Source organism: Amblyomma americanum, chromosome 4, assembly GCF_052857255.1.
Source record: "Amblyomma americanum isolate KBUSLIRL-KWMA chromosome 4, ASM5285725v1, whole genome shotgun sequence".
Classification (NCBI taxonomy): Eukaryota; Metazoa; Arthropoda; class Arachnida; order Ixodida; family Ixodidae; genus Amblyomma; species Amblyomma americanum.
In genome coordinates this window covers 184,784,391-185,072,748 of record NC_135500.1, presented here as the reverse complement: position 1 = coordinate 185,072,748, position 288,358 = coordinate 184,784,391, and the positions used below count along the sequence as shown (strand labels likewise).

Genomic DNA, 288,358 nt, shown 5'->3' with positions numbered 1-288,358 from the left:
CAAAGGGGAAGAATGAATGGGGTGAAAACATTATTGCAGGCATACTATCGCCATTAAATAAAAATGCACATAACCGTGGAGTGCTGCCTCAGCTGACTGTGCGTATTCCTCGCGAGCAAAGTAAGGAGAAGTTTCGAGAATCTATTAACTTCGAAGGGCTCGCAAGTTTCCTCGGAACAAGAATTTGGAATATAGATATGTGTCAGGTCATTCATTATGCGAGTCGAAGCTTGGACAGTTAGCATAACTTGAATTTTTGGAAAGTGAGGTGAGGCTAAGCAAACTACTCAAGGACACAACTCAAGCGCTGCCCTCTTTCTGCAATGTTCTCTTGGAAATGTTTCTGGCAGACTTAAGATGCCAGAGAGCAGCAAGAGACTGAACGGTTTCCGATAATTCAGGGCCTTAAACTACCTTTCTTCTGAACGGGTTGCCGGTGTTGTATAGCGCTGGAAGCGAGTGCAAAGATAGCTCGATCTATGTGTAAACCGCAAGTGTACGGTATAAGAAATAAAAAGGAAAGGGTTACATTCATTTTACGGTAAGTAGAATGCCCTCGTCTCGTCCATACAGCCTACACAGCAAACTTAGGTGACTACAACCTGCGTTCGCGGGCGCTTGCAGGCCTTGCTGCTTCATCTAAGCTAATTCAAGGTAACACCTGGAACACGGCACTATGGCACCGTTGAATTACCATTGTAAATCCGGGCATCTGGCGGGAGGCGCTAATTCCTGATGCGAGATAAGAAAAACAGTTTTCCTTCTTTGTTTCATGCAGCGTGACATGTCTTTTTTATTATTATTGCCATCGTTATTTTTATTGTTATTGGTTAGCTGTTATTCATGCAAAAAAGTTTCGTAACCTACGAAATGTTTTGTTCCTTGCGTTTTCATCTCGGGCAATGAGGCGTCCCACGAGTTAGCCCGAGCTTTTTACTTCCAGGTGACCGTGGAGCCGCCCGACTGCGGGGGAATGTATGAGTGGCTGCAAATGCATACACAAATGGTTGAAAATTACAGACTAGGAAAGAGACTGGTGCCACCACCGGACCGTAGCTTGGCAAACAGAAAGGTTGTCGCGTGGCGACTTCTGCAGGCCGGAAATTTTGTAAATCCGGTTTTGGTCTACCATACCCAAACAGAAGATAGAGACGATGGCAAATGTCGGACTTGTGGGCTGAGAGGGACCCTCTGTCACGTAATTTGGGTATGCCCTGGCTCCCCGGGCGTCAGGAGAAATATCACGAGAGGCCTGGGAGGCCCTGTTGGGTAGCGAGCTCCCGCTCAACAGCTACGTGCAATCCGCTTGGCGGCCGAAGCCGTGAAGACGCAGTGTGTCTTCGCCAGTCTTAAGTCGCGGAGGCCCCGGCCCCCGTCCCCTGAGCCTGCGTGCCGGGGGCGGGTAGTAGGGGGCCTCCTACATTGGTGGAGATATAAAGTTTTCAATCAATCAGTCAATCAATCTTGTGTTTTCTCTATTCGATTTACTGCATTAATGGTATTTCGAAAGCCGTGAGCAAATTCCCTTCGCGGTGGCTGCCGAGCCCGAGGGCACGAGTTCAACCCCGTCTGCGGCGGCCGCGTTTCGATGCAGGCGAAAGGCAAAAACGCCCGCGTGCTATTTGATGTCAGTGCACGTTACAGAACCTCCGAATACATGAGTAGGAGGGTGCATGTCACTCAGACGTCGTCGTCTTCGTCGTTGTTTCGGCGCACGCAGTTGCTGCCCGTCTTTATTTTCTCTTACTGCGTTAGCATTAGAGCCCCCATTCGGCGAAAACATCCCTGTCTGTGTGCCCGAAGTTACACCCACACTCCCACACTCGACACACCACCACCTTCCAGAAAGTCCACCCACCAGAATCCCATGCAGTAGCGGAACAAAAAAGCGACGATGAAATCAGACCCAATTGGAAAGCGATTATCTTTAAAAGAGAAAATGTGAAGATAGATATAAAAGCAATTCAACTAACGCAGGTCTGTGGCATCGCACCGTATGTTCGCCCGTGAGCTTCCTTCTTTTCGCACTCCTTTCTTTCACCTTCCTGCTATCTTCACACAGAAGTGACAATGGCAATGGCGTCAGTCGATAGGCCCGTGCACTTTCCTTCATTCTTTCCACATGCGGTCACAGCAGGAACTCAGGAGGTCGAATTAATTCGAAACCCTGTATTGCGGCTACGGCGCGTTTCAGTAAATTCGTGTGCCGACCGATAATGGGAGAGTTACTGCGTTTTTCGTTTCTTCAGAAAGCATTTGCATTTTTTCGCAAAGGTACTGTTGAAGAAAGCCGCTTCTGCGCTTCGACTTTGGGCTCAGTTCTGACTAAATTAGTACCATCATACGTATGTACCTATATGAATACGTTGTGCCGCATACACACAGCTTATCCTGCGCGCATTCATTTCTTGGGGAATCACCGTTTACGCGCCGACGATAATAATAATAATTATTATTAAAATAACAATAATAGTAGTTATTTTATTTACACATCTAAACCATACATATGCCGGCCTGCGAAGTTGGCTAGAAGTGAAGTGCCGTACAGGACATCACCCTTGAGCAGTCGGCTAAAACTTATCATTAGGCCTGTGCAAAATTCAAAATTTTGAAATAAAGAATAGAACATTTTCCTATTCGATTCGTCAAGAGAATCCCATACCAAACCATGTCATACCACACACACCTCTCCGTACCATACCATACCACACACACCTCACCGCACCATACTTTACCATATCATACTCAACAATCGGCGAACAGGCCTCATGTGCTTAAAACGTTGTGAATCAGGTTACTCAACGTCTTTGTCAGATCATACGCTGCATTATAAAACAACGCGCTGTTTTCCAATCCCATGATTGCTGGTGCGCTGTTGATCATGGGGTGCGCGGTTCGTTCGATTACTGCACTTTAGACACCGCTGGACACCACTGCACACGTTATCACTGGACGACTGAAAACGAGCAGCAATCGCCCACCTTCGCACTCTTATCACCATTGTCGAAGCACGGAGACAGATGACCTAATCACAGAGGAAGCGGCAGCTCGGCGGCCTTGAGACCTTCGATAAATGGCGTAGACTCCAAATACGCCCGGGGGTATTTATCTGTGTCTTTGCGAACGAACCGACGAGCGGGACACGCAGCCGCAGCAGCTCCGAACGACGCGACAGCGGGGAAACAATTGATTGCAGGAAAGAATCCTACGATATTTGATCGCTAACGCGCGGATCACTAAGCGTTTCTCTCGCCACCGAGCCCGCTTTCTTTCCAGTGGATCGCGGGAACAGGGACATTTGTAGGGATCAGTCAGTTCGTGTTGGAAATAAATCTATCGCGAAAAGCTCTCTTTGTCCTTTCTTTTGCAAAAAGCGCGTAGTTCTGGTGGTTCTGTGTTGTCGAAGTTCTAGTGATGCGATAATAGACAGCCAATGATTCAAGTCTTGCGGGACTTCCGAAAAGAAGCCGAGAGACCAAGATTCCCCACATTAGCGAAGAAATCGCTCAGAACGCTGTCACTAAAGAGGCTAGGAACAGGTACAGTGCCGATCAACACCGAGGGAATGCCCGCCGATGGTCAGCTGCAGAGTGCGGCTGCAAGAATACTTTCGACCTCAAAAAGCTGAGAAAGTTCTTTGAAGGTATACTTAGCCCATCGTGTGTGTAACATAGACGAGTGTGAACCTGTAAAATTTGAGGTTCCGTCTGACAATGTTAAGCAGGATACCTTAAGTTTTGTTTATATTCGAGTGAAAAACCACGGCTTCTCCCGAGCTATGAGTAACACAGACATTTACCTTGTCTTGAAGCACATTATGAACACGATCCCGCCCCATTAATGTTGTGGGTGCGTGTTAAGCAACTAGGTTGACTGCAGAAGTACATTTTACAGAAAGAGGCGCCAACACGAAAAAGCGCTTGTCCGTGTCATTCTTACGTTTATTCGTGTTGGTGCTTCTTCTTTCTGTCAATTAAGAAGTTGGAAGCAATTCGCTTCCGGGGTGCTAAATTCACAGATGCGCCTCTTCCACACCTCACACTGCCGTAACTTCTATGTGTCATCATGCAACCTGTGGCGCTCTCAAGCTCCTCACTGGCGTTCAAAATAAACTTTTCTCTCAGTCGATTTCTTCCTTTCTTTAATTTCTTTTACCTTAGCTAATCTCGTGCGTGACATGCGACACTCGGCTGACACAGAGGTTCAGGCAATAAGCCCTTCTCCGTCGACGCCCTTCCAGGTGGCCTTGGTTAAATAATCAGCCCCTAGCTTAGGTTTTGTTCGTCTCTTGTACCACACCTGCAGCCAGTTTAGCCGCAACATCGTGTCATTCGCTTGCGACAAAGTCTTCTTTTGGCGGTTGCGTCGAGCAAGTTTTTCATGGTGGTCGTACTTCGCGTCCTATTATAGGCTTCGTAAAACGGGAAACCAGGATACCATTTTTAAACAAGTTTATTTCATCTCGAATAGTTCGTGGCGCATGCAAAAGGAGATAAAGAAAAAGCCAACGCAGAGCGACTGAGGCATATTCGTCTTGAAGCGAGCGCCTCTCGCTTCGGGGCAGGCTGGAGACAGCTATGAAACAATACGACACATCATTTCCGCTTTAATTATGGAATTCATTCCCTCCGAGAGTAAAACCTTTGCCACAACACGGCCTAGAAGTCAAATGCGGCATACTATTCGGAAGTGGCACAAGCCGTCTAGGCATCGTTGGCTGCATCTCATCCCACATACAAAACAATTATTTCTGACCCGTGAGGCGCCTCTCGGAACGTCGAGCAGGGCTGGGCACCTTGCCTAGCCTAGTGCCTTCTTTAAAACAGCGTCTAAACCGGGGACCCCACTCACCGGAATTTCGTGTGTGCTCCTGCTCACATGGGCCTTGAGGGAAATGAGGCCGCTGACGCCGCCGCCCGAGCGCTCTCTCACCGGGCATTCCCATCCGACCCCGACGATCAGAAATTCGAATTCACTCCAGCTTACTCTTTCAAAGACATTGTTTTACTCTATCAATCTGGCCACGGCCTTTATCATCGCCCGTGTAAAGGCCTCTCAAAGGCAGAGGAGCGGCTTCTGCTCCGCCTGTATACTAATACTTTGCTGTGCCCGGCAGCTCTCAAACATATCGACCCTTCTTCCTCGGGCAGCTGTCCGCAGTGTGCGGAGAAGTCTTCGGACTTCTAACACTTGGTATGGGCTTGCCCCTCCAACCCTGCTATACTCCCTCACCCCAACCCCACCCGGGAGGGCTGGGAGGCAACCCTGCTCGGCTGCTCTGACCTACAGGCCCAAAAGCCCTTTTGAGCGTGCCCGGGCAGCGGCCGACGCTCCTGCGGTCCCGTACTTTAGGGACCCTACCTAATGTTTGTGAGGGCCAGCCCCTTAAGATTCGGTCCAATCATACCTCCCTGTACGTACTGTTCTCGAGCCAATAAAAGTCTTTCACCACCACGACAAGCTTGTGGGAGCCCGCACTCGGGGTAGTTATGAATAGACCAGTTCGCACTCGCAGTTTACAAGCGCAGAACGTTTTCTTTTTTGCCCAAAAGCATGAGCGTTTCCGAATAAGAATGCAGGTGTCGTATCCTAACCATGCTTTGCAGGGTATTCGGGTCGAACAATGCGACGTTCATACGAATTCAAATTTTCCGCGCAAAGATTTCCGCTGCCAGCGCCGTGGCGCCGGCGCCACTCGTTGGAGCGTTGAAGAGGTCGTGAACCCCTGTTCATTTCATGTGCACCCGGTGGCGCTACCACCGTGAGGACCAAAGAAAGATATGGCAGGCAGGCCCCTATAGTGCGAGCTGTGGCCGCAGCAGTATATTAACTTTATGAATCACACTAAAGAGGCCTTTTCATTGACAGAATCTTTTGTAGCCACAGGCTTGCCCAGCTAGAGTCACTGGATAAGCTATCCAGCGACTCTATGTCCGTCTTTATTGTAGCGCCATCGCTCGCACATCGTAAAAATCAGAAAGGCGCGTGCCTTGCGGCAGCTCCTATAAGCGGCGCCTTTGCGCGCCAGCTTCTAATTGGGCTTTTCAGTGATTTCTCACGTTGGCGGCGCTGAAATATAATTTAGGGGTCTATTTCGACAGACAGCGCATGCTACAAGTTGACACTGCTGCTGTGGGCAGTGCACGGCTGTTAACCAGGAAACCGGGAGACAGCACCTATCACTGCGGCGTCGAGTATCACGTCCCAAACTAGTCCATGTCCGCTTTACAGATAGTTAAATCTGGAAATGCGGGTGACAACAACAGAATCAAGACTGTGGAACCAAAAACAAACAGCAATTTGGGATTCGCATTACTGAAACGAAAAACGGAAGTAGATGGGAACAGATTTCATCGAAAGCATCGCATTGCGACTGTACGTGAGCGCAAGCAACTGAAGAACGTGACCGAATAGATGTCTGTTTCATAAAATTCAACATGCATCCTTGCTGCGATCTTCATCAGAAACCAAAGCCTGCGAGCTGGTTATTACAGCGCGTGCTAGTTGCGCTACATATACCCAGTGCCAAGTGCCGCGAGTTAGTGACATCGATTCCCCAATTTACAGAGCTTGGAAATTAAACTTTAAAACTCGATTTAAGAGTGCACTCTGCGTTAAATCACATAATGTAGCAATATTTTTTCATAGGTCATTAAGCAATGTAGCTGGTAAATCAACAAGGAATTCTTAGCTACTCCTCTCGGCATTTCGTACTTGTTTCCAACACGCCTTCATTTTGAGGGCCGTGATGGCCGCGTTTGTGTGAGTGATATTGATTAATCATTCCCTAAGCGAAGCCTACTCTAACTTGGGGAACGTTCCTAACTACAGTGAACCTTCTTCAAGGCGTCAATAGGGCAGTTTAGTAAACGAAATAATTGGAGGGAACAATTAAAGCTCTTTAGACACCTAATTTTATTGCCTGTTGTGTTATTTCAAATGGTGCTTTAGACATTAGAATACATGGATCACCATGTGGTTTTCGCCTAGGACTGCTAAATGACATAAAATTGAATGCCTTCTTTCATGGTGTTTCGGTTTCTGTTTCATCAACCGAATGATGCCGGTGACGTGTAGTTAATTGTTAGGTCTCGCGATGTTAAAAAAAAAACGGGAGTATAAATGCTGATAGATAGATCTAGCTCACTGCAGCGCTTATGCTAGCCTGCTTCCATAGCTAGAATTACAGCAAACGACGTGTCAGCAGTTATATTGCCGCTTTTTGTGTGTGTGCGTGTGCCTCACGCGACAAAGCTGTGTGTGCGTCCCACAATAAAGAGTTGCCAGTCAGCGCTGTGTTCTTCCTTCTTCTCTTCCTAATCCTTTTCTTTTTTGGCCGTGTGCCGTTGCGCTGAAAACTATGAGCTTAAATCAAGAATACCAACTGGCCCGAGAACTGACTATGGTCAAGTCTACTACACGTCACAGCCATCCTTCGCTTGATGAAGCCGAAACTGCGTCAAGAATAAATGCTGTTATAAATGATTCAGCGGTCATAGGGGAATGCCACGGGGCGCTTCGTGTATACCAATGTCTGGCGCGTCGTTTGAAAGAAGAAAATATGCGAGCAAAAATTTTGTGTCGCTAAGCCCTTTAAGCTCCGCCTTAAGGGTATGACGCGATGGCGTTAATCGGTTAATGCTCACCTATGCGGAATTGGTCATTCTCGACTTTACAATCATAGCTCAATGGGAGACCTCATGCCACTACTCCTGGCTCTTTGGTGCAGCAGTTAAGCTATGCGCCACTGCCCTGCGATTGCAGGTGCTTGCACCGGCGGGGCTTTTGCGACCAAGGTTGCTCTTCCCGAGCAACCTCTTGCGACCAGGCATTAATATAACTGCCACCTGTCGCGATGGGCAGGTTGTGATGACGAAACAAGGTCACTTGACTTAGGTGGCCCACCTATGTTTCTTCTCTGGGGATTGTTCGTTCATTTCTCGCTCACCGTCAACGACGCCGACGATTACGCCGGCTTTCCTGCGACACATGAGCTCCTTAAGGCTAGCGCATTAATTAAACGTCTTGGCCAGCTGCTTTTCATTACAGTAAGTTCTGGTAACTTGGGTTTCGTAAGTCAAAAAATATTCGATGGGCTTCGTTGGTGTGATCAAAAGCTGTCATACCTTATGTTCCCTAATTCTCCCTCCCCCCCCCCCCCCTTCGTGTCTTCCAGCACACATCATCATCTTCATCAACCTGAATACACCCACTGCAGGTCAAATGTCTCTCCAAAGTCTCTCCAATTAACCCTGTCTAATGCCAGCTGCGCCCAGCCCACCCCTACAAACTTCGTAATCTCATCCGCCCACCTGACCTTCTGCCGCCCCTTGCTACGCTTGCCTTCTCTTGGAACCCACTCTGTTACCCTTAAGGACCAGCGGTTATCTTGCCTTCGAATTACATGCCCTGCCCAAGCCCATTTCTTCCTCTTGATTTCGACTAGGGTGTCATTAACACGCGTTTGTTCTCTCGCCCACTGTGCCCGCTTCCGGACTCTAAACGTTTCACCTATGATTTTTCTTCCCATCGCTCGCTGCGCTGTCCTCAACTCAAGCTGGACCCTTTTCGTTACCCTCCACGTTTCTGCCACATCCAGCACACATCCGGTGCTTATTGTACATGGAAGAGACGCAGAGAGAACGAAGCAGCAACTTTAGAGGAAACTATACTTTATGACTAATCAAAACACAAAGGCGTTAAAGATGAAACAGTTCTCTTCGTGGTTAAAGGAAGAGCACAGTCTGAAGTACTGCACCTCAGGGCATGCAGCGTTACTCAGGTCGAGCTAAAAATCAGGACAAACGATCTTAATGATGGACTCAGTAGCACGCGGTACGGCTCCACGTTGGCTCCGGGTCGCTTGTCCTGTAAGTAGCCGCAGTTGGCGTCTTGCACGAGACGAGATATGGACTCGCTGGCCTCCGGCGAGCAGCTCTCCTTGAACACGAAAGAGTTGGGCGCGCCGAGCATGTTGGTTGCCAGTCGCCGCCGGTCGTCCATGCAGCCTTTTCGCGGTTCGTAGCTCCGTGCTCCTCCTCGTTGGCGGGGAGATTATTCGGCGCATCCTATATGTGCCTGCAAGTCGAAAGCCGTTTAAGTAACAACAGGGACATTCAGTCGCCGAATAATGGTCGCACGGGCGTCATAAGAAAAAAGAAATGGCACCCAAGTAAAAATAGTTCTACCGGTTCGAAAACAGTCTCAAAGTGGAGCCTTCTAAGCACAAGTGATCTATGTTCAATAAATTGCGAATTAGAGTTCAGTGAATTAAAAGCGCCAAAAGAACCACCCAAAAACCACCCAAAGAGTGAAAAGCAGCGAAATTTGTTGTTACGACGCTGATTTTCATTTGTGCTATGCGCCGGGAAGCAATGTTCTACACAGCAAAACTAGATGCTCCGACTTGATTCTCCTGTGAATGTACGGTCTCATCGTTATTGTCGCCGGTCTTGACCCCAGCGCAGGCGCGCGACCTTTGATGCGCGTTGGAGACATGCCTACCAGCGACGTACTGCGCGCACACGCCCATGCTGTAGGATCATGAAGGTAAACACAGGCAAAATTTTCCATCTTCCATGATCGAGTACTATACCACTGCTTCATCAGCCGTACCGCAAGGTGTATGCAACACGAAGGAGTATTATACGGGCTGCTACGGTGGAAACAGCACTTTAGACAAAACACCAGCGATGTTTCAAACAGCATAGAGGCGAAGCTTAGCTACGAGCATTTGTGACCGCATTATCGTATCAAAGCTTCTTTTTCTTAATAGAAGAGAAATTCGCATCCTCCATTTCCCTGCGCAATGTTTGCATTATCGAGACGCGCATAGCACAATTCAGAAAGCGAGGAAGCGTCAGCGTGGTGAAATCCAGAGAACTCAGGCATTAGTTTCCGCCGTTGCAATCGATGCTGAAGCGGTGAGAGGCTACTTACAATAAACGAAACTACAGCGGAGATGCTTCCTATTCACACCAAGGTAAATTCATATATTACAGGTTGGATTATATAGAGGGATCAGATATTCATTGCAGGAACTGAATTGAAGCAAACGGGGCCTGTTAAATCTTTATAGTATTTAGAAGTTCATACACGTGCCCCTCACTATAGCAGCGCACTGGTTATTTAAGGCTTTCCGAGGCAGCTTTTATTGCTCCATGGATCAAAATTGAGGACTCATGCCAAATGCCTCGAAAGAAAACTTGAGAGAGGACAGCAGGGTGGACCTCAAGCGGCTATCTCTTTCCTGCATTCGTGAAAAAATTCACTATATTTTTAATGCTGTGTGATTATTAATATTACCGTGATTAGAATTTAATCAAGAATTTCTTGATAAGTCGATTGTTTTCTTGGCGCCGCGCATGATGCGAATGAAGCCAAAAAAACGCACGCAGCAAGATAAGTGTTTAGTTTTGAGAGTATTAAATGTCGTCACCGTCAATTAGAATTTCCACTGTTACATAATTATTTCTCAGTGGAAACGAACCTCCCGTCTACCTATTTCGTTGTTCTGACATTCCTTTTCTCCGTGTTGGCCTCTAACGTTTCACTTGCGCCGAAAGTGCGCTCCACGTGCCGTGAAACCCATTGACTGGGACACAGCCCCGATTACATTATCGGGGAACAACGTGCAACGCACTCCGCACGCTGTTTGTGATATCAAACGTTTCTTCTTTTTTTTCACAGGCTTGTAGGTTTCAAGACGACAGGAAGTTGGGCTGCTTTGTGTCGATTCATTATGGCGGGTAACCAGCGCGCAAGCAACGCAGAGAAAAGAATGCATACTCGGCACAGACAGACCTCTGTGCCTGTCTACTAAGCGTTCTTTTATCTTCGTTGTTTGCGCGAAGGCCACCGCGCAGGTCTCTCTCGTAACTATAGGCCCATGAGGTATGTTTACCGTTACACAGCATAGTAAAAGCAACGTGATATGACAGGTTGCGCGACGGCGGGATACCTGCTGCACGGGCTGTGCCGGCTGCAGTCCCAGTGCTCGACGACTGCAATCGAGCACGAGCGCGCCTGCGGTGTCACGTGACTCCACTGCGCTGAGGTGAGGGACGACAGCATCGCTCACTTAGTGTTTTCACTCTTAATGAACGGATTGTAAAAAGGTAGTATATGCAGAAGATACGAGCTCAGGCTGATTTTCGCTACCTTTTTACTAGATATTTACTACACTTTCAAAAGTAGTTACTAAAGGTCTGCCTTTCCTCCTTCCTTCTTACTACTTATGGTTGCTAGTTATTACCTGCTTAGTAACCGTTCCTTTAGCCCTAAAGAAAAAGTTTTATAAGATAAAAGGCCTGCGTTAATGTTGTCACTTTTGCGCATTAACATACGAGTATTCATAAGTGAGTCCTAAATGAGGAACAACCGCTGCTCTGATTCCTCACGCAACGTACCTCGTAGCCCGCACTGCAGACGACGCTGACAGCGCCCGTGCCCTTGTGTCGTCACGTGCGCATTTTAGTATAGCGGTCGCTGCCGAAGGGAGTTTTCCTCTCCGAATTTCGATCGAGTTTTCTAGAATATATAGTGCACCCAGGGCACTTAGACTTTGGAAGAAGAATTGCCTGCTCTGTAATTATCTGCTGGAGGATAAACACGCAATAAGTCGAACAACCATGTCATGGCTGCTTTAACAGTGGGTATCTAGTCTACCAAACGTTCTTTCCTGCGAACACTGCAGCGAAATAGAGAAGAAAAGACTAGTATAGAATATGCTTTGCTTTAACATTAACGAGGAGCACTCGAGCTTGTGCTCGCACTCTTCTTCATATTCGTTGTAGAAGCCATGCACTCACCAATGAGCGCAGCTCTCGTCAGTGTTTCAAATTGCTAACTACCTTTCGCGCGTCGAAATGATGTCTCTATCATTTGCTACTCCAGCAAACAGTACTACTGCGGAGTATTCGGCTGCTACCTGCATATTCAAAGAAATCCTGAGAGTACTTGTACATGCCCCTACAATTTCCACTGAGGGCCAACCAACCTTCAACCTCCCTATTTTTTTAGTGTTTTATTTATAGAAATCAGGTGCAGAGTGACCTGTTAAGCTGCAGCACAAGCTTGTAGTAAAAAAACGTTCGAGATCACTGCGGCAACCCGCATTGGAGGAATGCGAAAGCAATGACGCCTTCACTCCCCTCTTCGCCACTCTTCCATCAATTGCCCATTTTGAGTTTTCAAACTTGGCGCCACGCTTCGTTTTCAAATTTCGCTACAGGCTTGGCTCCGCTCACTTCCGATGTTTTCAAATTGGGCGCCACCTTTGCTCCGGCCCCACCCACATTTAGGACATTTTTAGCTCTAATTAATTAATTTCCCCACATGCACCCCATATTTTCCCTGTGAACTTTTTTGATGCTCTACTTAATGCAACCATTCTTTTACTTATAACTCAATTCGTTCGAACGTTGTCGTGATGACAAGCTCGCGATGACACGCAAACCTCAAACGTAGTCATACAATGGTTTCGCATTAGTAACTGAATTTCTTGCGTATTTAATCAGAGGTAAACTAACTCTGTGTTGGCAGTTCATATTGCTGCGTTCAGGATGCAGCGATGGCGTAGAGGTAGAACATCCGCCTCGCGTGCAAGAGGACCGGGGTTCAAATCCTGGTGCCGCGCAACTCTCCACCGGGATTAAAAAAAAAAAATCCGCGTGTCGATGAAATTGCATAACCAGGCCTGGAGTGCGGCCTTATCTCGGTGACCAGTACCGACAACGCACTCTCTCACCAGAGCAGGATTTGGCCACCCTGGTGTAGTACTTGGCCACAACCTTCTATGATCAAACCAATTAACCCTCGGCCCTCAGTCCCCAGCGGCTGCAGAGCAACTGACCACGGCGGCGGTCAGACCTCTGACGCAGCGGAGGGTGCTAAGAATCTCTGGCTCCGGACAGGCCGCCATTGGAATCTGAACCTGGCAACGTTTAACGCTAGAACTTTAGCTAGTGAGGCTAGCCTAGCAGTGCTGTTTGAGGAACTAGCGGGAATTAAATGGGATGTGATAGGGCTTAGCGAAGTTAGGAGGACAGGTGAGGCGTATACAGTACTAAAGGACGGACACATACTGTGCTATCACGGGTTAGAGGATAGACGAGAACTAGGTGTGGGTTTCCTCATTAATAAGGATATAGCTGGCAACGTAGAGGAGTTCTACAGTATTAACGAGAGGGTAGCAGCTATAGTAATTAGGCTGAATAGGAGGTACAAGCTGAAAGTGGTGCAGGCCTACGCACCCACATCCAGCCATGATGACCAGACCGTTGAAAGCTTCTATGAGGACGTAGAATCAGCAATGAATAAAGCAAAATCGCAGTACACTGTACTGATGGGCGACTTCAATGCGAAGGTGGGCAAGAAGCAGGCTGACGACCACGCGGTAGGGGACTATGGGATAGGCTCTAGAAATAGCAGGGGAGAGCTATTAGTCGAATTCGCGGATAGAAATAATTTACGGATCATGAATACCTTCTTCCGCAAACGAGAAAACAGGAAGTGGACCTGGAAGAGCCCCAATGGTGAGATTAAAAATGAAATCGACTTCATACTATGCGCTAAACCTGGCATCATTCAGGATGTGGCCGTCCTCGGAACGGTGCGTTGCAGCGACCATAGAATGGTAAGGTCTAGAATTAGCTTAGACTTGAAGAGGGCACGGAAGAAGCTAGCGAAGAAGAAGACCATTAACGAGTTAGCCGTAAGAGGGAAAGCACAGGAGTTTAGGATAGCGCTGCAAAACAGATATTCGGCTTTAACTGAGGAAGATGATCTTGATGTTCATTCAATGCACGATAACCTGACATCAATAATTACGGAGTGCGCAGTAGAAGTAGGCGGTAGGACAGTTCGAAAAGATACCGGGAAGCTATCTCAGGTGACGAAAGATCTGATTAAGAAGCGCCAAAACATGAAGGCATCTAACACTACCGATAGAATAGAACTAACGGAGCTATCAAAGTTAATAAATAAGAGCAAGGTAGCCGACATAAAAAAGTTTAATATGGAGAGAATCGAGCATGCTATAAAGAACGGAGGTAGCCTAAAAACAGTGAAGAGGAAACTAGGCATAGGTAAAAACCAGATGTATGCATTAAGAGACAAGCAGGGCAATGTCATTAGCAATATGGATAAGATAGTTAACGTAGCCGAAGAGTTCTACACAGACCTGTACAGTAGCCAATGTAATCAGAGCGCTAATGAGAAAGACAGCAGTGCACAGCAATGCGTCATCCCGCCAGTAACGAAAGATGAAGCAAAGAAAGCCTTAGAAGCAATGAAAAGGGGAAAAGCAGCTGGGGAGGATCAGGTAACAGCAGATCTGTTGAAGGATGGAGGGGACATCGTGCTAGAAAAACTAGCCACCCTGTATACGCAATGCCTTATGACCTCAACTGTACCAGAAGCTTGGAAGAATGCAAACATTATCTTAATTCATAAGAAGGGAGACGCCAAGGACTTGAAAAATTACAGGCCGATCAGCTTACTATCCGTTGCCTACAAAGTATTTACTAAGGTAATCGCTAATAGAGTCAGGGCAACGTTAGACTTTAATCAACCAAATGATCAGGCAGGCTTTCGTAAAGGATATTCCACAATAGATCATATTCACACTATCAATCAGGTGATAGAGAAATGCGCAGAATATAACCAACCTCTATATATAGCTTTCATTGATTACGAGAAAGCATTCGACTCAGTGGAAACCTCAGCAGTCATACAGGCATTGCGTAATCAGGGGGTAGAAGAGCCTTATGTCAAAATACTGGAAGATATATATAGCAACTGCACAGCTACTATAGTCCTCCATAAAGTCAGCAATAAAATTCCAATAAGGAAGGGCGTCAGGCAAGGAGACACGATCTCGCCAATGCTGTTCACCGCATGTTTACAGGAGGTATTTCGAAGCCTGAATTGGGAACAGTTGGGAATAAGAATAAATGGAGAATACCTAAATAATCTGCGAATTGCTGATGACATTGCCTTGCTGAGTCACTCAGGGGGTGAACTGCAAATCATGATCAACGAGTTAGACAGGCAGAGCAGATCGATGGGTCTAAAAATTAACATGCAGAAAACCAAGGTAATGTTCAACAGCCTAGCAAGGGAACAACAGTTCACAATTGGCAGCGAGAGCCTAGAAATTGTGCCGGAATACGTCTACTTAGGGCAGGTAGTGACAGCTAATCCAGATCATGAGAGGGAGATAACTAGAAGGATAAGAATGGGCTGGAGCGCATATGGCAAATTCTCGCAGATCATGAGTGGCAGTTTACCAATTTCCCTCAAGAGGAAAGTGTACAACAGCATAATCTTACCGGTACTCACCTACGGGGCAGAAACGTGGAGGCTAACGAAAAGAGTTCAGCTTAGGTTAAGGACAACGCAGCGAGCCATGGAAAGAAAATGATAGGTGTAACGTTAAGAGATCGGAAGCGGGCAGAGTGGGTGAGGGAACAAACACGGGTTAATGACATCCTAGTCGAAATCAAGAGAAAGAAATGGGCTTGGGCAGGGCATGTAATGCGAAGGCAAGATAACCACTGGTCCTTAAGGGTAACAGAGTGGGTTCTAAGAGAAAGTAAGCGTAGCAGGGGGCGGCAGAAGGTTAGGTGGGCGGATGAGCTTAAGAAGTTTGCAGGCAAAGGGTGGATGCAGCTGGCAAAGGATAGGGTTAATTGGAGAGACATGGGAGAGGCCTTTGCCCTGCAGTGGGTGTAGTAAGGCTGATGATGGTGATGATGATGATGATTGCTGCGTACAATTAGGGGGCGATGAGTGATCAATGCCATGACGACGCTGTGGTGCGCGCTTTTCAGCTGATCTGTGCTGATCTGGTGCCTCATCACATCGATCCCTGGTCTCACAGAATATATCTGCCTGTTAATAGGCATTCCATTACATTTGGTGGAGGTGCTGGGTATGTGCAACATAACTCAAGAATAGCGCTTAGATTCCTCGCTATACACTCAGTCATCGACTGCCTCACAGCCAAGCGCTCTAATGCTTCCCTCGCCACGTTCGTGCTATACGAGAACAACCAATACTGGCGCAATATGAAGCCTGATGGCGCTGAGCTCTTGCTCGTGCTCCCTCAACACTTGCGTTCAGCGTCCTTACATTCAGACTTCTGGCCTGGGCATAGTGAACACCTTGCGGGAGCTTCGAAAAGCCAGCTTAGTCAACCAATACAAGCGTCTTACACAGACCACGTCCGGTCGCCGCCTCTTGTACCGGCTAAACATCAAACAAGACTACCACATTGAGGAAAGGGGGAGAGTTCCAGAACACTGGAGACGAGCCCTCCGGGTCCAACCCCTTCCCTGCAACATGTCCGGAGAAGACCATTGCGGTCGCCGCCAGGCGTGCGCGGAAGCGTTGGCGCGATACTATGGCCACCAACAACACGTGTATTACGAGGAGGTTTCTGGCCCACACCACGGGGTGGGGGGGGTGGGGGGGGGGGGGGATACACGTCCGCAGTCGTACACACCACAGAGTTAACGGGCTCACTTTCAAAGCCTACAGTGCAACACACACGGAGGAGATTGTCATTGATCTGGCTCTCACTAATCTCAAGTCGAAACCTATCATCACCGACTCCCGAGGAGCCTGTCGGAACTATATGAGCTGGGCTCCCCCGCTTTCCCGGTGCATACTGCAGTCTAATTGCCAATACGTAGATCCAACTCCACGTAACCTGGTTCGGTCCCCTGGTCACCAGAGACTGCACGGAAAGGAACCGGCCGATCAAGCCACCCGCGCACTCTCTGCCCGGGCTATCTCCTTGTCCTTGGAAGCCTACTCCCAGTCAGACAATCTGGCCCTTAGATTCAAACACATCACCGATTACTACAAGGAGGAGCACTGGCGCTACCCGGCCCCTTGTAAGGGACTGGATCGCACTGACGAACGCCACGGCATCAAAATTCTCACCAACACTGTACTGTGTCCGGTGGTGCTTAAGCATTTCAATCCATCCTTTGAAGGCGCGTGGCAGTTCTGTGAGGGGTTGGCTGACACCTTCCATGTGGTTTGGGCGTGCCAATCAAACTCATCTGCCCCCCCCCCCCCCCCCCCAACCCCAACACAACCAGAGAGGACAGGGAGGCGGCCGTACTCGGCTGTCAAGACCTCAAGACCCAAAACGTCTTGGTTCAACGGACGCAGGCGGCGTTGCTAGCCAATGGGGCCCCGGAATAGGGACTCCACCTAGTATTGTGAGGAGAAGGGGCCAATAGGGCCCCAACCCAATCACCTCTCTGCAACCATTTAATGATCACTAAATGTTTTTTCACCGCCACGAAACTTAAACTGCTCCATAATGCTTCCATAGCAGGTCATCTAGGCGTATCCCGTACGTACGACGGCGTGCACCGCCGCTTCTTTTGGCCGTCTTTACCGCTCTGTAGGGCGCTATGTGGCCGCTTGCAAGCTCTGCCAGCGCCGGAAGAAGCCTTCAGTTCTACCTCCCGGCCGTCATCAGCCGACTGCCATCCCGATAGACCCGTATTCCCATGTTGGCCTCCTCCTGCTCGGCCTTTTTTCCGGTGTCCGCAAGGGACAACCGCCCTTGGATCGCTGCCACGCCGGACTACACGCACGACGCGCTGCACTATCACACGAGTGATTCCAAACAGCCGCGCAACTGATGTAGCTGACTTCCTGCTTCACAACTTCATCCTCCACCACGGTGCTCCCCGTCAACTGATCACCGATTGCGGCCGCTGCTTCCTAGCCCAAGTGGTCGCCGGAAATATCAGCTACTGCTCCGTCCACCATAAATTCACCACGGTCAGCCACCCACAGACGAACGGCCTGAACGAAAGGGTGAACCGTACGCTGACCGACATTATTTCTATGTGCGTCTCCTACTATCACTGTGACTGGGATATTATAGCCTCCCAATTGTGACATTCGCCTACAACTCCACACGTCACGATATAGCGGGTTTCTCTCATTTATATAGCCGCGAATCTGTGTACTGTTTGCTCATTCCTCAAAGCTGCCCGCACGTAGCTTTATCGCTTTAGCCGCCGCGGTGGCTAAGTGGTTATGGCGCTCGGCTGCTGACCCGAAAGACGCGGGTTCGATCCCGGCCGCGGCGGTCGAATTTCGATGGAGGCGAAATTCTAGAGGCCCGTGTACTGTGCGATGTCAGTGCACGTTAAAGAACCACAGGTGGTCAAAATTTCCGGAGCCCTTCACTACGGCCTCTCTCATAGCCTGAGTGGCTTTGGGACGTTAAGCCCCTATAAACCAAACCTTTATCGCTTTGTTGTGAGGCAAAACGCAACTAGAGGCTACGGCTGAGAGCAGCCTGAATTCGGTTCAACGACCGCCGAGCACGCTTGTTGCTACGCCGCCGAGACATTTTCTTTGTGGGCGCAAGTCAGCCGAGTAAAGAGTTTAGTTTGGCAACATTTTTCGCTCTCTTCCTGCCCGCCGGACTGCCGTCGCTACGACGTGAAAATATATTTTGTTTGGCCGCGACCCGTTGCTGCCCTTCGATAGTGTACTGCTCTCCGCCTCCTACACGAGTCCTACACGAGAAGCTCTGGCGCTACCCGGCCCCTTGTAAGGTTGACTGGATCGCGCTGACGAGCGCCTCCATCGGCCGCGCCAACGCCGCCCGTCTTGAAGCTCATCAAAGGTTGTCCGCTCCCCAAGATTCTCAAACACCGTAATGATTGTCGCCATCGCAATGTCCCCTAACCTTCGGGTTCCCTTGTTTTGTTCTGTGTCCCTTTCCGTTGTGTAGATCTCTGTGCAAAACACCCGTTCTCTGGTCCTTACAGTGTTGTACTACGTCCTGTGACTGCCGTGGCGTACGATATCGCACTGTTGCGCCCGCAGACCCCGCCCACTATCCCACGCACCGAGATCGTCTATGTCGCACGTCTCAAGCCTTTTTAGTGCTAAAGCACTATTGCGATGAATAAACCCCGAGCAAGATCTATGGCGATGTTTGTATGCTTGCGGTGTTTGTCGGTTTGTGCCAAGTGAAAGACAGAAACAAAAATAAATCAAATAAATATCAGCGACTGGGATTCGAGTCGGCAGCGGCGCGAACACATCATCATCGATGGCCACTGCGCGAGAGCACTAGACTACCGCCGCAGCCGATCACGCCTCGTGTTGAACTGTAACGCACATGCGCGCTGTGCATTGCACATTGTGTTCTTCATTAACTAATACTGCTATCAAACCAATATTCGCGCTTCGAGCTATGTGGCGGTAGTGACAGAGAGATGTGCGCTGCGTGCGTTCGCGTGGACATAGTGGCAGAAACGCGGGACTGGAGCAATACGCGTCGGCGTTGGCAACATTGCTGCAGTAACGCGGCACTGGAGCATATAGGCCGCCGGCGCGTACAGGGTTGTCCACTTCTAGCTTGAACACATGAGCGGCATGGCTGCACTCTTCAGACCGGCAGAATGTTTGTTGCAAGTGTGCATCAAAGTGAAGTGGCAGGCGACGAGAAGCACCAGCTGTAAGTCCCTCTAAGCTTGCTCCACACTGCTTCAATGCGCGGCCGTAACGGACGCACTGGCCATCTGAACAGTGCAGCTACATCACTCTTGCGTTCAAGCTAGGAGTGGACGACCCTGTACATAGGGTAACTTCGCACTAAAGATGAAAGAGCTGAAGACGTGTATAACTGGCCCTCTGGGTCAGTGTACACCTCAATTGCGCTTTCAGGTACGTAGCGTAGGTACCTACAAAAAACTGCGCTTTCGCACAATACTCCACGCTTAGCAATGCTAAACGCCAGCCATTTTTTTCATTTAAACTATACCTTTTCTGTGCACTACGCACCGGGACTGGGATTTTTCCGACAGGAAGGGAGGGGGGGGGGGGGGGGGGGGGAGAGAGCAGGAAATTGAGATGGAGTGAGGGTGAGCTGCAGGGGAGCTACTCCTACGCTCCTGTTGTGGCGCCACCTTTCAGTCACGCCTCCCCCGTCTGCGACGTGTGCACGGAACAACGACGCCGTCGATTTGCGTGACTGCGAGCTGCCCTGGCAAGGCAACAAGCGCATGCAAGCTGCCGCTGCATGCGGGCAAGACGCAGTTTTGATTGGCAGCGCCCAACCTTCGCACTCGGCGAGTGAAATAGGCATGTGAAACGCGATTTCGTCTGATCCTTTATTACTGATCCGGAGTTCCCGGGTTCGAACCCGACCGCGGCGGCTGCGTTTTTATGGAGGAAAAACGCTAAAGCGCCCGCGTGCTGTGCGATGTCGGTGCACGTTAAAGATCCCCAGGTGGTCGAAATTATTCCGGAGCCCTCCACTACGGCACCTCTTCTTCCTTTCTTCTTTCATTCCCTCCTTTGTCCCATCCCTTACGGCGCGGTTCAGGTGTTCAACGATATATGAGACAGATACTGTGCCATTTCCTTTCCCCGGAAACCAATTATTATTATTATTATTATTATTATTATTATTATTATTATTATTATTATTATTATTATTATTATTATCCTTTATATTTTCAGTACTCTAAGTGGAGTAATCTTTTTTTTTTGCACGCTTCGATTTCAGTGCCGGGCTAAGGACACCACCCGAAGAGGATGGCGACCAACCTAACCATCCATTGATTAAATAAAGATTTTTCATTCAACTGCTCCCCGATCTCAGTAGTTCTTTCTGCGTTGCAATCTGGACAGCATGAGGAATCCTTTGAACCGTAATACTACAATTTCGTCTGACAGCTTTTGGAATATACCGTTTACCAGTATGGTCTGCGCACGCGCAGAGCATCCTTACCACCATTTTCGAAGCGCATACCCTGCAGAGTGGCTGGCAAGTTCACTGCATTCGCGTTCTTTCGTGAACGACGTATCCTCCACCAACGACGGAACGGGGAGTGACAAACTAGGCGCTGTGTTAGGCGATTTTCTCATACCCACGCAGTTGCTCACGTGGTTTCCCCACGCGTGGGCGCCAAACGAGGACACGTGGTTTCGTGGTAAACAGACAGACGGAAAAACTTTATTAAGCAAGTGAGTTTTAGGCCCAGCTGGGTCCCTGGGCCACTGCGCCGTCCCGAGAAAGATTCAGTGCAACGTCGACAACGTATTGCACATAAGGCGCGTTCACAAATCGGTTACGCATACCAACTCGGGCTCAACGAGCCCAGTCGTAAAGGAATTGATAATGGACACTCCTCATCTTTTTACCGCGGGGAAAATCTTATCTTTTTCATTCTCATTACCGCGGCTGGAGGTTACTACGTAGCAATTCCCTATACCAGTACTGTAAGCCGTATTGCAGCGTGGTTCGAAACTAAACGCTCAAATTGAGGGCTGCTCCTGGGCAAGAAGGTACTGCAGAAGGGCATGTGGCGTGGAAACAGCGCACACCACCTCTCTGCATGTTGCAGCGCTGCCAGGGTATTACTCATGTACGCATCAGCACACAAAGACACTTCACGAAGTCGAAGACCACAACGCATTCACTAGGTCCACTTTTGTTCATTTCGAACAAAGGATTCTTCGTGCGTGTTCTGCGCGTGCTCTCCCTCGTATCAGGGAGCGGACGCCGGCGTCGAGGAGAGTGGACGCATGCTACGTGCGCTCCGCAAATTTTCGATGTTTTCGTCGGTTTTGTCGTTTGTGCTCGCAAACTACTGAGCTATTTCAACGCCGGAAGTCTTCGCGACCACCGGGATACCACTCTTTCGGCAAGTGCAGCCCTCTTTTGCAATTTCTACAGACTTTTGGACTCACGCCACCCGGCCAGGCTGCTAAGCCTAACCTGGTGAGCGGCTCTTCGAGCCGCCCGCCGAGCGGACGCACAGGCTGGCTTGTCGCGGTGTAACTCAGCTGCGCCATGTCTCGCATGGAAGTAACTGTGGAAGGAGAGAGTATCCAGCCTGAAGAGCTCCACTCTCAAGTAGGTTGGTTTAAGGTTAATTATTCCAAAGCCAAGGCCCTCTCGAAGACAGGGGAGGGAGAGCAAGCTGGCGACCCGACCCGAGATGGGAGGCAAGACAAAGCTTCAGCGCACATAATGGCGATAAAGAGAGAGGGAAGGAAGCTGGCGAGGCAATCTGTTGGCACGCAGCAGACGCGCCTCTCCCCCGAGCTTCATAAAATAGTGCTCAGACCGAAAGGGGGTCTCAAACTGATCATGGAACGCACTGACGCAACAGTGGCGGACGCGGTGAAGATAGCGGCAGGTTTTAAACCGGCGGAAGTTAAGGAAGATGTCGTGCTCGTCAACCACAAGCAAAACTCGATTCTCATAGGCACTGACAGCCAGGAGAGGATGCAAAGGTACCTGAAAATCGGCTCCATTCCAACGCCAAAGGGACGCGTTGACGCGTTCGTCTACCTGGCTACTCCTGACGGCTGTGGGAAAGGAGTTATACATGGAATTCCGGTCTCGCACACCGTGGAATTCATTCAAGATATGTTGAAGTGCTCGCGTAACCCGGAGGTGATGGGAGTCAGGAGACTTGGGCGTGAGTCTCGCAGCGTGTTGTTACTCTTTGAAGATGAGACAGTGCCGCACTGGATTTATTATGGAGGTATGCCGCTACGCTGCCATCTCTACAAGAAAAAATATGAGGTCTGTGTGACATGTGGCCAACTCGGACATCGAGCCGACGTATGCCCGAACCCAGACAACATTAAGTGCCGAGGATGTGGTATGAGCAACCCCCATCGGGAACATACTTGTGACCCAAAGTGTGCCCTATGTGGGAAAGGGCACATACTCGGAGACAGGAAGTGCCGGGAACTGTACAGAACCCCGCACATAATTAAGAAGCGACAGTGGAAGGAACGAACGCAAGACAATGAGAGCAAGGCAACAACAGACAGCGAGAACAACGCATCTGGACGACAGAGCAGACCAAGAACCAGGGCAGAAGGGGGATTTCACATACGACAGGACTCCTTCCCGCGCCTGGTGTCGGGGACAGGCTCTGGTGGTCACGGCCAGTCCACGGGACGCTCCAACTCCCGAGGTCGCTCGGGTTCCCGGGACCGCCTCAGCTGCAAGGGCCCTTCCAGCTCCCAGGGTCGTTCCAGTTCCCGGGGTCGTTCCGGCTCCCGGGGTCGTTCCAGCTCCAGGGGCCACTCCAGCTCTCGCAAGCGCTCCGCTTCCGGGGGGCGGGACAACACTGGCAACAAATGGAACATCGGAGCCCGGCCCAAAATCGAGGGACGCTCTGAGTGTCATCAGCAAGGGTCAACGCCGCCCACGGACAAGACCAACGTGCCGGATGACCACAAGAGGGTGAGCTTTGTAGATAAGGTCTCCCATACTCATCCACCCGGTGGGTCTGAGGACATCTTACAACTTAAACGCATGGTGGAAAAATTAACCGGGGCGGTTACGGCCCTTCAAAATGAAAACGCGGAACTTAGGAAGCAGCTGACGCTTAAGATCCAGATAGATAGGAAACGACAGGAAGCCGAAAAACCTCCACATAATACCCAGGAGAGTACGATGGTGGTGGAGAAATCCCTACCATCACCCAGCAAGAGAAAATCGTTGGAGGGCGCACAACCCGAACTTACGCTGGAGGAAGTCTGCCATAAACTGGAGACCAACATTCAGACCCAGATTCAGGCCCTGGATACCAAAATACAAGCGCAATTTCAGGCATTGGAAACTAACATGCAAAACCAAATTCAGTCGATTCTCTCCGCAATACAGGGACTCACAGACGTAACACAAGGACACAGGAATGAGCTCTTAGCCATCAATATATGGCAGCAAACTGTGGAACATACCATTCAGCAAATTCAACATGGTCATATACACAAAGAATAACAACTACTTGCTGTGGCAATGGAACTGCCGGGGGTATCGGCGGAAAAGGCCGATCCTCCAGCAGCTCCTTGCGTCTCTGAAGGTCCACCCAGAGGTTATCGCCCTCCAGGAGACTGGAGGCGCGTCAAAATTAATTGGTTATCAAGCTTTTAACGCCACAGGCGACAAACCTAATGTTACCACATTCGTTAGAAGGAACATTACGGCCATTGAACATGACACGGGCATCCGCCACATAGAGCACGTCCTCGTCGAACTTATTCCGGCTACAAAGACTCAACGCAGTCTTTTCATTCTGAATATTTATAGCACTCCACGTCAAAAGAAAGTTAAATTCGACTCCCTCTTCAGGAAAGTGATGCGTATAAGCAACAAGCACGCACTGGTTATTCTAGGTGACTTCAATGCCCACCACCCTGCGTGGGGCTACCCGCGGCCCTGTACGAAGGGGAGAGAGCTATGGCTAGACATACAGCAAATGGGCTTCACCCTGCTCACGGATCCTCTTACCCCCACAAGAATGGGTAACAGCGTGTGCGCTGACACGTCCCCAGACCTCACCCTGGTGAAGAATGCGGGTACAGCTAATTGGTCCAACTCCTTGCTAAACCTAGGCAGTGACCATTACATACTTGTCACGGAAACTGACGTTGGCCCTGCCAAGCGCCAAACGCGCTCCCCGCATATTATCGAATGGGACGCTTTCCGCGACGCTCGTAACCAGGACGGGAGAAAGGCAGAAATCACAAACATAGAACAATGGGCGGAGGAACTCCGCAGAGACGCCAAGAATGCGACTAAAACGCTCGACGACAACGCGGAACTTGAAGTACTAGACAGCCGCCTTCTTCATATGTGGGAGGCCAAAGCTAGTATGGAAAAGCGTTTAAAGAGACAAAAGTGGAATCGCAATCTCAGAAGACGCCTAGCGCGCCACAACAAAGAGATTGAGGCATATGCACTTAGACTCTGCGATCAGAACTGGGAAACAATGTGCGACAAGCTTGAGGGCAATATCGGCGTCGCCAAAACATGGAACCTCCTTCGGCACCTCCTCGATCCAGAAGGTAGCAAACTAACACAGCGACAAAATTTACAGAAATTAGGTTATAAATTTGAAGGTTCGGAGCAGGAACTCCTCGATGCAATTCGTTGTCGATATATAGGCTCCGCCACCAAAACTACCTTACCGCGCTATGAGGGTAAATCCAACAGCGACCTAGACGCCCCTATTCACGAATTCGAGGTTCGAGCAGAAATACTAAAACTGAAAACCAAATCAGCCCCCGGACCCGATGGTGTAACCAACAAAATGCTTAGAAACCTAGATGACAAATCTATAACGGCGCTGACCAATTTCATGCAAGAATGCTGGGAGAAGGGTGAGATTCCCCAACAATGGAAAACCGCTAAGGTTATTTTCATACCTAAGCCAGGGAAACCGCTCAATCTAGAAAATCTAAGGCCTATATCCCTCACCTCTTGCGTTGGAAAACTGATGGAACATGTCATACAAACGCGACTAACCAATTTCATGGAAGACAACGACTTATACCCCCATTCGATGATAGGTTTTAGATCGCATTTGTCCACGCAAGATGTCATGCTACAGCTCACACATGACATATTAGACACTAAGTCGCTGGATGCGAAAGTAATAGTGGGACTTGATCTCACTAAAGCTTTCGATAATGTAAAACACGAGGCGATACTAGAAAACCTGGCTCTTTTAAACGTCGGGGAGCGCACATACAACTACATTGCCAATTTCCTTTCGGACAGGATAGCGCGCATCCACTTTGGTGAAAGTCAGTCTCAAGACATACACTTGGGCAGCATAGGCACCCCTCAGGGCTCGGTACTTTCCCCTATTCTCTTCAACGTGGCCATGATACGGCTCCCGAAGAGACTGGAGGGGATAGATGGCTTGAATTTCTGCATGTATGCGGACGATATCACCATGTGGATGACCCGTGGCCACGACGCGCACATCGAAAGTACGCTACAGAAGGCCATAAATGAGGTCGAAAACTATGTCAGCCGTAGGGGCTTGCAATGCTCGCCGCAGAAGTCTGAACTTCTTTTTTATAGACCTCTGCATCAAAGACAAACTAGAACCATCCCTAACATCAAATTACAAACTCAAGGGGCGGAGATTCCTCATGTTGAAAAAATCAGAATTTTAGGAATGATTATACAAAGCAACGGGTATAACGGTGATGCAATAACTAAGATGGAAAACTGCGCGCAACAAACTATGCGGCTCATACAGCGGATTGCCAACAGAAGACACGGCATGAAAGAGCATAATCTCCTACGGCTGGTACAGGCGTTCGTAGTAAGCCGTATCTCGTATGCTGCCCCCTTCCTTGATCTTAAAGTTTCAGAAAAGGAAAAAATAAATGGAATTATCAGGCGATGCACGAAACAAGCTCTAGGATTGCCCATCCGTACATCCACTCACCGCCTCCTAGAGCTGGGAATGCATAATACCCTGGAAGAAATTACGGAAGCAGTGAGAACGTCCCAAATCGAACGCTTAGCCGGGACCACAACCGGCAGGGCCATTCTAGAAAAACTCAATCTTAGCCGAGATAACAGAACAACCGCCAAAGTTGACATGCTCGGGAAAATTCGAGACAATATAGTTGTACCCCCATTACCCAGGAATATGCATCCTATTCATCACTCAGTGCGCCGGGCCAAGCGGGCAGAGGCGCTAGAGAAACGCTTCCGCTCCTACAAAGACGAGGACGTGGTCTACGTGGATGCCGCTGAGTATGGTAAGAACACGATGATCGTCGCGGTCGTCAATAATAAACAACTCCTCAAAATAAGTGCCTCCATACTCTCGGGTAACCCAGAGACTGCAGAGGAAGCTGCCATAGCACTGGCTTGTGTAGGCACAAAAGCGAGATACATCATCAGTGACTCCAAAGTTGCCATACTAAATTTCAGCAGGGGCCGGGTCTCCCCTCTAACGAATACAATTCTAAGCCGTCATGTAATAGACCGGAAAATTACGCTAGTCTGGACACCAGCACATGCATCCCTGCCTGGTAATGAGACGGCCCACGAGTTCGCCCGAGGCTTTTCTTTCCGGGCGGACCCGAGCGAGGTGGTCTTTACAGACAGGGATCGCATGGTGACCTACAGAGAAATTACACAACACTATCGTTTGCAACGAGCTAGACTTCCTCCAGCGGATAGATCCTTGTCCAGATACCAAGCCATCAACTGGCGCCGGTTACAAACTTACACATTTCCAAACCCGGCCCTCTGGAGTCTTATGTACCCAGGGCAATTTTCAGAAAAATGCGCGAACTGCGAACTTAGGGCCACCTTGGACCACATACTATGGGAATGTCCTCATGCTCCCCGGGAGGGACGAGGTATTAACACAAAAGATCAATGGGAGACCTTACTACTGAGCTCCGACCCGGCGACTCAGTTACAACTCGTCCGACTGGCCGAAGCCGCCGCCGAGAGTCAAGACCTTTCGGCCGTCGTCTAGGCGGGTAGCCCTCTGGCTACCCTCTTTCTGTTGGATATTAAAAGTTTTCCTATCCTATCCTATCCTCGTATCACCACGAGACTTTTTGTTTATTTGGAGGGTCTCGTGTTAGAACGCCAACAGCGCCGACACCGGCTTCTCTACGACACAAACTGCTTAACGCTGCGGTGTTAAAAGGTGTGCTTGTGAGCGCTCCCCGCCACGCATTCATTGATTGCCTGCATAGGCGCACCGAGCAGTGCAGACAAGGTATGGAGCGGGTCGACTGCACAAGGTTTGCTGTTATCAATGCCCCCTATGACACTACCTGACAGGATCAGAGAAAGTTGTACTGTTTGATAATCTTTTTTTTTTGCCTAAGCTTATGGGCCGGGCAGTATACCGGACAGAAATGGTGAACAAGGAACATTACAACATTTATTCGTTCTAACTCGTACGTGTTATCAGATCTAGCCAGTATTACGACAGGTCGTCGAGGCTGCATAGTAAGGGTGGTGAACAACACTGAAACACTAATTAGCTGCAATTAGCTGAGTTTGTTTTCTGATATGCGGGCGCAATGGCTCGTGTCAGGTGCATTTCATCTAGTCTTGTATAACACGTTGCTAGTACGTTCTACGGTGTGTTTGGAGCACACTGACATCTGAGTGGCAGAGGTAGACGATTCTGACACTCGGCATGTTGCAATTAGACAGCAAACAATGATGAGGAAATAATTGAGAGCTTTTATTAAATTCAGCACACTTCAAAAAGGTTTTCTAACATTAAAGAGCAGACCCATGGCACATGCATCCCATCCTTGTCATTCCATAATATTACACTAGAAAAGTGTTAGTTTAATACGCGTGAATAACTTTCTTCTGAAGAACGTATTTTTGAATTAAGATACAAAAAACGGTATTTTGTAAAGATTAATTTCGTTTTCGTTCTATTGGCAATGACCTCAATCTTGAGTAAAGCAAAAGGCGGCAGGGGAGCACAGGGAAGCACGGATAATGAAGCATGTCATGGCCCCATTGCATCTATGTGTGAGCGAAAAATCCGCGAAAAATTCCCAGAGAAGAAACCTAGAATGAATGTGGGCTATCTAGGTGACGTGACCTCGCGGCGTCATCACAACCTGCCGATCGGATTGTGAGAAAACTGCCCACCGAGGCAGGTTGCAGTTAAATTGATGATTGGTCGCTCGGGAACAACAACCTGGGTCACACAAGGCCCACCGGTGGCAGCACCGTCCATCCCAGGACAGTGGTGCATAGCTTAACCGCTGCAGAACAGCACCATCAGGAGTGGTTTGAGGACTCCCAGAGATTTAGTAATTTAGAGAATCACCAATTCTGCACATGTGAGAATTAATCTACCACGCTATCGCGTCATACCCTTAAGACGGAGTGTCCCCTCCAATTTTATTGCCCTCGTTGTGCTGACTTGGCCGACATGTGTGCATATACGCTACTGATATTCCCAAGTTGCTGTAATTATCCAGATGTAGTTAGTTATACAATTTTCTTCACCGATGTACTGAATGTAACTAGCCACTTCTTATCTCACTTACACTTTACTGGATGGGATATCTCCACTTGCTACAGTTACCGCCGTCAGTTCTCGGACCTTTTTATGTCAGATCCCCAAGGGCTTCGCGCGAATGAATTTATCAGAAAAAATATTATAAACATCCAAATTAGGACAGCACTAAGGTGACCAAAGCCTAAAACAAAACGTAGCTACGAAGAAGAGAAACAATATCGAATTTTAACTAGCAGTCGGAGGAAGAAACAAAGGAAATATATATACTACATATAAAAGTATCCAATGTCGTCGTGGACAAATGTATCGGCCATTGCCACTCAAATATGAGACGGGACAGTCTGCTAGTAGGACAGATGCGGACAATTACAATTAAGCGAACGTCAGATCCTTCGCTCTCGAGGCAGAAAATCTTCCCGAGTGAGTGACGGGGTTATTATTTGTCAGACAGTTAAAATGAAGTGCAACGTTTTTGCCTCGTGGTATCTCGGTTGGTTCATAATTGGCTCCGTTTAGCTGAACAATTTCGAACTCATTTATTTTCATCGCACTGAGCATCTGAGGACCGTAAGAGCCTTTTCTCTCGTGGAACCAAATGTTCCTCAGTGAGTAGGGAGGTTATTATTTGTCAGTCTGTTAAAATGAAGTGTTTCGAGTTATCTCGGTTGGTTTCTAATTGGCTCCGTCTAGCTGAACTGGGTCCGACTCATTTATTGCTAAGAAATTACTCGTGATGGTGATGATATGGAGAGTTGGCTAGAGTGTCCCAGAAACTCGCGTCCTCGTGCCTCGGATTTTAACGGCTGTCATCGAGGGCATTGACTCGCGAGCCAGATGTTTGAGCAGTTGCGACTGCAGTCGCGTCATTTCAGGCGCACAGCGTGATCAGCAGATTATTCGTCTTTCTTTTTCGTTTATAACCTCAGGTTGACTTTTAAAAAGTACAACGGTGCCGCATAAAACCGTAAGATGAGAGATAAGGAGACCTAAATGCATCGTACCTTTGAAGGGCGTATTAAGAAAAATTAAGTTAGATTTTCAAAAAACATGTCACGACACGAATTTGAACCGTGTATTTAGTGAAGCAGTGACTTATTTGCTGGTCGCTCGCAAATGCGAGTCGATAGATGTGTGCAAAGCATTTAGTGCCCTATTGGCTCCGTTTACTCTGCTTTGTTTGGCGTGCGGTGTCCTGTTGACGAGGGTTTAGCTCGAGCTGGCTGTCGGCCTGTTGTTCGAGTTCGCGCTCGTTGTCCAGCTTTCTAGGGGCTTCGGCTGACCTCCGAACAATTCGCAAGGTGTTCTTTTCGTGGCAGTGCTTTGGAAGACTTCCGTCTGGGGGTACAGCGCTGCCCGTAGAAGCGGCTGTCTTTTGGCAGCTCTTGGAGCGACTGTGTTCTCTTGTGTAATTGTACTTTTTTCGACTTTCAGAGAGCGATGTAGTTGTACTCAGTGCAACCTAATTTATTCGAAGGCTGCCATGCTAGTGCCAATATTAATGAGGTAGTTTCAAGGGTCCCGTTCACCGTAAAATCCATCGTTCTCCTATTGGCGGCGGTGGTGTGAGCGAGAAATCTCCAGAGAATCAGTAAGCCTACGTGCCACTTAGGTCACGTGACCTTGCGACGTCATCATACCCTGCCCACTGTGGCAGGTGGAAACCTGCTCACCGATTTTTGAGCAAACTGCCCACCACGGCAGGTGGCAGTTAAACTAACGATTGGTCGCCTCAGGTGGCTCGGGAACAGCAACCTGGGTCTCACAAAGACCCTCCAGTGGCTGCGTTTGAAGCAGCTGCCTGCCATGGCAGTGGCGCGTCATTTAAACGCTACACCACTGCGTCAGGAGTGGTATGAGGACTTCCGGCGATCTATAAACTTAAAGTAGAGAATGACGCGTACCACATATAGGGGCATTTACCCATTAACGCTATCGTGTTATACCCTTACTCAGGATCATAAGTGTCCCCTCCAGTTTTTTTCATGACTGTAAACTGTTGTTGGCCACATTCTAATGCATCCGCTGCCAGCATTCAGCCATTGGACAATAGCGAAGGTGTCTTGGAATGCGTCTCGTTTATTCGGTGTTAAATCCGCAGGACAGCTAGAATCGTCTGAAGCTTGTCTTTTTGATTAAGCGAATGCAGCACGTTATAGAACTGACTTCCACCTTAAGGTATACTCCATCCCATAACATTTTCAGCACTACCAGAGGCACAGACCTCCTCAGCCAATCGGGAGAGCGCGTTAGACGTGTTCTTCCGCTCCTAGCCGTCTGCGTGTCGTCTGCTCGCGTAGTACACACATATGGTTAGAAAACAGTAGAGAACGACGCCGTCTACACACCATCTCCCTATGCACGCTTACGTACGCTAAACGCAAGCATTTTGCATGACGTTAAACCGTTTGTCACATTCGTACCTTTAGTTCAGCGCATGCTAACGGAGAACAAAACGATAAGGTCAGCCAGGTAGGTCAGCCTAGTGGTGTCATCTGGCGGTTAGAAGGGAAAGTATTTTTGTCACCAAATTGACGCTTCCTGATAGAACTAAAAGCGACAGAATCGTCGCTCTAAATAAAAAATAAAGCAAACTTATTATTTATACGCTTTATTATACGTGATATTAGATGGATCGAGAGTCAGGTGTAAAATTATGCCCAGTGAACGTACTGAAAACGGCAGCAACAACGACGAATTCAGTCCGAGGCGAGAGGTCCTGCTTCGAAGAGCGCAGCCATTTTGTAAACGACGCTTTAGAGCACGCAAGAGTCACGCACGCAACACTCTGGAAATAGCGTACGTAACTCCAGCGTACGTCAAGTCTCGATATGAAATAGCGTTTGGCGCACGCGCACTTTAAAGCAGGCTATCCCATATGCCTGTATGCGTATTTCATACTGGCACTACATTCCGCGGCGTCAGAACGTTGCCTCTGCACTCATCGCAGCTTTGGTGGTGCTGCGAGGAACTAGAGGGATGTAGTATAGAGAGATGTTCTCAGTCAAGGCACACAGTCCTGACGAGTGCCTCGCAGATGGTGTACGGATCCGCGTTGCCTCCTGGTCGGCGTTCCTCGAAGTAGCCCTTGCCGGCTTCGACAACGGCGAGCGGTATGCGTACGCTAACCTCCTTGGAGCATGCGTCGGACGAGAACTGCGTGTCGGGCGTGCACAGGTAGCCGGCATTCATGCGTAGCTTGTTCCGCTTGACCCTGGCGGTGTCGTACTTGGAGAGTAGGGCTTCCGCGTTGCCCTCCAGCTTCCTAATGGCGTCTCTGATGGCACTGCGGGACAGAAAATACGTGTGAATCCCCCACTGGTATTGCTAGAGCTCTCTTTTGCAAGTTAGGTTGAAGCACCAATTTCAGACTGATATTCTTTATTTCATGCTCTATTAATTATTTTATTTTCACTGAACATTTAGATAAGTGGGCTGCACATGTATACATGCGAAACAATGACGAGGACTATGCGAGAACACAAATCCGGGAATCGGGTGCACTGGAAACTCAGGGAAGTGAACTAAACTGGCCGATTTGCTTGGGGAGGGAACCCATGAATACTCTGTCATTTATCGTCAATTGCATGATTGGCATCCGCCGGGTTATGCATAAATCACTGTTATCTTGTTAAGATTAACGCCTTAACGCTTTCTAAAAATCAGCACTCTTTTTAAGGTGCGTTTCCAACTGACATACTATAGAGATTGCGTTCACGTCTCCCATTGCAACCTCATTGCAGAGCAAATGCACTGAACTGACAGTGTGGCCACTCAATATTTTATTGAACAAACTGCTTTTACACTTTAATGATCCAACATTATGTCTCCACCTCAGTCAGACTGCGCTGGTTCAACAGCAGGTGTACTTCTTACTGTGCGCACAAAATATACGTCTAGCGTATTTCTCTCGAGCAGGTTAGCACGATGATATAGACCTTTTCCAGCTCTTCGGTTGCTTGATAAAACAAGTTCACTTTATACTGTAGATCATTTTCTTCACAACATCATGTTGCCCTTCGATTAGTTACCCTGAAACGGGTGTCCGCCCCTTTAGCTAATTTTCTACCCAAGACTTCAGTGCATATATGAATGCATCGATGAAGTTTGTGTTTTCCTACGCACCCTATGCCACCCTCGCTCCGCGTCGCCTTGGTGCTGAAGTTTGTGTGCATGGCCGAGCCGATCCAATTCCCTGGGGGGAACGGCATCGGGTCCAAACTGACTAGCAGCCCGAAGTCCTCGGCCACCCTCTCCAGGATGTAGCGTGACATCCAGAGGTGGTCAGCCGCCTCCACGCCGGGCAGAGGACCCACCTGGTACTCCCACTGCCAAAAGACGGATTCTTGAATGACCACAGTCACATTGTAGACGATGTTGACGGATACTCGAATCACCGCAGCCATACTGCGAGCGAAGTGAAATTCATCGTAAGGTTGAGACACGGGCTGCCACCCGGCGCCTAGGGCAGTGCCGGGCACGTACATCCGCAGTCATGATATTGGTGAGGAAAGTTAATTTCTTCGCCATCTTTACATGCGGAATGGAACAGATGTGTGCAGCTAAATTATGAACATGCGATCTATACAGTCAACAGCTGAACCGCAAGCATTGCGCCTCAGACGCATTTCTCACACTAGAACCATTTCTCAGTTCTATGAAGCCAAAGTCGCGTTGCGGGGAACCACGCGAAGCAGCCTTGCAGTGTCAGTGGAATGCGAGAATTTTCCGCACTCCCGTGGGCCGGTGTACCAGCACTGTCAGCTAGATTGTTCCCGACAGTGCCACTATGCCCAGGCAGCCGCTGGAAAGTAATGTCGAAGCCTTTTTAATGGGTGCGACGCTGTGTTTTCGCTGATATCTTCAACTGGTTGCTCGTGATCTCCATGGTGTAAGGCTGTTTGAAAGTCTATGGGGGCAACTTTAGAATCACGGAATAGGGCCCATCTTCGGATGTGTTTTTTTTTTTACTGCGGTAATTAACAGCGTCTCGAACAGCTGCCAGTTCGGACTCAGTGAAGGCTGTGCGCTGTGAAATTTGCTGCCTAATCATGAATTTTCTTGCCGTAATGACCACGACGTCATTCGACCCAGAGAAAAAGCGAATATAAATTCCGTATGAATGTTTTATTCTCGAGGCTTCCCTGTAAAAGGACATGCGTATATAAGTATATAGCACTTATGGCTAACGGTGATGCCAATGTCCAATGGCAAGACATCTGCGAACAGCAACGTTGCAATACCGTCTATCTTTTATTTATGTATTTGTTTATTTCCTTTTTACTTAATCAAATAATTTAAGAGCCCGCTTGAGACATTACAGTAGACTTATTGGGACGCAGACCAGAACGTGATTATTTGACAAGAGTGCAATTATGAAGATTAGACGGCACTCGGGAGCAACAAGTCCAGAAACACCATAACGCAAGTTAATTATTATTAAAGAGAGGCACATAAACTGAAAAAGAAAATAACGTTTGAAAATAAGTACGCTGCCACCACAAATTTTGTTAAAGTGCGAGGATTTCAGAAAAGTTAGTAAAGCTGATTGAAATAATGGAAACTTATCACCGCGTTCTTGGAAAGTAACTTGTTCTACAGTTTTACCAATAAGTATAAGATTAAAAGTGAATTTTCAACATTTTCAGTTCGGGTAAAAATTCGGTTAACCTTGTAGGCATGAGCACTGAGGGGACGGGATTATGGCTAAAATATATGACCGGTCAAATTGCATGTTATGGTGATACATTCGCGAACAAAAAGAAAAGATAATTGAGCTAATGTTATGCGCACTGCTAGTTATGGCATAATCAGCGTTTCCTTCAGAAATAAAACAGTTTGATATCGCGAGTGGCGTGACAAGCTGATTACAACTGCTTTGTTCTGGACAACTTCAGTAGCAGTGGATTAAAAGCTTTCAGGCCTGAACACATTTTGCCCAAAGTTAATGTGTTTGGCAAAACGACAATATTAATTAATTCGATAAATATCGAAAGCAAGAGCAAAATTCTACCGTAATCACAGACTTCTGCCATCGGCTGTACGAAGACTGCCCGAAAAAATCAAGCTCTACAGTTAGGTGCGATTTCGTGCATGAAAAACACAACAGTACGACAATGTTCATTCCTGATGCGCCTGTATTTATTTGCACCGCTCTCCAAACCTCACTCTCAAGCGTCATCTTTTTTCTCGCTTACCCAGTGAAGAGCATCAGGCCAGAGTACATCCTTCAAGCCGATCTCATTACATTTCTTTCTACCGGATAAGCAAAGAAGTTCTTGCCATTTTTGATGTTAGATACAAAACGTGATCGCTGATATTGAAAAAATGGTAAAGTTTAAAGTACTAACATTGACTGATAAATGCAAATCCTTTGCACCGCCACAGCAGCCATAGCTTTAGCAATAGCGAAGAGAAATATAGATGGCGAAACAGTTTATCCGCATTTGTCCGCTCTGACTATAAGATGGGATTCTATTCCTTTGTTAGTAAGGCTGTGAATAAATGCAGTACTATCCATTGGCTCAAAAAGTGCAGCTTTGGAGATATGCCTCTTTCTTGTGCACCCCGTAGGCGCTGGAGAAACGCTCTGGATGACAATGTGCTGAAAGGCCGTCATAAACGAGGGCAGCAGCCAAACATACGGCGAGCTTGCCATAAGCCTCCAAGTTGCTGTTGAAACCATCAGACTTTGTCTGCACTGTCTAGCACGTTGCACACACTCTGTATTTGTGACGCATTTTGAATGCAAACAATTGAACAGTGCCGCACATCCCTTCAGGCAATCTTGTAGATAGCTCAGGGATTTCGCAACAAAAACCAAAGAATTTTCCGGATGATTTATTTTTTGACTTTTTCTTAGTCGTGTGAGCTCTCCTGAGACTACTAAATACAGAAGAACAATCAGTGACGAGAGTGACAAAACAGAGAGAAATCTTTACTTACACGGTTCTTGTCGGCTCAAAAAAGAAGGAGTTTTACCTGCGATAAGATGCCCTCGCAATTCGTGCCGGCCATTTTAACTCCTGCGTAAGTGCACGCCTTGTAGTGGGCGTCCGATACATATCTGCCCTCGACGACGTCCGCGCCCACGCCATAAAGGTAGGGTCCTAAGCAAAGAGAAGGAAAATGAAAAAACAAAACGAATAAGCGGTCGTTTGATTGCAACTTTTTAAATTCTAATTATTCGCAGTGCAACTGGATGATTATTAATGCGCGGAAGCGAAAGCTCCAAAGTAAAACAAGAAAGGAACCCCGCACTTTTGCTGTAAACCACATTATTTGGCAAAAAATTTCTCCAGAAATCATCTAGGCAAGAAATGAATGTTTAAATGCATGCGTTGTTACCTTCAGTTCATGAATTTTGCGATAAGGGGTGCAAAAGGGAACGTTCGGGTATTTGAAGTTTTTTTTTCCATTTGATTGAATAATTATTCTAAAACCACTGTAGTGACAAATTTTTCTGGTTTTTTGTAGTAGAAAGCCAGCAAGGATCCCTTACCGCGTTAAGTGTGCCGAGCAATGTCTTTGCAAAGCTATGCAATGTTGAGTTAGTCAGTGACATTTTTTTTTCCACTACTTTTTCTAGCATAAATTGTCAAGCTTTACGGCATCAGATTCATATAAAAACACCTTTGAATACCATTTTGTACTTTTAATAATACTACATAAGAAGTGAAAGATGCGCGCACATTTTGCGGATAGCAATGGGCGAGACATTCGCCGGCGGCACGTCACTTATGTCCTTGTTTCGAACGAATATTTTACTGTTTTTGCTTGGGCCACTCATCCTCCGATGATGAACAATCGACACCTCTAATCCAGGCACGGTACACTGCGTCGATAACCAGAAACCTTTAGGACTGAACTGTGGGACATGAAAGAAAGGCTAAATAAGTTGAACTGAATTGAATGCGAGAGAGAACGACGCTAGAAACAAGGGCTGACAAAAAGAAAACATTTTCTTATCATGCTGTCTTCAGCGGATGGGTATCGTTGCTTGTTTGAGCAAGCTAAAAATTCGCTTACTATCTCATTGTCGGCAGCAGATGTAAGCACGCAGTGCACTGCAGGAAATAATAATAATAATAATTGGTTTTTGGGGAAAGGAAATGGCGCAGTATCTGTCTCATGTATCGGTGGACACCTGAACCGCGCCGTAAGGGAAGGGATAAAGGAGGAAGTGAAAGAAGAAAGGAAGAAAGGGGTGCCGTAGTGGAGGGCTCCGGAATAATTTCGACCACCAGGGGATCTTTAACGTGCACTGACAACGCACAGCACACGGGCGCCTTAGCGTTTTTCCTCCATAAAAACGCAGCCGCCGCGGTCGGGTTCGAACCCGGGATCTCCGGATCAGTAGTCGAGCGCCCTAACCACTGAGCCACTGCAGGAAAGCCGTAGCGGTTTCTAGGACGGCTCTAAGACATTGATAGCCCCACTCGACTCTTGGGGAGCCCCCCTTATCAGCCGCTTTTCATTCATTATCTTTTGTTGGCGAACGACAGCGCACTGTCAGCTTGTTTTGCCGCTTTTTATGTATGGAGAACCTGCGCTGCCAATGTGACACTGACACTGCAATTGTTCCATTCGGTGACTCAAAACTGCTTTTGTCAGCCGCTTGGGCCGCTGCAAACGCGAGAACACATTCTGCGCGATTAGATACCGGCGTTTCGCTGAGAGCTTTCATTCCCTAGCTTCTCTCGGCGTAGCCCAGATAGCTGACGCACGGCACGTGCGCCTTCGACAGAGCGGGGAGGCTCAGGCCAATAAGCGCCTGAAAGTGGCGCGGAAAAGTACTCATTGTACTACCCAAAACAGCTTGCTCTTCTCGCTAGGCAGTGTGTTATGGCGCTGCAATCAGCGCCGCAAACTTCAGCGCAAGTTCCCCATGGCGACCAGCGCGACAAGCGCTCGCAGCGTCCCGAAAAAGAGAGAATGGTGCCGGTACGTGCCACACAAAACGCTTGGACATTCGCCTCGTCCGGAAGCCGCCGCTGCAGCCTCCGTTCCATGGATCACACACATCAAAAGACAAGCTAAAACTGGCTACTGGTACTGCTGAAGGATGGCGTCACGGTAACAGTGTCGCCGGCGCGCGAATCACGTAATGACGGCGGCTCGCACGGCTCTGTCACCTCGCTCTTCAAATGCCACCAGAACTGTGTATGCGCCTCACGGGCTGCCGGACAAAACTTGGTCTTCTTCAAGCCATGCTGTGGCTTCGCCCTCTAGAAGACTGCGGAAACGCTGTTGTTGACGCGTGTGCCGCTGCAGTGGTGCCGCGGCTCGTAGGCGGCACGGGGTGAAGGAAAGTTTCGCCAATGTTCGTGCAGGTTCGGCTCCGTGTTCTCCTCCGTTCCAGCGCCAAGGTCACCCGTGGCGCGCCGACAACAATGCATAACCATAAGTAAACAAATGGCTCACCTAGAGGCTTTATTGTTTGGCTGGGATGTCTCGGCCAGCCCAAAGGTTGTCCATCTTTTTCAGTTAGGACGTACTCTTGCTCAATGCCGAACCATGGCTCTTGGTCGGCTGCTTTCTGCATTGCTTGGTAGCAGCTCTTCCTGGTGTTGGTTTCTGGAAAATGAAACGAAAAATGTGAATCTGGTGAGCGTGATAGCAACAATAGCGGATTACATTGCTCGACGGGTGAACTAAGCATCAAGCCCTCAGATGGAAATTTTCAGAGCTCATAGACAAGCTTGCTCTACCTATCTGCAGAAAAAATATTTAAATGGGAATAGCAGGCGAACGCAGGACTCAATTTATTATTCCGGTTGTCGGCTGCCGTTCAAGCAAACAAGGTGTAAGTTTTCACAGCGCTTAGATCACTTTCCTGCATGGCGTCTAAACGTTTCAGTAAAAAACTGGGTTAGAGACACTTAAGACTGTTTGCGGGTGGAAATACGAAAGCATTACTGTCCCTAGCTGCAATGACACCCACCCACACACACACATACCACCCACACACGCACGCGCATATGCGACCACCCGGAACGCTGTACGACGAACAGTTGCATCACAATATTGATACGAAAATTGGTTTTTGGGAAAGTAAATGCCGCTGTAACTGTTTCATATATCGGTGGACACCTGAACCTCGTCTTAAGAGAAGGGGTAGAGAGTCTAGGAAGGCATACAATTGAAGGTGCATATGTCGTCGGTTCGAATCCCCGTCGTAAGCCAGCCTCCGACTTATATGCAACGAGAAATCGTACGACGCCACCCGGAACGCTGTACGACAAACGGTTGCGTCACAATTTTGGCGCGAATATAGTCGGAAAAACTGGGATCGCATTGAGTACAGCCAGTGGGGGATATATAAAACGAACAAAAAGTATATGATTGCCTGAAATTGTCCTGCTCTGCTTACAATGCGCGTCCTACGGCCGCTTGATGACGTCACCCTATTTTCCTTGCCATCGCTGGGATTTTCTATACAATGTGAGAGTACACGAACGTACGCAGTAGCACAGTAACATAAACATGCCACCAGCTTTTCTCGTAATGCGGCTATTAAGTCTTTATCCTTTGCCTTACGGCACGGTTCAGGTGTCCGCCGAAACGCGACACAGATACTGCGCCATTTCCCTTCCGCAACAACCAATTTTTTTGCTATTGTCTTTCGCCTTTTCTTCGTTTTGTCTTTTTGTGTGCCAACTCGTTCTTAACAATATACTTGCAGCCCATTTAGAGCAATATTTTTTCACCGAATTACAGGCAGGGAAGCGCGATAAAACGATACCATTTACAATAATCGTCTATAATCAGTGGCTTGTCACATGTTTGTCACCTGGCTATGACGCCGAGGCACACTAAAGATAAGTTGGCACCATGTTTGTAGAGCAGGAGTGGGAGTGAGATAACTGCTTTAAAAGTTCGCATAAGCATAGCACTGATAAGTGCTCAAAGATAAGGAGGAAACAGGAAATGCGTCAAGGGAAGCAAGTTATCTTGAAGGCATGGAGGGTCACTTTTCTAGGGAAATTCCTTCAGTCTTTGTTCTTGGTACTATACGGTTAATAGAACCAAATTCAGGTGTGAAAATGCGATGTATGCGAGTGAGTGGCAACAACACTTCGCGCAATGCGCTAAAATAACGCCGCTGATATTGTTGTACTAAATTTCATTCATGTGCCGCGCACAGCTCAGTCAGAGAGCAATAAGATAGAAACTCCACTCATGGGTTTCCGGTCATGCTGCAGAACCTCGCACAGGACGATCTTGTTGCGCCCTCCAAAAAACGGATCCCTGAAGAGTGCGACGGGCACCAGGTAGGCTTCGGATTTCGGTCCCCCGTCCGGCCACTGGTAACTTCCTAGTGCGCAGAAAGTCCATACGGGGCAATCTGCACGGAATCAAGAAATTCATAAATCTATATATCTATCTGTCAATCTATCAATCAATGAACGAATGAGCGAATAGTGAATAAACGAGAAAACAAATAAATGAATGAATGAATGAATGAATGAATGAATGAATGAATGAATGAATGAATGAATGAATGAATGAATGAATGAATCCCTAGGTTGCCACCTCTGAGAACACAAAGTGTCAGTTCGAGCAGAGCATCTGGATAATCGGCGCCTGTTTTCACCTTTTTGTGGGTTCGAAGTAAGTGCGTCACTGATTTCTAGAGGCAAAATGCTTCTTCCAGGAGCAGCTATAGTATTTTACACTAGAGGGAGAAAAACGGAGATGAGTACCTCTTAGTGCTCCGTGCTTGGGGCTGATAACCGCGATGTTCCCTTGTTGACCTCAGATTGCTTTAGAAGAATACTGGCGTGTTTGAAATGTGTGAGACATTGTGGTTTCAGCTCAGGTAATTAGGAGCTCCTCCTTGGCGGTGGAATGTGGCCGTTAACGAGGTTTATGCGTCGAGACATCTGTGCTAAGCGTTGACGCCGTCTATGCTTTCTCAGCGCTATTTTAGTGGAAAAACACGAATCCTGTGGTTCTGACCCGAGAACAGTCGTCTCTTGCGGACTGTGTGTCCGAGAATCGCGAGCGCTTCGTTGTTGTTGTTGTTCCCCTCACAAAATGGCGCGTACCCACGGCCATAACCAGGCGGTGACTATCCCGCGGCACTGCCCGCTCATCGTCGTCTTCTACGTTTTTCGCGCTGATGTGATTTTTGGTCGCAGGCTTGGCGTCTTTTTGCTAAGCTGCCACGCTCAAATGCCCACCTCGCCGTTTTCCTTTTTTCTAAAGCTTATTGTGGGCTCTAAAAATTTGATTTTTTTTTGTGAAAAAATAAAATAGTATAACTCTAGGTTTTATTCTTCGTTTAAACTACCATTTATTCATTCTACCAATGTCAATGCACTATCGACAAGCTACCTTTCGTTAAGCAAGTAACTGGGCGTTTCATTTGTTCCTATTTACCTCTGCATTATTCAGAAAGCTCCGCAGGACAGCAGCGCAAAAAGTTTATTTTTAGTTAACGAAATAATGCTATAGGGAGTTCTAAACCGAAACCTTGCTGAATATTTCATTTGGGTGAGGGTAACCCTCTCTGATCCACTTGACCCTTGGAAATGGGGCACACCTGAAGGCTTGACATTCACTAACATTTTAACCGCAATTAAACCAGTTTTTGCCAATTAGCTGCGACTCATGAGTTCTAGTTGCGGCGTTTGACGCCCCTCGCGGTTCTTAGTAGCCGCATTTGGTTTGGGTAAATGCAGAAATGTTCTACGCTCGGTGCGCTCTGCACAACTCCACGTTATTGAATTTATTCCTCTTGACTTCAATGTAACGCCTAAGCGCAGCTTCCGCATGTACCCAGTAAGCAACGCCGTGTAAGAAATAGGTAAAGGCCGCTTGCTAAGAACGAAGCTTGTATCATAAGTGCCCCTTTTGTTCTGTAAAGTGGACAGAGGCAGAAGACTCAGAAGTGCACTCGAAGAAGTCCTTCACTGCATGCGTCCAGAGAAAGTGTCGGAGCGCATAGGCTCGTGAAGGCGGGTCTACAGTAAAACTACATATGTAACTACATTAATCGGACATTATATTACCGTTTTATAGACTCTCTTTGTGGATTTATTAGAAAACATAACCTACACTCCTTATATATATGCTCTACGTCTCTATCCCATTTGTTTACGCTTAATAGGACACTCGTCGAATACAAAAAAAGTATACAGAGGCTTTCTCACCTTCCACACGCTTGGGTTCAAAGTCCAGAGTCTTGATCTTTGATCGGACTTTTTCTAGGGTTCCGTCGACAAAGACGTAGGTGCAGAATACAGCGTCATCGGGCTGCTCGAGATCGAGGTAGCGTCGCAGTACCGACTCCCTGCTTTCCGCCATCTCCGCCGGTGGCTCTCGAGAATGAAGCAACAGCCACCGAGAGCAATCGAGATAGGCGTGCACTGTCGAGGAGGGTCCGACTGCAGCACTTGAGCGGTCGGTCGGAGACAGGTACCTGTTCCACCACGCGGCGATGTTAGCGGGCAGTTAATGGTGCCGAGGTTACACCTCGTTTACGCAAAAACGAGGACAAGGAAAAACATTCCCGTGCAACACTTTCCTGGTAGCGCTAGTGGCATTGAAGGTATAGCTGGAGGTGCCGTTGGCCTTAGCAAAATTTTCCTGTTCTGTTTCGCTCGGTTTCAAAACACTAGGTGAAGGGGGGCAAGCCTGTTTTGAAGTCGCCAAACAGCACAGGCGACAACACATTTAAAGACCATTCTCTGATGCTTAGGTCGACTTGAGAGCAGCGCTTTTTACACGTGTTATTTGAAGCATTCCTCGCAAGATTTCTCACTCTGTGCTTCCTGATGTTGTTTGTAAACAGTTAGTAAAGCGTCAGCAACCTTATTACCTTTTTATCCGCCGCGGTGGCTCAGTGGTTTCGGTGTTCGGTCGCTATTACCAGGGTCGCAGGTTCGATCTCGGTCGTGGCAACCGTTCACTATCTATCACACTTTACATCTCTATGGCATGTAAGTTAGGGCGATTCACTTTCGCAGAACCTGGCTGAGCTGCCTCAAGTAATGTATATAGAACGCAAAGTTTCGCCACCGAGCTTCGATAGTCCTGTCTTTCGTGTGAGAAAGCATACCGAGCCACTGCTCAAGATTTGACGACGACCGTACGCGCCAGAAATCTGTGGCACCCACGTTTATATAGTTTGGGCAATATTTACTATCGCAGCAGGACAGCTTTCGAAAATACAAATAAGTTATATAAAGAAGACATGCTAGCACAAAATGCCAATAAATTACGGATAGGTGCAGCGGAAATGCAAGGAGGACAAGACACAAAATAAACAGTACGAGGGCTCCTCCTGTTTCCTTTGTGTCTTGTCCTTGTTTCATTTGTGCTGCACATATCCATGACATCTGACCTACTGGCCCACGCGAAGGTACTAACCAATAAATTATTTATTTTCATCTTTCAGAGCCTTAAACACGTGTGTTGTAATAGACAAAAGCTTCTGGAATGCAGGTTAGGCGTAAGTAATTTATTTTTCCGTTTGTCCCGATACCCATTCAGCTCGTATCCGTGTCAGCGTAAGTAGCATGCATGCCTCTTCAAGCATCCAACCTTTTCATTAAGCTAGTTTCGTTGAACTACGTGAACTGCCTGACAACACAGAAATTAATGTTTTTCATGGCTGCTGTTCATTATTGCCCATTAAAAAAGAACAGCGTAGGCTCGTCGCTCTTCTACTAGGGCGTGTAAGCAACAGCGATAGGCATGCTCTTTGATACAGTGTGCTTTCCAGAATTGTTATTTAAAGCTTCTTTAAACTGCGGTGGTGCAGCCACTGTTTGTCTACGAGCTGCGTTTTCACTTTCTGCACGCCACGTCTACATCTCTGTTTGCACTCATGTGTGCACGTTCAGAACGTTAAAAAAGTAAGGCGCAAGCTTAGCATGCTTAAGAGACAGAGGTGCGTTACTTACAGTGAAATCGTCGAGCAGGTAACGAAAGTGGTGCTGCGGCAGTCCCGCCTCTTGCAGTTGTTTACACCAGCTGCGTTGGAGAGGTGCCCAGGTGAGAACAGCTAAGATTTCTGTTTCATACTGAATACAACGGCGTTAGATGCGTTTTTTTTTTTTTTTGGGGGGGGGGGGGGGGGTAGATGCCGTGCCAACTGTTGAATTATCAATTTTTACTTTGGCGAACACGCCGGAAGGACTTGGAATGTACACTCGTCTAATTCTTTAACACTACCGCGCGACCATTGACCAGCCGCCTTGAAGAGCCTAATCACGTCACGGAGCGTTGAAACAAGTGGAAATAAGCGCATCTGAAACAAGTTCCTTGTCGCTTGTTTCACCCTTCTGCGCAGTGAAAAGGCCCTGACAAGGGCGCGGGGCGATAGTCGCGCTGTACTGTTAAATAAGTGGCCCGGTCGACAACCGCAGAAGCGTCCGTTTACATGTCTCGTGTTCCGGGAGGGGACAGCGAACTGTGCCTGCTATCGCGCTGCGACGTGGCGATAACTGCGACTATGATAATGCTAACACTTGCGTCAAAACACATTTTACTGACGCAGGCCTCTGCGAATTCGAAATAAAAGCCCTCGACTTCCTGTCGTGGTGTAGAACATTGAGTACTGCTTGCCATTCGCAGTCGTTGGGCGTGGAGTAGGACATATTTTTACCTGTTTTCCTACATCGGAAGCAGCAACAGTCTCACGCAACATGCAAGCAGAATTCAAGATATTACGCATCAGTTGGTCACGATGTTAGCGCTCATCTCACTACCAACGGTGGCCACCTTCCCCACCGGCCAATCCATGACCGCTAGCGCCGCAGCGCAGTCACCCCTGGCAGAGTGCAAAACTGTACAATAACGCTACTTGGAAACTTATGACCAGGAATAGTATTGAAGGTCTCGGTTGAAGCTGATCTCAGTGTGCCAATTCGAATCGCCTGGAGTAAGCACCCAATATACAATAGTGATTAAGGGGGATGGTTGGAAGGCGGCAAGTGGAGTGAGGGAAATCGTCCTAACCACCACCTGCCACTGTTTACAGGTGGAGGCGTCACGCAGGCGCTGCGCCGACTACGCCGGACAGTTTTCGCCTTTTTGCTCCTCCTGTAGCATTAGAAAACTTTTTTTTTCCAGAGACTGGAACAGGCTGTTGCAGTGGTTTTTAAACCTGGCTAACCCAGGCCTGCCTGGCCACACGGAGATCAGTGCATCCATGGCTTCTGCGTCTGAAAATTTACCTCCCCTCCCCCAGCTTGCTGGCACGAGCCGCATCCAAGGCCCACCAGTCAGAATGGGCGACCGCCACCACTATGAAACGAAGACGAAGTTGGACCGTGCCCCGAGAATGTGCCATCTTTTGATAGGCTAACAACAACAACAACAACAACAACAACAACAACAACAACAACAACAACAACAACAAGAGAAGGCGCGAGGTCTAGAGGGCTGAAAACCGCCGAGACTCAAAGGCGCCTTTGGTAATGTCAGACATGATATCATGATCAAACATTTACAGTAATGCAATTGCGGTGTAAGGGCGTATAATTATATAAGATAGTTTCTCTCGAACTGAAGAGTTAGGCTCATTGTAGGAGAAGTTAAGTCAGAGTACTCGAGACCGGGAAGTAGGGGCACGCCGCGGAGGCGCAGTGCTACCCCCCTTGGCTCTTCAGCATTGCCCCATTAGGACTACCGAACAGGCTGAAAAGCATACAGGGTGTCAACAACAACGCTCTGTATGTTGACGACGTTACAATTTGGACCTCAGGAGGGTCAACTGGGAGCATGCAGGAGAGACTACAATGTGCGGCGGCGGATACCGTGCAAGAATACGCTAATAGTTGAGGACTCCAGTGCGCACCGAACAAACCATAATTACTAATATCTATTAAGGGGACTCTGAAGGTATTATAGTATTTTCGTGGGGAGCGCAAATTGAAGAGGTACGACTTGCGAAAATCATAGGTCTGTTATAGACAGCAAGGACACTAACGGGGAAGTACTTAGGAGATTACAAGCAATAACTGAGAAAGTGGCTAGAATTAATAGTAATGTATCAAACCACAAGCATAAGTCTTTTATTGTAAGCAGGATCGCTTACACAGCACCACGTCTGAAATGGAAGAAAAGTGAGGCAAACAATTTGAACGTTCTGATACGCGAAGCGTATAAAAGAGCACTTGGTATACCGGTCAAAGCGGGAACAGTAAGATGGGCGAAGCATGGGCCTTCACAACAATGTGGCCGAAATTATTTAGGGCCATTCGATTTCTCAGAGGATACGGCTATCAGAAAGCAGGACGGGGAGGAGCGTACTGGACAGACGAGGGCTCCCATGCATATGGTCTACGGAGAACAGAGAGGACTCGGGAGATCAACTTAGAAGCAGAATCGAGGTGCGGCCCATTCCGAGAAAGGTGCACCTGGAATTTCATAAGGCAAGAAGAAAGGCTAGGGCAAAGGCCGTCAAGAGAGCATTTCAAGAGAATTGGCAGGACCGGTCAACGTGATAACAACCAAAGCATGCATGGATGCGGAAGGGAAATCAGTTAATGGGGCATCAATTCGATGCCAGGGAAATGGCCAGGTGGAGGAGGAGACGGTTGCCTTGGCGACGGTTTCCCGGAAGCTCTCATCTGTAATTACGGACTCCCAGACTGCATGTCGGAACTATACCAGAGGAAGGATTGGTAAACATGGCCAGGACACTCTCCGGGTGTTGGAAACTAAGGCGCTCATGCCGCTGACCGCACGCTTATACCCCGGGTCCCCCAACATTCGCAGGAACATTATTTAGAGCATTTATTCAGCTATAGGAAATTCCTCCAATATTTGAGATTAGCATGAAAAGTATACCGCTGAACAGGACAAAAATCTAAGCAGGGGGCAACGGGTCATCCTAAGATAATTGCAATCAAATACTTATATCAACCCAGTCAAATTCGGTTATATGTTTTCGAATTCGAACGATCCGCACTGCGCCTTCTGCGGTGAAGTGGCTAACTTATACCACATGTTATATGCATGCCAGAGCAATCCAGATTTCGGGAGAATCAATAAGCCAACAAATGAGGACTGGTAGGCAGCGCTCTTTAGGTAATACCCGGAAGACAAGCTTTGGCTGGTGAACCGGGCAATGAGGGCCCACCCAACTAACTTCGATTTATTCTGTTCATTGCGTGTTTTTCTCACACGAAGTCCAACGTCCAACAGAGGCCAACAACAAAACGTTGACTTTCAAGGGCTACCTGGTGCTTTTGGTCGCTACCGCCCGCGTACTTCTTAATAATATTGCTCATTTAAGGTGTTTACTGACTGCTTCGCATCATTTGCTGCAATTATGCTTGCATATTCCTTAGTGTTTTTTTTTCAATTTCCTATCCTGTTAGCATTTCTTGCGTCAGCACTTTGTTATTTATGTTGTGTGCGGTAGTGTGGCGAGTTGGGCGTGTTGGTACATAGTTTTCTGGAAAAGCAGCGCTGAACAGGCAAGGACAGAGACGAGGCGACAAGGACGGGCGCTCTCTTGCGTTCTCTTTTTTTACCTTTACATGCTGTCAGTTGTAATGATTTCTTCCTCTAAGGGAAAAAGAGTTGCCACACCGTAGTCAGTCACCAGCTTCTCCGTTTATGTCAAAGTAAATTTTTAAAAAGCTTTATCCCCAGATTGTTCCACAGCGCACTTCGGTGTTTCTAGAAAAAATAGCTTTTACAGGCAATTGTCTGCCTGAATGAATCGGTACAATGGAGGGAAGACGCACCCTGCACTATCATTTCCCGTGGCGCAATTCTCAGTGTGGTTGCTCTATAATTCCGGCACTTTAGAGAATGAACGCTGTGCCTCCGCTGTCTCCAAGATTTCCGAAGCCGATGTTGTGTTCCACCAGTGAAATTTTTTTCGTGTTTGGGGTTCTCTAATCGTAGTAGTTGCAATGATCATGCGCCCACCGCACGGGCCGTCTGTGAGGAGGAGCGCTGGCGTAAACTTTCTTTGACCTCTCCTAACATCCGTTAAAAATTTACATGGCTGCAACAGTAAACGCGAAATTCTGTGAATCCTCACATTTAGAGTAAACATTGTGCAGATATTTATTAAATATATGAGCCATTTCGCAACTTCTCTGGCCAAAAAGTTATTGCTTATATGTAACGGAAAGTCGCAGAGTGGTTCCAGTGTGATATTTCCATGAGCAATAATAGGAAGCAGTGCGCAGGAGTTGACCGTGGCTTTCTGCTCGCTGATCTATTTACCGGCGGGTCCTTATACCTATTAGGAAAAATGCTTCAGCAGTTAGGCCGGCTGAAGAAGTATTGGACTACTCCTTTGCCGCGCTACCAAGCAGATAATGGGAGCGCGCACAATTCTACAATGAGCTTATATTTAAGATGAAAAATTACTACCCGCGGGGACAGTGAAGACCCTTTGAGAATCTTGTCACAAATTATCTAGCCAAGGATTCGACGATAATTCCTATGCTTAGGCATTAGAAGAGGAAAATAATATTATATTCAGTGACTGTGCTGGTTCTGAACCGTAGCGCTCCATTTAAACTCGCTCAGTGACTGCAATCTAAATGTCTACCTGACCAGGTTTCACGCAACAAAAGCTTAAGTGGAAGCAAGCGTTGCAGTCCGTGCCTTTCAATTGCGGTTAGCCCAGATCCTCGCAAGTACTCTCACCGGGCGCAGGTCTCTCACCTACAAGGTCGTCTTGACAGTCGTGTAGCGATGCGTTCCACCTCCATTACTCTGAGTGCACCCACGTAGGAGACCTATCGCCATCGCCTTACACCTGCTTTTCCGATACCTGCACCCTGCATCTTGGGAGAGCTGGCTCGGCTAGTAAGAATAACGTTCGAGATCCCTGCGGTAACCCGCATTGGAGTAATGCGAAAGCATTGACGCCTCTTCGCCACTCGTCGCCTCTCTTTGGTTCCCTTTGATTATCTTTGCTGCTCTTTGCCCCTCGTCGCCTCTCTTTGCTCCTAGTCGCCTCTCTTCAGTCATTTTATTGTAAGCCATAAATTCATTACTTTGTTAATTATTTCAAGTCAAGTCAAGTCAAGTCAACTTTATTCCAGACATGTAAAGAGAATCACACGGCTGAGGAGTAGGGAAAAAAAATCCGCAATATTGCGGCTTGACAACGTTCCCTTCCCCTAAACTACATCGGCGGCAGGGATAATGAAAGCAAACAAAGCATACATACAAACATACAAAGCACTTAGTTCACAATTTGAACATAACAAAAAAGAAATCGAAAAAAATAAGAACGTACGGTTTATCCGCAACCGGAAAAGCAATCAACATAATATATCTTACATCACATACAAAAAGAAAAGGCATTTCAAAGCAAACGCATTCCAACACAAAGAGCAATCAAGGCATCGCAAAGGCGAGGCTAGCAAAAATTATAAAAATAAAGTTTTCATCTGTTGGTTCGAAGGTAAACTAACGGAAGAGCTGGGTAGACGAAATTGATTAAGCAAAGTAGGTAAGGCGTAATTTAGTGTCTGAAATCCGTAATTAGTGCGAGGACGTGGAACATACCAAACTTTATGATGGCGAGTTAGATGGGAGTGCGTATTTTCGCGTAAATTGATAGTTTCTTCTAAGAACGGCATTCGACGTTCGGACAAGGATTTGTACAGTTGGAGGAGGCGAAAATCATAAAACGAGGAAACTTTAATTATATTATATTTTGAGTATAAAAGCCCAGAAGACAAATAAGAAGGCACATTTGCTATTGCTTTCAGTGCGGTTTTTTGTACCGTTAACAGCTTGTTTTTATTGGTGGCAGTAGTGCTGCCCCAGATTAAGTTACAATATCTTATATTGGATTCGAACAGTGCGATATACAGAAGAAACTTGGTTCTCTCAGGTAGCATATATTGCATTTTTCTAAGAATTCCGACTGTACGAGACAACTTCGTCTGTAGATGCTCAATATGAGCATCCCACAGCATGTATTCATTAAAGTAAACACCCAGGGATTTGACTACCTTAGCCACTTTTATGTCAATCACCCCCAATCTCAGAGGATTTTCTATGTTATAATTCGTATTTTTGGCTCTGAAAAATACAGCTTTTGTTTTACTTGAGTTAACTAAGAGAGAATTTTTGATAGACCACAGATGCAGTTTATCCAAGACTTCATTTCCTTTTGCCACTAAGCCATTTACGTCTGAGCCAGTTAAAAAGAAAGTGGTGTCGTCTGCATACAATACATATTCAACTTCTTTATCTATATTTATTAGATCGTTAATATATATATTGAATAGCAGCGGACCCAGTAAGCTTCCCTGGGGAACTCCATGTTTAAGAGGCCTGTAAGCAGAGTGAAAATTATCGACAATGACAAACTGTTCACGGTTACTGAGGCAATTGGAAATTAAATTAAGCATCTTATCCCTAATACCGTATGCAGAAAGTTTTAAGAGAAGGGTAGTATGATTTATTCTGTCAAAGGCTTTTGAGAAGTCTACAAATATTCCCAAAGTGATCATTTTGTTCTCGATGTTCGTGAGAATGAATTCTTTTTGTCGGAGCAGTGCCAGTTCTGTAGATGAGTGCTGCCTAAATCCGAACTGTTTCACTGTAATGACATTATATTTTTGAAGGAAATCAGACAGGCGTACAAAAATTATTCGCTCTAAGCCCTTGGAAAATATTGGCAAAATAGATATAGGCCTGTAATTATTGAGAACACCTTTAGAACCGCCTTTATGTAAGACAATCACTTTTGCCTTTTTCAGTTCAAAAGGAAATACACCTGTATCTAAAGCTAAGTTATAAATGTGAGCTAAAATTGGACAAATAATATCTATAACATGCATAACTGGTTGCATTTTAATTCCAAATGGGCCTTCACATTTACTAACCTTCATACGCCTGAAGGCTGACGGTACCTCCGTGTCGTCACACGAAGTAAGGAAGAGAGTATTGGACTTATAATTGTCTATGTAATCAATAGCACTAGTATCATGTCCAGAATCTACAAGCGAAACGAAGTAGTCATTGAATTTGTCAGCTAGGTCTCTACCGGTAAATGTTTCGTTATCAATAATTAAACTGCTAGGCACATTAGATTGCTCCTTACACAACAGTGTGTTTAGTCTTTTCCAAACGATCTTTTGATCTTTGATGCCATAAAATAGGTTGATGTGATAGTCATTTTTCGCTTTTTTTAGGACAGCATTTAGTTTATTCCGATGTCGTTTGAAGACTAAGAAGTCTTCTGAGTCGCGACTTTTAAGGAATTTCTGATACAGTTTGTTTTTCTTTGAAATTATTGTAAGAATATGGGCCGTGACCCAGGGCTTGCGAGCCTTTTTAGCTGCTTTAACCGTCTTGTATGGAAAAAATTCTCTATAAATTAAAACGAACTGTTCTAAGAAAAAATGGAATGCTTCATCAGCATTTTTATATTTCAGTACAGGCCCCCAGTCAAACTTGATAACAGCACTTCTAAAGGTATCTAACGTGTCACAATTAATATGCTGCATTTTCTTTTGTATTTTCATGCTAGGGTTAGTATGTGTGACATCATAAGTACAAATTGCGTAAACTGGAAGATGGTCACTGAGGGAACTGTCAATGACTCCTGCCGATATAAGTACAGTCGACTTGCTGACAATTAACAGGTCAAGCATTGTTGCTGACGAGGGAGTTACGCGTGTGGGCAGTTTAATGACATTTTGAAGGAAATAAGATTCCAGAAGAAGCAGCATACGAGTTCGTCGGGGAGAATTTTCGTCTATATTATTGTTGAAATCCCCGCCTACAAAAATAGTGTAACCACAAGATGTGCAAATTCAAAGACATTCTCCATATATTCAAAAAATTCATCGATATTGCCATCTGGAGGACGATAAACAACAACAAATAGAATTCTGCCAGTGCGCACAGAAAGGATTTCGTAATGAGCTGTTGACGCAGTTATTTCATCTTCCTTCTCACAATGCATGCTATCTAACACTAGCAAGCAAACGCCCCCGCCCCGTCTACCAACTCGATTCAGGTGAAAGGTATGATAACCGCTAAAAGAAAAACCTTCATGATCGTTAAGCCACGTCTCTGTGATCATAACTGCAGTGTAATTGAATTGAAATTCGTTTAGAAACTCATGTAAAACTTCTTTACCTCTTGCCGATTGCAAATTAATATGCAAAAGTGACAATGCTGATTCTTTTCCAACAGTCGCATTCAGGTCACTTGGTTTGGAGTAGCTGTTCATGGTGGTTAGCAGTTTTTGTATTTAAAAGAAACACACTACAAGCAAGTGCTCTCACGAGACGAGCTTTGCCAGGTCATCCTCCACACGAACAATATGTGCGGATTCTCCATTAGTTCTTCGGACTAGAACTTTACCGTTGGTGTGCCAAGCGTATTCAAAGCCATTCTCTTTAGCCCATTCCCTGGCAACAAGGAGAAGCGACCTATTTCGCTGAGTAAGGTTCTCAGTGACAGATACCTTGGATTGCAAGTCTCTCAGTTTCTTGCATTTCTGAAGCCAGTTTTCTTTCTGCTGCAGCTGATAAAAACGAATGATTATCCCAGGAACCTTATCTGGCCTCGATGGCAGTCTGTGCAAGGCCTCAACTTCATGCAGATTCAGATTTGGAAGGTCTACTGTGCTACCAACTTCACTGATTTTCGAGAGCAAGTCTTCATTATCAGAGAACGGTACGCCATGAACAACCAAGTTGTGGCGTCTGCTACGCCATTCTAAATCATTTACTTCCAATTTGAGCTGCTGAACCTCGACATTATCATCACGGGCCTCCACAGCTTCAACTCGCTTCCGGAGTTCCTTCAGCTCTGCATCATGCCGAGCTACTGCCTGCAGTACTTCATCGTATTTGTCTGACATTAGTGTGATAGCTCTCTCGATGCCATCAACCTTTTCAGGGAGATTTTCTAGTTTTTCTAGTTAAGCATGGATTGCCGTCAAAATCTGGCGAGTGTCTATAGGTTGCTTATCTTTCCCGCTACCCGCTCCCCTAAGTCGAGATGAATAGCAGTTAGCGCACGACCATGTCTGAAAGAATGTTTCCGCTTTGTTTTTAGCCGCCGCATCTGTCACCCCAGAACACTTGCCTAGATGATACGAACCAGCACATACCGAGCACTGCATAAAACGACATTGAGCTGAGAGCACTTTCGAGCATGCTGCACAGTAGTTGTCAGAGCCAGACATGGTGAAATACAGGAGCAGTTCAAAAAACAACATATAACCACAAAGAACGCTGAGTGTTGCACGCTCGGCAGCGGCGGGAGCAGAATAAAAATCAACAGGTGAAGTAAAAGAAAAGACTAACCTGCAGTAGACGACAGAACAGTCTTTAGCACATCCGCTCCATGTCACCGCCGCTGCCGATGTGAGTAAAGTGGGCGTGTCGGCCAAAGCGCGATAAGTTGAAGAAAACAGCAGCGTAGTGGCGCCAGTGGTCGTGGCCTGCTTGTATCGCTACTCGTCCCGTGCACCTCGAAGACAGGCTGCAGCGCTCGGTGTCCCGTCAGAAACAGAGCTGCCGAAGATCCTTTCCGGCTTTTGGCAAAGGTGAAGCGATGGGAACTGCAATAGACGACAGAACAGTCTTTAACACATCCGTTCCATGGCACCGCCGCTGCCGATGTGATTATTTCATTCCTTAATTCATTCTTAATTCAGCTAATTCGTTACTTGTGTCATTTTATCTTTGTTCACATATTGATTCTTTAACTGCCCTAAATTATTTACTCAGCACCCATTTCGGGTTTTCAAATTTGGCGCCACACGTTGGCTCCGCCCACAGCTCCGCTTTTTCAAATTTCGCGCCACATGGTGCCCTAGCTCCGCCCACTCTTTCGACATTTTTGGCTCTAATTAATTAACTAATCAGTCTAAGGACATAATTTTTTTCTGCCGCATTCTCACATCCTCCTCTTTCGATACAACCATTCGTTTGACGCTAACTCTTCAGAGTTCCACAGAGCTGCTGCCGACACATTTTGTTGACACGTTTTGGTGACACGACCCCGCCAATATAGCCTATTAATGCGTTCGCATTAATAAAAACAATCTAACAACTCTTATTGTTTGCCATTCTATATACAGCACGCCCGTGACGGCTGAGCAAGGAGTGCTTTGTTTTCGTGTGACGAGGCGCCTCTTCACACGCAGCAGCCGCTTTATGTTTTGGCCGCCTTTGAATGTTCAACGCAGCTGTACGTGTTTCATTTCTCTCTAGTACTGCCTTTCGGCGCCGAAGCCTGCCAGAAAGTATAGGAAAGCAACGTGCGTATGAGCGAAGTTCATGCACGCAGTACATTCCGCTGCACTTGCGATCACCCGCAGCTGACTCATCGCGTCTGCATTGACCAAGCACCGAGCATTCGGGGTGCTCTATTAATAAATTCTCACGTCTTTAAAAATGGGTCATACAAACTTTCCTTGGTGGGGCATTGTGGAGTTTTGCGTAAGTAAGCTAATGGAGTGGTCATTTCGATGGAAGATAATTTTTAACTCGCTGTATAATTCAGTTGCCTTGGAAAGTGGCGCGTTTTCGTTTACTGCGTGGAGTACTGCCCAATGCTTTACTGTGAAGGGAAAAATTTATATAAGGGAGGCAGGTTTGCCGAATGTGTGAAGTCAAGCATATATCGAGCGCATGGTTCTACTGCCGACAAGCAAAAAGTGTCGGATCCTAGAGGGTAGCAGTGCAGGGCACACCTGGGACAGGTGGCGGGTGTCCGCATGTACGCGGCATCAAATACGTATCTGGCATACCTGGCGGATATTTATTGAAGAAGGAATACGCATCTATAGTAGCCGATAGTATAGTTAGCATACAACAGTGAGCTGAGCCTTCTTCAACAGCAAATTCCTCTATTTATAATAGTCACATTACAGAAAATAGTATCGAAAGTTTTGGTCCACATTTTAACCTGCTCCTTTACGCCATCTCCCTTCATTGGGCCTCTTCGATTTACCGCTCTCCGGGAGCCTGCTGGCTGCTAGAAAGCTCGCCCCTGACGGGAAAACGCTTCATGGTCACATGGGCTGGAGGCCACCGGAACCAAGCAACCGGCAATCACGGCGGCAAGCCAGTCACGGATCACGGAGGGCATATGCTCTACGTAGCTTCGCGTTCTGCTGCGTCTCCTATCTGCGCACGGGTACTGCAAAAATAGGCTACTTGAGATCGAAAACAACGACTTGAAGTTATTGAGGGCTGCCGCAGACTGCAGAACAAACAGCTGATCGACGACAACGCGAGTGCACAGTGTGCTGTGGAATCTTCAAGAAATCGTCAAAAACATGCGATGATCAATCGCAATCTAACGTCTTTCTGTCGAGACCACATCGGAGGAAAAAACTGCCCGTGCATTGCTCACTAGAGGACACTCCGTACTCTCGCATTATCACGTGTTTGTTATTATGAGCGGTATGACCACAGACGATCCACCCTGGTGATTGACTCTGCTGTGGTAGTTGCGATTTCTACGTTCGTGAACTCCTGAGGGCTGTAATCGGAAAATAAACGGGATACGTTCCGTTCAACTGTGGTCTGTCAGCCGCCCGAATTTGCTGCCGGCAAGGAATGCACGCATAATCTCAACAAATGCGATCAGCTGATTAAACATCCATCTAGAACAAGCGGGTGAACTGTACAAATTTAGTTGCGTATCGCATCTATACAGCTTTACCGCAGAGGACTGGCGCTCGAATGAAAGGCACTACAATCCGGCCTTGAATGCGCGTCAGCGCCTCATTTACCGCGTGTGCATGCATGATGCACCGCGCTGGTAAATTCTATCTTTCAATGATTCAAACGAGAGGAGATGCATGCGTACGGTTCTGCTCACATATTTTAGGCATTTGTGGCAGAAAGTTCGAGCATGAAGCTATACGACATACAGTTGGCCACGGCAGAGTCGGCACTCTCTTCGATCGGCTACCGTAAGTGACAACTGTGTGACCACATACATGACCGCAGAGATGCCTCGATCAGTATGCTCGTGAGGGCTTTTAATAAAGGGCATATTTCAATCAGTCAAGCGTTTCTCAAACCTTATCCGCCTTTCCATATCGCAGAACGCAATTAAAACCATTCGCTCGTGTGTCACGCTCAACTAACACCTCGCCAAGCACGTTCAGCACATGCATATATGCGCGCGTCTGAGCGCATACTCCGAGCTGGAATCTGCGGCCGCTCTCGTGAAAGGCCTCCAATCCCATCTGCCAGGCGCACGAAATTAACAGCCGAAAAATTTTGTGAATAACAACAATGCGATCACGATATGAAGCGAGAATTTGTGCTTGCGAGGTGGTTAGACGATCGAACTGCGATCACGCACACGTACGCAAAAAGAAATAGATAAAAAGCGAGAACTACCGCAAAAGGTGTCATTGCAGGCGGCACAGACGATATGCGTAGTCAAACAAGCGCCTGCACCACGCAGAACATCGCATGAAGAACCGCGGTCCTTCTAGTCCACATAAAATGGCCGCGCGCGCTTCCCGCTAGCATACCACCCCTCCGTCGTCTGCTAGTAGCCCGAGCGCTGCCAGCACAAAATTGTCCTGGCGAGTCTGGCTGCCCGCTGGCAGCCCGAAACCGCCCAGCCAGAGAAAAACGAACGCGTTCTGGGCAGCCACCGGAAGTGTGCGGAGCAACCCAAGAAAATCGCCTCTGGCAGCCCGCGGGCTGCCAGAGGCGGATAATTGAAGAGGCCCATTGCACTAGAGGGGCCTGGACAACAGGTTAAAGAAGAATAAAGAATGTGCACCTTGAAGTTAACTCTGCAATTAACAAAGAGCAGTCACATTGTTTGCGCGGTCACAAATTGCTCTTTTTTTCCGCAATGTGTATTTTCAGAAATAAAGTACCGAGAAATGCTAGTCTGCTTATTAAATAAGGCTGCCCTTTCATTCCCCTGACTCCTCATTGTCCAAGAAAAACCGCCCGCATAAAAGCAGGGAAGAAAAAGACATGCGCTTAGGAGCTAATGGCAGATACAGCACACAGCAGTAAAGTGATACTTGTGGAGTCAGAAATTTACTTCTTTTCCATTGTCATTTATTTTTTCTAAAAGGGGTAGTAATGGCAAGTGCTTCTCCTCGTATTTTCCTTAGTCTGTATGTCGCTGGTTCTTCAACATCCAACGCACTTGAACCCTTCTGAGCATGTGAACAGCGGCGGAGCCACTGTGCATCCTCAGCTCGCCAAGCACAGCGTCTCGACAAGGGCTTGCATGGCCCTGTATGGCTCTACATTGGCTCCTGGCCTGCGGTCTTCGAAGAACCCTCTGCCGTTTTCCACAGTCCGTCTGGGTACGCGCACGCACACCATCTTGTTGAAGCCAGAAACAAACTCGCGAGTCGGGGTCGCCAGCGCCTCCACTTTCAGGCGCTGTTGGTTTGGCTCGCTTTTCCTGGGGTCGTAGGCGGCAAGGTGCTGGTCGTTCTTGAGCTTTAGTTTCTCCAGCGCTTCCATGATCCACCTGAAATAATGAAGGAAACACCTTTACTTGTAATTACTTAATCCTCTCGCTCAGTGACCCTCACACGCTGAATTAGTTAGCGAATCAATCGATGGAGGCGTAAGTATAAATACAAAAAAAGGAAACAGGAAAAAGGGACACTTGTGTAGGGGAACATGAACACGTTCTTGCTACATTTCGCGATTTCAATCATGCTGGCGACCCCTCAGTTATTGATGCATTGTCTGATCGCTTTGACACTTTTGAAATAGTAAGCATGACGAATGCCGCAAATGCTTTTGTTACGTATTTTGAAGCTTTTGTCACCTCGTGTATTGAACACTTTATTCCTATGAAAACAAAAATAGCAATTCTAACATTCCTTAGAAGAACAGAATTGTATTAATCTTTCGCGTCGTGTTCGTAGCCTTAGATGATTAAAGTGTTCCCATAATAGCGTACACGTTATGCATGTTCACTGAGAAAAGGGAGGAACTCCGTGTAAAAAACAAGTCAGCTAAGATTTCTATAGTGTCCAACTGCCAATTTCGTATGCAGACGACTGCGTCTTACGTGACGTAATTTCATCTCCCCTTGATCATATTCGTCCTAACGATTCATTCGTCAGATTTTTCCGTTGTTGTTAAGCATGGCAAATGAAGATTAATTTCCGTTAGACCGTCGTTATGTCCTTCCCTAAGAAAAATTGTTCGTCCTTTTTTCCAGCTACTAATTTAATAATAATTCCCTTCAACTAGTTTTTGAATACAAATATCTCTGTCTCACTTTCACTACTAACTTATCCTGATCGAAGCATACTGAATCCATTACGAATGAATCTCCACAAAAACGGAGCTATTTACGTCGTAAGCTGGCTAATCCTCCGTTCGACACTAAATTCCGTTCGACACTGTCATATAAAACACTTATCCGTTTCGTACTTGGCCGTGCTAGTATAATCTGAAATCCTCACAAGCAGTGCGAAATAGCCAGAGTTGAAACCATCGAAGGAAAATCGATTTGATTTATCTGCCGCCGTTGTGAATACCAGTTCTGGCCGCCGTCAGTCATGTTTACTTAACATAACATTACTCGCTGAATACGGGTACAACACTGAAATTTTTTCACGGCATTATGCATCAGTCCTGTTGCCTCTCCAGTAGCGAAAACATCGCCAATGCTTAATTTTCATCTAGTAGAAGAGATCAATAGCTTAATATTACACCTATTTATGCGCGTGTAAACACTTTCAAACACAGTTTTTTTTTTTCGCAATACAACTGCATCTTGGAATTCACCAGCGAGTGCCAACCGTTCCCTTGAAGTTAATTTTGTAGCGATAGCTACATGACGGTAGCATTTCGAGCCTTCAGCGTGGTTGGTCACCTGGTGCGGAGCAGCTGCCGGCGGCGCGGCGCCGTGGCTGATCACGTGGCTCGTCACGTGGTTGGTCACGTGACCATGTTCCACTCGGCCAGCTGTAGCTATCGCGTCACTCCAGGTTTAACCAGAGCTACACCACCGCCATTTTTTTTTGTGTGCATGTTATCATCATTGTCCCTGATTTGCTTTTCCGTATTTTTGTATGCTCCTGTATTTTGTTCTATTCTTCCCTCCTGCTATAGTCACATCGGTGATGCAGTATGTGCAAATAAAACTGAAAGCAAAAATCTAAGGGAGCCCTCAACAGGAGGTTGAAGCGTTTATCGCGTTTTTTAGGAACTCGTAGCTCTTTACACCAAGCTGCACTCAACTGGTCTGCCTTCATGTCTTTTCTACTCCAAGACAAGAACACAGTAATTCGGAGGGTTACTGTGCGAGAGAACGAAAAGTTTGTAAAGTTGCACAGAACTATTTATTATGAGTGTCGTTTGATATATGCGGGCGTACGGCTCCTGGCTGGTGACGAGGTGACGACAGCTGTCATGACTGCACCACTACACTAGGCAATAAAAACGGACTTTGCGCACACATGACAGCAGATCTGTGTAACAGCTTCACATTCTCAGACGCTGTACACAACATCCCACAGCACAACGTTCATTCCGCATACGTGCGAAGAGTTCTAGACGCTTTACTGATTTCTTCCTGACGTATAATCAGCATCATAAGCCTAACTACGGCCACTGCACTGGAAAGGCCTCTCCAATTTACCCTATCTCTCCAATTTACCCTATCCCTCCAATTTACCATATCCTTCACCATCCGCGGCCACCTTATCGTCGCACATCTCTTAAAGGGGTAGAAACAAAAAGGTTTTGATTGTCCCTTTTTTTCTTTCCCTTGAAAGGGGCCTCCTAACCTCTAAATCATGAAAATAAGTCCGAAACGTGCGCAGCCTGAATAATTAATTACAGATGATTTTGTGCATTCAGTATCGGTCTCGGTCGGCTGCTTATCCAGCACTACCACATTCCTAATGACGTCGGCGGCAAGCATTGCTTGTTCCTCTGAACAACGACTGTGTTCGATGACGGGAAAATAATCGGAGAAAATGCACCTTGACTCCACGCGGTGCGCGTGGAAATGCCGAGTGGTTCCTCAGACGGCATTATGTTCTACTCAACGCCTGCGACTGAAACTTGCTAGAAGGCATCTTCTTAAGCCCGTGAAACGTATAATATTTTCTGTTTCTGTACACCTTTAATATCATCCTCCCCCCTGACAGTCGGTAGCCCTGGCTCGTTTGCCTTCCCTTAGTATCTATTCGGCTACATAAAGGGACGATCAGTTATCTCCTTTTCGCATTACATGCGGTGCCAATGTCTATTTCTTCTTCTATGATGTCAGCTAATTAACTCCCTGTTTTTTTCCTTGACCCACTTTGTTTTCTTCGTGCCTCTGAAGGTTACGCCTATCATTTCGCTTTCCATAGCTCGCTGCGTGGGGCACAACTTAAATGCAAGCCTTTTTTTAGCTTCCAAGTTTCCGTGCCATAAGTCGGTAACACCAAGATATGCTACTATGCAGTTTCCTCTTTAGAAGTACTCTGCAGCGGCTGTTCGTGACCTGCGAGTACCTGCCTAATGCAAGGCACCAAATTGTTATTCTCCTAGCTATTTCACTGCCCTGGTCCCGATCTCTACTATCACTACCTGCCACGGCCACTACCTCCCTGTCATGGTGCATATCATAACTCAAGTCTTACTCGAGGCCACCTTCACCGCGCGAGGCCTTGGTGCTGAAGTTGATGTGGCCCGCGGAGCCAGGCACTTGGTTGTTCCTGAAAGGGCATGGTTCGAAGCTAACCACGACGTCGAAGTCTTCGGCCACCCGTTGCAGGATGTAGCGGGAGATCCAGAGGTGGTCGCCCGCTTCTACACCGGGTAGTGGCCCAATCTGGTACTCCCACTGAAAGAGCAGGTGCGTAGGATAGGCTTAGAAAACGAAGAATATAATGCGTCATACTCGGTAAAAAAAACAGATTTACATAGCACCTTACAGACGACAGGAAAGAGTTTTAGTTTAGAGCTGCACACCAAAGCAAGGCATTATGGCATACTAAGGGCTGTTGCCATTCATCAATTTGGCGCTAAGTGTGGAGCTGTTTCGCCTAACATTCACCTTCTGGGTTGCCGTTTGCTGGCTATGCTGTGGTAGACACCATTTTACTTCTTGATACGTTAATTTATTTACCGCCACTTGCTAGAAGGTGAGTAACACCAATGACAGGAGAAGTACTGTGGTGCAAAAGGTGCAGTACGAACGCGACCAATAGTAAACATATATAGAACAAAACAGACATTCACTGCGTCCCTGTATGTCTGGGATCATGAATATTTTCACCACTGCGTTATTCGTTGTGCGCCTATTACGTCATGACAAGTGCCTGCGCTGGAGCCACCTGTTGAGACTAAATTCCAACAAGCGATCCCAATATAGGAACTTGGCGGAGCACTAATTTTGGGCGGCTAATGTTCAATATCGTATGGCAGTGTCCTTCCTAACTCAGTCTCCCTAAAGTTCTGTCGTGGCTCACATGTTAGAGAAGATGTCTGTCAGTAAAGGCCCTCATTCGCGAGATATATTGTTTCGTCAATTGAAAATGGTCCGTGCTCTACCTGCGAGATGGTGGCTTCAGCGTTGGTTCCATGGAACTTGACGCCAGCGTAAGCGCATGCCTTGGCATGCGCGTCAGCCACCTGTCGGCCAGCGATGTTCTCGGCTCCAACGGCATAGAAGTAGGTTTCTGAGGAGTCAAAATACATGAATAAAGAGAGCTCTCCAAATGCTTAACGAGATACGCAGCATTTAGGCTCAAAGTGAAGGGCTGGGCACACAAGATGTCCCGTTATTGGCCTCTCTAGCCGAATACAATGACAGCGACACCGCATTTAGGACCCGTATTGTGAGTGCCTCGAGCATTGGTATATCACGGTAACCAGGATAATACGTTACATATAAGACGCCAGTCACGGTGACGTACGAGCTGCTTTGCGAACGCGGTTCTTCAGTATCACGTTTACGCCATAACAGTATAGCCGCTGCAGAGAGTTTTCCGTTGCAGGGGTACTTTAAGATCTCAGTTTTCAAGTTACTTATGTGTTGTGCAGTTGTGACTTATTTTCATTTCACTCGAGTCTAACTTTTGCACTCAATCAAGCGCAATCGCTGTGAGTTTCATCGTGGCTTTGCCTTTGGTTCGACTGACCACCTCGATTAATTGTGGTGCATGCGTGAAAGAACGGAAGTGCGGACTCACGACAGCGCTTCAGAACGTGATCCTTTCCAGACCAACCGATGGGAACGCCATCTCGACCCAGAAGCACGTACTCCTGCTCGATGCCAAACCAAGGCTCTTGGTGTTTCGCTGCTTCCATTGCTTCCTTGCAGGGGTGGCGGGTGTTTGTTTCTGAAGAAGTATGACTTCATGTATTTAGATAAACTTGCCAAGTTGGAGTACAGAAAGCAAGAGAGACAGAGCTGAGAAGGAAGAGTGGGTAGATTAACTAGGACAAGGTACATGGTTCCTACCCCGAATTTCCTGTCCTGCATTCGTTTTTCAACTAGTTTTATTTTTATGTTAAAATTAGCAGCGCACCAAATGGGACAAAGTTGTTGCGCCGCTAATATTACGTCATGTACCAACCTGCCCCACTAATCACTCTCTAGGCGCCTTTCTCTTTATCTTACAAGCTGTTGTAGGTTCCAGTTAGAAAGAGATCAGCAACTCATTACCATCCCCTCTTGCATATACGCGCCTGAAAAAAAAAAATCAACACAAATTTCTGAGAAATCGGTGCAGCGTTCATTCGTAGCCGCATAGCAGCGCTAAAATTGATGCTAAGGATTCGCTACTATAATTAAAAGCTCTGTGTATCCGTGGTCTCTCTTTTCAATCAAAATGAATCTTTATTTGCAGCTGCAATACCTATTCCTTGCTAATTACATGTACTTGAGTCTTTAAAAAGCTGGACAATTTTAGTAGTTCTCTTCATTTACTTATTTTTATACCAAAAACAGGGTGAGGCCTGAATGAAAATTTAAGCTAGTCCACTCGGCCGAGGTTCGAGCACACACCCTCGCAGATGGCGCACATCTCAAAGTGAAACTGAATATCACGTACCGTTGAGCGCCCTAACGGCTTGTTACGACATTTTTTTTCTTTTCTTGCTTGTTTTCAGTGCAACTTCGTCTCCGGTGATTTTAACAGAACTAGCCCGGTCACTAGGACAAAAGCTAGGTTTATAAATAGTAGGGCGCACAAAAATTGGATTTTCTGTTGTACGTTGGGACAAACGCTCTCACAACGACACTTTTCTAGCGTCATTTTGAAGTTGGCCGTAGAATCATGACGCAATATGGGGACAAGGACGAAGCGAGACACAATCACAGCACTCACTTTGACAGCATCGTGTTATGGCGAAGCTTTCTTTTTATATTTGCGTCCCTTTCACGTTGACGGCCGCCTAGTTCCATCTGTGAAGACAGCTAGTGACTGATCGCTATACGTACGTAAAACGCAGGTTCACATCGGGGCTGTGTTCATGTGGCGTCGCATGGTCAATTTTTTGTTTGTGGTTTCCTCCCATGGCAGGGCACGGTACTATGGCCCAGGTTTTCTTGGCAATAGGCGTACTCAAATAGCATGAATGACGTGAAGGGTTGATGGGGGACGGAGAGGAGGCAGGAAGGAGCGCGCTGCACTTATTATCAGCACAACTTAACTATATCGAAAACTAGTTCATCGAGGCACGCTTTGACGCGTCCATTGAAGAAGCCACATGCGTTGCGCTTTTTAGGGCATACGTGCGGCACACTTCGGACAGTGGAGCAGACAATGCACTGCAACTTGCTTTCTGCACTGTAGGTTGCTACTATTAATCTTCAACACCCACTCGCCGAAATTTGTTCACCAGTTCAGTTACCCAGGAGGTTAAGAAATATTTTTTTTACCGTTTGGTTTGTGGTCCGCGTTGAGAAGTTCGCACAGAGCTAACTTGTTGCGTCCCTTGAGGAAGGGATCCCGAAATATAGCTACTGGGACCAGAGAGAGTTCCGATTCATCTCCTGCGTCCGGCCACTGATCAGTCCCTAGACCGCAGAACGTAGCTTTCGGGCACTCTGACATGAAAAAAAAAATGAAATGAAACAGAAATGAATGGTAATTCGACTTTCTCGAAAAAAACATAACGTAACTGTTGTAAGCAATTTCCGGTCAACTAAGTAGTTTTTACAATGTATGCGCTTCGATGCATATAATATTACACTAAGGCAAAATCTAAAACGCAAGAATTCTTGACAAGGCACCTGCCGCCATAGAACAACGTTTAAGCAGCTGGAGGTATGTAACAATAACTGGAACAGCCGGTGGATTAAGGTTGCATGATGGCTAGCTTATATTTCCGACCACAAAAGTAAACTGGTAGTCTGTGTAATCTGAAGGACAACATGATTAGGGTGCGACTTGTGGAGCAATGATCGTAATGTTCCAGTAGTGGTAAATAAAGTTTATCAATAGACTCAAAGTGAAAGGCAACTGGCAACTTTTGCTCACGCCGACCAAATTCTATCGATCAATGTGTTTGTTTGTTTGTTTGTTTGTTTGTTTGTTTGTTTGTTTGTTTGTTTGTTTGTGCGTGCGTGCGTGGGAGCTGGACGTCAATGCGAGTTCCGTCGGTGTGTTTCTGAGTACTTGAGTACGTGAGTATATTTTGCACGCGCGCTGACCTGCGTATAAGCTACTGAAGTCGACAACACTGCGCGACTAGCAATCAGAGGTGTAAGTCTGCAGATCTACTGGTTGCACGTTCCTAACCGCCACGTGAAATACAAGAGATGCAGGATAGTTTAAAGAAACAAAAAAAAACATTTACCAGGTTCATAATTCGTTGAATTTCCGTCGAGCTTAAACTAGTAAAAGTTAAATTAAAGTAATACAGTTTTACGCACAAACAAATATCGGTTCAAAGACAATTTTGTCGTCGTGGTCCGCTCTGAATCGGTGCTGACGATATGAGATTATTTAACGTGCGTCTAATCTCAGAACTCGAAACCTTCCGCACTTAATCACAGCAGAAATGTGGCCGCTGCGGCTAACATGGAGCCGGAGACCACGTGCTCAATATCAGAGAGTCATAGTAACTGCTCAGCTGGGACGGATTGCTTGTAGACTTTCAAAATGTAGACCACTGTGAATTTTAACGTCGACGGTCATTTGCCGGGAGTGAAAAAATGGCGAAACTTTCCCAGAGGAGCAATCTGGGGGCAGATGGGCTACCTAGGTCAAGTTACCTTGTGACGTCATCACAACCTGCCCATCGAGTTGTGAGCAAACTAGCCTCTGTCGCAGGTGGAAGTACTATTAATGACTGGTCGCGGGAGGTTGCTCCGGAAGAGCAACCTAGCTCTCACAAGCCCCACCGGTGGAAGCACCTTCCATCGCAGGGCAGTGGTGCATCGCTTAACCGCTGCACCAGGAGTGGTATGAGGACTCCCAGCGATCTATGACTTTTGAAGTAGAGAATGACCAATTTCATATATATGGGCATTAAACTATTAATGCTATCGCGTCATATCTTTAAGGCGGAGCTTAAGCGTCTCTTCCAGTTTTCCTGTGCGCTCACTTTTCAGCATATTGCATAAACATAAATAAAATTCGAAGCGATAAAAAGGGGACGAAATCAGCACCGCTTAGGGGAGCATTTAAAATGCCTACTATCCTGTTCAACGTGACTGATGTTTCATTTTGCGCCGAAAAAAAAAAAAGAGGCCAAAACCACGCAGCTTTCCGGTTTAAGTAGATTTGTAAACATTTTTCTTTTTTAGAAGAAAATGATGAAACGAGACTATCTGCTAAAACATTGTGCGTACTCTGTTTCCTGTCTTGTGGCAAGAAGTGTAATTTTTCGTGATGAGTCTTCTTGCAAATCTATTTTTTTAAATTAATCTACCACTGATTCAGTTGCTTGCCGCGCGATACAGCTAAACAACGTGTTGATAGTTCCCAAGACCAATTTCTAAAACAAAATGGTCGAATTAAGCATACCTGAAACATTGCATAAGCTGGACCCAGAGATTAAGAGGGTAAAAGGTAAGCATACAAACTTAACGAAATAATGTCAACAGCAAACTCGTACAGAGCCGAGGTGTTGAATAGAATCATATTAGATACCGTTTGTTCGTAGGAAATACAAGCTCCAGCCTCTCCTCTTCGAGTATCAGCAAAAGCAAACGACGGGTTTCATAATATGGAGCGAAATTGACAATAATGGTAATAAAGTTATAAAACTAAGCGACCAAAAGTAGTACCTGCAGGAGACGATGGTTCGTAGCCCAGCACCAGCATCTTGGACCGGAGGGTCTCCAGCGATCCATCGACGAAAACGTACGTGCAGAACACTTGGTCGCTGGGTTGCTCGAGGTCCAGGTACTTCTTGAGGATATCTGGCCTCGGCGCTGCCATCTCTAATTTTTAATAGAGTAAGCGTTATCCAACGGGAAAAAAGTCACGAAGTTCGCAGCTTTGGATGACAGACGCTCACCTTTCCTGTACTTTTCGAAAGCTTAGAAGGATTTGGTGTAGAACCGTATAGATCAGCGGAAAGTAACAGTAACGAAGTTCCCGCCGAGACGCACAGATGCAGTCCTTGGCAAGGATTGAACCAACATTCCGCTCTTATACCGCAAAAACTTATCTGCGACAGCTGGAGTCAAGTGCTGCATCACATCGCCCATGATAATAGGCGGCGCGTGCACAGCCACAGCTGCGCAAAACGAGCTCAAAATATTTGACAACTCATTTGCTCGAACTGTCCTTTTTTTTTGAAGATGGGCGAGCGCTTTCCAATCCTATTAATTTTGTTATTTTTGCCTTTCAGCTAGGAGCTGTGCCGCCAAACAGCTGTTGTCCAGGTCCAACCTACAGGTAAATTCTACGCGAATGCGAGGTCGTCCAATGCGGTAAAGCGATGCGGTGACGCTGTCAAATCGATACAAGGGCCTTCGACAGTGTCCGTTGCTTGTATAAATTATACTCTCTTCTGTCAATCATACACCAGACGATGTCCCCTAAGCCAGTCTTTACGAAAGTTTTTGGTGGTACGATGAAACGTTTAATATCTACGGTGCTGCTAGAGCATACCGTTAATTAAGAAAGCTCTTGTGTTATTTTAGGCACGATGTAGTTGAGGGCTCTGTATTAACTTCTGCGAATTGGAGTCGTTTAACACGCACCAGAATATCAGTAGATGACGGTTACTGCATTCCGTCTTTATCAAACTCTGGCCGCTGAAGCCGGTTTTGAACGCTTGATCGCTTGCTGTAGAAAACCCGCCGCGGTGGCTCAGTGATTAGGGCGCTCGACTACTGATCCGGAGTTCCCGGGTTCGAACCCGACCGCGGCGGCTGCGTTTTTATGGAGGAAAAACGCTAAGACGCCCGCGTGCTGTGCGATGTCAGTGCACGTTAAAGATCCCCAGGTGGTCGAAATTATTCTGGAACCCTTCTTCTTCTTCTTCTTCTCCTCAAGTAATATGGCACATACCCACCTCCACTACGGCACCTCTTCTTCCCTTCTACTTTCACTCCCTCCTTTATCCCTTCCCTTACGGCGCGGTTTAGGTGTCCAAAGATATATGAGACAGATACTGCGCCATTTCCTATCCGCAAAAACCAATTATTATTATTATTATTATTATTATTATTATTATTATTATTATTATTATTATTATTATTATTATTATTATTATTATTATTATTATTGATGTAGAGCTCAGAAGCCCAACGTCGTAGCCATCACGAGAGGTCCCTCGCCCTTTAAAAAAACAATAAATGAAAAAAACGAGCATGACGGCAACTATCACTCCTTGTTTCAAAGGGGACGCTTTTGTCTTCCATTCATATATCCAGCCTAGTGTTCCTGTGTATATGCTTCCGCAGGGAGCAGAGCTGCGCGAAGGCCCACCATTATGTTCCAAGGTCTGCGGGAAAGCAGCTTCTCGTGCGGCAGGAGGAATACTAGATGGCAGTTTGGAGGCACCCCTCCTTTCCCGCCACGGTGGATCAGTGGTTAGGGCGCTTGACTACTGATCCGGAGTTCCCGGGTTCGAACCCGACCGTGGCGGCTGCGTTTCGATGGAGGCGAAACACTAACGCTCCCGTGTGCTGTGCGATGTCAGTGCACGTTAAACATAATAAAATTAATAATAATAATAATAATAATAATAATAATAATAATAATATTAATAATAATAATAATAATAATAATAATAATAATAATAATAATAATAATAATAATAATTGGCCTTTGGGGAAAGGAAATGGCGCGGTATCTCTCTCATATACCGTTGGATACCTGAACCGCGCCGTAAGGGAAGAGATAAAGGAGGGACTGAAAGAAGGAAGAAAGAGGTGCCGTAGTGGCGGGCTCCGGAATAATTTCGACAACCTGGGGATCTTTAACGTGCGCTGACATCGCACAGCACACGGGAGCCTTAGCGTTTTGCCTCCATAAAAATACAGCCGCCGCGATCGGGTTCGAACCTGGGATCTCCGGATCAGTAGCCGAGCGCTCTAACCGCTGAGCCACCGCGATGGTGGTCGAAATTATTCCGGAGCCCTCCACTACGCACCTGTTTTTTCTTTCTTTCACTCCCTCCTTTATCCCTTTCCTTGCGGCGCGGTTCAGGTGTCCGCCGATATGTGAGACAGATACTGCGCCATTTCCTTTCCCCAAAAACAAATTTTCAATTCTACCCCCCCTTTTCCCTATAGACCTCCTGCATGTTTGTAAACAAACGAGGTGGCGCTGCAGTCGCTAGCGAGCTCGTGGTAGGCAAAAGGTCGGGGAGTGGCGTCGCGGATAGGTGTTGAGCGCGGGTTTTCAAGGCTTGTAGGCGCGTTTCCAGTTTCTGCGAATCATAGCAATGGTCGATGCTTCCAACTTAGTAATTTGTTGAAGTACACGAGCTCGCGTTGGCCACGTGCGGCCTTTAAAGAGAAATAGTTTTCCACAGTATTGTATATATGGTTAGCAGTAAACATGTAGAAAGCGTTCCTGCCTTTTATTTATGCGCTAGGCATTGAATAAAACAAGTTTTGACACTCTGCGCTAGCCGGAATGATTTTACTTCGGGACAATAATGAGGGGAAGTGCTGGCCTTGTTTCGTCGGAGCAGACATTCGCTCATCGTCTGCTGACATACGTACGTGTCGCGCTGTGCGAAAAGTGGGGACAGCGTCGTGTCCCTGATCTCCTGTCTCGCTTAGCGCTGTTTTTAGCCGCATTACCACGCACCAGCCAGGCCGACTTGTCTTCTTGTTAAGCTGGTCGATTCGGCGAAAATTTTTGATTTCTAGAAATATTTTCTTTCCTAGCCCTGAAGTCTAGTTTCGCGACGAAAAATTATAGCAAAATATTGAGTACAAATTTATAAATTACGCTTTTTAGAAGTGTGGTCGTCAAAAATTGTGAGATAATTTCTTTGATTTCAGTGCCGCATTTCTTTGACCAAAGCGAAAGCGAAGATGCCTTAAACGAGGGAATAAATTTTAAGGTTCGTTTTGTGACCTCTCACATTTTCTGCGACTGGATCACTCACCTTCGTAATTCGCATGAAAATCAAATTATTCCATTTGTCGCAAATTATTCCTGAGACGTTGAGGAGCGTAATAAAACTCTCGATTTTATTCCCTACACGTGCAGTACTGTGTTAGTTATTTCTTGTAAGAAACGTTTTCATGTAACTATGCATGCATAAGTACTGATCATATAGAAAAAGAACTAATTGCATCATCGTACAGAACAGGGCTTTATGTACATGCTGGCATAAAAAAACTGCGCACTATCTACTCAATTATTTGAGACCTTGGGAGGACTTGACGACGGTGTTAGTTATAATTACCCAGAACTGCACCAGGTATAGCTATAAATAAAAGGAATTACTGAAACTGGCGTAGGAATTTCATATTTGCACCAAGTTTAGTTACATATCGCATGCATGAATAACGAAAACACTTTTCATTGCCGCGTCCCCTCTCAATCTCGCCACGTGTCTGTTAGTAGCACGCCTGCGGCTGCTTCTTTCCAAACAAGCTTCGCGATCATGTACTACCTCATGAAACATGACACATGCATGATGCAATGAAAAAGCATATGGCGTTTAGCACACTGAGGTACGCTATTCTAACCACAACAACGCGACCGCGCAACAATGACACAACTTACAAGACTTCTTTCTACTCGAATGAAATAATTACGTCGTCATATCAAGAAACAGTTTCAAGTAAATATTAAATGTCATAAAACGCGCCATTAAAACATGGTGTGCTATTAACAAAAGAACGCATTCCTTGGGGGCGAGTGAACCTGTCGGCGCCCCGTGCACTCCGGCTCAAGGTGATAAGTACGTGTGCAGCTGCATATGTCTTTTTTTCCTTGAGCAATTATCAGCCTACTATCCTGAAGCTCAGCTGGATGAACGCAGTAACTTGCATGCTATTAAGTGCATTGAGTGGCAGTGCCTATCGGCTCCCAGACTTCGTGCTTTACTACCGTGGCCCAATGCCTGTTAGCCAGTTTCCGAATGCGGCATTTATGCGCGAGAAACCTATCGAGGCTAATTTAATATTTTTATGCTACTACGCGGATCCAGCAGTGACGCAGCTGGTCAATATATGCTGCTTCTGGAGTGCACAGGCTTGAAGCAGCCGCCGGTAGCTGCGGCAGCTGCGGTAGGCACGGGCAAGCGGAACCTGTTTTGCCTACCATGCGAAAGTCGCTGCTAATGGACCTCCTTCACCCCGCGACGTGACGAAGATGCGGTGGCGCTGATGTCAGCAGCGACTTTCGCATGGTAGGCAAAACAGGTTCCGCCTGCCTGTGCCTACCGCAGCTGCCGCAGTTACCGGCGGCTGCATCACGCCTGCGCACTGCAGAAACAGCATGTATTGACCAGCTGCGTCACTGTTGGATCAGCGTAGTGGCATAAAAGGAAACTTAAACTAGCCCCGATAGGTTTCTCGCAGCTAAATACCACATTAGGAAACTGCAGCTAACAGGGAATGGGCCGCGGTAGTAAAGCGCGAAGTCTGCTAGGAGTCGATCGGCACTGCCACTCAGTGTATAATAGCGTGCAAGTTACTGCGTTCATTCACCTGAACATCAGCATAGTATGCGTATAACTGCGCGAAGAAAAGAAGCACATATGTAGCTGCACACGTATTTGTCACCTTGAGCCGGTGTGCACGGGGCGCCAGCACCTGGTTCACTCGCCCCCAAAGAAATGCGTTCTTTTGTTAACAGCACAGCATGTTTTATGGTATTTAATATTTACTTGAAACTGTTTCTTAATATGACCGACGTAATTATTTTATTCGAGTAGAAAGAAGTGTCTGGTAAGTTGTGTCAATCTTGCGCGGTCACGTAGGCGTGCTTAGAATAGCGTACCTTAAGTGCGCTAAAAGCCACATATGCTTTTTCATTGCATGATGCATGTGTCATATTTCATGAGGTAGTACATGATAGCGAAGCTTGCTTGGAAAGAAGCAGCCGCAGGCGTGCTACTAATTATATAAATATAACAGACAGGTGGCGAGATTGAGAGCTAGGGACGCGGCAATGAAAAGTGTTTTCGTTATTTATGCATGCGACATGTAACTAAATTTGGTGCAAATATTAAATTGCTACGCTAGTTTCAGTAATACCTTTTATTTTTAGCTCTACCTGGTATGGTAATTATAATTAACACCCTTGTTATAAGTCGCCCCAACGCCTTAAATAATTGAGTAGAAAGTGCACAATTTTTTTTTATGTCAGCATGTTCACAAAGTCCTGTTCTGTATGATGACGCGATTCGTTCTTTTTTTAGCTGATTAATATTTATGCATGCATTGTTACATATGAAAACATTTCTTACAAAAATAACATAGTATATTGCACGTGTAGGGAAAAAAAATCGAGATATATTACGCTCCTCAAAGTCTCGGGAATCGTTTGCGACAATGATTCTGAATCATTCTATTTTCATGCATTTCGAAATTACGAAGAGGTGAGTGATATGCTAATCGCAGAAGATGCACGTGAGAGGTCAGAAAACGAACCTTAAAACGTATTCCCTCCTTAGATTATGGCCTCTGATAAATTTGGTCAAAGAAATGCGGCACTGAAACCGAAAAAAACCTCAAGGAAATTACCTCACAATTTTCGACGACCGCACATCTAAAAAGCGTAATTTATAAATTTGTACTGAATATTTTGCTATAATTTTTCGTCACAAAACAAGACTCCAGGGCTAGGAAAGAAAATAATTCTAGAAATCAAAATTTTTAACCAAATCGACCAGTTTAACAAGAGGAGAAGTCGGCCTGGCTGGTGAGTATCAAGCGGCTATCCTTATCTAGATAAATATCCTTATCTGAGAAGGAATTCAACTATCTTGATGCTAACTTGTGCCACGTGCGCCCGCATGCCAGTGTCACGTGATGGATTCTGCTGTCTATCAGGTGTGATTACGAATCTTGTATATATGTGGTTTTCCTTGCAGTAAACCTCAGCTGAAGTTCCGCGTTGTGTCTTGAGCATTCTTCTCTTCGTCCCTCGTCGTTTTGCGCGGTTGCAATATGCGCTCCCCTACAATACATACGTGGCGAACTATTTCTCTGAATACGCCGCACGTGGCCAACGCGAGCTCGTGTACTTCGAGAAATTACTAAGTTGAAAGCACCAACCATTGCTGTGATTCGCAGAAACTGAAAACGCGCGCTCAACACCTCTTTGCGACGCCGCTCCCTGGCCTTTTGCCTACCGCGAGCTCGCTAGCGACTGCAGCGCCACCTCGTTTGTTTGCAAACATGCAGGAGGTCTATACGATGACTATAGTACAGTGGCTAGAATTGGGAAGTGTGATTACCGCAGAGCGGCCCCTATGGGTACTATGGGAGCCGCTGGCGCTGCCTGGCGATGCCGCCGCGAGGTGGCGCTCGATTCCGGTTGCACGTCGCGTTGAGCGCTGCAGCAGTGTCTGTGTGCTGCGGCCTTTCAACGTGTGCTTTCCGAGTTTTTTCCTCTCGTCGAATCGTGAACTTCAGTTATACACCGGAAAAAGACTGCGGTTAGCTGTCCGTATTTTTCCTGTTAAGCTTGGTTGGCGTGGTTTACTTCGAACACTGTGTTGATGAGGCACAATGAGCCGCCGTCAAAGTCATTGCTTTGTGCCCGGATGCACAAGCGGGTACAAGTCATGCAAGAATAAATTATCGCTGTTCGGAGTTCCAAAGGAGGAATCCGTTTTTCAGCAGTAGCAACGGAACATACCGAGAGCGGACAAGCTGCTTGATAGCGACGCAGCCGCGTGTGAGCTGCACTTCGATGAGCAGTTTGTGTCACGGCACTTCGAGCATTCCACTGATGGCCAGACAGTGCGCTTGGACCGTAGCAGACCTATTCTTCTGTCGGGTGCTGTTCCAACAATATTCCCCAATGTGCCCAAGTACCTTACGAAGCCGGCTCCTAAGATAAGAACGCCTAAGGAAAGGTCTGACTTTCAGTTATGCTTTTCATCTTTTCAGTTCCGGACTCCTACGTGGCCTCTTTTTCTACAAGAGCCAAATTGACAAGACATGGTGACTATCGGCAGCAGACCGAACATTTCATTGCATTCATGCAGAAGCTGATTACCGTCATGGCATCAAGACTTCCAGCCAGTGCCCTCAGACCGAATTCTGTAAAGGAGCAGGTGCTGAAAGATTTCCTGCTTTACGCCAGCGAATGGGAACCTATCACAGGCCCCACAAAAGCAGGCTCTTTGTCATCAAGTACGGCAGAAAGGTTGAAGGTGACCCTGCAAGCAACGTTGGAGCTTCTGACGTACCTAACAGAAAAAGTGGATGACAAATACCTTCTAACTTCACGCCTAATCCAGGATGCAATAGAGAAGTTGTTCGGCATAATCCGCCAATTTTCAGCCTTGCAATGACCATCCGACATCCGCACAATTTCTGACTCCAGTTAACTGCCTCAGCTTCAATAATTTAGTTAATGCTCTGGACACCGACAACTGCTCAGGAGGCACACTTCTGTCACTTGTAGGAACAGCTGAGGCAGCCAATCAAGTGGATGACTTAATTGGCGCAGGACGAATAGAGGTAGCCTCGAGAGTACTGGAAACGTCATCCCTGTACATTGACCATTTTATTTAGCTGGCTCTGTAGTCCGAAGTAAAATACTGACAACAAAATGTCAGGACTGCTTTGAGCGGATGCATCCCTCTCATCCTTCACTCAGTTTTGTTACAAAGGGGGACTTCTGAATCCCTCAAAACAGCTTTTTTTCATTTGTTGAAGCCTTGGAGGACACCTTCACAATGTGGTTCAGCTGACATAAGATTCAAAGAGACAGCTGCACTGATATTTTGCACTGCATGCAAAATGTGCCCTCTATAGGATGTGATGCTCACAAAGAATCCTTGGCCAGCAACGTAGTGAAGTTCATTTTAACACGGCTGCACTTCTATGTCACGTCTCTCAACAAGGAAAGAACATCCACCCGTGAAAAGAAAAAAAAACATCTGAAGATGCACCCAACCACATAACAAACACAGAACTAAGAATGTTTGCCGCTTGTTTTGTCAATGCCTTGACCTGCTGAATAAAATGAATGCTAGCGAAAAGGACAAATGGATGTACTTAATTTTATGCTTAGTTTGCATGCGCAGCGCCATAATGTCGGGTTTTGTTATTAAGTTTCAATTATTTTCAGCATGCAGTAAATCTAAATTCAAAGTAATGCATGTTTCCTCAAGTCGAGTGAAGGAGCTAACAGAAAATGCGACTTAGTGACCTACAAGAGGCAACGAAAGCTCAGAAGCAACTACAGTAAGATCATTTTCTCAGTATTACTCACGGAACAATTTCGCGGTGATTATATATTTCTGACTTCGCATACACGGCATCGGCAAATTCACGCATTGCCGGGAGGGAGTCTTTACTCACTGGAATAAACAAAAATAAGAGCACTACAGCGCTCACAATTTTTTTTGTGACAAAAATCATCGAATGACTTTATTATACATGCATTTATTTAAAAAGGCATGTAGAAGACGCAGCCGACAAAAGGCACCGCGACAACAGCAAAATAGTCACCGCCGCGGACCGCCGCTCCCGACCGACGTGTAAGCGAGCGCTAGCGCCACCTGACCGAAGCATCCGCGAACTTCAGGCGAGCGGCCGCGCCGTGCTGACACTCACACTTCCCCTATTCCAGCTGCAGTAACTATAAACAAGCGTCAGGCTGTGACGTCATGGAGATGAGGTGGCGCTAGTGTCCGTAGTGACCTTCGTTGTGTAAGCGAAAGGCACGTACCATCCGCAATCGGTGTGCGATGCTTGCGTGTTTTTGAACGCAGTTCGCGACATGCCGACAAATTTTGCGGCGGTTGCTCGAGCCTAACGGCAGAACAAAGGAAGCGGCATAAGTTTCCCCAAGTTTACCGTGGTCCGATAGGGGCAAAAGCGATGGCCAGCGGCTGTGGGGCAGGAAAAGTTCGGCAACGGATTGGCTTCGCGGCTAGTATTGCATTTCTGCATTGTGATCTGGTATAGTTTCTCTCTTAATGCTCATAAGTGCCCTTCAGTCGCACGGCGCACAGTGCAAGAATCAACGTCTGAAACTCATTCGCGTTCTGTCGAGCTCTCATTGCGTCAAGTTGAGACGCGATATTCTGTGTGCGCGAAATTTTAAGTTTGACCAAGGGCGACAGTTTCAGATGCCAATCATCCGAACTACGTACTGGACATCTCTATGCTCAAAAAAGACAGAACAGCTGCTGCCAGTTGCCTCCTGCGTTCGCAGCAAACGCGACGTTTGAAGAGCACTGCCCTCGGGTAGTAGTACGTACAACGCGTAGTTTTTCTCTGTTTTCAGTTTCGCGAGCTTCAACAAGTATTTTCAACACGGGTCTTAGAAAGCGATTAAACGTGGCTAGGATCTCGGCAAAGTCACGCAGTGTTATTTCCCAGATTACCTTGAATTATTCCATCTCAGGTCGATCGGAACCTGGCGCAAACAGTAAATGCCACACCAAAAGCCACTCTGAAAGCAGAATAAGGCGCGCACCTGAATGCAAACTATGGTATAAAAAGCAGAATGACTTAAAATATTTGTCTCTCTAGAGCAAACGTAAATTTTGCTGGAAGCTGGAGGAAAATTTCTATGTATGCGCGTGTGCAGCTTTTTAAAAGCCAACGATACAAAAAGAGCATTGCTGTGAACATCACCGGTGGCGCGAGACCTCAACTCCGGCTACATATGTCTATTTCATCAAGCAGAATAAAGCATTTAAGTTCGCTGCGCACTCAGCCAAGCTCGAAAGAACAGAGAAATCGTATTTGCTTTATTCAAAGTAAATGTATGACTTAAATGTTCAGAATGTTCCACGTTCTCCGGAGTGAAGTGGCTCGGTGAAAACAGGAATCGCATCACAGAGTTCGTCATGTGAAGAATCTGCTTCGCGCGCATCGCGTCGTCGAATACTTCTTGCACTTAGAAATCGGGCATTCTGTATCTGCACAGAAGTTGAGACTGTAGACGATTAGTTTTCGTGTGTAACTCGTGCTTTCTCGGTTTCATTCCCTCCGTAAAGAGTGGATGCGAACACCGCAGCCGAAGTGAAAACCGGAGTGCTAACGCACCTAATCAGCATTAAGCCTAACAAGGCAAATACACCGTTCATTTTTTATTCGGTCCCATATCGCGTCTGGTTTTACTTCGTCAGCCGTTATAGCGGTTATAAGTTTGTTCTCTTACTCTCTTACTCCTTTGCTTCTCAGCGGACCGCAGAGGTGGCCTAGTGGTTGAGCGTACGCCTCGCATGAGGGAGGTGCGGGGCTCGATCTCCAGTGCCTTTGGGTAACCACCGGTAAAACAATCGGTACAAGCTTTTCCTGGCCTGGTACTCGGCTTAATTAGGGTGAAATTCTTAGGAAGTGGGTCTTTGACCCCACCTCAAGCAAACGAAAATTACCGTGAGCCGTGGCGCTCTTTGGTCGTAGATTTCCTTGCACCACCATAAAAAAAAAATTCACTACCATCTTGCTTCTCAACGTCCCATGTGCCCCAACTTTTGCAAAAAGTGACAAACGATAAGGGCAGAGAGCAGCCTGAGTTGAACTGAACTTTATTTCGGAACATTTATACAAAGCATGCTTGAAACAACATCTGGATCCCTAGCTAAAACTAGTTGGATCCATGCAAATCTTATTTAGTGAAACTAAGTGCAGGCATGAGCATGAAGGCTCTTGCATTCAAATAGAAAGTTGAAATCTACTTCGTCAACAAAGGTAAACACTATACAAATATGTATATGCATACAAATACGAAGTCTCTACACAATCCAGCATACAAAGAAAAACAACCTGCAGAGAAAGTACACTCTCGTCACTCTGATTTATAATTTTTTTTAACGGGAGTGGAAAATTACTGCTTTGCTTCACATCATCTGTAAGGGCATTCCACAGCGCTGTCCCCACATGAGCTTTGGTCCTTTCTCCATAGACATCTTTCGTCTTCGGAAGAATGAAATTTGCATGTGTAGTGTGTTACGGGTGCGACTGTGATGTAAGAGTCAAAATGGATGAGTGTAATGGGTAACTGTCCACAAGATATGCATGTACCGTCAGTAGAATCCTGTATTCAATGAACGATTTTAGTGGTGGAATATTCATGTGTTTAAAAAGAGTAGCAGTGTGCGAGTTGTAGTTCGACTGTGTAAAGAACCCAATTGCCCTTTTTTGCAAAACCCTGAGCGGCTCCAAATAAGACTAGTAGGTGTGACCCCAGTATTCAATGCAATATGACAACTGGCTTTTAAAAGTGGGAAAATAAATAATTATGGGTGTCTCCTTGCCAAAATACTCACGGCATTTATACAGTGCAAAGCACGCTGCACCTAACATTTTAGAAAATGCCTGAATATGGGCCTTCCAGTACAAGTTCTCGTCCAGAATTACTCCGAGATACGTGACCTTATTGACAGGCTCAATAGGATCACCAAGCTATTGCACTGCAGGCCAATTTTCTGGAATTATTTTTCTTGGGCTCTTAAATATAACGCATTTTGTTTTATTAACGTTTACAACAAGTCTGTTGGAGATAAACTAATTACTCAAAGTTTCGAAATCCCGGTTAGCCATGCTAATTATTTCAGATGCACACCCATGTGCATATAAAAGAGCTGTGTCGTCAGCATACGTAAAAACAGAGAACTGCTTTGTGAAGTGTGGTAGGTCATTGATATACAATGAGAAAAGAATCGGACCAAGGACTGAACCCTGAGGCACGCCCACAGTAACTGCTTCAAAATCATCCAGTTGGACCATTTGGCGCATGTTATTAAGATAACTTCTGAGGAGTTCTATGCCAACCCCTCTAAATCCATAATGCATGAGCTTCCTCAGTGAAATATCATTATCGACAGAGTCAAATGCTTTCTTCATATCCGAAAAAATTCCTAAGACTATTTGTATTACCATTTATAAAACAGTTGATTGTATTTGCTAAAGATACTACTGCCGTTCCGGCAGATCTATTAGGTCGAAATGTGTGTTGATGAGGAGACCGTAGGGTTTCGTGCTCGAGAAAAGCCTTAATTCTGTTAGCAACGAGTTTTTCAAACATTGTGTTGATACAGCTTATAATAGAGATGGGGCAATAATGGTAAACAAGGTTTCGGTCTCCATTCCTGTATATCGGCACTATTCTAGCTAACTTAAGTAAGTCCGGATAGGTAGCAGTATAGAAGGCGAGGTTGTAGATTTTTTCGAGTGGAACACATAAATATTTATGCAATTCTTTAGCACAATTGAGGCGATCCATCACACCCCACTGATAATTTGGACAGAAAATTATGAACTGCGGAGACTATCTCATCCACTGTAATATCGTGGTACGCAAAGGTAGTTAAGATATGTTGTGGAGACGCGAGGTATTCTGCTGAAGGACAGCTATTTCCTGTTTTTGCACCAACAATGGAAAAAAATACATTAAATAAATTAAATGTGTATTTTTCTGTGCCACGTCGCGTGTTTTGGTATGGCAACGGCACCGCAATCTGGTGTAACTATGAAGAAGCCTTTGCTTCCATAGCTGAAAACCAGACAGCAGCACCCATCCAGTCTCGCACAACAGCAGCTAACTTTTTGTACTCAGAAGAGCCACGTGCACATTGCTACACGGTGCGATATTTTGTTTCTTATCAACAACTAGACGTTATTTGCAAACTTTATAGTATATGAAGCGCATCAATTATGAGACTGGAAACATTTGTCCGCAATGAAATCGATAAAAAGTCTACAGCCTCATTGCGCAAGGCGTGCGAACTACATTACGTTGCTCAGGAGCAACGTCGGGCACTTGTGGGTGGCATGAAATAATGAGAAAGCTTAGGGCCCCGAGCTCTCGCAATTGACTGTCGCAATTGACAAACTGGTCACAGAGTGCAGAATTTCTTTCGATTTGTCTTTTTTTGTGCTTGCATGAAGTGAGAGAAAACAATGTCTTTGTATTCAGATGGAGAAATCGAGACGACGGAGGGCCTTCACGGACGAGGAGATACAGGAGACAATTTTTTTGCCTGATGGGGAAGTGTCCGATATAGACGTCGACAGCGACCGCGACGATCCTGACTGTGAACCAAGGGAACAAGATTTTTTTCATAACTGCCCTTTGGAATTTGTCGCTAACCTTCGGAGCGACAATGCACCAGAACGCGAGAACAACGAAGCGCCAAGCGCGCCCCTGAATTTCTGTCAAGCATCTCTCAAAAACCTAGGGGCGGTAAGAAACCAAAAAAAGAGAAGCCAACGCGGAATTGGCAACGCAAAGACTTACCACACGTGGATATTTCATGTAAAGGCGAGCTGCCACCCCCACCTGCCGACGTGCTCGCTTCTTACATGTACTTTTCAGCATTATTTTACGCTGGGATGGTGTATACTTTGCGCTACCGAACGAATCTGTTCTCTGCGCACAAGAATGGTACTTCCATCGGCGTCAGACATGAGGAGATGCGGGAGTATTTATCAATCCTTGTGATATCGGGAACAGTACGCATGCCCCTTCCGCATTTTTTTGGCAGAACGGAGCCCGTTTTGCTGCGGTGGCTGACTTGATGTCAAGAAATCGCAATAGGCCATCCACCAGTGTCTGCACATGAACGACAACTTTCAAGCGAAGCCAAGGAATGCGGAGGGCTACGATCGTCTGTACAAGGTTGTAAAACAAAATATGAAAAATGTGGCACCGGATGAGCGCCAAAGCACTGATGAACAAATTATCCCCTTCAAAGGGAGATCACCTCTCAAACAATATATGAAGACAAAACCCCGCAGGTGGGGATACAAAGTCTTCACGCGCGCAAGTTCCTCTGGAATTATTCACGACTTCCGCATTTACAAAGGCAAAACCACCACAAATGAACATGGATTTGGCATATCTGAAGATGTCGTAATTGACTTAGTACAGGACCTGGAACCGCATATCAACCACGAACTATATTTTGATAATTGGCTCAGCGTCTGCGGCTTGTGGAGGAATTGAAGCCGAGAGAATTTTACAACGTTGGGACAGTGCGAGCTGTCCGAACAGAAAAATGCCCTCTTGCCACCGAAGCAACACTGAAGAGCCAAGGCAGAGGATCCGTTGATTTCCGGACAGACGCCAAATCAGAGATTGAAGTCACAAAAAGGTATGACAACAGTTCTGTTGTCCTCGTGACGAGCTACGCAGGGGTCCAGCCGACCGACGCATGCAAACGATGGTGCACGAAATTGAAACGCACCATTCACGCTTCTCGTCCTTTTCCGCGGTCGCCGAAAGGCGAACCGAGGCCGTCTGATGGCTGTGGAAGGCGTTCCAGGCCATTTCAACGGAAACTACGGCGGTGTGGATGAGGATCGCGGACCCTGGGCTGTCGGCCTGTATTGGGTTTCCACGGGAGAAACCCGACTTTTTCAAGTCGAGAAGCGGGACGGAGGCACCCTTAAGGCGATCATCACCGACAACGTCCTGCCGCAGACGAAGGTAGTCACTGACGAATGGCGGGGCTACAACCTGGAGACCCTGCAGGACGCGGCCGGCGACATGGACCTCGAGCATGACACAGTGTGTCACGAAGTCAACTTCGTCGACCCGACCACCGGTACGCACACGCAAAACATCGAGCAAGCCTGGCAAAAAGCTAAGAGCGTGCTGGTGCGCACCGGTGCTGGTACGCCAGGCCGCGATACGTCAAACGACAACTGAGTCGCGTGAATGCGCTCATTTCGAGTTTATTTCAAGTATAGCACGCCATTAACACGCCGTAACACGCTCGCAAGGGCCGTACACCGGCAGATTACGCCAGGCGTACCCGCCTCCGCGAGACGTCAAACGAAAACTGAGTCGCGTTAATGCGCTCATTTCGAGTTTATTTCAAATATAGCACGCCATTAACACGCCGTAACACGCTCGCAAGGGCCGTACACCGGCAGATTACGCCAGGCGTACCCGCCTCCGCGAGACGTCAAACGAAAACTGAGTCGCGTTAATGCGCGCATTTCGAGTTTATTTCAAATATAGCACGCCATTAACACGCCGTAACACGCTCGCAAGGGCCGTACACCGGCAGATTACGCCAGGCGTACCCGCCTCCGCGAGACGTCAAACGACAACTGAGTCGCGTGAATGCGCGCATTTCGAGTTTATTTCAAGTATAGCACGCCATTAACACGCCGTAACACGCTCGCAAGGGCCGTACACCGGCAGATTACGCCAGGCGTACCCGCCTCTGCGAGACGTCAAACGACAACTGAGTCGCGTGAATGCGCTCATTTCGAGTTTATTTCAAGTATAGCACGCCATTAACACGCCGTAAAACGCTCGCAAGGGCCGTACACCGGCAGATTACGCCAGGCGTACCCGCCTCCGCGAGACGTCAAACGACAACTGAGTCGCGTGAATGCGCTCATTTCGAGTTTATTTCAAGTATAGCACGCCATTAACACGCCGTAACACGCTCGCAAGGGCCGTACACCGGCAGATTACGCCAGGCGTACCCGCCTCCGCGAGACGTCAAACGACAACTGAGTCGCGTGAAAGCGCGCATTTGGAGCTTATTTCAAGTATAGCACGCGACGAACACGCCGTAACAACTCGCTAGGGCCGTGCACCGGCAGATTACGCCAGGCGTACCCGCCTCCGCGAGACGTCAAACGACCACTGAGTCGCGTGAATGCGCGCATTTCGAGTTTATTTCAAGTATAGCACGCCATTAACACGCCGTAACACGCTCGCAAGGGCCGTACACCGGCAGATTACGCCAGGCGTACCCGCCTCCGCGAGACGTCAAACGACAACTGAGTCGCGTGAATGCGCTCATTTCGAGTTTATTTCAAGTATAGCACGCCATTAACACGCCGTAAAACGCTCGCAAGGGCCGTACACCGGCAGATTACGCCAGGCGTACCAGCCTCCGCGAGACGTCAAACGACCACTGAGTCGCGTGAAAGCGCGCATTTGGAGCTTATTTCAAGTATAGCACGCGACGAACACGCCGTAACAACTCGCTAGGGCCGTGCACCGGCAGATTACGCCAGGCGTACCCGCCTCCGCGAGACGTCAAACGACAACTGAGTCGCGTGAATGCGCGCATTTCGAGTTTATTTCAAGTATAGCACGCCATTAACACGCCGTAACACGCTCGCAAGGGCCGTACACCGGCAGATTACGCCAGGCGTACCCGCCTCCGCGAGACGTCAAACGACAACTGAGTCGCGTGAATGCGCTCATTTCGAGTTTATTTCAAATATAGCACGCCATTAACACACCGTAACACGCTCGCAAGGGCCGTACACCGGCAGATTACGCCAGGCGTACCCGCCTCCGCGAGACGTCAAACGACAACTGAGTCGCGTGAATGCGCTCATTTCGAGTTTATTTCAAGTATAGCACGCCATTAACACGCCGTAAAACGCTCGCAAGGGCCGTACACCGGCAGATTACGCCAGGCGTACCCGCCTCCGCGAGACGTCAAACGACAACTGAGTCGCGTGAATGCGCTCATTTCGAGTTTATTTCAAGTATAGCACGCCATTAACACGCCGTAACACGCTCGCAAGGGCCGTACACCGGCAGATTACGCCAGGCGTACCCGCCTCCGCGAGACGTCAAACGACAACTGAGTCGCGTGAATGCGCTCATTTCGAGTTTATTTCAAGTATAGCACGCCATTAACACGCCGTAAAACGCTCGCAAGGGCCGTACACCGGCAGATTACGCCAGGCGTACCCGCCTCCGCGAGACGTCAAACGACAACTGAGTCGCGTGAATGCGCGCATTTCGAGTTTATTTCAAGTATAGCACGCCATTAACACGCCGTAACACGCTCGCAAGGGCCGTACACCGGCAGATTACGCCAGGCGTACCCGCCTCCGCGAGACGTCAAACGACAACTGAGTCGCGTGAATGCGCTCATTTCGAGTTTATTTCAAATATAGCACGCCATTAACACGCCGTAACACGCTCGCAAGGGCCGTACACCGGCAGATTACTCGAGGCGTACCCGCCTCCGCGAGACGTCAAACGACAACTGAGTCGCGTGAATGCGCGCATTTCGAGTTTATTTCAAATATAGCACGCCATTAACACGCCGTAACACGCTCGCAAGGGCCGTACACCGGCAGATTACGCCAGGCGTACCCGCCTCCGTGAGACGTCAAACGACAACTGAGTCGCGTGAATGCGCGCATTTCGAGTTTATTTCAAATATAGCACGCCATTAACACGCCGTAACACGCTCGCTAGGGCCACGCACCGGCAGATTACGCCAGGCGTACCCGCCTCCGCGAGACATCAAACGACAACTGAGTCGCGTGAAAGCGCGCATTTGGAGTTTATTTCAAGTATAGCACGCGATGAACACGCCGTAACAACTCGCTAGGGCCGTGCACCGGCAGATTACGCCAGGCGTACCCGCCTCCGCAAGACGTCAAACGACAACTGAGTCGCGTGAATGCGCGCATTTCGAGTTTATTTCAAGTATAGCACGCCATTAACACGCCGTAACAAGCTCGCTATTGCCGTGCGCTCGAAGATTACGCCAGGCGCACCCGCCTCCGCTAGACATCACACGACAACTGAGTCGCGTGAATGCGCGCATTTGGAGTTCATTTCAAGTATAGCACGCGATTAACGCGGCGTAACACGCTCGCTAGGGCCATGCACCGGCAGATTACGCCAGGCGTACCCGCCTCCGCGAGACATCAAACGACAACTGAGTCGCGTGAAAGCGCGCATTTGGAGCTTATTTCAAGTATAGCACGCGACGAACACGCCGTAACAACTCGCTAGGGCCGTGCACCGGCAGATTACGCCAGGCGTACCCGCCTCCGCGAGACGTCTGACGACAACTCAGACGCGTGAATGTGCGCATTTCGAGTCTATTTCAAGTACAGCACGGCACCCGCCTGCGCGAGATATCATTTTCTAACATGACAACTGAGTTGCGAGACTTCCTTTCCTCAGAAGAAACCAATTAGACAACCGCCACGGACGTGCTCTCCCGCTTGGCTAACAGTCGACGGCCGCTCCATATTGCGCTGCTCTAAGAGGCTTGGCGGTTCCGGAGCGAGGCAAGAAAGTAAAGGAGGGAAGGAGGGAGGGGGGGGGGGGGGGGGGGGGTATGGGGCAGTCTGGCCAAACTGGGTTTGATCTTATAGTCTGGCAACACTCGAACCTGGCAACACTGGGAATTGTGTAGTCTGGCAACACTATAGCGTGGCAACATTGGAATAGCAGACGACGGGTACGATTCACGGAACCCTACCCAACGCGGCAACGCCTTTATGGGTGCTGACATGCTTATCGAACTGTTCCGCACCGACCACAAATTAACAAAAATGGTACATGGATATTGTTTTGGTTCATCAAAGTCTCCATTGTGAATGGATGACTTCTGTACATGCGGCACTGCATGCAATTGGGCATCAAGAAGAAACTGCCTCTGCTCACCTTCCGCTGACAAATTGGGCAAGCCCTGGCTCAAGTAAGCACGAAGCCGCTGAAGAGAAAGCCCAGCACGGCAGTCACTGCTACAACCAGGTCGAAATAACGCAAGCACATGACGTCGCATCCGGTTTGAAGAAAAGACTTCACGTCCGTCAATTTTTTTGCTGTTTGGGACATGTTTGAGCCGAGCCGAGCATTGCTTTCAGTACCACTAAGGCCGGTCGGCGGGACGGACGTGCGATCGTGTTGCACGTGAGTTATGGCTAATTTGGGGGGCCGCCTGCCTGGCGTTGCATATGTCTCCTCGCCCAACGTCTCCTCTCCTCCTCCTCCCCTTCTTTCTCCCCTTCTTTCTCTCCTCCTTTACTTCGTTTCACTCGCCCCTTCGGCAGACAGCACCTCTCCTCCTCTACATCGTTTCGGGGAGCAGCGGCGCTTCCTTCCCTTCCGTCCTCCTCTCCCCCACCCGTCTCCTCGGGACCCGCCACGCCCTATCGTATCTCCAGCGCTGCATGCTAGCTCGGCGTAGCGTGCCTCGATGGGCCAGCGCCGCTTTCAGCTGCCGCGAGGAATTCAGAAAATTTGGTGTTCTACCTTGACAGAGTGGTACCAGAGATAGTTTAAACAGTGAACCAGAGGTAGTTACTCTAAAGTAGACTATCTTTCGCAGCTAACCTGCCGATAAAGTCGGCGCCTTATGAACAGTCGGTGCACTATGCGTGTTGGTTCTCTCCTGTAGCGTTTATTCTGCGCAGCATTCCTTCATAACAGCTTTCTTGCAACTTGCGCAGCATATTACTGTTACTGGATTACTGTTACTGTTACTGGATACTGTTACTGGATAACAGTCGCTTTTGACCGTTACTGGAGAAAAAAACCGGCCTTGCGTTCGCGTTACGCAGCCACGGCTTCTTTGCTTACTGACGCACAGAAGATAGGTTTGGCGCCAGGATATTCGTAGTGAGCTGGCGCAAAGAAGGAGAGAGGAGAGCCTTCCTGCCTTCGTGGCATTAAGATAAAAGAAATAATAAACTGAACAGAAAGCTGCGACGAGAGCTTCACATACTCGCTTACCCGCAAGAGCGCATAAATAATACGGCTGCCTTACTGCGAAACGCCCTTGCGATCAGGTTGTGAAGCCAAAGCCGCTCGGCAACTTTTGATGGGGCCTGGCAGGTTTTAGCACTCGCGCAAGTGCACGCGCTTGTGATCCGGTGGCCAAACATGCGACTTCTGACAGCGTGGTGCAGAACGTGCGGTATGTGCCGAGGCGGCTGTAATCGGGAGAAGAAAGGCCGCGACGCGTAACGACGACGACGGGCTTCTAATCGGAAGAAGAAAGGCGGCGGAGAACGCACAAAACTTGCAAAACCGAGGCGAAAACGGGCCACGCCCCTTTGCTTCAAGTGAGCTCGTAGTGTGCGTGATGTAGCAGTCAGAGACCAAGTTATGAGGGTATGTTGTGTTCCCGGATGTTCTGCCCGCACTAATGAAATGACCCGGCTATTTGGCTTTGTTCGCGACAGCGCGCGCCGAAAAAAATGCCAATCGCAGGTCAAACCAGACTGCGTGAACAACAGTAAACCTCTAAGTATGAGAGGTAAGGCATGCGAAACGCTTGCTTTCCAGAACAATTTCTTCTTCGGACGGAGGGATAATGCACTACTTATCTTTGCATCCTCATAATTATTTAAATTAGCAGCCATGAAACGCACCTTCTCGCATTGATTTCACGGCGAACGAAAAGCTGCCTGAGTGGCAATCTTTGGCCAATATGCAACTGCAGCTCGAAATAAGTGATCGTGATTGTTGGAAAAGTAATTGAAGTGGAAAGTATTCGGGTCAAAAGGTCGCACTGGAATATGCTGCGCAAGTTGTATGGAAGCTGTTATGAAGGAACACTGCGCAGAATAAACGCCACAGAAGTGAACCAACACGCATGAGTGCACCGACTGTTCATTAGGCGCCGACTTTATCGGCAGGTTAGCTGCGAAAGATAGTCTACTTTAGAGTTACTACCTCTGGTTCACTGTTTAAACTATCTCTGGTACCACTCTGTCAAGGTAGAACACCAAATTTTCTGAGTTCCTCGCGGCAGCTGCAGTTTCTTCTTCAAAACGGCGCGCCGCCGCATTACGCTCAGTGCAACTGACCGGGCGGGTGAGACCCCCCATGTCCCCGCCGGTAGCGGTGTCTTCACCCTGAAAGCGGCGCTGGCCCATCGAGGCACCCTACGCCGAGCTAGCATGCAACGCTGGAGATACGATAGGGCATGGCGGGTCCCGAGGAGACGGGTGGTGGAGAGGAGGACGGAAGGGAAGGAAACGCCGCTGCTCCCGGAAACGATGTAGAGGAGGAGAGGTGCTGTCTGCCGAAGGGGTGAGTGAAACGATGTAAAGGAGGAGAGAAAGAAGGGGAGAAAGAAGGGGAGGAGTGGAGAGGAACGCCAGACAGGCTTCGGCCGGAATTTGTTCTTTCTATCTCTTGGTATGCACATACTGAGCGATTGCCTGTTATCTGAAACTCGGCATTCCGTTGTCAACTTCCTTGCGCCCGAATATTTTGTGTTTGCAGACAACCCAGGACTAGCACGGAGCCCGCTTGCCCGCCAGTGGACCCAAAGGTCCGGAGGGAAAGACTTAAGGGAGCTGCTGACGCGAAGGACATGGGTTCGATCCCGGCCGCGGGTGTCGAATTTTGATGGAGGCGAAATTCTAGAGGCCCGTGTACTGTGCGATGTCAGTGCACGTTAAAGAACCCCAGGTGGTCGAAATTTCCGGAGCCATTCACTACAGTATTCCTCATAGCCTGAGTCGCTCTGGGACGTTAAACCCCCACAAACGAAACCAATCTTTTTTGTAATGAGGTGTAAGGCATTATTATGCGCGGATTACACGTGGTGTGCTCCTACGGCTGCTAAATAATTTATAACTGAATTTCTTTCTCGTGTTGTTTCAGTTTCAGCAGCTGAACGATGATTGTGACCTTAAAGAGAGGTTTTAGGTCATGTGAGGCGTGAAAAACTGCAATACAATTGGTGCTCCTACATTTGTTGTCATTCCTCCTCTTGAGCAAAGCTGGCTTCAGCAGTGCAGTAAATAAAAATGATAAAGCAGCAATTGTATCGCAGTTTTTCTATGCCTCTAATGACCTAAAACCTCTCCTTGTCGTCACAGCTCTCATTCGGCTGTTTAAACCGAAACAGCATGACAGAAAATTTCGATTATGAATTATTTAGCGGTCGTAGGCGAATACCGCATCGTGATTCATGCATTGTAGTGTCTTCCGCTTCATTATAAAGAAGAAAATATGCCACCAATATTAGGTCTCTATGATCTCTTAACGTGCACTGACATCGCACAGTACATGGGCCCCTAGAATTTTGCCTCCATCAAAATTCTAGAGGCCCGTGTACTGTGATGTCAGTGTATGGTAAAGAACCCCAGGTGGTCGAAATTTCCACAGCCCTTCACTATGGCATCCGTCATAGCTTCAGTTACTTTGTGACGTTTAAACACCCATAGATATTTCAACAAAGAACTGTCATCATTTCATTAAATAACTAGTGCCATACCTTCTTCAGTTCTTCAACCTACACATGGGCACCGCCATATTGCTGCACCGCAGCTGCGCTTTCATTTCTGCTTTCATTTCATTCATTTCGGCCAGCCTAGAACTCGTGCCGCACTTCTTAAACTAGTGCAGAAAGTGCAGCTGAATGAAAGAGACCTTATGATTATGTGGCTACTTCCTTTGCGTTGGGTGGGCAACAGTTTTTTTGTCCTAGCCATTACATAGAAAGAAGAAAAAAAGGAAACGTGGGGACATTCCCTATTAAGACAACAGCTTTCACCTGCAGACCCCAAATGAACAAAACCTGCCTGTATACTGAACAAAGCAACTAGGCTGTCACGGATCTAGCAAGTTATAATTTTGAAAGTGGGCCTCCTGCTGTGAAACTGGCAACGTTTGTGCCCCTAGAGACAAGCAGTGGCGAGAGGCGAGAAGTCGCAGACGAATGTAGGTAGGACAGATAGCTGGACGAGGAAGTAGTTCCCGTAATTGAAGAATACAAAGAAAGACAAGGACGAGACATGTTTATGTTCTTCCTACTATGTTTGTTTTTCACAAGTTAACAGTAGATGTTTGTTGTAGTTTCACTTTTTGAGGAAAATGGGGAAGGGGTTGTTCATCTTGAGACATGAAGCCCAAAAGACAGAGCACAGGAGTAACTCACACAACATTAGTGTTTGCGTTTTATTCCTACTGTTCTGGTGCTTGCACTCCTTGTCCCCAAATGGGGCATTGAAATGATCTTACGTGGTGCTATGCTGGTAAAGGATATGTGCTGCATGCATATGGGTGTGTGGCATTCAGACTCAAGCACCAACACACGGCTTCTAGTGCAGTAGGAATTATGGGAGCAAAAAAAACCTCAAGGATGTGGATGAATAGTTTAGCTCTTCTACACGATAGCATGGCGGGCGAGTTGGTGATACATATTTAAAAAATTAACGACGCGAAAAACTGGGACTTCAAGGGTAGAAAACAGAGGACAAGCGCGGGCGAGTTGGTGATACATATTTAAAAAATTAACGGCGCGAAAAACTGGGACTTCAAGGGTAGAAAACACAGGACAAGCGCTTGTCCTGTGTTTTCTACCCTTGAAGTCCCTGTTTTCCACGCTGTTATGTTTTTAACTCTTCAGTTTTCCTTTTCTGAAAAAATTCTGTGACAGGAGGTTCTAATACATGTCAGCCCACCGCTCATGTAATACTCCCTTGTGGGCCTTTGAGGTAGAAATAAATAAAAAAAAGTAGTGCCCTTTCAAACAGTGTAATTTTCAACTTTGGTGCAAGATTTTCGGTGGCCCCTTCAGGGAGTGTTTGTCCAGAGCTTGTAGTGATCGCTTAATGTCACTTGGTCCCAAGAACCAGACAGTTAACCAATTGCCCTTGTGTCTCTTGATGAGAAAATCTGAGAGGTAAAAATGACAATTCGCCATAGCTGTGAACAGTAATGAGCTGGATGTATTGCCGAAGAGAATCGAGGTCATCTACTTGACAGTGGTAAGAATTTTAGGTTGGTTAGAGCATAGATGGCTTAACATCATCTTTCGTATCTTAATAGATGTGGCATTGTTGGCATGTGTAATTAAAAATTTGTTTCGATGTGTGTGGCTGGTGAGCTGTCAGCTCGGGCATGACGAAGTTGTAAGCACGACCAGAAATACCTGTGCTGTTTGAGCTCAGGGCAAGAGCTTTGAGCGAGGCCACTGCACTACGTCTTTGTTGTACATTTGGCTTTCATGGTGCTCCAACTTCCTCCTTCCCCCACCTCTGTTAGGAATGTCGCCATGGGGCCGAGCGAAAGTGGTGGGGTGTAATTAGAGCAGTGGCATGGCCATAAGGTCCATCCGAACAGTACTGCATAAGACTTGTTTGCTGGATTGGCCCCGCAGTGAGAACTGAGGTGAGTTATGAGTGGGCCACTGTGGAAAAAGACAGTAGAGCAGCGTAAAACATGCCACGAATGGTGGAGAGCTATAGTTTGGAGGCAACCTTTGATGCCTTTGTTGCCATTGTGGTCAAAGTTATCTGTGAGACCATCAAGGGCAGCATCTGTTCTGAATGCATCGCATAGCAATAGATCAGGGCTTCAATTTTATAGTTGGATCATGGGCCTTACTGCAGGAGGTGTGTGAATTGGTTCAGATTTCACATTGAGGCGCATCAAATTCAGCAACGTTAGTACTCACAGGTACAGTAAAACCTCGTTAAGGCATACCTCGCGGCACTGTGGAAAAACTGTGTGCAAAGCGGCAATATTTTCACGAAGACGACGAAGCTGGCAGTGGTGCGGGAACGGAAAAGTCACGTTATAGGCGAGCGGCCATTAAAATTATCTCACTGTCATCATTCATCGCCGCTTATTATTCGGCTGGTCGCCACTTAACATTTGGTGTGAGATGCTGGGTATCATCCCCATCCTGGTCCTGGATCTTCGGAGTCTTCTGCCTGCCGTTATCGTCGGCCGTGTGCACCTGGTTTGCCCCGTTGTGCCCCAGCCCGCCGAACCTGAATCGACCTCGCCACTCACCCCAGTCCCGTCCCCCGCCCTAACCACAAGAAACGTTGACATGACAACGCTGCCGCGACCCGAGACGCCGCCCACACGTGAGGACACCACCCCCTTGCCCATGCCATTCGGTGCATTCAAGGGCTTCGTCCGTCGGCTACTGGTGACCTGTGTCCCAGAAGCTTCGTCGACCAGGATTCATTCACACATATCTTTCATCGTGGCAGCCAGCACTTCCCCCCATGCCATTTCTGTTGTACCGTCCTCCTCTGAACCCATCTCCACTGAGCCGTCTCTCCGTCGGTGTCTTCTTCTATTCACTATCGGGACGATCGCTCGGCAGCCCCGGGTAGTGTCACTAAAACGACGAAGCTGGCAGTGGCGCGGGAACAGAAAGGTCACGCTATAGGCGAGGGGCCATTAGAATGATCTCACTGCCATTGTGCATCGCCACTTATTATTCGGCTGGTCGCCACGTAACAATATGCCCAAACTGAAAGCAGCCTGAGCATATCCGTTGGCCTGGTAAAAGATGATACCTGAGGCATTTCAAAGAATGCGCAGGAGAAACTTTTTAATCACATAGCTACGAGTGCAGCCTCGAAGGTATGTAAGCCAGGTCTCGTGTCCCAGCTGCTCTATTAGGCCGTATTTGAGTGAACAAGCAAGTGTCTAACACGCATGCAGTTTTTTCCAACAGTACAAGTTTAGCTGTCTTCAGCTTCCATGTAGGCGTTACTTTCATTCGATGGCGTTTTGCCAGTGATGGAAGCAACAGTGTCAATACCAAACTGTGTTGAAGAAGTCTTGGACTGCATTGTCTAATACATCACCAATCATGCAAAAAAAATGAGACTCCGCAATGCGTCCTCTGCAACAAAATACTTCCTGTAAACAGGACGTATTTAGGAATACCTGCTCTATTCCGAGGCCTGGATTGGGAAAAGTGGGGATAAGAGTTAATGGAGAATATTTTAGTAATCTGAAATTCTCAGGTGATATCGCTAAGTCGCTCAGCAGATGAACTGCAAAGCAAGATCGGTAAGCAGAATGGTGGGTCTAAAGAATTAAAGGAGTATAGACAATTAACTTTTGGGTGCGTGGTTTTTGTTTGTAACGATGCGTAAGGCGTTGTTATACGTGAATTACCACCTGGTATTCTCATATAGCCAATAAATACTTTATAATAGCATTTCTTTCTCGTGCTGTTTCGGTCTCAGTTTCATCAGTCGAATGAGGACTGTGACGCCAACGTGTGCTTACAGGTCACGTGAGGCATGAAAAAACTGCAATATAATCGCTGCTTCCACATTAGTTGACATTCCGGCTCTTCAGGAAGGCTGGCTTCAGCAGTGCAGTAAATCATAACGATGAAGCGGCGATTATATGGGCGTTTTTCGATGCCTCACGTGACACAAAAGCACTCTTTGACATCACAGCAATTGTTCGGCTGTTGAAACTGAAACAGCGTGACAGAAAAAATTCAATTATAAATTATTTAGCGGTCATGGGCAAATATCACATGGTGATTCATTCGTAGAAGTATTTTCTGCATCGTTGCAGAGAAGAAAACATGGCCCCAAAATTACGTGTCTATATTTCTTTAGCACGCAGAAAACCAAATGGAAAATGCTCTTGGCCATTCCCTCCAATGCAAATGCTGTGTGGTGTATAATATTGTTACGTGGTGGCTGTCCAAAGAGTAAGGCGTGATTAACGATGGCAGAGATATAATTTAATGGCCGTTGGCCTAGCGCGAGTGCTCTGTAGCTCACCACAGCCAGCTTCGTCGTCTTTGTCACAATATTCCGTTTTCTCATGGACATTGTCACATATAGGAAACTGGGTGGTGTGTCACTGTTTGCGTAAGAACTTAAGGACACTGAGAAGTTCCCTAGGCAGCCGCTGACCACAGATCATACGTGGCAAAATTACTTTTTAAAAGTAATTAAATTCCATTACTAATTACTTTCATAGAAATCACAGAAGTAATTAAATTACATTACAAATTACTGGTCTCAAAAAGTAATGACATTACATTACAATTACCTGCCTTAAGTAATGAAAATTACTTAGTTTCGATGCTAAAATGTTGCGCATTGGTCATAGTGCAAAATTTCTAGAGTTTTTGTTTGCACCGCCACTGAGCTTGAAAATGGGCGTCCGAAATTTTGCCCCTTTTTAGTCAATTTGAACAGCTGCTATGCTGATGTAGATGAGGTCTTTGCCATATCATTCTTCAATCAGAAGTACATCGTTCAATGTCTAATATGGTCCCACCATCCTGATTTTGAAGAATTTGTCACCCCTGTAAACAGCGGCAGTGCAGTGACTGCTTATCCACGCATCATCCCAGAAGTGCACACGTGCGCGAGAAGCTGCCAATTCTGCTGTTCAATTAATTTGTTCTGGAGGAAAGTTGGTGGAAATACACTGCATGTCGCTGGGACGCTGTTGCCTATCTTGCCCTTGAGTTAGAAATACGGCCTCAGATGAGGCCACAAAAACCCGACAACTCATGGCCAACTTTCTTATGCATGTCAGTTGAGACATCTTGTCAGTGCAGCGACGTCAAAGTACTTGCTCAAGCACTCGCAGTGCGTCTGCGCGAAGATGCCATATGGCATGCCTTGGTCATCGAGCTCTCCTGGTGGCCATGCAGTGCGTTTGTGTGTGAGACCTTATGCAGTGCAGGAAGATGCGTAGCAGTCCTGTGACTAATATGCAGCCTCTTCACCAAGGCAGTGCTGACGCCTGCGCGCACATCACCTCTCGTCCGCCTGTGCCACTTCCCTGGGGTGCTGGCTATTACTGTTTGCGCGCTTTTAAGGCACAAGCCTTAAGTGGCACATTAACATCGATGCCCGGCGTTGTCGATGTCCAGGAAAAGTGGTCCATAACCCCCAATGACATTATCAGCAAAGAGAAAAATTTCTTCCAAGGGTGCATAGAATTGAACCAAGGGCCTTCATATTGCGAGGTGATCACACAGCCCATAGGCCACAAAACCGCGTTGCATCTTGGCAAGTAATGATTCATTTAATGTATGTGTTGCCCTCTGACTATAAGCTAATGAGTAGGTGTGTCACTAGAAAGGAAGGAAACAGTATAAATTAAAAAGTGAATGTTTTTCGCCTTCAAAGCATGGAAGTAGTCTCTAGTGCGTCCGTAATTTATTCTTGCTTTGGGAGCCGCCGCGGTGGCTTATTGGTTATATGGTGCTCGGCTGCTCACCCGAAAAACTGGTTTGATCCCGTCTGCGGCAGTCTCATTTCGGTGGAGGTGAAATGCTATAGGCCCGTGTACTGTGCGATGTCAGTGCACGTTAAAGAACCCCAGGTGGTCAAAATTCCCGGAGCCCTTCACTATGGCATCCCTCATAGCCATAGTCGATTGCATTGGGACGTTAAACCCCCATAAACTGCATCTTTGCTTTGTATATGCTCATCTCCACAAACGCGAGGCCAAATCATGGCAGATACGAGGAAAAGCATGGACTCGGTAGGCAGCAAAAGCAATATTACTAGAAATTTATTACTTTTCCGTGAATTTACTGCTTGAAAGTAGTTCATTACATTACTAAATTACCAGGCCACAAAAGTAATGAATTCCATTATAAATTACCGAGAAAAGTAATTTAATTACTGTAATTATATTACACTAATTTAACTGCTGGATAATCTGCCACACACCGATTTCAAGGTGATTGTACACTGCTTTTCAATTAATGCGAAATCCTGACATGATAGCTTCTGCAAATTGTACGAAACAATGCCTTTTGCATTTTTAGGGCAAAGGTTTGTGCCACCTTCCCTTTCATTTTTTAGTCTCCCCCCCCCCTTTTTTCCCCTTCATATTTTTTTTGATGTTATGAATGCAACGTTTTAGCAACAAGCTTGAATTAGCCCCTGTGAAAAATTTTTTGGATGGTCGGCACGTGACTCTCTATGTCCAGGTTTTGCAACATTTCCTAGTCCCTGGCATTTATTGGCACTTTCACTTCATTAAAACTTTTGTGAATGTGCTGGCACAAATTTTGAAAAATTCCTTTTCTAGCGCTTGCAAGTTATTTCCATATTATTGTTTTCCATGGGGGTGAAGTTACATGGCATGTCCAGTCCGTCAACTATTTCTTACCGTTTTCAGATACTTTGTCCCGTTACACTTGTGCATTGCGGAAGAGCCGCAGCTGCTCTAAAGATGCTTTGTGTCCTTGCCTTTGTGCGGGGCAGCAGCAGCGTCTTCGCAGTGCTCAAGTGCATGTGGGCAAAGCATCCAAAAAAGATGACTAGCTTTGCTGGCATTTTCTCTTGGTCTCTGAATGCATCATATGGTCAGAATTTGGCAAAATTATGGACATGTATAGCAGGGAATCATTTCAAAAAGTTATCCAGGATTTGTACTGCGAATAAAAATAGCACAACACGCATAATTCTTGGTTTTGTGATACTGCAGGTTACACGAACCAAGAACAGAACAAGGTTCTACTGTATTTCTTTGAAGGGCTATGACGGTTTTAAAGGGTATCTAGCAACCTAGAATTGTCAAGAGGAATTTCGTTTACCTGGAAAAATCGGGTGAGTTTTGAGGGATACCATCAAGAAAGTGGTCAAGTCTCGGAAAAGGACGGACTGAAATTAACGCAGAGGTCTGCTGCGAGTTTTAACGATACTGTGAGTGTCCAGCACACGGTCCGTTCTTATTGGCATGACATATTTTTGCTTCTGAGTATTAGGCGTGGCAGCCTGTTGTTTTAGCTGTCTTTTTCTTGTCTTCAATTAAGTAAGCATTGTATATACTGGTTAGTTCTGTACAGGTTGCCACACTCCTCATTAAATTTGGTCTGGTGCATATGAATAGACACAGCTACGTTCAAATGTATTTTCTGTGGAATAAGCCGTAGTCATAGTAATGTGCAGAATTCATGCACTTTCAGTATACTGATGCGAGGTGCCACGCCACCCCAGTGTGGCATCAAAATCTGTAAATCTTGCTCTCAGTCCTCGTCAATCTTGTAGGCTATTGCAGAAACAAACAGACAGAGGTTAGTTTCTCTGTGGTTAGAGCTGTGATGACCAGGTCGTAAAAAGCTGTTAGTTTTTGTGGAAATCGCTTGGTGCTTGTCCTGTGGCATTGCTGCTATCGAAAGGGACGCCAGTGTGTGCCTTCATTGGAAAGGCAGTAAAAGGCAGTGCTTCTCAGTGATGAGCAAACCAACCTTTGTCAGCCCTCTTGTTCAATGGTGCCTTCTTGAAAGCCTGAAATATTCTCTTGCAGTACAATGAGCAGTGTATGGAGCCCCTGAAAGCATGCAGAGTGTTCCGATTAGAAATTTTCCAGAATTTTCTCAAAGTAGAGTTGTTTGTTTCTTTTGTGAAAGCACATGTAATGTCAGATATATGGCCACCACTCTTATGAACCATTAAAATAAAGCAAAAACTTGTGAGCCTAACTTTAACAAACTTCCAAATCTAAGACTCCGGATCACCCAGGCACTTTTCATGTAGTGAGAAGGGAAAAGGCTGCTGAAATTCCTGCACAGATTCCTAGTTGAAATGTGCCAGCATCTGTGGGTCCGTTACGGCCAGGGATTCCAGTGAGGTGAAACCCATACACAAGAGTTAAGCGGGCCATGTCCTGTCAAGAATGCTGCATCTGGGGCAGCATTCCACAGCTGGAGGTGTCACAAGGGAGTGTGGAAGAGGTCGTCTTGTTAATGCTCTCACTCTTGTTGTAGCTTAAGCTGCTGGTCATCTATTTTTTGTGTCATTAATGTTTCTCAACAATGCCATATCACGTCATGCGCCTTTTCGGTGTCTTAACTGTGACAAGAGCATCTACACCGCAGCCGTGGCCTCGTGCTTGAGTGCTCGCCTCGGCTACGGGAGGTCGTGGGTACAATTCCCGCGGCCTCCGGTCCACCAGCCAATTAATCCAATGGGAAAAGGTGGTCCCTCGGCCTAGTGCTCGGCTCTCCAGGAGTGCATTGCGTGGGAAGGATAGCCTGCGCCTCAAAATTCCCATCAAATGCGGGCACAAAACGTCTCCACGTGGTTAAAACCCGCAGTCCAAAACTCTCGCCTTGTGCCATTTACAAAACTTACAACATTCACTTCTCTAGCCTCAAGAGAGATGTGCCATAGCTCTCTCCGCTCACAAACCCCCTTCGAGCAAAGTGCAGCGGTATTTTCTTGCTACCGTTATGGCTGGCTCACACACGCATCGACAGGTGTGCATGACGGGTTAAAAAAAAAATTGGCTTCTACCGCACGAGGTGGATTTAGGGTTGCTTGACGGCGGAACTTATCTCTGGTCCGTCAAGGCAACGATTTGGTCGAAGACCCTTCTCCCAAGCATCTCACCCTAGATGAGCCGTGCACCATGGCGGGGAAATCTTAAAACCGGTGGGTACCCGGCGGCACTGGGAATCGAACACAGCACCTCCCGAATGTTAGGCGGATGCTCTACCACAAGGCCGCGCTTCGGTGCTATGATCTTTGCCAAAGGGCCGAGAAATGAAAAGCCGAAAGATTGTCGTTCGGCAGCTTACAAAGTCAAGCTGTCATGTTTTTTTCCTGAATACAGTTTGTGGGAAGCCTGCTAGATTCCCGCCGTGGCGTCTGCGCGGCATCCCGCGTCGCCCTCTTTCCCTTTCTCCCGCCTCGGGCAGCGGAGAGACGGCTGGTGGCTAATCGCTGTCATTCGGCCGCAGCTCCGCCCCCGGCTTCCCAAGGGCCTTTGCCATTGGTGACTTTTGGCGGGAATTCGGGACCCGTTTGGGGTGGTCGCGCGACCTTCCGAGCGGGGCCGAGAGAGAGGAGAGACCCCTCCGAGACAGCGTAAGGTGCGTACGTTACTGTTCGTCCGGGCCGGCCTCTGCCGTTCGGACCAGTTCATACTCGAGCTCGCCAGCGTGGGTCCTCGATCCGCCGCGGCTCGAGCCTGTCCAGGGGTCCAACGACCTCTGACAGGCGCACCTTGCGTTGACTGCCCACTCTCTCTCGCAAACGGCCCATCGGCCGACACGAGAGAGATCACAGCACTGCCGCGGGGACAATCTCCTGCAGCGGCGTGCTAGCGGCGCGCATTTCTCTTGTTGCCCCGAGCGCGCACCGGAGCCTTGCTCTGAGCGCGCCCCGGGACGGGGTGACTGTTGAGTGTGTGTATGTACCGCTGGAGGACGGCGTCAATAAACGTCTCCTTCGTGAACTTGGAGGCCTGTTTCTTGCGGCGAGCCGCTCTCCTCTCTTCAGAGGTTGAACGCCGCCGCAGCGGTGCCCCAGGGTGCGTGTGGTGACGGCTGATCGGGGCCCTTGGCTCGCGCGAAGCTCGAACCCGCGGTGGGTAGTGGCCTGTGCCTACTGAGAAACCCACAACTGGCGCCCAACGTGCTAAGTCACTGGCTCTTAGCCTTTGATAGCACATTTGCCGAGCAGGTCGCCTTGACGATCACGCTTGCGCACCATGTCTGCCACCCCCATCGGGGCACTCGGCAGCTACGTGTCGGCTCCCTTAGGAGTCGAAGCGTCCTTTGATCCGTTGGCGGCTGTTTCTTCGAATAGCCAAACACCGTGGTTGGCCGCGGCCCCCATTGGGGCATACGGCGCTACAACCCCCAACGTCGATCACGCAGCTCCCATTGGAGCTGTATCGGGAGCACCCTGCGGTGCACCCGTCAATCACATGCCTCCGCTGTGCGTGCTTTGCGCCCCGTGCGAAAGCGGTGCGTGCGACGCTGCCGCAACCGGCCGTCCTGCACAGCAGCAGCCGTGCCCCGCGAGCAGTCAATTCTGCTCTGGGAACGGTGAGGCGCTGGCCCGGCTCCCTGTGGAAACCGCGCCGCTCATCGAACTGGGCGCCTTGCCTCCTGCGTTCGTGCAGCCCGCCCAAGCCTCCTCTGAGGCCGGAGCGCAGTCGCTGCCCAAATAGCGCGGACCCGAGTTCAGTTGCTAGGGTTCACGCTGGGCGAGGGCTCCATTGAGCCCGATGCGGACAAACTCCGAGCCATACTCGAGTTTCCCGTGCCCAAGGACGTACGCGGCCTCCGCCGTTTTCTGGGAATGGCCAATTTCTATCGGTCGTTCATCCCGTCCTGTGCCCGCGTGCAGGCACCCTTGACCAAGCTCTTGGGAAAGACTGCAGCGTGGCGATGGGGACCCGAGCAAGAGCGATCCTTTCGCCTCCTGTCTAGTGCCATTGCCGAGACTGCGCAGCTCAGGCTACCCGACCTGACCAGACAGTTCGTAGTCCAGACTGACGCGAGCGATCTGGGTTTAGGAGCAGTTCTCCTACAGGATTTCGATGGCGTGCTGCAGCCGCTGGCCTTTGCCAGCCGCTCCTTGCTGCCCTCGGAGAGGAATTATTCCGTGACCGAGAAGGAGTGCCTCGCCATTGTGTTTGCACTGCGTAAATTCGACGTCTACCTTGACGGAACGCAATTCGTGGTGCAGACAGACCACAGTGCGCTCAGTTGGCTGATGCGGCTCCGCGAGCCTGCGGGTCGGCTGGCGCGCTGGGCTCTCCTGATACAGCATTACGACTTTTCGGTGCAGTATCGAAAGGGGAGCACGAACGTGGTAGCTGACGCGCTATCCCGTGCCCCACTCGCCAGCGGCGCCTTGACGCCAGCAGGCGGAGCGGGCGAAAAAGCGGACGAGCCGCCGGGCGGCAAGGAGGGGGAGCCCGCAAACGGGCTAACCCATTCCGCTAACCAGGCAAGCAGCGCTTCGCAAAGCGGGCGAGAGGCAAAGCTCCGCGTGAGCGCCTCGGAGACGCCGTCGCGAGCGGAAATTTTGGCTGCAAGCCTGAAGGGGGACGAGACCAGACCCCCCTCTGGGGTAACAGGAATCGTTTTCAGCCGGAAAGAGCTGCTGAAAGCCCAGCAAAATGACTCCATGTGTCGCGAGATGAGCGACGGTCTCAGGGAGACGGAGCGCCGGGACGCTACTTGTATTGTAGCGGGCGCAGGGGGTGAAAGCCAGCGTGTGTCGCGGCGAGCCCCGGGGGATTCATATTTGCTGGGCTATGACGGGCTCGTGCTGAAATACATAGCCACCGATGATGAGTCCATTGACCCGTTCAAGGTGGTTATCCCCAAAAGTCTGAGAGGCGCACTGTTGCGATTTTCTCATGACGAACCACTGGCCGGTCACCTGAGTGGCTCCAAAGTTTTTGCAAAACTGAGTCAATCGGTGACGTGGCCCGGCATGAAGCGTGACATTTTCCGCTATTGCCGTTCCTGCCATGTCTGTCAAGCGGTGAAGTCAAGGGGCGGCAAGCCGCCCGGAATGATGAAACCAATTGACAGTGTGCGTCCGTGGCAGATGGCCACCTGCGATCTGATGGGGCCTTTCCCCAGGAGTAAGCAGCGCAAAGGCACAACTGGTGCTGCGGAACGCAAACGTACCGAGCACCGGTACAATCTGAGGCGACGGTCACCGATGTGATTGATGCCGGATGGCGGACTCTTCCGCACCCGAAGGCACGCAGCCTCAGCTAGCTGGCGAGCTTTCTCGTCGGGCCCTACCCCAGGTGAAGCACGGCGGTTTCTTTTTTTTGTTTGTTGCCGCATGCTCAGTTCCAGCCTTGTGCAGTTATTTAGTCGTTTGTTTGTTTTAGTCAGTCTTTAACATGTTTTTGTTTCCAGTTTATTCGTTGTCTCTTCTAACGTTCCGAGATCTGTACATATGTAATATACGTTTGCGTTGGCGTTCAGTTTTTTTAAACCAGACTTGTACATATGTAAAGTTCAGCCTACTCGCGATTGCATTTTTCTTGTAGCGCAGAGATGGCCTTCTTTTGTACAGCGCGCCTTGGTTTTCATTTATGTTCTGACCCCACCGGTGCGGCCTTCCTTGCGAACACGGGACCGGCTGGTTCGCGGAGGGGTCGGCGAAAGTCTCCCCTTCCGGCTGGGGAGTGGTTTGCTCGTTAAGGAGCGAGTGTCTCGCGGCATGGTTTTTGTGTGAAGAGTGCGTTTGTGTGTCCTTTGACCCCTGCCACGGCGCCTCGGAACGATTCCGACAAGCGGGTCGTTGTGACTGATGAATGTCCGCCTCTGTGCCGGTGCGTGCCTGCGATTGTGCGTGTTCCCAAGATCAAAGGCAACGCCGAGAGGGGGGCAGGAAGGACAGCGCCCTTTCCCGTTGGGGTTCCCGCCGGCGGGCGGAGGCCAGCCCGGCGTTCGCCGCGCTGTTGGCCCCGGAGTGCCGGCGCCTAGCGGCGGCCAGGCAAGTGGTCCACCGGCGAGGAGGTGTCGGGCTGCGGGTCCTCTTCGGGATCGTCGAGCATCGTCGACGTCCTCATGCTCAACTTTGATGACCTTGTGGAGGACAAGGGACCGCCGTCGATAAATCGTCCACCAGGACCCTGAAGGCAGCAAAAGCGTGAGTTGGCCGCCGACAGGCCCAATGGGCCGCGCCATCGAACATTATGAGGCTGCAGGACACCTGTCAGCTGGCCTTGTGTACAGTGTACAGTGTAGTTAGTTTTGTCTCCTTGAAACGTATGCAACTGTTGTTTGTTTTCTGTTCTTATTTGTTTGTCTTTTGAGTTTTGGCTGGAACTGAAGTGTGGTAGTTTTATATGGATTTATTTTTTTTTTCTTTATTATTTTGCCGCACGCTTTCGCCGATGGGTAGGAGGGCATTTAAGGAGAGGAGGATGTGGGAAGCCTGCTAGATTCCCGCCGTGGCGTCTGCGCGGCATCCCGCGTCGCCCTCTTTCCCTTTCTCCCGCCTCGGGCGGCGGAGAGACGGCTGGTGGCTAATCGCTGTCATTCGGCCGCAGCTCCGCCCCCGGCTTCCCAAGGGCCTTTGCCATTGGTGACTTTTGGCGGGAATTCGGGACCCGTTTGGGGTGGTCGCGCGACCTTCCGAGCGGGGCCGAGAGAGAGGAGAGACCCCTCCGAGACAGCGTAAGGTGCGTACGTTACTGTTCGTCCGGGCCGGCCTCTGCCGTTCGGACCAGTTCATACTCGAGCTCGCCAGCGTGGGTCCTCGATCCGCCGCGGCTCGAGCCTGTCCAGGGGTCCAACGACCTCTGACAGGCGCACCTTGCGTTGACTGCCCACTCTCTCTCGCAAACGGCCCATCGGCCGACACGAGAGAGATCACAGCACTGCCGCGGGGACAATCTCCTGCAGCGGCGTGCTAGCGGCGCGCATATCTCTTGTTGCCCCGAGCGCGCACCGGAGCCTTGCTCTGAGCGCGCCCCGGGACGGGGTGACTGTTGAGTGTGTGTATGTACCGCTGGAGGACGGCGTCAATAAACGTCTCCTTCGTGAACTTGGAGGCCTGTTTCTTGCGGCGAGCCGCTCTCCTCTCTTCAGAGGTTGAACGCCGCCGCAGCGGTGCCCCAGGGTGCGTGTGGTGACGGCTGATCGGGGCCCTTGGCTCGCGCGAAGCTCGAACCCGCGGTGGGTAGTGGCCTGTGCCTACTGAGAAACCCACAAGTTATGGCTCAGGCTAATTGTACCATTCTACATGATTTTCCCTCATTTATTGAGATGCTCGTTAAGCTTTAGGATGCGATAAATTATGAAGAGGAATGAAATATCTGTGTGAAATGTTTCTTTTCATCACTGCATTTTGTGGAAACATGTTTGTATTGTAATTTCAAATGTTTTATAATTTGAACTACTCGAAAGTAAAGCATATCGCAGTACTGGCCGGCATTTCGAAAGGCCCTGATATGCACAGCATGTGTACGAGAGCAGACGATGCAGCGGTCCCTGTGTCACTACTTTTGGAGCCCACATGACCAGGGTTGCTGCTCTTCCTCGGGAGTGACGTCATAATGCACCCCGGCACTCAGAAACCGAAATCGCTCAGTATAAATAATGCGGTAATATTTAATGTGCATATTTAAATTGCGGAGCACGTATCACGCACCGGGTGGGTGTATGCAATGTTTGAAACTAAGAACACTCCAACCAAAAATTTGGTGTCTCCGCCCCTTTAAGGTTTTGGGTTTAGCATATGGAGCTTGTGACCTCCTGTGTGCCAGCGTCAGAAGCCTTTCAGAAACCCTTTCGTTTTTTGTCTTGACTATTTTTATTCATTCTTGGTCTCTGCCTTGTACGCACTTCTTTTTGTGTGTGGTTTCTCTGGCACATCTTGAACAGTGTTCCTTTTATCCTTTTTTTTAAGAATCTTTTTAATGTCCAACGCAAAGCCACTACAGGAGTGCGGGGGCTGCTGCTGTAGCCTGTTGGGAGATGTCCTTATCTTTTTTCCCTCAAATGCATTCCATTTTTTGCGTAGTTATTTGTGGGTTTCTCTTAGTGGTTTATTAGTTGCATTTTATTGTTCTGAGCTTGCATACTTTTTCTCTTTTCATGGCATCACACCCTGTGTATGACTGACACTAGTGGAGGGACTGCAGCTGCCGACCTTGCATGGCGCGGCATTCTCTGGTCCAAGACACCTATTCCTAGTTCCAGGCTACTGGCTCAAGATTGTGAACACAAGTCTGCACCTTGGCCTACAGGCAGAATCGCATTAGGCCCACGTCGGCCAGGACTTCCTTGCCAAATAAAGTATTCCTACCGACACGCCTTGTCAGTAATTGATGAAGCGTATGAATAAATGAGTAACAACTTCGTTGGCCGTATAGAAAAACCGTGTTACAAAGCAGTTTTTTTAAGGCCATACCCAACCACCACATTGTTTCCTCTGAGTAACCTACTCATCTTTGAGGTAAGTGCTTGCCGTGTGTCGCTTCACAGTGTTGCTGCAGAACCGCATATTGCCTTCCTGTTTATGCCATTACAGCAGAAAATGCTCCACAGAACTAATGAAAAAAATAAATTTCGCCAACATACTGCTTTGAGACAACTACTAAACGGGTGCTGAAGCCCACTGAACATTGTAATTGAGGCCCTTTGAATTGATTGTTCTTTGTAGGTATTTTACAAAGGCAAGATAACCGTCCTAGCAGTGCTACTGGGATTGCAACTCGCTGCAAACGAGGCGGATTCTGTAGTACTGGGCTCTTGCTGGCAGTTTTTGAAATTCGCATTACCCGAAACTGCACTGTAAAAGAGCATAAAGAAAACGATGTTTTCCTCGGTAATTCATGCCATGCAACATGACATGGAAACCATCACATAGTCAGTTTATTTATTTATTTATTTCAGTATACTGCAAGCCAGAGTTGGCCCAAGCAGGAGGGGCATACAACTAAAAAAATTTCTGAAAGAGCACCAGCTACAAAACCGCGAGTCAGCAAAAAGGACACAAAACCAGAGTCATCAAACAAGATACTGGGAGCCATACAATATGTTCTTGAGCTCCTTCTCAAAATTCCTAGACTTACATAGACCCGAAGGAAGGCCATTCCACTCCGCGACAGTGTTCGGAAAAAAACTGTTCTTAAACCCACTAGTTCGCGCGAAAATTGGTGCTAATGACTGCTCATGTACATGACGTGTTCTCCTAGTGCTCGCCAGCTTCACACAATCAGGAAGATCTGCCTTCAGATTTCCAGACATGTAATTATGAAGCAGTACTAGACGGGTAACTTTTCTTCTTATTGCCAAGAACTGTAAATTACTCTTTCGAATTAATGCAGTTGGAGAGTCTATCCTTCTATATTTCCCATAAATAAAACGAACTGCTTTTCGCTGAACACGTTCCATTGCCTTCAGGTTCAAGACATGTGCCAGTTTCTATACGGTAGCTTCAGACTGTCGCACTGGAAAATTACATTTCTCTTGAAGGCACTTTTTGAGCAGGAATTGGGTTTACCCTGGTTTTCGTGATTTATGTTTCGGGTGCACAAACTGGGTAATATCAGGCTTTAACTGCTAACAAGAGGCCCTAAATATTCGCTAAATTTGATTTATATTCTTCTCTTATTGTTGTAACCTACCTTTCCTCAAGCAGAACAGTGGCCTGAGCTGGGTGGCTGAGTGAATTCGCATCACCTGTTAATGTCAGATTAATTTTTTTCTTTTCTCAGCTGCTGAGGGCTATTATTGCCAGAGGGGTATGTAAGGTGTGTACTGTAGACAGACAGGGAAATCGCTTAATTCAAACCGATGGTATTTACAAACTGGCACTTCGCTCCTGTCAAAATCGCGTATTTCAGTGCGACAAAGCTGCCGGTAATATAAGCATACGCAACGGCCGTACAGCTTAGCTGTCCTGACCGATGAAGCATGGCAATGCAGCGCGCTGCATGCGGCCATTGTGGAGAACCACTCGTCTACTACCCCTATCACACGGTGCTCTCGAAGTGCAGTTTCTCTCCCCAGCTGCGCTCTTGTTCCTGCCACGACGTGGGACCAGTTTATTTTAGCGTATGCGGGGCCTATCGAGTGGAATCTATGAGGCGCCGCTGACAGTGCTGATGAGCGGTCGCATAAGAATGAAAAGACCCGTACCAATCCCTCTGGTTGGGCTCTCTTTATTCCGAACTCTGCGTAAAGAACTATTTTTCGGTCCCCTTACCCTTTGTTTCTAATCAGCATAGTTTGAACGAATTTTCGGTCACTTAATAGTTTGAAGTATCGAAGCGTCGAATGCCTGACCATTGGTACGTGGCCATATATATATTTTCCACCCATGGCGCGCGCACAGTTTGTCCCTAAACGTAATGACCGTTGGATATATTGTCTTTATCTTCAAAAGATTTGTCGAAAATCTCAAAAGTTTATTATAGCGACAAATTTATATAGAAGACTGCTCAAAGGGAACACGACTACAAAACCACCGCCGCACACACGCGGTCACTCTTGGCGCTCTTAAATCAGTTCCAATCGATTGACCGAAAGTTTGAGCTATAAAAGCGAGCACGAAACAACGAGAATTCACTGTGTGAGCGTGTATTTGAGGAAGGATCGCGCATAAAAGGTTTTACCACTAAACGCACTGATCATAGTGCTTGCATGCGGCACAGCGAAACTGTGATATCGATATGAGATGTAATTCCGCATCTGGCGCTTCTAGCCCTCGCAATGAAACGAGGAAGGATTAATTTTTCCCTATCAAAACAAACATCTGGTAGAACCCGCTGTTACGTTCGCGGTTGCTGCGTTTTTCCCGGTACGTTTTTTTTTTTTTCATATGAGCCAGATAGTTCAGCTGCCACAGAAGCCCCTACAACTGAAACTCGATCGCCTATATCTGTTACATAATGCAATTGCTGCGTAATTCCCTTGTCGTACGACGCGAAAGTCATCTCACGATGGTAGTTTACACCGTCCCTATATTCGTTCAATGCGCGCGTAATGGCGATGCCGGCCAGAAAAAGCGATACTATACACGTACTGGAAGCACCCAGGCCAATGCCAACACACTTACAGACCATGTGATTTTTGTGCGTCTGTTGGCACAGTTGCATCGACGCTAGCGCGAACGACAGCACAAAAACGAAACTATGTCGCGGCAGACGGCACAAACAGCGCTGTACGAAATGCGCTTGCGTGGGTTCGCTCCGACAGTTTTGTTTCTGCCATCGGCTTTATTCTTGTCGCCTGCACCTTAAAATACACAATTTCTAGATTCCAATATGGCGATGATTCTATGGAATTAATGCGGCCACCGCGACAGCAGCGTAGAAGCGCACGCGTACCGCATCTTCGCACACTCCAGGCATGCTCCCTCTTCATTGCTAAGTACCTTCCTCAGACAGCTGCTCAGGATAACCGAGACTCATCGCAGTGCGCTTCTCAAGGACGGTAGTTGCTTATGTCAGCTTTGTCCCCCTTTCCCTTATATATCGTCTTCATTCCACTTGATCGCCATTGGATGTGCCATACTGGGCACATCCAATGTGCCCAGTATGTCCCACAAATCCTCTTGAATAACGTTGCCGTAGGCTCGCCTGATATCCAGAAATGCTAGCCATAGGGGCCTGTGTTCCTTTTCAGCAATCTCTATATAATGCGTCAATGAAAACAGATTGTCCTAGCTCCAACCTCCTCTGTTTCCGGAACCCATTGTGTAGCTCCCCTAGCACCCCCTCATTCTCTACCCAAGCCTGCAGTCTGTCCTTCATAATCTGCATCACCACCCTATAAACCACACACTTCACTGTTATGGGTCGGTATTTGCTTATGTCAGCTTTGTCCCCCTTTCCCCTATATCTCATGTTCATTCGACTTGATCGCCATTCATCCACTATCATTTTGTTCACTAACTCTATTAATGTTTGCATGGATTTTGGTCCTAGCTTCTTTATTAACATAATCGGCATACCATCTGGTCCTGTCGACGTGCCACTAGCAGCCTTCTTCTCTTGTCGTAACGCGAGCGCATGGTTGCGCTCTCTGGAGGGCCACTGCGTCCGAAACGGCCGCGCATCGATGCGAAGTGGCAGATGACGCGATGCGCCACGCCCAGGTCCAGCTTCTGAGCCACTCGGCTGCGATGAGTGGCCGTGTCGGACGCAGTGGCCCTCCAGAGAATGCAGCCACGCACTCGCGTGTTCAGGGTGGACTACCCTGTACGTATGGGACCGCTATTCGCTTCGACCGACGGATGCCTCGGGGACTGCAGAACCGCCGTGCCTGATCGTATTTCTGACCACTGCCACACGTTGTAAAGAATTCACATTACTAACTTGCCTATACTCTGCGCAAATAAGACGAAAGCTCGGAACGGATGAGCGCACATATGGCCACTCGAACAACCCATAAATTACGCGAAATGAAAGCGTATTTTCATACGGTCAATTACGACAAGATTTTCCTGAGAAAGCTTCGAAAAGATTCATTTTTCTGGAGCGCCTTCGAAGGCACAGACACTACACAAGTGCGAGCACACAAACCACACAAGCGTCCTTTCACAACGAATGTGCCACACCACACGTCCAGAGCATCCAGAGGCCGACCAAGCAAGCAAGCGATGCAAAACACCCGCGCCCGCACGACCGCGATCCACAAATCACAAATGACGCCAAGCCAATCTATAATCCATGGGTGAAAATAATGCTTTCGTTATTACGACCAGGTCGGAATAACGATTTGGTTTGGCTTTCCGTTTTTTTCGCCTGGTCGAAATAACGCCGGCCGTCCAGCACGGCAGCAGGAAGTCAACACGCGTCTCCGAAACCATTCACGCGACCTCTGGCACCGCGGCCGGTAGCGGATGCCCTTTACGACGGCACGCACCACTGGCCTCAGTACGGCAAAAGAAGAACAGGTGCAAGTTTTTCAAAACCGGCTACACCCACCTCTTCTGTGAGAAATGCAAGGATGCATTTGTGTCTAGTACCGAAAAGGAATTGCTTACACTCCTTTCTCTCCAAGTAGCACCGGAAATGCTCGATGTTGCCCTGGAGCAACAAGTTATTACTTAGTAATGAATAAAGCAATATTTTTTCTTTCACCTCTTTCGTGCTGTTTGGTGCTATTTTAATTTGTATTAGAATAATTAATAAGCTGCCTGAATTGCAAATTTCAGGTTTGGGCATCAAAGGCATCAATTACATGCCCTGCCCAAGCCCATTTCTTCCTCTTGATTTCGAATAGGATGTCACTAACCCGCGTTTGTTTCATCACCCACTCTGCCCGCTTCCGGTTTTTTAACGTTGCACCTATCAATTTTCTTTCCATGGCTCGCTGCGTTGTCCTTAACTTAAGCTGAACCCTTTTCGTTAGCCTCCACGTTTCTGCCACGGAGCGGAGGAGCGGGGTGCGCGCATCGAAGCACCCTAATCGTTTCTAGTGTTCTTGTATATGCGCCCGGGAGCATATATAGAGTGCGTTCCAATTCTCCAGACGCCCGACAAGACGTCTAGTGTGACGTCTAGGAAGTCGTCTACATGTCCACATATTGGAAGTTGTCTACTGATCATGCCGCCTCGCGGCATAAAAATGTAACTAAAGCTTATGAACACGTATACTGTAATTTTTCTTCAACTTTGCAATGACGACCATAGAAGACGCGTTTTCAACAATTTTTACATTTTTTGCTGCAATACTTTTGCGTGTAAATCAGACAGGTGGCAGCGCCTATCGGTCAGTCCACTCGCAGCAGACGGTAGTGCCCGCTCTCCGAACACGATGCTGAAGACATAAGCCATTATTCTTTTATTATTGATGCTGTAGTTGTCCTCAAGAGGATAATGCTCCTCGGACGTGCTCTTCCAGACGGCCCTGCAAAACACTAAAATAAATACGAAAGATTGTAAACACAAGATTAATATGCGCGAAAGGTGATACAGCAACGGAAAAACACATGCGTGCCATTAAACTTGCTGTCTGCCGTACGTGGTGCTCGGCGACTGCGAAAAACCTAGACAGGAGCGAGACTTAATTCTGCACAGACTAAAATCAATTTGCAACATGCCGGTGTTTGTTGAGACTCTAGCGATAAAAAAGAATGTGCACGAAAGAGTTGATGCAGCGAATACAGCAACAGAAAAACACATTTGTAAACCGATACGCCGGCCGTCTTAACGCCGGCGAGGAACCCAACGACAGCGACGAGTATTAATTCATAAAATCAAGGCGCTAAGAGTTTGCATTGTCAGATTATAAACAGACCATGTAAACAGAACTACAGCGTCCGCTGCTGTAGCAAATCTCTCAACCGCATGATTCTCTCTTCCGTGAATCACTGCTAGGAATGGCAGGTCCACGAAGACTTCTTAATTGCCCACTAGTTTGCGTACCAATTAACTTAAAGGAATGACTCACACATGAAGGGCGGTGCCTATCCATACTCCGGCTGCAGTCTGGCACCAGAGAAGAGCACAACTCGCTCCGCGTAGGTCAGCTCCGCCATCTTTATACCGGAAGATAGCCTGCATCGATGTTGACTTCGGCGAAGTAGTCATCTTGGACTGCTTCGAGAGAAATGGAACGCATCCCAAGATGGCGGCTGTCCGGCTAGGCGTCTAAGTAGCCATCTACTTGGAGGTATTGGAACGCACCCATAACAGGAACACTACTCGTTTCAGCCCTGCTGCGCCATCTGTTGTCGCACCATTCAAGCTTGCACGTGCTGACTCTTAGGCTGCCGCCAGGCGGCTCAATGCGCTTTCGTGCGCTAAGGTGTCTCGTTGCGCGCGCTCACTTTTAAATTTTGAAGTGTGCCTAAAGCCACCAGCTGTAAAGCCACTTCCGGGACGAAACGGCTCATAGCCATGACAAAGAAAACGAAGCGCTCATTAGCGCTTATCAGTCGCTACACAGGTTTCACATATGACCCTTCGGAAGATAATCTACACATCATGATTACAGCCCTCCTCACAGCCATGACAAAGAAAACGAAGCGCTCATTAGCGCTTATCAGTCGCTACACAGGTTTCACATATGACCCTTCGGAAGATAATCTACACATCATGATTACAGCCCTCCTCACATCAAAAATTATGCACTTCCTTATGCGAGCATCACGCTCAATCAGCTTGCCAGCCTTGAATCTATTTATGATGCTGGTCGAAGATTGATCACTGGCACTCCTTTCTTCACGCGAATCGCAACCGTCCGTCCAAGTAGTCTGTTCCCAATGTTTGACAAGTTATTTGAGCAGCACAATCAGAATCAACTCTCGCGGCTTCAAGCCACTTTTGCTGGGCGTCACATCCTAGCAAGCATCGGCGCCTTTGACTATCCCTTTGAACCCACCGTGGTACCTGCATTCCCTTGGCACGTCACGCCGCTTCTAGTTTAGCGTCCGTGCCCCAAACACGCGCATGCCGATTGTGACCCCGGTCCCCGTCAAGCCATTACTAAACGTAACCTCTCAGTTCAGCAGGATACATTGTTGGGAAAGTTGGTTTATGATGTTTGAAAGCTAAGTTACGCAAAAAAAAAACATTCACATGTGAATACAAGTGAGCCGTAGCATCACTTAGGCAGATTTGTATTATTCAGCGTCTCGATCAACGTCCAATGCGCTGCAGGTGCCTTCCACTCTATAACCTCCTTACACACCGAAGCGCTCCTCCTATCAGAAGCGCGAGCAGCCACCCGAGCCAATACTCTGGCAGTGCTCCATCTGCTGAATACCACTAACCCACTCACACTCCCTATCCCCATCCACATATTCACTGACTTTGCTGATCTTATCAACAGACCCAGACGAATTGTTCAGCATTCCGCTGTCGTTCAGGCCGTCATTAACGCCTGAGCCAAACTCGCACAAAGATGAAGACCTTGCGAAGTTGCACCGGATTCCTGGGGCTCCCCTTATTCCGGAGCACAACGAGGCTCTCCTTGACGACCAATCCAATAACCCAAGGCGGACGAAGATTCTCATGCGCCATACACGCTGTTTCCTGGCGAATTCATTCAAGAAGACTCGAAGGGACAAATTAAGCGCAGAGCCCGTTAGCGTGACCCTCCTCCCCTACTCATAAACGCCGCGAAAGTCCAGACTGCCACCATCAGACGTCTCCAAACTCACGCCCTTCTCTCCGCGCGCCTTCAATCGATCAACCAAACCCATTTCTAAAACCGTCCGTCTTGAAGTCCCTATGTCTTTAATACAGGGCCCTGGCTCCGCACTGCCAATCTGCAGATTGGCCAAACATTATCCCGTAGGCCCGTAGGCGCACTCGAGCAAATGAAGCCCAGGATGGAATCACGTGACATGACGTCCATTCCGATGGCTGTAGCGTTGTAAAGCGTTTGTGAAGCGACTCCGGAAAAGTTTCGATCAGATTAGAAGACCAACAAGATTAGCTGGAGAATATTTGGCAGACATTTGTACGTTATGAATGTAGCTTGTTAATATTAGTGAAAAGTGTTGGTGTTAACTGACGGAAGAGAGCAACATGGATTAGTCGGCAGACATGTAATATAAGGAATTAAGTGCAGTAAGGAAGGACTGCATACAACAGATAACCAGTGTTCAGTTTGAGTATCAGAGGCGATATAAAAAAGGTGTGAATACAGTCATGAACAGCACCATGATATAAGGAAACTTATTTGTACATTGCGGCCCTGAAGAGTTGATTTATTCCAGCTGAAGATAATCACACAACTATTGCATTGAAATCACATCCAGGAGCAGCCCGGTACCCCTTGTCACTAGAGATTATCCCCTTGTCACTAGAGATTATCTCAAAGCAATTCATAGTTCAGCAAAATTTATCTGTTCCTCGGTGGTAGCTCCAGGAAGGATTGAACTAGGCAGAACGGAGAAGAGCACGGAAAAAGAGGAACAGGAAACGAGTGCGCCGTGTGACACAGTGGCTGTGGCTCTGAAGAAGCAATACAAGCCCCCAGTGATGGCATGCCTGCAACAGCGAAGAAAGCATCAAACCTGCAGCGCCTTTTAAGACACCGAGACAGGAAAGACAGAATAGGACAGAAGGGCAAGAGAGGAGAAAGTGCGCTGTTTCATTTCACTACTGCCATCACGTCTTAATGAGCTCTTCAAATTAAATTTTTCTTACAGCAATTTGCGACAACCTGCATCATTGCAGAGTGAAAAGCTACAACTTTACGGATGTACAAGTTACCTTTTCCTGGGTGCATCGCTTCCTTTCGATATGATGATTCAAAGTGTTGACATTGCGAAAATTTTTTGTTTGAAACGTGTGGACAAGAGAAGGAAAAGTATATGGGCGGGGAAGAGAATTTCTCAGTGCAGGTGTGCACAACTTGCACAAAAAAAAAGGATTATAAGCAAGGATCGAGAAGCCCCTTTGCGGGCCAACCAGCCCGCCATCCAGAATCTGCATGACTAGGGTCGGAACGACGACGTCGTCGAAGGGCACAGCGGCAAGGCAGCCAATGCGAAGGGGCGAAGGGCAAGGCAGCCAATGCATATCGCATACCATGTTTCGCTACCTGTGTTAAAGCACGGTACTGGTTGTCAGCGGCCATTTTCCTCGCTGGGTGAACGAAATGGGCGCATGAATTACGATTCTTCTTCATATTTGAGACCCCTCCGCGGTGGCTCAGTGGTTAGGGCGCTCGACTACTGATCCGGAGTTCCCGGGCTCGAACCCGACCGCGGCGGCTGCGTTTTTATGGAGGAAAAACGCTAAGGCGCCCGTGTGCTGTGCGATGTCAGTGCACGTTAAAGATCCCCAGGTGGTCGAAATTATTCCGGAGCCCTCCACTACGGCACCTATTCTTCCGGAGCCGCCGCGGTGGCTGAGTGGTTATGGCGCTCGGCTGCCGGCCCGAAAGACGCAGGTTCGATCCCGGCCGCGGCGGTCGAATTTCGATGGAGGCGAAATTCTAGAGGCCCGTGTGCTGTGCGATGTCAGTGCACGTAAAAGAACCCCATGTGGTCGAAATTTCCGGAGCCCTTCACTACGGCGTCCCTCATAGCCTGAGTCGCTTTGGGACGTTAAATCCCCCATAAACCTATTCTTCCTTTCTTCTTTCACTCCCTCCTTTATCCCTTCCCTTACGGCGCGGTTCAGGTGTCCAAAGATATATGAGACAAATACTGCGCCATTTTCTTCCCCAAAAACCAATTATTATTATTATTATTATTATTATTATTATTATTATTATTATTATTATTATTATTATTATTATTATTATTATTATTATTATTATTATTATTATTATTATTATTATTATTTGAATTTATATATTTGGTTTTGTAAGTGGAATACTAATCCGGAGTTCCCGGGTTCGAACCCGACCGCGGCGGCTGCGTTTTTATGGAGGCAAAACGCTAAGACGCCCGTGGGCTGTGTCAGTGCACGTTAAAGATCCCAAGGTGGTCGAAATTATTCCGGAGCCCTCCACTACGGCACCTCTGTCTTCCTTTCTTCTTTCACTCCCTCCTTTATCCCTTCCCTTGCGGCGCGGTTCAGGTGTCCAACGATATATGAGACAGATACTGCGCCATTTCCTTTCCTCCCAAAACCAATTATATTATTATTAGCGAAATACTATTCATTCGCAGCTGCTCCTTTTCACCCTTTTCTTTTTTCCCTAGTCTCTCTGTGCATGAGTAACCCCTCGAATTATATTAAGGGGCGGTAAACGTAAAACGACGCAATCCCTTTCAATGCACCCTCTATAAAAAAATGTTGGCTTCCCAACAAGCGCAATATTTGAGTTGTAAGCTGCAGAACGATGGTACCCTATGAGTGCTTGTGAGCTTCAGCAGGCGTTTGCCGATAAGAGGGACACCTCTTCTTACCTGCTGCTTTAAAGGTCGCTGTACAAAATCCATCTTATGCACCTAGACCATTCGAACGTCTGCGTGGGGACTGTTCAGCTAATTTCGCCTGTTCATTTCTGCACTTCAGCATCACTGATGATCGCTTTTGTCCGCGCTGATGCAATCTGCGTCGGTCGAACAGCAAGCAGGTGATGTTTTAGAAAATGCTTCATTCATTCACTTAGCTCGCGGAATGGCAACTAACGTTAAAATAATTGCCACTCATTGCACCAAAACAAACTGTATTTACTGTTTGAAAAAGACAAAGTAAATTGTCTCGTCACATCCCAAAGAATTGCACCTTGTGTGCACCACGCTAAAAGGAGCAAGGGTGCACGCTCTACATTAAATTTAAAACAATTTATTGAGTTATTGCAGCTGAAATGGGAATGCCTTCAACGATGTCTCTCCATTCGTGAGAAATGCTGAAGTTATGTCAGACTGCTGCCATTTCCTAAAAACTCCTCCACATCAACACCTCCAGGCCATAGCGAATTATAAAAATTGAATATATATTCTGAAGTGGGCTTGTCAAACTCATCGTGAATTTCGCGATTATCTTTTCCCAGGGTAACCGACGCACAAGAAGCCAAAAGGCCCAAGAACATTTTTAGATGGGCCGTTTTCTATGTGCTAACCTTCTAATCTTTTATTACCATGATGTTGTAATAGTGACAATTGTCAAGGCCGCGTTTGCCGCCGGTTCGCTGTTTTTTGCTTCCAACAGGAACAATGCGCCGCCATGCTGGTCGTTCAGGACGAAGCGACGTCACAAGAGACGTCATGACAAACAGCCCACGCACTCGTGACGTCACGGTATCTCCTCTCTCATTGCGTCTCTCACATAGGATGCGCGCCTTATATGGATAGATCTGCGTCGATGCATAAACGACTGCGTGTGACCGTGCAGGACGCACAGCTTCCCCACACCCCATCACATGCTAGTGCTCCCGACTACTAAAACACACTCAGCAATAGGCACACCAACCAACCGTTCCTGAGCACCCCGAATGGCATCGGCACTTGTTTTTTTGTTTGTGGGTGTTTAACGTCCCAAAGCGGCTCAGGCTATGAGGGACGCCGTAGTGAAGGGCTCCGGAAATTTCGACCACCTGGGGTTCTTTAATGTGCACTGACATCGCACAGTACTCATGCCTCTAGAATTTCGCCTCCATCGAAATGCGACCGCCGCGGCCGGAATCGAACCCGCGTCTTTCGGGCCAGCAGCCGAGCGCCATAAACACTCAGCCACCGTGGCGGCACGCATCGGCACTTCCCCGCCCCCCTCCCGACCTATCGCTAAACTTCGCATTAGGGCAATGGTAAGCATTGAATGAACCGATCCGAAAGCAAGGTGCGTAAGGGAATGGTTCTTTATATATTTTGTGGTGTTCATCAAGTGGAGATTGATAGTGTAAATATTTTATTAATTTAAAGATAATTAATTATAAAGCAGCAGAAAACAACCACATGCCGCCGGTGGGATCCAAACCCACGATATCCGAATTTCTCGTCCGCTGTTGCACCAACCGCTCTCTCTCTCTCTCTCTCTCTCTCTCTCTCTCTCTCTAGGGGAATGTCTAAAACATTCCCCTCTGCTGCTTGGTTTCGTTGGTTGTTGGCTTCTTCAAATCTAAGTAATAACGAGCCCATCATTGCCCTTCCTTTGAGTGCCCATTTAGAGAGCGCGGCGCAGCTGAACAAATGGCAAGTGTCTCGGTGATAAAGAGCAAAAGTTTATCTGCTTCGCACACGTTTAAAAATTTCCCAGTCCACGCGGTCAGCGGCATGTCCGGTCAGCGCTCTCCCAGTTCAACAACCCCGCAATATACTGGGCTACGGGCAGACATCATGTATAAATTGATACCAGCGAGCCAAGAGAGTCCGCGCTATCATCCATCTCGTTGTTTTCAATGAGCCTTCTGCATACGACACTCCGCCTCTTGACACGCGCACGTTGACTTTCTGCTCGCACCAGTGGCGTATGCCCACGCAGGCGATATCTAGACGACCAGTCCTTTGCCACTCCACCTCCGACTCAACCTGGCTGAGTCTTTCGCTGGGGCAGAATGGATCAACTTTGACCTTGAATTTTTTTTTTTTTTGTAAAAGGCTTGTGCAAAGGTAAAAACAGGTTTGTAGCTACTTACAACGGTCGCCTGTTGCCCTTCTTAGCATGCAAGGTGCATGCGAAGATAAAATCGGCTGATCAGTCGGACGTGCAATGTCTAAAACGTCCGGCACAAGCAACAAGGGAAGCGTTTTACGGCGAGGGATAAGCGGCGTGCCAAGACGAAGGCGATTATAGCGACCTCCATCGATATGGGCGAGTTGTGTAAGGGGTCAGGAAGTCGATGGCTTTGGCTGTCCCATTAATATTTGTTTGTGCAACCAAGGCATTACTTTTTATCCACCAAAGAGGGAAATAAGACTTTCCGGCATATTCAGTTTATCTCAGTAGGTTTTTGGAACGTTTTCACTTTTAACTGAAGCATCCTAAATGCAGGATGAAGTGTATACAACGCTTGTTGCATTCATCTCCGCGGCAGTATGTTTTTCTACGTTTCAATAGGAAATGATCTGAGCAGAATTGGTGTGCAAACATCCGCTCTGTAGAGAAAATGCATTGGAGCTATTCCAAGCATGTGTACATACTTGAGGAGAGGGCAAAAGGCATAGTAAGCCTGGCGAGGCCCGTCTCTCCTCGTGAACCTGGCACAGCAACACAGCGTAACACGTATAACAGTAATGTAACATATAAAGTAGCACAAACAATTACAATGGCAATATTACCATAGGCACGTCAAGAAATGAAACAAAATAAGTAGTCATTTACATCATTGATTGGGAACATTTTCACGAGTGTAGGTTTATGAGGGTTCTACTAAAAGCATTTCTGTTCATATTTTTCCTAAATAAGCGCTGATTTCTGTATTTATAGATGAGATCTTTTATATGTTTGCTAGAGTTTAGAAGAACTGTTATCGGGTATAGCGCAGTTTGAGAGCCATAATTTGTTCTTATTCTGGGCGGCCTGGTACAATAACCCCTTAGCTGGTATTTTTAGTGTTGGTCAGTGTGCATGATGTGTGAAAGTGTTCCTCTGTAAAACAAGAGGTCAGCATGACTGGCAAGCCGCAGTGTATTTAGTTCATAAATATTTGATATCTTTAAGCTACCCCAATGTGGAACTGTGGTCTCTAGATATGGAATACCTGCAATGCCTCTAATAACTCTTTTCTTGCTATAAAAAAGGTTAAGAAGGAGAAGATCGCTTTTTGGCGAAAGGAAATGGCGCAGTATCTGTCTCACGTACATCTCGGTGGACACCTGAACCGCGCCGTAAGGGAGGGTATAAAGGAGGAACTGGAATAAGAAATGAAGAAAGAGGTGCCGTAGTGGAGGGCTCCGGAATAATTTCGACCACCTGGGGATTTTTAACGTACACTGACATCGCACAGCCCACGAGCGCCTTTGCGTTCGTGTGCTGTGCACGTTAAAGATACCCCCCAAAAATTATTTCAAATTTGTGCCAGATGTGCTGCACAGACTAGAAGGCTGTAGTGAAGATGATATTGCACAAGTGCAAAGTGAAGTTGTTTTTTTAACCAAATTGAAAGAAAAGACCTAAATTTATTTATGATGTCAATGGAGCGTGCGACTTTCAATCGCACTGAATTTATGTGGTCAATCCATAACAACTTTTCATTAAATATCACTCCGAGGAACCGCACAGACTCAGCACGTTGGACAACATTACTTCTAAAAATAATCCTTTGTTTCATGTCTATAACTTGGTTTTAGGTTTAAAGGATGCAAAATTTGTTTTATTTACATTTAAATCTAATCTATTAACGTTTAACCAAACAGAGAGCTCGCCCAGCGAAAGATTGCATTTGTTAACTATAGTTTCAATATGCTCCCCACTAAAAAAACATTTGTGCAGCCACATATAGCATTATTTCAGGAGTGTGTGGTGTACTGAAATGTCATTTACATGTATCAGGAAGAGAAGTGGCCTCAAAATGGAGCCGTGTGGCACATCAGTATGTATTAGATTCCTCATGATTGGAAGCTTGCTCATGCTTTACCCATATTTAAAGGAGGGGATAAAGATAACCAGACTAATTATAGGCCCATTTCGTGGACATCAGTTTGTAAATTATTAGAACATGTTATTCATCCCACGTAAAGAAATATATCACTGAGAATCATATCGTTTTTTCGAACGAGCATGGATTTCAGCGCGGGCGTTCTTGTAAATCCCAGCTGTTCGAACTGATCACAGGCCTTTACCGAAATTTAGAACAATTAAAACAAACTGATGCTATTTTCATCGTTTTTGCAAAAGCGCTTGATCGTGTGCCCCATAATCGCCTGATATATAAAATGAACAAAATTAACATAAATAATAAAGTTATTAAATGGGTAGAAGAGTACCTCCACAACAGATTTCAATCAGTCATTACTAGCGGCGTTAAATACCTCTCCTCAGTCTGTAAAATCTGGTGTCCCCCAAGGATCTGTGCTTGGACCAACATTGTTTTTAACATACATAAATTATATTGCATCCAGCATTGCATCATCTATCAGATTGTTCGCCGATGATTGTGTAATTTACCGTCCAATCTCAAATTTCACTGACTGTTATGTTACAGAACGATTTGTCTAAATTATATAGGTGGTGCTCTGAATGGCAAATGACAATTAACATTAAAAAACTAAGTTAATTCGTTTCAGTACCCGCTGTCACGTTTTTTCGAACACCTACTCTATCAGCAATACTGAATTAGAGTCTGTTAAATTTTTCAAATACTTAGGAGCGTATTTAACCCCTAATCTCTCCTGGAGCACTCATACCAATCACATTCTGACTGACACATATAAATTTTTAGGTTTTATTGGCCGGTCACGTTGTAAAGCTAACAATTATACAAGACTAGTTGCTTATACCACGTTGGTCAGAGCGAATCTGAAATATGCGTCATTCATTTGGTGTCCTCATCAACAGTACCTTATTAACAAATTAAAGACACTGCAAAACAGGGCCAGTCGATTCATCACACGTCAGTACTTGCGTTTCTCAAGCGTCACTGTAACAAAAGAGAACCTTAACCTCCCTACGTTGGAAAGCAGACGTAAGGTATCGCGCCTTGCCTTTTTTCACAAATTATATTTTGACCCCACACCTGCCATGCACACATTTCATCTACATGACCACAATAAAAAAAAATCGAACCTTCATTTGCGCGAACAGACGCATTCAGATTTTCGTTTCTTCACCTGGCGATCAGAGAATGGAATGCCATCCACCCTTCTGTAGTTAACACTACTGATCGCGATCAATTTCTTTCAGTACTAAAAGATAGTGTGACAGAGTACGTGTGTAAGATTTATCTTTTAACAGGTTTGTTTTCCATTCTTGGTGCTTTTATGTTTTTTTCTCTTTCTTCAAAAGTCTGAGTATGTTTTATTCCATGCTTGCATATTTTAATTCACGCGTATTGTATTTCTTATTGCTGGCTGCTTAAATCTTTATGATGTGTTCCTGCATGGTCTTTAAGTGTCGTTATACTATTATTGTATTTTCTTCTTTGTATTTCTTGCATGATGACCCCCCCTACGTAATGCCCATATGGGTCTTTACAGTAAATAAATGAAAAAAAGCCGTATTCTGAAGGAATACCATTAACAGTAGTGCACTACTTTCTCAATTTTAGATAGCTAGTAATTAGTTCGTTGGAGTGCAGTACCACGTACTCCATAAAAGTGAAGTTTGCTAAGGAGTATTTTGTGATCAACGGAATCGAATGCTTTCCTAAAGTCTAAGAACAAGCCAGGTGTTGCCAAATTATTATCAATATTATTGCGGGTTTAGTTCAGCAGCAGGAACGATAGGCCGCACACAGGAGGCACACCATAATCCAAAGTCGTTGTTGTTGTTGTTAGCCTATCAAAAGATGCACACCCAAGTCACTCAAGCATTAGCTGCAGAGTCCTCGTCGTCGCCCACTGCCCAGCGACAGAACAACGCCCTCTTCACTTCGCGACTGTGGACTGTAACAATAATATTGAGTAGTGTGTTTTTTTTTATATTTAATAAAGCAGATTGTTGATTTTTGTCTTTGAAAGCCGTGCTGCACATTTACTATAACTGAAGATTTGTCTAAAAAAACTTACCAGGCGGGTGTTAACTTCTTCAGCAATTTTCGCAAACACAGCACAGATATTGGTCGATAGTTGTTAGCATCATTCTGACGACATTCTTTGTGCATAACTGATATCCTTGCAACTTTCAGCTGTTGTCGAAAAATACCTTCTTCGAACATTAAATCACAAATATGCGAAAAAACGGGAGCTATGATTGTACAAACTGCCTTCACAGTTTGGGCTTTAATGCTGTCTACTCCAGCAGCAGAGAGAGAGAGAGAGAAAGACAAGCGGAAAGGCAGGTAGGTCAACTAGGCAGCGCCCGGTATGCTACCGTACACGTGGGAAGGGGAACGGAGGGAGAGATAGAAAGGGGAGAGAACCAAGGGAGATGATCACTTTTCCGCATGTCCGTTGGCAGAGTTATCTTTCAAGTGCATTAGGTAGTGTGCGATTTCCGATACTGTCGTGGGGTTCAAAAAAATTGTGCGCTCTTGATAGCTGGTGAGGAAAGTAAATGGGTCGAGAGAGGTGTATTGTGAATTCGCGCTATTTCCTGCTGCCAGAAAGTGCTGATTGAAGTTGTTCGACCCGCCGCCGTGGCTCAGTGGTTAGGGCGCTCGACTACCGATCCGGAGTTCCCGGGTTCGAACCCGACCGCGACGGCTGCGTTTTTATGACGGAAAAACGCTAAGGCGCCCGTGTGTTGTGCGATGTCGGTGCACTTTAAAGATCCCCAGGTGGTCGAAATTATTCCGGAGCCCTCTACTACGGTACCTCTTTCTTCCTTTCTTCTTTCACGCCCTCCTTTATTCCTTCCCTTACGGCGCGGTTCAGGTGTCCAACGACATATGAGACAGATACTGCGCCATTTCCCTTCCCCAAAAAACCAATTATTAAATTTGTTCGAAAGTGAAAGGCCTTTGGAACAGTGACCGTCGACTAGAATCTCATGGGGCGGGGTTGCAGTTTTTTCTGAGTTGTGCTAGTTGTAAAAGGCTCTTTCCTAGTACTCTTGTTTTGCTTTCTTAAGGTGAGAGCCAAATTTGTTTCGTATTTTTTTAAATGTGTGTTCCTTATTTTCTAAAAAGCGGGCAAAGAGCGTATCTTTGTTTAATATTCGATTGTACAGTTCTTTGTTTTTCCAAGGTTTTTTGGCCTTATTAAATTCAACGTGCTGTATAAGAGGAAATGCCGTGTTGTACAGCTTCTTCACTTTCGTGATAAAAATATTGTTTTATTCATTCGCGTCGTTTTCGCTATATACTTGTGAGTCCTGACCAGTCGGCCTCGAGTACAGGACTGTGAAATGTATTGATTGTTTCAATATTGATTTTTCTATACTTGTGAGTGTTATTTGCCACAGTAGTTTTTTTTTAGGGCGGGATAATAGAATGAAAAACGGTAGATTGCCATGATGTCACAAGCAAAGACACCAGAACGTATTTCATGACACAGAAAGTATGTGAAACACAAATCAATAGTTGTTTGAGTGCTTTGCGTTACTTGCCTGGGCACATTAATCATATCTCTAAAACTGTAACTAAGCATCAGATCAGCCAAGTTTCTAGCCGTAATACCTTCCCTGTTTACATCAATAATCTCCTAGGACGACATTGAACTTGCTCAGTAACACCAGGTCTAGTGTATTTTCAATATATGTCAAGAAGTTATTTACATTGCCTGATGGAGGCCGATACACGAACATGAGTGTAAAGTCAAACGAATCCACGACCAGAATTTCTAAATCTTCGTGGACAATTGAATATTTTTCCTACAAAGGATGAGGGATTCCACGACAACAATACGACAAGCCGCCCCCTTGCGTATTCCTTCTGAAAAGCGAAACTTCTGAGTAATCATCCACGTTAACTATGTATAAGCTGTTCGTGAACCAAGTTTCAGTAGACGCTAAAACATTAAATTTGTGTTCGAGAAGATTTATGTAGGTAGTGACATCATCAACTTTGTTCCTTAAGCTCCGAGAATTTAGGCAAAACATCGAGGAGTGTTTTTTTTTTATGCAACCGGTTTTAAGAAAGTTTTAAATCATTCACATTACAATATATGTTATTGAAAGGTGGGCGGATTTAATTTCAACAATTGTCCTACGCAACTCCATTGTTATGAACGGCGGCTGAAGCTACAGATAGTGGACGTATCTTGGATAAGTCAGCTTCACTGGCGTTGCCCAATGCGAGTTCACCGGGAGCCCTTCGAACAAATACTCGGCCGTCGTTTTGCCATGTGAACTGATAATCCATCTCTAGAGCGCGTGTGCGTGCCAACCAAAGCAGGCGCTTGTTCTGCGGTGTTACGTTTTCACACAAGCTCACTTCCTACCTTTTTTGCGTTATTATCATACAAGGTTACCCCTGAGCCACTTTGCCGAGTCTGCTTTGCTTTTTGTTTGCAGTTTTCTTTAGTTTTCCGCGAGACAAAACGAATCAAAACAGGTTGCCTACTCTCACTCTTTGATGGAAGTCGATGCAGGCCATGCAGCTCTTACAGCGAAGGAACACCGATGGTTGTTGAAAACTCATTCATTTTGGCGACCAGGTTCTCATTCTCTTGACATTCAACACCATGAATCTCTAGGTTATTTCTTCGACCGCATTGTTCTAGGTTATTGAGTTGTTCTTTGAGGCGGAAAACTTCTTTCTTGGGTTGATTTTTCCACGCGCTCAATGCGAACCAATATGTTGGAAATATCATGGTCTTGCTTCGGCAGTCTATCCAAAACTTAATCATATTGTCTGACATATGCTGTACGGAAGCTTGGAGACCGAGCACAATTTCTTTTATTTCGAGTAGTAAGTCAATATTTCGTGCCAAAGGCCTTATGGCGCACGATTTTTCATGCATGACCTTTATACTTCAGTTAAGTCCTGTTCACACGCTGAAGTCAATCGAGTGGCTATTTGGCCACTGCGTTCATTTCCAACTGTGCATGTCTGGCATTTCCAGTGACTTATACTACCCTCGAGCCTGTTTTGGTCCTGTGCGCCTTCGTCATTAACCCCGAACAGTTACCGATGTGGTAGCTGTTGTCACACTCGGAGCAGGCCACGAAGAAACTATTTTTTGGAAAACCAGAATGACACACCAAGCAAGTCTCTGAACCCATTTCTAAATCAGTGGCAATTGGCGGCAGCAGCAGCAAACATGCGAAGCAAAAAAGAAAAGGCACCAGCCAAAAAACAGTGAAACCGTAACCTCAGTTGGCTGTGCGCTGTGTTGCTGCTGCTGCCAAAGTGCGAAGTTAACTTTGCGTGGTCACAGGAAAACAGTTGTATAGGTGACGCCCACGGTAGTTTGCAGTCAGGCACGCCAGCAGCGGTTATCTTTTTTGCGGTGACCCGTGCTGATGCATAGGCGAAAATGCTGAAAAACAGTGGAACTATGGCCCGAGTTGCTTGTGCGCTGTGTTGCTGCTGCTGTCAAAGTACGAAACATGTATAAAACTTTCCCAGAAATCTTACAATGCTACACCACGACCAGATCCGACAATTCTGAAAGCACGTAGCTCAAGCCAAACACACTAAAAGAAGCAAGCTGCAAAAACGACCAAAATTAATACAATAGAGCAGAACGAATACATGCAACAAACACTCTTGCACTCAATTGTTTTTAAATGACATCCTGTCCTCATGCTTACCATACCATACCACACCATAGAGCGTTTTAAGCAGGCCTGCAGGGGGACGAGAAGAGATGTTTTGGTTTAATGCTTTTACACGTTTTAACCTCCCAAAGCGACTCATGATATGAGGGACGCCGTAGTGGAAGGTTCCGGATATTTTCGACCACCTGGGGTTCTTTACCGTGCACTGACATCGCACAGTGCACGGGCATCTAGCATTTCGCCTCCATCGAAATGCGACCGCCACGGCCGGGATCGAACCCGTGTCTTTCCAGTAAGCAGCCGCGCACCATAACCACTGAGCCACTGCAGCGGCAGAGCAAAACAATGGAAGAGTCGTGAAGGGAGCCAACGTCCTCGTCTCGTGGCGATCTTGACGGCGCGTACAGTAAAAGGAGAGAAACATTTCGACACACGGCGACCGTGCATTGGTAGTACAGCTGGGATTTTTACACATTTGTGTTAAATGCATATATATTGCAGGTATATTTCTTCCTGTGTCTACGTGCGCACTTTCTTATTTGATCAGCTGGTTGTTCTTTTCACTCTGGCAGAAGGACAGAAGGCGGCTTTCAAGATGCAATAAGGCAGCATTTTGCCTTGTGTTCCACCACTTTTGTAAGCTTTGTAATCTCAGGAGAGCGAATAAGTGTTTTGTTTCATCGTCCTTGCTATGTTCTTGCTCAGTTCGCCACAAGAAATCGCGCACGCAGTTTTCTAATCTCCACTTTTAACATTCGAGCCTGTGCGAAGCCAACTGTCTCGCCAATACAACCTCGGACTGAGAAGAAAAAGCACAACACACGTCTCACAAGTTTCTCGTAAACACAAGCACAACGTCTTTATTCCAGACTCTTAAAGTGCGCATTACATTTCGCACGTGAAAGCGCACTCGCGGCTAAACATGGCACGCGGATCCAGTGTCTCCGGCAGCGGCACATTATGGACATGGAAACAGTGTTCGGGAGACTCTTGGCTCCTGCGTTCGCAGATAAATGCTGCAGCGCTGGAGCTGGAACTAAAAGGCGAAATAAAAAGAATTCAGCTGCCTAAATAACTATGACGTTTTGCTCAGGGCAACTGCGAAGCATCTTCTCTCTAACAATGAGATTTGGAGTTATATATGTGTAACGTTATTAGTAGCTAGCTAGTTGTTGTGAAGCTGTCAAGGGGGGGTTTTGAACGCAGAATGTTCGCAGTACACTTAGTACTGAAGAACATGCATTCTTATTGCCAACTAGGTCAGGCGGTAATTGTAGGCTTCATAGCAAATTAGTTTAGAAAGTTATTCTCATAAGGATACTTCGCTGCCTACCGGCCGCCGACAGGAATCGCCTCTTACCAGACACGATAGTACATTTTATTAAAGTCTGACCAGCATCACAGTATAGCTACACAAGGCTATTAGGTAAAGTTATAACGACAAGCTACTACATTAGCTAAAGACAGCGAAGAGAGTAGATGGTGAAACGGGGTATGTCTTCAATAAGATATTGATACTTCAATAAGATGCTTCAACAAGTAGTGTAATCACTACTCAACGCTTTGCTAAAGTGACTGACTAAAGCATCTGCAGTTGGGAGGAAAAGCGAACCCTTCGGGCCTATTTCTCATTTGCTGTAATTGGACACCGGGGAGATACTTGCGATTTTTTTTTTACGAGATATGAAAAGTACAAAAGGGAGGCAGTGAGAGAGCTTAAGTTAAAATTTCAGGCAAAGGAACACCCTCTTTGCACGAGGGCAAATATCTAGGCTGTGCACGAATACACAGACATCGATATGACGAATGAAAAGGCGTTGTTAGCTGTCTTGGAGCGCTGCAAGGTGCAGAACAGGGTCTACAATGCTAACAGACCGACGGCAGGAACGACTTGTAACAAGCTCGGGTATGTAACAGTTTACGCAAGTCTTCGTCACCTGCCGTAATTAATTGCTAACACCATAACAGACAACTATGAGCAGCAAACATTAAATATATTGCATGAGCTCAGCAACACTTCGTTTCTTCTCATTCTGAAAAGAGAGCTTACCATGGAAAGCCCAAGGTAAGATAAAAATATCGTTCTTAATTTTCATCAGAGCCATCGGAAGTGAGCTTTCAAAATTATTCACAAAGAAAGCATAGATATTCTGCTCAAGCGCAATTAACTTAGGACAGAAAAAAAAGAAGGTCGACGGTCTCCTTCCTAGAAAATTGGAGACAAACTCTCACTTGCACAGTTTGGTAATGACAACTTGGCGTCAAAATCTGCGTCACTCGTCATCCTTTCTTTAAAAACTAGCAAAACCGAAAACATCGGCTAGTGCCATTTCCTCTCCAAAGCGGCGTGTGAAGCAAGTGTGAGCACTTATGTAAACACAAAAATAACGTAAAAGCTCCGAGGTTACATACAAGTACTCAGTGAGTGTGTGTGCATGTGTTTCTCGATGTGTGCAGGTTTATACACTGGTAAGGGAGCGCGTTGGCGACGTGAAGGATCTGTGCTGAGACTCTGCCCAGAGCCGAACTTTAAATAACGAAAGGACACACAGAAAAACGTACGAACACAAAACAAAACAAGCGCCGTAACGGGCGATGGCATCGTCGAAGTCGCCAGCTTGCACACACAACAAAAACACATAATGAAGTCCACAATATTTTCGATATTCGCGGTGTGTCGTCTTCTCCTCCTACATCTCCCGCAACCCCTGACGTGCTCGCTTCCTTCGTCTACCGACAGTTCAAAGTTCACGAGAAGGACTCGTCCCTTGAGCGGACCGAAAGCTGTGCTGAACACGATGCGGGGCTCGGTTTTGGTCAGACTGGAATGCCCGGTGGTCGCGGGGCTACCGCATGCTTGCGCTGTTGCCGGGAGACGAGAGAGCGAGGGGGAAACAAAAACGAACGAACGGAACAACAATGGCAGCGGAGGCGCGGTCTTTCTTCATCGCCGTCGTCAACATCGGCCGGTGCTCAGTCGCGCTCGAAGTACTGCCATCTGTGGGAATGCGGGTGAACCCTCCGGTCGGCGACGTGCTTGGGCCAGTAGTCCGGTCTCTTGGGACAGCGGCCCGAGTCCACATCGTACAACCCGTACTCGCATTCTGGCACGTGACAGTCTTGGGTCTCGACGCACCTGCGCGCATGAACACATCACGTATTGGCGGCCGCGTAACCTGGCCCCGATCCTTCAAGAGCTCAGGGAGAGCCCGTCTCATTCCCATCGCTCGCATGAACAAAATAAGGAAAGAACTTTCAGGGCTCCATTTAGTTCCAGCTCACTTTAATTAGTCGGTCAAATGCCAGCTGCCAACCCACGCACGCGTCCCCTATTTCCGCTCCGCGAATGGAGTGGTTTCGCCACCGGCCGCCAGGGATAAGCAACAAATTATCCTGAAGCACACGTCACAGCAGTACCACAAAACCGTATTTTCCTTCTTGTAGTCCACACGTATAGTACAGTCCCCAGGTTCCAACCACGACTGAAAAAGAAAACGCATTCCTTTCATTCAGCAAACTCCAAGCCACTGCGTATTGGGTATAGTGAAGGTATCTACAACGAAAAATTTCTCCTTCTGAGCGTGTAGATTCGGTACACTACAAATTAAAAAAGTTGTAGTTGTGGCATAGCTTGTCGAAAGTCGTTACCGGCTCGGAGGTAAATTTTCCTACCTATAAAATACAACTTGAAATTGATGTTCAAGATGAAGCTGTCTTCCTACTTCTTTATCATACCAGTTTCTATATTTACTAAATATTCTATGTATAAAAAACCACTTTCCCGTTCAATTCATTTAACCAACTCCTTAAAGGCTTCTTTAAGGCTTTTACCATTAGCGATTTCCAAATTTCTTCTCTTCTTTTACTAGGCAGCACAATGTTTTTAGGTCATCTACGCCATCGGCATTTTTTGATATTCGTAAACATTCTACAGAAAGCCAATTCTACACCTTGAGTTTGGCGCATGATGGCCTTAGCTGCCTATGTGCCATAAAACCCAACACACAACAACAACAACATTTAACCAACTCCATAATACGCCACACTTTTCGTACATAGGTTTCATTTCCAGTTTCCTCAGAGCATTTGTTCAAAGTGTGCGAGTGCCCTAATTTCGTAAAACGATTATTTCGCCTTACATAATAAAATTTTACCAGATTTCACTCCGGATAACGTAACAGCGACTGTGACGCAGCAACCAAAGCAACCACAGATATCCGTCGGACGTCCATGCTAAATCCGAACGTCCTGCGCCAAGATTGGACGTCCGCCCGACGTACGAACAGAATCCGGTTTCAGATATCCATATCCGTACGTTCATCGGACGTACGAACAGCGTGCGGTTTTGTATATCCTCATGAAAGACGAAGTGTACGTCCGAGGTATGTACGGCTGAGTATTTTCTCAGGACATGAGTATGGATATTTTTTTTATTTTTCGCATAGAAAATTCGCTCCTTTCGTGTATGTTATTCTGAAGTTCTTTTTTTATCGAGGAAGAGTTATCCCGGAAACAAATTTTGTGACTTTTACGAGCAAGTTGGCTCAAAAACTCATTAATTCAAACTGCATATCCGATTCCATGAAATTATTTGCATTAGCTACATACAGGCTTTGACGCGAAGACATTTGTAAATTGGAGGGATTCCACAATACTTGCTGCAGTGCAAAGGCCGCCAATGATCCAAAATAATTTAATGGTAGAAGCAGGTGTTCAACGATGTTAAAGCAGCTCAGTTACTAATTCTATGTGTGGAAAACATCTACAAATTATACGAATTGTTCGAAAGATGCAGGAAGCGCCTGAAGCTCTTCTGGAACGCTGGAATGCCGTACTGCGCCGACTTTGGATGAAAGAAGGCTTAGTGTGAATGTCATAGGTGATTGCCTACGAAAATGAGTAGTACACGGCTTTAAAATTACTTTTGCGTAATGCAGCAGGATCATACAGCATTCGTACGTAAGAGAGTGGGGGTTGAAAGCACGGGGTGATGGCTTTCACAAGTGCGCTGTTCTCATGCTTTCGGGAGCCTACACACAGCTGCGGGAGCCCTCAACTCGCGTTACTAATTACAACTCCCCTGCAGTTGTGGGACCATATTTTCACCTGTGAATTTTGAAGGCGTTGTCAGGTTCATTCTTCAAATAGAGAGGGCCAATGCGCGATAGGCAGAACATTGGGTGCACGCGTGGTTTTCAGTGGTTCGCAACACAGGTTTTGCGGTTTCTGTGCACATTCGCATACAGTGCTGAGCAGGTCAGTGTCTTATGGGCGTGAATTGACGGTTGTAAATATAAAACCGCGAAATTAAATTATAGATACATTGTCAGTTATCCTGTGAAAAGGTGAAAACTGTCATTAGACTAATTTCTTTTTGTGGAAACTGGTTTTGGTCCATTCTTCCCTCCTTATTAGCAGAAAAAAAGCAGTTACTGCTGAAAGAGCCCTTTGCAAATTAATGGAAAAACAACCCCTTAAATGTACTCTTATGTCGAATCGTCGTTTCCGGAAGACTTCTGTGCCCTTTGCTGGCCGCGACCATTAAAATCTTGCCGCACAAAATGTGTGATATTCTGTGCCAGCCCACTTTCTACCATTGCTCTTGGTAATTTGATTTAGGCGCACTTTTTGCTCGAAATTTCGTCATCATAATCAGTTTCAGAGTTTGTTTGATACCTTATTCACCTGCTTCTTTTCATGTCATGTTTTATGTGTTGAAAAAATGAGCGCTATTTCCATTCTTCCTGTGTAATCTGTTTTTCCACGGTGACATGAAGATAGCGTTGTTGCTACTTACTGGCTTTACTCAGAGACTTGTTGAATATATAAATGCTTTTGTACTCCTGTCACAGTGGATTTGAAACAGTCCACATTCAGTACATAAGTGCCATTCAGCCTCCTTCAGTGTTATCTGGTAAAACAATGTCGTTCTCAAGTGATGGCAGTAACAGTAAGAAATACACATAATATGAGAAGTATACTACACACTTAAATTTTAATGTCAGTATACTTATTCTTTCTAGATTCATTTAAAAGCTGTAAATTTTTATGCAAAATGCTTGCTTGATGATTTGATACGTAATAAGAGTGCTTCATAAGCACTTCTGTTAATTGGTTACAGATGTTTACTTAGGCTACTGCACTTTTGCACGTGTTTCACAAGACTGATGCTTGTTGCTTTGTTTTACAGAAATCCTGTGGATGGGAAGATTGTGGATGTGCGTTACAAGCTTGTCGTACTTGAAGTCAGATTGCAGATATTTTACAAATATAACTCAGTCTTCTGCTTATGTACATCAACGATAATAAAATATGTCTGCTATAGTCTAAATTGTTTTCCATCTTATTGCCTCGCGGGAGTGAAAACAGCATGCATGCACTGTATATGCAAATATCCGAGAAAGATCCGGCTACTAACGTCCTCAAACAGACGTCCGATGGCGAGACAAACGTATACTTTTGGACTCCTATCGAACAACCGACGGACGTCCACCGGCTGGTTGCGGATGTTCAGCGGACGTCCAGAACATCTGAAACGGACCTCCGTTGGACGTTCAGTGGATATCTGTGGTTGCTTGGGATATGTCCAGTGTATAGTCTTCAAGACTGCCAGCGGTCCTTGGGCTCTTTCAAAAAAGAGACACCGTTCCAAATGCCACGCATGATAGCCCTCACGCAACAGTTTTTGTTGTCAGTAACAAGGTTGTGTACTTTCTGCGGCAAGTATGCAAAATGGCCAGAAACATCGCAGGAAAACAAAAGATTGGTGGCCGGACGATTTTTGATTTATTTTAGGAAAAATAAACTTTTCTTATGTTCGAATGGGTGAAAACTAAGAGATGAAGACAGAACACAGACTACGTCTTCTTCTCTGTGTGCTTTGATATATTCTCCAAGTATGCAACACCAACTAACTGAACAGTCGGTTCCACTGAACATCCTTCTGTCATACAGTACGAATAAACTTTGCTTCGACACTACTCTGATATGGTTGCATAGGCTGCAGCCACGATGGCGCTAAGAACTTGAACCAAACTCTATCACGTGTGTTTTTGCATGCGTGCTATAATCACAGCGGAAATAGCTTATGAAATTCTGAAATACTAAAACATTAGCCAAAGCAGCATATCACCAATGTATAAAAATGCGTAAACCACAGTTCCGCGTTCTAGTGATGCGGCTTGATTTCACCAGTAAGGACGAAAGCAAAAATAGTACCTAACCGTGTTACATCTTGTAATTTTAGGACAGATTGTATGCTGTCGGTAGTGACATTTCATGAAACTTCCGTGCTCAGATCGCGAATCCCTCCAGTTTGTATACGACCACGACGTAGTTTCTGTTGAGTCTCACCTTTTTTATGCGCATCCTTCTGTTGCATGTGTGTTTATTCATATTTCTCATCAGACGACTGTCACATGCAGAGAACAGGTGCCATATGTGGCCTTTTGACCGCTGCTGCGCGGTGTCTAGATTCGCAGCCCTGAATCAATAATGGTTCTTTAGCTGTTGATACACTCACGCCACGCAACAACAGTTCTCAGGCACTCACTGACTCTCACACAATTTACTTAATTAAAAAATTAGCTTTAAAGTTAAACGAGGCTTCGATATTTTAAAGAAACATGTATATAATACCAACTATTAGCTTGTCTTTCCAACAATGCGCGTTCCACTGCCAAGATTAATTCTAAAATTGTGCCTATGGGGAAATTTTCACAAGGTTTGCACTTGCAAGAGTAATCATTGTATCTTATAGACGTTTTTTACTTGTTTCCACAACAAACTAAAGCACCACACAGATACAAACACTAAAACTACTTTGTGCATAGATTTAGACATGGATACCAGGCAAGTGCGCAGGACGGCAACGTATACTAGTGTGAAACGGAAATATTACAAATCTTAAGCCGAGATAAACAGATCTAAACTAAAATACAGTATTTGCCTATTCCCAACAGAGCCGGAGGAACTGCGAAATCCATAAACTCATCATGCTGTCTAGCTTTTGTGTGCATTCGTTTCTGATGCACAACAAATAGTATTTAAGGGTGGACACTGGACTCAAGATTCAGCTATTGAACCACTTGCCTGACTTCACTGAAACTTGCGGTGCCTATTTATACCACAGCTGGGACTATCTCTGCAAAATTTTGTTACTCTGCTGAGAGGTGTTCTTGAACAATGGAGCCCTAGACCGCCTCGATCCTCACCCTTTAACAGAGGATAAGATCCTGGGGCCGTGGCCGCAGAGATCCACTGCCATCAAGGCCTACAAGGCACTGTTTTGCTTCCTGAGAGCGAATGGCTTGAGGGAACAGGTGCGACTGCGCCCCTCGCCCACTCTCTGTTTCCCTTTTCAATCCCCTCATCTCTCTTCCCAAGTGTAGGGTAGCCATCTAGAACACCCTTCTGGTTACCATCCCTGCATTCGTCTTCCTCTTTATCTCTCTCTCTTACTCTCTGAAAACAAAGTGGGTGATTTTCAATCTTGTGAGTCCATTTTATTCACTTCCTGTATCTCTAAGTAAAGTGTCTCCTTAAGAAACCTATTGTTCCAATATTACTTGATAACTTTGGAACTGTAGCGAGCTGCCTGAAGCGACGATTTGTAACACAAATGTGTGCTATGTCTGTCTGTTCTTACTTTTATTTCATGATAAAATTGGTTAATAAAAAAATGGTGAAAAATGATACACAGTGTCAATCTTTATATGGTAGCATTTTTGGGGAAAAAAAATCAAAACTAAGCAAAGTAATCAATCTTTATTTTCTGAACGATAGTTTTCCTAAGCAAGCATAGTCAGCATGGTCGTTCTTCACACTTGTTCTAGAATAATGAAATTCGGCGGAGAGAGTCCTAGCAATGAAGTAAACTAGCACAGCAAGTTTCAACGAAATCGACCCAATGGTTCAAAACTTCAGCCGCTAAGGTATTGTCCCCCTCTTTAAGGAACATTGAGCTAATCTTGGTCAGTGGGGAGGACTTCATGTACTTTCGAGTCAGTCGTTTGTGTTTCCTAGCCATGTCGCCATTCCGTAGAGACGACTTTATAACTCTGGCTTAAAAGCGTAGGATACCATCCGCGACGGTGGTTGTGCGTACAACTTAATGCAAAGTTTGCCGATTCGATTACAGTGGCGGGGGCTCAAGTCAACGACTCACAACTCATTAGTAATCTAGAAGAGTTCCTTGCTCCCTCCAAAGCCTGTGCTGTGCCGAGAGCGCTAACAGCTGGCCGCGCTTTTCCCGCCGCCAGCTCCGGCTCCACGATGCCGCCAGGGAGGCGGACGACACCGAACGCCTTTCAGGGAGGGCCGCTCGCAGCCAGCCTTGAAAGGCGCTGCCCCCCGACATCGCAAATATACAACCGTCTGTCGCCTTGCCACGATAACGATCTTCCTCTTCAATCATTCCAGAGCACACAAACAGTGAGAGCGCCACCAGACCGGTCTGGTTCCCAGTCCGAGCGGACGGAAGCTACTGCACCGCTGAGGCCGGTCTGTCGATGGCTCGCTCAGCATTGCTTCTGGTATGGCACCAGGCATGTATCTCAAGGTCGCAATAGCTGAAAAGTCGAAAGTTGAGCGTTGATAGACAGAAGGAACGCCTAACCACCTCGATGCCACAAGCCACAGACGCGGTAATTAATGCTTAAACTCACAGATGTACTGGCTCTATTGGGACTATAAAGGAAGAATTGTGGTTTATAGCATGAATCCCGTGCATTTTCAGGCTGAATGTGCAAATGGTTTTGCAACCATGGCGTAGCAAATGCGCACTATTAAACTACGAACTCATCGTTTATCACACGCATGCATTTGTGTGTATATGCTTCATGGGTGCATGTGTGCGGGCGGGTTGATTTGATGGCACATACGATGATGGTGTTTCAGGAAACCTGCCTTTCCTTAGAAAGCCGTCCTTAGCTTACGGGAGAATTTTTGAAGTGCTTGCATGATCCGCTTGCATGATGCGCTATGAAGTAACGTTGAAACTAAATAATTACGACACATTTTTCAACTTGCGCTGTCCCGTTTGCGTGTATGAGCACTTCCACGACCTGAGCGGGAATAATATAGCTCATGAAGAGCTTGCAAATACATTCCACAACATCTGGCGCAGCAGGAAACAAGGGGTAACACAATCACGACACACAGGGAGCCACATGTATGTCGTTCCGTGTTTCGGCCCTCGGTGTGGGTTGCCTTCGTGTCTCTGTCGTTTTCCGTTGCGCCAGTTATCACTTTTGAACAATATCTGATGAACTCGCGGTAAGTTTACGCGTGTTATTCGAAAACAACGCCCTTTTTGTGCATCTGGCAGCCTTCAGGGTCACAAATGCAAGCTCGACGAACAGCGAATAAAAGGAAGGCGTCACGTGCCTTCTGGCCAGGTCACCCAGCGGTTCTCTTCCCCTCTTGATCTTCAAGCAGCGCTTCTGCTTCTCGAAGCAGTCGCAGCTGCAGCGCCCGTCTTCGTACAGCCGCCTTGAGAAAGGATCCGGGCAGTTATGGCACCTGCGTCAAGAAGGAGGTAGGGTTGAACCCCAAGAACACTCGCAAGGAAGTGGAATGTGAATGAGCTTACAAAGGTTGCTCGAGATTATCTCCTATTTGTCTCTCTTTTTATTTAAGTTTTCCTTATAAGGCAGAAGTTATTATAAGAGGACGGGGATGTTAGACATAGAATTACGAAGAGTGTAGACCGCTTAACGGAGAAACCCGCCATACAGTACACAAGAGTTGTGTCACATCCAATTATTGCAGCCAGATATACCCGCTCATTATAGACAAATGGGAGATGCGCAGCACTTTATTATGCCGTCACCGTCTACAATTGCGAAATGAGTGTAGAGCAGACGTGACAGTCAGTAGCAATATAAAACGCAACACAAGGTTTTATGTGCTGTAGATACCACTTAGGAGCCAAAAGTGCTGAATGGCCTTTTCAGTTAGCAAGTCGTCAATCCACAAGCGACCTCCTATACTTGGACTGCTAAGTGACAGCAGCGAGTAGGTGTATAGGAGAGCACCTGCGAAGTGACGCAATCCAGGTGAGTCATTCGGTTGCGCTCCAATGGCTGCCGATGTAGTCGCTGAAGCCAGAGTGTGAGTAAGACAAGGTCAGCTCCTCTGCCTTCCTGGAAGCAGGTCTATTTTCGTCCCTTTTGGCATATCGCTTCCATTTGGCTCACACAAATCTTCTATTCCAAGGCTTTTCTGAAAACACCTCCATCGTGTCAAACCGCTGCGCGACCGACGAGTCCTTTGCAAGACGTCACCACCAGAAAAAAAAAAAAAACTTCCCGGTGCTAATTCTGCAGGCTCCCGGCGCAGGCAGTTAGTAACTACCTTTCACGACGTTCTGACACGCAAGCGCGCGCCGAGCGCACCGCCACCGGACCCGAATGCGCCGCCACCGTCCCAGAAGGCAGCGCACGCCGGAACCGCATCCTTCCGAAAAAAGCCGCCGCAGATGCACGGTCCCGATCATATTGACGCCATCTATCTTGTCGCAGCCAGCCAGCCTCTCCAACTCACCCCCGCGTCTCTCGGCTCTTCCTTCGCGTCCGAGCCTCGCCCAGAATACCTAATCGGCGACGGCTCTTTTGCGGCTCTTGTTGTTGCTGCTGCTCTTCCTGCTGGCTGCTGTGCCCTGCGCCCAAGCGCCGTTCGGGGTGGTGGGGGGTGGGGAGAGGGGCAGACCCCCTAAGTGGCCGTTCTAAATTCGGTGGGCCACCCCTGTTTGGGAAAATAGAGTTGGGAACCGTTAGGACACGAGCAATCTGCGGTGCAACGACCCGCCACCACCACCAGCGCTGATCGAGCGCGCGTGCACCTCCCGCACGCATCGCGAGAGCCTGCATGTATGCGCGCGGGCAGTGCACACAGACGCGCGCGGCCGCAGAGCAACAACGCGAGCACCGGCACGCCTGGCAGCCTAGCTAGTGGCGTGGCCCGGACAACGCGAGTAGGCGGACGGCGGGGGTCTCCGCATTAGTCCGTGTAATTGAGGTCCATTTATTAAACACCCATCGCTCGGTGAGAATGACCGCGAAATCGAAAAGGTCGCGCGCACCCTGGCCTGCCTCGGGAGCATACCCTGAGCAATGACGATGCGGTACGGGATGGCGCGCTCCTTTTTCACTTGTCTCAGCGATTCGTTTCGACACTGGGAGCAACGTTCGCCTAGCGCGCACGCGTTCGTTTCCGTTTCCTATTATGGCCACGCGGAGCAGATTACGCCGGCCACGCACTCACTATGTAACGGATGGCCATCGTTATGCTCTAAGAAGGCCGATCGGTTCGGTCACTTGACAAAGGTATCGGCGCGATTTCAAAAGACACCATGCGTTTCTCCGTATAACTGTCGCTGCTGCTCACATTCCCAGGCAAAGAAATCGATCCAATTGGATTGTATTGCAATGTCAATCGAGAATGCCTCCGCCTACTTCCTTCCCTTATTTCTGAACGTGCAGGTCATGTACTTCTACGCGGCCACGCCTTCGCCGAACCTCAATACAGGGTCAGATGTGCACCTGTGCGTAAAAGGCATGGCTAGCGATGAGGTAACCGGGCCTCCTTTATTTCCTCCGTGCTTCTCCCTCTTTCTCATACGTGGCCGACCACATGGCCTCATAGTTTCCTCCTCAACCCTTCCTGCCCCGTACCAGGCAATCCAGACTCCGCACTTCTCGGGAAACTTTCCTAGCTTTCGATTAGACAGTTCATTTGCATTTCTTTCGACTCGAAGCGGCAAGTACAAATGTAGGAGCAAGCAGTGAACACAGCAAAAGCGCTATTAATCATACACGACACGCTCTGGGCCGGCCATTTAAAGTACAGTCGCAAGGAGCAAGTGTCTTCGTTCGGCCACCCTGCAGAAAGCCCGCGGGCGGGCCGGCTTACTTGAGTGGGCCGGTGGGCAGCTCCTCGTGCATGCCCGAGCCGGCGGCTATGTCCGGGTCCTCGGACGACGGCGCGTGCAGCGACACCTTGTTGTGCTCGCCCGAGTGGGCCAGCCGGGAGGGCCGCCCCGCCATGCGCGGGATGTCGTTCACCGGCTGGCACTCGCACTCGGTATGGTTGGGGAAGAGCAGCTTAGTCACCGAGTTGCGCAGGCCAACCTCGCCACCGTTCTGGTTGTGCAGGTGGATCGTCTGCGACGGAGGGAGAACGGCAATCGCTGTACGCGAAGCGGCTGCAGGCCACGGTGGAGGGCACCGAATCCATTTGGAACAACACTTGGCTCTCTAGCATGTGCTTAATCATCGGTGCGCGCAGGAGTTATCTTTGATCTTTTGCATAGGCGTCGCGTCCTGTAAAGAGCTTGGAGAGCACAGTATCGATTCTTTCAGTGTTGTCTTCCTCACGGGTAGAGCAGTTAGCTGGTTGCTTCTTCTAGAGGCACCATTAGCAAGCAAGAAAATTAACAATATAAGAACGGCACAATGTATAACGTGGTATAATGACCGGTTGAGTGTCTTCGTCACATAACTTTTGCTGCTTAAGAGCTGTGAGCGACATCAGCGAATTATGGCATTTTTCCTTATTTATCTCTCGCGCGCTGTCCTGAATATCGAAGTGTGTCACCGTGTTGTTACTTTGCTTTATTTTTCTAGTTCAGACCGTGGAGTCATGCTGCATTGCCTTTATTCTAATTTATCTTGTTTTTCTGCTTGCCCTGCATTATGGTCTTTGGTTTACAATTAACTTACAGCTCACTAGTGTCTGCTCATTTGTCTTTGGCATAGGTTACAATCCCCTGCATGAAAGGCTCTCGATGCTATGTGTGTCGTGCACACCTACTCCTGCTTAAAGCCTGCACTCAGGTTGGCAGTATTCTTCTAAATAAATAAACAAAATTTCGCCAACATTCAATACACTTTAGTTAGAATTCATCTGTTCTTAAAATGAAATGTAATAAACATTTTGATTGTAATTGAAGACAGTACTGTTGAAAAACTGAAACTTGTATGAAGGAAGGCGCTTTAATGTGGAACGTATGCCGCACGTCGACTGCAACGGCACGCATAGTTAACTATATCTCGGCGGTGTGACCTCCGTTCAGTGGTTCTAGCTATCTGTACTCGAAAGGGACACTGAAATAATCTCGTCTCACCCTATCTAATGAACTGTAAAACGGGCCCAAAAATCCCGTGTCCACAGAACGTAATAAGGAAGTAATTACTCATCAACATCCACCCAAGCGCAGCCATACGGCTACTAAAGGAAAGCTATACAGCTTTCTCAGAAACATTGCAGTTAAAGAAAAATTCGCCCTAGTCCGGGGTTCAAACCCGGGACCACCGATTAACCGGAGCAGTTTCTCTACGAACTGAGCTAACCGGGACGGCAAGCTTATGGTAGCGCGAGAGCGAATTGATCAATAACTCGAAGTGAGAGCAGTGTTGGTCAAATATGTTCTAGGGAAAGCCGCCAAGGTGGAGTAAATTTGTAATAGGAGAGAAAGCCCGCTACATTTCGAATATAAAATAATATTGGAACGACAAGTTTCCCTGCCCCCATTCTTGCACTTGTCCCTGCACATTTCCAGCGCATGTCTCTGCACTTGTGACCCAGCGAAACCTCTTGCGCTTGCAGTGCAACGGTGCAGGTATTCGTAACAGGATATAAGGTGCTATCACTTCAAGCCGAAATCACGCGCCGCCAGGTAGAAGAAGCCGTATAGGTGAATGTTTTCTACGCCTGGCCTCATTAGAAACGCGACAGCAAAAATCACAAATAACACAGTGAGTTCTGCATTAACGCGTTAGCTGCTGATCCACCAATTGGGGGTTTCAAAGTGGACACGACACGTACAGACAAACGTTCCGGAAAAATAACAGCGCATATGGCTGCTGTTTAGCTAAGACAAGTTCTAGAAACGAAAACTACATTTCACCGCGCTTTTATTCGCAGTGATAAGCCATATTTATAGTAACAACGCTCCTGCTCTCCGCACTTTGTCCTTGCACCCCACATAGGCACTGGGCTCTCTTTAGTGCCATGTTGAGTCTTCAATGCATCGTGCTTGAGAACCAAAAAGACACGTTATGTAGCACCTAACGCCTCCACCTCACCGTGTACACCCATCTCGCCGCCCCCGGCTACAGCAGTGCACTCACGTAGAAGTGCAAGGCGACCTCCTGCACTGCTCGCGGCACGCACTGGTACTGCTCGCTGTCGCAGCAGCCGGAGTCGTCCCCGCACCGGTGCAGGATAGTGCAGCGGGGCAGGTACTCCTTACTCGGGTCCGAATAGAACTCCTTGACGTGCACTACACGCGTGCGGGGTACCCTGCACCGAGCCGTCGTCCGAATGCGCAGGAAGTGCTCGTTGGCGCTCCGAACGTCCTCCAACTCTGCGGGCAAAAAAGCAAAGAAAGGAGCAGGTTAGTCTTTTGAAAGGATTCAAGACAGTTGGAATTCGATATTTCCTCCAAACGACTGCGTCACTCGAGAAGCTTCGATAAGCAGTGCCCTTCCATCCGACCTCAGGTGCTTCGCAAAGGCGCACGACAGAATTTCATTCTTTCTCCGTTTGGTTTTCGCTAATGTAGCAGTCTTAAGTTACATGCCAGATCACTGCAATAGGAGTCATTTCTCGTACCTAAGCTATATATCACCTCACCGCCTTTGGCTGTTACTTTTTTTTAACAAATAGCTCACCGTCTACACAATCAATGCATGTGTGACTAGTGTGGTAAGTAAAACACTGGGCTGCTGACAGCTTGGCGCGGCGGGGCACAGCACCTACGGAGACTGCTCTAATTATAATAGGAAAGTCAGTAGATATAAGCTTCAAAACATATACGAGGCACGCGAGAAGAATAAATTCGGCGTTTCTGCCTACTAGCCTTTTCGTATCGAAGTCAACTTGCAACCAGGAAGAGATTCTCGCAGAGAACTAACAACTTGCGTTCCCTTCTGGATTTGAGCAAAAATTTGGCAGCGGTTGACACTGCTCTTCTGCCACCACATGCGCACGTGATGTACAAGAGGTGACACGCAACCACCCCAGCAAATGTATCTACTTCATCATCATCATCGGCCTGAACGCCCACTGCACGACAAAGGCCTCTCCCATATCTCTACAATTAACCCTCTCCTGTGCCAGCAGCGGCCACCGTATCCCCGCAAACTTGTTAATCTCATCTGATTAAGATGATGATCTGATAAAGCATATTCATCTTATCGATGAGTATGCCTCTCTCTTAAGTTTTCGTCGCTTATTTACTTTTAAAATTTAGCGGAGTGGTCAACAGCGCTGGCAAGCCGACACTACACAGTGCGGCTCCGACACAAGTACTCGTTACTTCCCATGTCACCGCGGAAGCCTGAAAAGCTCGGCAGTAAAGAAGCAGGCCCAAAATTTCCTGCAGGACAGAAAAAGAACCACTTTGAGAGCACAGCAGTGACTATTTTCGCACTCGTCCGCAACAAAGAAAGCCACTGGCAGCAGCAACAAAATGTCCTTGAAATCGTCCCGATCAGGGCGTAGCTACGGGCGCAGGTATAGACGGTGCACCGCTCGCGCGATGGATACTGCAGGAAAACCGTCTTGCGCGGGCCGTTCAGGAGCCAGCGACGCACGCTTCCTGGCTTGTCTTGCCGAGACATCTTGGCCAATCAAGCGTTGCCCTGCAGTCCCGACGATAAGAAGAAAATACAGCCCTCGCGTAAACAGGGGCTTTCAGCTTCAGTTTGAAACTGCGGTTTCAGTGCTCCGTGCACAGAACAAGAAGAAAGCGTTCCTGGTAAAAAAAAAAAAAAAAAGATTGCTCCATCTGCGCGGCACCTGCGGTTTATCGAATCCCGCCGTCCCAGAAAGTTACTATAAACTGCCCGCGCACGACGGGAGCTCCCGCAGCCAATAAACACGCTCAGCGTCCGGGAAACGAAGATTACTTCAGCGGGTATGCTCCTTGAGCTTGCGTATAAGTTCGTCCCTACTCTGTAAGCAAGCAGGACGATGGCGGCAAGTCTTGAAAGAAAATTCGGGTATCGTTTTTAGCTTGGTCGTTACTTTCCTCCAGAAGCGGCGATCCAGGGAGATAGGATCCCCTTACTCCTGGTCCGTGCTTTCTGCATCGTTGATGCCGAAATCGACAACTCCGAAAAGCGGGCTTCGAAGTAGATACCTCACGCCCGGCTACAAACCGCCGTATACGGCTTCTTTTTAAGGCATGCATTTGGACTGAAAGCCGCCGTAAAACACTCGGAAAACGTCCGTCCTTGTGAGAATATTTTCTTTTAATTTGTGGTGAGGCGCTTCAGCACCCAGTGAAATGAAAGAATGACTGCTTGGCTTCTGCTGATAACCTAGATCGAGAACTCGCTGTAACCGGACTTTAGGCGAATTGAGGTCATGAAGGTATCAGGTTTCTTATCAGCTGCTTTGAGGTCTCCACTTACACGTGCATCTCCCTGCGCAATCACTCGGGGCGTGTGATTGATGGGAATCCCAGAGTGGGCTCCAAGATGCAGGATGGACAGACAACAGAGACTGTGGACGAATGAAGATATCACTGGGGATCTGACAAGGAACGATTTACGAACTGTGGGAAGCATTTAAGGAAATTCCGGAAATTAAGAACGAAAAATCCGGTAGCCCTTCGGTCTACGTGATTTAACGTCCCAAAGCGACTCACGCTATGAGGGACGCCGTAGCGGAGGGCTCCGGACGATTTCGACCACCAGAGGTTCTTTAACGCATGATTTCGACCCCCTGGGATTCACTAACGTGCACTGCCATCGCACAGTACACGGGCGTCTAGCATTTCGCCTGCGTGGGAAAGCGACCGCCTCGGCCGGGATCGAACCCGCGTCTTTCGGGTCAGCAGCCGAGCACCAGAATCACTGAGTCACCGCGGCGGCGCGGCAGCTTTTTTACCCCGCATATTTACGTGACATGATGCCACGTAGAACGCACGCTCGGCTTACACAGAGCCATGGTTTCACCCAAGTGTCATTAACTAAGGCTCCTCTTTTCATTCCTGACCAGGGTTTCTGCTCTCAACTCCGGTCTTCAAAAACTCACCCTTGAACCAGAACAACGTTGAAGACAACATGCCTGCACGTGCACAGTTCATTTTAGCAGGTGGTTTGTGCCGAGTTATTCAATAAAAGAAAAGCAAACAAAGTAAGGCAACCTCTGTCGTGGAACGGCAAACATCGCGCGAAGAGCGTCCGTTGGAGCCCGCCGTGTCGGTGACCGCCAGGCGTCGCGCATACACAACCGTACACCCGTTCTCACGAGTCTTGCTCAATAAACCCTTTTCCTGCAGCCTATGCCTAGACTGACAACTCGTCGAGAGGCCACGTGGAGTCTGTGCAGCAACTATACCACCAAACGAGCCGGCCGTTTCGCATTCGCAGCTGGCAACTCTGTTCCACGAATGTTCTCGGCGCCTAACCGCTTGGTGCACCAGATGTAACCACACCGATCACTCTTAATCCTCTTATGTTTTTCTGGCTGGACGTCCAGGGTTACGACCAACGGCGTCAAGGGCCCCAAACGACGAAAGAGCAGACACAGAGTGATGGATTGGTGGAAAAAGATACGGATCACTGTCTGGCGGGCGTCTGCCGCGAGAGTTGGACTAGACGCATTTGTTTACTTCACCAGGCTTATCTCGTTTCCACAGTGAGACACGAGAAAGCACTGGCAGAAAGTTGAGAGCCGTCTGCCGTCACAGCAGAGCCAGAAGCCTTTTCACCCCCCCCCCCCCAAAAAAAAAAAGCAAAATCGGCAATGGCAGGTGTGACTGCCACGAGACACAGTAGCCACTGTGCAAAGCGGTTTTCACGAAAAACAGCTGCAGGTAGCCGTTAAGCCAAGTTGATAAGACGGGGAAATGCTGCAACATATTGTGTTTTCACAAATACGCTGCAGCTACAAATGCAAGGAGTGCATCTTAAAGTTACGGCAAGCATTTCTAATTAAACGTCCTTTTCAGTAATGCACTTTTGTCTTCACCTGGCTTTGTTTAACCAGGCGATTTCATGCGCCTGGCATTGAGCTCAAAGGAATAGATCTGCGCAAGCGAAGTTTAAAGGTGTTTGAAGTGCACCGGATATCTTGCTGAATTTCACTGCTGCAGCTTAATTATCTCGGCAACATCACTAATTCTCATGAAATCTTAATGCCTCTGAAATAATTTCTTGATGATGATGGTGATGATGAATTTTGATAGCCTAAGGGCATCTGTGGCTAAAGAGCGCCATGGCACAAGGTTTTTTTCTTCTCTCAAGGTGGGTCAACGAACCATTTCACAAGCATTTCACCCTAAATAAGCCGAGCACCAGGCCATGAGAATGCTTGTACCCATTGTATCACCGGTGGGTACCCGGCGGCACTGGGGATCGAACCCCGCACCTCCCGCATGCGAAGCGGATGCTCAAGACTAGACTAGGCCACTGCGGTTGGATATAGAAATGTTGCAAGGACCGTACAACTGCGGCCTTGTGTGTAAGTTTCCAACATGTGTGAGTGGGCGTACCGAGTTTTAAACAAATAAAATGTGAAAGCTAACGCAGGAACTCCGTCCATGAAACAGTATTTTCCATTGAACACTTAGAGCGGAGGACCATAACCACGGATATTTCAGTATTAGAAAAAAGATGTTTCGCTTGGCCGAGCGAACGAAGAGGCCGATATCTCGTACCACGTACGTCGATGCGCTGCGAGACATCGTCTCATTGCTAGGCCTGTAGGCGTACCCAATGGGTATCGAAAGCACGAAACTAAAATGACGATAACGTGACCGGCAATAATAAATTGATATCCTTGCCATCGACCGTCGCACTAGACGAAAACCGGCTTTTGAACAAGCATTTCTTTCCGTGCAAAACGTTGACCTTTAATCCCAGATTACACGGCAGGTTCCTTTCGAGGTCGCGGCCAACGCACGCGAGGACTTCAGCTCACGCTGCAGTAGGAACCAAACTAAACCGATCCATCCGCTTTCCGGACAATGCGCCGCATTGAGTCACTGAGCCAATATTGTGCAACCGTCTAAGTGGCCTACATTGCTTGACAGTCGCACAGATCTGACGCCGAAAGATCAAAACATCTGCACTTAGCGGCGAAGACGCACTAGATAAAGTTATTAAAATTTGTGCATGAGAAAGCTATTATCACTGTTGAACGCAATTATGTTTCTCGTGGTGAGCTCAGGTAGGGACAACTGAGAAATAATGATTTTTTAATGGCATAACAACACAGCGAAGAACAGCCTCAGAGAAGTTGATGATATTGTTAATATTTCCATATTACATCGCGACATCCTTGATCGCTTATCCTGTTTTCCGCCTGGTAAATTCGCCTTGCATACAGAAGCGTGAGCCGCTCGCAGCACAGTTCCTATCAGACGGCGCATCTGCTCGACAACGACCTCAAATCCCTTCGGCTACAGATATCGAAGCTCTTCGCAGCAAAGGCACCCTTCGCTTCACAACCCTGTCACGTATGCGGGCGGAATTTGGCGCATAATTCGTAATACATACGATGCGCGCGGCATAATGCCGTGCGCGATTATCGTGCCCATCGAAACGACCAGCCCAGCCGAAGCCGACGATCATCGCTCGAGGAAAGTGCACAGCTCCTCAGCAATGCGAAGGATGTCCCACAGCAATCAATGAGCTAGGCATAAAGCAACCTCCTCAGAGGGCAGATGCACAGCTGGTCTGCAGCACGCATGCGCAGTAGCCACGCAAGGCCAATGAGCAGAGTTCCGAACGCGCGCTGACCTTGTGCGCACAGGTTCCCCCCATGTCACGTGGCTGTTGCATGTTGCAAATCGCTGCATGTGTGGAATAGCTGTGTGTAGGAAAACTTCTCAAGAGTGTACAGTGTCAGATTCTGCCTAGGCATCGTAGTATGGCGAAACGAGAAACTCTTGCGTTCACTTGATGGCAAGTGAGAATATTACACAAGTGGGTCATGCAGTGAACGTTCGCGATATTGTTACTGACTTCCACGTGACCCATAGATGGGTCCTCTTATCGGGAAAAGGGTGAACGGTTGAGATTCCATGAAGGCTCTCTGTAAAGAGCCAAAGCGGTCAAATATTTCATAGAACGATCACGAGATCCCCACTGAAGGAAGAACACTATTTCGGAACCGGATCAAGTGCACAGCCATTCGAGGCAGCCAGAAAAAAAAAAACACGCCTACTATGGCACTCCAGCGTAGCCCAGACACTTCTGACTTTCTTGGAAATGTGGCTTCAGCCGTGCGCAAACGACAGCGCTAACCGTTACATAGCTACAGTTACGCTTCGAAGAATTGTAAGACGTCTACGTAAGGCCTTAGCGTTTTTAGTCTTGCGATGACGTTGCCAGTATTATACGGCCTGCGTCAAAAGCTCAGGTAGTGGTATGTGTTAAGTGGGATTTAGCGTCCATAACCTGCACATTTCCACCGATGGTGCTTTGAGACTGATTTCGGTTTACTAAATCTCTCCTGTGCTCTTATCCTTACATAAGCCTCCATACATGACCATGCATTCTACGAGGACTATCAGCTACTTTTTACTACTTGTTCATCATCTTCTTCCAAACTTACCTAGAAAATGGGGGGTATCAATTTTACTACCTATTCGGTCATGTACGCTGTACGCGGCCTTGCATACGGTGTTTATTTATTTATACATTTATTTATTTATTTATTTATTTATTTATTTATTTATTTATTTATTTATTTATTTATTTATTTAGTGCATACTGCGGACCCTTTGGTGCAAGCAGAGGGGCATTGGGATACATAAAAACATTAATAAACAAATCGCGAACAAGCAAGTGCCAAATTACACAATTTTTTATCATACGGTGTAGCTGTCAGTAAGGCATCGACCGTTCCAGTCCGATATTGCGTGAGGAAAGAAATAAATGGGCGATTTGTGCTGCTATCCAGATGTTATCCAAGCGCTGTTCCCGAGTTCTGCACTACAGACACAAAAGTGCTGCCGCTGTTAACGTGGAGGGCAAGCAAGCGCTGGAACGCATTTCCGCATTTTGAAGAAAAATTCCCCGCATTTCATGCGCATTAACCCTCTCCTTTCGTGCGTACCTTGCGAGATTACGGGCGCGACACGGGGCTCCCGTATCCTGGCCTCGCGGGCGTCCCTGGCGTTGTACAGCAGCCGCACCGTGTCGGCGTACCTGCCGGAGCTGCTTCCGCCGGCGCTGCCACTGCGCGCCTCGCCGGACCGTGATGACGGTGCACTGGCCGCGGGCGACGGCGCCGGTCCGTTCCTCGTCACCCCCAGCTGCAAGGCGGCATCGGAAAGGAAGGGGACTGGGTTAGCCACGCCACGCTGGCAGGACAGTCAGCCGCCTCGACAGCTGCCTTGAGAGTTCTCGCGCTCGGAACGCGCTGATGCAAGACAGATTCGGACCACCCCAGAACACGCAACAAGGGACGACAGCTCTCAGCGTCGCACATCCGAGACAGCTATGCTCTTGCGAAGTTTGAGTGCGCGACAGCATGAGAAGAGTTTCTTGGTGTTGGTATTATGGGGCATGTAAAGGAATAAAATTGCGCAAAGGGATTCAAGAAGGAAGAGACGTGATGTTAGGACAGAGCGCAAACTTCCAACTGGTTTTTATTTCTGAGACAACCACTGCTTATATACAAATGTGAAATAAGTTATCACAGGCATGACAGGTAAACACGTGCTCACTCAACCAGCAAAAGACCGCTGCCAAGAAAGGGGGAAAACCGCCCATGTTTCATCTTACCGAGCAAACCAAACCAAAGATAAATCCGCTGCACTAAGACATGGGGGTTTAACGTTCCAAGGTGACTCAGGCTATGAGGGACGCCTTAGTGAAGGGCTCCGGAAATTTCTACCACCCGGGGTTCGTTAACGTGCACTGACATCGCAAGAAGAGCTTCCTGGGGCATGTGTTCTGTCGTTGAATACGTGAAGTAGCGCTGGCCAATAAATAAGCGCGCATATTTGCTCTAAGCCCGGATGAATATTTCGAAATTGAAAATTAAATTTGTTCCCTTCAAGCGCAACTTGAGGATCTGAAAAAGCTACATCTCAGGATATCCGAAAGGTGATTTTGTTCACAGAGGGGCTGCGGGGCGGAAAGAGGAAAGAGAACTGACGTCTGGGGACAATAGTAGACAAAAAAAAAATAGAGAGCAGAGTAAAGTAAAAAGCAGTCAAAATAAGGCATGAGAAATGCTCGCAGTGTAGCCACATTAATAATCGCTCTTGCGGCAAAATAAATACCACTAAACGACAGTTGTATTGAAGCCAAGAATTAATTATTAGCTACTCACAACTCTCCTCAGTTGGTAGCGCTGATGAGAGTAAATCGGTACCGCGGTAAAGACAACATTTTTCCTCGTGGTAGAATTATTACTTTCTCAAGCAAACCTTAAGCTGGTCCAATACATATAAACAACACTTGCGACATCCTCGTCCGTACAAACGAGCTCATCACGCAGTCTCACCCTTCGACTAATGATACCGCGAACTAGAAGGTCTTGCTCACCCTAGAAGGCTTTGCTGATTATTTTTCAATGAAGCCATTTGCCAGCGCTTAACTGAGTCGCGTTTTGCAGTGAACCTGCGAAACCTGGAAAATAGAGAGAAAAAAAAATGTACTCAGCAACCGTTGTAAGGCTTTTCCGCTATGCCAGTTTGTGCTGTGGCGAAGCGCTTAAGTCGCCGTGCAGGACATTACAAAGTACCACTGAATGATTATTTCAGCCGAGTTTTCGAGAATCTACGGGTCGCAGAGGAGCGCCAGAACAGGAGAACCAGCTCACCAGGCTTCCTGAGCAAATTAGCCTTTGCCGGGCTTGCGCACACAGCACGCGCCGCTCATCTTTATTTTTCTCCTCTTTCAGATTTGTCAGGCAGTACCAAGGCGCCGTCTGTGAGCGCCGTTCCTAGCTTCACCGCGGTGCGGCGTAGGTGGGTGCTACAGACTTCATTATTTTTTTTCTTTGGTAGGCCCAGACAGGAATGGTGATACAAAATGAAATTCTACAAAGCATAGAGAGAAATTTCACATAGTAACCAAGCCGCGCAAAATAAAATGTTCGTCATTAAAAGAACAGCCAAAGTGTGAAAAGTTCTCGACAAAAATTGCGCATGTAAATTATTTTATTTCTTTTTTTACTTTTTTGCGGGAGCCCTTTTCGCCCTCTGCTCAGGTTGTCATTTCGCTTCATTGTTTAGAAAGATAGCAGCGAAGGTTCAAAGTCAGCATATATCATCATAGATATTAATAAATATGTGCCTTATACGTGCGTCTCCTTAACACGGAGAAGCATAAAAGATGACAAAACCATTGTAATGAACGAAGAATCGGGACAGTCTTGTTATGATCGTTTAGCTCGTGGTTTTGTCACAGCGAAAAGTTTAGAGAAGCAACATGGTTAAAATAAGAGGACTGGAAAGGTATTTCTATGGGTTTTAAGCTTAGTGAATGTTTTAAAAAATGTAATGATCCCACCAAAGAGTTGTCAGTGCTAGCATATTGTTGGTCCAGATAGGGTACCGACCCCCGCTACCCGACCTGGCCGCGATACTAAATTAAATGGATTGAACTACCGGACAACTTTTCTAGCGGACCAAGGCAAAGCGTTTCAAGGCAAAAACCGAAACCCCGGCGTTGCTTCGAAGATAGAAGTAGCAAAATATGAACAGTCTAAATATAGCGCATGGCGTCAAGACGAGTTCCGCTCCTGTCTTTACAAGCCATTAAAGCAACGCTACACTGAAAGCGCCTTTCCTTCCCCGCTGCACGTTTAAAGGAAGCTGCGCGGCTTCAACACTTTCACCACTTTCGTTTACCGGCGTTCCGCCCTTTAGCTTATGCTGCCTGGAAAGGTAAACAGACAGCTAAACAATCGATGCGAAAGCAGCCCCTATGGAAGAGTTCGAAGGCCATAACAGGCTTTAAGGGGCGTTTGTACAAGAGCGCCATTAAAACTGCGCTGTTCTCGCGCCGCCTTCGTCAAGCTTGGTGCACCAGCAGCCGCCCCGAGAAGAAAAAAAAAAACGAAACCAGACACGGGACCGCACGAGCGGGCGCTGCCGCCACCGAATCATAACAATGGGGGGGGGGGGGGGGGGGGGGAGCCACACCCTCTCTCGTGGGAAGCGAAGATTGAAATCTGGCGCGACGGGCCGAAACCCGGCGCGCGTATAACGACCCTGGAATCTGGCCCGACGCGCGCCGCCGCCCGGGACAAAGCGGTCGACGGGAGAGGCGGCCAAACATAGCAGCCGGAGGCAGCGGTGTTTACGGCGGGGCATCTAAGCGCGCTCCGCGGTGCGGACGCGCACGCAAACACTGGCAGCCGAAGCTAAGCCCGGGAGCCGCTTTCCTCTTCGCGTCGGCACCGCGATGTAAACAAATCGTGGGATCCTTTACACGCGCGACCTGGCTGCTCAACGAAGGAAGGGCACGAAAAAAGAAGGGAAATCGCGCGGCACATCCGTTGGCCATTTCCCGCAGAATCCACGAGGAAAGAAAGAGGGAAAGGGGGACGAGAAAGAGCAAAGCGGAAACTGCCCCAGCTTTGATTTACTGCGGTCAGTGATCGCGCGTAGACAAGGGAAGGCTTTCAGGGGCCAGTGTTCTTGAGCTTGTATGGCGGAGGGGAAATAAATAGCATCAGGATAAGCTGAACAAAGCACTAAATTACGTCGCTGCGTTCCGAGTCATGCGTGATATGGGCTCAGCTATGATTCATATGTGCCCCTATAGCTACGCAGACGTGTGGATTTTTTTCAGTGATGCGTTAATTGTCACAATCTTCTGCAGCGTTCATTTTCACAGTTTCTTTTTTTTTAACGCCGCCGGAACATGTGCGCATCACTCGGTGCTCGAAGCACGCGGTGGGGTTATTCATTGCATGTTTCGTGGACGTAGTGCACCGTCTCGAATAACCAAGATGACGTCTGGGCAGTTGTATGGACAAGGTTCGGGACAGTTCGCGGCGTTGTACGCGTGTTACTTGAAAAGATCTTAGAGATTTTTAAATAGAACTCGGCTTCCTGCCGAGGGCAACCTGAACCCCATAACTGCCAAGCACGCGTGCCGCTATCAACGTCGCCAATCAGTCCTCTTTGTGGACAGAACTTCTCGGAATGAGCGGTTCGGTCTTTGTCGTTGTCCGCCTGTCTGCCTTGCACTGTCATGCCATTCGGTACCATGTCTTGCCGTGCCTTGCCTTTTTTGGCCCCGTCTTTCCATCCCGTCACTACTACTGTCATCTTGTGGAGGTGCCAGAATTGAACGTACAACACGGTCAATACACAAAACGCTGATAAATTTTCGAATAAAATTGTCTAGTTTAATAAGAGAACCGCAGAACTGAACATTAAGGCAAAGAAGAGATTAAACGCTTCTTTTGTTCCAAGAAAAAGCCGTAGAATTGTTCTAACATTCATGACACAAGGATTCCCGCATCTTCTCTGCAACTAACAAAAACCAATGTGTCAAACGTACGTTGATTACTCTAAAATAGCCGTTATATTCATGTAAAGAATGTCACAATTGCACCGCAGTTTCTTGATTTAAAGGACAATGCGACAAACAAAATAAGCGATGCGTTTGCTGCATTTGCATGTCCCCTCAGTTCATTACAGCTGCATTGTTATGAGAATAGTGACAGCGCGAAAAAAACAACATGAACATAAGAACCGGACACGCGTAGCTCGTGCTGTGTGTGCTCGCTGTCCTTTCCGCTCTGTGGCTACCCTTATTGTCATGGACAACTAGCTCCCCCGAACTTCTGCCCATGTTATTACCTCTAAGAAGCGCACAGTGTGATATTTTGTGTCCGGTCAAGATTTTCTTTCTTATTTTGTGAATAACCGAAAGGGAAACTGGGGCGGCAGGCAACTTCGCATGCCTCATGCGTTGAGGCTACACATTAGTACATTGGCTGGGCCATACACACACTGAGTAATAACATAGATGGACACTTATAATATGTCACCAACACACCGGGATGAACAAGTTCTGTATGCGCAGAGTTATGAAGGAAAAGAAGGAAGAACTTCAGTTTGCCGCTCACACAACGCCGGTAATATCCTGTCGTCAAGAAGGGCGCCGACCAGAGGAGAAACGGGGAAGGATGATCCCCAGCGGCGCGGTTATCTTTCCCCGGGGACCATCTCAACTATCCTGCGTCAAATGCACGGGGCTGCCGTAAAAAACGTTGCCTGCCAGGTGAGAACAAACCTAGCAAGCCGATGGAAGGAAAATACTGTTTGTGCGTTCAGCCTGTTTTCTTCCTGGACCACTGACCGATCAACCCCAATAAGCCAGATGAAGGAAAAAGCTTTTAGGCCGAGGCAAGAACCGCTCGCATGGGGGAAAGTTCAGGTCAGAGGGCGGACACCGCTGGTTGACAAACGGTACGACGTGCCCCCGGGTCGGGGCGGACCGGGCGAGCAAGACAATTCAACGGAGACGTCGGGTGGGCGTCGCTTAGGGCTGCGAGATTCGTTGGCCTGCATGGATTCTCGCTAGTGTGAGCTGCGTGGTTATGGCGCATCACCGCTGCGAACGAGGACTGTTTTGCGCTATTCTCGGTTGGTTAGGCCACGACCGGGAGGTTAGATGCTGAACTAGGCGAGTATAAATACGGCGAGAAAAACAGGCCGGCACTAAAGCTGGCCCACCCATCAGCTCGCTAGACGCGAAGGTTGGGGTCGTTGAAGCCACATCGCGATGACACCGGGTCTTCACTGCAATGCCGTCGCGAGCGCCTCGAGCAGACCTGTCCGACAGTGATCTTAGCAAATACAGCACGCGGTTGTTCCTGGTACAGAAATTACGTTCGCCAAGCCCCCAAGAACCTTATAGGCAACAAAAAGTTATAGGCAACAAATCATCAGCAGCCAAGTCCCGTCCTTCGCACAACAAAAGCACATCCCACTGATGGCTAGTTATAGCCCTTTGCTGCGCCAGCCGCATCTGGCGCAGCAAGCGGGATTTCCGAACCATATCTCCCCACACGGCCCCTACCTCCTCCGCCAAGCTCCCCTTTACTCTGTGTCCACGCTCACCTCCAAGTTTGGACTTCACTGGTGAGCAGTGGCAGGTTTCTCGATACTTTACTCCGCAGCTATGGCCTATAGCAGCTACGGCGTCATGGACCACGCGATCGCGACTTCCAAGCATTCTCGAGTGCTGGAGCTGGTCTTTTGCAGAGGTGAAAGGCAAATTACCTCAGTGTGCCAAGATTTCGGAGCAGGTTATTGAACCCTTGAAGGTTTCAATTTTTCCGAAGCCCCCAACTACGGCATCCCTCACAGCCTCTCCATCGGCTCTGGCATGCAAAAGGACCTTTACTTTTAAGGAAATAGGTAAGCTTCTGATTAACTTCAGGGTGGCTGGAAAATGCATTCTAACATATTCTTACTCTCCTGGTCCTTGAAAGCGCGCGGATTGCTAAGCTTGTGACCAAAACATTTCCTAGGTCGTGTTGTGAAGTTTCTGTTACGCTTCTGACACCTTCAGTAGGAGCTCTGCAGTGTGAGATGCGCTGTCCTTTCAGCCGTATCAACCCCATGGTAAGGAACCATACTTATTCTCACCGTCTGGAGTGAAACAACACATCCGTCGCAAGACTCAACGAATATTTGTATTGCACTAGAACTGAACTTGCAATTTTCAAAAGCATTGAGCATTCCTTGTGCGTGAGCTTTCCACGTTCCACTCAAATACAACGTATACACCTGTGCACTCTTCCTCTAAGTATGAGGGGCAACCTGCGTGAGCAAAAAATCCCTGGCAAGAGGCCCGGTACCGTGCACTCGCTTACCAAAAACCGAGCGCGGCCTGTTTGCGTATGCGCGTTGCTTACGCCCGCCCACGTCATCACCCTCCCGCCGTCAAAAAAGGCGCTCGACGAAAGGGCAAACCGCAGAGCTCGCGCATTGCTGCGAAACTATCAAAGCTTCACACGGAGCCTTCCGAAGAAACCGTCCTCGCACCGCGCCTACAGAAACGCAAGCCGCGTTATCTGGTCGAGAGGGATCGGGCGGCGGCAGGCACTGGCGCCTTCACAAATCCAACATCTGTCCCACGGGTCGGCTTTTTAGAAGACATACCCAAATAAAAAAAAGAAATAAAGCAGCAGTGAAGAAGAGGTTCAGGGGCAAACGATTGCGCCAGCCTCCGCCACACACCGGTGTACGAAGACTAGGAAGGAGTAGGGAGAAACCGCCCATCCTAGTCGAGTAGAATTTGCATAGTCGTTATGCGCTCGCTCAGAGCCGGCTTCATAAACTGCCGTCTTTACTACGACACGGAGACGCCGCGTGGTTGGCGTATACGCGACAAGCGCACCCTCTGCCTCTCAGCAAAACCGGCAGCATTAGAGCGGCGCCTTCGACCCAACAGGCCCGTAAAAGGTGCACCGGAGAAAATGAAAAGACCTGTAAGGACCTACACGAAGCAAGCGTCGGGAGATGGCGCCACCAGCGTCTGCGCCCTCTACGAACAGTCGCCGCCGTATGCCCTGGCTCGCGCGTGCACCGAGGCGTTGTCGCCGTCACAGCACCGAGACGCTCAAGAACCGTGTGGCCCCTTTTATAGGGTACAGTCTCTGTCGCTCGGGGCACACGCGCGCCGCTCTGTAATGACTGGCGTATATCTTGATCGCCGCATCTTAGAAGGAGCGCGCACGCGCCCATCTTCTTTCCCCCGCGTGCGTTGTTGTTCCCTCATTTCCTGCTCAAAGAACGGGAAAACAAAAGAAAAGGGTGTAAGGAGGAGGCTGACAGAGCCGTAAAACTCCATACAGAGAAGAAGCGTGCTGGCACCACAGCGAAGACCACCCGTCTGCCCGTGTCTGCGCTCGCGCGCGCTTCGGAGCTGAGTGCGTGTGTGTGTGTGTGGGCGTCCCAGTGCCTCTTCTTTCCGTTAGGCCGCCTTTTCTTCTTTTTTCCCCGGCATTCGGTCTTCGCACAAGCCGGAGGACGAAGGTCGATGAACCGCTGTTCCTCCGGGCCCATCCTTCTAGGGTTTCCGTTACTGCCCCTGCTCCTCCTTCAACGTCCACAGGCTATACAAGATGCCACGTCGCCGGAAAGTAGAAGAGAATAAAGATATGTCTCGTCCGGCGAGCAGCAACCACGGAGCTGCAGAGGAGAGGAGCCGAGAAATCCCAGGCAGATTAGATGACGTCAGGCGACCTCTTTCACGATCGATCTTCTCGTGTCTCGTAACAGGAGCGAGGGAGGGTGCGGAGGAGGTCCTCCGGGACACCCCGACGTTGACACAACTATCTGTCGATCAAAGTCGGCGCGACTCGACCGCCTCGCGTATTGGTGCGTACGGTATGGCCCTGGAACCGTCAGCACGTCGGGGACTCGAGCCATAAGAGCGACAGCGAGGGCTTCATGCTGTCCCGTGCTCTCCTCTTGAGAGCAGTCGCGAAGAATCCCGAACAACAAGCGTAAATCTCAGCAGAGTATACCTTCTCCAATTCGCGACACCATAGCCGTGCGAACGGATCGCTTCTACGTAGTTTCTCAGATTTTTTTTTTTTCTCGCCCACGACGTCGAGACAGCCTATCACGTACCGGGGTGAGAGACCACCCGCGACGGTCTCGCCACGGTGCGGCGGTGCGATGTTTGTTTGTTTTTTAAAGGACTCGCTGACTCAGTCTTCCTGTTCCAGTCCTGCTCTTCGGCCGCTCCGTTTTCCAAGGACTCGAGAGAAGCGGCTTTCGAGCCGTCCCCTCTATTTTCTTTGACTTTCTTTTCACCCCGCAGCTCGTCGAAAGCCCGGCATCGCAGCCATTATGTACGCTTATAGTAGCCCCGTTTGTTTAGGGAGTTCACTTATGTAACTCAGCAGCGTGTGGGTTTCAGGGTGTGAATCAGAGACTAGCCCGAACAATGTAGCGCCCAACAAGCGCCCTTTCAGGTTTTTGATGCGCTCTTTTGCCCTGCCTCACTTGCATTACCTCAACGAGTTAGGGTGTAACCTTTGAACGCTAAGCAGTTTTATTTTTCTTGTAAGGCGTGCCGCAACTTACATGCGAAGATAATTGAGCTCAATGCTTGGACAGGCGCTGCGCAGTCTTGGGATAATGTTTCCATTATTCGTTGAAGTAAAATAAAACGCGCGCGGGTCTATGAGGGTGGTGCGGGCGCTCCCATTTCATAACACGAAGGTCGTGTTTATAAAGAGCTTTTACCGCTGCAACAAATAAATCACAAGCAACGTTCTTGCTTGACGTGCTCTACATATAATTTGCGCGAAACTCATTCTTAATTCAATCTGAGCGGCACGCAATTGCAAAGAAAAAAAATTGGAACAACTTATGATAAACTGTGATCCCATCCTATAACACTGACATTTAGGAAATTATATTTATTTTTAAAACAATTTTGTGGAGGCGACGACCGAAGGTAGAAAAGCGGCTTTTGGAACAGCTGTCCTCTAATAACCATATGGCTGGGCAGTGCACACGTGTCACGTAATGTGTCACTGACTTTCCAATATTACTATTCACGCATAACTGCACACACCGTAGCCGGGGGCTTATGCCTAGTATTCATTTATGTTTTTTTTTTTTGAGCACGAGAAGCATTTCAGCGACGCTGAGTGAAAGGCGACACAGTTGCTCTTACATAGACACTTAGTTATGATGCGAGTCCTCGTTACAGGCGGTTCAGAATTCCCTTTCTTTGCTTCCAGCGAAAGATGAACGAGCGCGAAATCAGTACGACACTCCATTTGCACTCGCGTCTAGACTGACACTTTTTACTGCGGTTTCGTGGAGTCTCGGATGATTGAGGGCCTTAAAGATGACGCGACTGCCTGAAACTTCATTTTCTGTTCTTGCTGTGCATGCGTGTCGTGTCTCAGTTCACTACATTTGGTGCGAAGCCACGTGTGAAAACTGTGTTTATCATATTGCAGCGAGTTCTTCCTATGTGAATCCGTTTTGTTTAAAACCTAACCATATTAAACTAATTCCATTCAATCATTCCAAACTTATACATAAGAAGAGAGGGAGGGGGGGGGGGACTTGAAAGGCAGAGAGGTTGGCCGAAAAAACGAATATCTGGCCTGCTACTCTGTACTGGGGAACGGGAAGAGGAGAAAAAATAGCGTCACGATGGGATATGATGGTGATGGGTGGGAAGAGCCAGATAAAAAAAAAAAGACAAGGCACACTTTCTAACATCACAAATGCGAATCAAGGCCCGTATCGCTTAAAAAGCCTGAGAGCGCTCGAGTTGCCTGCAGAGTTTTCGAACTATCTGGCCAAGCGCCGATGATCAAATCCTCTGAGAGGGTCCTGGTGTCAAGAGACTTGAAAGCAGATGCTAGCATGAGTCTTTCTCGTGGTTATGCTGTGCACGCCACTAAAACATGCTCTACAGTCTCTAGCATGTCACATGTGGTACAGTCCGGGGAGTCAGCTTGTCCTATTATACATAAGAAAATGTTCCGCTCTCGCGCAACGTTGTACGCATGCAAACAAAGGACGCTGTTCAGCGACCGCAGTTTTCTGAACTCTGCCTCTCTCAAACGCGGCGGAAAGCACAAATTTGTAATTATCGAATCTATGTGCCTGAAGCAAATACGAGCCAAATATTTTTCGTATACACTATCGTTTGGAGCACTCCGCTTAACCTCGATCACAGGCAAATGAGGATACGTTTCGGTAAAAGCAGGAAAATAAAATCAGTTCCGATTTTTTTTTTCGAAGTTACTTCCGATCAGTCTTGAAAAGTCTCGTGGGTCCTGCACTTTCGCGTGACTATCCCGGCCACCGTTTCGACTCGCAGTCATAGCACAAAATTGCGAAATTATCATTTAGTTTTGCAAGGCGGAAATTTGGGCGAGTTGGTAAGTGTTCATTTTCGCTCACAGCGCAACACGAACGGGACACAAGACGAAGGACTAGCACAAACAGGCGCTGACTATCAACTGGTTTTATATTGAAGAACGAAAAGCGTATAAATACAAACACTGAACTACTTATCAATCAACAAAAAGTTATCTGGAAGGCACGTGGGAGGTTAGATAGCTCAATTCCCTCTCGGATAACGTTATGGAAGGGCTGCTGATACATTTTGCGCCGTTGTGGTAAATATAAAAAGCTTCCATAACTTCGCGTGTTAATTTATTGTTATGTCGGAACAGGATGCGCGTGTTCTTGTAATCTGGAACACATTGGCATTTTTTGCGCTGGAAAGACGCCTGGGCAAGGGGGTCCCCTTTAGCTCTCCTTTCTGCATGATCCTTCTCATGCCTGTGGGAGCCTGTGTGAGACAGGCTCCCACAGCAAAAAATGACCCCCTGTCTCACACAGGCTCCCACAGCAGGCAATGCCAATGCAGGCATGAAAAGGATCATGCAGAAAGGAGAGCTAAAGGGGACCCCCTTGCCCAGGCGTCTTTCCAGTGCAAAAAATGCCAATGTGTTCCCGACTACAAGAACACGCGCATCCTGTTCCGACATAACAATAAATTAACACGCGAAGTTATGGAAGCTTTTTATATTTACCACAACGGCGCAAAATGTATCAGCAGCCCTTCCATAACGTTATCCGAGAGGGAATTGAGCTATCTAACCTCCCACGTGCCTTCCAGATAACTTTTTGTTGATTGATAAGTAGTTCAGTGTTTGTATTTATACGCTTTTCGTTCTTCAATAAAAAACCAGTTGATAGCCAGCGCCTGTTTGTGCTAGTCCTTCGTCTTGTGTCCCGTTCGGGTTGCGCTGGGAGCGAAAATGAATCATTTAGTTTTACCACGTGCCAAAAACACTTGAAAAATTACTTCATACGTTTTTTTTTTTCTTCGCGTGGGACCTACAACACCCGAAGAATTGACTTCATGTTCGTCCCCCCAGTTGCTGCTTTCGGCAAGATGAAAAGGCCCGGCTAGCTATACGAAGCTGCCGTGAGGGCTGAGCCTCATAACCTAATTAAAAATTCAAACACATCCACCCACCACCGCCACCACCTTTTTTTGTTATCTATATTTGCTTTCTCTCTCTCTTTTTCCGAAGCCTCTTTTCTGCGGTACACCACCGTGCGCGGCCGCAAGCGTGAATATGGATGTGCCACCCGGACGCAATCGGCACGGGAGGTTATAGCCTCGTGGGTTCACCGTGCACGACCTCATTAAGGAGACGTTTTTCTTCTCCCCGGAGCCAGCTGTACAGAGCCCTGTCGACCGCATGGGCGTCGTTAGCATCGACTCTCCTCCTCCTCCTCATCCTCCGCCTCGTCATGTTGCGCAACTAGCGAGAAGCCCACGCGCCTTACACGCGGCGGCTGCTATCTTGGCACCTGGTTGCGTGAACGGGGCACGACAAAGACTGCATTCATGCAAAAAAGGCGAGCCGCCCTCATAAACCTCGCCGGGTGACGCGCAGAGCGCGACAGAACAACGCGCAAAGGGTAAACCGAAGAAAGAATAAAAATGAATAGGTTATCGAACACAAGCATTCGGTGATAACCGGCAGGTCGAGCGTCACAGTGGGCTTAGTGCGGGTATAAGAAAAACACAGACGAGGGGCGGAGGCAGGTTAAGAAGGTGCTGTCACAAAGTTACCTGCGTTTTACGAGCCATCGACCTCCATCGCGGGCGTTAGGGACGAAGGAAGCGAGGTTTTCAATTTAGTATGCAACGCGCGAACTGAAGCCGTAAGCAATGCCCGCGCACTTCAGTTACGTGGACAGCAAAGACGCAGATGCTATGAGGGCGTTTTGCCCGTTGAACTAGCGCATAGTGACAGCAATGCTTTATTGAAAAGGGGTCTCTGAAACTTATAGTAATAATACTAATAAACGCCTATACCATGCAACGAAAATAACCGAGTGGTGGCAGCAATTATTCATTGAAGAGATACCATTATTCATTGAAGAGATACCATATATGTGATTGCAGAAGTTACTGCAGAAGCGCTGGGCTATGGCGATGACTAGCACAGGCGAACCACCGGGCGTCTTTGTTTCAGATGCAAATTAGTGAACAAATTTCGTTATTGTATACTAAGGAATCTGCATTTCCTGTTCAGCGACGCCATGTTTGCGGGCGACAGAGGCGTGAGCTCTCTTGAGAAGGTTTCGATGTTATTAAGTCTATTTCAAAAAACTGCCTCCTACCCTAAACCAAACGTATTAAGCACGTGAAAGCAACGCGGAGCAATGTGACAGCATGACAAGTTATTTCAGTGTTGGTTAAGAAAATTCACGCTAGGTAGCGAAAGCATAGTTTGCCTGGTCCTTTAAGGCGGAGGAAATATGTCATCGCAATTCCCCGCTGGCTCTAGTAACACAGGCGGGGATTTCTCGCGTTCGGCCCTAGTGAGTCACGTAACGTCCTGGAAGTTGTTGATAACAACCTCCTTCCAATGCAGTTAAAGCACTCGTTTCTGAGAATGGGGGCTACATGAAAATTCTGGGCTTATCGCGAGCAAGCCCGAGTTCCGCGGTTCCCCTTGCCATTAAGCAGGGCAACCGTCGTTTACAACGAAATAAAATGCATTTACATTCCTGCATTCGACGGTACTCGCCCGCGTGGCTGATGCGGTGCTATTAAAACCACAAAACCGCATATACATCGCAGTGTTTGCCCCGTGTCAAGGCCCCATGTGTACACAGGCAAGGGACACGCTCAAATTTGCGCCAACTCTTCGCAGCGTGTATGGGTCTATATATATATATATATATATACCCCAGAGCGGAGTGTATGTAAAGCATGAAAGTACACGTTTCGAAGCTCAGCTTAGTGAGGGCTATTTCTGAAAAGACACTCGTTCATCTGGTGAAGAAGACACACGCCGAAACATTAATAAGCTCTCTACCGTTGTCTCAGGCCAAGCAAAAGCAGGAAACAAGGAAAGACGGAAAATGCACTCAATAAAACTACTCACTCATGACTATAGTTCGGCGAGGTGCCTCCAACAGCGGTAGCTCGGTGATATTCTTTTTCTCGCCTTTTCTTTTTTTTCCCCACCGTTTAGTTTTAACAAAGTCCACCCGGAAGCTTTCCGTTGTTACCCTTAATGGCTCACCTATGTCCTCAAAGCGTTCCCTTGTTAGCGCCTGATCTTTTCAAAATCATGTTTACAGACTACTATAGACGGAACAAAAGCCATAACTGTGAAGGACGACAAGCCTATATTGCTAAGGGCGTTTAGCGCCGGCCTAGTGAAAAAGAAAACAAAAACACATGAGAGAATGAGGAAGGAAGGGGCCTATGTGGGAGGTGGCGGAGAGCAGTGATTCACCGCAAGCACCATAGTGACGTCCATTACGAACCGACGTGCCGCTCACTCTCCGAGTCCGAAATAGCGGAGGCGCGGCGGAGAAAAACAGCTGTGCGCCGTGGGGTGCGTCTTCCCGTTCCGCCAAAGGCCGCTGCTGCGAAAACACAGCCGACATTGGCCCAGAGGCCCAGCGTGCGCCCAAGGCGGGCGCCGATCACGTTTTCGCTTCCTCCAGCGTCTCCCCCACTGCCCGCTTTTCTTTCGGTGCCAGCACGCGTGTCACGTCGACCTTGGGTGGGCCCGCGGAGACAGCCGACCAGTTGTCACGTTTCACGTGGTCCCGAAATGGCAAATGTTTATGCGCAGGCGCGCGCAGGAAAGCAAGCAAACGGAGTATTTACCGCTTTTCTAGTCGTTCTAAGGGGCACTCTTTACCAGCAACTGGAAATGCTCGCCCGGCACTGTACCAGGCCAGCTACTCTGGATGATAATGATGAAACATGCAGTGACACATACACCCGTAGAAGTTGTGCATACACCTACATGCTTAAGACAGCTCGCAAAGAGGACATACGTCCTGCTATTCTAAGGAATATGAAATGGGACTTAGTTGCGCGCAGCTTTGACGCCGTTCAGTTTTCATGAAAGATGAGTGGTGCCGTTCTTATTGCATCCTATTCCGCTTTTGCCTCAAATATAAACAGTCGCAATGTGTTTAGGCGCCACTATGTCGGCCCAGGTATGCTGTCATCTATGTGCATGTCGTACTGGCCATTTTGTGCTACAGTCGAGGAGCTGAGTCTGACCTGACAGTGGCTCAGACTCCTTCAGCCCGCAGCTGTATGTCAAAGCCTTAACCTGGAATACTATACGCGAGTCGTTGGAATCAAGAGCATTGAAACGTTTGCGGTTTCGAAAAATTAAGATAACAGTCGTGAAAGAGCACAAGATATTATGATAGTTGACACATTAAGACGAACCTATCGCCTTACATTTCTTTTTTACGCGAGAGCGTGTACAGCTCGTTCGGTCGAAAAGCTGTCGGCGTAGTAGCAGTCTGCACCGCGTGTCGGAAATAATTGGGGGCTGCCTGAAAAAAGAATCGTATCACGGTAACTTGTGGTTCTACTGATTGATGATTAATTGATGTGTGATAGGCGATGACGAGTTAATGAAATCATTGTAATTGATTGATTAACTGATTAATTAAAGCAACGAAAAACTGAAAAAATTGGAAAAAGGGTGGTTCGGAGGTGTCAAAATGCTCAGAATGAAAAGCCTATGCTTGGTGATGCTAATTAAGAAACATTTAGAGTGTAATAGATCAATTAATTAACTTAAACAATTGGAAAGAAATGAAAAATGTGTTCAAAGGTGTCAGTCAGTCTGCTCAGAAAGGAAAGCCTAACCCACTACACCATCGCGTCATACCCTTAAGGCGAAGCTTATGTGTCCTCTCTAACTTTCTTCCTTTATTCTCGCTCCCGCTTCCTTATCTTCATGTTTTTCAGTTTAAAAAAATAATGTGTGAGCATCACATGGAGCATTGAATTGAAAGCTGCACATCTTTGGTCGCAAACATAGCTACGAAATGCATACTACGATTCTCGGCAAAATAAATTCGCAGTTCTCTCGGGAACGTTTGTTTTGTCAGTATGCACAATCGATTCGGCCGCTCTCACGGACGCCCAGGCGCGGGTTGGCGGTAAATACGACGCCGCGGTAACTTTTGTGTGTCGCTGCGTCACAATTTTATATTCTGAAGGACCGAAAAATGCCTTTCTCCATTCTACGAATTTCCAGATTTATCGAAATGGCTGCGTTTCGATGGAGGCGAAACGCTAAGGCGCCCGTGTGCTGTGCGATGTCAGTGCACGTTAAAGATCCCCAGGTGGTCGAAATTATTCCGGAGTCCTCCACTACGGCACCTCTTTCTTCTTTCACTCCCTCCTTTATCCATTCCCTTATGGCGCGGTTCAGGTGTCCAACGATATATGAGACAGATACTGCGCCATTTCCTTTCCCCCAAAACCAATTATTATTATTATTATTAATAATAATTCGAACTTGCACATCACTTTGTTAAATCGGGTTTTAGCTGTATGTGATTACAACAGCTGAATATTCCCGAAATCTGAAGTTCCAGCGATCAGCGGCATACTCCATTTTAAACTGCTGGCAGGTTTCCGTGCACTTGAGTATTACCGTTCCTCTTCGTTCGTGTTCGCTTTATTCAATAAGTTACCACCACAATGTCATTCTGAAAAGACAGCGCTATGCTCTGCTGCATTTTTTTTTTGTAGTTTGTAATCTGGAACCCGCCGTGGTGAGGCGTACAGCTAGGGCGGGCGTGCAGATGCTGATTCACAAGGTCGCACGATTGGATCCCGGCATCGGCTGCCTCATTTCCATGGAGGCGAAACACAAAAGGCGCCCTTGTCCAGGGCGGTGCAGCGCACGTTAAGGAACTCCAGGTGGCCAAAATTAAATTGGAGTTCTGCACCCACGGCGTCCCTCCCAGCTTTATGTGCAGCTGTGCAGCTTCGGGACGTTAAACCCCGCGCACTTAACAGCATCCTGAAACCATTAGAATATACACGCACACTTATCCTCGTTTCACGTGTACACATTCTGCGCGACTAAATTCATTTCAATAGTGATAGCTTTAATCACCAGACATCTTCGATCCCAAGATTTCACAAATGATAATGAGATAATGCACACTCGGTGAGCTGCGCTCCACAGCGGAAGATGCCTGCGGGCGAAGCGACTCGCAAGACTCGGGCGTAACGAAGTCGTCGCGGTACGGACAAGGAATTGCACCGGGAGACAGAAAAGACAAACAAAGATAAATTAGACAGCGAGATCTGATATCGCACTGACTGGGTGAGACGACCAAGAGAAACAACCATTCCGGCCTGTGTTCAGGCGCGTTTCGATAAACATACAGGCCCCACCGACTGTCGCCATCGGGCAGCTGAATTATCGCTACAGGCCTTGCGTCAGTGGTCGCAACTCGAATAAACCGTGCGGCTGAAGAGAGAAAAGAAAGAAAATTAAAAAAGGCCTCCAACGATACAATTTACGCGCTGTCAAAAGTACCACAAGCGATATCTTATCTCCTCTACATCCCTACATGGCGAAATAAGTCGTAGGAAAGACCGGAACGAGGAAGGAAAGGCAGCCCGCGAGACTGCGCGGGGCCATTTACTCGATTGGCCGCCCTTTTCTGGCGGCGTACGCTGTTCGATGGACTGAGCAAGCCTTCGCACAGCGTTCCACCGTAATCCGTTTGTTTTTCTTGCGACCCCATCTCTCCCGGCGATAAATTTGCCATAACTGCATTAGTTCCTAGCTTGAGTAATGTACTGAGAAGTTGGGGGCCTTCGGCTTTTTCGCAACAACGCGGTGAAAAGATCGCTGAATGTAAATACCAGGACTTTCAAGAAACGTTTGGTGTTCAACATGAAAAGTCGACCGAATTAATGAACCTCCATCTGACACGCACTTCCCTCAGCGAGTTTCGCAGCGACGATCATGTCGTACCGGACGAGTGCGAGCTTATGAGAAAAGATTGGCTCTGCCGTCGAAACAGGGTGATCGTTCTAAGTACGGGGCCACTACCCGCACTGCGTCAACAGGTGAGAGGATGAGTGCCCTTACACACGTCGTCGATGTGCGAGCACCTTCTGATTTCTGCTTGTCTTGATAACGCACTTTACGTGTTTCAGTAAATATGTAATACCCCTGTCACACGGGCATTTCGAGGGCCCTCGAACCGATAGTCTATCGACTCAAAGGCGATCGAGCGCTGCCACACGGGCAGTTTCAATGGCGATCGAGTCAATAGCCTATCGAGTCAACGGAGTAGCGCAGAACTCCATCGAGATTTCGAGGGCCTTCGAGCGCTGCCCAAGGTTGCTAGCGTTGCTTCGAGCGGCGCCAAGCGCACTTTCGTACACGACACATTCACAGTGCAAAAACATGAACAAACATTATTCGCATAAAATTTAATGCAAGCAGCCTGTAAAATTATTTTAAAATTACATTAGCCTGGTTTTAAGTGCATTAAGCGCATTAATTTTGCGTTGCAGTCTTTGCGTTGCTTGCGTACTTAACGTTGACAACATGGCGGCACCCTGCCCGCCCGCTTCACAGCGATAACAGCTTCGTCGCTAATCCCTCAAAGCAATATCGTGTTCCAAGCTGTTGTATTCGCCTTCAATTTGCCCATTCTTACCCTCGCATAAAGCTTCAAGAGGCAAATAGCTCTTGTTTTTCAGATATCATGGCGATTTCCCAGGTCTTAAGCCTGACGAAGCAGCGCTCCGACGCAGTTGGACTGGCTTGGTTTTGGCTCGTCTTGTATTAGTGTGGCTATAGCAGTGTATGCATATGTCCGTCGCGTACGTGCAATTAAAAGGGTTTTGAACTACTTTCGCGTATGCCTGTATTTCAGCATTTGGTATACATTTATTAAATATTTTTGTTATTTTTTCCAAAATCCAAAGTAGCGATTGTGGCGCCACACATCCGTGGCGTAAGACACGAGAACCATTTCAATGGCCATTGAGATTTGCCGTGTAGCAGCGGCGAGTTCGATGGCGATTGAGAATCTCGAAGACCCTCGACTCTAGGGTGATTGAAACTGGCCGTGTGACAGGGGTATAAAATAAACCCGTTGTAAGCTCTTGTCCTCGAAGCCCGTCCCTGCCTGTCACATCGCAGCAGGAGTCTTTAGAGACGGGACCCCTAAACTTCGGCCTGGCCGAGACGACCCAGGCGAAGCAAGGGCCCACATCTAACAATGCTGACCACTCTGCGCGAAACTGGCTGACACTCTTTTGTTTTTCGTTTGTATTAAACAGCCCTTCATTTTTCGTTGGTATTAAACAGAAGCAAGCCTATACATTCTGGATTTTTGTGTCAACCCTCAACCTATGATGACTAATGGATTTTCGTTAAACTAACAGCATGCACGCTCTGAGCTGCTTAACATCGCCTTTGTCCCTTCGTCATTCTTTGAGGGCCATTCCATGCAGCTGAGCAAGACACCGAGGCCCGGGAATAGCGAAAGCAGATAAATCTAAACTTAAGCCACTGGTGTCTGGCTTGTGGCAGCTACCACCCAATGTGTATACGGTCGCTTCAGTGAGCTGCTAGCATCTGCAGGCACGTTATTCAATATTGCACAACTAGTGTCTGATGACCGAACTTCTATGGTGACATCTTCCAATTGACTAGTTACAAACTAAATGAATAAAAATATAGTAAACAAATCAAAGACCATTAGCCGCAATAACGACACGTCTTTTCTGCGGCGACGCAACATGGACTCGGTTAATAATTACTCCTGCTTCTCAGCCTCTCAGTGCCCTGTGTCCCATTTAGTGCGGGCTGCTTCAAGCGATTTACTGACAAGCCCCAGTTCGCGCTCTGCAAGGGTACAAGAGTTGCAATCCGCTTATATTTGCAATTTCGCACTTCACCTCGAACGTCTGTCCACGGTTGCAAAGAGTCCATGTGGTATTCCATAGAATAAACTGCTGCAACCAGTGGCTTGTCCTTATATTTTTCCACAGCATGTACGGACATCAAAGCTGCACTTCTGCCGTAACTAAGGTGGAAACTAGCATTGTGCTTCCACGTCATGTCGAAGGACCATAATAATAAAAATTCAGAGGGGCACTTTGTTGACATAAAGTGCGGTGAGGCGAGTGCCTTTAGCGCGGTGTTGCTGCTTGTGTCGCTGGCGTTCATTAGCGCGCGCACGCTTGGTTGCTGGAGACACAGGAGAGCGTTTAGGCGGCATCCTTTTTCCAGATCGGCGTTCAGGAGGCGTGTGGCAAGATTGCTTGGGGAGCGCTCCACTCGAACGATGGTGGCGCCACTCTATGACGTCACAGGCATGCGTAGTAGGCTGAAGCGCTGGTGCATTGTCTGCTGGCGTATTGCTCATGCGCAGTGCGTTATTGTATATTGAGTTCTCAGTTGCGACATACTACACCAACCACTACTATCCCTAATTAACTGATTACTAATTTACTAATCAATCAATCACAATTGTCATTTGTCATTTAACTAATTATTGATTACATATTGACAAACTACTATTTCCATAATTACTGATTAACGAGGCAGCGTTAATGCCTATACATACAGCTACGACATACCAAACTGATGACGTCATCCGTTTTACAGCTATAGCGTGACACTTTTCTGCGAACATCCCGGCTTGCGAGTCATGGGCCTATAAAGGCTTTCGCCTTAATATTGAGCAGACAAGGCTAAGGAAATGAGGGGTCCGTTATGACACACACATGTTCCACGTGACACTCGGGGTATTACAGCACGCACTACGTCCGCCCCTATGGACGATGGTGGCGCTGGTGAACACTATGAAGTTTATAAGTTGCACGCAGCATAAATACCGCCGAACCCAGAAGATGGGACAGCCGCCGCCGCAGCTGAGTTGTAGAGCACCGGACGCGAAATTCGGAGGCCGTGGGTTCGGATCCCACTGACGGTATCTGGTTGTTCTTAATTCTACTTCCCAAACAATTATTTCCCAGCCGTAAAGTAATTACACTACTCATTTTCCACTGGTCAGCTCCAAAAGTAAAAACAAAAACATTCCCTAATGCTTTCCTTGGTTACGGTGACCGTTGTCCTCCTTCGCGCATAATATTAGATGCTTGTTCAGTACGCTCAGTCTCTGGCACGGCCACCTTTTATTGTGCAATAGAACTGAAAGATGCAACGTTTAAATAACTTTCTTTTTTTCTCAAGAACACAACTTTTCGACACAGCCCTCAGAAGAGGCCATAAACTTCCGCCATTGGTGCAGTGATCTCTGCATGTCATTTAAGAATAAAGGTCAAGTACAAAGCTACCAACGAAAAGCGTAAACCTTTCAAATGTTCTTTCATCTCGGGCGACAGGTATTGTGCTGAGACCCAAAGGTAAATAAAAACAAAGGTCATCTTGGTAAACACGCATGGTGCGAGGTGCGGGGATGGCCAGGCGAGTGATGTGAAACAGCCGCCCTTCATTATTTTGCTAAGGCATGCTGAACTGAACTATTGTCGGATGCAACTCAAGAACAAAGCGGAAGTTGCCCCTCAAAGGACGCACTCCTGCCATTGGCGTCAGCCGATTCCCATGACGCCATGGTTGATCCCCTTGGACTTGCTGCGTGACATCACAGGGTGTGGCAGATGAAAGAGGATTAACCATGCCTTAATTTATTAACCGCGATTGTCTTCAAAATTGCTCGACGCCATTGACTGGAGGGCCTTCTTTTAAGGGCACCCGCTGCTTCGTTCTTGAGTTGTATCCGACTATAGTTCATCGGCGCTGGCTAGTTATAAAATAGGAATCTAATCCTGGGAAAGGAGGCAGTCCAGTCTTTCTCTTGAGGCTGAAATCTCTCTATGCCAGCGCTTAATAAAATGTTCACGGACCAGGGATCAGAGCCCTCAAACATACTTCCAGTACAAATTAAGACGCGATAGGCTGGAGATGTCTGCAATGAAGCCATCTCGGTTAACACTACAAAAATCAACTAGCAACAAAATATAATTAAAAAGGAATCATCAAAAAGTCTTGACAAGTTAAAGCCGGCCAGGAAGCTGGCGCGAAAAGAGCTCCGCTGTCATAAAAAAAAAATTAGACCGTAACAAAACTAACCCGACCCCAAGATAACAGAAGGACAAACGAGCGCCTTGATGCGCGCTCGGCGATTGGAGAAGTTATTCCTACGTTCCAAAACCAGGCATCCGACAGACGCGGCACCCTAAACGAGCGCTTAACCTTCGCCTTCCAGAAACGACACGCGCAGGAGATGGTTGTTGACCTCTCGCTTCCTATACAGGAAAGCCTGATCCTAACCAGGCGCTGCACACGGCGGCCCGACCCGCTGATAGATCGCATTACCCGCACGCACGTTCTACGCTGGCTCCGATGCGTTCGATAACCCCCATCCGTGCGAGCGCCGCTTTCGTTGAACCAAGCCGCGCGCAAACCAACGGCGTGGATTTCATTACCGCCGCTGGGCACGAAGCACGCCAGGGGCTTCCTTCCGAGGCGGCCCCCACCAGCGACGAAGGGTTCGTGCACTTGAGCGGCTGCGGATGCGGGAAATCGTGCACTAGGAAGCGAGCGCTGGAAGGCAGTTTTTCTTCCTTGGCACCTGCGCCAGAACGGGAGAACTACATCCCTTTCAGCAGATGCTGATAATAAGGCAAGCTGCGTGCACGTTGAGGAAAGAAGGAAAGAACGGGCACGCTTCAATGTTGTCGCCCAAGCAATCCCTGCCAGTGTCCATAAGGTGTCCGAACGAGACCCTTATCAAAAAGGAGATAAGAGTTTAAAAACACGATAAAGCTTGACTCCGAAACAAGAAATGCGCCACTCTGAGGCACGTCCTTAGGCGCCATAGGTAACATCAAAAGTTTCCAGGCCATTGCGTGGAACGCTGGCCGAGCAATGCAGAACTCCTTTAGCGCTCCATGCATGGCTTCCAGACTTGAGACAGAGGCAGAGCCGTCCTTCGCACTGTCTAGCCAGTGCAACATAGTTGCTCTGAGACGGGAAGGAATGTTGATGTGGAGCAGCAACCGAAGAAGAGAATTGGCAGCCTGTACGATTTCGTTGCTGATGAATTACGATGATGGTTACAATGATGTCGCATATTCGGAGCCTGCTTGGAGCGGAACGCTGTGCTATGCCCCATCTTCAACCTTAGTGCGTCTTACTCTCGCTTTCCGCCATCCGCCTCTCTTCCGGTCGCTCCCAAAGCAACAAGGGAGCGAGCGGCCTCCTCAAAGTCCGCGCGGCCGCCTTTAGCGGCCTGCTCGCTCTGTCGACACTCGAAGCAGGCCGCCCGAGATGAAAGGGTGCTCCTTGTGCGCGGCGACGGAGAAGCGCTGGCGGTGACGTTAGCCACGCTCACTTGCTCTCAATCTGCGTCGGCCATTACGCTCGTGACGAAGGGACCGCATAGGGAGCTAGCGGGGCCCCTCCGTCATTAGCGCGGGGCCGACCCAGGCCCCGGTCTCCTGGCGTCCCTTCTGCGCCACAGGACGAAAGAAACTTTGTCTCCCGAAGCCGAAGAGAGCGTGCCAGCTCGTCGCCATCCGCGCTCCTTAGGGTGCCCACATCCGCTCGCTAGGGCCGCTCGGAAAGCGTGCTGTAGATTTAATTAATTGCGAACGCGACACGCCGCTACTCCTGCCGAAACGAGCGCGAGTGTTGTATACTTGCCAAGTTTTGCTTCTCGCCGCGATCGTGGCGAGTTACAGCGGGGCGATGTCGTTATCACTCGTCAGCGGAGCCCGCGCTCCGGGTTCGCAGGCGCGGGACGTTGACAGAGACATTCGTCAAGCAGCGCTTAGCGAGCGCTTCCGCACAGCTCATTCTCACGCCCTCTGACCCGCAGTTTTAATTAAAGTAGTAGGGATCGCGTGTAATGCGGAAGCTGCGAGATTAGTATATATAACTCGTCGCGCACATTTTTGCATGGCTGCAAACTGGAAACAAAATTGCGCAGGGTACGTGGCATTCGATAACAAGCAAATAAGAAAGAAATGCACAGGCGGCCATACGACTTGATGCCGGAAATGTGCGTTAGCAGTATTGGTTGTGAATTTTGCTTCTAACAATCGTCTTCCCGTTGAGTCCTTGAATTGTACTTCGCCGTCGCTCTTTCGTCCTAGTGCTGCGTAGACTGCTCGTAAGTGCAGCCGTCTGGAGGGTGGAAGTGAGTGGATGAGTTGTGGGTAGGGCCTTCTAGAGGGTGAAGGTGGATGTTTGCTTGTGAACAGGCCTCTACAAGGTGGATGCGTAGTGGCTGAGTGGGTGGCGGCTTCTGCACGGTGAAAATGGGTGCGGGGCAAAGGTGGGTTGTTTGTTGGTGGGTGCAATATTCGGGACTGTAAGGTGGATTGTTTAGGGGTGGGTGCAGGATTACGCAGTGCAAAGGTGGGTTGTTTGTTGGTGGGTGCAATATTCGAGACTGTAAGGTGGATTGTTTAGTGGTGGGTGCAGGAATTACGCCGTGCAAAGGTTGGTTGTTTGCTGGTGGGTGCAATATTCGGGACTGTAAGGTGGATTGTTAGTGGTGGGTGCAGGAATACGCCGTGCAAAGGTTGGTTGTTTGTTGGTGGGTGCAATATTCGGGACTGTAAGGTGATTGTTTAGTGGTGGGTGCAGGAATACGCCGTGCAAAAGGTTGGTTGTTTGTTGGTGGGTGAAATATTCGGGACTGTAAGGTGGATTGTTTAGGGGTGGTGCAGGAATACGCCGTGCAAAGGTTGGTTGTTTGTTGGTGGGTGCAATATTCGGGACTGTAAGGTGGATTGTTTAGTGGTGGGTGCAGGAATACGCCGTGCAAAGGTGGTTGTTCGTTGGTGGGTGCAATATTCGGGACTGTAAGGTGGATTGTTTAGTGGTGGGTGCAGGAATACGCCGTGCAAAGGTTGGTTGTTCGGTGGTGGGTGGAGGATTCTGGAGAGTGCAGATAGAGTGGAGGGCAAAGGTGGTTGAGTATAGGGCGGAGGCGGCATCACACAACACAAGGCGGACAGATTTCGCGAAAGTGAGCATAGTAATGAGAAAAGCTTAGTTTAGTTCAAGAATGTGCTATAAAGAAAAAAAAGGAAATCGGGTGTAGTAAACGCAGGTTTAATCGTCAGAACTCCGCCCTACAATGAAAAGAAACAAATTGCGACCAAATACGGGCCGTGCTTCAATTAAACGTGCTAACTGTTTTGGCCTTGCTCAGACGAGACCCAATAGGAGAACGAAACGAAGCATGTCACTGCTCTCTTTCTGTCACGTAGTTAGCCTCCCTCACAACACAGCAACAAGCTTGAATAAAGCAGAGAGGCATATATGATTTTGTTTTTCTGAATAGCGGTGGCGACCTAGTTAAAAGGCGGACAGCAACGCCTTTCTTCGCGACCTGTAAGACAAAAAGCGAGGCTCAATTATATGGCAGCAATAGGCAGCCATGTTTCCGAATACAAAGGACTGGCAGGATTTAAAACGAATCTATAGTGACTTTGCGCGGACAATTTTCAAAGAAGTGCGCGGTTTGAATTCTCTTTCGAATAACATTTGTCGCTTACGTGTTGCCGTCCGATGAGGAAGGTTTCCCAGGGTAACTTAAAATATAATAGCACGCAATACCAGGCTTCTCGCTAGACCCTGTCAACGCCGTTGTTAAATAAAACCCGGCCGCGGTCGTCAGTTAGTTCCTGTACATCTTGTCTCATAACAGGGTTAACGTTTTCTGCTCTGCAGCTCATTCCCAAATGGTCTGACCTTCCACCCATGTGTATTTCCTGGCAGAAAAATAAGGCATGGACAATTTCAGCTAATATAACAAGCTCCAATAAACGGCAGGACCTTGTAAGCTCGTAAGCTTGTAAGAGAAATTGTTGTTGCTTGTATTACTGATATATTTGAAGCGAAAACTACGGCTTTAATCTGCGTCTCTTCAAATTCATCATGATCATGATTTTATCCAGCTAATTACGTCCACTGCAGGACGAAAGCTTCTCCCACGTGCCCCTAATTTATCATGCTGTGTGCCACCTGCGGCCACCTTAGCCGCGAAAATTTTGTAACCTCATACGTGAACCTGAATTTCTGTCATCTCCTGCTACACTTGCCCTCTCTTGGAAACCACTCCGTTATCCTAACCCATTTCTCCTTCTAATTTAGACTAGGATATCATTACCTCTGGTTTGTTCCTCAAATTCAGAGCAGAAATATACGGCTTCAACCAGGAAATAAAACGACCTATGCGATGAACCTACATTCACTCCACCGGTGCTGTGTGTACTGAGAAAGCATCTCGGAATGCGAAAGTCCAGAACGAAAGACCAGGAGGACTCGTAAAAGAGGCGCCTGTACATAAACTCTCTTGATTCACATGCGTGTTCCGCGCACAGTTTGAGAGCTCGAGGCGCGAGTAGTGGCCGTTCGTGTTTGCAACACTCGAAAAGACTACAAAGTCAACCATCGCCAGCCAAGTCGGCTCGTCCAACAAGCGCGCGCGCCTTGCGCAAGGGTCAACATTCCCCGAAGCTGTCGCGCAGTTCCTGTTGACACAAGGCGGCGAAGAAAGAAGCGCGTCGCTCGCTTAGCCTCCAGTCTCGCGGCTCGCTCTGAAGGAGCGCGCGGAAAGGCAGCCTTCAGACGCGTCGTCGCCCCTTTAAGCACGCGCGGCGTGTGCGCGAACAATAGCCGGAGAAGGCACGGCGCTATTAAACACCGCTCCATTAGTTCCATGCAGCGCTTTTTGAACCTGCGGTTAAATAAGCGCGCCTTGCTCTGCTCGCCACAGAACAGGATTGCCGTATTGCTTGAAGTAGGGTGGTTAAATGAGAAACGAGATAACAGTCGAACCTTGTTATAACGAAAGGATTATAACAAAATATTCGATATAACGAAAGAATGACGATTCCTCCTTGGAAGCTCGGTCAACACGGGCTGTAATAAAGCTACGGCTACAACGAAGCAATCGCCGGCCCCTTTCAACTTCGCTTTAAACGAAATTCAGCAGTAGCACCTAATACCAAGCAGACATCGATAAATCGGCAAAAGAAGCACCAAGAATGCTGTGCGTGCAACGACCTATTTTTTTTCCCTCTTACGGGGCTACAGTTACATTCGTTGATTGCGACACTGTGTGTCACATTGTGTGGCTCCAAGATATCACAATTCGCGCCTAACCACAACAGTCGATAACTCTTGGCGCTAGCAGATCTTTAAAGGCTTGAATGAAGACTTTCCTCATCGCGGTCAGCTCCGAAGCCTCCCCCTCTTTTTATTGTCTAAACACTTTAGAGCACCTGAAGCGAAGAACTAGAACTAGAGAAAAATATCAGCGGCAGTTTGCGCATCATTTCACATTCTACGCGCTTTCAAGTTGTATCCGTGAAAGCAGGCACTATACGCTCCTGGTCTACGCATCTCCGCAACGATTACGACGGCGGCGCCATTTCTCCTCTAAATTAGACACGGAGAATGTGGGAAAAAAAAAGACAGCGACAACGAGTACTGTGCCAACAACCCCTTTCGAAAAAAGACAGTTGTAGACAGCACTTCCAAACAAAGGAACCGCGTGGCAGGTAGACTTGAACGAACTCGTAGTTGTGTGGTGAACGCGTTCGTGACTCTCGCGAGTGGAGCTGCCGCCGTTCTAAGGCCATTCGTAACGCTGCACGCATTTGGGGCGGCAGCGTTCCGCCTCTCGAGGAAACGAAACGTGATGCGGCAAGGGAGCGCGTAAAATCGGTGTCGGGACCATTCAATTAGGCGTTCCAGATGTGTCAAGGAGATTTTCAAACGCCCCGTTATTCCTCTATTAGCTCCGCAGGGAGCCCCGTCGCCATCTTCCTTACATTTCCTTTTCTACTTCTCGATCTTTCAAGCCCTGTTTGTTTTTTCATTTTTCACTCATTCGGGGCGGCACCAATCGCGTTTTTTTTTTGTATATATAATAGCTGCATGGAGGCGCGCCAGCGCCGTCCAGTTTTCAATTAACAGCCGAGACCCGCGCCGAAGTTCGGCGCGCGAAGCTATGCGATCGATTTCTGAGATATGCGGCGCCGAGAAATTAATAACGATCGCCGAGTTTGCTGCGTGCACGTCTATGGCGTTGTAAATCAAGTTACCTAAATCGCTCGCACGGTATTCGGAGCGGCGATTACTCAGCAGAAGAAAAAGTACAGGAGGCAGCAGCTGCGAGGCGGTAAACGCATAAAAGCAGATCAGAGGTTGTTAGCATAATGGGACAGGTGCGATGCTGCCCTCCGAGCGAGGAGGTCGGACGCCTAACTCAGTATTAACCTGACGGGCTCACTGATTTGGAAGGCTCCGTGCACTCACGGTCTGCATTTCTCCCACAGCGACCCCTTCTACCTCCTTCTCCGAACGAAGCACAGTGGGTCATCGAAATCAACTCGTCTGCATTGCTTTTCTGGGGCGATAATAGAAAACATTACGCTTAGAAGAACTGCCACTTTTGCACCTGACGTCTAACAAAGTGGCAGTCCTCGGGGTGCCTTAGTTACGGTAAACAGTTTTGTTCAATTTGTTGTGACAGATTCAGGGAAGAACCGCAGCGGTGGCCCAGTGGTCATGGTGCTCGGCTGCTGACCCGAAAGACGCGGGTTCGATCCCCGGCCGCAGCAGTCAAATTTCGATGGAGGCGATATGCTGGAGGCCCGTGTACAGTGCGATGTCAGTGCTCGTTAAAGAACCTCAGGTGGTCGAAATTATCCAGAGCCATCCACTACAGCGTCCCTCATAGCCTCAGTTACTTTGGGACGTTAAACCCCATAAACCAAACCAGATTCATGGAAGAAAACATTACCAAACTGAACCCCGTTAACGTGCGCATGTAATGTGCTGATGCAATGCTCAGCGCACTGACCCGAAAAGTGTATGATGAAAGAAGCGAGTTCATCGCCCGAAAACTACAGGAATTCTCGGGGGGAGCAAAGACACCGTGGGTGAATCAAAAAAGAAAACAGGCAGACATCGGCGGGGAAATGTACTGCAGGAATCGAGTGCAGGAATAATTACCGCGCGAAACATGCCTCCCGGCTTGCATTGCTAATTTCTTTCCCGTATCCGCGGTGCCTAGAAGACAACGTCAAATCGCTGATGGCGTTGAACCGGCATCACTCTCTTTGGAGGCAAACGAGTTGTTTGGCCTTGAAAGCCTGCAAGTGAACAACCCCGGCGGCCACCTACCGAGACAGCCAGCCAGCGTTCGAGTTTATTTCCTCGAAATGCGAGAACCGAGGCTGGCTTTCTCTTTCGCTTACGCAGACCACGCAAGGCATCCCCCGATTCTGGAGAAAAACCAGGGCGCGTCGTCCGTCTGCAGTGGCCGCTCGTCACGGGACAGCCAGCAGCGCGGCGGCTTCCGTCAAGCGGGTGCGAAGCACGGGACAGGTACCGTGTAATCTTCTCGGCTCTATCGGAGGCGAGCATCTACGCAGGCCTTGTGAGACCGCGTACGCAGCTGCTGCGGAGAAAGAGGGCACGGCTCCTAATGACACACCGTTGGCTGGCCCCGCACAGCCACCACTTACAGCACCCCCCCCCCCCCCCCCGCCTTTCGCTTCCCTCCCAGTGCATACACGGAGTGTGAAAGTGCGGCGTTGTCCTAACGCCTCTCTACCTCCTGACTCACAGACGTAACATTGAGAGCTCTCTAGTGCCATCACGCACCCTTTTTCTCAGGAAGCGGCCGCACAGACAAGATAGTCGCGTGAGTCATTTCCCCGAAATGACATTGAGAAGAAAGGCGACCACCCGAGATGTATCCATTCGAGTAGTCCTTCTCTTCCAGCACGCGCCAACCATTCGGTGCACCGACGCTTTCCCCGAGACTCGTTTTATTTTTGCCCCCCCCCCCCCCTACCTTGCTGTTTCTGCGGCCGTGCATTATGCCCCCCATTAAGGGGGTGGGGATGCTAATGCTCTTGCCACGGGGCGGCCGTGTTCACCTGTTGCCCCTGACTCCCCCTCCTCTTAAACGCACGCACGCAAACACACGCGCACACACACACTAGTCCTAGTCATCCTCCCACATGCGTAGCGTGCTCGCTAAGCCCTGAAACACGGGCCGGCCCGCTTGGTTCGACTCCAAGGATGACAACTTCATGCAGCTGGATGTTATGTCCGGAGCGTCGCCGTGCCCAGCGTACGTATACGCTTCGGTCATGTTTCCATTGGAGCTGCAGCCGCATCGCGGCCTGCTTCGCGCCCCTCGATGGAGACCGTCTTCCCCCTCCGTTTCTTTTCGTCTCCCGGGTAAACGGGGCCAAGGCGACGAGGGCGCGGATGCCAACGACGGAAAGAGGAGGAGGAAAGGTGCTTCCCCTTTTTTGCTCTTTCGGAATTCGCGCCACTTTACGCGGTTACACGTTCTCGCCCTGCGCAGGCTTCGGTCCTTAAGATCGCCTACGCCCTGTCGCGCGATAAACAGCATTCTTTTTGTTACGCGGCAATCGGAGGGAATTTCGCACAGCGCAGCGGCAGCCAAGTACCGGCTGATTCATTCACCACGGAGGCGACTGCAGACATTTTTCTCTACTCTGATGGGTATATTTAGCGAGTAGGATAGCGGAGGAGGCGCCTTGCTTATAATGTCACTCCGCTAATAAATGATAAATATTAATAAAAGCCTTTAAAGCTCGTCCATCACTCGCCGTCGTCCATGACCTGCGTTGGTTGACCTGTGTAGAGTGGTGGATGAGAGGTTCAGGTATGCTACAGAGCGCAACGTCACAAGGCCGGTACCTAGCGACGGCAGTTGCCTTTGGATGAAGTCAAAATGCAAGAACTTCAGAGTGCTGAGGTGTACGCACACGTCAGGGCAGCTAAGTCATCATCGCCGTGATCATCGTCATCAGCCTCATGATCACGACCGCCATCATCGCCCGAGTTGAGTCCGCTCAAGGACAAGAACCTCTTCCCACGACCTCCAGCCGCAGCCATGTCATTTCATGATGGAAATAAGCGATCGCTCCATCCTATTGATTTTCTTTCCGCAGTGTTCACTCTGACAATCTAATAGAAAACCAATCGTCAGTTCTTCGCATTTAATGTGTTGGCCATCTATATTTTTTCTCTCAAAATTTGACCAAAATACCCATGTGGTCGAAACTAATCTAGAGAACTCTACGAAGGCGCCTTATAAAATGACGGGCGTAGCTTTGGAGTCCACAAATTCGCTACATCTCATGCTTTTCTGTCAGTTTGTAAAGTCGGTAAATTGGTACAGTAAGGGCGATAAACAAGCGGCTGTGCACCAAGACCTCAACAAGCAGTTTCTGCGGCAGTATTCCTGTGGCAATTGGCCTAGTGCAGCGAATAAAAAGTTCTTGAAACTAAATTGACAGATAAGTCAAGTTCGCGTTTTCTTTAACAATATTCTTTTTTAGAAAAACTTGTTTCACGGTAATAACGGATAAAAATAGATGATAACTCATTTTTGGCGCTATTTCTACATGTGCTCTTTTTAATTTGATTCAGGTAACTCAGATATACACTGCTTTTGTATTCGAACTGCGTAAATTCATGATATGCGTGTCTCGCTTTTTTAAATATAAATCCCATTTTCAGGTGCTGTTTTATATTTGCCAAGTTCCATAATAAGTGTTTCCTTCCCGCTTGGTTTATGCACTAATTCGGGAGTTTACGGTTTATGTGATATATTTCATGCGTCCTTTTCATGCATGTTTTAACTGCAGATTATAACCGTAAAAGGGGCCGAAAACTAGTTTCGCCATTGGCACTACAACTGCTTGAATGCATTTGTACACCTGCTGAAATAAAATTATTATAATTACGAACGATACATAATTTTGTTGTCGTTCAAAGCAGCAAACTGTTTCTAGACATATAATTTGAGTGAGCAGAAAGAAGCAACAGCACACGGGGTGCACCAAGAGAAACCATAAGCAAAGACAAAGAAAGGTTTGATTTTATGAGGATTTAACGTCCCAAAGCGACTCAGGCTATGAAGGACGCCGTAGTGAATGTCTCCGGAAATTTCGACCACCTGGGGTTCTTTAACGTGCACTGACATCGCACAGCACACAGGCCTCTAGAATTTCGCCTCCATCGAAATTCGACCGCCGCGGCAGAGATCGAACGCGCGTCTTTCGGGCCAGCAGCCGAGCGCCGTAACCATTCAGCTGCCGCGGCGGCTACACACAGAAAGGACACTGCTAAGTTGGAACAAATATGAGCCTCTTCTTGCGTGTTTCAGCGTTTTGTGATTCGCCGCACGGATCTTCCTCTCTCTACTGACGTTCCATTCAGCTGAATCCTAGTGTTGGCATAGAAAGGAATGCCCGTCATCGCTTTCTCTCCGCCGTCTCTTCCCGCCAGTGCCAGCGGCACTTAGCAGCCGTCCGCATTTTTATCCCGTCGAAAGGCTCTCGCGACGTACTTGGTACAAGCGACGCGAACCCATACACCGTTGTGCAAAGCCGATGAACGCGGCCTGAGACGGGCGTACGTATAGAAAGAGTGGCGATACATCTGTGTATAAGGAGCAGCTGGCTAGTTACGTCACCCAGATTCCTTAATGCCACACACAGCTAGTCAGAAAGGGGGTGCACAAAGTACGAGGTCGCTAGCGCCATGCCGTAATGACGACGATATTTTTATCGTTCTGCGCACTGTTTTTTCGCCGCCGCAGAATACGCGATGGGGCGCATCTGCTCAGCTTTCCTGTCGTGCGACAAAGTGCCGTAGTGGTGGCGCAGACCATCACCTTCTATTTTAAGACTCAGCGAAGCGTCACCCGCCGACCACCGCATGCATAAGCCGATGGTGGCGTATGCGATGCGTCATTTTCTTCGTTTCTAGCCTGCCCACGTCGGATTGCCAACCAATTTCATGACGCATAATGGCGCCTTCTGTGGCAATGGCTTTTGAGAAAAAACAGCAGCAAATATTATCCGATGGCGTCTAAACGAGGCAGAAAAAGAAGTGAACAGAGCGGTGCTCTTCATTAAATATATATATAAAAAATAAAACATGGTTACAGTCGAACCATTGACGAAAACAGCGTATTGTAAAAACACGGCTATTGAAAGTCTGTAGCAATAGCAAGCCTTGTTGGCATTTATAGCCGACACAGGTCTGCATATGTATATATAACTGTCTTATGACGAAAAGCGCCTTTGCGTAATTAAAAAAAAGCAAATCTATTCAAGTATCTTACCGGTACTCACCTACGGGGTAGAAACATGGAGGCTAACGAAAAGGGTTCAGTTGAGTTAAAGGCAACACAGCGAGCCATTGAAATAAAAATTATAGGCGTAGCGTTAAGAGATAGGAAGATGGAAGAGTGGGTGAGGGAACAAACGCGTGTTGATGACATCCCGGTCAAAATCAAAAGGAAGAAATGGGCTTGGACAGGGCATGTATTGCGAAGGCAAGATAACCACTGGTCCTTAAAAGTGCTCTAAAGATGAATCTGAACTCGTCTTTTTACCGCGGGAACACTATCTACACGTTCCGGGCACTCTTAGAAACTTCGAATTATTGTCCTGTGCGGCCGATTGCCCTAAGTAAACCGGATTAAACGTCCCGATTCCCGCCTTTTTTTTTAAACTCAATGCGGTAAGTAGGAGGAGTCAACCAACGCGTCAGCCAGTCCCGTGGCGGCTTGCCGCTCTGCCATCGGCGGAGTGATACGTAACTCAAAGAGTCCACGTGTATTTTTATTTCCGTGGGCCTAATTTGTTGCTATACTGTCGGTGACTGAAACTGTTTATTCACAGAAAGCTAAAAAAACTAAATAAAAGCGAAAGCGACGCCGCCACTGGACTGGCTGAAAGGCATTCCACGCGTTGGTTGACCCCGCCTACCTACCACGTTGAGTTCAAAAAAAGGCGGGAGCAAGGAAGTTAAATCCGATTTAATTAGAGTAATCGGCCTCACAGGACCATAATTCGATGTTTCTAAGAATGCCCGGAACGTGCAGATAGAGTTCCAGCGGTAAAAAGACGAGTTCAGATTCCTCTTTAGTGCACCTTTAAGGGTAACGGAGTGGATTCCAAGAGAAGGCAAGCGTAGCAGGGCACGGCAGAAAATTAGGTGGGCAGATGAGATTAAGAAGTTTGCAGGCATAGAGCGGGCGCAGCTGGCAAAGGACAGGGTTAATTGGAGAGACATGGGAAAGGCCTTTGCCCTGCAGTGGGTGCAGTCAGGCTGATGATGATGATGATGATGATGATGATGATTCAAGCTTTCAGAAGCATAGCTAAAATGTAGGTAAAACCACAAAGGTCAAATAAAAATTTCAAAAGTGTGTCTTACGTCGGCAGGTAAAAAATAAAAGAACTCGGAACAGCTCTTAGCGTGTGGCCGTAACCGAAAGCAGAAACAGTTGGCTTCGTCCAGCCTGTTGTCGGCAATTCTGTATACAACCGCTGAACCCATAAATCTTGAAGCTTAAACTCTGTTAGCAAATAAAAATAAAATAAATTGCGCCGTCACTGTTTTAATGAATTAGGCACTTCTAGAAGGAATAAAAATGTTGCGAGGGTGAACCGGTATCTGCATGCAGAACATGGAAAGCGCTCTCACAAACACGAGATCTAGCGGCTGCATCTCCAAGAATTTTTTCCACTAGCGACCTCTTTTCGACTTGCCGAGAAGCAGGTACAAACTGCAAGTGTTGTAACTATTTTGCTAAAACATATTTTGCCTTTCGCTTAAGATGCAGCTTATTGCTCACGATTACGTTGCAATTTTATTGTCTTTTTACGCAAACCGCGAAATATTAGAGGAGCGAATGAGGCTCAGTGAGACCCTTGTTCATTTAAAAAGCCTCAACCTACATCGTCTTTTCACGTAGTACGCTAAATTAAAGTCGGATGCGATTAAATGTGCACCCCAGGCAGAAAAAAAAAAGCATTTGCCTGAAAGGACTGTCGATTTTTTCTTTTACTCGAACAGTCGTTTACCAGCCAAGAGATAGCAAGCGATCGACACACCTGTAGACCTCCACAGCGTTCCTCTCAGCACCTAAATGCTAGACAGAAAATCATTTTTCTTTTCGGAGCAATGCAGTGAAGCGTAAACATTTTAATGTAGATAACACTAAACGATTACCCAATTTGACGGACTCGGAGCAGAGGTTTCGTACGGTAACTGCACGCAAAGTTCGCAGAACTAAGTTTAGATTACAATTTTTTCCCTTTTTTTTTTCTTTTCATGCTTTACCCTTCCTGCTGACCTCTCCTATGGTACCGCGAGACTTCGACGAAACAACAAAGGGCAGTTGAACAAATACATCTGGCACGCAGCCATCAATGTATACGTCAAGAAATGCGCCTGTCGCCACTGGACCGCCAAAACCACACCTTTTCCTCGCCGTGTCCTCGCAATCCATTTGCGCGCAAAACCGTACTCAAGCCCTTCGATTCAACGACGGCCCGACGAAAACAGTCGGAGCAGACAGCGCGCCGGCCCCGCCGAACTTCGCTAACGTCTCGTGAGAGCCCGTCCTTGGATACACGCGCCTATAGCGGCCGGCCGGCAATTAACAGCGCCAGGGAGAAAGAGAGAGAGCGAGAGTCGATCGGATTCTCTCCGCCCTGACGACTCAATCTCGCACCGTCCACCACAGACTTTCCTCGAGTGTCCCGCCGAACGCCAGCGCGAAGGCAGCCCGTTCGCTCTGACATGGCATTGGCGGGTATTGACAGCCCACCGCCCGAAGGAACTTCTCTGTGCTCCGAAGTTCTTCGGTCGCAGTATTTTCTTTGTTTTTTCCTGTGCACGGTCGCGACCAATCTGCACTGCAGCCGCGTCGGAAAAAAACGGCGCGGAAATGTCTCGCGGCGCTGATTCAGAAAGGGGACGGCTCTGTACAGCATGTGGCGTTGCTCGAAGCCAGGTTACGCAGGTGTAGGCCAAGCCTCGGCTCACGGATAATGGCTTTCGGCACGCCGCCGCAGCGGCAGCAGCAGCGGCAGCCACAAACAACAAGAACGAGCCGGAACAACAGCAGCTCACATCAGAGAGAAAAAAAAAAAGTAAACGGATGGGAAGACCAGCACCAGACAGACCTGCAGTGTACGGGGCAGGGCAGGCATAAAAGGCTGGCGCTAGCGTCTGTGGCTCGCTTGCGCCAGCGCTAAGCCCTCGTACGGATGGAGCCCATCTCGACGTTCAATGAATCGCATTCGACCTTTACCGGCGAGGTCGTCGATCTTAGGCCGGCGCGCGCTCTCCCCCCTCCTCTCTCTCTCTCTCTCTTCCACTTCTTGCTCACTCAGCACAGTGCCTGCGCCGCAAGCAGCAGCTGCGTATATATGCAAGTGCAAATCGGTTCTTTTTGTCCTCCGGCGCTTACGACACGAGAGGCCCCGCATATTCCGCGAACACTCCCTTCCAATACCCGGCCGACCCCTCCTCCTCCCTCAGCCGACTTCATTCTGAAACGCCGAAGAACGAGTGCCGCTTGCAAGCACGTGTACCTCCGAGGGGCACGCGCATGCGCTCACGTAGACACGCATATAAGCGGCGCAGTGCGATCACCGGCAAGCGGCGCTCTTCGCGTGAAGCTGTAGTGAGACGCGTCCAATCTCTCTGCCTTCCTGCGAGCTTCCTGTCCGTTCGCTCGCTTCGGCTTTTGTTTTGGGGGAAGCCACCTACACGCCGTCTCGGTAAAACCGTGCAGCTCGTGTAATGTTGGATGTGCAGGCGTCGGCTGTAATCTTAGAACGAATGCATGACGCCGTTCGTGCACGTAACTGCTGTTCGCAGAGCGGCTAGCGACTCGGCAGCTGAGGCAATGGCTAATCGTAAACCGCTTTAACCAGTGGCGTAAATACATCATTTTTGCCAAGTTTTTCGTTTGTCTCCTCTAATTCCTGGACGACAGACTCAGTAAGCGTGGAGTGCAGAGGAATATTCATCGGAAAAGCCCTGCTAACCCGCGAACAACCACCCGCCTCCGATCAACAACTCTGTGTGGCAATGACCGTGGATGCCACGTACGTGTGACCAGTTCACAGGCGCCGGACGTTCATGAACCTTTTCCGTGTGTGAACTGCTTGGAGGCGAGCGCCGTCCCTGACTATTTCGAGCCACCTCTACAGGCTTCCTCCACAGTGCACGGTTTTCTTAGCAGCACAGTGCATGTAGAAGCGGCTATAGCAACGTGCGCGCATCGCTGAAGCGGCGTCGTACGCAAAACTCCCTCGCGTTTGTCTCAGTGCGGCATGCGGCTCTTCTCCTGTCACCGGTGATGAATGGCCGTCCCTCCTCCCCCTATTTTATTTCCTCCTCCCCCTGTTCCCAGCCTGCACTGCTGTAACCGAACGCGTGCATGCTCGCTGCGAAGAGGCCGGAACTTGCTGCGCCCTTGGGTTGCGAGCCTATCCAAAACAGTGCGGCGCGTTTCGCCCTGTCGTGTTAACCTCTGGTTGCGTTTGGTGTTTGGCTGCCGGCAAACCCGGCCCGTTTGTTATGCCACTGACCGTAACTTTTCTCCCCCTCTCTCTCTTTCCTCGTGCGACGACGAGCAACGGCCTCAACCCGGACAAACCGGTGCGCTGAATGTTGCACACAGTATGCATGCGTGTGCTCCCGTCAATAATGACTTATGGCTGCGTCTTTCCGCCAGGACAACAATAACGCAGTGATTGAACTGGTGTTCACGAACAGCCGGACCTGTGGCGCTTGGCAACAGCGAAAGAACGCCCGGCGCTGCTCAGTCGGCCTTTCTTCCGGAATGCTGTCAACATTATGTATGGATGCGAGCGAATGCATGTTCGTTCGTTTTTCTCTAAGACACGGAGTAACATCCCATTAAGTCTTTCCGCTCTCCAGTGTCCTTTCCGAGGAAACGCAACAGAGGAAACGCAACTTCAGTGTCCTTTCCGGTCAGAGGACACAGCAAACCTGAAGAAACCAATAAGAATCATTGATTCTTCGCAATCATCGTAAAGAAGTGATGACCGCTAATGATTCTCGGAAATCATCTCGTGCACGAAGTTACACGAGCTGTAAGGACACTTCAAGGAAGGCTATGTGCTCACTCAGCGTTTGCCACCCTCAATGCAAATGTTCGCTACTGCGGAGCAAAGCCGAGCGAGATGAAAGTAAAAAAATCCACGAAGTGACCATGCAGATTCTTAGCTTCCGATTACTTCGAAGGTTTATGCGCACGCGTGTTCATGGTAAGTGGTTCTATGAAGCAACATACATATAGTCGAAAGTGTCGAAGCGACAAAAAAAAATGAAAAAGGAAGTGGGCGAGCTGACAGGGGTAGAATCACAAGGTCAGTTCCAAGGAAGCGCCTATACCTATCGAGGGCTAAATATAGCGAACGTGGCAGAGGAGCTTTTACCATTACCAGCACCACCATTCGCAGCACACATATTCGATCCGCCGAGATGCGCAACCACTTAGCGCGTTAAAGAAGACCTCGCTAGCCTAAACCGACGCAAGCGCCTTTAACTTAACGAACAACCTGTCGACACAGCGACATCAGTAAGCGATGCACACAAATGCGCGCGTATGCGCAATGCGCTGAGAGCCGCGCTGCATGCATAACTAACCATTACGCTCACACCAGCGAATGCACAGAAGAGGAAAAAAAAAATAACGCGGCGGAGTCTCCCTGTATAGACGCATTGTATGGGTTGTAGCTAACGATGCCGTAGCATATATAGTAAGAGATTCCGCAAACAGGACAGAGGAAATAGCGTCGGATGGAACAACAATGATTACCCGCGGTCATGCATCAAACGCGGCACGCGTGGGAGCGCAAACACGACGTAGTTGTTCAGCGCTCAACAGATCCTCTCTGCGGCGTGAATGCATGTACGAGTGTTACACCACTGCAACGGCCGGGTTTTGGGCCGCAACGACATCCAAGGTCGGCGTCGTTTCAGGAAGTCGCGCGTGGCTCTGCCGATGCTCGTCGGGGCGCCAAGCATTCCCTCCCGCTACTCGCGCGCCGGTGCGTCTCCTTGGACAGAGTACGAGGAACACGAGAAGGTAATCCATGCACCTGCGTCACTCCCTAATATCAATCTTTAAGCCTTTTTTGTAAACCAAACCGTTTTTCGACTGCCGGAGAAAGAAAGAAAAGAACAAGGAAGAAGGAAGGAAGAACTGAGAAACTTAAGTCAGAAACTGAAGGAATTTTATGATGATGATTATGGATTTTTATGGCGCAAGGGCATCTGTGGCCAAAGAGCGCCATGGCACAAGGTATTTTGGATTACTCAAGGTGGTGTTAAGGACCCATTTTCCCAAGCATGAAAGACGATGAAAACGGTGATATCGAACGCGCAACGCGAGATGCTACCGGTTAATCGCACAGCGCGAGCGCCGGTCGAGGAAAACTCTGGTACCTTGTGAATTCTTTGCGTTGATGGGACTAGGGGATCTGTGGAGGAGCAGTATGATGGACTGACATGCCGAATCACCGAAAGCAGTGCGCTATTGTGCGGGATGTGTATGCTGCGCTGGAAAGACCTCCTAGCTGCATGGCTATCCTATCTTGATGCATGTGTGTGCCTCCCGTTACTTGTGATCGTGGTGAAGTGCGGGGTACGGCGAGCTCGTATTATGCAGTCCAGTGATTCGAGACACGAGTAAGTTTGGCTCTTCTTTTTTTCGGCACTTTTACCACGCAAAAAAAAACCTTGGGATGGCCGAGTGGTCTAAGGCGTCAGCGAACAAAGCTGATTTGCTTACGCCGGCGGTGGTTCGAATAGCACTTGGAGCTGAATATCTTATTTTTGCTGGATGTCATTTCGACGGAAATCTACAGAGATTTCCGAATAAGTCCAGTGTCATTGTACAGCTTCATGTTCTACCTCCTCAGGTTCGCCGCAGTTTCCAAACGATGTTCGCCTGAACTTGCCGAGAACTTGAGCTAAAAGCGTTTCATGCCTAAACGGAAGGAAGAACGAAAACTTCAACATACCTCACTACACGGTCTTCGAGATATTAATGCTTATCAGCGCACAGATTATGCTGTGTTGGATGCATCTGAAATCGCACGCCCATATTTGGTGACTGATCTGCACTGCACACGCCTTTATCCAAATGCGAGCTCGAAATGTGTATGACATTCTCCTCGATTATCTCGACAGCCCTGCCCACTACTGGACACGGCTGGGCAGGGGGAAAGAAAAAGGAGGATAAATACTAAGATTACTAAATGATGACTACCAAGGCATGCTCCGCACATCGCAATGCATAGCAGCAAGTCGCTGCACGCGTTTTCAAAGCGCAGTTTGCACGAAATGACCATTGGCTGAATCAGTAGTTGGCCGACAGACCTCTCTCTCTCTCTCCTTCCCATTTCTCATTTCCTAAGCGCTGTTTCGCCCAAGTAACCAGCCGCGGTGGTTCAGTGGCTAAAACATAAGGCGGCTGAGCCCGAGGACATGAGTCTTAATCCCGGCCATGGTCGCGGAGGCGAAATGCTGAAACAAGCCCGTGTGCTGTACGAGATCAGCGCACGTTATATAGACAATACTGACGGCAATTCAATCCAATCATTGTTTGCAGTAAAAAAAACATGATTCTCTGGCTTTTACTCTGTGCGTTAAGGTTCCTCCGGCAGCAAAATAGTAATAATTTCGACTGACAAAAGCCGGTTTAAAAATATTCGCGCCACTCGATGCAAACTCGTGACGTCCATGCACACCTAAGACTAATTGCCGACTATTTGAAGGAAACGACAGCGTAGCATGACCTCTGGGATCCGCGAAAAAATCGATGTCGACTCAAGCTGTTCACTTGCAAAATCTGGCGGTGGTGGCGACGCCTGTATTGAAATTTTTTCCTCTTTCCTACCTTGTACAAGCTTACTTTTCAGAAATAGAGGTTTGTCTTTTTGTATATAATGTCGTAGCCTATCGATACAGTCAGACTTCAATTTGTCTTCGCAGTTCCTTTAAAGATCCGCACGTTGTCGAAATTAATCCAAAGCCATTCACTGCGGCTCAACGTTCTCTCTTCCTTCCTTCAATCCTTCGTTGAGTAGTGATACAGTTACTCAGCCTTTGTTTTCCGCACACACGCACACACATAAAACTACTGGCTCACAAGATAAAAAAGAAATCGATGGCAGGTGGCGCTTAAATATAGTTTCCTCGCAGATATATTTAATAGGAGGCGCAATTAGGCCGCAGTGAGATGCTGAATGCGGAAAGAAAAAAAAACGGTAGGGTTTTAACGTAGTTAAACCGAGTAGACGCGAAAGCATGTGTTTAGCCTGGCTGGCTCTTGGTTTTGCTTTGCTGGGCCGTCTGCACGTCTGGCGATGATATCAGACTCAGGCTAAGCACTGATCGAGGCTAATCTGATCTGATCTGCTAGCGCCACAGATAGAAGTTGACGAAGACGACGATGTGTAGTGCACAGCTAGAGAGCGTGTTGCAGTTTAGCACGAGGCATGATCGGCTGCGCTTATTTCGTACTGTTCTCGTGCAGTGGCCAGCGAAGCTGGTCTGTTCGCGCCGTTGCGGGTTCGAAAGCCAGTCGCAGCGATGTTTTATTTCTGCACCCTCAAATTCACGAATGCCACGATCTTCTTGGTTCGGTTTGACACCGTGAAGTGGGGCTTTCTCACTAAAATTTGAACGTGTACAGCCAGTGTTCAGTTACTCACAATAGTCTGCTTTTCAGATGTATAAGCTTGGTAGTGTTGGTGGCCGTTCGCTCTTAAAACAGCGCAAACAGGACAAGGTCACAGGAATTGAAATACAGGCAGCGCCCACGTACGTCTGATCCTACGTCCTTGACTTCGCGCTGTTTTAAGAATGAATTGCCTTTTAGTTTTCGCTGTGTTCAGGATTAATTAGCGAAAACGCTACAAAACTAAAGCAAGGAAGTTACGGGCGTGGACAACATGACGTATACTAAACTAGGGAAAACAGGTTACGGTGGTAGTCAGAATAATAAAGAACACCCGAAACCTTTTTATCTCTTCTGACTGCATAAATACAGAGAAGCAGCAGACGTGGTGGTTACGCATGTCAGTGTCACTGATGTAGTGTCGCATAAACAGAAGACCACTTACCGCCAGATAACGCCTGACAAGGGTTGGAAGACCTTAATGCCTGTTGCGCGAACACAGAGCAAACGATGCATGGTCAGCAGTGCTGGCTCTATGCCCACCTCGGGCTTTGTTAAGTGCAGCGTTACATTAACCAGTTCAGGTCGCTGGAACCAGTTTATATGCAACCTACGAAACACAAGGCACAAATAACCACCACTTAAAATAAAGAAGAAAAAAACAAAGGGAAGGAAACCAAAAGAGCTTCGAGCAGGGCTGTTAGGGGCATCATTTCTGACATACTTTAAAAAGAAGGATTAGTCGAAAACTTTTGTAGTAGCAGTCAAACATTCTGGTACACCATCACCAACGCGCAACGGTAACCGTGGCACTTAAGCATAAAGGTCAAAGTATTACGAAACGAAGCACTTTAGTAGCATGATGTCAGAGATTACTCTGCAAGTACTGCCGAGAGACATCTTTTGTACTTTATTATTTTACCTTTTCCAAGGTTGCCGTCGATAGAGGGCGCGACCGCTTTAATGGCATCTCTGATTTGATCCAGCAGTAACAAAATAAACTTGTTCCTTGAGTGCGAGCTTCCTTGTTCCTGTGCCCTTCGCTTGATTATAAATGACGTTCAGGCCGTTAGCGCCCGTAGCCACGGTGTTAAGGTGGCAAGCAGGTGCGAATTTACATGTCCTCTATGGTCACTGCCAGGACACCTCCGACAGAAGTTCTAACGGCTGAAAACGGCGGGTACTTTAACAGCATTTCGGGAGTGCCCAATTTGCTAATCACAAGGCTGCTGAGAGCATTACGGCAGTGTTAAAAGAACGCCACGCCGATCGGTTAGAACGATCATTATACTTGCTGTGCCTTATAGTGCCGAATGCTATTAGCAAGCGCGCCAACTCTCATGGCACATTTAATTAGGATAATTGCACCCTAAGGGTCGTATCGGTAGAGCAAGCGAAGCTAGAAGCTAAAAAGCACGTGGAGGCTGGTTGCCCACACTCTCCGAAAGACAGGCTGAAATACACCGCGCGCATTAAACACCGCTAGAGTCCTGTCTTTCCTTTTTCTTTTTCCTTTTTTTTTTGAGTGATCCGCTGCGCGGACCCAAAGTTTAGAGACTCGAAGTGGCCCACTGAGAGAACTCCTTGGAACGCCAGAGCGTAACATGCGAAATGAATTCGTACACCAGGCAAAGATAACGAATACAAGACTAAACCCGTTTTATGCGCTGACATGCCTCGGCGTACCGCGTCTTTACCCTTATCCACCGTTTTGGGCTCAGATAAGACTAAGTGGCGGGGTGCAATCGAAGCAGGTCCTCTGGACATCGGGCCGTTATCGCTTTCTAAAGCGCTTTCGGCAGAGGAGCTAAGCACCACTTTTGCCCCGTAAGTTCGCACCTGCATTTCAAGTAATCCTCCGGATTACTCGCTTCAGATTAGCCCACAGATAGCGGAGGAATGAGAGGCGACGAAGAATTTGGAGAGCGCAAAGACAACAAGCAAGCGCAGGGTTGGAAGAGACGAGGAAATGAGGAGGGCGAAAAAAAAAAGGAATTGAAAAAGCGGGTCTCGCGACGGGTGGCAATTATCTCCGGAATTCCTGCACCGTTGCTCAGGGCATCGTTTGTTCTGATTATTTTGCTGCCGCCCCTCTGATGGTTTCTGCAAGTGGCACCGGCGTGTCCCCAGCGAGTGCCCGGAGGTAGGGGTCAGACGCAGAGGACTGCTGGCCAGACTTGCGTGCTATGCATTTGCATTTTTAAAATACGACCGGTATAAAACTGGGAGGGTGGGTAAGACGTCCGGTGCGCTCCCGCTTCTAGTTTTACTCTAGCCGACAGCTGACCGCAGATGCCAAGAGAGGCGTTTGAAATGCAGCTCACTGCAGCAGTGAGACCTGTGCGTCTGTTTTAGTTCATCGAGTCGTCATATGTAAGAGAAAAATCAGTAAGACCGACCCCATCGCTTGGCTGTTAAAGGCAACTTATTGAAAGAGTATTGAAAGAGTATCGGATATAGGCCACCACATTTGTTTGCTATTCGGGATTACAACCACTTTAACTGCGTCTTCGCACTGCAGCCAGTCTTGAGTTATTTCGCAAGTTTTTTTACAGCCATCCGCTAAGTCCGTCCAACAATGGTCCCACCGGTACGCAGATCTCACACACTCGCCATCAACTTCAGATATGCCGTTCTCGTGTACGCACCGTCAGCTTTGCAGCTTCATTATTTTGTCGCACCGCCGCGGACTGGAACGGACTTCTCGACGACATCGGAACAACAACCTGTCCCGCAAACCTCGCGCGCAGAGCCAACAGCTATTTATCATCATCATAACGTATGACTACTGAGTATGACATGTAAAACATTGCACCGGCCCCTTATGTAGTGCCCCTGAAAAATGGGTCTTTAAGGAAATAAAAATGAAATGAAATGACCGTTTACAATTACACAATGAGTCAACCAACAGTACCTTGGTTTCAGTAATCACACGCAGAACCTGCCAAGCTCTTCTACGAGGCGCTGTACGCAATAAAATAAATCAGCAAGCAATTTACGTGCGATGTTACCGACAGCACACAGTTCTGCTCATCATTGACTGAACAGAACTTAAAACACAGCTTGCCAAAATATACTTCAGACCAACCAATAATAATGCAGTCATATGCTGATAACGCAGAGCTCTACATATCACTTTTGAATATAGGTCGATTGGAAGTATGGGCTAAAAATTGTCCTTTTTTTTTTACTTTATCAATCTCGCTGGACGCGTTCTGGCGACACTCGTAACACTAGTGGTGACGGTTCTAGTGTCAGGTACGCGTTGCATAGCGGACAAAGCGCACCATTTTAAACAAAATAGAATTGTACGCTCTGCACTGCATGGTTTAACCAATCCAGTAGTGCACGATTGTTCCTAATCCACGCTCCTTTAGAGGCATCGAAATGTCGCGCCATCCACTGTCATTGTGGCGGAACTCAACTGTAGCGTATGCAGCCAGGAACCAAAGGAGCACCATTGTGGCGAACGTCAAAAGTAACTTAGCCTTAGCTGCGTACGTACATAAACTTTCCCAATCTTGCCATCAGTCGCAGAAGCTCACGCAGCCTACAGGAGCCACCGAGATCCACACCAAAGCTGCGGTATTTCTTTTTCTACCGCGGGAGCCCCCGGAAAGATCAGCTGCGTGCAAAAGCGGAACTCCTTTTCCTGGTCTTTCTTTTATTTTTCAGGGTGGCCCCGTCGCCTTCATCTTCCTTTGCCAAGTTTGTTTGGGTCCGCCCTAAAAGCGGGCCACCTTGCACACCCCGCGGTGGCGTCGAAGCCGGTGGGTCCGCGGAGTATTTCGAGCGACGCGACCGCACCGACTGCTGCCGGGACACTGCGCGCAGGAGCCGGCAGAGGCTCATCGAACGCGCGCCTGTTTTCCCTCAACTGTGCCACTGCTTGTGTGGCTGTGCCCGTTGGCACAACAAATAAGGCGGCAGTTGCGAGCGCATATAGATTCTTTGAGCAGAGACAAATGAAGACAAATGAATGGGAAGAGGCGAGCAGCCAGAGTCTTAAGCTACCAGTATAAACGCGGACCCTTGATGGAGTAAATGGACAAGAAAGTTTACGACTCGGTACACTGCCAGCAACAAGGAAAAGCAGATTATCACGAACATCCAAAAAGAAAGCCCGGGAAACCGAGACCGCTAAGGTTGAGGCAAAAAATCAAAACAAAACAATCACTGCGTCAATACAGAGCTGGAAAGAGTGAAATCTAATAAGATAATTTATGATAATTCATGACGCAGCGCCCTTCTATTTGAGGCTAAATAAGGCTGCCTTAGAACAAGGTAATAATATAGAAGCAAGTATGAATAGGGAGGTGATATTTGTGTAGCATGCGGGAGCAGTACAGAAAGCATTAAATGTGCTATGGTTGATGTTCCCATATTCTGCATTTGTACAAAGTGTATATTACCCCCTACCCCTGTCCTTTCTTACTATCGCACCCCCCGTTCTTTCCCTTTCTCTGTCCTTTTATTCACGCTAGTCGTAGCTCAGGTGCTTCAGGTTTCGATGGCAGATGCCGCGGCTATCAACATATTTTCCTTCCATTGTATTTTATTAATAAATAGCCACTAACAACAACAACTATGGTAGAGGCTGTAAAGCTAGCATCGAGATATCAAACAGGATATGGTAAGCCTCCCAGTAGCTTTGGGTTTTAGCGAATGCAAAAGAAGTAGCACGTCAACAGTAAAGACGAACAAGAGGAGTCCAGAACTCTGGTGGCGCAAAAGGAGGCTAGAAAAATATCCGGACCCGTGGCAGAAATCAAAATATTACAGCTTGAAAGATAGTAATTGTGCTTTGAATAAGAATAAAAAGTTGAAATAAATAGGATTCAAAGTAACGAAAACAATAAAACTACAAAATACATGCAACAGGCACTTTAATTTACTAAGCTAGGTGGCACTCACCACCGTCCCGATTCAAAGCGGCTGCCAACAGTATCTGTCTGGTAAAGCGGGCGCCTACTAGCATTCACTATTATCTTCAGGCAGCAGACTGCGCGACAAAAGTATGAAGTGCTTTTATTATGGTACGGTAAAAAAAAAGTACTTTTCTTATAGGTAAAGTATATAGGGCGTTGGTTCTTTATGCGAGAGCGTTCATTATGCAAATAAATACGATATCTATAAATGTTACACAAATCCTGTGTAACTTCACTAATACTTTCCACCCCACTCGTTCGTAATCTCGTCTCTAGAATTGAATCCTCTGGAGTGCACACTGCACCTTGAAAACTTATTTTAGCGTGAGATTAAGATTCAGAACAAAGGACAGTAGCAGTGATGCCTAACAAAAGATTCAAAGGACGAACATTCATCGTCAGTAAACCTTGTTCGGACGCAAAGCACATTGGTTCTGTAAAGATGCCGCTCCGTAAGCGACTCCACTCGCGGTACCATGAAATGTACTCTGAACAAACGCACTCTGTACACTAAGGTGCAGTTTTCTACATTGATCTTTGTTATGGCAACAATCTGCTTGTAATAGGGGAACCATTGCCTTTTTTCGAGCGTCCATATATCGTCCCGTTCGGCTAATGAAGCTCTATTTGTCGAATTTTAATGCATGTCCCGCACAAAGAACCATAGTGTGACTTTTACACAGTAACACCATGTGGCACATAGTGATTGTCTATAGCGTTAGCATTATTAGAAAAAAATGTGCGCTAAGATTTTGCTTCCTGGGTCACCGCAGTAAAATGTCCTTCTCTTTTTTTTTACATCCGCCCTGCAAAGTAAAGCCACTAAAGAGAACCTCGCTGCTTCGTACGAGTGGTCGACCTTTCATAAAATGAAAGTCGATCGCACATACAAGATTAATTTTACATCGTGCACCTGATGTAATTTTTTTTTGTGCTTATAGTGCTGTAAGAAAGTCCTCCGGGCTATCCTCTGAGCAAGCGTGCGGGAAGAGGAAAGTATTCGTACATATAATGGGAGATAGATGCCACCACAGCAAACCGCCTCTTCTTGCTCTGATCCTCGAGGGAAAAAAAAAGAAGAATCTGTCCTCAGCGGAAACGCGACGTTCGGTCCCGCTGTTCATCGCCACCTCAAAACTCAAGGTTTGACAATCTACCTACGAACGCCACTCAGAAGGCACTCGGTAAGCTTTCTCCTTGCGTTTCGAACGTTGTGAGCGACGCTGAGCGTGCATTTTTTTCTTCCTGACCCAAAGATAAATAAGCGTTCCTTGACCCTTCGTTTCATCAATTCAAAGACACACGCGCGCCATACGGGTCGATTCAAGAGGCAGCTAATCGCGGCCACACAGCAGCTGGCATCGGGCGGCCATTGCACCCGAGGCCATCGCGAAAATCGGCTGTCAAGATTTCGAGGTCCCGATCCTCGCCTACACGCGGTCGCGTTATGGGCCACCGCAGCAATATCGCGTGCTGTCGTGCGCGTTCAGACGCGATAGGTCGTGCCTCGCACGCCGCCGCGCACATAGAGAGAGAGGGGGGGAAAGAGATGGGGACGCCTGAGCGGGCAACACAAGTGCCTCGGAAACCGCGCGAGCGAGTGTGGTCGTGGGCCGCCTCGGCATCTCCACCTACGCTTTGCGAAGAGCGCAACTACGCTGCGGCGAAAAACCCCGCTTGGTTGCTTCCGCGTAGTTCGACTACAACGCGGAGAATAAATGAAAGGAAGAGAAAAAAAACACCTGTTTTCATTGCAGTGTCTGTCACCAAGAGCATTTCGCGCATCCGTGGGCGAAACGGTTAGATAACAGCGACAAACGCAAAAAGGGCAAAAAGAAAGCGTTCAAGACTGGGCACGGGGATGTAAAAGGCAGAATAACACACCGCCCACTTCTGTTCGCACACGGCCGTTAGGTAACCCACCCGCGATGGACGAGATATCTCTACGTGAGCAACACGCTCTCCGGCTCGCGCGAACGCTCAGATCACAGTCGGCGGTAAGGTTGAAAGCGAAGTAGGAATGTACGAGGATGTAAGGCGGAAAAGCAGCGGCGGCGGCTGTACATCTCAGGCATACTGAATAGGATTATTCCCCGATACTCCAGATACATACTCTGCATCAGTACCCTGCAGCAAGCGAGCTTGTAGTGCAAGGTACGTTTCCCGTCGTCAAAATACAGAAACTGCAACATTTTGCAAACTGGGAGCGAACACCAATTGGCAAAGGCGGCCACTAATTGAAGCAGCTCTGGGGTCTGCCTGTTGACTATGTTCGTTATGTGAACGAACAAAAATGGGCATAATGGTTGCAACGGGTCCACTACCCCTTAAAGCTGAAAAATTAACAGCTCAGACTTTCAAGAAACAAAAAAGAAAGCACAGTGTGATAAGGAAATGATCACCCACAGAAGCTTATCTAGAAGTCACATCAACTCTATTGTGACACCAAAGTTCACTTAAGCACGATCTTGTGAAATTTAACACCTACACCCCCTTCAGAAAGTCTTCAGACCACAGCACTTACTTGCAGAAGAACGAATGTCCCTTGATTGCTCCGTGCACCGAAGCATTCAAAGCACTATCAAGCAGCAAGCTTCTCTACCGCGAGAACAAAACGAGTAGATGACGCGCACAAAAACACAGCACACAGGAAAGAAAGACACGAGCCTCGTGTATTCCTTTCCTGTGTGCTGTGTTTTTGTGCGTTTCATCTGCTCAAGCTATGAACCGTGTTCTACGGAGAACAAAACTTCTCCTAGCATTTCAAGACCATGTGGTCTTTACTGATGCCGTGAAGGCACTATTATAATGCTCAAACGAAAAGCCTTTGGTATGCATACTTTTGAACAAGACTGCACTACGTGCGAGGATTTAAGAGTTACACTTGCATGTCGATATATTACGTCTCCAAATTCTCATTATCATTGACGGATCAACAATTAGTTGACGCAGCCACGCTCTGTTCACTCTTTACGTGACTGTAACTCAGTATCAGTTAGTAGATCATGACCAACTAAGAACCGCCCAGGTATAGCAAGGTACGTTGCGCACGATCGAATCCCGATCACCAGATGCAGCTTTTCTCGTTAGTGGGAATGCACTGATTAGCTCACAGTATGCATTAATGAATGTATTATCTGTTTCTTCAGGAGTGCATTCAAGCGTTAAGAAAGGATTGAAGAACTTCCGCAGCACTATGTTGGTCAGAGGACAAAGATGATTCCCATATAGCCAGCGCCACTAACCGTTAGTCATTACCTTGCAGAAGCCGGATGTCTCATTGTCCTCATAACAGCACTTCGTTCGGACCTTTTGTTGGAGGCAAAAGAACGTCCCGAGAGGAAAAAATTAAAGTTAAATCGCGTTTCACGTGGTGAAAAGCCTCTCCTGCCGGCGTAATTACAGCTTAGGGTGGAATTCACAGCGAAGATATGTAACGCATTATCCAGGATACAAGTCACAACTGTGTAAGAAGGAATAGAGAAACGACGCAGCGTTGAACTGTATCCCCTGCGCGTAGTAACCACGGTACGAACTATGACCTCACCGCTTTATTTAAGCTAGGAAGAATAGACAAAGCCTACACAAGCAGAGCAGAAAGCCTCTTGACAGCTTGGGTATGTCAAGTGGACTCCTACCATTCTGATGTGGACCAGCTATCGGAAGATAAACGGTCCTCTATGCCCAGGGTATACCGAAGGCCGCCCAGAAAGACCCTGGCGCGAACACCTCTTCGCTATCTGCTGCAATCGAAACACGAGCGATGCCGTCGCAATAATTTACGCAACAAACGTAAGAAAAAAATGCGCCCGTCGACGGGCCATCATTCGGAGGAAAGCGAACGCATCGATCAGAGGTAGCTGGTCCAGCCACGCCCCCGTATACGTATGCCTACACAGCGTGACGCAGCGGGGATACGGACGGCGGAAGCGAAACCAATCCGCAGTCGCGCGACACAGGCATATGCGCCTCGCGAACGACTGTAGGCAAGCGGGACCACCACGTAAGTGCCCTCGACCTCTCCGGAGCCACCTCTGATGGAAACACCGCGCGAGCGTGCGGAGGCATTCAACACACAAGCAAATATGTGGGGTACGACGGACTAAGGCCTGTCGCACATGTACACGAGACAGGGACACCTCTGCGCGCAGCCATGCAGGCAAGCATCCAGGCAGGCAGGCGGGGAGACCCTGCCGCGCACCCACCGACAAGCACCGCCCGAATGAACAGCCCAAGAAACAAGGCATTCGCCCGGCAGCGACAGGGTGCCGTGAAGCATCAACAAGATGCACTGGCCCGATCCGCTGAGCTGAGACACCGCGCCCCTTAAATATAGACGGCGGCGACGAACGACCGCCAGACAGCAGGAAATGAATCTGTCTGGGTCTCGCGATCCGTTGTCATCCTTCTTGGCGGGCGCCGCGTAAACTGCCTGCCACCGGTAACTGGAGCGCAGCAACTAGTGTCTACGTTCCTTCAGCCCGGCAAACACATCAGACGCCAGTGCGTGAATGTTTCACTGCGCGAACCCGCGCAAGCGCGCGCTGCGCGGTGGAGGGTACGAAAATAGTGCCGCACAACGCTCTCTCTCGCTCTCTCGAGGACTCGGCCCAGCGCCGGCAGTAGGTGTCCGTTTATTTTCAGTTCACAAGGACCGCGGCGAAAACCACCGCGACCACCACCAGCCCCGACGCCTATAGAGTGTTGCGTGCTCAGAAAGGGGGAGGCCAGGAAGTACTCGGTCTGAACGCTTTCTAACCGCGGTGGTGGTCCTGTCGGCAAACAGCGCGTCGAAGCGTTCCGCGAAGAGCTCTCTCCAAGTGAATCATGCAGGCTGGGAGCTGGACGGTGCAGCGTGAGAGAGAAGAGGAAAAGAGCGAAACGGGGAGACAGATCGACTGACCTTAATCCGGTAGCTAGCCGCGATGTTGGCTCGTGGTCAAATTAAGAGTTCAACGATCGAGGGCCAGATAGAGCGTAAAGGTGTCTATCTGGGAAAACAGGGCGTCGCGGGGAGCCGGCTTTTTCGTGGAGGTCCTGGATGCCAGCTCCTGTTTGTTTACGCTCAGGGTGTCCCAAAACAGGGAAAGTAAGAAGTTTCCAAAGCTAAATGGAAGAGGTCTCGCTTCAGTCCGACACAGCGGTGCCTAATTAGGTAAAGAATAGAGAAGAGCGCAGATACTGATATCCCTACGGTCAGCGAACCGAAAGTCTAAATGCATTTCCTGGTAATACATTTCAGCTCGGCTTAAACTGGAATTTTTCCTCTGCACACTGATAAAGCTTATCAATAAAGAAGTCAAGAATCCAGGTCAGTCTACTTCAGTTAAAATTCAACTTTCAAAGAAAAGCTCCACGAACCGCAGCTGCAGTAAGTGTTAATAATGATAAAGTTTAGTACTTCGGTCTTATCTTGCTTTTCCTGCTTTCTTAAAGGCACACGGCGCGCATAAATGCTGAGGCTATTACCACTCAGATTTTTTATCACAGTCATGTAGTGGCTCCAGACGAGGCACCATTACAACCTTGCATACAGGAGCCAACATTATATGTTCCGCCATTAACGCCACAAAAACGTCGAACATATAAGCTCACTTCACGCAATATTCATCAGTTTTCTAGTTGGTTGTCGTGTAGCTCACTTTCTTCATCTTCGTCGTCTTTTTGTCTTTCGACTTCACTGTTTCCTTCATATTTGTCTTCCTTATCTTTTATCTTTACTGTTAAAAACGGTTTTGCCATAGTTTCGGCTTGTATTGCCCCCCAACTACTTCCTTATCTCTCATTTTATTTACTTTTACACCCAAGGAACGAGTCGACCTCAGACCCCCTGGGTGCAGCATATACCTTGACAGAAAAATCCACCTTCCCCGAGGGAGCTTCGAGTAGGTAATATTACGCCGGTTGCTCAACACGGTGTTTTTCACGTCGACCACAAACAACGAAGCAAACTAAGACCGGCCTATGGAATGCCCGTAACCATTACGTCAAGGGCTCGCAGCAAAGGTAAAACTGACACGATTACGCAACATAACTCAGCGCTTTTTTTTTCCTTTTTTTGTACCTTTCCGGGAACCGAGAGGATAACAGTTGTCTCCGGCGCGTGCTCGCCGGTGGTTCCTGTTACTTTTACGCTCAAGAAACTCGCGCGCGCGTTTGCTCGTACGGCGTGACCCAAATGCGCCCGCCGTATACACGTGCAGTACGGCCGGAGGTCAAGCTGTCAGGAAACGGCGTTTGCCGGAATATTCTTTCTCCCTCGCTTCCTATTCTTCGTTCATTCATTCATCATCTATCTCGCTAGCGCCGCCGCAGATGCTGCGCGATGTGTGAAATCTACTTCGATGCACGGTGGAGGTAAGAAGGAGTCGCGGAAGCAGCCGTCGGCGGCAACTCCCTCCGATTTCGATGCAGTCCACGGAGGAGGCCTCGGGTGCTGCGCGTTTAACGGCCCCCGTCTTTTAAAATCCGCCGCGAAAGGCTGGTTCGGGCGACGGGGAAGACAAGTTCCGCGCCGCCGGGTGGCACCATGACCCTCGGAGCCGCCGCCGCGCCGTCTCGTACACGCACCATTCGCGCCGCCGCGGACAGCGGGATGCCGTCGTCGTTGCCCGGTTACGTAAGCAGGGCGCGCTCTATACCGGGCCTCACCACGGACTCGCCTAATACCGCGCAGCACTGCGAAGGCTGCAACGGCTGCAGCGCTGGCAGCAGGAGAGGAGTAAAACAGCGCTAATTTTTACACAAACCGCACAGAACGTCAGCGCCCGTCCTGCCTGGTCGTTCTGTGTGGTTTGTGTAAAAATTAGCGCTGTTTTTACTTTGGTTAACAATATTACACCAACTAGCCCAGCAAGAGGTACTGTTAAACCAGCAAGACAGCCCCAAGAAAAACCTGTTGCAGGCCTAGCTGGTTGTTACTGGCGGGCGCGGTTTAAAGCCACGTGAGGCAAACATTCAGGGAGGAACAACCCGACACCTTCTGCAATAACGCAGAAAAGTGTGATCCTGTTGGGCGAGAAATAACACGCGTATCCCGATGTTCCACCCTACGCGTTCGTCTAAGTTCGAGCCGAATCGCGCCCAACGAATCAGAGGTCGCATGACGAAAGATACCAGGTTGCAACAAAAGACTGTCGTTTCCGCTGCCTTAGCACTGTCCGGAATTTCCGCCCAAATTAGTTGCCGCCGTAAAAGGACGCGAGGCGTGGTGCCAGTCGGTGGGAGCATCAACAGAGCTTTGCGCAGGCAAATACTGCTCGTGATAGGTTGGCGCCGAATGTCTGCCAATCACGACAGTCGAAGATTGGCAAGGCGTGATTGCTCAGCGCCGCAACGTCGGCTAATCACGAACCGTTCTTACGCGAGAAAAGTCTCGCGGGGTTCGATCCGTGATAAATGGTCGCCAGGAGCAGTCTACAGCGCTGCACGGTTTTAATGACAAAAAAAGTTTACACCAGGCTACGAGACAGCGCATGAGCGCTGGCTTCGTTATAGCGCTGTCCTGGTCACAAGGACGTGTGGCCCCCGCATAGAAATGAAGATGTGTAGCCTTGAAGCTAGTGCTTTCAGTGTAGAGTTTGCTTACACATTTTCGAGAGACGTCGCACACCCACTCAGTAACGTGTGTTGCGCAAGCGATGTACCTTTGAAGAACGCCTGGTTGTAGATCAAAACCTGTTTACACCGTCGTGCTTTAGTCCGGCTGTGTGCCGTTTCGAAACCGGCGAGAGAAGCGCGTGCCACGGGCGGCTTCTTGAATACGGGAACAGGACATGGCGCAACAAAGGTCTTCCAAGAAGCTACATCAAACGGTACACAAACTCTGCACAGAGAAGCGCTCTGTGTTCCGCTGCTGGGCATGGATGGGCTGTGGCCTGACACTGTGTTTGGACAAACTTTTCCTCTGACATTATCTGTGCCTCTGTGACTTTGGGTTCTCACGGGTTTTTTTGTTTTTTTATTCCCTGCTTTTCTCTAAGCTTTATTTTAGCGTTTAGCTCCTTTTCTTTTTTTTGTATTGGCTTTAAGCCCGGTAAAGCGTTGCTAGTCCAGGCTCCCTCCCTCTCTCATTTATTTTTTTTTTGTTTTTTTTTCTGACAGGACTAATAAAAGGGTGAGAGCGGCAACGTCTACAGGGAAGCACACGCCAACAGGGCATGGACGACAAGGCACATTAGAAACAGATAACCGCTCGTTATAACTTGCGTGTCGTCCTTGCGCCGTTATATGTTTGTCTTGCATGCAATTCTCCCATGAAGGTAAACGACAGGCTTAAGACAAGCGCATTGTTACATCTGCAGGTTACTGTGAATCAATCGGTACTCCGCGCTGTGCTTCCGCACCTATACGTTCAAGAGAGTCAAAAGCTCCGTTACTTGAGTTTTCGCCCTATCGACACTTTACTCAATCAAGTATTTCTATCGCTTTCGCGATTCTGATAAGATTCTAACATTTGCACTTCTATTTAGCACTAGGTGTTTAATATATCTGGGTGTGAATGAACGATCATGTTAGCACGTTCACTGAGGCAACGATTTTCGGAGCACTAATCTGCGCGTCGTGGCATGCCGGTGAGCCAACCTTAAATTTTCTGGAGTGCGGCATGACCCACTAGTGAGCCATCGGCGAAGCCACCTTCTTGGAGACCTGGCATGTGCGCTGTTTGCAGGGTCCCAGGAAACTTTTAGCCTTCCCGTGGCTTCATAGCACGACTCTGCATTCGTGCCGCATTGCTGGAGTACACGACGCAACCCACCGGTGAGCAACGCGTGTTAACTACCCTCGATGCATGGCTCGCTTCAGAGACCGACTTTTCGAGAATAGATCAGTGGCAAGTAACACACAAAAGAAGACGGAGTAATTGGGGGCAACGGGTGTGTGTGTGTGTGTGTGGGGGGGGGCATTACCTCGGCAATCACAACTTACCATGTCGATCTGTTTTGCTAACACACACTTGAGAAACGATCAACAACAAGTTCGCTTTTTGCTCTTGACTATAGAGCTCGTTGCAGTCGGTTGCCGACAGCTATGTACTGTCACAATGCATTCGTCACACTGCCAATGTTCGTTTGTCCGGAGATGCGCACGGGGCATGGAGCGACCCTAGAAAACAGTTTAACATTGTCAGAATGGGAGTGGCTCGTATATAATACCTCAGTGAAGCCACGTCGACGTTCGCACGGTACAGAGGCCGCCATTACTTCAGGCCTGACAGAGAGTGCCCGATGATCATGGCCATTCAAGAAAGACGGCAACGCTTCTCTTTCTATCGCTTCCGTAAGTTCGCCTTCTGCTCATGCGTTAAACAGTTTCGCCATTTTCCGCCTTCACGACATCCTCGTCAGCTTTCCTTCACTGCGCAGCCCGAGACAGCGGCCGTCGCGCTGCTCAGTCAACGGATTTAAACTCAGTACAACATTTTTTTTTAAATCATCGCAGTTGCTAAGGCCGGCTTGCGTCTACTTAATACGCACTTCTATTCTTTAAAAAAAAATGTGCGCGGCTTATTCAGAAGACAAGAAGGTTTTGCAACTTCTCCAGTATCGCTCTCAAAGTTGAAATCGTTCCAAGACACATGTCCTCATCAAATTTACACCCCTGATGCCACGCTCCAGTGGTTCATGAATATATTGCCCAGGGTGTTGGGCCAAGGCCGCTTATAATTCACTTTGAAACCCAACTCACGGCTACAAGCCTCTTCATGCAACGCTACATGCTGAGCGCGCTGGCGAATTAACGGCGCTCATCAGCGCCCTAAAACTGTTCCGTGTGGGATTTATCACTTACGAGGCGTCTCAGCAAGTGTGGAAGCGCTCGTCAGGCACCTCACCTCGAGCGGCACCTTAAGCATACATGAGCATTTCCTTTTACGCAAGCACTTCCACGAAGGCAATGGAGACGTGGTATCAAAGGCAATTTGCAAGCATAAGGGAAGCCACGGCTTACAAAACTGCATTTCTTACAGGTAGTCATAGTTTTTCATACGATGGTAGTGACGTGCTTAATAAATAGAAGAAAGATCGGTCCACATGCTGCTAAAGCTGCTGTGAAAAAGGGCCGCTTGCCAAAGCATGCATCTTGCTCAAGACTTCTAATAGAGTTAGTTACATGCGCAGTTCAAACTACTTTTCTTCGTCATTTTCACTGCTTTTTTTCGCTACACCATCAAAGAGCAATTACTCGCAATTAAGAAATCAAAATTCTGCGGCAAAGGCATAGAAGGCCGATAAAGGGTGTAATTCAAAGAGGTCACATGTGTACTAAGCGTGTGTGCCGGGAGCGATGCAAAATAGACTTTCTCGTCTCATTCGCGGCGCTTCCTTGATTGTAGTCGCTCTTTAAAGGGGTTCTGAAACACTTTCCGAGGAGAGCACATCAACTCGCTCAATCACTTCGTAGTGATGTCATGAACACCTGAGCCAAATAATAGCCTTCTACACGCAGCAGAAAACCCACAATCACGCGCGAAAGTTGGCAAGCCTTTTTCGGGGACTTTTTTATACGTGCCCCCTCCTTCGCCGCACGCGCCTGCGTATACCAGTTCAGATATGGCTATTGGTTAGATTCTTTCAGACGCCAGACAGCTACCATGGCCGCGGCCAGTAAGAGCTCCGGCGGGTCAGGAAGCTCCGCCCACCAGCGGCGGGGCCGGCGGAGAAGCGCCGACCTTCCAGCGTGCAAAAAGTGACGAGAGGAGAGGGAAAGGCGCGAAGACGCTGAAATTCGAATTTTAACTACAGATAACTGAGCTTCTACAAAGTACGCAGAAAAAAAATATTGCTGGAGAGTATTCGCGAAGCGGCGTCCTTTAACATCCTAGGCATACTGTAACATTATTAGCGCCCTTTCAGAACCCCTTTAACCTCGCCGGTGTCTCTCGAGCGTGCGCTTTGGACAACGCCGTCACGTGCTATCGCTGCTTTGCGCACTGACGGCTGGGCTTTTTTTTTCTTTCATTTCTCTATGAAGGCAACCCGCACGCTGCGAGTGAAAGCAATCATTTCGAGATTCTGGTCGGCTGTTGTTGAGGTCAGCCACCTCGGCAGCGCTCCGCGCCACATGTTACGTGATCCACTTCTAAATTAAACTTGTCCCAGGGCGCAGCGAGAACTGAGAGTAGATATGGAAACACAGTGTAGACTGGTATTGGGTAGCGTGACACGGCAAGGACAACAGGATAATAAAATATATCAGGCGGAGCGTGCCCTGGCTACTCTCAACCAGGCTTCATATTTTTGTTCCTTTGAAACGCCCTCACTTACGTGCTCTGGAGAAGCTGTACAAGGCAGTTCCCAAGACAAAAAGAAAACCAGACATGACGAGCTGTCAGATATTATCTGTGCAGTTGTTCTCGTCGCGTCGCGAAGCAATCCTGGCTTAACGGGGCGCATGAACTCTCAAATTGCATTGTGGGAAGCGGTAATGCGTTTAAAGACGCGGCACCAAGAGAAGGAAGTAGACGGGGTGAACCCAGAGCTAGATGGTGAACATGCACTGTAGGAATCGCAGTACCGTTTCTCTACAATGCATGCTCATCAACTAACCCAGCTCGCAACTTCACTGACACTCTCAACTTTTAGTACGTATACCCGCAGCGTAAAGGCCAGCGCGCGATCCTCGGTGTGCACGGAAGCGTGCTGATCGCGTGAGCAGCCCTCTAGGCATGGCAAAGAGCACTTCGTATACCGTGTACGAGAAAAACTGCAATCAATCCTCGAAACTGTGGCGAGGAAGTCGATCCCTCTGCGGAACAAGGGCCCAGCCAATCCAGAAAAGCGGCAGCGGGTATACCGCCACGCTAAGCCGCTCGTGAGCGAAGGCGCAACAAATGAGTAGGCGCAGTCGGGCTATCCGAGCCTCGAAACCACCCGGGTAGTATAAAGTGAGCCCCGCCGAGAACTCAAATAAACGCCGCTCCACGTTTCCTGCCTGGGCCTCTAGCTGCGGCGCTCATGCCCGGCCGTAGGTGTGTGCGGGGCACGCGCGCAGAACACAGATACAAGCCCCGATATCGCAGCCCTTCCCTTAATGCGATAAGCCGGGCAATTGAGTGCCGCGCGGACGAAAGTGCGTGTGTGTGTGTGCTGAGATTCGATTCTCAAAGCTCACGTCTGTACAGAGATCCCGTGTGCAGCACTCGGCAGCGGGAGACCACCGCGAGAGGTGCCCCTTCCATACCACTCCACCTCCCCACCCCAACCACCAAACCTCGGCGATCTGCCCCTTCCCCGGTATTAACACTGCTGCAGAGACCAGTCGCGTCTGTGCAGTCCCGGCAGCCGGCCTCACCTCTCATCAGGAAGGCCCGCCGCCTCTCGCTTAGGGGGGGGGGGAGGCGAGCTGGTCATTTACCCGAAGCGACAACACAAGCAACTTCCTCGTTGAAGCGTGGATGATGAATTGCCCGCAGCAGCATCGCGGTTGAAGAAGAAGAAGCCGTAGTAGATAAAGTGAAGTAAAAAAGTAAACCAAGCAGGAGGCCGGGAAGAGCGGGGGGGGGGGGGGGGGGGGGTTCTCGAAGCAAGAGATATATATACGGTTGGGCATCGAGGCAGCAGCGGTGCGCAGATTGCCGCAAAGACCAATTAGAAGGCTAGATGCGCGCAGACGCGCCGCTGCTGCGGCTGCTGCGAGATACACCCGCCTGATAAGTCTTAATGGGGGTCTCTCCCTCACCCCCTTGAACCCTCCTCTCCCGCATCCACAGCCGTTCGCGGAGACCGCGCGCTCACTTCGTTTGAAGTTCGGCGGGAGAACCAGGCGGACCGTGCTGCGTATAGGGAGCGCGCGATCACGCACACGCACGCACACACACACACACACTGAGAAATAACGGCGTTTTAATGACGCCCCGCCTTTGATCAGGGCGCAATCGGTGCACATGAGAAGAGCGCGCCGCCGCCGGTGGCGTCCCCGCGACTGCTTGGAGTGTTGTCGCACAATGTGGGCGAACTGGGGAGAGCGGGTGATGCCGAGAGGCAAAACGAGACACCGTGATCGTCCACCCCGCTCCCTCGAAACCTCCCGTCTCGAAGCCAGGCGGCGGAGAGACCGCGCAGTCACGGGACAGTCCGGTCGCATATATGCATATTGACGCGCCCTGCGTCTGGCATGGGAACGCAACTGTGTAGCGGCGCGAGCACCGACAACGCGAATTATCCGCCTAGCGTAAGCTCGTACCTCTGGCCGGCAGTTCATGGAAGCCAGTCGTTATGCATATGGAGCCCTTCGGGCAGTGCAGCAGCTCCCGCACAGAAGGGGGCGTTGCCCTAAATGCCTCGCCGCCCGGTTTGCGTTAGTATCTACAGATTTGGCTTGACTTGCTTATCTCCTTGGTTTCTGCTTTTCTTTCACCGCGGACAAATCACCCGAAGCCGTTGTCGAGCACCGGGTTGCTGGAAAGCTGAATAGGTCTACGGTTTATGGGGGTTTAACGTCCCAACGCGACTAAGGCTATGAGGGACGCCGTAGTGAAGGGCTCCGGAAATTTCGACCACACACATGGGGTTCTTTAACGTGCACTGACATCTCACAGCACACGGACCTCTAGAATTTCGCCCCCATCGAAATTCGACCGCCGCGACCGGGATCGAGCCCGCGTCTTTCGGGCCGGCAGCCGAGCGCCATAACCACTGAGCCACCGCGGCGGCTGGAAAGCTGAATAGACAAGTGTGGATCACCTAAATCTGTCCAGTCCCATGGGGTGCTTAATGCTGCTACTAATCGGGGTTCTTTCGAAAGTAAACGAAACAAAAGCATGGCTTGTACATATAGCTCGCTAACCACGTTCGGTATTCTGGCAAGCAACGTCCAATAACAGCAGTGCGCTGCGTCGCCGTTTTCCAGAGACGTGCTATTCAGAGCCGGCGAGCGGGCGGCGCGGATCCCGCCTCAAAAATCCGCCAGCTCTGACCCAACCATATAATCGTGTAGAAGGACATAACGGCTGTGAACTAAATTGTGCCGAAGAAATATGGTCGACAGAAGATCACAGCGGGTTGGCCGCATCGCTTGCGAAAGGGTATAATCACGTCTTGTGCTATAAAAATAAAATGTCTCAGAGGTTAAAGATGAGAACAAGTAAGAGGGGGGACCGGTCGCCCGAGCGGGCGAGCAGAGTAGTAGTACACAAGAAGCAGTCCCTATATGTCAGAGCCTTCGCTGCATGTAGTGCTCGCGTGCGTGGTCGCCGGCTCTTAGAGGGGGGACACGGGATGCAAGGCACGCACATCTCGAGCCTTCTCAGACAGCCAAGTACGCTTGTACACACGGCGGCGGCCAGAGCCAGGCCGATCTTTTTCGAGGAACCCCTTTTCCGTCTCTCGTGCCCGGCGTGGCACACACTGGTTCCGCCGCCACGTTTCACTTGGCGTTTATCAAACAAAACGGGCGCGTTCATCACTGCCTCCGGGGCCAACGCATCCCTCGAGCACGCCGGAGCGAAAAAAGAAAAGGTACGTAGACCTCCTGTCCCTTTTTTTTTCTCTTTTTCCCCAATAGAGCCGCCATGATGGAACTCCCGGAAGCGGGCCTCGTCTAATGAGCCTCATTCGAATACGGCTTGCATTCGTAATGGGCTGCTTTGCCTATACTGCCTTCCCGCTCAGCTCTTTCTTGTATGCTTAATGCAATTTAGCTTTTTTCCGCTCTCACGCGTCTCCGACCGGGCGTACGGACGGAGCGTCGCGGACGACGAGATTCCGATTGTAATTGGCCGGTGCGCGCGGACGACGCGTGAGGGCGCGCTCATACGTGTATACGAGGGCGCCAAACTCGAACACTTCGTCGTTCACTCATCCCCGGAGAGCACGAAATGGGGTCGCACGGAATTACGAGGTAATGCGGCGCCTTAAAACCGCCCGCGACACGCACAACGCCGCCGGCCGCCCCACTCGGAACAGGCGTCGTCGTCTTCCTTCCGTTTTCCGGTGTTACACGTACACTTCTCCGCGATTACGTTGTAAGGGGAGCGGACGCGCGACAACAACGTTATAGCGGATGCGATCTATTCGTACGCGGCTTACTCGCAAGCGCGCCCATCGCTCAGAACACGTATTTAAGGACGGCCTGCCCTAGAATCCGGACAGGGCCCGAAAGAGCAGCAGAGCTAGGAAGGAAATAACAACGGAGAGCTCGCTGTGTTATCAATCTAGCTGCTTGACAGGAGGGCTTTTTTAATGCTCGCTCGCAGCGCGTAATCATATGGTCTTGCGTAATGCTGCAAACGAAGGCACCAGCGGTGACTGAAGGGCAGCCGCATAAAGAGCGAAAGTATGCGACCAAGAATTGGCCCGCTGTTGCGCGGGTACTGGGCGGGCTTTATTACGTGCCGCTGAAAACGCGAAATCCAAGATATCAGCCCACTCTGACAGCATGAGCGCCACTGGGTGTGTCGATCTGCGGAGTAAATTGCCCTGCGAAATGCGTATGCCTTTCACTGCAGCGGGAAAGCACGCAGGAAGGCTCCTTAAGCTTATGAATTAACAATGCCAACAGTACTCAGGAGAACTCTGCAGTTCAAATAAGGTGCGAAATTCCGATGCTTAAACAGAAGAGAATTAAGAAGTAAAGTAGCAGAAAAATTGTAAGGACCGACCACCCGTCACATTCATTCGCTAAGGACCGAACAGCGATGGCCAACAGGTAGGGACCGAACATCTGTGACGTTCGACCAGCCGCAATATTCAATCGGCAGGGACCGACAACCCATGACCAAACAGCACGGATCGAACACTCATGGCATTAAATCTGCAGGGACCAAGAACTCGTGGCATATTCAGTCAGCAGAAACACCTGTGACAGTCACTCGATACCGACCTACTAGGGGGAACAATCACTCGACGACAATGCATCGGTGACAATCACCCATGACCCAAGACATGCATGATATAACATACATACATGATACAACGCTCTTCAATTGCAGCACTTTTTTCTAGCACCCTACTTCCATCTTTACTGCCTATTTCCTCCCCTACGCAGAGTAGCATGTCAGAGAATATTTACGTGGGCTAAAATCTGTTTTTCATTAAGAAGCTCGCTCTCTCTCTGTTTCTCTCTCTCTCTCTCTCTCTGATCGGCGGGTAGCAAACACCCGTCACATTCATTCGGTTCGAACCGAACACCGATGTCAATCTGGTAGGAACGACCCGTGACCAACCTGTGACTGAGTCGTGACCGAACAGTAGGGACGCAACACACATGGCATCCGATCGGCAGGGACCAAACACCCATGACATTCATTCGTAACGGACCGAACACCCGTTCTTTTAACTGTATTTCAAGATACCCACCCGCCACCACTGTTTATCGAGAAAGAAACACCAGCGGTAAGTAGCGCATCTCGTTCGTTACAGTTTATTTTGGCCACTAAAGAAAGCCCACTTACAAGATTTGTGCCCGGCTCTCTCTCCTGCCGCGAGTGAAAGACCGGCTCTTGCAAATAAACCGAGTTGAAACTGAAAACAAGCCAAGTCGGGCGCTCAGAAAATATATACTTCTGGCGCAGTTTCGTTCCCCTTCGATCATTCGAACAAGTTCCTCCGGAAACGGCGCTTCAAACTCGTCTCTTGCACAATCTATATGCAACACATATGAACGAGTGCGTCAGTCAGACCTTTACTTCTTTATTTTTGTATATTTCGCGCGTGTTCTTTCGTATTTTCTTTGTTCCCTCGATAGCACTGTAGGATCCATCACTCCGGGCGGACAAAAGGCAAATGCCGACAGAATAAACGGGGAAAACAAGCGGGAGAACAAAGAAGAACAAAAATAAAAAAGTGTGCCCGCGAACTCCAGACATCGACAACCGGCGGTGTAGAAGAGAACCGATGACAGGCTTTCTTTTCCTCCGTTGCATGCCCTCGTTTTTCGGGCACCGAAACACCACTACACAGCGGGCGCCATCCCCCCCCCCCCCCCCCCCCCCCCCCCCCCCCCCCGCTAGCGCGCTCCCACCGAAATGCCCGGGCAGTTTATCGTGCCTTCACCACCGCGGCCGACGACGCCGCGCCGACCGCTAATGCAAAGGCACCGCCGACATCGCTCGCGCTGAAAAGCTCTAAGGAAAGGCCGTCGCGAAAGGCTCGCGCCGGCAGGACTCTGAAAGTCGTCTCAATAAATCCATGCAACGCTGTGTACGCTGTGCAGCTCGCATCAGTTGAACAGAAGAGCCAGTGTGTGTGTGTGCCGAAAGAACTGCGTGCGCTTTTGTTGTCTCGTCTCCGCACTGAAGAACCGGAGGCACAGCACGGACCGAATACGAGAACTAAGATCTCCATCGAGTTCGTCAGTCGACAAACGTCTTTCGAAGGTTTGCCTAAACTAGGCGGCCCTGCTTTCTGTCGCTGCACTAATCTATAGAATGCCACCAAAGCGAGCCACGGAGTTCCGACAACACTGCACTGTACTGCAAAGACCGGGTACAGAAACCGATTCACCGAGAAAGGGATGAGTTCCGGAACGCTTGATTCCGCGCAACGACGACGGCATCGACGCGAGCGGATCGTCTTTTATTTTGCGCGCTACAAAGATTGCCCCCTCCGCCGTCGCGCCGTGGTTAGATATAATATAATGGAGGCGCCCGGCGCTCGCGAACAATTGCGTGAATGTGTCTGGCGAGGTTTAAAACGAAGCTGGAAAAATGACGCAACGAAAGGGTTAAGCAAGAAATCAAGCGAATCTCGTCCCAGAGGCGAGCTGTGCTGTGCGCCGCCTCGCACAGAGGCCCTGGTTTTGTAGTACTGTCAGGAGTTTTGCCTCCTTTTATATACTTCTGGCAAGATTCAAGGCATTCGACAGCCTTTTATAGCGTTGAATGAGTCGATAAGCGTCACCGTCAGTAGAGTATTGTTTAACTGGAGCAGAAGTTCATTTTTTAGACCCTGCTCGACCTAAATCCTACCCTAACCAAGTTTCGGGGAAAGGGGGAGAAATGCGTGGCGAAGGGCGATTGCGGGAAACAACCGCAGAAGGGAAGTGCAAGAAGGGGAAGTGCACAGTGAGTTTCATCATCATCATCATCAGCCTACGCCCACTGCAAGGCAAAGGCCTCTTCCATGCCTCTCCAAGTGGCCCTGTCCTTTACCAGCTGCAGCACCCTATCCCCGCAAAGTTCTTAATCACATCCGCCCACCTAACTTTCTGCCGCTCCCTGATACGCTTGCCTTCTCTTGGAATACATTCCGTTACTAGTCCTAAGGACTATCAGTTACCTCGTATTCGCATTGCATGCCTTGTCCACGCCCATTTCTTCCTCTTGATTTCGACTTAACCTAATTTCGTCTTAACTATAAGGTTAAAGACGACAGCGCAAATATACGACCTCTCAAACAAAATACAAAAAAGCCGTTGAAAATGCATATCGATGTTCAACCGACTCGGTCAGCTGCACTGAATGGATGACAGAATTCTCCAGCTGATGAGAGCTTTACCAGAGTGACGATGTAAAAAACATTGTTCGTACATAACAGCAGACGCGGCAATCTGCGCATTTAATATCGGCTCAGTTTCCTTTATCTTCACTGCAGCACACATCTTTCCTTTTTTTCGGGATTAGACGTCAGTGTTAATGTCAGTGTCGACAGTTTTGAAGCGCAAAAACGTCAACACTTAAGCGGCGCCCGATCAAATTGTTTTGAAATGTTTTACTTCACACGCCATGTCTCGAAGCAGTATCCTCTAAGAGCGTCGCGCGCTGCGCGTCGCGAGAGGCCGATCACACACGGAATACGATGGTGTGCTCCTCAATCATCATCTGCCAGGAAATTAAAGCTAAGCACTCAGTTTCTATCATGTTTATCACACCAAGTAGCGCGAAACACAAGCTCATTCAGTCCTCTGGGCACCGCGCCCGCTGTCTCCCAGGGACCAATTAGTGCAGGTGTCGGGAATGGCCTGAAGCGCAAGCAGCGGGGGCTAATTTCCATTCGAAATCACTTTCTCAAATCAGAAAAGCTCGAACCGGTAGAAACGCGTCTTCCAGAAACGAGCGACACTGTCGCCACTCGGTCGCGCCGATAATCGCTCCCGTGGCGCCGAGAGAAAGCCTTGCGGGAGGGTCGGACCCATGCCGAAGGACTGCTTAACGTCCCACACGTGTGGAAGGAAGGCCCTGTTTACTATCGATCGCCAAGGAAAATTCCTATCACGTGGAAGCGCGTGATAGGCCCATTAATTCTGACGCGCCGCTGGAAACGAAAATAAATCCTCCTGCCTCAGAATGGACACGCCTTTCGTTCGCTAAACTTTCAAATTTTATTTAAACAATGCTGCGGGCCACGGTGTGGTCAGAAAAAGGGTGTAAGCAGTATGTGCACGCAATTGCATCAGATTCCTAAACTAAAAAAAAAAAAGCACCCTCGTGGTGGCTTAGTAGCCACCACGGCTCTGGGTACGATTACGGCCTCGATAGCTACATTTTGAGGGAGGCGAAGTGCAGAAATGTCCATGGAGTGATATGTCGGTCGTGTTAATAACCTCATACAGTTTAAATTAGCAAGGTGGCGCCCCTCCAGTACAGCGTGCCTAAAGCCCAGTACTGTTATACCAATCATTTATTAAATTACAAAGCATGTGAGATAAAAAAGAATCAATGATTTCAAACTCCCACCAATAGCTACAAGACCCCTCCCATCATCTCGAATCGGACAAGTCCTGCGCCAGCCGCGGGCCCGTTCCAAGCAATTTTTTAACCCTCACTAGAACCTCACAAACTAAAGCTAAAATTTTCAGGTTAAAACCAGCTGATTTAATTAAGAATCTTCGAGAAAAAAAGACATGAAATGAGCATTATATTTACAAACCAAGGAGGCGGGCTTATATACATGCGTCTTAGTACGGACGCATGCGTTAATGCAGTTCGCTCCGGCTGTAAGACAGCGAGAAATGAGAAAGTGATTTTTCACAAGCTCAGTTTTCATAGGGCTGTGCGCGAGGAGAGCGTACTGTTCATAGAGAAGGCACCTTACCCTTATAAAAATGGACTATAGACTTCTTGCAGACTATTCCCTTCCTGTAGATATTTTTGTCTATTCCTAATCTGTAGACTGTCTACAGACAAAAGTCTACTAAAAGTGTATGGCCATAAATCTATAGATTGTCTATAGACTGTCTATAGTATTTGTATTGACTATAGACTGTTCTCTAGGACTTGCCTATAGATAGTGTATAGACTTCATAGACAGAAGTCTATGGACAGTCTACAAACTGTCTAAAAAATTTTTGTAAGGGTGGTCAAGTATAAACTTCGAGTGCAGCCATCCCATTGTATTGTAGTTTATTAAAAAAGTAGGATGCAGAGCCCATCGCAGTGTGTCAGCCCACGGGTGCTCCCGATTGATTTCTACCCGTAACGAGCTACCTTGACGTGCGCCGAACTCGTTACGGCGGTGATTTTCCACTTCGTCTACATCGTAATGGCGACGCCATCGACGTGACTGTGATCGAAGCCGCGTTCACCTAGTTCCCTGGCAAAATGGCTTTCCAATATGCCCTCTGTCTCGGCGCCTTCGCAGACTCTCTCGAGCGATTGAGCACGAAGGGCGTTGCCTACTCCCAGACTCTTCGCAACTATAAAAAAAACGCTGTCACTGCTGTCCATTTCCTCTAGTGAAGGAACGGAATTTTCTGCTAACAGAAAGCCGACTGCTCCAAATACCCACATAACTAAACCACATTTCGTCACGAGAAAGACACGACGCACTTGAATACAGCAGGGCACATTTACGATAGGTACGCAGAACACGCTTGCTGGCAGTCAGTAAAGCAGCTGGAGACCGCGTGTGGTATAGAAAAAGCAGCAGCTAAGGAATGGGGCAGTAGAAGATCATTCAGGAGTCGTGTATGAAGGCAAAGACAGCTTTAAAATGTTGATGCCCCAACTAAAAGAATTGCTATCTCTTATTTCAATTTCCCGCAACTGGAACCCCATGGAGCCCCGCCGCGGTGGCTCAGTGGTTAGGGCGCTCGACTACTGATCCGGAGTTCCCGGGTTCGAACCCGACCGCGGCGGCTGCGTTTTTATGGAGGAAAAACGCTAAGGCGCCCGTGTGCTGTGCGATGTCAGTGCACGTTAAAGATCCCCAGGTGGTCGAAATTATTCCGGAGCCCTCCACTACGGGACCTCATTCTTCCTTTCTTCTTTCACTCCCTCCTTTATCCCTTCCCTTACGGCGCGGTTCAGGTGTCCAACGATATATGAGACAGATACTGCGCCATTTCCTTTCCCCCAAAAACCAATTATTATTATTAACCCCATGGAGAAGTCGTTCCTGGACCCAAGTGTTTATTTTGCCGCTCGCTCAGGAGATAACCCGACGCCTCCACAGACTTCACAAAATGAGATAACAAACGAGCGCGAGGCTAGAGTGTTACTAACAGCATTTCACGGAAGTTCCTGCAAACCACGATTACGATCATTCAGTCCCAGGAATGCGATAAAAAGTGTCAGAAAATGTTTACAACATTAGATTCAGAGCGAAAGCACGAGCTTTTTTTTTTTGTCAAAGCCTGTTTTTACTGACTTCACATGCATGAATAGCTGAACTTAGGCTCACACGTGATGTTTGATTCAATTTTCTGCCTATTTTTAGCAGACACGCAAAAGACATTAGCTCGGGTCAGAACCACCGGATTAGTGTGACGTAGAAGATGACGATGAGCGGGCAGTGCTGCGGGACGGGGCACCCGCGCTAGGCAGCTAGGCACATACACGCAAGAGACGATTTTGCCAGGCTCTGAACGTCCGGATTAGAGCTGATTTGGTTTATGGGGATTCAACGTCCCAAAGCGACTCAGGCTATGAGGGACGCCGTAGTGAAGGACTCCGGAAATTTCGACCACCTGGGGTTCTTTAACGTGCACGGATTAGAGCTTTCGCTCTAAAAGCGCAGCTTGGAGACTCCGTGCCTTCGCCGTGTGAAAGCCAAGCCCGTGTGCGCTCGACCGAGCGCTGTCACTAACAATTGTGAGAACAGCTCATGAGCGCCTTTTGAATGGGGACACGAAAATCAGTTACTCCATCAAGCACGTTGCGGAATCTGCCAATGGCAGCGTCACAATGATGTGTCAACAATTTTAGCCCGCTTACAAGGGAGGGGGGGAACCGTGCGTGCTGCGCCATGGCATAAGCTGGCCTCACGCAGTTTACACGGTCCCGTGGCAGTGAAAAACAAGATAAACCGACTTGTTTGCCGTGGTTGAAAAGCTGGCTCAGCAAAGCTGCTCGGCCCGCTGCTGCCCGACGCTCGGGCGTTTCAGCCATTACGAGCATCGATCGCCGGCGCCGATCAGGTTTTTCTCGCTTCGGTCCGACCGAGCGCGCAGAATTCAAAGGCGCCGGCCGCTGCAGCCGCTATGCTGACGCGGCTGTGGAACGCACAGCCGCCGTTATCGTCTAGACAACGAGTTTTCGGGCGGGGTGGCTCCGATGAAAGTTCCGATGAAAGCGGTGCAGCGCGCACAGGGAGGCGCCGAGGAGCGAGCATGTATATATACGAGCTTTGGTTTTGATGCGTTCTTCGCGCGAGGCGGCGATTGGCGAGCGCCTGTCTGCGCACTGCTGTGCGCAGTGCAGGACGCATGCATTATAGGCGACGCAGACGTGCCCCCCCCCCCCCCTTTTTTTTCCCGGGCATGCTCGACGCGTCGCTTATCAGCGCCCGACGGTTGCCCGACTTGCAGTGTTTAAGTTCGACGCATTTATAAGGTAGCTACGAAAATTGGTTTTTGAGGAAAGGAAATGGCGTAGTAACTGTCTCACATATCTCGGTGGACACCCGAACAGCGCCGCAAGGAAGGGATAAAGGAGGGAGTGAAAGAAGAACTCGGATAGCTACGATGTTGGAGAATTATGTTCCTGTAAAAACAGATTAATTAGCGCTGAAATATGCTGAGCGAAATCTTTGTGAAGTGAGAGAGAGATTAAAGGAAAGACGAGACAGAAAAACCCTAGTTTAATTTGGTTCAAGGTGGGAAAGACTTTGCAACTATCTCGCTTCTCGGTGGACACCTCAACTGTGCCGTGAGGGAAGAGAGGAACGCTTGCAGTGATGAAAGAGAAAGAAGTGCCGTTGGGGGGGGCTCCGGATTAATTTCGATTACCTCGGGGTTTTTTACCATTCGTTGACATCGCACAGAGCAAGGGCGCCTTAAATTTGGCCTCCATCGAAATGCGACCGCCACAACCGGTATTGAACCCGCGTCCTCGGGCTCAGCACTCGAGCACCCTAACCACCACTGAGCCACCGCGGTGAGCCCTAATGTGTTTTGTGGGCTTAGAGGTTATTAAAATAACATACAATAAAATGGTACAGGGGAAGGTTAGAGAAGGATTGGGAGTTACGTGGTGCTGAAACTGTCTCCTAGAGAAGGGATTCTCGCATTGGCGCTGCATAAGGGTGATGGGGGGAAAAGAATAGAAGACATTATTTATTTATTTATTTATTTATTTATTCTTAAAATGCCCTTATTGGGGCATGAGTGTGAGGAACTGCGTCGGCAACCAGCCGATTTCAATCCTTTGCTAGGTGGCCGAAATTTCCAGACCTTCACTACGGCGCCCCTCACAAGAGTCGCTTTGGGACTTTAAACCCCCATAAATCATAAACCAAGTCAATCCTTTGCTTTCTGGACGAAAAAAGCGTTTATATGTGCAGTGGTATATGCAGATGATGGACACAGCAGAGAAGTGGACGGGACGAGCTGAAGTAGAGCATCCCGTCCACTTCTATGCTTTGTCCTTTGTGTCTTCGAGCTACCAACACTTCACCACGACCAACCAACAGGCCCAAATTGCTACTCTTATGGATAGACTGTTTTACTGTCATTAAGACGATGGGAAAATGCGGCGAGCAGGCATGATGAGAGTTTCCAAGTGTTGAGCGGTAAAATTTATGAATAAGACACAGTTTGACTATTTTACGACGTGAATCGAAGGATAAAATATCAGGTTTTGATTATTAGTGGTACATGAATGATGAAGTAGTCGGAAGGTATACGAAAATTGCTGCGTGCACGATTCTGGATCAATTCGAGGGAGACAGATTTGACTGATGAAAGTCTCTAATCTGCGCATGCGTATTCCAGTTCGAGGCAGGTCCGGAGGCCTTAATGTGTTTACCCCATACGTGGAGAGAGGAACAGAGAGAGAGAGAGAGAGAGTGTGTGTGTGTGTGTACTTCGTGCCCACGTGATGCAGCCATGTTCAAGGGCCAATCGTGGCCAGCACAAGCAAAACGCAACTTGAGTCTCTCGCTGGCCAAGTGAAAATGCTTCACAGGTTTCTCTCGTCGTCTTACGGCTGTACACTAACGCATATAATAACCCTAATTATTGCCTGGTCGCCAACTTTAACTTTTTACTGCTACCTTCCTTTCCCCGCTATAGCCCGCCTTCCTGGCTACGACTTCGGCCATAGACAAGGTGAACATGGCAGTGTACATAAATAAAACCCCGCTGGACGAGGTAAAAAGCTCGCTCTGGCTGCGTTTTGCCGACGTTCGCGGCAAGCCCGGCGGCAAGGCGCCGTGCCCGCAACGCGCGGCGACTCCAGGCGCCAGTGGTTTCCCAAGGGGAGCAACACCGAGGATGCAAATGCGCCTACATTCCGTCTCAGCTAAAACCGTGCAGTGCTGCGGAAACCGGAACAGACATCCAGCTAACCAGAGAGCGAATTCTAGAATTCTGGTTTAGCTCGCTAGGGCGCTCCGTAATTGGTCCGTGGCTTGGACATCGCCCCGCTTGCTAATGCGATTGGCGGGGTGTGCAAGTTCTGCCAAATCATGAACCGTTGTTTGCACTTGTTGAGGGGTTTCTGAAAGCCGGTACGCGATTACTCGGCAGCAGCGGTGGCTTGTACAACACTGCATAGCTTTAGTTTAAGTATGCAGCGGTCAGGAGAGGCAAGCCTGCGCCTCCCCCCATCGCTGCCTGCCTTCAAGCCGCTCCCCCCTCGCTTGTCACTGCGCTCAGCGGGGTTCTGCCTCCAAGGACGCCTTGCGGAGTCAACGTTTGCTCTGTCGGGACCACGAAGACGTGTCGTGACGCGCAGTCGCAGCCACCGCCGCTCCTTGCGTCTCGCCGCATCCCATGCGAGTGGCGGTGGTGGTGTCGGGAGTCGCGTCACGAGTCAGGGCCTCTTTTCAGCTCGTGCAGTGAGTTAGCAGCGAGCATGGATACCGTGTGAACGGTTGCTTGGGAAAGTAAGTCGTTGCTCAACCTTCTGCGCGCTGCGTTCGTTCGGGGCTCGCTTAAGATCTGCCCAACTGCCATTTATAGCTGTGGATCGGCTAACGACTCGTCAGGCTTCTCTAACCGCCCGCTTTGAATATAACGACAAAACAACCCTGCAACCCTGCTAAAGGTTCGCTGTTTGCACGAGAACTGCGGCAAAGCAATGGCGGATGCCATAGTGGCCTGGTGTTCAGCAATAAAGAAATTTACATCTGATACTGTAAATAAAAATTTTAATCGCGCAAGGGCGACTTGGTCCTAGAGAGCCACGAGACATCTGCATATTGCAGAACTATACAGTGAGTGGAAAGAACAATGAGTTGAGCATTCTGGCATAAATAGTGCATTTTTTTGCCTTTGGCTTGTAGATGTCCCCCGGAAATTAGCTCGAAAGGTCACGTGCACATTCATGACGCGCCAAACGTGCTCGTTACCGGACCGATCCCTCATCGTGTCCGCGTACTCTTTTCCGCAATCAGCACTTATAGGCTAGCCGTTGTCCATCTTTCTGACCCAAAAAGGAAAAGAGCCAAATAATCTCCTGTGTTGAAAAGAGCTCGAATATGCACCACGCAGCATTTGCAATCGCAATTAGGGTCTCTGAACTGGACCCAAATAAGGATTCGACACTGGAGGAGTATGAAGATCACCGTCTTGTAACCGTTAATTCGCTTTCGACATGTATTTATGTTTATTGCCCCTCGAAGGCAAATCATAGTACTTTAGCTCTGCCTATTACATGGTTACGTCAGGTTTCGTTATGTCCCGCTAATACAGGATGCACTTCGTCCAAAATTGCGGTGCCAGGAAGAGACGCACGGCAACAGCGGGTGCCAAGATGATTTATAGGCCACCTGAAGACGTTGAACAGGACACCGATGCCAGAATACGTAGCTGCCTTGGAATAAAGTGTCCGCCGCAGTGAACTGACCGATGCCTGTGACACTGAGATCAGCGCAGGGGACGACTCGGCCGCTGTTTCCCCCAAGTCCCTAGGAAGCGTTCAATCACACTTGCGCAGATAGCCGGGTTAGTGATGGGCGGCGCCCCTTGAAGATGCTACAATGTCATGGTAGCGGACATGTTGCCCGGTACTACCGGAAAATTAGCTGTTAGTAAAGACCATCCGTGCAGTTATAAACGGTCTATCAACCATGCCCAACCACTTTTTGTGTGAGGGTACTTGTTCGAGACAGGAATGATGGATTCACCACACCCGTGCGCGTGTGTGATTACAATAACGATGACGAAGTGGAGCGCGTACAACAGCTGCAGTATCCCGAATGTCTTGGGCACGTTCCTACTATTTTTTCATGGCGGTATATGGCTTTCCGAAGGGACTTGAAGTGGCTTAGTATAAATGCATCAAGGGCTCGCTCCAGCTGGCGTTAACGGTTTTCCACTTAAGCGGGTTCAGGATGAACTTGGAAGTTTTTTTTTTTCATGTAGAACGCTTTGTAGACAGAAAACGCCTCTTGCACATCAGTGGTGGTGGTAGTGGTTTTTCATTAAAATAATAGTAAAAAGAAAGGAAAAGAGTGTTGCTAGCCCCGGCATCTGCACTGAAGCAGCTGAGCTGTGGCAGCGGAAATAATGGATAGCAGGCAGAATGGAGAAATGAAATGAAAGAGGCGAGGGGGCATGAATAGAGGACAGGAGCGAATTTAGGGGAGGTGGAGGTAAAATTTTAATGGAAAAATCACGCTGGCCCTCGTTGGCCGTCTCCTCTGGAAGCTGCCCATAACACTGCCCCTCTCAGATAGAATCGTACTTTGCCGAGCTATTTGGTTTTTGCATTCTTTTATTTGTTGCAGCGCACAAAGACACCGACCGACAGCACTGCTTGTGCCTCTATTTTTTTTTCTGCCGGCCCGTGTCTTTACGCTTTGCAAATAGCACTAACCTTGCCACTGCGAGCCACCCTAACAGAACTCGCATCGAGCGCCATTTTACGCACATTGGAGCACTTCCCTGCGGCTTGCCTCCTAGTATTTCGTTCGCTCGCTCTAGTATAATTGTAACCCTTGAAAACAGGTCACCCAAGTGATCCGCCCTCGCGCACCGGAGCCTACACAATGTCGAATTAAAAATTCATGAGTTATTTCGACCAGAAAGGTATTCTAAAGTAATTTACCCTAGGGCTCACGAGTAAAACAGATGATTTCTCGTAATTAGTCTCAAATCCATCGCATGCATTCACGGACTGACCGCGGTGCCTCAGTGAGTACACGACTTCCGTCTGCTGAGCACACAATCGCGGGATCGAGATTCGGCCTTATTTCGATGGAGACGAAATGTCAAAGACGGCTGTGTGTATCGGCATACCAGCGCGCGTTGAAGAGCCATCAGGCGGCGAAAACTTATCAGTAATCCTGGACAACGGCGACTTCCTCTTATTGTTCCTCTGTTCCTCCCCTTTCCTTATGCCGCGGACTGAATTTCCGACATTCGTGAGGCAGTGGCTTTCGTTCCCTCATAATCAATTGTTATTATGTATTCCCGGTAATTACTTCAACGTTAATTAAACAATGTCCGCGCTCTCTCAAATAACTTCCGATGCAGCGAGAGTTTAGGTAAGCAAAACGGTATCTACCACAACAAACATAACACACAGCAGAGACGCCTGCCTCGTAGCTCACGACTGTGCCCTTCAAACTCGTGACACTGAATCTTGCATACTCAGGAGCAACGAGGAGCGCGAAAACAAGGCCGCACGTCACCGAGTGCGACGTCGTCGCTAGGACCAGACAAAACGGCCGTAATTAATGGAAAGGCGCAATTCAATCCGGCCAGGAATCGGTTTCAAGGCGGCAGACGATACACAAGCCCGCGGCGGGAGCGGGCGCGCACAACGCGCTCTCCTGCACGACGCCGCCGTCGCCTGCCCGTCAAGACAGAGGTGATTATTCATCGCGCCGAGTTTACACGTCAGCGAACAGCGAGACACAGCGGCAGCTCGGGCGTCGCTGTCGCCGCTCCCTGCCTCGTGTCTCGCTCGCCGCATGCGCGACTACTCCGTCTCGACGGCGCCCGTCCGGTGGCAACTTTGAAACGAGACCCCGCTGACGATCGAAAAGCGCGCACTCGGGTTGCAGAGGCGCTGCATGGGGCGAGACACCGGCACCGGAATGTGTGGCTTTCAAGAGCTGCGACACATTTCCGAGAATGCGGCCGAAAATAGGACAAGGACTCAAAGCCGCAGCTCCAGCGTAGTGGAGGGCTCCGGAATAATTTCGACCACCTGGGGACCTTTAACGTGCACTGACATCGCACAGCACACGAGCGCCTTGGCGTTTCGCCTCCATCGAAACGCGGCCGTCAGTGCACGTTATATATCCCCAGGTGGTCGAAATCATTCCGGAGCCCTCCACTACGGCACCTGTTTCTTCCTTTCTTCTCTTAGTCCCTCCTTTATCCCTTCCTTCCCTTACGGCGCGGTTAAGGTGGCCGCCGATATGCGAGACAGATACTGTGCCATTTCCTCCCCCCCCCCCCCCCCCCCCCAATAAATTTTTTTGAGAGAAAGCAAATGAACCGAGTACGAGACATCTGCCGAAATGCGCGAGCACGGTACCATAAATCAAAGCTTGATTATCTAGATACAATTATAGAGCAGAACGCGTAGAGACCGTTGTTTTTTTTCTGGGGGTGGGGGGGTGGGGGGAGGCAAGGAGGAAAGCGGACCGAATAAAGCAACGGCAGGCAGTTGATTTCCCAACTGGTAGACCTTAAGTATACGGGGTGGTAAAGATGAAAGGTAAGATGAAAAGGAGAGCATAGCACGTCTTGTTCTTGGGATGTGGTCGTCGTTATGCGATCGTAGCAGCCAATCAAAAGAAGAAGCGCCCACAGTCCATTTCTGTATAGGCGGCCGCTCAAATCATTAGCTTCTAAATATGTAAGTAGCGCTTTGATGGTGTAGTCCTGTGGTGATGAAAGTTAAAGACACGGTCTCGTCTTCGCCTCAGAGAGGTGACCTAATCATAATCGCTCCAGTGTTGCCCCGGGACACGTGTCCCGCGTTTCATCGACTACGCAACCATATCGTGGTTTTTACAGCGAATGTCAGACATAAACCAACGACAAACACGAACTTGAGGCCGTCCTATTTGTCTGCCGATGCCGAACAGTCGGTCACGTTCGTTTTTTTTTTTTTTTACTGAAAAACTGTTTTTCAACTTTCTTCGCATCAGACTCACAAGATTCAGCGGCATATAGAAAGTGGAAAGTGAAATGACCCGACAACCTGTGAAACTAGTAATGTATACAGGAATAAACGTAACGGCACTGCCACACGTTCAGTACTACTTCTACTCCCTTTTTCTCTTTTCTTTTGTTCCAAGTCAAAGCCTGTCGACAGCGCCCTCTTCTCTGAATTTTTAAGCGAGAAAAACAGCACTTTTCTGTGCTTTTGTCCCTAAACTCTCTTCTTCCGCAGTACACATCACATTATACGCTGCTCACGCGTGCGCATCTCCGTGAAAAGAAAAGCGTGGACGCCAGCAGAAAAAAAAAAATTTCCTTCAAAACGCGCCTGAAAGTTCACTTCGCTCATGCATTAAAGAAGGCTTCACGTCAGCGGCGGGGGCGACGAACCCTGAGCGCGACCGAGGTCGCACCACGGGCGGCAACCCTGTATTGACGCGAGCAAAACTTTCGCATTCTCCGGCGACGGGCGGCCCAGTAGCGGCCTCCCGCGTTGATGCTGCTGCTACCACCACTTCGCGCCGCGATCGATACGGACCCATCTCGGACGTCCCGCCAGAGAAACTTCCTCGTCCGCAGAGCACTGCACTCCGGCGTGACCCAGTGCAAGGAGAGAAAGCCGAGCTCTCAGTCAGGAACCGCCTGCGCGCCGTCTCCCCATGACTTTTTTCTTTTTTTTGTTCTTATGCTTAGACGACGTTTTTATGTTCATAGTTTGCAACGCTGTAAGCAAAGTGGATACCATGCTACGCTGAGGGCCAAGAAACCAATCTTCTTCGGTGCCAGGCTGTGCACTCCCTGCTCCTCGACGCGAGCGTGTTTCGTCTTTCTAACCCTTTCGTTGAAAGCGTTCCTCCGCTTTGGGACGACGATTCGAGAAGAGGCCGTACTGCACCGAAACACTGGCATCAGTAGCAGACAGCAGAAGATACCGGGGGAAGAAAGACAGTAAGATATGGAGGAAGTTAGCGCAAAACTTAGAGACCGAGAAGAAACGCACCAGACGACAGACGAGCGCTGTGTTTCTTCTCGGTCTCTGTCTAAGTTTTGCGCTAACTCCTTCCATACCATGCAAAGCCAACTTGGCCGACAACACGCTCTTCTGAAGAAAGACAGTAAATTGGAGCCATATCCCGCATACTGTGTAATCATACTAAATCTCCTTCCTCTCTTTCACTTTTCTATTCGCTCATTCTTTCTCAGCCCGTCTGGCATCCTATAAGTCAGAGGAAACGAAATGGCTGGGTAAGAAAGACGTAAGTGCGCCCTCATTTCTGTTCCTGTTTCTCCAATCTGCAGTTTTTCTTTAGGACATATGTGCTATGCTGGAGGTCGTGTTTGCGGAATCTTGTTGACAACAGCGGCGCATGACGACATATAGTCGTAGACTATAGTTGAACCCCGTTATAACGAAGTTGAAAAGGACCAGTAATTACTTCGTTATAGCCGTAACTTCGTTATAGCCCGTATTGACCAAGCTTCCAAAGGAAATCGTCATTCCTTCGTCATATCCATTATTTCGTTATAAACCGTTTGATTATAACGAGGTTGCACTGTCTGACTAGGGGGCTAGTTCCGGAGTTATGCTGTGAAGTAGGAAATACCGCGTGAGAAGTTTGTGCAAGAAAGGCTGCGACAGAACCCTGTCTTTCTTTGACATGACAAGCATTACCATGCTCTCCTGTAGCCCAGTGTAACCCTAGTCAGTGACAGCGACGATCATGACAGTCTGCAACACGCATCGAGATGAATATACGCACAGCATGCGCGATATAGGAAAGAGAAAGAAAGAAACTTCGAAAGGCGCCTGGGAATCTTAAGGGATGCCGCGTTGAGCATTCAGAGAACAAGGCGCGATTTGTCTCGCAGTTTTCACTCCGCGAGCCCGCTCTACCCACAGTGGCTAGCGGCATATCAAAACCACTTCATGTCTGGGGGCCGTCAGTGAAACCTACCCTCGGCCAGAGATCACGGCCAAACGGACGTGCACTGAAGAAACGACATTTGCTGCAGTTTGAACCAGCGAGTCGCGACTCTTAAGAAATCCCTGTGTTAAACGAGTTCCGCCTCCATTCTCTCCACAGCTGCAGCCCGTGTAACCAGAGGAGTCGTCGCTCGCGAGAGGGCGACGCCTTGACCGCAAGGCTCGGCCGTGACGAGCGAAGCGCCATATAAGATGCGGCTTATCTCCCTCGAAGCATACAACGAGCAAAGTTTCAGCTAGCATATCGTTGCTTTAACGAAAGATAATACGGGACGCGTGATACAATATCGGGTGCAGCGACGTCGGAGGGCGTCACTTCTTTTTATGGGCACGCTCGTGCAGAGCACGAGGGCTTCCCTTGATATCATCACTGTAAGCTCTCGGAAAGAGCGAACCAGTGAAAGCAGTAATCTCTATGCGCATGCGCAGGCAACCGGAAGCGCTACATAGTGTAGCGCTCGTTGGAGAGCTGTACTCGGTAGCCGGATAAGCAGGAGCCAGCGCTTTCGACCCGGTTAAAGAACGAGCTTCCGTTGTCGGGGCTTCACCGTTCGGATTGCGTACAGCCTCGCGCCTCGGGACGCGTAGGCGATAACAGCGTTCTCGCCTTACGAAGTCCGACGTCGTCGCTGGCTCTAACAACGGTACCCCTGTGTCTTTTCAGCAGATCGTTTGCAAAACAGCTGCCGCTATTGGATTCGCAAGTGAACGTTATGCTGGCGGCGGTCTCGGCAATCCTTGCGTAAGAGCGGCTGTCGCTACACTCTAAGAAAAAAGGGCGTGAGAAAGGGGTAAAAAGGACTTTTACCCCCTTTAGAGGACCCTAGGAATAACTTTGCACCCGTTAAAAGCACGCTACTGATCACTTACCCCATTTTAGAAAACTTACACCCTACTTACGCTCTCTACCAGTGTTGATAACTGCGCGTCCTTTCTTGCCCCCAAAACAGCGGGGTGATTATACTTTGCTCGCATGCCGCGATGGGGCGCTCGTGGAGAATTTTGTGTGAAGTACCTCGATGCGCGTGCCGACTTCATAGAGGGGCGGGAAAGAATTTATATAATGGTTGATTTCTCTTGTGTGGCAAATACATCAAGTAAAAAGATTCAGCTTAGCAGTCTACGCTCAAAACGGAATTCAAATGCTTACATCTTTTTCCCATATAGACTGTTTCTAGTACGACTAAAAACATTCCATGCTTTAATTTGACATGATGCGGCGATCAGCTCCAACGCTCACGTTCTATGCGCATTTAATCTGTGTCCGTTTCAAGCAGTGCATATTTCCTCCTCACGCTCAGCTGCACGTAATGGCAACATCGGTGGGCCCTGATGTAGTGTCATGATTAAACTTGCACCATATGCTCACGCTCGTCTGTAGGACATTCGTGCTTTACATAACACTTCAGTTTATGTTACGAGTGATAACGCAAATGCAATTTGCCCTTGACAGCCTTGCCGTTAACAGGGCTGGGGGTGAGCCCAAGGTAATCTTTTACAAATGAGCAGAAAGAAATAGGGAAATGCTGAGTGGCGCATACGCAGATGAACCTACTGATTTGTGGGAAGGAGTCTTGGGTCCTCTGACGCTTTCTCCTCCTCCCTGGCAATTGATTTTTTTGTTTATTTCTGAATTAAATTTGAAAATGACTTCTGAATGCTCTACGCCAAGAGAAAAACAGAAAGCAGAAAACGTGCTTGTCATAAATAATTATGGTGTAATCAATAAAAGAGTGCTCAAACTTTGTTAAAGCTCACATTTCTCATGCACACTCGCAAATTCCTGTAGCAAGGGCTGGGCAGGAAAGAGGTGAGAGAAGGCGCCTTTGGCCACGTGTCACTGCAGCAATTAGTCCAAAAAGTTTTTTGTCGCGAGTCCGCTTCTCCAGATTTTTAATCCGCTTTGTGCTGCTTCATTCTTTCGGCGAAGTTCCTGGTCTCGCCGATGTACGACGCCGAGCGCTATTGTGCTCCAGCGCAGAAAGCTCTGACTTGAATCATCATTCAGACGCGGGGCAATGTTAACACTCCCTAGGAATACTTGTGCCCTCAGGGTCTACGTTCAGTGACCCGGCGGATGACTAACTGAAGGCGGGACAGAGCAGCGGATGCGCAGCTCGGATGCCACGCTAACCCCTCACCGTGCTGTCCTTGCTGTCTATGCACAGTGCTGACTTCCTGCTCACAGGAGTACATTCAAGGGTTTGAAGTTATCCCGCATTAGAAGCTTTTCGACTGATTTGATAATGGGAGCGCAAGTGAGCGTGAATCCTAGACACACGTGTGAACACTGCAAGAGCGTTGTGAAACTTATTTTTTATTAAGTATGCTTTTTGACTGAGCAAATTTCACTACGTTCAGGTCAGCGCACAAATCTGTGTCCCACATCTTGTGGACCATCTCTACATGCACATTTTATTGATTATATATGTGTGTGTGTGCCTAAGTATTTTTCGTATACATTGGCTTGATTTGCTCTCCTGTGACAACTACAAGCTGACATTTGCTTGATTTTGATATCTGGCACATATTCTTGGCCCTTATTTATTAATAACGCTTGGAAGATCTTTCAAAGTATGGATGGTTCATGGTTTATGAGGGTTTAGCATCCCGAAGCGACTCAGGCTGTGAAGGATGCCGTAGTGAAGTGCTCCGGAAATTTCGACCACCTGGGGATCTTCAAGTCCACTGACAGCGCACAGTACATGGGCCTCTGGAACTTCGCATCCACACAAATTCGACCGCCGCGGCCGGGATCGAACCCTCGTCTTTCGGGTCAACAGCTGAGCGCCATAACGACTGAGCCACCGCGGCGGCTTCAAAGTATAGAAGATATGACGATACGTACCAGAGTTGTACATAACGCATTACATGTAATTGATTACTTGTAATCAGCTGCACTTTCTTGCAATTTTGTGATTAATTTATTACTTTTTTTTTCAAACGGCAAAGTTCCAGGCAATTCAATTACTTTTTCTGTAGTTGATACAGGTAACCAGTTCCTTCTTTCCAAAAAAAAAAAGCTGGAACCAAAGGTACAGCTTTCCTGACGGCAAGCAGTTTTCTTTGTGACCGAGCGACCACAGACCGGTTGCCGAGAAGCATCGCGCACGATCATGTCCGCACCACAACCGGGTGAACGCCGTCTTCTATGGGAGTTTTCCTCCCGAGAGGTATCACGTGACCGCTCTGTAGCCCCCCCCCCCCCCCCCCCCCCGCGGTCTTGTCAGATGGCGCCGCAGCTCACCTCACCCAAAATCGACGCAAGGTGTTCTAAATGTGATCAGCCGCTGATCGCTTCGCGAGTAAACGTAGGAATGTTTTTGACCGCAACTTCGAAAAACAATTGCCCTCGGAAATTAATAGCGTAGAACAAATTATTGCAAACTAAACATTTTGACAGTTTTGCCTGTCTGGTTGGGTTTGAATACTTGTAATAAACTGCACTTCTCCAAACAAAAATTTTAATTTTTGGTTGGAACATTCCGAGGACTCCGACCATAGAATCAACTTCGAAGGAACCCGCATCCTGGGAACCGAAACAAATTACCACAAAAGGCTCCTTCTGGAATCCTGGCACATTCAAACCACCCCGAACAACATCAACCGCGCAAAAGGAAACCTGCCCCCAGTATGTGCCCAGGGATTTCCCTCTTCAACTCAACAAAAAAAAAAACGTCGTCATTGACCGCATCCCCACAGTGCGACAACGTGACTAACAGCCTTAACGCCCTCTCTCCCTCCACCATGCCTTTCGCATCACAGCTGTCATTCCTTTGACCCCCTCCTCCCCTCTATACTTAAAAGACACTAGCTAAAGCCCTCAGTCACCCCTGATGAAGGAGCCGAGTCAGTCTGGAAACGTTGGGTTAAAATTAAAAATTTTGGTTGGAGATGTGCAGTTTATTAAAGGAACAAATCATCAAGCAAGCTGCTGCAGTTCACTGCAGTCTGAGTAAATTTGTGTCATGGAACTATAAATGTTGGGAGGAAAGTAACGAAAGAGTAACAGCCTAGTTTTCTGTAATTGTCACGTTACATTCCTGAGACTGTAATTCACCCCGGTATTCATATACATTTCTGATGGAGTCATTTCAATTGTACTCGGTTACTTATTTTCCGTAAGGTGTTGAAGAATGATATATAACGGAGCTTTGTCAACTTTTAGTTTTCTTTCTAGCAATAGTAGTAGCAATTTGTCATACATGTAAGAATTAGCAGGTACAGAATCCGAAAACAGGCTTTTTCTGCACAAGTGCGTGCACTTGCTCATTTTCTAACTTATACGCAATATTTCAAATAACTTATATTAAAGCACGCTTGCACCACCTTCATAGTGGCTGCCATTTTAGAGGCGAGAAGCGCAGAGCTTATGTACATTCGGCATATTTCCTACCGCACACTTTTTTTCAGTATTCAGCCGTCAAGAAAACAGGCGACTTTTTATGCCGACAGTTAACCAAGGAATTTTTTTACATATGCGCAGAAGCAAGCACCCGGCCGGGAAGGGCCACCGCACGTGCACAACAGGCGTACCTAAAACCGGTAGTATGTCTCCGGTATGCTAAATCCCTCCACCAAGAAAGCACACGCGGGGGACACGCGGAATCCGGAACGAAAAGAGGAAAAGAAAAAATCTGCCCACAAAAGGAGGAAGGGGTGAGGGGCGGGAAAGAAAGGGTGCAGAGGACGGGTGGGTTCACTCATTCGCCCTTCCGCGAATACAGCGCTACCGGTCGTGTCACTGCCTAGTACTGGAAGCTGCGGCATGGCGCAGTTTGCACTTTGCGTCTCTGGACAGTGCCTGTCTAGCTATCTGTACCTGTGGTGTGCAGTCGCCGAGCGAATAACGCGTCTCGATAGCCTGCCAACAGGCTAACTTCGCGATGACGCCATATCAGTCCTGGTAAGTACGGTCGAATGTTTATCTGCTTGTATTTTGTAGAGGGCGGGTGGTGGTGGGGAATTACTTACGCCATGTTCACTTTTAGTAAAACAACTCAATTGCGCCCTCGCCAGTTCATGGATCTTAGAATAGATATTAATTGTCATGGTACAAATTGTGCAATGCACCGTTGAATCTCCAGTAATAAGTTTTAGATACGAAGCAATTAGCTGTTTTCGACACAGTCGCCTTTCTTGAACTCTTGGCGGCGGGTGTACGTTGCAAAATGCATGCAACCTCAAGCATGAGTGCAGCTAATGTGGTTTTTAGCTTAAGAGGGTGAGTCCTACTTTCTTTCAGAACCTTGATGATTGCTCTGAGTGGTTGAAGTTTAATAATTGATTAAACTGGAGTACAAACCTTTTTTATGATGAGGCACAAAGCCATATTTCATCTTTTTTTTTTTCAGATGCAGCTGAGTGGCGCGGTCAGGATTTTCTCTTCTTTTTAATGCAGAAAAAGGGCCTGTTTTTTTTTACCCGAACTCGAGCATTAGCTTCCTGCTGCTATGGCCCTGCTTAACCTTCACCCGCAAACATTTTTCTATCGCTATTTCAAGTCACTTAATCCTCACGAGAGTTGACAACTTGCAAAATAGACCATTTGCAGAAATGTGTAAGTCAGCTTCTCCGCAAGGCTTGTTTTCTAACCAAAAGGTCTCGTTCCCGGACGACACTCTCGCATTTTTTTGTGGAAACGAAAAGAGTGAAGTTCCCTCTTCTTAGTAAACTCAGGAATGTCGCCGGTTTACTTAAAAGTGGCCTGGAGAGAGCCATCAAGAGTACAATTGTACTCATGCAGTCAACCTTCGGTAGCACTGCAGTAGAGGCTAGGCAGGGAATAGAAGGCAATGGGCCTTTGTTCCTGTGCGCCGGAAGTAGTGAGCTACCTCACGCTTAACTTTCTAAAACTTCTCTACTGAACAACACCGTCGCGCTAACTTCCTTCCCTTCCCCCTCCCCCGCGCACTCCTAGCCAGAACAAGGAACAACCCACTCCCCACTGCTCTGTGACGAATGACGGTATCCCTCCTTTTTCTGCCTACCCTCTGCTGCAGGCAGTGGGCGGCCATCCGGAGTTTTCATTCGCTCGAAGAATGTGAGTGTCCTCTGGGTTCGAGACATTTACCACCGTCTTCGTTATCACTCCCTGTTCTTGCCACGAAAGGGGAGATGGGTTAGTCGGTCCCGAAATAAATTAAGGGGAATCCACCCTTTTTCTGAAAATGCGAAACTGCTGTCTGTAAACGAGTACTTTTGGTCGGAAGACATCCTTTTGAAGAAGCTGACTTATATAATATTGCAAGTTGTTGCAGAAAGAAACGCACTGTCTCAGTGCACATACGCTTTTGTTGCGCGCAGGCGGCAAAAATTCAGCCACAATTTTGCTAGCTAGCGCCAAAAGCATAACTGGACAACAGCTGAACAAGAGCTCACTTCAGGTCATTTTTGTTTGTAAAAAATGTTCCATGGTCATACACTGACTCTAACTAGATGGTAGCACCACTGCATGCACGATAGCAACGGGTTGAGTGAAGACGCCCTGCTTATCATTTTACAAGCGTCAAATATACTGCGGTACGGTTTCTTATGTCTTGCATATTTCAGCTGCAAAATCGGGCCCCTTTGAATCAACGCCGAAAGAACGCTGTAATTAAAAAAAAGAGGCCATTTACGGAAGTGGGAGCTGCGCTCTATACTTCCACTGCATGTGAGATATGTGTACTGCACACCAAATGTATGAGCCTTCTAGTTTGGTCTAGCTAGTGGGGCATGCATGTTCTTCAATCAGTATCATGATTTGGTATCCAGAGCTCGTGTTGTTCATTCTTTTACTTATTTCTTGGCCTGTACAGCATGCTCGCTTGGAATACACCACACATACGCCTTCGCGCTTCAGACCAAATTGTCGCAGATTAAATTTTGATCTTATAATTACAAATTATGCGTTAAATGTGTGTACTGCCCGTCATGTTTCAAGGATTTCTTTTTGTCACACAGGTTCGCTTGGAGAATGGATGCCATCATGACGTTGACAGAAGACTGCTGAGTTATGTTGCCATTTTAAATTCAGTAAGAAATAAACCCTGTCGTGCATACTGGTGCACAATCACTGGAGTCCGAAACTGCACTCTGAAGTGCAGCACGGCACGCCACAATCTTATCACACTAACACGAACATAACCAGGAATGTGGAAGAGAAAAACATCTGTGAACTTGATGGCAGTGAGGTGCTTATCATGCCTTTTCAGCAAGCAGCTTTGTTCTGTAGGTGTATTGTAATGCTGCGTTTGGTTTCGATGTGTGTAATACATTAAAGTAACTGCACCATTACCGACACCTACAAAGTGAAGTGGTTTTCTTTACAGGCCCAAAAACGATCTTACTTACTTTAATAACAATGGATACCTAGTACCACAGCGAACGTGTCTGTGCCTTACATTCGAGAAGTTGTAACAATACACTGTAATATGGGATACATTCCTCCGGACGGTAACGTTACCCGTCCAAAAGAGACGTAAGGATGCACCTAAAAGAGCAACACATACACACTTTCAGAGCAATGTTATGCCCACTGACGTGGTGCAAAGTTGCACCATAGAAGCGTTGTAAAAAACTCATTAGGTAACTATAGCCCCTGCGAGGGTAAGCTTACGCTTACGTTACCCTTCCTAACATGGCGTAAAGGTGCACCTAAAAGAGGAACCCATATGTTCTTGCAGAACAATTTTACGCCCCTTGATAAGGTGCAAAGTTGCTCTGTAGGAGGGTTGTAGTAAGCTCATTTGACAGGATTAACTGTAGCCCTTGCAAGTATAAGTTTGCACCCTGGGATTGAGCATAAGCTTATTCCGAGTGGGCGCAAACATGCACCAGAAAGTGAAGCATATGTTTACACTTTCATGGCCTAAGCGTTAGTCTTTCTGTGGAGGGGTAAAGTTAGTCATCAAGGGGTTATACTTACACTTGGCCAGACGGAATAACATTACCCCGATAACAGCCTAAACATTACACTGTGCGCACTTAGTCCCCCGACGAAGGTGTAACGTTACACCAAAAGGGGGTCGCCACAGCGTCAGTGGATTTACCCCCCTCAAAGGACTAAGACCACTCCTTTTTTTCTTAGAGTGTAGCAATTGGCGTGGCGACACTTGGGTTCTCTTGTGCCAGTTCCTGGCAAGAGGCCAGCGGCTCGGTTACTACTGCGAAGTCGCCAGCGATCGCATTCGTAACATACGCGAGGTGTCCGAGGTGTCCCTGTGGCCGATTAAAGAACGATCCATTCAGACCGGATTTCTATTCCCATAGCTAAGATACTTTGACGCGGAATCACCCCGTCTGCTCCTATGTAATACGTTTAATTCGTAATAAGAGATCAGTAATTATATATGAGAGGTTGCGTCTAGCGTTGCTGGGCGAAGTTAATCGTGTACAATCATATAACAGCGCACCAATGTTTATGACGGAGTAATTATTCTGCAGAGAGGACGGCTAGCGGATCTGAACTTTGGGAATTTCTGCAATAAGCACCAGTGTCCTGGGACGAGAAAAGTAAAGACGCCGCTAGAGAATTAACTACCATGGCCAATTGCAAACACGGTCATGGAAGTCTAGACCCTTGGCTCGACCGAACAAACAGCGTGCACCGACCCCGAGGTCAGCAGACATCCTTCCTTCCGAAGAAAGGCAGGCAGGTTCACCCGGGAAGCTGTTTACGCACAAATGAAATGAAAGCGGTGCTCATTATCCTCGGACACAATTCACAGCACTGAAAGTATTAGGTATACGGCAGAAAGAACACGCACCATCGACACGGGACAGTTGATACATAACTAAGGCAGCGACTCGCAATTCCCCTTAAAACTATCATTAGGCCGCCGCCGCACCGCTCCACCGGGTGCGGGCCCGCCACTAAGGGTTCCGACACCACGCATGCCAAATAGAACACCCTACTTCGTGACCGCCAACTTGCAGCATCGGCAGTGCCCCTACACTCCCCCCCCTCCAACACCCGCCTTCTCCGTACGAGCCAGGGATTATAATGCAAGCCCTCCGTTCCGTTGCCCCATTCACCTAAATCGGCGCCCCCGCAACACAAAGCTCCCGGAACGCCGTCTCCTCACCAGGGGCGCTTTTCAGCGAGCATGAGAGTACGCGTGAGGTCCTTAAAGGAAAGCCACAACGCCCACTCGATTAACATGATGAGACGAACCATCTCAGGTATAAGGCGGAACTCAGTCACACTACAGTCCCCCCTCCCCAATCTCTTCAATCTAGCACACACACGCTCGGTGAAGACAGAACCGGGCGGTGATTTATTTAGGCACCGCCGCGCGCGCTCAACCCCGCGTGAGAGCTCGTTTCGAAGGAAGCCATTCGTTTAAAATGGGGGAGGCCCGCTGGGAGAGAAGCGCCCAGCAGTCGGCGCGTATAGCCGTCGCCTCCGCGTCCCGTCTACGAGAGAGCAGGGCACCGATGCTGCCCTCAAACCGAGCCGCGGTGCGTGCGCTGCCTAATTGGCCGTTAATTAATAGGGAGCGGTCGCCTCGCGCGGCGTGGAGAGCAGGAAGGTCGGCGCAGCAGCCATCGTCGCCCGTCGCCGCAGAGTTCGGGGCCGCTCAACGGCTTCCAGAAGCGGAGCGCGCACGTGTGGTCGGCTGGCTGGCTGCTCGCGCAACGCCCCAAGCATCGCCGCGCAGACTGCCGCGACCATTTCCGCGAAAAGAAAAAAAAAAGGGCCACCCGCGGTTGAGAGTAGAAACAAAAAAAATTGACGACAATAATTAAGAACCATGAGCGAAGCCTTCGATGCGGGTACACGCACTGCTTCTCAACTCCTTTGAACCCGCCACATGGGCAGGGCGGGCAATGCTGGAGGAACGCGGGCCAAATTAGCGCGCGCGAACGAACTGGCCGGTCGACCTCCCCGCATACCTCGCGCGCGCCCGCGCTCTGAAGTTGTCTCTTTAACGAAGGACCTTCGTTTCCGCACGCGTTTTTTTTTTAATTTCTTTCCTTAGCTTCCAGCGAACGGGCCTCCTGCTGGGCCAGTAGTGGACGTTGTTTTTCGTTTGTCTCCGAAACCAAACTGGCCAGTGGCCGGTTATTCTCTCGGTTTGTTTGGCCGAGTTGGAATTGTAGGCTCGCTCATACGCCGAAACCTTGTGCCTGTTTTTGACCGGCCTCGTTTGCAGGTGCATACACGGCACCCAGGTAGCACCTCTTTCGAAGTGTACGTAGAAGACAAAATGACTCTAGAGAATTGGACCCGATTGTTTTCTGCGAGTTCCTGCTTATTCGCTTGAACACGTTAGGATGGCCTTCTTATCACTTGTCGCCTTCCATTACAGGGTCCCCGAGACGAGCTTTAAAAATAGAAATAAAGGATACTCGTCGGCACTTGCGCGCGGAAAAAACAAATAGGGAAGGAAGAGCATTCGAGAGGAGGGCGCAGCAAGGGGCTCCCCGCGGATGGTAATTGAAGTTTACCTTGCCCTGCGCACTTAGGCGCCGCGCCCGCTATTGACAGAAGCTGGGAGTGGACTCGTACATCAAAAATTTCCAAGGCCAGGGCTGCGCCTTCGAGCGTCCCATCTTGTCACCTTGCGCTGAAAAAAAGTACGCCGCTCGTTCGGGGTCGGGACGGCGGACGCTTGCGGGGGTTGCGAAATTTGTTATTCAGCACACACCGTGTTAGCTGTCTTAGAGCAAGCGCAGGCGCCGGTATTTATGACTGATCGCATCTCCCTAAAAGTCCACTGTCCACGCGTATGCAAATTACAGGCGCTTGATGCAAGTTCTCGCTCCACAGTGTCCGGGTTTGTTGCTACAGAGACCCCAACTATTTCGACCCATAATAAATTCAACCTCTTTCCGCTCTCTTCTCCTTTTTGTGTAATAAAGCTCGTGACCTGAATTTGTCTGGCCACTGTGGGTTGAGCACGCCTCAAAACGGAAATACTGCGGTCCGCTTTCATTAATGGCGCTTCCGCGCTGTCGCTACAGACGCGGGCAACGTTTACCCGAAGCGCAGGCAGGAGCAATAACTACCTCTGCCTAGTAAAGCGGTCGGGAAACGCAGACAGCGGAAGCAATTTAGTTCCAAAAAGGGGACCGCACGCCACGTTCGCTTACTTTTTCCTCGTTTTTTCCCCTCATCATTCCCGCTCGCGCGCCAACTAACCCGGCTCACCAGACTTTTTTATCGGCGCTCGATGAAATGCTGTGGCAAAGCCCTTCTCGCGCCAGCTCGGATCTGCAGTCTGTGCAGCGATGCCGAGTAGGAAGTTCGACTCCTGTATGTGTGTGTGTGTGTGTGTGTGTGTGTGTGTGTGTGTGTGTGTGTGTGTGTGTGTGTGTACATTATATATATATATATATATATATATATATATATATATATATATATATATATATATATATATATATATATATAATATCACAGCACGGTTCCCGCGACGAGACAATTTGGAGAAACACGCACCGCCACCTCAATTTCCGGGGCACGAAGCCGCCGCGGCAGGAGTAATGGCGGCCGGTTGGTTAAGACCTTATTACGCAGTAATCAAGCGTTATGGAGCTTATTAAGCGAGGCATCAAAGCTCCGTTGCTGCCAGCGTTCCTCTGCGCGGAAACATGATGCCAATTACGTCAAATTGGATAAAGGTGAAGGTGTTGTCCCCAAGGCAATATCCAATTACTCTGCGTTTCCAAACAAACAAAAACAGAAACGTAAGCCAGAGCCAACATCTCCCCCCCCCCTCCCCCATCCCTCCTTCCCCGGGCTATGACGATGAAAAAAAATACAGGAATATAAAGGAGTGTGGACTGCCGATATCTTTTCAGATCACGTGTAGCAGAGACCAGGAACCAGACAGGCCGCCAGGAGGAACACAGCGCGAGCTCTTTGATCTCGGAAGGATCGGAAGGAGCCTTCGGGCATCGACGCGCTTTTGGCCGAAAGCCGCCTCCAGCCACCGGTGGCGCTTCTCAGCTCCGCGCGGGTCGTCTGGGGGCAGCCTTGTAAACTGCAGTGGTCGGTGGGCACAGCGGCGTAAAACATAAAGCAAAAAAAAGAAAAGAAAAGACTACAGCGACAGGCAGACGGGTTATAAAGGCGGCATGCTAATGCGCCAGGCATAAAGAGCGCCGATGACGCGATCGGCTGAACCTGGTATTTAAGGCCACTGCGGAGGAGCAAGTTCGCGCCATTCATGAGACGCTGAAAGAAGACGCGCTGTACTCTCCTTCAGTCCTTCCTTCTTTCCCACTGAGGACGTGACGCACGCGAGCAGCCACGAACACGGGGGGCACCTGTCGTTGTGGCGTCGGCATCGTGTACGGGGGAATGAAAGGGGGGGGTTCCTGGGAAGCACCGTCTTCTTACGATGGGCAGCGCCCGAAGACATCGACGCCTGATCGTCGCCGTCTCGAGCTTTTTACGACCCCGGTAGGCGCGGCGGCCACAGGCTCGCTGTGTGCGTGTAAAAGCGCGTACCTTTGCACTGCCGTTGCATCACCGCGTGAGGCCCAGTTTTAGGAGTGCGCGTTAAAGGCGTCGCTGACCTAACGCAAGAACCCCCAACCGGGGTGATTTTATTCCCCGCCTATGAATTACGAGCGAACGCGTCGGGCAGGAAGTCGGCGTTTAAAGAGCGCGGCTGTTCACCAAGCCGGTCTATCACGTCTTGTGCTTAACCGCCATAACGGTGCTTGAACAATGACCGTGCAGACTGGACCAGGAGCGCGAATGATTTTTACGCTGTGTGTCATTGACAGAAAGCGAAACGTCGGCAAGGCTTATCTTTTTTCAGTGCTGAGATATACTGCCCTAACTTCCGGCCACTTTCTTATGTCTTTCAAGCAAGTTTCATATCATACGGCTTGTTAATTATGTTTGTATCCAGTTCAACATGACTTCTGTAAGCGTTATGTGAGGAGAGGTTAAATATCCAGGCACCTAGAATATTTGCTCTTACTGTTAGGCGGGAAGAATTGATTTAAAAAATTACATCACGGTTAATTAATTACCACTGTTTAAAGCGAAATCCAGCGACAGCTGTTGAGGTATTTACATTTTACGATATGTTGAGAATATGGAAGCGACACTTGATATCTGTATAGTTCCAGGGCACTGCTTTTAGTTTTCCTCCATATATTAGCTTTTCTACTATAGTAAGATATAATTAAAAAAAAAACAGCAGTTAACACTGAGCGACGATCCGCGGCATCCTGTTTTACTCCGCTGGCTAACCAAAAAAGTAAACGAAGTCAACTACTTAATGTCTGACAACATTAGACAAGCCAGGTATCACAACAATAGAGCTTATAGTTTTATTTCTTGTGATTAGCGTCTTGTTTAGGTAAAAAGTAGCGTTTTAACAGCGGACAATTTTTTTTTATCGTGGAGGAATTCTGTGCCGCGGTCTTGAATGCGAGCGGAGTTTTAATGCGTATACTTAAGTTGTATCCGACTATAGGTCACCTCTCCAGTCCGCCGCTCTATGATGGCGTTTCTCGGGCGGTGCGTTTCACAGAAGCTGCTGCAGATATGGACGGTGCATGCTACATCTCCCCGTTCCTGTGATATTCTCTCTCCTCCTTCCACAGTAATCACCCTCCGGATGATTCTCCTGGTAAGCACTCTCCGGTGTGCATTACTACGCTCTCGCTGTACCCGCCTCCTGCCAGGATACCACCTTTAGTGCGGATTACGCGCGCGCCATAGCCCTTCTTCCTTCCACTGTAACCACTCTCCGGTTAAGCTTCCGTATGGTTCCTAAAACTCAGCCGAAGGATATATCCCCCCTCCCTCCTCCCAACTTAAACTCATCACAGAAGAAGCCACATTCTGGAGACGATACAAACACCTTCCCAAAATCTCTACTTGAACGGCCTTATGCACCCTTCCAGATACGACCCCGGCTAACCTTGGTGCGGCGGTAAACCAACGCATTTCCACATTTTGTGGAGTTGCGCGAGAAAATCATCCCACCTAAGAATATCACAGACATCATACGAGCAGTAGGAGCCAGCCTCGACCAGCAGTGATCTAAAGGACCAACGTCAGACCGACCGACGAGTCCGGACATCAGCGCAAGCCTCTGTAGTCCTGAACTAAGGAGTCCGCCCACCTGACTCCTCCAAAATCTAACTAGCGAATAAAGTTTTATCTCTCTGTTTCCCTCTCTCGCCATACCGTCCTCCTTCCGCGGTAATCATTCTCTGGTTGGCGATTCCTCCCCTCTCGCCACACCCTTTTCCTTCAACGGTAACCACAGGTTCCCATGGTTAACCAGCCACCGGTTACGGATTCCTCCACACACGTCATACCCTCCTCATTCCACGATAAACACCCTAAGGGCAGTTCCCACGAAAACGCACCCAACGGTTACACCGACGTCTACGGCATACTGCTGCTACTACTAGTATTAGTAGTAGTAGTAGTAGTAAGCAGTACGACGCGAAAACTAGGAACGGGCGCTTAACCGCTGTCGCTCTGAAAAGAAAAGCACAATTTCCTGTTGTCCTCGATAATGCCTGCTCCCACCCGCCCCTACATTTAAGAAAATTCGACGTTAGGTCAAAAAGTAATGGAAAGTTGAAAAAAAGGGAGAGGGGATTAAACAGCATTTTAATGTCGGGTACTATACTCCCTTGCTGCTGTGAGCGTGTGCTCAGTTCTCGAAGCGAAATAGTCAAGCCCATAATTTCAGTGCACCGCCACGTCACGTTTAATGCACACGTGACAGTTTCACCGGTCAACGCAGTTAAGGCATTCACCTGCTGATCGCTATGCCACGCCTTCGGTTCCAGTTTCTGGAGTTAAATCTCGATAGATAAGAAATGCAAAAAACAACCGTGCACTTAGATTTCGGTGCTCGTTAAAGAACGCCATGAGGTCGATACTAATCCAAAGCCATCAACTAGACTGTGCCTCTCAGTCGACAGTGTCGTTTTGGCACGAAAAAATTCAATCAATCAGTTTCGCTTTCCCGCATTCAATAGTTCGCAAGAAACAAGCTTAGGAGCTGGAGAGCCCTTGTCTATAAGACCGCCAACCAGTTATCGGGCTGTGAGGCCGAGCAGTGCACTGAATACGCGGCGCAATCTCCAGGTTGCCAAGACGAAGGAATTCACATGCGAGAGATACAGGAGCCACGCTTCACGTCGCCAACTCGCGCCACAAGCTCCCCGCATATACAGTGCATGCGTCTTGGAAGGCCGCCTCACCCACATTCAGAGGCCGCTCACGTAACTGCCGCAATCTGCATGGAATTACGTGTCTACCAACCGAGATAAGCAGCAAAATAAATTGCAACTGGCCGCGCCGACCGAGACTTTCTATTTCACGTATACGCAGCCGCCTCGGTGGGGGCGCGCGCACAGGCGCACTGTGTTTACATAGACAAGCACGTCCTGTAGAGAAGCAGCGATGGAGGAGGAGACAGGCAGCGAGGGCTGGCGGGCCTCGGAGGTGGCGCGGGACGTACACCTACTACACACAAACAAACGCGATGTGCGCCAGCCTCGTGGGGAAGACACTGACGTGGCCTCCAGAGGCATTCGAGGCCTGGGCAGCGGCTAAGCGGACACCGCATAGAAGAAAGCGAGGCCAGGGCCAACGAAGCAAACACGGCGCGCGCGTGGATGCCCCGTTGTATGTGCGCACATGTGCGAGTGTGAGGGGCCAGTCGGAGTTACATAACAAATTCCGGGAGACTTCCGGAGAGCCAAAACAAATACCGCGTCATCCCATACGGCGAGAAGAGCTGTGCAGGCTTGCTCGCCCCGGCAGACGCGCTGGTGCGTGGTATGAGCTGACCCCAGGGACAGCCGCATTTCGGCGGAACCCGAGGCCTGATTCCCTCTTTCATTTTGACCCCCCCACCCGCCAATTTCCGAGGAAGTTAACGTAGAAGCGCGGAGAGAAAGCTCCTCCGTCTATATTCCTTCTTTTGTTCGCCGTATAAGTAAGCGGGGGCTTAAGAAAGCGCAGGAGCGCAGGGATGAGCCGTTCCTCGAGAAAGGCCCGTGCGTATACATACAGCCGGACGAATTACCATTTCGCGCAGCAAAACAGGGCTCGTGGAAGAGCTCTCCTCGGGGAGGACAGGGGGGTCGAAATGAAAGCGGGCAGTGGTCCGTTACGGGACGGCGAGACCACGACAACGGGAGAGTGCACGAAGCATGCATGCAAGACGAGAGAGAGGGGGGAGGGGAGGAGGGAAGCCGAGAGCGGCTCAACGTTTTGACAGCTGCTGCGGTTCTGAGCAGCTTTTGTTGAGGCCCCGGTATATACCTCTCTCTGTTCTCACTTTTCTCTTTCGTTCGCTTCAATCATCTTTTCAAGGTTGCGCACGTGATGTCGACGCTCTGCACGCCGGTGCCCCTGCACACAACGCAGCTCCGGCGTCTTGTTTATCCAGCGTGTCTCTCGTGAGCTGCGGTCAGACCACGCAACGTTGGGAGCGGGAAGCAGGGTGAGGAGGCATGGGAGAGAGGAGGAACGGTCGGAATCGAAACGTGGGTCGCATATTTCCATCTCCGCGCCAGCTCCCGTTGGGCAAACGACGCTCGCTTCGTCACGTCAAAGCAAATTGAGCGCGCAAACGGAAAGTAGGTCGGCGTGTGACAGCTCTCCAAATGAGCTCGTATCTTTTTCCTGCTGTGTAGAAGCGGCACGATTACTTTTGTCTGAATAAAAATCTTTTCTGGCAGCTGTCTCCAATGCTACGCTTTATATGCGTGGCAGGGTAAACGTGCAAGCTCTTTGCGCACTTCTCCGCGCAGAGAGGGAGTTACTTTGCGACCCACCTGCATAACGACGGTCCGTGTTTTTGATCAAATGTAGCACAATCTCTCGCGGTTCACCTGCCGGGCCACGAGACTTTAAGAAGAAGAAAAAAATAAGCATAGCAAGAAAGCGGCTCCACGGACTACTGAAACCATTCCTACCCATTTTCCCAGATGAGCGATGCGCCGGCACAGAGAGAGGAGCGACGCCATCTTGCGTAGCACGCATCGCGTGTCACGGGCGGCGGCGGGCCGAGGCGAGGAGCAAGTGTGTGTATATGCACGCGCTCGCAGCCGGAGCATGCAATCATGCAGAAAAGCGTCGGCGGCGTCTTCGAGTCGTCGAGGATGCTTTTGAAGAATATAATACGTGCAGGAAGAAAAGCGGCCCTCGAAAGCACAAGAGAACAAAAAGCAACAAAAGGAAGGCCTCTTAGGAAGTCGCCGCGACGCCTCTGCCGCGAGCGCGTCCCTCTTGAAATAGCCGCGCATCTCGCGCAAATCGCGTGATGTTACGCGAGCGCTCGGCTTGGCAAGACGTCAAGGCGCGCTTCGAGGCGGGTCCGTCGGCGCCGACGCCGCCGGCGTCGCGTCCGCACCGCTGACAGACGAAAATATAGCTCCCGCTCCCCCTGGACGAGACACAGTGAACTAGGGTGCCGTGCGATGGAGAGCAAAGGGTGACGGAGCGGAAGAAACGAGCGCGAGTACTCGGAAGAGTAACTCCGAGATGAGCCGCAAGAAGCGAGTCTTACTGATGCTCAGAAGGGCCGACTTCTTCGATTTCCTGCTACGCATATCCTCACACCTGTCGTCGAGAAGAAGGGCTCTTATACTGTGTCGTAAGGCGAACTGCCTCTCCCACGGTGGTCACGTATAGACTGCGAGAGACATCGGAATTTTTTTAGTTCAACGCTGAATGCGGTGTACGCTCGCAGTGACGAAATCCCCTTATCAGTGCCCTGATTCCGGAGATTCTGAGGTTCTGGGCTCTGAATCCGGAGGTTCTGAAGGTTCTGGGCTCTGAATCCGGAGGTTCTGTAGGTTCTGGGCTATGAATCCGGAGGTTCTGTAGGTTGTGGGCTCTGAATCCGGAGGTTTTGTAGGTTGTGGGCTCTGAATCCGGAGGTTTTGTAGGTTGTGGGCTCTGAATCCGGAGGTTTTGAATGCTCTGGGCTCTGAATCCGGAGGTTCTGTAGGTTCTGTGCTCTGCCTAGCAAAATTGTCTAGCATTTGTCTCTACGAGAGCAATCTAGATCGCGAAAATTCCACCACTGGCGGCACCTGCCATCACAGAGCAGTGGCGCGCCGCTTAACCGCTGCACCAGGAGTTGTATGATGACTTCCAGGGATCTGTGAATGCTACGTTGAGAAAGAGACACTTCTGGCATATATATGGATACACCTCGTTTTCGCACCGTATACTAATGTTGCAAGCATATTATCTCAGTTTTTATTAAGTATTACACCAGCGCTTCCGCATTCGTTAAAATATCATTCTTGTCGAACTTTTGCGCCGCCTCGTTAAATTCTCTGCCACAACTGTCTGATTACTTAGGGTAAAACTTTCCTAGTTTCCTCAGCAGGGGAGCGTAGGCGACTGAATGAAGCGGATTTGTAACGTTTTGTGCTGCCCATTGAAGCGTGTCCTGCGGGACGGCCTAGACACTAGGTAATCACTGGCACAGTACATCAAGTAGCCAAACACGTCTCCACTGGAATGTAAGGTGCGCACGCTACATGCATGATTTGCGTTCGCGAAGATACTTCGATGCACTTCATTATTTTATGATTTATGAGGGTTTAACATCCCAAAGCGACTCCGGCTATGAGGGACGCCGTAGTGAAGGGCTCCGGAAATTTCGACCACCTGGTATTCCTTAACGTGCACTGACATCGCACAGTACACGGGCCTCTAGAATTGCGCCTCTATCGAAATTCGACCGTCTCGGCTGGGATCGAGCCAGTCTTTCGGGCCAGCAGCCGAACGCCATAACCACTCAGCCACCGCGGCGGCGCGATCGGTGCACTTCAGCAAATCTCTGCATACATGTTTTTAAAACAGTGTAAATACGACGATAGTAAGAATTCTTATTTAGGGACCTGCTTTTCAGTTTCTCCGTGCGTTATCCGCTAAACAATCGGACGCCCTTCCACAAGTCAAGTTGGCTTAAATTTCCTGTAAACACAATGCATCCTTTTTTGCGGACTCCGAAAGTGGAAGTTAGGAGCCGACCAATGGGGAATAGCTACAGGTTAGATTCCTTGCTGTAGCCTTCCACCATATTTTCTGCCTTCAGAGGACGTAGCTGATCGAACCTGACTACGCGATATTACAAGGAAAACTCAACAATTACTTTTGTAATTTGTGGTAAGAGAGCCACGTACTACGCAAGCAAGGAACAAGGTAGCTTTATTTAATAGAAACAGCGATACCGATGGGCTTTACTTTTATTAAACCACGGTAATAATCATCTACGCAGAGTTAAAGAGTCGTTCGCTCTCAAGAACGCATTTACTAATGAAGCACCAGAGGAGCAGGCGGAAGAGGAAGGGGTCCTAAGAAACATTAGCCCCTGCACCCCGTCTCGACTCGCTGTTCACGGTGCATTTTTCGCCTTAACTTGGGACGTCCACACACCAGAAGTGTCCTAGCTATCTTTGGCAGAACATGCACATTTTGCAACAACTAATACGAGGGTTATGGTGTGTGGTTACAAGACCACCTCTCCGAACAGCTGCGATATGTTGAAAAGCTACGCTCATGACTACGCTCATGAGCCACGCTCATGCTTTTAATGAGAAAGAACCCGAAATGGGCACCAAAAGTTTTTTTAAAGCTTGAATTCACGGCTGTGTGCATGGTGAGCGGCGGCTCCACCTTATAAAAGTGCCCAGGTCAACTTCACCGTCAGTTAAGCAGTTTTATAAAATGATGCCTAACAAATCCCTAAGCACATGCCAATGCAAAGATCTCGGCTGCTAGGCACGGTATCGGGGGCTCACAAGTACTTTTGACTCCTTGGTGGTATTTAAAGAGCGCCATAATTTTAGAGGACGGACTTGCCGTATTTATGTAATTCCACCTCCCTCCCCACACCCGTAAAAAAACGTTCGCAGCAGCACTGGGTTCAAACAAGTGAATTCGTGGGCCCAGCATCACAACACCAAGTATCCGCTGAACTGCTTAACCATATTTCTTTGTTTCTCACATCTTCTTTGGGGTCGGTAGAGGTGCACGCTCGGAGCGACCCGCGCCACATAGCAAAACCTCTGCCATTTAGATGCCATGTACACTACGCCGTTTTATCTTCTCTACGATGACGCTCTCGTAAGCGTCCTTTCTTCGACACAAGGACAAAGACAGACGGGCACTGATAACTCATCTTGCTTAGAATATGTGACAAACGGTATATTAATAAGGCAGAAAAAAGCCCTCAGCATCGATCCAAGCGCGTTCATACGGTTACAAAGCAAAGTAGCTGCTCAATTACCACAAATTTAGTCCGCCTTATGAAACACTGTTTCGGCGCACAAAAAAAAAAAAAAAAACACGGACGAAGGGAGACCACACAGTACGAACGCCGGGCGTTTTGTGCATGGAACCTTGACATCCGTCCCTTTATGTGTGCGAATCCTTCTTTCCGGCTTTTGTGTTGTGTGCTCTCTCGTCGTCCGATTTATTTTTTTCAGCTCCGCAACGACGTTTCATAATGCAATTCAGAACCAACTAGACTGTGGGCTTGGAAGAGCCACAGAGTTCAGTCACAGAACCAGCTGGCACAGCTGTCTACGCTCAGCGTTACTTCACCTTGGGGGATTCCCCTAAAACACATCACCCTTACATCGTTCCTGATTCGAGTTCTTGATCAACTTGGCTTCACCTTACTATCTGCTAGCCTTCGCGTTTAGCTTAGTTGGTTGAGCAACTGCCCCAGAGAGGCGGTAATCCCGGTTTAGAACCTCGGGCGAATTTTTCTTTAACGGCGAAGCTTCCGTGGAAACTGCATAGTTTTCCTTAGCCGCATATGGTTGCACTTGTGTAAACGCTAAAGAGTAATTGCCCCCTTATTAGAAATTTATTATTAGAAACTTGGGAATCCCCTAAAATACATTACACTTAAACGGCATTTTAATGTCACTAGAAAGGCAGAGTGTAGCAAAAATTGCTGGAAAGGGCTGAGAGGAATGGCCTAGGGCCTGCGCATACAAAGTCCGTTTCTCTGGTGTGCAGGCAGTCTGCCTTAAACGGTGCATTTTTCTGCAAATGCACCACCTTCTCTTTGAAATGCGTTCCTCGTAAGCTCTCAATAAAAAGCGTTGGGATCCTTAGCTCCCTCTTTTTCTTATTCTTAGAAAACAGCAGTACAAAATAATTACAAACAGCATAAAAGTTCATGATAAAATAAAACAGCGATGAGAAGAAATGTGTGCGATGAAATACGTTTTGTTTCGTAATGAACGTTCCTTTAGGCACTTGCATTGTTGTGCGTGATAAGCGTGACCAAGTGGCGCGGATGGACGGAGACAAATACCGGCGAGTCGCCAGCTTTCCTGGTTAACAAACAAGCACAATTTTCCAGCCAATGAAAGCCGCTTACGCTACATTGCGCGTTTTCGCATCTCTAATTAAGTGACAACGTTCAGCAATGGACACAGTATGTGTATATGATAAAGAGATCGCGTGCTACAGACCATATAATAATTACAGCTATTCTAGAGTTCATCCATAATTCTACAACGGTGAAAATCTAGCTGTCTCACAAGTTAAAATAAAGTTCAAAAAACAGACTGGCAGCAAAGCAGCACTATGTCTGAACTCTACGGTATTAGATCGTCCCGATCTGCCCCCCCCCCCCCCTCCCCCACCCCCAAAATGGCTCTTTATCAGTTGATTTCGCTCATTTACCTGACATTTCAAACCTGAAAATGGTTCTCGGCGTAAGTTCAATTGTTCAGCTACCAAAAATGATATGGAGGTGACACAGTACAGAGATAACAACATATCCAGTTTTTCTGACGGCAAAATGGCTACCACGTCTTAGACAAAACATGCATGTCACGTAAGATTAGTTCAACGTCGTACTGAAGACAAGTTTCTCAATCATGGCAGACCCTAACAGCAAAACTTTGTGCATCTATTAAGATCGTATAAATGCCTAGCAATGTTCGGCGCCATTTACTTCCTTCGCATCATGCAAAGGCGCGGTTCCCGCACTGATTCACATGTTCGCCCCGACCGGTGGTTTTGGTAGAATTTCCCGTGCCACGTTAGAAGCAGCCAATCAAAACGTCCTCATAAGCCGAAAAGCTAAATGGTAAAGAATTGCGGCGGCTCCAAGCGCTGGAAGATGGAGCGGCGCACACACCAGTACAGGTGTGCAACACTTATACCGACACGGATCTACTCAACGCTCCCGTGATCCTACAACGAGAGGAGCAACATAGTATGTAGCAAGCATAAGACGGTCGCTGACACGCACACACACGAAAAAAACAGCGAGTAGTACAGCACAAACACAGCAGGTTCGATGTTTTTCTGCGAGCGTGCAATCTTGTCGCCGACGCGCATGGCTGCAGCAGAAACCCCCCGTCGCTTTGACGCCGCCGACGCATCATCCGATTTCGCGCCTAAACTCGCGCGACACGCAAGCTCCGGCCGGCGGCAACGCTTTGAAGGAGTATGTTGCCGGCGGGCGCGCGCCAAGGATGCGTCGCTGAAACGCAACGCGGTGGGAAATCTGGCCATCGCGCGGCGTTCGCGTTGAAAGAGGAGCGAGCGCAGTCGACGCGCTCCAATCTGAGCCGAGAATCGTGGGAGAAACAGTGTCGACACGGGCGCTCATCGGCTGCCGACTCGGGCGCTGCAGCTTAGTGTGAGCGCGCCCTTTCGTGTCCCGCTTCCCCTATAAAAATGATTGAAAAGAAATGTGGAGGACGCTCAAGCTTCGCCTTTAAGAGTGGAACGCGGCAGCGTGTTGCAGCACTGCCAGGGGAGTCCACGGAACGCCATCGCCCGTTCGGCGCGACGCCTTGCCCCTAGGAAACAGCTTTGAACGCATTTTTTCATTTTTTCAATCAATTAATTGATCAATTACACACTCTAAATTTTTGTAATTACCATCATCTAGCATTGGCTTTTTCATTCATTCAATCTATCGTTTTCTTTTCATCTGAGCACTATGACAACTTTGACCCCCTTTTCCATTTCTTTAATCAATCACTAGAACCACAAATTACAATGATACGATTCTTTTTTCACGCGGCCCCGACTATTTCCGACACGCGGTGCAGACTACTGCTACGCCGACGGCTTTTCCTCCGAACGAGCTGTATACGCTGCCGCGTAAAACATCGGCTGGTTTTTGCCTCCAGCTACAGACAAATCGATAATCTTCAACCGGAAATTTTACGACTACACAGGCCTGAGGGCCTAAGAGCGTACGATATGTTCCCTTAATGCGCCCGCGTAACGTGCGAACTGCAGATGATCGCAGCAGAGTACCGTGAACGGAAAGCCCTTTCGTCGGTAATAAAGGCAGCACGCCAGAAAGTTTCACCGCCGCAGACAGGCCGGAAAAAAGACCAAGGAAGTGAAAAGAAGCGAACGGGCCCGCGCAAAAAAAAAAAAGTTGTATGCACATAAGAACGCACCTGCTTGTTTGCAATTTCGATTTAATGTCTTGAGGCCCGCTACAGGCCACCGCCTTTCTACAAGAAAATAGGAAGGGGGCCATGGTCGATTACGATGAATGCTGCCTCTACCCAGCCCATTTGTAACAGCAGTTCCACTGCGCTGTCATAATATTTGCTGCGATGAAAACAATACAGTTTCCGACAGCTCGACCGGAACGCGGGATCCGCCCCGCACCTATCAAAAATGATCTAAAGCTGTCATGACTGGAGGTCGCGTGACAACGGAGCACAAAGGGCTTTGCAATGTGCGCCTGTCCAGAGTGCCCCGGGTTGGTCGATCGCGGCGACGTGATGCCGACGAAGCCACATGTGGTTTTGAAAAAACGGGGAAGTTTAAAATTCGGCTCGTCAACCGCGTGTAACGTGAATTCGTAAGTCAGAATCGTGTAGTTTTTTTTTTTCTTCGACTAGCATAAATACGCTAAGACACCTAGCTGCAGAATCCAGACGTAGCAGAAGCATTGGGCGTGTCAGGGTTTTTCTGACATACGCAAAATAGCCGTGGGAACTGTTTTTATCGAGTAACCCGCGCAATACGCACAGCAGTTCCAGGAAAATCTGCATCGCTTATCTCTCAAAGGTCACGGGGCCACTGCTCTCTGCGGAGCATACTCAAATCGAATAAAAAATTTTCCCAAGCCAGACCCAACATTAGTAGAATGTATACCAATGAGAGCTCAGCATACAGCCTCTAAAACGAAGTTTCGCTGGCAAAGATTTACTGCGCTTTGATACACAGCGCTCGAAGAGCGTAAGAACTACGGGTCCTACGCGATTCCGGGCACCCCCTAAGGTCAGTGCAACCTTATCACCTCGCTAAGTTGGCACCACGCTATCGTTCATATACTATCAAGCCCTCAGGCGGAGCTGAGTTTCGAGACGGACAGCGTAGGAGAGCCTCACCGGAGACACCGGTGCCGACGTCCGCAGCGCGCTGATGGGGTTCTGGTGGGCCAGCAGTGCCTGCACCCTCTGCTTGGCGCTCCTGTCGACGAGCAAGTGTCCCTCGACATATCCGATGCAGACAGTCACCAGCGCGCACCACCAGAAGAGCCACTCCAGTCGTCGTCGAGCCATGGTCGTCACCGTCGCGTGTCACCACCTGTTTTCAAACACCGCGCCCAGCAACTTCACTCGCCGCGTGGGAAAGCAGCGTCGAAGAAGCGAAGTTGCTGTCCTGCCACTCGCGCGCTTAGGCGTGCCACCCGGGCACCAACCGTCCACGCCGGCGTCGCTCCTCCGGTCTCTGCGACGGCGTTGTCGCTGTCGGTCCAGGCATCGGCATCCTATACGAGAGTCCGAGCGTCACGCGAGACGTGCCCAGCTCACGTGGAGCGAGCGAGGCGCCGGCGGTGCTCGGACATTTCCGGAGGCGGCGTGCAACTCGTCGATTGTCGGAAGAGAGAGCAGCGGGAGCAACTCGTGCGCGACTCACGCGGGATGAGGCTGCGAGAAGACTCCGAGCGCGCGCCTCTCAAAGGAGGAGCTCACCGCCACTCACGCACGCACACTGCACGATGCCTGCGGAGCCGGCGCGGTGCGCGTTCGGTGTGTGCGTGCGTGCAGAAGAGGCAGCAAAGAGCGGCGGCATGTGCCGGCAGGCGGGCGACGGCGCGTGCGGCGAGGCGGCGGGCGTCGGTGGCGCCTTGTCCGACGGCGGCGGAGGCTGGGCGAACTAAAACGCGGCTGCCTGAGTTGCCCCCTGGAGTATGGCTTCGCTGCCTCGCGTCCGCAGTCGGCGCAGTGGGCCGCCCAAGCAGGTGGTGAGGCGCGAGGATTAGTAGGGGAGCCGTGATCGGTGCCGTCTTTCCTCAGCCTGGTGCGGTGGTCTCCGTCGTTGATCGACCGATGCTTCGTCAGTGCTTCTCGTCAGCGACCTTTTCCTCTTGACGAGATCGTATCTTCGTCTGGTAGCTTGCCTCAGGCGCTGATCTCCTTATCTCGCACTTTCTCATGGTGTCGTCGTCTTGTATTTTTTTTTGCGCCATCAAATGTATTCAGCGGTTAACTTCATTTTCTTCTCTAGCGTACTGGAAGATCACCATCCTTACACAACTAAAAAAAAAAATCAGACTACCGAATAGCTCAGGACTACTCACCCAACACCCACACAGCAAGGAAACATCTAGTCGAATATGACAAGTGACACAAGGAAAAATTTAAGTTCCGTCGCGATAAGCTCATTATCGATAACACAGTTCATGTATATAACCGTGCCACGCAAAAAGTTGTTGCGCGAGAAACATAGCTGGAGCATACCCCTGTCACGTTTCAGAACAATAATCCCATTTCATTTCTGTACACTAACACCAGAAGTACGCTACCCAAGCGTGACAAACTAGGCAGCTTCATCGACACTACAGAAAGCAAGGTTTTCCTACTAACTGAAACGTGGTTGAATTCATCCATCCAAAACTTTGAGGTTCTTTCATTTCTCACTGGTTTCAATGTTTTCCGGCATGACCACGAAAACAGACGCGGCGGTGGAGTACTAATAGCTACTGATTACAGCCTTCATTGCACTGTTATTAACCTCAACGGTCCTTTAGAAGCCATGTTTGTAATCTGTAACGTGTCATACCCGCCCATTATTATTCCAGCCTGCTATCGACCCCCAGACGCAGAAGCTTGCTTTTGCAATCATTTGCATGATACGCTTGACACTTTAGCTTCATCATAACCACAAGCCTCTATTTTCCTTCTTGGCGACTTTAACTTCCCTGGTGTCACGTGGTCTGATATCACATTAACAACTGTAAAAAATAACATTGAAAGTGACTTCGTCAATGCATGCCTTACATTCGGTTTACCGCAGCTCGTCTCTATCCCTACTAGAGAAGGTATGAATTCGACTGCCAACTGCATCAGACAAAGAAAATAAAAAAAATTCTAACTTTCTACCACAAAGGCGATTACGGAAGCATAAACGAGAAGCTAACACAGTTCAGCGCGTCGTATCTAGCAGATTTTAGCAGCCGCTCCGCCGAAACTAACTGGTCGCTTTTCAAAAACAAACTTCACGAACTCACTGACGTACACATTCCCACTGTAACCGTAACTGAGCGGCCGACATCCTTGTGGTTCAACACTACTCTCAAGCGTCTAAACAACAAAAAGAAAAGGCTTTATGGAGCAGCTAAACGGCTGAAGACCTCATCAGCATGGGAAAAATAACATACCATCGATAAACCATTTCAATCGCTCGCCGCCAAAACCAAGCGTATTTTCTATACCATAACATTGCCCAATATGCTACGCAATAATCCCAGGCTATTTTCTAGGCCTATTAACCTCTCTCACTGCAATAAATTAGCTCTAGTAGACAACGACAGTAATCCTGTTCCTGATCACGAAGTTCCTGAACCAATAATTTTTGTATTTTCGTCTGTATTTGATCAAGGAACCGATGGAAACCTCCCAGAATTGCCACAGTACATTCATCCAATCATGTCTAGCATAACGTTTCATGCGAACGGCGTCGCGACACTAATATAATCACTTAAAGTGCATCATCAGCCGGCATTGGTGCCATCAATTCTAAACTGCCAAAAAACACGAAAACATTACAAGCATTATTCTTGCACACATATTTCAGCAGTCATCATCATCCGGAGTGATACCACAAGACTGGAAGGTAGGCAAGGTGATTCCAGTACCAAAAAAAGGTTGCCCACTTTCATGCAATTGTTATCGTGCCGTATAATTTACTGGCATTTGTTCAGAACTAATGGAACACGTTGTTTACTCTCATATCGTAAATTTCTTGATATCAGCAAAATTCTTTCATCCTAATCAGCATGGTTTCCGAAAAGGTATGTCATGTGACACACAACTGGATCTATTCATCAATGACGTCAGTTCTAATTCAGACCTTAATATACCTGTGGATGCATTGCTTCTATATTTTGAAAAAGCGTTTGACAAAGTTCCCCACAAGTGGCTTTTCCATAGACTCTCATGTTTAAATATTGACCCCCTAACTCTCGATTCTATACAATGCTTTATTTTTATTTCTAACCGTCAACAGTTTGCGTACGCTAATTGACACTGCTCTGCTTAGACCCCTGTTGGTTCCGGTATGCCATAAGGTACACTACTCGGCCATTTGCTTTTTCTAATTTATATTAATGATCGACCGGCTCACATTACATCTAATATTCGATTATTTGCCGATGGCTGCGTTATCTAACGACTTACCACTAACAGCCACGATACACTTATATTGCAAGCAGACTTATATTACATTGAATCATGGGGCAACAGATGGCTGATGTCTCTAACTGTTTATCAGACTTCTCTAATTACACTTCACCGCAGGCAATTCTACCCCTCGACAAAATACTATATTTCTTGTTCCGAATTTTCGGCAGTAACCTCTTATAAATACCTTGGTGTAACTATTTCCCACTCTCTTAGCTGGCCACCGCGCATTTCCAACATTACTAATGATGCCAACCGCATGCTTGGTTTGTTACGCCGTAACTTGCGACTAGCTCCCGCTATAAAACTGCTGACCTGTTTAACGCTTGGTCGTCCCTATCTGGAATACGCATGTGCAGTTTGGGACCTTCACCAGTCAAATCTTTCTCTCACCCTTGAATCTGTTCAAACTCGCGCGGCATGATTAATTCACTCGGACTATTCTTTTCATTCAAGCGTCAGCAAAGTGAAATCAGAATCTAATCTTCCATCCCTCGTTTTACGCCGTAAAATTGCCAGACTATGTCTCTTTCATAAATTTTATCACTCGCCGCGTTTCTGATCGCATTAATCACAACAAAGCCGCTTACCCACCATTCGCACATACTACTGCGCATCTTAACGCTTTCTTTCTCCAGACAGTCAAGGACTGGAATCGCATTCCTGCCGACGATGTTCACCACGCTAATGCAGCTCGCTTCAAGGCGTTCATTGAAAAAATCATCTACACGCCGTAATGACTCACCCGTCATGTAATAACCCACGGGGGCGTTTGGGATATCAGTAAATAAATAAATGGATGAATAAATAAATAAATAAATAAATCGAATCCACTTCACTGGGTATTATTCCAGGGGGCCGAAAATTGGTTGTTTGATTGGTTCGTCAAGGTAGATAGATAGCTAGGTCTAGCTTGCGAAAGGTCACAGTCACGCCCTCATACGTCACTCCCTTTCTATCTTCTACCCGTCGACGGGGCTGAGACAGGTGGGTGAGCGCTGTCAGGGTCACGTCACCCCTCGACTGGGGTGACGCAGCACTTCAGAAGCGTGACTCAGTACGGATGATGACTGGGCTTCCGCCAGAGGTCACAGTTCTCAAAGGCCGCGGCGAATGCTGGAGCTCCTGAGACCACGAGAAGCCAGTCTAGCTTTTTTCGAACGGCAAGTTTACTGTTCTCGCAGCGACTGCGTTCAGCCTCCACTCCGAGAACGCTTTTTAACGAGCTCACCAAAAGGTGGCCGTTAGCTCGAAACGTTTTAATCTGAACAACGGCACTAAAGGCTCAGATAGCCGTCCCGATGGTTCAGTGGTTATGGTGCTCAGCTGCTGACCCGAAAGACGCGGGTTAGATCCTGGCCGCGGCGGTCGCATTAAGATGGCGGCGAAATTCTAGAGGCCGTGTACTGTACGATGTCAGTGCCCTTTAAAGAACCCCAGGTGCTCGAAATTTTCGGAGCCCTTCACTACGGCGTCTCTTATAGCCTGAGTCACTTTGGGACGTTAAACCCCCATAAACCAAACTAAAGGCTGAGATTACGGGTTGCAGAAGTGTACGAAATCGAGCTTGAGCTTGTCGGTGCGTGTTCCTTTTGCAACAGGGCAGAAGAGCTTGGAACAGTGCATCTATATCGTGCGTCTTCAAAATTATCACACACCAGTCAGCCAAGCTTTGCAATCAAGTGCAAAACACAACACCGTTGTCTTACATATGTTTTCTTTCCTGAAATCTTCGCCACCCGCCCCTGCGCATAACGCTCCTGGTAAGCGCGTGTGTCATCTTTCGCACTGCACGCTGTCCCATCCTTTGCGCTGTCTTGAAAGCATAACGCATTTGTTTCTTCGTCTGCGCTCAGAAACAGCGCTTTACAATCATCATCATTTTCATCATCATCATCATCATCATCAACAACAACAACAACAACAACAACAACAGCAACAACAACAACCAGGTTACTCGCGCTTCAGGACGAAGGCCTCGCCCGACGGTCGCCATTTATAGCCTTTTTTTTTAGAACGAATTTCCTGATCTCACCTCTCCACGTGATTGTCTGCATCCCCGTTATGCTTTTCCTTCCCTTCGGATAAACTGTGCTGTCCTAACAGCATTGGTTATCTGCTGGTTTCATTAACCGCCCCGCCCATTTCTATTTCCTCGTCTTCTTTGGTACGCATGCTGCGTAATGCTTAACGAGCGTTCGTGCATGCACAACCTCCAGGATAATCGCCTGGCGACTTATTGGGGCAGATACCCTTACTCGTATGCTGCAACGGTCAGCCTTCACTTAAAGAATCTCTGACGACAAACTACATTTGGCTTGTAACGAGTGGTAACTGCGTTCTGATCGAAATGAGACCACGCTCACCGAAATTGAACTTTGAATAGCTAGAAAAGACCAAAGAACCAAATAAAGGTGTTGCCATCGTCATCCGATTTCACAAGTAAAACTGCATGCGTCTACGGTTTTTTCGCCGATCCCGGAGGCTATGCTACATTGTCGTTTACTTCTAAACGGTCGACACGGATGCTTTTTCGGCGGTGACGTCGCAGTTTGAATTCAGTTGCGGGAAAATTTTTGAATTCAGTTTTCTCAGCAACAAATGCGTCTTTTGCTGCCGGGAAGACGTCAACGTAGCAAGAAACAGCCATGGAATCGATTTTTGCTTAGATCAGAACTTGAACAGAGCTGTCTAGAGTATCTTCTGAACCGCCTCGCGCACAAAACATAAATCGATATGCAAAAGGCGTCCGAGTAGATTAGTTTGTTTGCGTGGAATTACAGTATTTAAACATACCGCTACCATACGTTGTTACCGTTTTCATCGGGTTCCAAGAGTGCATGTGTACAGTGTGCACACTGGAAGCGTGTGCCAGAGAACAATGGTAGCCGTAAGGTTCTACATCCAGAGTAAAATGTTCCATTAACAGGATAACGTCGTAGTATTTCTGACTATGAGCTAGTCTATCCATTGAAATGTCAGGCCCCAGTATGGGCGCAATATTGAAAGACGCGTGCTGTAAGATGCTGCACGAGGGCATCATCAGGTGGTGCCCGCATCCATTGTGGCACGGCTTGGAACTTGCGAGGGAAGTGGGGGGGGGGGGGGGGGGGGGGGGGGGTAGTCGGAAGTTTCCCACAGTTGTTGTTTTGCTCGAGTTCAAGTGCGATACAAGAACTAAGTCTCAGTTTCCAAATCTGGGAACATCTTGAACGTCACAGCGCGAACACACGGACAGAGAACAAATCATGGAAGAAAAGACAGCCTTCCCGATGTGACACCAACTAGCCCATTCCAGAGACTAGCTCAATGAGAACTACCCACTGGTTTTTCCGTGGCTATAGGAGGAACGGGTGTGTGTTTCTTCATCCGTCACAGCAAGGCGCGTCGTCGCCCCTGCGGCATAGACACGCGAGCATATACCGACGGTCCCGATCAGGTTCACGGCTGTCTATGCAAACGAAACTGTCGCGCAATTGAACTGCCGCGCTAGATCAGCTCACGCGCTCGCCACGCCTCGACCACCGCAGCTCAGCTCTCCCAGGAGCTTCGCGCCGCCGACCTGAAACGTTCGAAGAAAGAAATGAACGTTGGGGAAAGAATAAAGATGCGGCGAGAGCCCTGCATCTGGGTGGCGGGGATAATCGCTCTCGCTCCTAGCCGACTTCCCCCCCTCCACCCGACTGGTCGTTCAACCGTGAAAAGAACACCAAGCCTTGCCCTGCATGCTGCAAGGCCTGCAAAAGTGCTACCCCCCTTGCCATCCCTCCTTTGGAGCACGTAGTATATATAATGCGGGCACGTAGTAGTGGATGATCGTTACAAGAAAGCGTGTACGAAACAAGACACCGTTCACACGCGCGCACCGCCCGGCAGGATCGAACAGTCTTGCGCCGCCGCCACACACACTACCAAAATAGAATGCCCGCTTCCAGGCGAATGCCGATTCAATAAATCCGCGAGCCTCAATGATCCGAACGAATTCTAGATTGCGAATTAGCCACCGCCAGACACGTGGTTGCCGGTGATAAATGGAGAACAAAAAAAGCAGCACTAACGGGGCGCCGTGAACGATAAGAAAAAGTGGGAGGCTGAGCGAACGGGAAAGCTGCTAAGAAGAGGACGACAGCAGAGGACTCCTCCCCTCCCTTGCGCATCGCTATGTGAGAAGTTGCCGAGTGGTTGGCCTGCCCAGCGCGTGTGTTCCCTCACGCGCGCTCTCGGCCGGCGGTCGGGGGAATCGTGGCTAATCGTAAATCATCGCGAACCGCCCACCGTCGGCCCGGGCTGTTCCTCGACCAGTGGGTAAACAGGGACCGGGCCCCGGTAAATTCATTCAGAAGCGTGCGTCGCCCCATCAATCTCCACCTATTTGGGAGCTATTGTTGGCCGCACCGTCGCGAGCGCCCAGGACACATACACACACACACACGCGCACACACACTGGCGTGCTGAGATCCGCGCACCCTCTACCGGTGTTTCCTGCATACTCTCGCTCAATGTCTCGGCGAGAGATTAAAAATACGCGCCGTAAGCTCAGCGGCTTACATGCGAGACGGAACGCTCAAATTAGAGCCGTATCGCGTTTCGCTATTATGCTGGGACGACTATACAGCAGGCTGAGTGGATATACGTGCTCCCGCAAGACATGTACACCCGCCCGCTGTGCATGTACATATAAATATATACATATAAATAAAAACCCAAAGCCCCGAAATGAAACGTTAGTATTCAAGTGCGCGCGCTTGCGCGGAGCCAAAATAGACATTGTCCCAAGGGTTAAAGACGCAGGAGTGATTATAGGAGGCACTAAAATAAGGACGCGACCAGATCGGACGCGGTGAAAAGCGCTCACGAGCTCATGATATATACGCGGTGACTGAAGGCGCAGGCAAACGTGCGCACTCTCACCGCTTTAATACGCGAGCAAAAGAAAAAAATGAACGAAACAAACCGCGTATAGAATGACGAATAACTCGGTCTGAGCGTTGAGAGCGGACAGGAACCGCCTTCAGCCACGTAGCTCGCTTGTAGATCAGTTAAGGACTCATTAAGAGGACTTACATTAGCGGGGAATGCCGAGTTCGGGTGATTTGCTTTCGCTCTCTGTATAGACAGGAAATTTGCTGGGTCTGTCTGGGGTGTGTGTGTGTGTGGGGGGGGGGGGGGGGGGTGTAAGGGCGGTTCCACGGGCCGATAACACCCAACTCGACACAGATCTCGAAAGAGAACGAACGTGTACATAAGAGAACGCGTGCCACTCTCGTGCCCGACATTTGTATGCGCAAGCCGCAACGCCATTCACCAAGAGCCCCGCACTGGCTCGCACCAATATGTATACCCCATCAATGAAACACAGATTCCCCTTGTTCGCGATGAGGACAGTCCCGCGCATTAAGCGAGGAAAGCGGGCGAGCACCGCCGCCAGGCGCTGCATGCGGCTGGTATGGCTCCGCTTCCTTCAAACAGGGCGGGGGTGCTGAAACATTAGGCCTCCTAGAAACAGATTTGGCGGTAGTGCCCGAAGGGGTGGGCCGTGCCTCCTGGAAAATCATTAGCGTCCTCCCCTCCTCCTCGCATTTCATCGCCTGTAGCATCGCAACCTATTCCCCCCTCTCTAACGCTGCCCGTTCACTCTCCTATTTCTTTGCTCGTTCCGCCTTGCTGATGGTGATGGTGTCCGGGCTATGAAAGAGGCCGACCATTTTCCTTTTTACCCCAGGGGGACCACCGTACACGATAGCTCAACATGAAAATATGGGTCTCCACCTCGGCTCAGCAGCACGAGACGGCGGGGCGACGGTCTCCAGACGAGGGCGAGGAGGTTAAGGATGCTGGTAGTGGAGGAGGAGGAGGAGTGCACGCTGCTGGGGTGGCCGATTCTTTATCGAGGAAGCGAGCGGCGGCGTGCTCATGAAATGCGATCCTGTCGTCGCCGCCGTCGCCACGTGGGTTCGAGAAGCCAGGCCGAGATGCTAACGTCGCTGGGCGAAGGAGGTAGACCCAGTTGCCGCCGCGGCAGCAGCAGCAGCAGTAGCAGCGCGGGAGCAAGTTGGAAGACGACGACGAAGCCATGCATTTTTCATGCTTTACTGGCTCGCCACGTTCCCCTCTCCGAACCGCGCGCCTCCTCTGGCGAGTCATGACGGCGCTCCCATCTCGGCGATGTAGGCCCGTCCGTGTTGGCGTGACCTATAGTCTCGGGAAGAACCACCGCATGATTTCGGAATGAGACACCGACGCTCGCGGCGAATGCGGCCAGCCGACCACCACCATCGATGTAGCGGGACTGGCCGCGTCTCATGTATCGAAATATGCGTATATTACAAGCGGCACGAGCTCGAACGCGGACGACGCTTTAAATGCGAGGGGGCAAGCGCGCGTGCACGGAGACGGTATACACTGTTTCTGATTCTGGCGTCCAGACAGCCGTCCTGCAGTGCACACCGACCGAAATACACGCCGGTTAAGAGCAACGCACAGCCGCATATACCTACAGCAGAGTCGAGAAACAGTGCCCGCCAGTGTGTTTCCTCTCGGCGTGCCTTCTTCTTGTTGCTGCTGCCGGTATATAGAAACAGTTTGCGCTTGCAGCTTCTGTCTTGGCTCTGAAGCCTGCGCGCCTTCTATACGGCCAATCTGTATGCTCCGTGCTTGTTAGCAGACCTAGTTGGAGAGAAAAATACGCTTTCTCCGGGACACACGAATATGGTATGCGCGGGCGATCTCCCGCGGGGAGCCTTCCTCGAGCGCTGCACGATACCTAGACTTGTCTACCGTCGCTGCACTGCTTCGAATCGCCAGTCTGTACCCTGACGGCTGCTGCATATGCAGCAGTCATGACTGCCTGATTCGCTGACCAGAGCTAGTTTCTCTTCCATTCCATGTTTCCGAGAGCGCAGCTCACATCGCAGAACGTTTACCAGGCAGAGAAACGGAAATAATAAGAAAATAACTTTAATTTTAGCTTTAAGAATAACATGCCGGCTCACGTCACAGCCCCAAAAAGTCATGTCTATGCATCAGCATGGACGACTACTTCCGTCTTTCCGTCAATAAAGTTGGTCAGTTTGCGAAGGCCATGCATGCGCGGAGCCAACGCCTGCCCCAAATAAGAGCAACGCACCGTACGCTGGACGCGATATACAGGAATGCGCGAGATATAAAAGCTCGCCCCGTACATGAATCAACTGGGCGGTTGCCTTGCACTCGTGTACACCCAACATGCTCCCGTCAGATTTCGCACGGGCGGCACCAGCGGTGCTAATGGCGGCTCCCCGCTGCGGACGTGATGTGCGCAGTCACCTACGGCGCCGCTCTCCGAGGAGGTCCCGGCCACCTCAACTGGCGGGGGAGCTGCTGGCCACAACGGGGCACGCGATCGCGTCGTTGTTATTGTGTAACTGTGTCGAGGCGCGAAGCCCAGGGCGAGGCGTCGACGCATGGACGGAAGGTGGAAAAAGCACGCTTTCTTCTGGCGCGCACGCCGGCGCCATTGGGCGAAAAAAAAATAATCGGAGACAGCAGCAGACGCGCTCTGACTGGAATGGCTAATTAAATCTTGCAGCGCCGCCAAACGATGTATACGCAATGTTTTTGCGAAGCCCCTACAAGCTCTGCGCCTCACTTAAAACGTACAGTGTGTGAAAAGCAGAGGACCGGAGTCTCCTAATGAGGGAACAAATTCACTTGCTTGACATAGTACGTGTTAGCGATTCAGGATTTCGCTGCACCAATCTGTGCACCACAGGCACAGCCAATCGCACTGTGTTCTGACACGGGACAAGCTATTACCATTCGACTCCTGATTAGATACCGCCAACCCTGATTAGCTGATATCAGAAGCTGGCACATCAGCGCCGAGAAAGCTACGTACCATCCAGGACGCTGCACGGGATCAGTGAAGGAGAGCAGAGCTGAGCATCAATGCAGCGTCATTCCGGACACGTGTCGGACGTTCCGAGTCAAGAGGCCGTAACGGGATAACATGCGCGAAGGCGTGGGAGTAGGCGCTCGCTCGCATCAAGTGCCTTCTCGGCGTGGCAAAGCTGAGCGGAAGATTCATGGAGAACCCGGATGAGGTGGCAAGAGGTCGGGTTTCCCCACGCCGCCCACGTTCAATTATCGTGGCGCTGTTCTCCTGCTCCCCGCGAACAGATTCGGCGGCTGCTCTTTCTCATTCACCGCGAGAAGAGTACAGAAAAGGAGCGGCCCACTACACGAGAAGTGCAGCTGTTGATGCGGATTATTGAGTTAGTTCGCTCCTAAGCTGCCTCCCTCCGAAACGGGCAAGCCCCGTGGAATGGCCTGTCCTGACCGGTCATTGTTCGGGCTCTTCCACTGCTCGCCTCGGACGCCTTCTATAATGTACGCGCTGCTTCAAACACCGGTCACGTAGTCTTCATTCCGATTTCTCTCACCTCTGCCATGTTTTGCACGAGTGGCAGCCCGTGTGATTACAAGACTGTGCCGGGTAGCAGGAATGAATTGTTGGCGATGTGTTAGCGTTAGCGATAAATATTCGGGGCCTGCCTAGAAGCAGACGTTTGGTATGTTTCCTTGCTTGTCGAGTTCAATAATCGCACAGAATGGCCGTTGCAGTGTCAGTCGTATAGAGATCCACTTGGTAGCCGCCTTGGTCGCTTCCTATGACGATGCTTTCAAAACGAAAATGCGTCGAAACAATAGCACGTTGAAACAGTGAGGACAAATATGTGTTTCTCTGAAGAAAATCAAGCGCAGAAACGGATCGAATTGAAATCTCGTAAAAAAATATTTTAATAATGAATAATTGGTTTTGGGGGAAAGGAAATGACGCAGTATCTGTCTCATATATCGTTGGACACCTTTACCGCGCCGTAGGGTAAGGGATAAAGGAGGGAGTGAAAGAAGAAAGCAAGAAAGAGGTGCCGTAGAAGAGGGCTCCGGAATAATTTCGACCACCTGGGTATCTTTAACGTGCACTGAGATCGCACAGCACACTGGCGCCTTAGCGTTTTGCCTCCACAAAAACGCAGCCGCCGCGGTCGGGTTCGAACCCGGGAGCTCCGGATCAGTAGCCGAGCGCCCTAACCACTGAGCCACCGCGGCGGGGCGCAAACAAACATATTCAAGAATGTTTTCTTCAAATAAGCCTTTCATTACTAGTTTTTGAGCCTCTGCAGAGTTGTGCTGCAAATGTTTCATGTTAATAACGCGAACATACTGCTCAGATAGCAGCACGGGAGAATAAAAAAACAACTTTCTCGAGCCGATAGGAGCAGCGGCACATTTGAAATAAAATCCACGTACAGGTGCGGACATAAGTGTACACGGAGCACGCTCTTCCTTTCAAAGTGTAAGCACGCCTTCCTTATTGGAAATGACGAAACATTGTGTGTGCAGCAGCAAGCGCACTATAGTCGGATAGAACTCAAGAACGAAGCAGCTGTTCCCCGTCGAAGGACCCCCTTCCATCCAATGGCGTCGGGCGATTTTCATGACCCTGGTAGCGTGATAGTGCAGGGAGTGGCATTTTAAAGGTAACAGTCCCCGCCCTCTACTCTATGGTTCGGGATGACCCCCTCCCTGCATTGTGACGCTAGCAGGTTCATGGGTATCGGCCGACGCCACTGGCTGGAAGGGGGTCTTTTGACGGGGAAAAACCACTTCGTTCTTGAGTTGTATCTGACTATAGCGTCCACTACCAGCCTGTGCACAGCACATCGGACAATTTCAATTAGTCGATGCAAGAAAAATGTTACACGGCAATAGCGTGATCCTTTACTTTTGTCTGCGCCTGTACCTTTCGTTGGCAAGCGCCTGTCTACAGAACAAGGAAGCTGCGGTGAAACCGAGACTAAGTGAGCGGAAAACTCGTTATCGTCAAGGTCGCAGTTAAAAAAGAAACAGAAACAGAACAGTACAGTACAGAAACAGAACACTTGAGAGACAGCCTTTCTGTGTTTCGCCGTCATGTGCACAAGTGAATACATACAAGCAAGGGCATGGTGAAATCGAAAGTAACTGAGTGGCAAGCTCATTATGTTCAGGGTCGCAGTGAGGCCGAACGAACGCATGAAGAATCCCAGTTCCAGCCGTCCCTTTGAGTCAACTCACGCTGTGCATCTGCGTCAATGTGCAACATTCTGCTAGAGTGCTTGCACGTGCGCGGTATTGTTGCAGTTACAAACGTTGTTGCAACTCTGCACAGCAGAGATAACGGAAGCGGTAACTGCCGCCATAATAAAATATATGCACGTGAGCTTTTTATCCCTTTCTTCACGGTTACTATTACAGGCTCTACCGTTGTGAAAAGATATTTTGTTCAGTGCAGCCTGGATGAATGAGCTTACGGCGGGAGGCATTTCCTGCTGCGGAACTCTGGACCTTTTAAAACGTGCCGTACGTTTTTGTGACAATGGTTCCTTCGTTTTGAGTCGCTTAATTTAGTGTATGCATTTGCGTAATTTATGGCGCACTTTTACTTCCGCGAAGTAAAAGCTCTGAAGTAAAATAACTACGGTCGAAAAGAAAAGTTCTATTTATATTTTTGTTTTTATCTGTAATATGGAAAACGTTTTGTATAAGGCGGTTCTAGAGGACCCAAAGACGCGCTAAGTACATTCCAGAGGGGAGGAGAGGTATAGGGTTACAATAAAGCCAAATACTGTCTGCTTAAATTTAAAAGAATGCGAATGTTTTTTGGACTAAGATAGAGTACCATGATGGATGGTATGTAGCACGTGTTAGTCAGAAACTAAAAAAAAACTACATCGACCGCAATCGCATACAGTTAAAGAAAATCCCGCCGCGGCGGTTTTGGCCTCCGGCTTCTAAGCCCAAGGTAACGGGATAGAACACTGCCGCGATGACCGAATTTCGATGGAGGTGAAATTCGAAAACATTATTTTGCTGCGGCTCGGTAAAGAACCCCAGCTGGTTGAAACTAATCCGGAGGCCTCCACTTCGACCTCTCTCAGCCGATGTGCAACTTCGGGACGTTAAAGGACTACAGAGGCCTAATTTTATTAATAATAATAATAATTGGTTTTGGAGGGAAAGGAAATGGCGCAGTATCTGTCTCATATATCTTTGGACACCTGAACCGCGCCGTAAGGGAAGGGTAAAGGAGGGAGTGAAAGAAGAAAGGAAAAGAGAGGTGCCGTAGTGGAGGGCTCCGGAATAATTTCGACCACCTGAGGATCTTTAACGTGCACTGACATCGCACAGCACACGGGCGCCTTAGCGTTTTTCCTCCATAAAGACGCAGCCGCCGCGGTCGGGTTCGAACCCGGGAACTCCGGATCAGTAGTCGAGCGCCCTAACCACTGAGCCTCCGCGGCGGGGCCCTAATTTTATTGCATGTTCTCTTTTATTTTATTGCATGGATCACCAAGTGGTATTCACCTACGACGGCTAAATAATTTATAATTGACTTTCATCTCTCATGCTGTCTCGGTTTCATAAACCCAACGATGGCTGTGACGTGCAGCTGAAATGTAGGTAACGTGAGGAACGAAAAAGCGGCAATATAAACGCTGGCACGTAGTTTTAACTCACTAAAGCACCAGCCCGCTTAAAAAGCTAGAATTACGACAAACGACGTATCAGCAGTTATATTGCCGTTCGTTACGTGCGTCCCGTGACCTAAACATCAACTACACGTCACAGCCATCGTTCGGCTGATGACACCGAAACCGAAACAGCATGAAAGAAGAAATTCATTTATCTATTATTATCGGTCGTAGACGAAACCCACGCGTTGATCCATGTATTCTAATGTCTAAAGCATCATTTGAAAGAAAAAAACACGCAATAAAATTAGGTATCTATAGTCATTTTAATCTTGATGAACAAGTCGCTAGCATTCAAAGAAAAACTTACAAAGCGAGGAAGAATGGCCGAACTGTCGGCTGGAGCAGCACGGTCTCGAGTGTGTAGCACACCAATTCGAGATTATACATACTGAATTAGTTCACCCTGTAACACTGTCCGAGAGAGTTCGGCTTTGCTAACTTGTCATGAAGCCTGAAAGCTTTCTTTTCTGATTCTCTTTATGTTATGAAATGGCGAAGAGCAGTTCAGTTTCAGCTACAGTGCATGAGGGGAGTCTGATTAGTGAAGTTTCGAGGGCCGCCCGCAGCTTATTTTAGAAGCCTCCTTCTCCTATCTCCGCTACACCCGCCCCTTCTTATACCAAGGCGCGTATACATTAACACGCACAAACGTGCATTCATTGGTATTTACATATCAAGGTGATCGAGGTCATGCATGAGCGTACGTAAGTCAGCCCATATAGGGTGACCTTGAAATTTCTCGAGAGGTCAGCGACTCTACTGCGACGCCCCCCGGATGTGCCCAAAGCGAAAAGAAAGCGTCTCCCCCAGCGACGACATGCGATACAGAATTCACCCACATCAACGAGACCATGACACCCATAAAACCACCATATAAGCCCTCTCCGATTTGGACCGCCGACACCTCCCTTTTGGGCAGGGGCTAGAACACTTGCTGGCATGCATTCAACGCTGTTCAAGTTATGTGCAGTGCGGCGGGAGCTACCTATTCGAATGTGCAGCTTTGCGTAAACCATGCTTGTCACCACGCTGGTGCTACATACCAGAGATCCTCGAGACCGTCTGCACCGATGTCACGTTCTCAAGAGAACAACGCCAACAACAAATGACTTTCTTAGAAACGTTGAACCATCTGATAACCGAAGGGGCACACACACTTTCGTAAGTGTCAGTCATGTTGTGTCATTCGAATCCGGGGACTGCAGAGGCAACTTCAACGCTGGCTGCACATAACTACAGGGGACGATGGCAGAATGGCAGGGGTATACGGCGTAGCCCATGGTGTAATTTCGGGCCTCCCCACATCGCCCGCGGTGGGGGGACGACGCTTATTTAAGACGTCACTCTTCGTCTTCGGATCCGCCATCGGCAGCCCGGAAGGCATAAACAGTTCCCTCTCCGCCCCAAGCTGAACCACCGACGGTTGCGGCGACCAAATGACAGGCTCGTTGCCGACTTGGCTGTGCGCGTGATCCATCCTCCGTCCGTCCGGACTGCGCTGTGCCTTGGTCGCCGAGGAAGGGATACATGTCCCGGGACGGAATTAGAAGCGCCCTTACGCGCGAGCGTCTGCCCCGAGTGACGGAGCAGTAAGCGTCACGGCCAACCATTCCGCTTGTTCCCGAGGGTTTGAGATGAGTCGTGGTATTATGGTATAGAATGCGGCCGTCCTAAATGTACGCGAGCTTGACGAAAAAAAAACAGATCCCTCCACAGCAGGCCTTGCCAGGAGTGCGGGTATGAAAGTTACTGCCCTCGTTGACCTGAGGTATATTACTCATGCGTAAAAAAGGGGAACATATAGCATAAATGCTCTGGAGAAGCGTGTTACGACACATCTGTCAACACGGACTGCAATTTGTATCTCAAACACGCAGTAGAACAAATTAAAACTTGAGACATTCATCACATGCTCGAGGGCAGCTACTGATTCTTCATTACAACTAATTTGAAACAACTACTATTACGACTGTTGCCACCACTGTAGACAATACTAATAACTTGCGCTTGGCGTATGATAGCCGCTTACGAGTCATGAAACGTCGCACAATAACACACCACTGATAATGGTATGGTAGCAATACAGCGTCTGTGGCTCTGGCAGTGCTCATGCTCAATCTCCTTTCGTTCTCTATATGTTACGCTGCACAGACAAGCGTGAGTTATGCTACAGGTGTGTCCCTTTTTGCTCCTCGTAGCCATCGTAAACATTAAGAGTGAATTTCGGGCTTCCACAATACAGCAGAAAAAAGAAACCTTTTTTTCATTAATAATGGGCAATCAATCAACCAATTGATTAAACGCAAAAAAGAAAAACTGACCTCTTGAAAGTGCATCTGCGGAACGACAACGCTCTATGGCCAATCGGCGAGCAAAATATAACGGTTTACAGTCTACCCGAATTCGATTCATTCCGCCTTTTATAAATTCGTTTCGTTTATGGGGGTTTAACGCCCCAAAGCCACTCAGGCTATGAGGGACGCCGTAGTGAAGGGCTCCGAAAATTTCGACCACCTGGGGTTCTTTAACGTGCACTGACATCGCACAGTACACGGGCCTCTAGAATTTCGGTTCCATCGAAATCCTGCCGCCGGGGCCGGGATCGAACCCGCGTCTTTCGGGCCAGCAGCCGAGCGCCGTAACCACTGAGCCACCGCGGCGGTCTTTTATAAACTCTTCGAACATCACCATTCCATCGTTTCTGTGTTTAAAATAGAAAAGAATCATTAGATGAAAGGCATTCTTGAATGTTACAGTGCCTGGTACCCGTTTATCATGAACAGCCCACTATCGTACGCCTTTATTGCACTGGCGTGCTTTCTTGCAAAGAGTATACGTGTCTGCCTGTAACTGCCCGTTCCACTAACCTTTCGTAACCTGGCATATCATAGCAAGACCCCACGTATGAGGACACAGTTGAAGACCGTAGTTTCCGCCGGTTTATGGGATCGTATACGGTTAGCCCACTCAATAGCACACACACAGCAACTCAGAGGCACCGCTCCCTGACAGCGCGAGGTGCGTATAAATCAAATCAAATGAACCGTACCCCGCTCCGCTTGCGCACGACATGCCGGGAGAGTGCAACAACTTTTCCGAAAGCTTCTTCATTCAGGTCACGGGCGTCGAAACGCGGTCTTAATCTTCCATCTAGGGCAGCGCCTCACGGGAATACGTCGGCGGGCGTTGCTCGGGCCACGCGCTCCAGGCCGATGCGAGACTCGCTTTAATTGCCGCGTTTATAACACGACGCGCCTAACTGCTCGTGATGAGTCAGACCGGCGACCGCCGGCCGCGACGCAGGGCAGCGATGGTTTTGGCACACTTTTTGACGTTGTGCGAAACGGGAAACACAAAAACAAAGCAGTCCGAAGGGCAAGGAGAACGCGCCGCACGGCGTCCTATATTCTTTGACGAACGTGATTTCCTCGGATCATTACCTAACCGAGAGAAACAATTTGTCGGGTCATGCCAACCACGACCGCCGCCCGCGGTCATGAGGGCCCGCTCCGCGACTGTGGGAGCCGGGCCCCGGGGGAAGCACATAACTCCTGGAAGGTTATACGGTCACCGTATAGGCGCGGTATCCTTTGAAGCTAGCGGTTCAAACGACGCCCGGATAGATGTAGCTAGCGCGACACCTAACACCGTAAGAGCCAACCCTACAGATACTAATCTAGGTTTCATGAATGGCGACAAGGAGGAAGCGTTTATTATTTCCTGCTATTTGTTTTCACGTGTTTGTCCGTTGTCTATTGAATTCAGAGTAAAACGACGCCTTGGCAGTTGTAAACGCAGTGGCGCTTTGTTGTATGAATAGACAAAATAAAGGCAATACTAGTAACATTAGGGAAGTTGTACCTTTCAAAAGTGGTTACCCACGACGTGTATTTTATTTCAAGCAAATTAATAAATTGCATTAAAGACAGCACAGGAAAAACGGTTCTTTTGCAGCGTCTTTCCGGGTGCGCTAAATGACGCTGACGGTACTCATAATGGCCGAGAGCTTCAGAAGGAGCGCGGTAGCTCTATTCCGACTTCATTCCAAGGAATTAGAGAGCTGGGTGGGCGAGGCAAGACAAATACGCCAAATTATAGGCGATCCTCCACGCAGGGTGCGGTCAAGTCGTTCCTGCAGCATGTACGACGCGCGCTGTTATCTTGAAGAGCGACTCGCTTGCGGGCTCTCGGCTTAGCAATCATGGTAACCGAATGAAGGAAAAGGAAAGATGTCCGAGTGCACGCGAGAATGGCGGCGAACTGCGCCACGTCGTTCGTATCGAATGTCCCGGCCCTCATGAAGACAGGGTGCACATGACGTGAATAACAGCATCACAGTTCATTCTCCGCTACGTCCGCTACGAGTCTCCCCCCTCTCTCTCTCTCTCTCTCTCACACACACACACGCACGCACGCACGCACGCACACACGCGCACACACGCGCGCACACGCACGCGCACACGCACGCGCACACACACACACACACACACACACACACACACACACACACACACACACACACACACACACACACACACACACACACACACACACACACACACACACACACACACGCCACTCCTTGCGTGTGCGGAGTGGACAGTGAGCAAAACATTCGAGTAAAATGAACTGTCTGCGCTTTGGGCCTTTGTTCATAACTTGGTGGGGCGAAAATGACAGAATAATAAAATTACGAGCTTGACGCCACCGTTTGTTGTCTTGTTGTGACACTGGGATCATGAGACTCTTACCGAAATATTTTTTGAAAGGTGATTCAAGAAACAAAGCCGCACATATGTATAGGGTGGAGCACAATTCGTCTTCCAGTAAGTAAGGGTACAGTAGGGCTTGAAGAGAACCACAAGGCCGGACTCATGGCTATACCTGCAATATGCTGCAAATCTTCATCCGTCACATTAGACAGACACTAATTGATGCCGCCCTGCGACTGCAGTCATCTATCTATAGGAGAGTTCCCCCTCCCTGCGTGTAGGGTAGTCAATTGGGTTAACCTTCGTGCCTTTTCGTTCTTCTGCCCCTCTCCACTGTCTCAGAAAGCAGTGCATAACCTTAAGCTGGACAGGCTATTGGTCTTCGGCTTCGTAAAGTCTCTGTACCTCGCGAACCACTCTCATTGAGTGGCAATGGCCGGAACGAATTGCCAGCAGCTTCTGACGACCCAGGCCCCTCTATCATTCGCTCGAAGCGACGCTACACCTTCCGGCCACAACTACCGATGCAGCGAAGTGTAATTACTAATTCATGTCCCGCAGGAAAAGCAGTGGTCGACTCTTTTTTTTTTCTTTACTACCTCAATTCGCGTGTCGGAAGAGAAGACGGCGAAAGGTGCGCACGACATTTCCCCGCCGCGCGTTCTTTCACTGAGCGAGCGCATCGCGAATGCGAAGGGTCCCTGAGGTCCGTGAGGAGCCTGCACAAGCGCGTACGCACGCGATGACACCGCGGGGTCAGCGACAGCTGTCACTGACCCCGTCGTGTCAACGTGGACAACTCCTGCAAGAGTTCACTGTTCTGCGTGTCTACACGGCCTTTTTAGGAAGCGCGCGCATTAACCGAGTCACCGGTCGTCGTCAGCGTATGTGCCACCGGTGCGCGCTGCCCCGTAAGTAAGTACCCTGTTCCGTCACTCGCGTAGCGAGGCGTCACCGGAGGATCTTGGCTCTTCCCGCCTTTGACGCTTTCTTCTTTCTTCTTCCGTCTCGTGTCTACTGCCTACTCGGCGGTTCGCGCGCAGCGAAGGCGATGATGATCCTCGAATGCCCCCGAAAGTCACCGCCCCTGCGTGCGTGCGTATTGCCGCCTTCCGTACACTGCATACACACGAGCTTCTTCGCCGCTCCGCCAGAGGCAGCACCGTCAGACAACGTGTTGCGCCGAGGTGCGTGAGGCAACGCCCGATTTGTCCGCAGTTCTGGCTCTTTGGTTCTTTCTCCCTTTCGGGCTTACGCAAGCTTACAAGTTGTGAGGGGACGAACGGGGGAAGATAAAAAAATAAAAGAAAGAGAGCGAGAGAAGAGGAGCAGAACGCGGCAAAGAAGGAAAGAGGGAGGATGAAAGAATCGTCGCACCAAGGGGAGTGAACTCCGGAATCAAGTCGAGCACGCCGCCTACTGTCCGCCCGAAAGCCGAAAGGAAGCCGACATGTGACGAAAAGCGTGAAGGATAAATTCAGAAACTAGAAGAATAAAAATGCGGAGATGAGGATCTTGCCTCTGTTCTCCCCGCCTCCTTTCGTGTAAGCCGCGAGCGAAACAAGCGGAGCCGAATGGAAGGCGCCCGATGTCGAGTCGACGCTGTGCGACTCACTGGAAAGTTGAGCGCAGGCGTTCGCCGCACAAACCCACGAAGGAGGCAGGCGTGGTGAGAGCTGAGGAAGGGAGATTGAGGGTCGGGCAGGCAGGGTGGCACCAAAGCGGCGTCCGGGAGATGCGGGCCAGGGGGCGCTGCTGGCGAGGATTAAAAAGCCGTAAGAACGCGGGAGGGCAGACACAAACAGAAATGAGCGCGGAGAAAGCAAAGGACGTCGGGAGACAAGCGCGGGTAATCTGATCAACAGAAGCCTTGAGAGCGCATTCGTATATGACGGGTCTCCCTCCAGACGAGACCTTGAGTTGTCATCTTTCGCGCAGGTGTTTGTAATTCCCCTCACGACTTAAGGGAAAGAGGGCGATCCAGTTTTTGCGCATGGGTTATTCGGCGGTAGCTAGGTTCTTTCTGTCGGCGTTGATTTAATGCAACGGCGCAACATAAAAAGCGAGAGTGAGAGTATAGAGGCGTCCCCCGAAAGAGCGCCGCGGGGTTTCTATGGGATGTTATTTCGTTGTGCTGTTCGTGAACTTCGTTCCAGTAGCGTGCGACGGAGCAGGCACGCTTTCACTTTTCGAGTTGCCATAAACAAAATCTGATAACGCGCCGAAACGGAAGTTTTCACTCGTAAAGCTTGGGCAGGAAGACAAGCAAAAAGAGTACAGACCTCACGCACCTCGATCGAACTAATTATCTCAGGCGAAGCTACTTCTGGGAGTGCCATGGGTTGCATACGTCGAGAAAGCGTAGCAGGCAGTCGTTGCAGACGTCAGAGAGCTGCATATTCTCTCCATAGAGAGAAATTTCGTATAACGAGACGTGGAGAGGTATCCCCACTACTCGCTCTCACCATGCGCAGGCTAGAGTGAAATGAGATTGCTGTTGTACATTCCTTAGTGCACTTGTGATATGTTGAACGTCGTTCCGTCACTTTTGGCGGTGCGGTGTCATCGCATTTTCCGTTATGGCCTGTATTCGAGAAACGTGTATCGACAGAAAACTTTGCTATGGCTTTTCTCAGCGATGAGATTGTAAGAAGGGTTGCTTATGTTGTTGCTGTGACTGTTAGTCAAATAGAAATAATAGTGTAAAACACCTTTTGCGGCGTGCGTAACAAAAGCTGCTCTCGGACTGTGTAATACCATTGATCTGCCTTGCTTTTTCCATAACCACCTTAAATTGTTCTTTTTATTACAAGTGCAAGATGTCGCGTTTTGATTTACAGAATGTTGCCGGCTGAATCCATTTCATTTGCTAGCACTAATTCATCACTGTATCTGTAATATAGACTTTCTTGCTTTCTTGCATGAATGAGCTCCTAAATGTGAACTAAAAACGATTCCTTTCCAATTATCTTTTCTAGGCTCGACTGAAGGTAGTCCCCAATTGTCCATTGACAAGTTTATTTCTCTGACACGATAGCTCACAGGGGGCACTCATGTTTAAGGGTCTTTCCAGTACTGAAAATTCACAAGTAACCAGTTTTATTTTGCTCTTTTGTTTTGCATAAAGCTTCATGGTGCATGCTCCTGAGTAACTTGAGCAGGATACTTTTTCCTTTTGGGGGGAAAAGAGCTGAATCGGCTTGAAATTCTTTTTTATAACTTCTGTGGTCTTTTTATCAAAGTACCGACAGGCAAGACAACGAAGCCTCCTTTCCTGTCCGATTGGCCGATAGTCAAGCCATTGTTCTTCAGGTAATTCACCACGGTTTCGATAATATATTTTTTATTTTTTACTGTTAGATGGCCTACTCAGCGCTGTAGACGAACGACTCCATCGCCTATGGCACGTTGCCGCTCCTTTTCTGGAACACGCTGAACTACACGTCGTTTCACAGCGACAATGAGGCGTTAAGCAACCAAGCGTTGAGGAGTTAAGCAAAACATTACAGAAAAATGAAACTCGTTACCTGGAAATTTTCGTAACAGGAAAGACCCATAAACCCGAGTGCTCCCTACGAGCTAACGTTTCAGAGAAACAAACTTGGCAACGGACAATTTTAAACTACACACAGGCGAGCCTAGAAAAGATAGTTGCAAATTACCCGCTTTTTGGGTCTCAGTTCGAGTGACGTGTGCGCCAGCAGTGTCGTACTAGTTTGTTTTTTTTTTTGCCTCTCGTCCTTGTCACATACGCGCAATCTTATTTTGTTCGAAATAAACCAATTAGCCCGCAAGAACGTTATACAAAATGTGTTTATAACTTCGTCCAACCGAAAGCACAGTGGTTAGCCTGGGAACGGTAACGTTGCAACTACTGCACGCAACTGTCCCATGTTTACCGAAAGGTGCAATCAACGAGCCGCACATACGGATAAAGTTACCCGCGAAGTATTTTTTAAGCGTCTGCAACAAGAATCGTATTTGATTAGGTGTGAGTCTGTGACAGTGCTTCTATTACAGCAAAGAAAACATGGAAATTCTTTTGAATTTATGTTGCAGACAGCTACAGAACCACTGTGGCCGTTTGTATTCTGTCGTAGATCACAACGTCCGTGACAAACTTTTCTTGGCGTTTCTTTATTTTAATTAAGTAGCTGCAGTGACGTGTAATGCAACCTTCTATCCGAATATCACTGACCTGACTGCCAGAGAAGGTCTTCTCCCATACAACACCTAGCAATCATCAAGCCGCTCAAGATGCTCAAGAGAAGCTAGGCCTGAGCTGTAAGGTGCAACGCAAGGCTAAACATCCGCCCTTATTCTTCTAAAATGTCATCTCTCTTAGAGAGGTAAAGAATGTGTGTGGTTGTACTTGTTGTTGCTGTTGTTAAACACTAAACACTACTGCACCGATGGCAGCGACCGTAGCGACTCTACGGAACGGTAATGTGCCCCTAGAAAAAAAAAATAGAGAGAGAGAGACTTTACACTTTCATGTGCATATAACATCTGTCAATTTCAAAACTTCATGAAATGCCATCGCATACTACTTCTTTGAATGCTAAGCCATAAATTGTGCCACAAGCTGTCCTCGACCACCTACTTATGAATTCAGAACAGGTGCCTTTTTGTTTTTTCTACCCACTCGCATGGGTTAATTTCGCATAGAGTCATCTTTTAAGCATTGCAGCTCTGAGGTACGGATCGAACGCGCGACCCCGTAGTCTATAGAATAACGGCATAATCACTCGCGCTCCGCAGCCGGTAACCTCAATCTTGTCTGTAGCGTTGCATACAAAAGGGAGATGCACACAACGCTAATGAAGTACACACAGCTCGTATTCATAATGGCCAAAGCGCACAGTGCTGCCCATAGAAGCATCCACCTCATAGCACGGTCAGACGAGCGGCAACATTGAACTCTAGCCTACAGCCTAGATTCCAAATGGAACACAGCCTTGACCTGTGGCGCACAGCGAAAACTTCAGGAGCTCAGACGGGCACTCGCCTTGATTTGCGGCCGACACAACCCAGATTCCCAATGCCAGACAAGCACAGGGCCTGGATGCTTGCTTAAGACTGCGTTAAGAGTGCATCGTGCCGTGTACCTCAGCCTGGTCAATCGCGATCTTAGCCTTGGAGGTACACCGCCATAGCGGTGCGCTCAACCAAGTCACAATTAACGTTTAAGTCCATGACTTCACTGTGCCCTGTTAATCCTCCCCAGACACCGTCCCTCTCCTCATCTGTCTGCGGCGCGAAACGCAGACTTCCGATGCCAGACAGGCACGGAGCCTTGATCCGTGGCCCACCGCCCAGATTCCCGCCGCCAAGCGGGCGCGTCGACCAAGCGCCGCGTATCTCTGGGAAGGAGCCGTTCCCCTACACGGGCGGCTTCGCCGCCGAAGGTCACTCAACTTTCTCCTCCGGCTGCTGCTGCCGTCAGCCCGTGCCCGGCGCTGCCCCGGCGGCAGCGCGCGGTCTCTCCGCAGTCGCCGGAGAGCGAGTCCCGATACCTTCTTCAACTTCGAGGGCAGACGTAGTACGTACTACTACGTACACAGTGGCGCGATCGTTCCGGTCTCGGGCATGGCCGCCGCTCTCGCCATCGTAAATTACCAGCTTGCATCGCATCATACGATGCCGCCGCCGCGGCCGCACGGTGTACCGCGTGGTTGGGCATCGGCGCAGCGGCGACTGCTCCCCTTTTCACCCGCGCCTGCTGCTCAGACGAAAGGCGCGGGAAGATCGAGAAGGCCGCGCAGCGGCGAGCCAGCGACAAAGGAGAGCTGCTAATTTTAGAGTGGCCGCGGATGGACCTCCCTTCTTCGCAAAGGAATCGCGCGCCTGAGGAGCAGCCTCGAACGGAGCGGCTGGCGCGCTATAGTTTGGGAAGGCGCTGAGCTTTGAGTGTGCGGTTACGGCGTCCATTCTCGTCGCTTGCAAGGCATGAATGAAAACGTCGTTTGTTGGTTGCTGCGTACATATCTCCTGTAGTCATGGTGGGCATAAAGGTCATACGACAGTGTGCTGCGAGTAGATCATGGCCACCTGCTGGTTGTGCAGGCAATTCGCGCTGCCACCCACTGACGGGTACAGTGCCCCGCTTATCTAATCGTCCGATTTGCATTTACCCTGCGCTGACAAAACTCTAACGCTGCAGTGAAAGCGTCATTCAGATATAGCAGGCCGTGGAAATGAGCCAAAATTAAAGCTCCCTATACCCATCGCTCTCCGAGGGTTTATGCGGTAGATTTCGTGCGCGCAGCATAAAGTGTTGAACACATCTGCTCCACTAGGGAAGTCTTACTTCAACATCTTCGAATGTTTGGTCAAATCTATGGCAATTACTTTAAATTATCCGTGTGGTTTCATCCAAATGAGAAACCCTGTTATCAGCTATGAATATGGTCCAGGTCAGTCCCCAGTTGAAGCGCTCTAAAGGGCTGGAACCCCTTTGTCGCACTCTATGTCCAATGTTCCGAAGTACTGCAACTCCGTGTACTGCATACAGCTGGATAATGTATCTGCTACTTGCACTTGATGTAGTTACCACTGATACTATCTTGCAGGTGTCGTGGTTAGCAAGCAATATGACTTTAGCAGTTGTGTATTGAAAAGTAACTTTCCTCATCCCACACCCCCCGCCCCCTCACTCATTTTTCGGATCGTCTGTTTTATGACCCTGCTCCTTTATATCAGAGTTTTCCAGTCTTCTTAAAAACGGATGAAGAGTGTCGCAGGTCATCGCTTGAGCTCCACAACGCAGCCATTAAGACCAGAATCCGTGGTGGAAACACGCGATCGTCCGCTCCGCATCTGTGAACAGCGCACACATCATCCGTAGCGCGGAGTGGCGGGCGGAGGGCAGACGGCAGAGCACACGGTCAATTTGCACCGTCTGGGTGCCGCCGCGTTCGCAGTGACGAGTGCTAAAAGAGCCTCTACGGCCCTCCAGACTGTTTAACGGTTCGCCACGGCAGACAACACCCAATGCGACCTGACGTCCCCGCTCCTCCGCACGGACGGGAAGGAAAAGTATTTCCCCTCTTTTTTTCTTAGTCTTCGCACCGCGAAACATCTTCCCCTCGAGAGACTGACTGACTGCTTCTTCAGCCGCAGGTACAAATAAGACCGCTCCTACTAAACGAAGATGTACGCGCTAAAAGCGTCTCGTCTTGCCGACAAAACGGAAAGGTCCGGACCGAGACAGACAGGTAGAACGCGCACTGCGCGTGCCTTGAGGCGCCGGCGTCTGGTCGCATTTCCACTTGTGTCCTCTGCCGGCCCGCCGTGAAGGGGAAGTGGAAATTCGAAGTGACTTCCTCGAAGGTGATTGCCCAGCGCTCGTGTATAGGAGCCGAGAACCTTTTAATCTCAAGGGGGGGGGGGGGGGGGGGGGGGTATATGGGATTATGGGTTCCTGGTCAGTCCGCTGTGCCAGATTAATTCGGACAGGGGTGCAGCTTTAACTCACTAAGGTAGCCGACGGGCTCCCGTGGGGTCGGGTACGCTTCACCTGCGCGTTAAAAATGGGATGGAAGTCGATTCGGGCACGACGACTTGTGCGTTTCATTTTTGGAGTAAGTAACTGGTCGCGACTTAGCCTTAGGTGCAACAAACTAAGCAACGACGTCACATTAAAGAACTGTCCATGGCGCTCTCCTCTCAGTGTATAAACTGAAACTGAAATAAGTAGCCGCGGAAGTTCAAACCAGGAAAAAAATATTACCATCTGTGTCCAAGAGAAAAGAGCAAGCAAAACTGCTCCCCCTTCTGTGGTCCACGCTTTCAGGTTTACCGATTTTGAGATAACAACACGGGTATCGCCCTATATTTAGGGCTCGCTGCCAGTAATCAGCGCTAAAAAGTCGAGGCTTCTTTGCGAGGGTTGGTTCTTTATTTCTGATCTTCTGTTCTAACGCGTTTATAGAGTGTTCGCGTGTCAGGCGCTTTCCTGATCACTGAGAACGTTAACTCGATTACTGTGAGCCAGCTAAACTGTGACCACAGGTGACCCCAGTATTGTAAAAAAAATTAAAAGAAACCTGCAGTCAGCGTTTTTTTTTTATCTAGTTCAATCAAATGCTGGAGAAAATACACCTCCACCCACAGTTTGAATCAGACTTCTTGGTATCGCGTTTACACGAGCTACACGCAAATGGATTTCCATAGCGAATGTCGGTTTTTTGCTGATCGAGCGGGCTTCCCCAGTCACCTGGATGCATATCTTCGTTTGCCCATCTTATCGTAGATATATGGGGGCTTTGCGTGCGGCAGTCGGGGAGACATGGTTTTTCCTCGCTACGTATATGGGACCGACTAGCGAACGATGTCAGAAGGTTGCACACGTGCAGGGTGCTGGTTTCAAAACAGCGTTGCAATGGGCTGCGCCGGCTGCGTGCCCGTTGAGGCACAGTGGGCAACGCTTGGGTACGGGTGCTCTGCCGTAGCAAAGCGCAGTGTCTTTTCCAGCTAAGCTGAGCGTCCTTTCCTAGAAGAGACCCGGCGGCTCCTGTTCCTGTACTGCTGCTTCCTGGTATTTTCAGCTTTCGCTTGGGTGGCCTTAATACGATTCTCGTTAACACGGACGACTAGTGATGCAAAACCATCGAAAAATTTACTATCGATAGTATTGATAATTTTTTTTGAAGCTATCGATAGTGTAAAAAACTATCGATAGTGCTGCTATTGATAGTGTAAAAGATTTGGTTTTATGTGTGTTTAACGTCCCAAAGCGACTCAGGCTATGAGGGACGTCGTAGGGAAGGTCTCCGGAAAGTTCGACCACCTGGGGTTCTTTAACGCGCACTGAAATCGCACAGTACACGGGCCTATAGAATTTCGCCTCCATCGAAATTCGACCGCCGCGGCCGGGATCGAACCCGCGTCTTTAGGGACAGCAGCCGAGCGCAGTAACCACTCAGGCACCGCGGCGGCTATAGTGTAGAAGAACTATTGATAGTGCTACTATCGATAGACTATTGATAGTACTATCGATAGTGAGACTATTAAGAGTGAGACCGTCGACAGTAAGACAATGCATAGTAAGACTGTCGATAGTAAGACTACCGATAGTAAGACTACCGATAGTAACACTTTCGATATTCTGCATTCGTTGACCAGCGATATTGCGAAAACATTTGCGATACCTTGTTGGTTTCACGGTTTTATGAGGCTTAATGTCCGAAAGAGACTCAGGCTAGGAGGGTGTGTTGTGCAGTTCTCCGAATGATTTCGACCAGCTGTGGTTCTTAACGTGCAACGAAGAATGCAACAAGACGACGCAAGAAGAAGAACGAACGTTACTTGCTGTGCCTCATGATGGCATGGCACATGCAATGTGCAAGCGTAGTGCATTTTCTTCTGCACGCCGAGCTGTATACAAGTTAACCAATTTTAAAGATAACTGTCGGTGTTGTGAGAGCTGCTAGAGTTAATATAAAATGACTACTACTTCAAATTGAGACACAAAAGCGGGACAATTTAGCTTAAAAGGTAGCTGGTGCAGTTTGAAAGTATCATCGATAGTTTTTTCTAACCATCGATAGTTGATAGTGACACAACTATCGATGGTATCGATAGTACTATCGATAGTCTTGCATCACTACGGACGAGTCGAATTATGAAGAGTATTTCTGGAGACCAAAGCTCTTCAGCTGGTTTACGCCTCGTTAATACGGAAACCCGCTGTCCGGGCAATAGACAGGACGGAACTGAATCGAGCCTTTTTGGGGCCAATGTCTTTTTGGCGCGTTAACATCGCCTTTATCGACCAGATGTTTACCTTCCAGCTTTCAACGCAATAACGTTAGGAGGAAAATAAAGGCGAAAACTGTCCGGTGGCGTCGCCGTCTGTGTAAGCCCTCCACCTGTTATGTGGTGTTTAGGGGGATTTGCCTCTCACCATCAGCCACCTCTTAAACGCCCCTCTCCTCCTGCTCCTGTACCCTCCCCTTCCCCACTTGTGGGGAAGAGGCGGGAGACGCCGGACGAAGAATGACTCAGCAAACATGAATATGGCTAAGAAGAAATTGACTAAGGCAACAGCAGGCCTACGTGCAAAATATGCAGCCTCCCAAAGGACTATCTGGGCAATATCGACGCTTGCGGGAGATATTCCTTCTTGTATTTGGTCGGGAAGGGCAACCTAGGTTTCGCAAGCCCCACCGGTAGCTGTGTTTGAAACAGCCACCTGCTAATGCAGGGGTGCATCGCTTAAACGCTGCGCCACTGCGCCACTGCGCCAGTAATGGTATGAGAACTCGCCGCGATCTATGAATGCGATAAATTTGGCGCAGTTGCGCAATAGGAGTTGGAATGCAATCAGAAATGGAATAAATTGGGGAGTGAAAAACAACTAACTCTGATTAGAGTTGAATCAGAAATGGAATAGATTGGCGAGTGAAAGAAGCATGCTAGCTCATTTCCTCCGCGTCAATCAAAATGATCGTCCCTTAATTGTTCGAGTACAGGACACCAGCCAAAGAGAGATAGCAAAGTAAGGCCGAAAAAGAAGGCCCCGACCCGCACCACTGCTGCATCGCGGGCTCTTTCCAAATATAATGCGGAAGTGCAAGTGAATCTATCTTTTTTATTGTTCTATGCTTTATAGTGCAAAGGTCGACGCTTGTTTTCATTCGTCGTATTGTATCGATGACTCCGAAAGAATATTTCTTTAAAACTCATGCTACGCCACAAGACATGTTAAGCCAATGTCAGTCGGCTGGGTAAAGATACGTACTGGTGGTTCGTGGGATGCGAAAAGTCATAATATGAAAGATGTCATCGCACAATGCTTCATGCACCGCTAGGGGCTTCATATTGCACTGCATGGTTTAGGATAATGGCGGCCAGGTTAATTGCCTTGGATATTCCTAATATATTGTCAAATTTCCACTCCATTCCATACAGGTAGGCACATAAGCAGACCGCTAAGTTTTACTTCTAATTTTGCTTCCGCTATTCGTTATTGTGGACGACTCGCTTTATGCGCAGTTTTCTCGGTAAGCAAGGTGTCCAAATTAACGACGCATGACTGTACTCATGTCCAGTCCCCCATTTAGAAAACGTAGCTTAATAATAATAATAATTGGTTTGGGGGGGAAAGGAAATGGCGCAGTATCTGTCTCAGATATCGTTGGACACCTGAACCGCGCAGTAAGGGAAGGGGGAAAGAAGGGAGTGAACGAAGAAAGAGGTGCCATAGTGGAGGGCTCCGGGATAATTTCGACCACCTGGAGATCTTTAACGTGCACTGACATCGCACAGCACACGGGCGCCTTAGCGTTTTGCCTCCATAAAAACGCAGCCGCCGCGGTCGGGTTCGAACCCGGGAACTCCGGATCAGTAGTCGAGCGCCCTAACCACTGAGTTATCACTTTTTAACCATGATTCTGTTATAACAGAGTGCCATATAGCCAAAAGCGCAATGTGTCCAAGGGCCTACGCCGCTTAATGTGCATATACTAGCCGTTTGCACGTACTCCGTTGCGCCAACGTTCATAAGAGTGCCAGCTGAACTGCCTGACGTTCAGCGCCTAGGGAGAAACCACGCTGGTTTCTTCTAACCGCCCGGTGTGCTTCTGGGGGCATGTTGGTAGACTAACACATGTTTGGCACATGTTTGTGCATTTGTTTTAAGCCTGTTTTTCCTGTAGTTTGGTAGTATTTTTCCCACTTCTCCATTTTACATTAGTTCTTTCATTCCTCTTTGCTTTGTTCATATAATTCGAGCCCACAGACGAGACTTGAGCTAACATATGACAATATTAGTTCAGTTATGAGGATTAACGTCCCAAAGCGACTCGGGCTATAAGGGACGCTACAGTGGAGAGCTCCGGAATAATTTCGACCACTTGGGGTTCTGTAGCGTGCACTGGCATCGCACAGTACACGGGCCTCTAGCAGTTCGCCTCCATTGAAATGCGACCGCAGCAGCCGGGATCGAACTTACGTCTTTCGGGTCAGCAGCCAAACACCATAATCACTGAGCCATCGCGGCGGCTACATAATAATATCGATTCGACCATCATGTCGTACATGATAGTCGAATACATGCAGGTAGGCCGCGTCCATCCGCCCATGCAAAGCCTCTAAAACTCCAACCGTCATCTTCAAACCATCGACGATGCCCAACGAAAAGCATCAGCGCCCCACGGGATTACACGAGCTCGTCCTTGAGCCCGATTTCGAGACCATACGTAAACAAAGATCGCAGACAGTGCTCAGCAGAATGTTCTCGCCAACACCTATCTAGACGGGGGAGGAAATCGCCCGCATACAAGCAGCAGCAGCTCGGCTCCCAGCGGGCAGGCCGCGTCCTCACGGCGTGAATCACGCCCGAGCCGGCGCGCCTCTGCAGCACCACGTCCGCCGAACAATAACGGGGATGACAACACCGCGGGGACGCTGCCGTATGACAGCGGGCCGATTCTTATCGCCCACTCTGCTCGCGTGTTCGCGGCGGCAGAAGCTCGGGGCAGCGGGTCCCCGGTCGTCCCTGCCGCGAGTCTGACAGCAGCAGCAGCAGCAGCACGCCGCCGCATTATTATCGCCGTGTTTGCATTCCGCGTCGTCGAGTCGACTGCACCCATGGAGACCCTGCTTTTTATTGTTCGAGCTGCCTGTCTGCGTGGCTGCCACACGTTCCGCGAAAAGAGAAAGAGCGGCGGATGAAGCCAAGAGGCGGCGGTGCTTGGCAGTGTAGGCGGGTGGGTGAGCTTGCCGAGTGTTTGTCTTCCGGTGGCAGGTATGAGTGTCGTGTCGGTGCGATAAACGTCTTGTCAGAGAGTTCTTCGGCTTCCTTAAGGGCAAGGTTGCCGCTTCGGGACGCCAACGGGATGGTCGTAAAGCGGGGCGCTCGGTGCAGTGGTCAGCGGGAGGCGACTTCTTCGCGCAGCTATAGCTTGCAGGTAAGGAGAGCGGACAGCCCAAACGACAGCCCAAGGCAATCTGCGGGACACGAAAGCCGGAAACGGCATTGGTTTGGGAGGTAAGCACGTTGGTAGGCTGCAATAAATGCACGGACAGAGTGGTGCGCCGTTGTACGTTCCCGGACTCTCTCAATAAAAAGAATAGACAAGTTTGAAGGATAAGTGGCTAAGGCTACCCGCTGCTGAATGGTATAACTGTTCATTCAGTGCACGCTTACGACTACATATGTGCAGCAGTTCGGGCCATAAGTTAGTGGCAAGTTTTATTTTTAGTTTCTTCACAAGGTGGCTCGAGTGACTTTAAGGATGTTAAGCAATTCGTTGCTAAGGGTACTATGCTATCCTTACCAATGAATGTTGTTGACGAGTTTCACAAAGTTGTGAAACTGTAATTTTGCACCAGGTCCGCCACGATAAAATATCAATTTCCGAACGCTGAATTACCCAAGAAATTTTTAGCAAAAATTCATCTTGAAAAATAAACTTGCATACTAAACGGGAGGGCATTCCAGGTGACGGCCGATGCCGAGAATTGCTCGGTGCGGTGTGCTGGAAAAGGTAACAGCTCAAGGTTTGAGATTCGTCCGGCATACCTGTCGCTCGTGTTGTATGTGTGCATGCGTGTTTCATTAGCATTAGAGACCACCGCGTAGTAGCGGGAACGACCGAACCGGCCATGGGAGTTACACCCTGTGCGCACGTGTTTGCCACGCTCGATGACGAAGCCCGAGATATAGCTGGGCACAAATTTTAGAATCCGGGCGTGTGAGCGCGCGGGCCCGCAGGAGAGGCGGAGGCATCGCGGAAAAAGGGGGGCTCAACATCCAAGGCCAGTCACTTGCGACGCGGCGCATCCCGCCTATGTATATATACTCGCGCTTCTTCTCGTCAAGGGCGCGTTTTTCAGCGCACGCACCAAAATAAAGCAGCGCCTCCTCTAAACACGGCCGTAAAAATACACACATACACATACATACAACCACGGAGGGGCGCCCGCACATGTTGGCATTCCGTCACCCGGGTGGCCGAGTGCTCAGGCGCCTCGTGCACATCGCACATCGTGAATCTTCACTCCACTCCAATAAATCCATGCAGTGTTGCAGAAGCTTTAGAACTGGCCTCGTCCAATTAAAAACAAAAATAAACAAAAGAAACGGAAGATTGTGATTGGTTGAGTGCCTTAACTATCGCATCACTGGTGATCGTGTATGGACGACGCTATAAAGCGATGATTATAAACCCGCAGTCTCTGTATTTTTTCACGTTTGTATTAGTTGTATTAGTTTGTCTTTTGAGAAAAATCCAGATGAAAAGTAAGAAGTTTTGCGACACATAAGCCCGTCTTTTTAAAATAAAGAACGGAGAGCAAAACTTATCCGCGAACTTTCTGCCTCTAGAGCACCACTACCTATTGCACGAACACTGTCAACGAGCTCCACTGTGAATCCAGCGCCTCTCAGCAGCAGCTGATGCCAGGTTGTTTCAAGCCTTCGCAACTGCTGCACGGCTCTATTGAGACGGATATCGCGCGTATACCACCAGCGGGACAGATGCCTCCGTGCGGAACATCGTATACTATACTGCTCCTGCAGGGCATGGCGCAGGGGCCCCCTTGTTCCTGGTCTGAAACCTCCTCTCCTGCCCTTCCTCGAGGATATGCAGGCGGTAAACGAAGAAGGAGCGTACTCGGCGACGAGGGCTGGGACGACCGCCCACGAATCATCGCCGCGAGGCGACGCCGCTCACGCATGTATGTGCAACGAACGTGGCCGCACACTCAGTGGCGAACCGCCACACACACACAAGCATACGCGCGGGCAACAGCTCCGCAGCATCCAATGGGCCCCTCTGCTGCTGCTGCAGTTTTGCCACCAGGGGTCGACAGCCCTCCTCAGCAACGAACTGTCATGGGGAGAGAGTAGCCGAGGTAGAGGTCGAGAAGGGGCTTTACCCACGAACACTTTTGCCTCAAGCGACGACGACTCGCTGATGCCGCTGCTTCTATCGGATGGTTTCGTATTCACCACGTTCCCTTCATTTACTCGTCGCCAGCACAGCGGACCTGCTTGATTCGCCGAACACCCGGTTGCCCGCTCCAGAGGCCAGGAGCCAGAAACGAGGGAAAAGAAAAGAAAACACGCACGCTCTTCTAAAGACGAAATGAAGAGGAAGAAAAATACTCGTTTCTACCTACGCTGATATCTAAAGTGTTTTCCGAACATGCGGAGACGAGAGAAGTTACATATTTTCGTAGCCGCCCAAGAGTAAAGGGCAGTCGCTGTTTTTGAGTGATGGGAGCAGAGGGCCTCTCCAACAGGGGGGTCTGCTGCTCTCTTGGGTAGAGATGTGTTATGGCGTGTGAGTGTGTATGTTGGGACCGAATGCGACGGGAACGGAGTGCCAGGAGTGAGCAGGGAACGGGCGTCTCTTCCACGACTTCCGGGTTTCGTAAGCTTCCTTTTAGCGTGGGTTCGCGTCACGGAGCCGTCGGCGCTGCTGCCTGCTGCGGAGGAGGCGGAGCGCGTGACGTGAATGACGAATTGATAGGTGGAACCGAATGTTCGTGCTTGATGATATATACGTACGGAACTTTGAACAATAGCGACAGGTGGTGGCGGGATGCTGCACCGAGAATTCGGCGCTATTTGGACGACACAGCTGTGCAGGTGTGTTCATGTGCGCTAGCTTCACGTTACTTAGTTATAGCCAGATGGGGCAGCTGACAAGTATTGTATAATAGAAATGATTTTGTGTTTCTCTATCTCTCATCTTTACAATGGTGAAGCGAAAAACAACAAGTGCGAAGGATGGTGCTCAGGAAGGTAGTTCTTTCCACGTTATAATTAAGAAACAATAAAATCACGAAACATCTGCCTGGGACTCTGCTTTTCCAATCCCTGTTACGTTTACTTATCATCACCGTCACGATCGTAACTGTGCGTATTGTTATTTGCGTTGCCGCCTCTGTGCTCAACGATGGACGTTGAAGGGCTGTGCTTTCCTTGAAGTTCGTTAATTAATTCATCTGCCTTTTTTGCCCGCCCCTGTACTTGCGGAGCTCTAAATTGTAAGCCATGCGTGATTTTTGCGCTCTTTCAGAGAAATGATCGTCGAACAGTGATCACCCATCAAATGAGCCCCTAATTTGCATCCCTCATAAGTACAAAAAGAATGGCATGATTTTACCGTGTCCCACATAATGTGGCAGTGTTGGGAAAGCTACAGCTGGTGCTCGAAAATCACTAACCGTATTCACAAAACGCTTCTCATGAACACAGGAACGCTTCGTTATTATCGCGCGCGCCCGCGGCTTCACGGATCAGTATTGGAGAGATTTAAGATAGCCAAAGCGCGGACTATTCACGAACTTAGCGCGCATGTTCACCTAGCCTGCTTCATATTCTGTCTCTTGGGCTATAAAGCTAATCACGAGATTCAGAAGAATAATGCTCTCATTGAATCCTACTGACGAGAGTTGAGACCAGCTTAAGAGCCCTTTTGACTTCAATAAAGTACTGTTCTGAAGCCACTCTACGGCTACGAATATAGCTCCGCAATGGTAAACTGCGGGAAGACCAACGCTAAATGATCTGCGGCCCTCTAACACCGGGGCGCACGAACATACAAGGGCGGTGTAGCTGACCGAGCATTTGAAGGCCCCGCTTGCGAGCGCGTGCCACATAAATCTGATGCATAAGTTCGTGCTGCGCTGTCTGGTCCTTCGCCGTGACCCGTTCCCTGTCAGCGCTCTGTGAAGTCCCGGCGCACACACAGCACTCGCCACGGCCGCCCCCGAAGAGTTATGCAGCGAGGCGCGCGGAGCTCCCACTGCGAGTTGCACTCCGGCGCGCGTGTGTGCTCGCTGAGTGCAAAGGCGAGTTCAGCAGATCGCCTTTTCTCATTCAGGCGTCGATCCGTCGCAGCAGCTCCGAGAATAGTCCTTGCCTACGCTTCGAGTCATTAGTCAAGCAGGGAGAGGGGGGCACGCCCAGGCTTGGAGCCCCGCTGTCAGAACTTTCAACTCTCACGGCGGTTGGTCGATGTCTGAAAGTTAAATGATATAAACAAAACACTATACCGAGACGGTGTGCCGACATCGGTGTACAAGCAAGAAGGTCAGTTTTGGACACAGCGGCGGAAAAATCTTGACGCCCATGATCGCCCATGACGCACTTTGAAGGACGAGAAGGTGTTGTAACACGTCGGACCGTTCAGTCCTACTTCTTTTTTTTTTCGACAGGGAGGGCTTGAAATTTGAGTGATGTGAGCTTTGCTGCGAGTATTGAACCTGTATGTCTTAGGGCAAAGATTCTGGCTCGAATAGGGACGCGCATTGCGCAAGATGACGCAGAAGGAGTGCCAGAATCCGCTTCCTAAGCATGCACCAATCAGCTCAACAAGTGCTTCTAAGCCTACGTAGCGTGTTTCCAGCTGGTAGCGTTGCATAGATAGTTGTGATGGTATATCGTTAATGATAATGAAAATAAACTATGGAATTGACCGATTTAATATGCTTTATGGTTTGGTTTATGAAGCTTTAACGTCCCAAAGCGACTCAGGCTATGAGGGAAGCCGTAGTGAAGGGCTCCGGAAATTTCGACTAGATGGAGTTCTTTAACGTGCACTGACATCGCAGAGTACACGGGCCTCAGGCATTTCGCCTCCATCGAAATTCAACCACCGCGGCCGGCATCGAACCCGCGTTTTACTGGTCAGCAGCCAAGCACCATGACCACTGAGACACCGCGGCGGAAAATTAAAAAAATTGAAAAGGTAGAATTTTACACGCAGCTGCGTATCTTTCGTGTCAGCGTCACATGCTATGGCCTATACAGCGGAGGATGAAAGAACAAAGGGCCTGACAAATTTCGCTCTTGTTCACACCTCTGTCAAACGCTGATCGGAAGACAGTCCGGGCTGCCCGGCGGGTCACACGAAGAAAAACAGCTAGGTCACATAAACGGCTTTGCGGCACTTTTAACATGCCGACAACAGTACACGTCGACTATGATTTTGCCAGCTACCAGTTAAGAAAAAAGAAAGCTCCTGTCCATGCGACTGCGTTTTCTAATTTCGCAGCGTAAATCTTCGTCGTCTTACACATGTTAAAGCACATCTAAGCCGTTTGTGGTGGAGATGAATTACTAGTGCGCGTAGGGCCCTATAGTGAAACAAATGCAGTCGGCAGTGTGATGGCGCGCTGCCACTGGCGTGCTTCTAGCGTGATCGCTCTGTTGTTAGGTGCCGTTCCACTCTTTCTGTTATTGCTTTGTTAGTTGTCTATTGTATGCCACTTCCCTATCCCCTCCTACATTCATGTGAATAAAAATACTGTCATAAGTACTTGCCCCATAGGCACTCCACTCGGATAAGTGAAAGGAGCATCAATAAACGTTTAACGGGAGCGTTGCGTTCGCCTTCACGAAGGAAATGATGCGACCGCACGTATGAGCAGAGCATACGCTGCCTTCCCTTCCTCTCACACATTCGTCCTTGAGTAACTCAGGGTGTTTCTGTTTCCTGAGAATAGTCCAAATGACCCCGCATTTTTCCTTCGTTTCGCCAGACCCGGTTACATCACTGTGGTTTGCCCACCCCATGCTTCCACATAGCTGCAATTGGCTTCGTGAATTTGTTGCCGTTGTGTACATTCAGGCACACTGTTCGAAAGAATCCCCGCTACTGATCGTGTCGCTCGGTATACGTTGCAGAGACTGCGCTGACGAAAGCGCTGTACGGTACAGGCTTGTTATAATTTTCGTGAGCATGGCTCTCTAAACCGGTTGTGTATGAACACAAGTTTTTGCAGGCACTTAATTTCTGAAAACATACCTATAGCGTTTCTTCAAGCATATGCGAGGCTTTAGTGCATGAAGATTGACACAAAACGTTGACATCCTCTACTGGAACAACACATAATGCGATCATATTTTCTACCTCTCGAAAAGCTCTAGTGTTGCCTCACGAAAAACAAATATTCAGCCTAGATCGGAAACGAGGCCACGCAGAGGTTCTGTTTCAGTAACCGAAATATCTGCGCTAAAACTCAGCGGGAAAGACAGACACTGTCGTTATCACTCAGGCTCTGACTCTCCACGTCAGCGTCTGATCGTTGTTTGTGCGGAAATGGACAAGTACCACTCCAAAATGCCTTTTCGCGATATCACTGACCGCGCTTTTACGAACATCGGCGAATTGCGGCCGCTATGCGTCGAATCAGGGAGGGACTTTGCGCGTTAAGTCATCGAGACGGGCTACATGACACAGGAAAAGAGAAATAAAAGGGTCGCTTCATGGTTTTGTAGTATAAAATATTTCTCGCATGGTGTTATAAAGCGTTCGGTGCTAATATTCTCCATCAGCTGCAGGGACGATTCGGTTATTAGCGCGCTACAACTGGGGTAGGCAAAAACTGCAGGTTGCACATGCAGGGCTCCGCAATAATTTCGACCACCTGGGGATCTTTAACGTGCACTGACATCGCACAGCACACGAAACGCAAAGGGGCCCGTGCACCTGCTGTGCGGTTTCAGGGCACGTAAAGGTCCCCAGGTGGTCGAAATTATTCCGAAGCCCTCCACTACGACACCTCTTTCCCTCTTTCTTCTTTCAGTCGCTCCTTTATCCCTTCCCTTACAGCGTGTTTCAGGTGTCCGCCGAGATGTGAGACAGATACTGCGCCATTTAGTTTCCCAAAAAACCAATTTTCTATTTTCAGTTTTCAATTTCATGTCTTTTCTGTCAGAACTGTACTTGCCCTTGAATTTCGCTAGCACGCAAAAAGACTCGGATAATGCAGTAAGTCAATACGAGTGTGATGATTCGCAGCGAATAAAAAGAAGAAAGCAGACTTGGCAACTGTCAAGCCTGCCTGCGTCAGGCTGCCAGTTGTCAGGCTTCGCGGTTTTTATTGATAGCACAACCTAGATAAAATTTCGCCATTTGCTCGACATCACGCGCTCTCCGAAAACCAGGCTGTGACGCAACTTGAACTTTTTTCATTGAACGCAAGAAATGTCCACATCACATCAGGTGTCCTAATGTAATCAGAGCAGGCGATCGGTTTCAGGGCAGAACTCCCCGTGTTGTTTTAATAAAGCCATGTGTCAGTTAATTACCCACTCGCTTTTACCAGGGTGTCTGTAATGACTGTGCGCAGGTCCCTCCATCAGTTCCGCATGCCCTCACATGTCCAGAATGTTTGTGTCGTACCACGACTGTTTTATCGGCAAGACACTCAAGAGAAAACGCTAAAAGCTCTACCATAGAAATGAGAATTGCGTTAAATAGCGCTGCCCACTTTTATTTATTTTTCCTTGCTATCACAGAAGGAGGAGTGAACAAACGCCGCATATTTTCGACCTGAGACTGCTGATATCCAGTACAGGCACAATGATGAACTGTGAAATGAACAGGGTCTGTAGTACCTGCTGCAGACCAACGTATGGGGTAGGATGGTGTCCTCTTCAGGAACAACAAATCCTTTTTAGTGCAACACTCCGACGCCTCAGTTTGTGTTCGTTAGTACACATGTTTCACTGTCGTCCCAAGTGGTCCCTAAACGGGACTTCATCGGCATGCTAAGCGAATAGGTTTATTTTTTCTTCTCTCTCTCTATCTCTCTGAATCAAGTCTTGAAAAAATAGGAGCCCAAAGTGTATTTCTAACTTAACTTACTAAGCTCCTTTCTCCTCTGTTTGCTCTATTTAAGAATTGCGTAACGGAGCATAAAAATGTACAGGAGGATGGCGCATCAAGTACTTGCCATTACGCCGTTTACTCAATGGGCTGGTTGTCTTAAAATCTGTTTGTTGTTGAGTCATGCCGTTGATTAATCCAGAAAAGATATTCTATTTTTATACTCGGGTGAACAGTAGCATCATACTTTGTCAAGCTATTCCTATTTTTTTTTTTAGGGTCGGGGCTGAAGTGGACATTTCTTTGAAAACATTTCAACTTATAATACCCTTTCGCTTCTAAAAGTGAGAGTACGGATGACACGGTGAAGAAACCAAAACATAGGTCCACGTGCATACCCTAAAAGATAGCATCTTACTGCCTGTCTTATTTTTCACGATGGCATTTTCT

The 288,358-nt window shown here is 48.5% G+C and overlaps 2 protein-coding genes and 2 long non-coding RNA genes across 7 annotated transcripts; 1 reads left to right on the top strand and 3 right to left on the bottom strand.

Moving 5' to 3' along the window:
- Window positions 1-31,436: 31,436 nt before the first annotated feature.
- Window positions 31,437-85,039, bottom strand: LOC144128829 (glutamine synthetase, mitochondrial-like). 4 transcript variants are annotated; one of them, XM_077662579.1, is made up of 8 exons: window positions 84,739-84,995; window positions 43,754-43,823; window positions 41,999-42,267; window positions 40,021-40,188; window positions 38,265-38,417; window positions 35,823-35,950; window positions 32,967-33,169; window positions 31,437-32,127 (listed from the first exon to the last, which is right to left on the bottom strand). In XM_077662579.1, exons 1-8 carry the CDS (start codon window positions 84,857-84,859, stop codon window positions 31,842-31,844), a joined length of 1,398 nt encoding a protein of 465 aa, XP_077518705.1. In that variant the 5' UTR covers window positions 84,860-84,995; the 3' UTR covers window positions 31,437-31,841. The 4 variants fall into 4 exon arrangements, with proteins under 4 accessions (XP_077518705.1, XP_077518707.1, XP_077518706.1 ...); XM_077662581.1 differs by lacking the exon at window positions 84,739-84,995 and adding an exon at window positions 53,111-53,186; XM_077662580.1 differs by lacking the exons at window positions 31,437-32,127; window positions 32,967-33,169; window positions 35,823-35,950; ... (2 more) ...; window positions 41,999-42,267; window positions 43,754-43,823 and adding exons at window positions 56,833-57,278; window positions 60,406-60,608; window positions 61,319-61,446; ... (1 more) ...; window positions 63,654-63,821; window positions 66,009-66,164 and having other exon boundaries at window positions 84,739-85,039.
- On the top strand, window positions 66,575-79,757 carry LOC144128831 (uncharacterized). The gene is made up of 3 exons (XR_013313833.1): window positions 66,575-66,624; window positions 73,266-73,579; window positions 79,261-79,757. It is a non-coding gene; the product is annotated as an uncharacterized LOC144128831 (long non-coding RNA).
- Window positions 85,040-108,826: 23,787 nt separating the features above from the next.
- On the bottom strand, window positions 108,827-109,714 carry LOC144130484 (uncharacterized). Its single transcript, XR_013314109.1, has 2 exons — window positions 109,460-109,714; window positions 108,827-108,926 (listed from the first exon to the last, which is right to left on the bottom strand). It is a non-coding gene; the product is annotated as an uncharacterized LOC144130484 (long non-coding RNA).
- A 14,791-nt stretch (window positions 109,715-124,505) lies between these two features.
- LOC144128828 (uncharacterized) lies at window positions 124,506-248,448 on the bottom strand. The gene is made up of 6 exons (XM_077662578.1): window positions 247,769-248,448; window positions 145,756-145,954; window positions 138,810-139,045; window positions 136,591-136,841; window positions 134,065-134,199; window positions 124,506-126,814 (listed from the first exon to the last, which is right to left on the bottom strand). The coding sequence occupies exons 1-6, from the start codon at window positions 247,940-247,942 to the stop codon at window positions 126,652-126,654; spliced, it is 1,158 nt and encodes a 385-aa protein (XP_077518704.1). The 5' UTR covers window positions 247,943-248,448; the 3' UTR covers window positions 124,506-126,651.
- Window positions 248,449-288,358: the final 39,910 nt, after the last annotated feature.

What these genes read in the sequence shown, in the direction of transcription:
- LOC144128829 (XM_077662579.1), bottom strand. Translation starts at nt 84,859, where the DNA reads ATGCGACGTCATGTGCTTGCGTTATTTCGACCTGGTTGTAGCAGTGAC. An exon ending in GCCCAATTTGTCAGCGGAAG is followed by an intron (nt 43,824 to 84,738) that starts GTGAGCAGAGGC and finishes TCTCCAACGCAG; the next exon opens with CTGGTGTAAACAACTGCAAG. An exon ending in GCATGACCGGAAACCCATGA is followed by an intron (nt 38,418 to 40,020) that starts GTGGAGTTTCTA and finishes TTCATTTTCCAG; the next exon opens with AAACCAACACCAGGAAGAGC.
- LOC144128828 (XM_077662578.1), bottom strand. Translation starts at nt 247,942, where the DNA reads ATGGCTCGACGACGACTGGAGTGGCTCTTCTGGTGGTGCGCGCTGGTG. An exon ending in CGCGCCCGTAATCTCGCAAG is followed by an intron (nt 139,046 to 145,755) that starts GTACGCACGAAA and finishes TTTTGCCCGCAG; the next exon opens with AGTTGGAGGACGTTCGGAGC. An exon ending in CTGGGTGACCTGGCCAGAAG is followed by an intron (nt 126,815 to 134,064) that starts GCACGTGACGCC and finishes TCATGCGCGCAG; the next exon opens with GTGCGTCGAGACCCAAGACT.